The sequence below is a fragment of the Trematomus bernacchii genome, unplaced genomic scaffold, assembly GCF_902827165.1.
Source record: "Trematomus bernacchii unplaced genomic scaffold, fTreBer1.1, whole genome shotgun sequence".
Lineage (NCBI taxonomy): Eukaryota > Metazoa > Chordata > Actinopteri > Perciformes > Nototheniidae > Trematomus > Trematomus bernacchii.
In genome coordinates, this window is record NW_022987689.1 from 5,972,033 (window position 1) to 6,202,489 (window position 230,457).

Below are 230,457 nucleotides of genomic sequence, written 5' to 3' on the forward strand. Positions count from 1 at the left end.
TTCAATTGTAGTCCTGCTGTCACTCCTGTATTATCACACATAATGAACTTGTCCTTGGTCAGAGGTCTCCAAAGGCCTGGACACAGATTAAAAAGGTTTAATGTTGTGCCGATTAATTCATTCCAATAGAAGATTAAAGTATCTGCCCAAGGAGGTGCATTTTTGAACTCTGAATATTGTCAGAAAAGCACATTTTCCTTAATTGAATCTTTTTAGCAATTTCCTTCTGGTTTCGGACCAGCTGCATAAATAACGTCATCAACACGCCCACTCGCTCACTGTGAATGTCCCTGACCATAAGCAGACCTATTCACATATTAGCTCATTTGCACACAATATAGACTTTGTACTTGGCTGCTGCCAGGGTAAAGACGTTTTGATGTCAGGGCCGAATGATTAGGACATTTGTTTTCTCAGATACATGCACAGCTCCTGATAATGTCTTGATAGTTTCAGGGTTACAGTACATGTGTGAAATGGTCAGTTCAATTTAGGTGATGGATGACAAAGCAAATTCCCACCATTGACCAATAGCAAGCTATCTTGAGAATGCTAAAAAGTTGTTATTACTATGAGCTGTGTTGCACTAATTATTTAATCTCCTTTGTTGTACTTAAAACTGTTCTGACAGTTATGAGAAAGTGGTAGATAGTTCAAACAACAACCAATTTTTAATAAACGTAGCCTTGCATTTGCAACCAAGCTGAGCTAACACATTTGTTAGCTAAGCAATCGCAAGCCTGCAGATCTTCCTCCTCATCACAAAAAAATGAAACACTGTTATGGCAACCCAGTCTCACAGCATTTCGTGTTATAGTCACGAAATTAATTTAATCTATTAATTCGTTTTTTCGTGTCACACAGAGGGCATGGATTAAAATACATCCTCATGGAACAACTGCATAGCATTTTACCATATTAGGTAACACATAAAGTAGGTTTGCACATCATATAAAGTTTACACTACATATAGAGTTTGCCATTACATATAAAGTTTTAAGTATGCACTTGTATAAAGTTTTCCACTACAGTTATTGACAGCAAACATAGGTGCATTTTATTGATGGCATTTTGAATTTGAGATACCATGACGAGATCCTGTGGTCCATTGTTGTGCCATTCATCCACCGCCATCCCCTTATGTTGCAGCATGATAATGCACGGCCCCATGTTGCAATAATCTGTACATGATTCCTGGAAACTGAAAATATCCCAGTTTTTTCATGGCCTGCATACTTTACTCACCGGACATGTCACCCATTGAGCATGTTTGGGATGCTCTGGATCGGCATATATGACAGCGTGTTCCAGTCCCGCCAATATCCAGTGGACCAACATTCCACAGGCCACAATCAACAACCTGAAAGGAAATAAATATAAGATTTCTCAGATTGGAGCTTTATTAATAAAATGTTATAAAGGCAAACAAATGCATATTCATTGTAAACATGACAGTGATTCATCCTAAGCTATCTGACCAATCAGGTCACAGAGAAACCCACAGAGTGGAGGATGCCTCGTATTTTCATGCTTCCTCAGTCGCAGCCCCATTCGTCGTTTTCAATGTCCTCTAAACTTTACAAACCCCTTCATCAAAGAATACATATTATTATACAGAAGATAATACATGTTGCAGGTTTGGAAGTGCCTTATTTAAGAAGAAGTTCTCGGTCTTAAGATTTTTACAACATTGCCTAAAGAAGCTCCAAATGCCACCCGTTTATCTTGAGGGTTATCTTGAGTTATTTTTAAATTACTTCTAGCGATCTTTATCAGTACCCTTGCATTTTGCAGAAAGCTAAAGCCTGTCTTCTTGCGCTGTAATGGAACAGAAGAAATGCATTCTAATTATGCCGCATGTTTCTGAAATATTGCTCTCTGAACTTAAGCACTTATAAAACATATCTTTATAGCTTTAATGGTTGCGCTTTAGTAGACAAAACAGAACAGAAAAACAAGAAATAAATCAATAAAAATCAAAGATAACAATACTAGTGACAGATGCTTATCTTTGAGGGAAAGTGAAGGCCTTTGCATGTGATTGAGCACAGTGCCTTCCACTTTGAGGGGTGGCTTTTCCTATCTTCGTTGCTTCACTGCCTGCAGGACTGGAGATGAGTCACTATGGTGTTGGAGGAAACAGTGAAGAAAAGTCCTCACATATCCAGAGACTGAAATAGACTAAATGCTCTGCCTCTCACACTGTACTCTGTGTGGGAGGACACAGCAGACACACAGAGGTGCTCTCAGCCCCCCCACATGTATCCACTGTATTATCTCCATGTCCAGCATACACTGATGAATTCATAATGTGTGCATCCACCTCCATCTTTTTCGATAGGCTGTGTGAAAAATGTAAATGATAATGTATACATCTAGCTTAATAAGACTTTGCGCTGCTCAATCCTTTCATGCTGATGTTTCCTTGGATACGGATGCTGTATCCTCTCTGTCCTTAAGAGGGCAGGCAAGTACAACTGAGGAAAATAAAGTGTTTACAGTCCTGTCAATATGCTTCCATTTCGAGAAGCATTTAATAAATAAGTGTAGGATTCTTTAAAAGCCTTTAAGGCCTAAACTTACATTTTTGTCTGTGCCAACAAATTATCTTTCCTTGCTCATCCCTAACAAATCAACATGGATAGGAAATCTTTTGAAGATCTTTATTTTCTGTTTTTCTACTAATCCAAAGATAGTTTCAAGAAAGGTTGAGAGAAGCAGAATAACAAGCAACATAGGAGAACACAAGGGAGAAAAGACTGCACAATAAAACAGACTTTACTCTAGAACAAGGGTCAAACAGTAACAATGTCAATATTTAAGGGAAAGAGAAGCCATTTGTATGTGATGACAATACCATTTTAGCCTTGTTGCCTGAGGGAACACATGGGACTGAGATAGACAATGCTCTGCCTCTCACACTGAGTGGGAGGACACTGCAGTCACACAGAGGTGCTCTCAGCTCCTCCACACTCAACCACCATCTTATCTCCATTTGTAGTATACATGCACATTCAGGCCTGTGAATGAATGAAGTGTGTTCCTCTTGTGGTGTGTTTGTTGTGTGAGTCTGGGCATGCATCCACTTCCATATTCGTAATTGCTTCTGCAAGGATTTGTGTTTCCTTTCTGAATAAGAAAAGTACAAAATGTACAAATGTGACCCACTAGGATTATTCTGGTTTTTACTGTGTGAGAATGTACAACTTTTTAAGAGGCTGCTGTATCCTCTCTGTTCACAAGAGGGCAGACAGATACAAGTGACGAGAAGAGAAGTCCACATTTTGGGATCATTACAAATTACCTCTACTTCTCCCTCACACTCAAATAAGGCAGACAAACAGAGCTAAATAACATAATTAAACAAAAATAAATACTGTAATGCAGTTTAAAATTACAGCAAAAACATGGCATTATCTATCAATAAGAGATCAGTTCAACACATTTTACTTTCGGTTCTTGTATATCTTATTGTTTTTACATGTTTATAGACTCCTGCATTTACTTGGTCACTTACAACCTTCTCTGCATTATTTAGCTTATTGTATATACTTTACTTCATATGAGTACTTGCACATTGGTCTGCATCATAATCTGCACTATTTCATTCTAATCTATTTCATTTTCTATTTTTGTATTTGTCTTATTGTTTTATGTCCTATATGTTGCATTGTTGGAGGAGTTCTGGATTTACGTTTTAATTACCATAACTATACTGTAGCTACTATGCGTATGACAGTAAAGCCTTTTTAATCTTGACTCTTGAATAAGGTTGATGTTGTCCTTCAAAAAGGTCAGAGTTAAAAAAAAATGTCTTCAGCAATTTGCTTAAATGTAGTTACACAGCTATATTTATCTACAATGAGCTAACATTAGCCACAACAAGCTACTGTTCACCAGCCATAATAAGTTTGCAGGAGCAACACCCTGTGAGTGTGTTGAACTGAGCAAGGGTGCTTTTGATTGCTTGCGAGTTGAACTTATCTTTTGCAAGTAGAAGATAACAAAGGGTACATACATTTTCATGCTCAAATTACATTAAAGGTTTCCTATTATGCTATTTTTAGGAATATATTATGGGTCTCAGATATATACAAATATATAAAAACATGTCTATGATGTGTTTTGCTCAAAATACCAAACTTGCACTTTAGACATCTCTCATATCCCTCTATTTCAGGTTTGGGGTCCTTAGCTTGAAAAAAAAAAAGGGGAAGGGGAGCTAATGCCTGCTCAGAATTCTATGAGATACTCAGCTAAATGCTCCCGTGATTAAATGCCATATCATGTTCCAAACCACGTCAAGGATTATTTCTGAAACAGCATGGAGCCCAAATGCTGAGTTCCTTTTTTTATTTCCTGCTTTTTTACACATGCTCTCCAGTACAGGTTAGCTCTGAGTGTTAGCGATGCTTGCTAATGTAAACAAAGACCATATTACGTCCAAAACACGTCGGGCATTGTTTCTGATAGCAACGCTTCTGATAGTGCCATGGGTCCACATTTCCGATATTACGTCATATCGGACGCAAATCTGGATCAGCTCCGTTGTACTCCCGTTTTTAGAGATTTGGGTGCGGAGGAAAAGAGAGAGGGTTTTGTTGACACATTTATGTATAATAGACATCAAAAAGTGCATTTTGCATGATAGGTCCCCTTTAAGTCTGGGGTCATCAGAGGTGGAATAAGTAACCAGATACTTAAGTAAAAGTAGAAATACCAAAGTGTAGAAATACTCTGTCAGAAGTCAAAGTAATGTATTCAAAATCTTACTCCAGCAAAAGTACAAAATGATTGGCCTCTAAATATAGGTAAAAGTACTCAAAGTTTAAATATTTATGCTTTAATGTGTTTATCAAGATGGTAAAGATTAATCATTTCAATGACTTTATTTTCTTTATTTGCTGGATAGCATTTGAGTTTAATCCAGGTGCAACCTAAATCGTATTTAAGTGGTGATCCTATTTTGTATCATTATTCAATATCAGCAAAGTAACTAAAGGTTCTACCTTTATGTAGTGGAGTAAAAGTAAAATATTTACCTCTGAATTGTAGTGGAGTAGAAGTACAAAGTGGCATAAAATGGAAATACTAAAGTACAAGTCCCTCAAAATTGTAACAATAAAAGGTACAGTACTTGTAAATGTAACTATACCCCTGGGGGACATGTACAGCTACCAACAAAATAGCCATTGTTGTGGTCATCCTCTCTCAGTGTATTATGTTCATTATGTTCACTGTACAATAAATCACCTCTGGCTGGAAGAGAACTCTCTGCTCCATAGTTTCTCTTGAAATATAACCACGTTGTACATTTTACACATATATAATCTGTTCAATATTTTATATTTAATATTCCATATTCCATATGTCATATATTTATGTATATATATATTTGTATATATAATATCTACATGTATATTTTCTATTTTCTTTTCTTTTCTTTCTATTCTTGTTTATTTGTAGTTTTGTTTTATTGTAAAATGCCTTGTCTTTTATGTTGCTGCAACAAAAACAATTTCCCAAATTGGGATCAAAAATACCATCTTACCTTATCTTATCTTATGTAATTCATTTCTTATTTTAAAAGTTTCTTACCTGTATATCATTTTTATTTTATTAATCTTTAATCTTGTGTGAATCTGTGCTGTCCTGTTTTACAATCTTACCCTGTTGCTTCCAACGGGGCTTATCAAAGGTCCATCTTATCTTATCTTATCTTATTGTTACTTGTTACCTGGCTCAATGTGTGAGTGCTGTACACATCAGGTTTCATATGTTCCGTTTCTTTAAAACAAAGGATCCTGGTGTTGCTGCATTTCTGTTTTTGACATCATGTACCAACTTGCTGGACTAGACATTGATCTCAGCTGCAACTAATTGGCTGTAGGCCAAACATAGCAGATATATCAAGAAAATATGTCTGAAATGTACACGTTGACCTAAATACCCCTCTTGCTTTGTTTGGCTTGCCTCACAGACGAACAGGTTTCTTTGGCTGGAGCCGCCAGGAACAGAAACAAAAGCTGCCTTTGTCTTTATTTTGTCAATCATCTAAGAATAAAGTTGACGTCACAGGTATGGCACGCAGATGTCTCTGATCTCCTTTCTTTACTTTCCTCTGTTATAGTTTGTGTGTTAAATGTGAGCATTTTCTTTTTTTGTCTTTTTCTGTTCATGCATTTATTAAAAGTTAGGTATACTGTATCTCTCTTGGTCCAGGTCATTAAAACTCTGTAGCAAACTAATACTGATATCCTATATGATTCCGCATGACTAGCATTGCATTGTACTTACATGGAGATGTTTTAAGGCCACATTCTCTCCACAGCAAGACTAAATATATTGAAAAGGATTAGCTAACTAAAGAAAGTGTGCCATCAGCCTGTGGGAGACAAGGTCGATCCAAACATGTATCTCAAGGCAGCGTGCAGTGAGACCCCCGTGCCCAGGCAGAGAGGGGGGCCAAGGCTGGATCGCTTCCCCAGTTCCATCCAACAGAGGCAGGGGGCCGGAGCCAGGGTTCACCCCTCAAGCCCCACCAGCTGCCTTCCAGGAAGCTTCGACGCCAGCAGACCTCGAGAGCAGCAGGGTTTGGAGGAGCTTTATGTACACAGCCATTATTTTCAAGCATCTGCACAACTTAGAGCCAGCATGGTGTACAGGTAGGATATTTTGTTCTGAAGAATGGTGCATGCACTTTTTCAGATTTCAAATACATTCAGTGCATAAATACCATATGGCCATGCTGCATTATCTGATATGGATAACAGATCATGTAAGAGATTTACAGCCTGCACTAATATTGACTTATATTTTGCATCATTTCAGCTTATCATGTTGATTCTGTTGAATGAACTGCAACTTTTTGGGGATCTTGATGTGATTTGAGTTCAAGCACAATCAGCTGTTTGTCAATTTCCTCTAATTGGTGTCATTTATAAACCACTTTAAGTAAAGATTAAAGTTTAACTCTGCTCAGCGGGGTCCCTGTCCTCTTTATTACCCAATGCTTCATCACCTCCTGATATGGAAGAGTTCTTCTCTGCACAGCGAGACCCGGCACTAATTCCCATCCACAATTAGACCTGACGTTCGAGGCGCATGAGGCCACCATCAGACATGATCAGACATGCTGCTTTATATTCACTGGCTGCAGGTTTCAGTACTGAAGAACGACTGAGGGTTTGAACATGTAATGAGGCATGTGATGATATGTCATTAAATACGTTTTTTTGGACAGTTTCTGAAATGTGACAATTTTCAGGATCCAATTTTTGATGGGTGCGTAGCTGGTGTGTTACATTTGCTTAATTAAATTGATTAGTTAGTCCAATTACAATTTTACTTCAACACAATTGTTTGTTTTTGAAGGCTTGTTCTAAGATTGTACTTACATTACTCAAAATACACGTATTTGCATTGTTTTGCTAAGCTCTGGCTGTGAAAACACATTATCCAAATTGCCAAATCATTGGTGTGACATCACACAGGTGGGCGGGGCAAACATCACAACAGGAAGTATACCCTGCAACACATGAGGTGAGGACAATTACAAAAGCTTTAGCTAGCTTTGACTAGAAAAAACGAATAATTATAAATTGTATACATTTTCACAAGACTTTGATAGAAACAGGAATTTGATGTACTACTGCAACAAAAATATTTTTGGAATTTTGTAAAGTTGTATTTTTGGCCTGCATGATTTGGGGTGATTGGGAAAGTGTACATGTAAAAGTATTTGCTAATGAAGCAAATCATCAATTTGTGATAGAGAACCACTGCACACTATTAGTGGTTCCCAACCTCTTCATATGGGCAGATCCCTAATCTACCACTAACTGATCATGGACTAGCTTGACTTTACTTGCTGTTTTTATTAGCTAGCTAAAAACAGCTAGCAAAACACTGACTGTACCTTAATACAACACTGAGCTTTAGTAACTTTATTTAAAAAATATATCCTACAGTGAAAAACTCAATGCTGCACAATTTAAGACACATTTTCAAACCACCTCCTAAGCAGGATGGTTTCAATGTATCCAAAGTTTACAATTACATGTACAGCATAATGGTACCTCTGCTGTCCATTCTGCTGTTGCAAGGTATTGTTGGTATTGTTTACTTGTTTGTAATAAAGGATAGTAGTGTTCTCTTTATGCTAAAGGAGATATGAAAATCATTGAAGCTCCTTTCCTTGGCTTTTTGTGAATTTAAACAGCTCTTGGCTGCCACTTACGGGCCATTTTACAGAATTCTTTCCAAGCAAAAAACACTATCTGACCAGACAGAGCCAAGCTAACTGTTTCCCTGATTCCAGTCCTCTCACTTCACTTAGCTAAAACCTGCTAAATCTAGCTTCAAATTTAGCCTACCGACATGCGGAAGTTACATAAATTCTACTCTATGCAGGAAAGCCAATAGGCCTATATCCCAAAATGTTGAACAAATTATTTTATAGCCTTTTTTAAAATCTTTTTGGCACTATAATTCATGCTTTACTGATGACAACATAATAACATTACTTATTTGTACATATCTTTGCATGTATGTCACAAAACAATGTTAAATTGTGATTTCACATGTATTTTGTCTTTCATTGTAAAATCAACCATCTCTCCAGTGCATTTACGATTGAGCTGATACCCGAAACATATTTAGTTTCAACACACCTGAAACATAAAAGCTAAAACTCAAATTGAGCTGGGAAGTCGTTTATCCTAAGGTTGGAATTCTGCAGGTACATTAACATTTCCTCAATACTGAATGTATAAGCCACTTGGTGCTTGACCATTCGAAAATAAATATCTCTGCATCCTCTTTCTTCTGTCATTGAATATCGCCTCTGATATAAGGACATATGCCTGCTGGCCAGCTGCATAAGGTCACTAGGCTTCTGTAGGCGCTGCTATAATGCACGTCAGCATTCATCAGTGTCACCATAGGTTTCAAACTGAGATGAAGTCATGGCAGAAGCTAATAATGATGCCAATGGGAAATGTCATAATGACGAAATTGATGCTTTTGGTGTTGTTGCTAAAGAATGATGAAATGATGATGATGACCTTGCATCTTCAGTAACATTTTTTAGAATCAAATCCTCCTTCAGCCTTTCATGCATGTTTTCTGTCGAGTGAAAATGTGTGGCGCATAGTTACTGTGACTGTTGTGTCTCACTCTAAAAACAAATGCTTTGGCTCAACAAAGAAAATCAACGCAACAGTTTGCATCAATGTTTATTGAGTTATGACAACTTCTAATGAAATTGTGTTAAACCAACAAACTTATTTGAGTTAGGGGAGAAGGCTTTTCCTCTACAATCAGAGGTGTTTTTAATTACCACTTACTTAATAATTGGTAGCATAAACACAAGTTTTTAAGTTTATTACAAAAAAAGTTGTTCCAATTAGTTTTACCACATTATTTAAAAGGAATTTTAAGTTGTATGTACTTAATTACCATCATTGTGAACACAAGTCTTTAAGTTGACAACCATTTATAAATTAAGTTGCTCCAAATATATTTTATTCAATAGTCTTTTTAGCTTTTTCATGTTTTTGCCTATTAAGAAATTAATTAATTAAGTGTTAAAAAATAAACAAATTTAAATTGCCCCACAAATGTTAAATAAACATATTAGCCATATTACCATGGGAAATGAAAGGGGATACAGCACATCAATTCTGCCATCACATCAAAGTTCGAGGCCTTTGCATATTTAAAATCAGTGCCAAGGTAAAAGCTGTAAAATGTTGTAACTAGTTTTAAAATCATTTTCTAGAACTTTTGTAAACATTTTGTAAAACTACAGTAACAGACTTTTAATGGCCACCAATCTGCAGATCACACACATCAATTTTACAAAAGATGTAACAAAGATGTTTACACTGCCGACAGCTCAGATTCAGAGCATATATTATGCCCATCAGCAAAGCACAGCACCTTGGGATATCCTTTCCCTCAACGACTTTGTTTCCCTCAACCACGATGGTTGCCATCGTATGGTCAGATCCTGGGGTGGTATTCATCACTTGTCCATCAAGGTCTGCCTCGAACTCTTTTGTGTTCTTTTGAAGCAAATTAAATGATAGGCTTTGACATCTTAAAATAAAGAGCTCTGGGAAAGTGTGGAGGCTGAAGGAGATCAGTGATCAGTTCAGTTTGACCGGTACATCAGGTTTAGGTGTGGCTGTAAATACGTGACTCGATCTGATGACTCCTGATCACATACAGCGTACTTTCAGAGGGAGCGCAGATCAGACGAGACATCGAGGCGATCCTGATTATTGTCTACAGGTGAGTGTCCAGTCTATAGATAATATATTATATATAAAGATAAAGAACTAAATATGTAGTCGCACTCATTAACTTGCTCAACTTAAATATATGATGAATAAAATACTTTTCAAATGTGTGTTCAGAAGTTTCTGTTAGAAGAGATCTGTAAAAAAACAGATTCAGTAGGAGAAAGACATTGAAGTTCAGATTTTAAGATACGGTTCTATTGACTGAGAAAGTGCGGAGAACTCAAATGTAATAATAAAAGTCAGAAATGACGTTCAAACTGTAACTACTGGAGTTTCAAAGTGAGGGATGAATGAGGGAATTGTCACGGTTCAGGAAGGGAATCAAAAGGTGAACATTAATAAAAGTAAAGCCGATACAAACACAGCTAAACAGGAAACAAACAAAGCAACAAACACAACGCGAGAAACACGCCCCGATGGCACGAGGAAACTCAAGATCAGATTTCACGATAACAGGGAGGGTGGGGGAACTGAGGGAATAACATTTAGACATATTGTAAAGAATGATGACGATCAATGTTTATTTTATTCAAACAATGAAACACAACGTGCAGCAGCTTGCAGTTATTATCAGACTCTGAACCGGTTCAGCAGCATCGCTAACTCTAAACACATGATCAAGAAAAACATCTCCTGTCTCCTTCCCTAACCACTCCTCCTTACCTGCTATGCCACTTCTGCTGTAACACTGTAAATGTCCCGCTGTGGGACTAATAAAGAGATTCTGATTCTCATTATGATAATTTAATAACTAAGTATTTTATATAAATAACATATTCAAGTTCATAAAGTAAAAGTACTCCTTGTGCACGATGGCCTATTTCAGAATTAAATTAAGTATTATCAGTTAGGTATACTTCAAGTATGAAAAATACATAAAGTAAGTACTCCTTCTGCAGAACGGATCTTTTCACAGTATTTTTTTATTATGGTCAGTGGCGGCTGGCCAATAGGGTGCGATAATACTAATTATATAAATGGTCAATATTTGAGTGTTTAAAATATGGAATGCACCCAGAAGTGTAAAATATGATTTTAAAATAATTTGCGCTAAATATATGCTTTTCCTAGTACACTGTATGACTGAAATTCAGCTCTGGGGCGATGGAGCCCCACGGAGGAGGGTCTCTGTAGCAGGTTAGCCAATCACTGATTCAAGATATGAGCGTGTGTCATAAAATGTAGCCAAACAGCATCCTCAAAACTATTTCCAGAGGGGCGATTATTGCATCACCCCAAGTAAGCAACTGCTACGCAGCTGGACGACGCCCACAGGAGGTGAGGAAACACAATGAGGAGGTGGATAAAAACAGGCATATTTTATCCAAAATAAGTTTTGTGGGGCTTTTGAGTTGGCTTTGCGTGGGCATGACTAGACTCTTCAGTCAACCCTGGCATTTTCAGGGTACTGGAGGATTTTGTTTCCTGCACACTGTGCTGGAGGAGCACCTGCAGACCGCCACCGTTTTTAAAGGCACGTCAAAGACCTACACCACATTGATTTAAGAATAAGAATAATTATTATTAGTTTGTTACATCTACGGCTTTTTGTATTACTGTTGATTATACATTTGTTCTGTAATATTATACCTTTGTTCTGTAATATATATATACATACATATATGTATGCAAGTATTGCTAATGCCATTGTTTTTAAGTTTTTGTACATAGTCCTCAGTCTCAAATGCTTAAAAGGTTTATGGAGGCATTAAAATGTAAGACTGGTAAATGAACACTGAAAAAAAATGTTTGCTGAAATTGATTGCATGTAGCACAGCCCTACCTAGAAAAAATTCCAACAGCCGCCACTGATTATGGTTATTATAGGATGGTATTTGTATCCATGTTATAGCATTTTAGTCTTGTGGTTGGTCAATGTGGACCAAATTGAGATATTTTAAATACTGTGCGTCAGACGAGCGTTTGCAGTAAAGCCCGCCTACGGTGCTGCGGACCTGCATTCTGATTGGCTAAGGCATAAGCCATGTTGACAGCTTTGCGTTACAATTGGCTTAGAAAGTCCTGTGTGGTCAACCCTTTTGTGACCTGGGTAACTCAAAAAACATACATTACAAATACATTTGCATTTCTCTGATAGGAGGCCAAAGGTCAGGGGCTCCAGCCCCCGTTGAGGTCTACCTGTGCTCATGCCTGATAGGAGGGTTGGTAGTTTGATCCCGGTTTCTGCAGACAACATGTAGGAGTGTCCTTGGACAAGATACTGAACACTAAGATGCTCCTATAACCCTGGCATAGCTTTAGAAGTGTTTGCAAGTAGATAAAAACCCTTGGGTAAATGTGGTGTGCTAGTATTTGATTCTACTTTCATTATTTGTTCAAAATGGCTAGAAGTTTATTAAAAATACATTGATTGGCTATTATTCCTTTTATTTTTTTAATATGTGCCGTTTTAATATTACAAAATGATTAACACAGTTAATAGTATACAGTTTATACTATAAAGAACAATATATCTGTGTAAGTTGGTGCCCCCTGTGAGGCACACTACTGTCGGCAATTACAATTTTGGGCCATACGAATATTTTAAATTCCAATGTTGAACTTGCCAACATTGTTTGACACCACACATTTTTCCCAAGAAATTCTTCATTAAAGGTGGGGTATGTAATTTATTTCAGAAACACTTTTTGTTATGTTCCATGGAATGCTCTTAACATCCCGAGATAGCAATGAATATATTAAATGCTTTGACAATAAATACATAAATAAATGTCATCTGTGGAAGCTGAGGCGTTGTAAAAAGCACAACCAATCATTTTAGCCGGCCCGGGTAAAATAACTGGATGGCCTACCTGCCTGCCAGCTTTCCATCTGTGCACAAACTTATCTCGTGCCCTCATTGGTCATGTGCGCGTTTGTGTGTGTTGGAGGAGGGGCTCTGTGAGGAAGTCTGAAGGAAGTAGCAGATATTTTCCGGCTGTGTATTTTCAAATTCTAGCACACTCGAGCTGGTTTCTCCAAAATTACCTACCCCACCGTTAAATGATTACATGTCATTTATTATTCTTTATTATTACTACAGTCAGCCTTTCTGTCAATATTTAAAAGAACACATTGGGATATTACAGTTAAAAGTCATCCTGACAGTGTTTATTGTATGTGTACAATCCATAACAGTTCCAGCACTATTCATACAATATAACTACTGTTCTTCTGTTTTTCATACTTTAGTTCATAGTAGGGATGTAACAATGCATCGTGAACCGGTTAAAAAGCGAGCGAGCGAGAGAGAACGTGCACCAGTTACTGGGATTGTTGTTACTTGTTAGCATCTGGTGCTAGCTGCGCTAACAGGTATAAAGAGCTGTTAATACAACAAGGAGAGGCAGAGCTCTCTCCTGTCAGACTGAGAGGCTGATAACTACAGCTCAGGGAGGTAAAGGACTCTCTGAGGGTTTAGATCAGGGGTCGGCAACCTTTTTGATATGAAGTGTCATTAACAAAAGTAATTGTTATCAACAGGGGGGGGGAGCCTCGCTGCGGGGAAGCAGTGTGTGGACCTGTCAGCACAACTTACATGATGCCGAATTTAACAAACACATTTAAATAATTGGTTTAAACGGCATAATAATAAGGACGATCGTCCGTTCTGTGATTCTCCAGAACACACATGTTATGATATTAGGGTCATGCAGAGTGAGATGAGATCGCTGTCCCTTTAAGAGAGAGAGAGAGGGGCGTGGCGTGTGCATGTGTGTGTGTGGATGGTAGAGCGACAGTGAGGGAGCGTGTGTCTGTTTCTGGAAGTGAAACGAGGCAGCAGAAAAACAGAGGTCTGTGATGTAAAAAATACAATTTAAATATTTTGCACACTTATTCCACTTATTCCTAGTGTGCCACTGGTTACGGTGTCGCGTGCCAATCCTGACACGCGTGCCAGGGGTTGCCGACCCCTGGTTTAGATAGTCACTTTAGTCTAAGTCAGGGGTCTCAAACTCAAGGCCCGGGGGCCAAATCCGGCCTGCGACTTCATTTTATGTGGCCCTGCAAGAGCTTGCAAAGAATATAATACGTTTATTATACGGTTACATGCCACTTTACAGAAGCAGGTTGCCCATAAACTACATGTCCCACAATGCATCTCGTTTTGTGACATGCGCACTGAGGAGACTTGCAATTATTTGCCCTGGACTTCTGCTTTAGACGTAGTTATTTACTAAGTTATTATGCTATCCGATAATAATCCAATTCAGAGGCAATAATGTAATATAATACATTATTTTATATATATATTATATATTTATATAGTTACAACCGGCCCTTTGAGTGCAACCTTTATGCGAATGTGGCCCGCGATGAAATTGAGTTTGACACCCCTGGTCTAAGTTATCTCAGTCTAAAACTGTTTGGTCATTTATGTAAACACATATTTCCAATGCACACCTTTATCTATTTAATATAGGTGTAAAAAACAACGTAAGAAATCATTCTAATGTGTACTATAGGACAGTGAAAAAAAAAAATACAGTTTAGAGTTATTAGTAAAATATCCATAAATAAAAAGAAATATGTGTCATTTTGATGTGGGATTTGTTTTCAAAATTCAATTATGTATCTTTTTGTTATTTAAGATAAAATACAGTTGCACAGTTTACAGTTTCAGTTGCACTTTTGATGAGAACATGTACGTTGTTTTGTACAGTTTATATAAATACAAAAATATTTGCTCATGCTGTTAAAAAAAAAAGAAGAAATCGTGAGAAAATCGTTAGAAAATCGTATCGTGAGTTGAGTGTATCGTTACATCCCTAGTTCATAGTATTTTTCATCTGTCTGAGGAGAATTGTGCTTAAAATATTTGAAAATGTTTTAGGACCTGTAATAATTCATTTGTTTACGTGTTTTTGACACTAACAGTTAAAGTAATATTCACAGACAAAACTAAAGTCTTTGTACCTTCCTGAATCTGATGCTCTTCTCCTGCAGGTTTTCTGATCCTCAGTCATGGATCCAGATCTCACCATCGTCCTGCTTGGTAAAACAGGAGTTGGTAAAAGTGCTTCAGGAAACACCATCCTGGGACAAGGAACGTTTCAGTCTGAGCTGTCTTTCAAATCAGTGACGACAGAAATCTCTGAACAAACAGGAAGTGTGTTTGGGAAACAGATCTCAGTGGTCGACACTCCAGGAATATTAGACAGTGAGTTCACAGAGAAGACTGAAGACTTCTGTCAGGATCTCCTGAAGTCCTCCAGGCGCTGTCTGTTTCTGGTGACCCTCAGAGTCGGACGCTTCACAGAGGAAGACCAGAAGGCGCTGAACACAGCAATGAAAGTCCTCGGGGACGGAGGGATGAAGAAGAGTTACCTCCTCTTCACTGGAGGAGATGCTTTAGAGGGAAAGACTTTGGCGGATTTCATCTTTGCAGAAGGAGATGAAGCTAACCTTCCGAATGTTGTTAAAATGTTCTCGGGGGCCTATCAGCTCTTCGACAATGAGTCTGATGATGAAGAACAAGTCCGAAATCTGCTGCTGAAGTCTGGCCACCTGAGAACTGAGGATCAACCTGATTCACCAGGTGCTGTTCGGTCCCATGCTCTTTATTAATGTTCACTAACGTCTTTATTAATATTCACTAACGTCTTTATTAACGTCCAGTAATGTCTTTATTAATGTTCAGTAGCGACTTTATTAACGTTCAGTAACGTCTTTGGATGACCTTGTAACATACGTTCAGACTGAATCCTATCAGCTGCTGGTGTTAGATGTTAAAGTGCTTGAGACCAGCAGCTGTTTGTTATTCAGAGAAAAACTCATTTTCTGGTTAGAGCTGTTTTACTGACGATACTTGTACAGAGATTTACTGTTAATTATGACCTGGGTTCTGTCTTCCAGCTGGTGTTTCCAAAGAGAAGAGGATTATGATGCTCAGTCTTCCTGGAGCTGGGAAAAGTTCCTCTGGAAACACCATCCTGAGATCTAAGAAGTTCAAATCAGCTGCTGGGTTTGATTTAGTCAGTAAAAAGACGACCTCTGCATCCGCCACAGTGGAGGGCTGTAAGGTCACGGTGGTCAATACTCCAGGGTTCACTGATAAATATCTGACTCCAAAACAGTTGTACCTGCAGATCATGAGGTCTGTGGTAGAGGCGAGTCCAGGAGTACATGCCTTTGTTATCGTGGTCAGAGTAGGCAGAATCACTGAAGCAGACATCAAGCTGTTTGAGCTCCTTCCTAAACTCTTTGCAGGCGATGTTCTGAAGTACTCCATGGTGCTTTTCACTCATGGAGACAACCTCAAAGGTCAGTCCATTGAGGGTTTGATCCAGTCCAACAGACATGTCTCCAAGCTGGTCTCCATGTGTGGAGGTAGATACTGTGTGTTTGACAACAAAACCAAGAGAAGCAGAGAGCAGGTCAGAACCTTCCTGTCTAAGATAGATGAGATGATCTCAGCTAACGGAGGACAGTACTACACCAACGAGTGGTTCAGGATGGCTGAGACTTTCCTTAGAGATGGAAGGATCCTGTCAGGTGCTTCAGGTGGTGGTGACATAAAAGAACGCGTAGGGGAGAAAATGGAACCTTATTTGTTGTTAGGAGGACTTGTAGTAGTAGCAGCAGTAGCAGGAGTGGTAGCATTACCAGCAGCGGGAATCGGAGCATTAGTAGCAGCAGGAATGGGAACATCAGTAGGAACAGCAGCAGGGATCGGAGCAGTAGTAGGAGCAGGCACAACAGTAGGAGCAGCATTAGGAACAGCAACAGGAGCAAGGGCTGTAGGAAGAGCAGCAGTGGTAGTAGGATCAGGGGCAGCATCAGGACAAGTAAGAGGAGCAGCAACAGGAGCAAAGATCAGAGCACTAGTAGGAGCAGTAGGAGGATCAGATGCAGCATCAGGAAAAGTAAGCGGAGCAGCAACAGGGGCAGAGATAGGAGCAGTAGTAGGACTAGTTAGAGGAACAGTAGGAGCATTAGGAGCAGCAGCAGCAGTGCTAGTAGAAGAAGTATCAGGAGCCAGAAAGTATGGTAATGAAGAGAAAAAGAAACAGTAGAACCTTTGAAAGACCCCTGGCCATCATCACAACACGTGCTGCTTCTCTCTGAAATGAATACAGCAGGTCTCAGGGTTTTTTAAAGAGGCCCTATTCTTCTTCTGTGGTGAAAAAAAGGGGAAAAAAGAGGCACTTGTTGAGTTAATTTAACCCATGTATCTGAGCTCTTAATATGGTATGATTTAGCTTGAAGTTAATATATCTGCACTTTCCTTGCTGTTCAGAGTTAGATTATTTAGGATTTTTGCACTTATTGTAAGTCACTTTGGATAAAAGCGTCAGTTAAATGGTATGTAATGTCATGTGTCCCTCTCCTGTAGTGTGTACTACAGGTGTTAGTGCACGTTAATGGTCTGCAAAGGCTCAAATCCCTGTGTTCCCTCCAGAGGGAGTTTCTCTATTAATTTTCTTCAGCCATCATACTCTAATGTTCACATCAAAGAATCATTTTATGTTTTACATTCTTATTATTATTGACTCTTACATGTCAAGTACTTATACATACTCAAAATGATTGATTTATGATTCTTATAATCCATTATTGATAGAGGGAGAGGGAGCAGCTGGTATTTTCCAATCAGACGAGATAAGAATATGATGTCAGTGGATGCATACAATAAATAATACCTGCATACAAGCTAATATATAGTTATTGATAAGTGAATGGTAGGAAATGTTTGACGGGTTTTGTTGTGTCTTTTTGATTCTATCAGACTCTGTACCTTTAAGAGATGATTTGTTTGATCTTTAATAAAGTGTTGAACTTTACCTGAGAGGAGTCCATCTTTTGTTCTCAGAGACCTCCGGCCAGGCCTGGGTCTCCCACACCTTCAGGTTAACCTCCATCCTGGTTTGTAGAGGTTAGAAACTCCAAGGCAGGGGTGTCAAACTCAATTTCATCGTGGGCCACATCAGCTTTATGGTTGCACTCAAAGGGCCGGTTGTAACTTTAAGACTATATAAATATACATATACAAATACATAATATATATGAAATAATGTATTATATTACATTATTTCCTCTGCATTGGATTATTATTGGATAGGGTAATAACTTCATAATTAACTACGTCTGAAAGCAGAAGTCTAGGGCAAATCATTGCAAGTCTCTTCAGTCGCATGTCACAAAATGAGATGCATTGTGGGACATATAGTTTATGGGCAACATGCTTCTGTAAGATAAGATAAGATAAGATAAGATGGACCTTTATTAATCACCGTGGGGAAATTCAGTAGTTTAACAGCAACAGGGTGAGATTGAAAAACAGGACAGAACATATTCACACAGATTAATGAAATTAAGGATAAATCAAAAATTTAAATTAAAAATGATAAATAACTATAAAATAAGAAATTAATTAAAATGAACATATATAGATATACTGTAAAGTAGCATGTAACCGTATAATAAACGTATTATATTCTTTGCAAGCTCTTGCGGGCCACATAAAATGAAGTCGCGGGCCGGATTTGGCCCCCGGGCCTTGAGTTTGACACCCCTGCTCCAAGGCGTTCCTTTGGGTCCGTTAGGAACAAGGTGAATGAACTGTTCTGACAGAGAGGGTTAAAGAAAAGAAGAGGGACTGTTTAGAGAATCACTTTGGGCAATGCTGTGTCTCCTAAAAGCTATAAACAGTTTGATTCCAAGAGATTATCAACAAAACAAGACTCAGAGTGTCACATACCATTAGAAACACTATTTTATAGTTATTTGACCTAGAATATTGTGGAGTATGAATCTGGCCATGAATGGAGCGAAGGCAGTCAACTAAACACTGCACTGTTTCCAGGCCTTCACATAGCAGTCTCACTAGATCAGTGGTTCTCAAACTTTTTCTGTCAGGCCCCCCCTTTGGAGAAAAAAATAAGTCGGGGCCCCCCCCAACACAAATAGTCACGTAATGGGCCATTTATTAAGAAATTAACTAATTCAACAACAAAAATGTTAGACAATTCACTTTTTTATTTTGAACTGCAGTTGTGTATTTCAACACATGATATTTAAATCTTGAGAAAAAAAAAAAATTAACACAAATTTAAATTGCCCCACAAATGTTAAATAAACATATTAGCCATATTACCATGGGAAATGAAAGGGGATACAGCACATCAATTCTGCCATCACATCAAAGTTATAGGCCTTTGCATATTTAAAACCAGTGCCAAGGTAAAAGCTGTAAAATGTTGTAACTAGTTTTAAAATCATTTTCTAGAACTTTTGTAAACATTTTGTAAAACTACAGTAACCACCAATCTGCAGATCACACACATCAATTTTACAAAAGATGTAACAAAGATGTTTACACCGACAGCTCAGATTCAGAGCATATATTATGCCCATCAGCAAAGCACAGCACCTTGGGATATCCTTTCCCTCAACGACTTTGTTTCCCTCGACCACGATGGTTGCCATCGTATGGTCAGATCCTGGGGTGGTATTCATCACTTGTCCATCAAGGTCTGCCTCGAACTCTTTTGTGTTCTTTTGAAGCAAATTAAATGATAGGTTAGCGTATAAAAGATAATGAATTAGGTGATTGCATACTTTTTAAACTGTCGCTCTTAGTGAATTCAGAGCCATTATTACCAGCTGCTAAAGCGACGCTGGTATTGTTTTCACCTTGTGAGTCTGCATGTGTGTGTCATCATGGCAACGTGGTCCTGAAGACACACAGAGGTGGTTTTGAGTACTTTGCCTAGGGTTTAAATGCCTGTGGGCAGATTTTGTCATCGCGATATAATCACAACTGTGCAAGTTTTAGTGTGCTTTCTCATCTTTTTTGCAGGTTCCATACAATATTTGAACTGGTTAAGTGAAGAGCAAAAGCCACTTGTCAAATTCTACACGATCATTTTCCCATGCCATTACTGTCAACACTTATCCATGCTGAACATTTCTAAGATATTGTTGATTGGGGTGTTGCCAAAAGTGCAATATGCTTCAAATTGTAACTGACAGAGAGCCGTGCTTTTGCCCTGTGTTTTTACACTCCGCCCATGGATTTCATTTTCTTTCAAGATGTTGAATTACTTACATTAAACTCCTTGAGAAGGTCCTCTTCCTTTTCTCCAAGGTACACGACAAGGCAGCGGATGACTAGTTCTCAATTGTATTGTGCTATTTATGAAAAAGGAAAAAAAGAGAAATAACCTAAATTAATATATTCTGAATGGGTGACTGCCAACAACTTGCAATTCAATGACAACTCTAAATAATGATCCTACCTCAAGAAGCATGTCCTTGATCTGCCTGATTCTCACTCCAGTAGCTCCTCCCCAGTTGATTCAAGGCTTACGGTGGTTATTCTCTTGAATTCGTCATTTATCTGTGGACCAAACAAACAGAATAATTAAATATTGCAGACAATTAGCTATACTGCCTTCATTTATACTACAACACATTAGTTCAAGAGTTCAACTCCTACATCTGTATGAACTGACATACAGTGGTAAAAAGCAAGTCACTGAAATTACACATTATTTTTGACTGGTTTTCCGTTCCAAGAGAAGTCACTTAGAAAGAAAATACCAGTCAACCGCCAAATTATTTTCAATGAGGTTTGGTAGATCTCTCACCATTATCTTGACCATCATCAGTAATAGACAGTTCACCATCCTGAACATCTACATCACTGTAATCATCTGTATTTGAACAACTTGCTTACCTCTTTAGCAGGTCTTCTTTAAAGTCTTGCAGTGAGTGAGGAGTATGCTTTCGGCTTCTGTGGGAGGCAAATGTTCCGTAAATGTTAGTGCTGAAAGTGCACTAACATTGCACTTTCAGCACTAACATGACAGTATAATTTTTTTTCAAATGTCGACCAAGGTGTTCAAAAAGCTCTCTTTTCTGTGGAGATTGTGCTGGTACTGCAACACTGGCAAGTGAAAGAGAAACCTGCAGTTCTGACTCTTTCCTGAGTTTCCTGAGAGTGATTTCTTGATAGATGTGATCTAAGGCTACCCCATGTTTTTAAGAAACAAAAACAATCTGGATAAAGACATGGCAGAGGTTGACCACCATGACCATGGCATAACCTGTAATGTTTTAGCAACCCTGTTTTTGCAGAGGTTTCAAATTTACATATTTTGCATCTCCAGCCCATTTTGTTTCGATATGGGCCAACTTTACAAGATACCAATCAGCCTAGAATGGCATAGTATCTTTGCATTTACTGTTGATGCAAAGTCTTAACATCAAGTAGATAAACGTATGTCTGGGTGGCACTGACAGAATCAGATTACGATACTTTACACATCTTGACATAGATGTAATGCAGCCTTTAATACCAAGACTTTTTTTTAATAAAAAGTTATATCACAATAGTAACCAAAGTATTTTTTACAATACAGATACCATACGTAACAGGTCTTCCTGCAGGTTTCTCTAGATATAAAAGCAACACTGCATGAAATGAGCAAGAAACACACACAATAAACACTCTAAAGGGCTGCTAATTGTGGTCAAACAGCAATTTGCCTATACAGTGCAACTACAAGGCTATCTAATGTATTTGAATGACAAAAGATGCCACTCACCTTTAAAATGTCCTTTGTATAGTATTTCTTGAGTCTATGGTTGCGGTCGAATACTCCAAAAAAACAGCTCCTAAGTTCTAACCCTATCGTCTATTCCTTGACCTCGGAGTGAAACGTCATGGGGTTAAGGGATAGTGGATAGGAGAATTCAAAAGGATTTAGGAGAAGAGACTGCGGTACTGCACTTTCACTATCCGACGTGTTCATGATGCGCCAGCGGAGGTCATAAATGTGCGCCTGCTGCGGTGGGGAAACTATGGAAACTACAGTTTTCTATACAGCGGACTACAACAGGGATGTTTAATAAGAACGAGCAGTGGCGACTGGTCATTAGGGCCAGGTGGGGCACAGCCCCACCTAGTGTCAGCAGAAAGTATTACAAATAATGATTACAAAAATGCAAAAAAAAAAATAAAAAAATATATAAAATATATTTTAAGATCATGTTTAATCATCTGATTCGTCTGTACATTGCTGTTTTAGTCTGTGTTCTTCTAATTAGTGTGTCTACAGTCACAGTGTGTGCCTATTGAGCTGTTTAGAGCCATGTGGGACAAAACCTGATTATGCCCCTTCCTCTCGCTGTGAAGTCAACGGTGACTGTAAAAACTACACTGCGCATGCTCAGAGTATTTTGTAATGAAATGTGTGTGGCAAAAAAATAATGACCAGAGGGGCATGGAGCTACCATCCCCGCCATACGTCATCTCAAATCATTCAGAGCTGATTGGCTGTAAGTACGTGTGCCGCGAAAAGTGTGCTGTGTGAAGAGGAGACGAGAGAGCTGCAGGGGCGCGTCCTAAAACCAGGAAGTAAGCACAAAAAAGCAATGAGATTTCTCCAGAGGATTTTAGAAAATAGCTCGAAATAAGATCTGTGGGAAACGTACCTGTTAGATAAATGCACGTTTTGATTAGCCGGATAACATCCACATGTCTACCCTACTTATATAATTTTTTTATCATAAATCTATGGATTAGATTTATGATAGACTTTTGAAACTACAAGAACATAAGGAGGACTTTTACAAAAAAGTAATAGAAATGTTTGTCCAGAAGGATAGGCAAATGGACTTCATCTTCAAGTCAAGGTAAGACCGCCATTTTATTGAAAATGGGATCTTACTAAGAGAGAACAATTCAATATTTAAATGATAAAATGACATTTTTTGGGTATCCTTTTGTTGAACTGTCTGTTTAAAATTAATCGAAGCATCAGACAAAAAAAGCTTTTGAAAATAATATTATATTTTGGTTTAGGTCAAAATATAATATTTGTAAACCTGAAGAGTCAGTGCCAGTGCCTCACCAGCCATGAACCTCATTGCACGTCACTGCAGAAGCTTATATATAGACATCTAAGTTTTTTGTGCCCCACCACTTTTGTACATATAAAAACGCCACTGAGAACGAGGGACTACTGTAAACTCTGCACCATGCTCTGATGCTGTTGTTTTATGCTTTATGAACGGGGACAACAGAGAAACATATTCTTCATGACCAAATTGAAATAAAAAAGGAAAGTGAAACTGATGCTCGTCGTCACCCTCTCCCTCCGGTCCACATTAATACAAATGATCCCAATACGTATGATTGTATGAACTATGAAAAGATCTTAAAAGCAATACAAATGTATGTATTATAAACGTTAGTCCTTAACATCTATCACTGTGTATATCACCATTCAAACATCTTTTTAAAAGTTGAACAAACCCCACACAGCTCAGTAAAGACTGTGAAATGTTGACTTTATTTGATCATTTCAGTAAAAACTAACGTTCATATTTCTCTTTTTGATTATAATACTGATGAACGTTCAAAACAAAGCACTTTGGCAACTTACCACATACGTTTGGAACCGTAACTTTCATGATATCATTTCTCGTTCATAATCGATTGTTTCCGTGAACGGCCGACTGTTGTGTGACGGCAAATGCCGGGTCATTTCACTCCGTTAGGAAGGTTCCTAAGCTAAATGGACTATTCGACCGCAACCTATGTCTTCGAACACACAGTCTTAACTGTCGGAAATTGTCCAGGCATGTTAAGTGGGAGTGGACTTGAAATCCTTAACTCAAGGTGTAGAACAATTAAGTGATCAAGCCAATTGTATTACTTACTACAACTTGAATTTTGTCAATTAACGCAGAAATCCGAGTTCAAATTACACACAATATTAAGTTGATGTAATTACCAACATTATTACATCAACACAACTTATAAATAAATGTTTGCAACTTAAAATGTTTATCTAAATCAATTAATTCAAATTGTTATCTTGCAATCATGCATTTAATTAAGTGGTGGTAAAAGGAGTGTACAGACTCAGTACAACCCAATTAAGGCAGATTATACCACCATTTCTGTCTCTGTGGTGTTGTACGCGCTGTGCATCACAATCACATGGCTGCCGGTCTAATCTGCAGCATAGGGAAAAGACTGTGGACTTGGAGTGAGGGAGCGTGGTGTGTTAAATTGTGATTTAGGGAGAAGAGATAGGAGAGAGGGATGAGAGAAAACAAAGTAAACAGACAGACAAAAGATGTGAAGGAAAAAGCATAGCAGAGGAAAATACATAGAAGTGATCTAGCAGCGAGAGGTGCTGCTGCAGCAGTGATGTCACAGACAGCTTGGAAAGGTTTCCCCCCTTATCATCTCTCATTCACTCAACGGGAGGTTAGTGCTGATAACTAGCCTTTTAAACACAAGGGTTAAACGTGCAACACAAACATCGTTTAACAGAGCTGTAACAGTGTGACATGTATTCTAATGCTGATAGTGGCCATCACTGTTCTCTGCATATAAATAGATATGTGCAGCATGTTGGAGCAACACAGACATTGCTATCAAGCAGACAGATGTTCCACACTGTGGGAAATCGAGGATTAGGTTGGAAAAAGCATTCAGTGCAGCATCATGGTGGCAATTTCAACACATGCGTACGAGCCGTATGGAGGTTTGTGTCTAAGCATTACAGTTTCAGAACTCTATTATAGGTTCTTACTGGAGACATTTAATCAGAGTGGTTTGCCTCAGGGTAACAGTGTTATCGCCCTTTGGGGATTCCAGCCACAATGTAACAGTTCTAGTTCACTCTTTTGACTGACATACTTTTTAATGGGATAGACAGGAAGGATTTGAAGCCTTGGAGGAGCTGGTGACATTAGAGAGGTTTTTGCAACTTTGTCCAACTGCGAAGCCTCCAGAGCGTCGCAGAACATCATCAAGCCAAGCTGTAGAAGATGTAGAAATGGCAGTTTTTCAGGGTTTAAAAAAAAAAGTTGTTTGATTTAAATGTGCACTCCAATTATTTTACGCATTAAGATCAGTTTACCCGTCAGAAGGAATTGCCTCTCAGCCTTTGAAAACACTTGTATAGTTGCATAACATATTTAGGTGCCCTAAAGGGAGCTTTCGAAAGTCCTAAAACTTCAAACTAACCCTGATGATGTCAGGTCCGTCACATACTTGTATGTGAATGGCTCATGGCACAGGGGGAATGTGGTTTTAAAAAATACATAAAATGTAATGGTCCTTTTCTTTCTAGTAAGCTATTCAGGATGAGAGTTTAATAGGTGGAAGCACTACAAGGCAAGGAAGGTCTAACACATTACTTACTCAAGTTGCATTTTAGGAAATGTAGGATCCAGGAGGATTTATGGATGTTTTCCCATATTAAAGGTCTGGATATCTTGGACAGTCTTGCTTCAAGTTTTCACATTTTTCAATAAATGACTTGTCAGTGCTCCAATTTTGTGGAAGTCTAAGTGATTAGAAAACCCCTTAAGGGATATATTTCTTGAATAATTATTCTAGCTTCAAATATTATTCAATAAAATCATGATTTAGTGTTGAATTTAACGCATTGTGAGATCTCTGAAGGTAACTTGCCAAAAACCTTTTGTAGCATAACATTGCAGTATTGTTAGGCAAAACACTTAAAAAGAGTAACATCGACTACAAGGATATATTTCATTTATTCACAAAAAATATTTCTCAAAATCAGCCCCAACCCACCCACTGGCTCAAACCCCAAGTTTGGCATCACATACGACCGAGCCCTGCCAAACTAACTTTCTCTGTTATCAAATGCAATCACAAGGATATCAATAAATGCTGGCCTTAAGGTTCTAGGATGCTCCATGAACCATGAAATCCTGCATTGTCACATTACTGCTCAGTGGGGGAAGAAACTAAGACGCTGCGCTGCCTGAACACTTGTTCATCTGCCACTTAACATCTGATCTGAGGTGTCAGTGACTGTCTATCTTACTTATTAAATGAAATATAGGCTGTAATATACAATAGCACAATTGCAATAATAAAAATTGCTTGTTGAATGTATAGATTTGAATTAAGCACTGTCAAATTAAATGTTACTGCACTGTAATGGCAGACATCAGAAAGAGGGGGGTGGGCAAGTAATATGCCTCATAAGTCTTCGCCAGTGAAGTGAAGCATGGCTGTGATGTTCACATTTAGGTTACTGAAATCGACTACTATAACCAACCAGCCTGAAGTAAACACACACACACACACACACACACACACACACACACACACACACACACACACACACACACACACACATACCTCTTCCTCTCTCTCTCTGTGAGTGTGTGGCGCCATAGTGGAAAACACTGCGGTTCTCTCAGCCAGTCAGTCAGAGCCAGAAGCCCATACACTCTGTCTCTCTCGTTCATTCAGCGCATGGCTCACTCTCTCTACGCTCAACACACGCTGATCCTCGCCTCCTCACTGCATCTGTCCTCCCTGAAGTGAGGTACCATGCATCCTGCTCTCTCCTCCTCCTCCTCCTCCTCCTCCTCCTCCTCCTCCTCCTCCTCCTCCTCCTCCTCCTCTCCGCTTGTCTGTTGCCATTCAAGGGGACCGTAAAGCCTGTGTTACTGGCTCAAAGGACTTTGGAGACGGGACAAGGTTGTTTTGCCGGGTCCGAGGACAGCTGCTGGACACGCTGCAGTTGTTTCCGCTTTCTGTTGGGATGCGGATCTTCCCTGGGCATCTGCTTGCTGAGTAACAACGCTTGATTCCTCTGAAAGTTGCTGAAGGGCACGTCAATCAAGAACCTCGTCCTTGTTTCTCAGAGAACGCTGAAGACTCGATTCAGTAAGAACACTTGTTCCAGTACATATTTAATTGTGTGTGTTATAAGCGGATATAATGCAGTTGTTTGCCTGATAATTGTAAGTGTTAGTATGTAATTGTTTGGTTTTGTGTGAAAAGCATGACCATATTATGAAGATGTGTTACAGGAAGAGTTGTAGGTTGTCTGTGATGGTGTGTATGGAAAGTGTGGAAAGCCTTGTGTGATGGTGCAGTGTTGCTCTCCTCGCTTCAGGTGGTTGGATAAAAGGTTAGAGGGCAAGAAAGACTCCCCAGACACACACAACTCCTAACAGTCCGACAAACGCTCTAAGATTGAAATGCATTAAAAGAGGAATTAAAGGCAGAATTGATGTGTTTGTGGAAAGAAATGGACTAGCCAGAAAGCAAGTAAGGAACCAAATGTGAGGGAAGTGCACAACAGTTGATATGCGATGAGGTGAGGAAGATATAACAGAACAGACAACGAAGAGAAAAATGAGTTAGGAAGGCAAGGAAAACTAGGGCAGAACGACCCTCATTCTTCACATTACCTCACAGAGACAGCTTAGAGATTTCAGCAACAAAAAAAACTGTAAACAGGAGACAACAGCAAAAGAAAACACCGAAGGGTTTCCACACTGGATTTTCTCTTCTTCTGGATGAGCAGCGCTTTTCCCTCATGTCTCCTTTAACCCTCATCCCTCTAACACACACACTCTCAAGGGCTCTTCTCATTTGGGCTTCTCCTTCAACCGACTCACACAGTGCCTCTTCTCCTTCATCCTTCTCCCTCCATATCCACCCTCTCTCATATATTCAGGTGGAGTCAGACCGGCACAGGATCCCCATTGCAACCCTTCACACACTGACCAGGACTGCACTGCTGCTATGAGCAATCTTGAAGCAACATCAGCGTGAGAGTCTTCTCCTTAAAGAAACTGAACAATCTCATGCTTCTGGTTTTTCTGCCTGTCCAGTTGAGATTCAGCAGCACTAAGCAGAAGTGGCTTGGATTACCGGCTTTCGATTTAACATAAGAACAACAAGGACTTTATCTAGGTTCCACAGACGGAATAAAATACTGTTTAGTACTTTGAGGACAGCTCTCGTGGCCTTAGCTAACAGCCATGCAGGTATCCTTTGCATGCACGGACCACGGGCTGAAGGCCCCGCGAAACGGCGAGCACAGCAAGCAGAACGCCAGCAGCCCCAACACAGCCAGCAAGGCCCGCGCCCGCTTCCGCACCGTGGCCCTGATCGCCCGCAGCCTGAGCACCTTCACCCACCGCTACCACCATAACCTCAAGGAGTCCACCGCCAAGCTCACAGGCATGAAGTACCGGTACGTAGACCTGATGGTGGAGACTGTGTGATAGAAGAGTGGGTAAGAAGGTGGAAGTTTATTCAGTTTCTTCCCTGCCACAACTCTGAAAATATAAAAAATAATAACTGAGTATGAATGACAACACATTATATAACAAAAAACATTAAAAAGTGAGGCTAAATCAATTAAAAGCGCCCTGCTGGAGACACAACGGAGATATGAGCAGTGACAGGTGATGAGTGGGAGGCTCTGAGCGTGAGGGCGTCTGTGCTTTTGTATTTGTTATGCAGATTTACTGGCAACTCTTTATAATTATACCACAGTTAAGAGCGTCTAGCAAACTACGATCTGGGACAGTTTGGGTTGTTTGGATTTTAATTGAAGTGAAGTGCAATTTGAGAGAGATTCAATTTTTCATGTGATGAAGACGGATAAAAATGTCTCAACATTTTCTTTATTGGTTAAGAACTGGAATGGCTTTAACTGACATGATAAAGCTTCAACTGACAAGATAAAGTGCACTCCACTGTGTGTTGTGTGTGTGTGTGTGTGTGTGTGTGTGTGTGTGTGTGTGTGTGTGGTTGTGTGTGTGTGTGTGTGTGTGTGTGTGTGTGTGTGTGTGTGTGTGTGTGTGTGTGTGTGTGTGTGTGTGTGTGTGTGTGTGTGTGTGTGTGTGTGTGTGTGTGTGTGTGTGTGTGTGTGTGTGTGTGTGTGTGTGTGTGTGTGTGTGTGTGTGTGTGTGTGTGTGTGTGTGTGTGTGTGTGTGTGTGTGTGTGTGTGTGTGTGTGTGTGTGTGTGTGTGTGTGTGTGTGTGTGTGTGTGTGTGTGTGTGTGTGTGTGTGTGTGTGTGTGTGGGAGTAGTAGCAAAAGTAAACAATTCTCTTTAGTCAGTGAGTGGGCTCTTAACTCAGATCGCAGGAGCAAATAGTAGCTTGATCACTTTAGGTGTCAGGACCAAGAGAGACTGAGAGATAAGGGGGTCTTAGAAAGAGTAACTGCAAGAAAGACAGTAAGAGAACTATAAAAAGGAAGAATTAGAGAGTGAATAGAACAGAAAATGGGGCACGCGGGTCAGTTCACGGAAAAGAGGCAATTACAGAATCTGGGCGGATTGGATGCGGAGCAGTTAATGTGAGACGTGTCACACACGCAGACACTTCTCATCTCATCTCGTTTCCATAACAACATTGAAATGGCCAACTTCAATCTGTTCCCAGAACCAAACAAGCCTGAAGGCTCCATTGTGCTAAATGCTTCAGCATTCACAACATAGTTTTTTTTCCATTTACTGAGATATACATTTTGAAATTGTATTGTTTTTTTGGACTCTATAATTTAAATCTCCCTTTAACTCACAGATGCAACCAAAGAAAATAGCTGCTAATGCTTGATTCACCACTGATTTTATTTTCCTTGGAGAGAGAAATCGATACAAACATGTTGCTGTACTTCTCATGCAGGAGTGATGCCAGGTACATGGCTTCCAAAATGTGTTTATTTTGGTTTGTAACATGAGGATTTGCTTAATCTTGTAGCTCTTTCTAAAACAGGTGGAAGATGTAAGCAGTAAAGCTTCCTATAAGCCGTTGGCAAATCCTCAATTTTTACTTCAGGAAAGTCAATGGAGGATGAAATATCTCATTTGCTACATCCCGACTCTTGACCCTGTTTGTCTAACAATGCTTGTCCTTCTCTCTTCCAGTTATGTATCTCTGTCTTTTTGTCAAACCACTGACCCTTAGCTGTTTTGTCAAAGCAGATGACTGCATTGCTTTGGACACTATATGATGGGGAATCTCTTTTTCTTGAGTTCAAGATAAGTCCACAACAAGATCTGTGTTGTGTAATATATGTGAAGTTTCATTAGTGGGATAACAATTGAAAGCACTTCTACACAAAGGGTGGGTGGGTGTTAGTGGGTGGTGTAATTTGGTGCATTGAATTACATACATGAGTGCATGTATGTTCATTAGATGTGCGTGGCGTTAAGGCTCTGCACTGGGAACATCTGAAGGCGTAGCAAGTCAAAGCAGGAAATGTAGTGTGCAGAGCGAGCAAGCATAAACTAATAATACCACCATCTACAGCATTTTAGTTGTCATGACGATGTATAGTGTAGCCAAGTATAGAGTAGGTGTAATTGTGGGGTCCCCAAGTAAGTACTTTTCAATGCTGTACACAAATCCACAAACAAGCACACATAGCCAAAATGCTGTGTGTGTTGTAACAAAACATGCTGTCGTTGCTGGCTTCACAAACGGTCAGATTATTTCTGGGTCCTGGTAGGGAGCCCCTGGTCGCCTGAAGTTTATGACGGTCATTAGGCAGCAGAAGGTCTTTTGACAGTCCAGGAGATTTGGGGAAGATTCCACTCGGTTGGTTCAGAGCTGCAGATGGGCATGCAGAAATCCCTTCTGTCAGTTCCTTTGGATGCAGGCTTATCAGCGGCCAGCAGAGAGGCATTCTCTGCTGTCTAGAGTAAACATGTGTGTTGACAGTGTGAGTAATGTATACACCAGCCATCCAAAGCTTTTTTGTGTGCACACAGAATAGACTGTTTGCATCAGATTTGAGGGATTGGCAAGATAAAGTGTTGTTATTTGGCATATATTTTCTATTATCGTAATCAAACCATATGATGTCCTAATATAGAATCATAATGTTATGTTTCTAACCCTACAACTTTGTCGTATGATTCCCTCCAGAATCATTTCTTAAAGTCTTTGACAATGCACTTTTGAGTTTTACTTTACTTTGATGCATAATGGGGGAAATAAACTACCCATATATATATATATAAATATATATTGTATTGTAGTGCTAGGCAATAATTCAATATGATAATGAATCGTCCCTCTTTGGAATGATATAAGGATAAAATGATACAAAATTACATTTAAATTGGTAACAACAGCAACCAAATACTAACTGTGAAATGTTTTGAGGGAATATCTTTTGAAGATTGCAGCAGTCTCATAATTTAGTGAAGAAACAATGAATTTATCAAGTATTTAATTCACACGAGTATACAAAAAGAAGCTTTACAATGTGACATCTCAGATAGAATATTTTCTTATTGAATTACCAGAAATCCTAGCCCCAGATTGAATGGTTGCATTCATGCATGACTCTACTGTGCCTCTAGCTTAATCCTTTTAATTAAAAATACTTCCTCTTCTAAAGTCCCTCTTTTTAAAAAACCAGCGAGCTATTAAACCTGAAGCAAAAATACTTTTGGAAGTGCTTTTACAAACACTATCACTTCTCGCCATAGATAGCAGAGGATGGGTTTCTTGCAAGAAAAAAAGATAAAAAATGACTGATGATACGCGGGGAATACATTGCAGAATTTCTTGCATGAAGTACTGTAAGCTAGAAATCAGCTCTTTTCCCAAATTATTCAATGGGTTTATACGCTGTGAATATTACACAAAGGGCTCCATTTTTGCAGCTGAATTGTGAGGACTGATTTAACCTCTGTCCGCAGAAAGAGAACAGATATCCTGCAGCTGTGGCACTTATGCTCCATAAATCATAATTTGCTTGGTTGTTGCTCTCCATTTGTTTGTTTGTTGTGAACTTTGAGTATGTGTGTGCATGCGCAGGTGCCTGTGTGTGCATACATGCATGTGTGTTTGCATGACTTCATGCGTTTGTGCACCCATTGAACCCATAATGCTGCATTTGCCCAGAGACACACGGTGTGTATCCAGCTCGTTGAGTTGCTTTTTTGCCCAGTTTTTTAATCAAACATCTTCACTCTTTGGATAAAATGTATGAATTTTATGTTCCAACATCATTTCCTTGAGTTAATTTCTTGGCCGATTTTCTATGATGTGTAGTTCTAATAATATGAGCCAGGGTGTTGCACAACAGGAGCCGTGTAGCATGCAGCTGCACTCCGCCTAAAGACCAAACAAGTCCCCAAGGATGAGATCGGCCCAATCTCTCTGTTAAACAGCCAGGACGTTTTGCATGGATTTTGCCTTTTAATTAAAGGTCACAACTAAAATGTTTTTCTGTGAGCGTAATGGCTTTCTAATAGTGTTACTTTGCAAATGCAATTTTCCGTTTTTCTTCTGAAGCGGTCTCTTTAAACAGACTATAATCACAAAGATAATTTGAGGCTATAAAACTGATCGAAAACACGACTGCATGTGTAAAGTTGTAAAATAACAGTATGAAAAACCATGCTTATTGGTTGGGATGAAAAAGATAAAAATAATCATATTATGTTTCTTAAAAAAATCTATCTGAGCTGTCATCTGTCTTTATAAATATTGTAAGTTTGGCAAATGTCAAATAAACACTCACTTACCTTACAGTTTGTGTCAGAAATCCCGGCTTGGCAAGATACAATGTCGCTACTATAATTGAGTTGTGTTACAAAACAGCTACAAAGACAAATCAACTATTTCACTTGATTTTATACAGAATCATTTCTAAGATTCTTGACAATACATTTAAAATGTTTTGGATTAACGCCTTAATTTTCATTTTTGCTAAAAAGCAAAGCGTGTACTGTATACTGGTTTTTGTGTTATAATGACGCTATTTCCTTCCAACGTTGCTAAGCTCTCCCCAACCTTCTGAATCAACCACTTCAGATCTTCCCACATGTTTTGCAATACAGGATCAACTCACAGACCACTGGTTTAGATTATGTGTCTCCGCCGAAATACAGTTATTCTGTGATAGATTTTCTACCCATCCGTTTTGAATAACTTGTTACAACACCGTAAAAATAACATTGTGTGCATTTATAAAATTGTGCGTGTCTACGAATACTGCTTAAAAAGTAAATACAATGTGGACTTTAGCCCTGCGGGAAAACAAGGCAGAAAGTTGTATCCAGACTATACAAACACACACACACACACACACACACACACACACACACACACACACACACACACACACACACACACACACACAGCATTGTGCAGGGCACTGCAGGGAACCAGCTGTCGTTTCCTATTTCCAATTATGTGTCATATAGTGAGCTTTATCTGTAGAGGGCATTTGAACTGCTTATAGACTTAAGGCTTGGACTTGCAACTCTGGACGCCCCAGTCTGTTGCCAGTGTCTGTGTCTCTCTTCATAGCACATCCTCCTCCTGATATTGGTGAAATTTAACATGTAGGCTTCCTGGTTATTTTTCACCCCTGCATGTCTCCTGAAGCTTCTCCTTCATACTTAATACATTTGTTCCCCCTTGATTTCAATTCCCTGCTTTCTTCCCACCCGCATGGGCCCTGGCTTTGATATCTTTAGATCATGAACCCCTTTCTACCCTGCCCTTATTTTGATAAAAACATTGGGAGAGCAGTGGGATCTGAGGAGGTGGGCGTTGTCTAATCCTTCTGCCCATCAAGGTTGGCTTGTGTGGGTTGCTTAGCCTACATTAATCCCCACAGTGAGGGCTTTTATCTGTTTACTCATAACCTTGACAAAAGTGTTAGCTGACGAATATTGATTTGAGCAATCCAACATATAAATGATAAGACATGCCTGCGTGTGACCTGGGAACCAAGTGCTTTCCAGGACAAAAAAACATCCTCCCACAATGAGAGGTAATTACTCCAGAGATCTAGACACAATAAATGCGGCCAGATGTTCATTAGATTGTTTTATTTATCTCAACTGGGGATCCACTAAGAAAATGCAACGGCTACATAGAACCATCGCATCGCAGGATGTTCATAAGCGGTGACAGGTTTGTGTGAGGGGGCGTCTTGAAATGACTCATTTGTCATTTTACTTCAAGGCTTCTTTTGGGCACCATCCAAGCATGAGGGGCCGAGCCACATGGCTTGCAAAGTGTTTTATGTGGCGGTGTGTATGGACAAGTGGTCCTTCCCTTATTGAGTCTATCTTAACATTTACAATGTAACTCATATATAATGAACCTGTGTCAATGCATCCTAGCAGCCCTATTTTCTCCCCGCATGCACACAAGCTTGTAAACACAATGTTTTCATTTTCTTTTCTTTGTTGCAAATTATATGCTGTAATCCCCTGAATCACTGGGTTCTTTAGAAATGTGGCCCCGCTATCACCCACTTCCAAGACCTGGACAGATCTATTATTGCTCCATAGCCGGCTGTGTGGTTAATAATCAGGTATGGCAGAAAATACAGCATTGAGGCAGCTTCTCCGCCAGCAGAACGTCAGAACCTCTTCACCTATCATTAAAGCATCCTGTTTTCATTCAAAGCATAACACAAGCACTGCAAGTATAGCTTGTAGAGGATCTCAAAAGACAAAGATAGCCATTTTCAAGGACAGCCAGCTTTATTTGTAAATGGAAGTCGTGCAAGCTTCTTCATTGTGGAGATAGTGTGCATTGACGTACCACTGTAAACATGAAAACAGTATCAATGAAGGCCCGAGACAATTGTATGCACAAGTATTCCATTGCATTGTAAGCATTAAGCAGATGTTTCACCCAGAGCAACTTGGAATACACGCAGCAGCAAACACCATCAGTGCAGTCCTAAATAACCCCCCGAACACACACACACACACACAAAACCACACACACACTTTCAGTCAGTTTCCCACTTCTAACTTACAGTACAGCCCCTCCCCCACACTTTCATGGATCAGAGCTCCCACTTCATAATACATCAGAGAGAGGGAGGATATAATATCTAAACTCCTCCACCATATCAGAGACAAGAACATATCCCACAATTTGTGGCTGCGAGATCTGTCTCCTGTCATGTTGTCATCAATGCCTTAAACGTAAAAAAATCCGAATGTATCAAATAAAGTGTTTATTCGTCTTTATTTCCCTCCTTTATCTTGGCTGAACTACTGCCACGATGACTGATGCTTCCTCATGTTGAACACCCAATTGAATTGGCTGAGGGCTTGGTAACATTGCACAGGCTTGGATTTGTCTGCCTTAAGCTCAATGGGGCAGGCCATTAGTTATCAGGCACGAGAAAAACCCTGCTGGCATTTTTTCCGTCCTTATTTGTCGTAATGACTACATGCCTGCAAAACCAAGCAGAAGTCACAGAATGTAATTAGGGCTTGTTGCTGTGTCAATAAATGAGTATTTGGACATATTCTTCTCTCGGGATGAAGTGTGTGGCCTGTGATAGTGGCTCTGCGATGTGGCCTCGATGATTCTGTCAGACAAATGTGTCTCAATGTTACAGGGTTTTGCTTCGAAATGTTTCCTCGATCAGATGGCTCGGGGCGGCGCATCACTTCTTCTTTCACAGTCTACAGACATTACACTGTTGGAAGACATCTGTGGATGGCTGTAAGGAGAATAATCTGCTGTTATCGCCGGTTTTATGTCATTAAACACTTGAGTTCCCCTCTCAGTTGGACACGATTTGACACAGATTGTGAAACTAAGGGTGAAGTGGAGCGCTGAGACTCCGTGTTAAGGGTGGCAAGAACTCTCTCTTAGTTTATCTTCCATGGGGTCAATGAGAGCCAAAAGTGCTTTACATATCCACAGATCAGCTGGAGGGAAATGAACTGTTATCAAGGAGACATCAGGAGGTGTACCATTCCACAGTTAATAGGTAGAGGGATAGCAGGGAAACACAAGTGTGAGGAGCTGTGGAGAAATCCTGATATGATACATCTCTTGTGCTTAAGAGCAAGAATGGATGCCAATAACAGTAAAAAGCCAAAGGACAGAAGTACTCCCTGCTGTAAGGGAGCACAAGGCTCATCGGAAAATAGGAGGTAATAGAGTGAGGGATGAGGGGAACAAGGGCAACACTTGTCAAAAGTAGTGTCCCAAACTCAGTGCAACAGTAATTGGATTTTTACGGTTGAGTCGAATCTTTTCCAGGGTGTTTAGAGGGACGTCCTCTTATACCAGAGAAAGTGCGATCCATATTGATGGGATAAAGCTGTCCTCCCTCCTGTAATCCCTCCATTCTGATTCATGAATGCAGGTGTGATAAGGTCACCCTCACATTAGTGATCCTCCTCTCAATCGAACATGACACTCTACATATGATGTTATTATTACGCGCCTTGCAAACACTATTGATTTTTTTTGCTTATGTTGTTAGCTCCATAATAGCAAAATGGCTGTCATTTCATTTCAGTCTCTCAAGATGGACAGAAAATAGATGTTGGCGTTGTTTAGGCAGAAAATCGTTGCCCATAGCAAAATACAGCAGTGCAGAAATTGCAATCTTATTTGACTGATGACTTCTTGAGCCTAAACATCGCTGTTTTATAATCAGAGTCTGTTATTCTTTATAGGAACCTGGGGAAATCTGGGTTGCGTGTCTCCTGTCTGGGGCTGGGTGAGTACATTCAATTAGCATCAGAGCCAAATGTCTAATGATTTCGTAAGCATCCAAGTGCAAGAAAATATTTTAAATATTTAATCAATAGCATTGTTTTTAGAAAACAAGTTGCTCAATTATCTCACATACCGATCGCACAGCAGAGGGTACAAACTCCCATTCATCTTGATGTCAATTATTCACTTTGTGTGTGTGTGTGTGTGTGTGTGTGTGTGTGTGTGTGTGTGTGTGTGTGTGTGTGTGTGTGTGTGTGTGTGTGTGTGTGTGTGTGTGTGTGTGTGTGTGTGTGTGTGTGTGTGTGTGTGTGTGTGTGTGTGTGTGTGTGTGTGTGTGTGTGTGTGTGTGTGTGTGTGTGTGTGTGTGTGTGTGTGTGTGTGTGTGTGTGTGTGTGTGTGTGTGTGTGTGTGTGTGTGTGTGTGTGTACTGCAGTGCATTTGTTTGCTGTGTTCTATCAGTATGCTAAGTTATTGATGGGGGTGCGTCTCTGAAGACAAAATATCTTGACAAAGAAAATAAATGATGCAGTGTCTTTAAATACTAACTGATGTAAAATCTGTGAATGAGTTAATTATCCCTGTAGTGATTTGTTTTTAAAGACTTATTTCTAGCACATTAAGCAGTATGTTGCCATCCATTAATTTAAAGGAAAAAGTTTGTTTAATCTTTGTTATTTCTTTGCAAGAATCAAAATGTAGAAATTACAAATTGCCCTGCGTCCTGTCTTTATGCTAAGCTCCAGCTGCTGGTTCGAGCTAGGCTTACATATTAATGGTGGTGTTAATCAATATATTTCCCAAAATGTAAAACCATTTATTTTAAAATGTTGTTATGATAATAAATAGAACTTAGAGTTTACTTAAAATGTAATTGGGCATTTAATAATGATTTGAAAGTTTTCTTTTACTTTAAACAATTGCCTTCTTAGAAAATGAATCTGCTGCTGTACTTCTGCTGCAGTTATTTTAACAAATGTAACATCAGCTTCTGCATTATTGCGTATTAGTGGGAGATGACAACCAGCTGCATGTTACAGAATCTTTCAACAGAGGCTCTAGACAATATAAAGCGTGTACCTAAAACTGTGTTCAGCCTGTGCTGTTTGAAGGGAGAAAAGAGTCTTTGTACTTAAACATAACCATAATGTATGCACATACTATAAACCCTCACAAGCAAACACAAAAACCCCAAGTTGCTGCCGTGTTTCTTTAAATATAACCGCACAGACATCTGCTCAGTAGCTTACTCATTCCAAATTCATATAGCAGAGAAAATGTTTTCAACAACACTCAACCCTGACATTTGACTGTGATGGATTTAGGCCCTTTTTTTTGTCCATGCCAAAATGTCAAAGTACTAATTAATGCACAACTAACATGATTATGAGTGATGCAAAGGTCTTTGATGTTTTTGTTTGTTGTTCCAAAACTTTGACTTTGATGTTTCCTTCCGCAGGCACATGGGTAACATTTGGAGGTCAGATCTCTGATGAGGTAAGACGTTACGTCAAATCCAACATTCAGCCGTCACTGTATCAGCAGATCTTGGGCTTGGCTCTGATTATTTTTGATCCTGCAAACACAAATTCTGATGACAGTCTACATTACAACACCCCCAATCTTTAGCCCCTATGGGAGCCATTAAGTGTTGCTGGGTGTAAAATGGCATTAGTGTCAGTAGACCACAGTAATCATTCTTGTATCAATTTCCCAATATCACAGCATGCTGTTAAGTCCCTGTTGGCTCTTCCAAGGCCAAATGGTCAGGTCACATTGCCCCCTGTCACAAGCTATTAAGCAGAAGTCTTCTTCCAGAGCTTTGATCTGGCCTTGAAGGGGTAAGCCACTGAATTGGAGACAGCTCATCACTGCCTGATGACCACTGGGACTAACTGAGACACACACAGATACAGAGGCCGTTTCTCAATGTCGAGTAGAGCTGCTGCAGAGCCACTATTTCAAGTATACTACGTCATCGAGTGGCGCCGAATGCTGGGCATTTAAACAGTCCTTCGGCGCCACTCGATGATGTAGTATACTTGAAATAGTGGCTCTGCAGCAGCTCTACTCGACATTGAGAAACGGCCAGAGACACAAACAAACCCACCAATACTAAATCTGAGTACAAAAAGAGAAAAGTCATCATGACTAAATTGGCCTTCCGGTTTATGGCTCTGAATAAATTGAAAGCACAAGAACTAGGTCCAAATAGTCTGGGGAAATATATTGAAGTAAACAACTTTTTTTTTTTTTTAATGAATTATTCTGTGCCCTTTTGCCTCTATTATAGAGATAGGACAGATAGAACGGGAAGAGAGAGAGAGAGAAACCATTTTAGACATTTTCTGATGATGTGCATCTTGGTGGAGAATAGATTAACTCTCCCTCACCTTCTTCAGGGAATTTTCTTAGCACATTCTTTGTTTTATGTTATTTTGGTCGATATTTACATTCATGAATTACAACACACTAAAGTCCATGGGGGGGAACACTTTTCTTTTCTGTGTCAGGTGGCAGAACAGCTGATGACTATCGCCTATGAGAGCGGGGTCAACCTGTTTGACACAGCTGAAGTCTACTCTGGGGGGAAGTGAGTGATGTCTCAGATTTGTTATCTATCTTACACCCACCGAGCAATTTTCTCGCTTTATCGCTTTAGGACACAAGGTGTTTACAATGTTAGCCTCAGATCAGGAAATATTCACAAGAGGAGGGAAAAAATGAAAGGTGGCTTCACTCCAGAGTGATTTACATAATCTCATTCATCACTGGAGGCTCTCCGTTATGTTCACAGCTCAATCTAACTTTATAAGCCTCGACATTGTCTTCCTGAATAATGTGGGACAGGCTGTAGCTATATGTGCATGAATATTAATTTCAAGGTTGCCGGGGAAATTCAGGCTTACAATACAAGGCGTTTATCTATTATCTTGATCTGCTGTGTTGCTGATTTTTAATCAAGTATTCATGCTGTAGATGCATGGCAGATAACTGTCACACTTACATGCTCTTAGAAAAATGGCAGCCTTAGTTATAATCTCATCTTCTCATAGTGTATTTCCTCTTCTTTTCTTTACAGAGCAGAGATAATCCTTGGAAACATCATCAAGAAAAAATGCTGGAGGTAAAATGCACTCTCTTAAGGTTCTGAATGTGTTCTATGAATAGAGTTAACATTGTGTATCTGCGTACACACAACATAAGCCCAAAGTAAGACAAGCTAAAGACATATGTGCCGATACGTTAGCATCTTATTCCAAATATGCATGCACTGTTCTGAGGCTGCAGTGATTTATTCCCATTGCAAGAGCAGTACTGACTTCATGCACTGATGTGTTAAAGAATTGTTCACAGTTGGCGTTTCAATTTCTCCCAAAGTCGTTGGATGAGGTTAAGGGTCAGGGCTCTCTCGAAGTTTTCCACCCAAAAAACGACATTATGTCCCTAGGGTTCTCTCTGTACATGGTGACACGGTCATTTTGGACCAGCAAGCTACCTTCTAGCATGCTTATCCTCATAATGTTTAGCTTGTGATTTAAAATGAAGCATTCTCTTTTAAAATGTTAACAGGGTGGTGTTTAGCATGCTAACACATGCTAATTTGCAGTAAAAACAAAGTACAGCTTATGATCATGTGAATATAAGTTGTGTAGGAATTTGTTAATAAACCATAAAAGTATTGGATAATGATAATGACACTAACGGCCCGTCCACACAGCAGCGTTAAAAAAATCTTGGAGGTGGGCGTATCTGAAGCTTGGGGATTTTTTGCGAGCAAGGCACCAACAACCAATCACATGAATCTCCCGCCCCCGACATACGAAGCAAAAAAGTTTGAAGTAAACTGGATATAAACTCCCCAAACAGGCGAAAACATACCACTGTCTCTGCCACCTCCCTCCATGCCTGGCTCCTCCGGTTTATATCCCGGTAGGTAAATAGGGACTGGTCATAAAGCACCGGGTGATTCTCTACCGCTAATTTCTCCTCCATTTTTTGGAATATGAGGAAATGACCTGCGGTATGTCTCTCCCAGCATACACGCGGTTTGATTGGCTAGCACTTGAACTGTCAGATTTGCATACACGGGATTTGATTGGCTGACGCTTCCACCTCAGCTTCAAAAGTTGAACATTGCTTAACTTTGAATCCTGAAAATCCTGAAAATCTCCGCTCGCCTGCCCACAATGCAGTTCGGCGAAAAGTGAGGCAAATGACGTCACCCCATTCAAAGTGAATGGGCAGAAGCGTTTCAAGATTTTTTAACGCTGCTGTGTGGACGGTCCGTTAAGGGATTCACAAACATTATTAGGATTCTCTCTCTACAATAGCTTTTCTGAGCCAGTCCATACACGAGTTAAGATATTTCAGTCCGGGCCATAGTGGTATAACAACTGACCGAACCAACATGTAGCCATTAATAACTTGCCCTTGTGTATCAAAAATAAATATCTACCTGATCCCTCGGATTTATGTAAGGATCACTTGGGGGTCTGCTCGGGGGAATACTTAAGCATCAACATTTCCCTTTATTAAATTGAAGGACCTAAGCCAAAACAAGGAATAGGAACCCAACCATGTTGGCCATATGGCGTCTCTCTACAAGATACATATGCTAAGTGTTCCTGTATGTCTACTTTCAAGCACTGCACATGGTCATTTGAGGTGGTAGAAGGTGGAGAATGTCTACATTATCAATCTCACCAATAGCTGGGATTTTGTAAGCACTAAATCCCTGATATCTCTGTATGTAAATGTGACGTTGAACCGCAGTTCAACATCAAGCATATGCTTGTCACTGCACTGCACCACGTAACATATCAGTTTCATACATATATACTGCATAAACTGCCACATTGCAGTGAGAAGAATCAGTTACAGCCTGCCCTCACCTCAACTCTGGATCTGTGTCAATTATTGATCATTCAAGCATGGAGGATTTAATAGTGAGAGAGCTTTCTTATTAGAGTGCAGAGAAGAGTCCCTCTGAGATTCTTAATACTTGATAATTTACATGATTGATAATCTGCCAATTCACACAGCAGGAGGTCACTGGAGAACACTCATTCAGGCATGGACATGATGACACACACACATCTTTCTGACAACAGCTTCAAAGTACTTGATGGCTTTTTGATGTGTCTGTCATCCTCTCAGGAGATCCAGCCTGGTTATCACAACGAAGCTCTACTGGGGAGGAAAGTAAGTGTGTGTGCATGGAAGTGAGTGTATGGCGTCCAGCACGGGCAGTTTTCTCTCAGATGCTTGGGCTATCTCACCATGAACAGGCTACAGATTAAAACATTTGACACAGAGCTTGACATGGCAGGCATCGGGCATTTTGGAAAACCCACAGGCGAACAGACAGGGAGGAAACACTCAACATACACACACGTACAGATTTAAACGTGGCCGTGTTCTCAGCCCTTCTTGCTTCACTTCATACAGTACCCTTCCTCAGCCTTTTTATCAAACTGTCATATATGCTTCTTCTGTCATAATGAAGTATTCTGTTCTCAAAATGCATTAGTAACATTAAGTCTTCAGGTGCGTACAAAATGAGGTAAAAGCTACCTAGGTTTAACCACACTCTTCTTCTGGTTTTCTGTCTATTTTGTCAATCAGTATATTAGGGCCCAGGAGCAGTACATTTAATTTAAGCTGATCCTCTCAGACTATTGTCGAGGTATGAAGTCTCCACACCAGATGGATTTGCAGAACAACTACTCAACCCCCCGTTTAGCGAGCTGTGAGTCTGCCAGAGAGGCCTGTCAAGCATCTCATCACCCAAACATACAGTAGACATTTGCACACTTTATTCTCCATTGCACTTCCCTACACTTTTGCACAGAAGAAGACATGATGACACGAAGGAGGACAGCATGTTGTTTTTCTGCACCACATTATTATAACCCAAGCAGGCCGGAACACCAAAGGCGGGAGGCGGGAAGAGAAAGTGTGATTTGAAGCAAGAACAAGACAAATGGCAGGCAACTGAGCAAAGAGAGACACTAGAGCAGAAAGAAAAGAAAATAATTAAGTAGAAAAAGGAAAAGCAGGCATGGGGAAATCTGAAAGGGAAGTCAAAGCAGGTGGTGCTACTGACAAATCAGTAGTTGTATGGCCCAGCATGTCGGTTGACTCTCACCAAACTTATCAGCCTTATTTTTAGATAAACTTTAGGTGTTTTAAGCACGACTTTATAAATCCACAGAAACTGATATACTCAGCGCTACATGTCAGACAGAAAAAGTTGGCAACTATAGCTAGTGAATGTATCGGAGCATTACGCAGCCACAGAGCAAGATATTTCCCTCAGGAGTTGGTGGAGACTAAAACAAATCTAAAAGGAGACTGAATATTGGATTTACATTTGTCAGGTGGCAAGAAACACAAGTCTAAATGAATGCTAATGTGGTTCCATATTGAGTGGATCAGTAAATAGGCAATTGCTTGCTAACATCACATAGATAACATTACAACGTTTTAGGTGATATTAGTTTTTGTGTTTATAGCTTGTTACACTGCACAAAAGTAGCCTCAATATCAATAAAAACAGGTTAAAGTCAATTTAAAAAGACCACAATAATCTTCTAACAAGTAAAGGCACTGCATTCAGGACTGTTGTTTGGTGAAAACACAGTATTATGCATCAAAAGTACTGAATTACTTCCTTCAGAGTGTTATAAATATTGACCTGAAAGAGGACTTTTTTGGTGTCAGTCTAGTGGTGCTAAAAACTCATATACTGTACTATGAATACTTACTACAAATACAATATTGTTCTTTATGTAAAATGTTTAGTTATGTCTTATCTGGCATACTGTATGGCTTTTACAAAATACTAGGAAGCAAGAAAGAAAGATTTAATTAAGTTAGAATTCTATATGCGTTATTGGAATAAGTGTACAAATATAAATTAAATTAATCTAGTTAAGTACCTGTACTACATAAAGTACTTGAGAAAATATATTTTTTGAAGTTACAGCACTGCATATACAAGCTCTATATTCAACTACATTTCAGTTGTTGTTGACTTAATATATTTCTTGCATGCAAATCACCAAAGCCCATCTAAATGGGAGGCCATTGGCAAATCCCTGGCGATCGGGACAGACAGTGACAACAAGCGTCGTGTTGGCCGGCTGCAAAGACACGGCGCACAGTTTGTTCTATAGCTGCGGGCACACTGCAGAGTGTCGAGTGGGTGTATTTCTCCTCAGCGGATTGTGGGTAGTTTATTATGCAGGCTCTGGTTTTGCATGCTTAATGATCTGCTTCAATTCATGAGAACTGTGTGTATGTGCATAGATGTGTGTGTATATATGTGTTCTGACATGCACATCCTTCCCTCCTGTTGCAGAGCAGAGACAGAAAGAGGCCTCAACAGAAAGCACATCATTGAAGGTAACAAGTCGATTTCCGCTCTGCTGCTTTGTCCTTCACATCACCCCATCACTCTGAGACCTGCTGCACTCCTGTAATCTCTTTCCTTTATCTTTCCCTCCCTTTTTCCTGTCTGTGTCTTCTTTCTGCTCTTTCATTTTTATCAGCATCAACACCGGGCAGAACTTTTTTAATTTATAGCCAATAGTACATCAAACCTCAACAGACTGTTGTCTTTTCAGTTGTAATACCGTAACAGGTGTGTGTTTTTTTATCCAAGTGTACAACAAGCTATATGTCATCATCAAACTCTCCTCTCCACTCCTCTGTTAGAAGAGTTATGGCCTTGCTCCAGCTTCTAATGAGATACCTCTCTCATCCCATTGGCCCACTCCGCCACACTTCCCTAACAACTGGCCATCCGGTCCACAGCGCAATGCACCTCCTGCAGTGACTCAGCTTCTCACGTTATTAACATTCACCACAGCCTCTGCAACTTTCCCCAAAACAAGACAAGGGGAAATATACTTAGAAAAGGCTGGAGGAGAAGGGTACAGATTTTAAAATCGAAGGAAATGTGGTTCCACCAATTAGATAAAGCCAGACCCAATAATAGGTAGCATCCATGAGAGAAATCTGCAGTGTGGCACATGTCACAGAGTGGTAATAACTTGGCAGAGCTAAACATTATCTTCACTACTGGTTGTACATCCCAAAACAGGCAACTCAATGAGTCATTTGATTGGTTAAGTGACATTTACTAGAAATAAATGTGTGTCAAACTTAATGATAAATAGCATCAGAGATCAACACTTAAGAAAATGTCAAAGTCTCTTCAGAAAACATCACTTGTGTTTACCATTTTTCATCACATGACAAATATATTCCTTGACAATTTCAAGATTTCAAAGAGACTTTGTGGAAAACATAATTTAAATGTATAATGTAATCTGAATGCCAGTAGAATAGCTTTGTTGTTCATCATCTTTTCTCAGTTCTAAAAATAGACTTCCTTCACAGCCTGAAAACGCCAGCTTATCCAGGAGACAGCGGAAACTGCTCGCGATGACGGTGCAGGCTCAGATTAGGATCCATGTAATGGGTGTTTCTGGGATTGTGGGAGAGCAGATGACAGGGGAAGGAATAAGTGGTTAGAGCGGCAGTCCGCAGAGCAACTTTCAGATGGGAATTAGCGGCAAACGATGAAGCCTCTGGAACTAATCTGCCTAAAACACTCACACAAACTCAAGAGCCCCCGGGTGTATTTTGCCTTGCTTCTATTACTCTGCTTTCTTCCTTTGTGACAGTCTCTCTTGCTTTGCTTCTCATCTTTCATCTGGTCTTCTCTGTGTGTGAATGGGGACTTATCTGCTCACAATACAGTGCTGCCATCTCCTAACCTCCCCCTAATATACAGTATTTCACCTCTAACTAATACTGAAAGCAGAGCCCTCGTTTTTCTTATTATCCTCTCAGCTTTGAATTGTTTGGTTTTGCTGCCACCTGTCAAAACAAATAATTTATGCAAGAAGGATCAAAGTTTGCACAGATGCAGGGCTTTCTCCACATACATCTTCTTAAAAGGATATAATGGTATGCACTGAGCTTGATACTAATTAACCTTATATATTCTAATTGTGAATATTTGTTATATTGTAGCTGTTGAAAAAGGGTAAAAACAAAATAAGAACATTAATCAGGGCAGTTCTACTATTTCTATATTTTAAAACCGTTTATATAGATTGTTTTTATTAGGACAAGCAAATGATCAAAATGTTAATTTGCACTTCATAACCGTAGATAATTCTTGTATATTGCTAAGTGGGTCAACGACATTTACTTCGTCACAAAAGAGTCCAAACGATTAAATTGAGACTATGTAACTTTTGCCTCGACCACTGTGGCTAAAAGTGGACGTCATGAGTGCTTTAGCATTGTGCCAGTTTCACCGTTTTAATTACATTACCTTTACCTTTGCTTTCCTGCTTCTAGTCAAGATATATGCTTTCAAAAAGGTCTATTGAGCAAATGTGCTTCATATTATTCAGCCATATCCTCCCCCTTAATAACAGCTTAACGTTTTATGACCATAAAGCCTAACTCGTGTGGAATAGCAACTGCACATATTTTGAATCATTACATAGTATTTCAAACTGGGAGACTTTTCTTCCTCATAAACAAGTGCAAAATATATAGTCTTATATTAGATTTGATTTGAACAGCTTGATTTGTCACTTGATCGGCCGTAGATTATGAATTATTTAATTGTTTGACAAAGGTTAGTCCAATACTCCTACTAAGTAAACCAGACGGCTCAGATTCCTATGTGAGTTGTGTCATGAGATGTGCCAGGCCAGATCCAGCTGGGGGGGCTTGAGTCACATGTGGTCAACTGTCACTTTGCCATGGTTATGAGCATGATGGCTCTCAATCCCGCAGGATCTGACTCACCCTATTTTTCCTTTTACCTGATGGCATGTTGTAATGGACAACAGAACATCAAAATTACTGCTTGAATAATTAAATTAACATGTTTTTTTTAAATAACAATTGCTAGTTCCAGTTGCTTTTTAATCAAGCATACGGCAAACAATCAAATTCTAGTGTGCAGTTATTCCTATATCTATATAACATTGTCAAATAAATCGCAAGGAGATAGAGGTTCCCCTTAGGATAATTGTATACTTGTTAACATGTCTGCATGACACAATAATTATCCTTAGTCAACTGGTATCAGTAGAAGTTTTCAAGGATGTTACTTATATGGGATATGTCAAATCAGTATTTGAATGTGGGTCAAATTAACCTTTTGAAAACAAGGAATATTTATTGACGTTGTTAACGTTTTGGTTGATAACAAATCTATGCCAGCACTACAAAAAATATGCTCGATGCTCATAATTCCTATTGACCATTTTCTTCTTTCTCTACATATTCCCTTAGGTTTAAAGGGCTCCCTCCAGAGGATGCAACTTGACTATGTGGATGTGGTTTTCGCCAACCGGCCAGACAGCAACACTCCCATGGAGGGTAAGTGATGGCTGAGCAGACCCAGGGGACCGGTAGGGACAATGCATGTTGTTCTGTAATATGAGAAGGTGAGAAATACTGACAAGGCCGCTGCCCTTACCAGACGGGAGGCCTTTGCCTTTGACCAAAGAGGTTTGTCTTTGTGGTTGAGCATGTGTGTCTACTTCTGACAAACACAAACACATTTCAAGTAATCTGACAATCTTGCCTCATCCCTCATCTTCTATTTTAGTCTACCACTCTCTTTCTCTTCTCTTAGTGTCTCTGTGGGATCACTAGTTTCCACTGAGTCTCTCCAGCCCTCCCTGTTCTTTAGAAGCAGGATTATTCCACCCCCCCCCCCCCCACCCCCCACCCCCCAGGGGTAAACTCGTGTATTTTTGTGCTGGTCTCTCTAGATACAAGGCCTACTGTGCTTTCCTCACTATAGTGCTGCCTTTCCCACACACATTAACCTTATCCGACCATTATTACTTTACATACTTCCAGTTTCTTCCTCAATTACTTTTCCTTTGTGAAGTGGCCATCATAGATACTTAGGCCCCTCTCTAGCCAATCCTAAATCTACTATAGTATTTGGCTTAAAGGACGAAGTCCCACTGAGCCCACTAAGATAGTTTCCCGGTCAGCCAGCAGACTGTGGGAGGCCAGTCTGTCATACTTATTGTTTCCGGGCCTTGCTGTCACCGCTAACCCTGGTGACTGGCAGGCAGACCCTGCGGCCTACTCCATCAAACCTTCTAGTAACCAGCCTCTGCAGATATAGTCACTTCAACATTTACAACTGATGTACTGAAGTCTAATGTGATTGATGGATTGATTGATTGAGAGTCTGACAGACTGATAAAAACTGCTTAACCAGAGAACTGACGGATTAAAAAAACTGATATATGTAAAATAGAAAGCTAGGCTGTAATGGTTTCATTCAGTCCCTCCATTAATCAGTGTAAAAACATTGTGCACGTTTTCTTCAAACTTCATTACAGTGGAGCAAGTGCCATACATCACTGTGTAGAGGGACATTCACTTTTAACAACCAGAGAGAGAGTAGGGATTGCATGTACAGGCTCAAACAAAACAGTGTTACTTTGCGCTTTAATACCAAGATTGTGTAAGAGACTTATCATTGGGACAAAGAATCAGTGCCAATGTGCAAAAATGTAGGACTTCTACATCTCTGTAGGCATTTGGAGTTCATAGGACCTGTTATGGAAATGTTTTAGATATTGATAAGCACCACCACGTGTTACTGAAACTTAAAACATCATTAGCAGCTTTGCAGTGCACACTAAATAACCCAAAATAAGTGTTAAGACAAGAATGTTAAGATATCTAACAGGTGTGTGAGCATGCATTTGTGTGGAATTTGGTTTGTATGATGTTCTTGTGACTTTGAGTGCTTGTGACTTTGTGTGAGACAATGTGTGGCCCCTTGGGGACAGAAAAAGTGATGTCACTGCCGCAGAGTCTCCCTTTGTTACCATCACTGCTTTCTATTCTCTCGTCCACTTGTTCTTCTCTTTGTTTTTCTCTTCTCGCTAAATCTTTCTGGCTGGATTTGTCTTAAGCTTATATCCATTCTAACAGGCCCCGCTTGTGTCAAAACGTACTCCTTACTTATTTGATTTGACACCCCTCTCCTGTTCTATATTGCTTTTTACTATTACTGCTGTCACTCATATTGATGAGATTATGTGAATTTTTCCCCAGGGATTAAAGGCTTAGGAATGTCCTTTTACATGTCGCCAAATGGTGAACTTAATAAAGCAGTTACATTATAGCAAATATGATGGGAATGTGCCCCAAGGAGAATCATCTGTGCCATTGTCAAATCATTGTTTTAATAGGCATACTATCCCCTGCAGGGTTTGCTATTGGATCTCAGCTCAGATCTGCTCTCCAGTCACTCTTTCTGACAGTGCAATATGCAGCAAATTGAATTCTTTCAATAAACTGAATATGAAAATCCCCTGGACAGATTGAATACAAAATGGGATATCAGAGAGAGGAGCAGAGCAGACATGACATCAACAAATAGAAATCCCTCCAGACAAGATTAAATGAAAGGGTACTGCCGCCGCATACTGAACACAAAACCCTAAGCCGTCCATACAGGACATCCCATAAAATGGAAGGACATCACTTTTCTTAAAATGTTCAGTAATAAAGCCAGCATTCAGAGATCTTACCATCTCACTACCTCAATCTAATACTTCGGCTGCACATTCTAAAACCTCTTTTCCATGACAATAGGATTAAAAAGGTCTTCATCAATCATTGATAAATATACTGTGACATGGCACAATAATCACCAAACTGTTTGTATACATTAGGGAAAATACTAGCTTCAAATTGAGGACCAACTCGGTTTAATGCAACTCCCCTGGATGATTTACGCTGATCCACACTACTTGCGCTAAAATAAAGACGCAGTTTATTTACTTATTTATAACAATATCACACATATAGGTATTAATTCCTAACAATGTTCTTTAGTATATCAAAATGCAGTCAGAACCCAGATTACTTAAAGTGGACCTATCATGCTATATTTGAATAATATAGTGTAGGACCATACCTATATAAGGCATATTTATACTTTTTTTTTTTCAAAATACCAAACAGATCATGCATTTTAGCCATGCCTCATTTTGCTCAATTTGACATTTTTTAGCTCTGTTTTTGCAAGGGCAGATTATGTGAGAACAGCACCATCTACAGGCCTGGCATATGTACTACAGCGTCTCCAGCGCTTTCGAACGGCAATGGCCGTGGCTGTCTCCTCCTGATTGGTGGAGTTGGCCCAATAGCCGTAGCGCCACTGTCCTGACGTCAGGACAGTGTTCAAATCTGGATCAGTTTTTATCAGATCCGTTGCAGCCCCTTTTTTAGAGATTTGGGTATGGAGGAAAATAGAGAGGGTTGTGTTTTCTGACACTTGGTGAGTTCCCTGGAACACCGGGGACACATATTCATGTATAAAAGACGTACAAAAGTGCATTTTGCATTATAGGTCCCCTTTAACAAAATGGTAATGCTTCATTATTTTAAGGCAAGCATTCAACATGATACTAATATGGACACACTCTCATGTCTTTTCATGTGATTATTTTTGATCAGGGCAGTAGTTTCCGGTTAACAATTCACCGGAAAAGAAGTTAACAATTTTAATGAGTTAACTTTTCAGACAGAGCCAACCTCCTCAGCCAAGAACATACTAGTACAGTCCATGTTGTTCATGCCCACAACTTTGCCCACGTCATCCTCCTTGAACACCCGCAGTGGGCTTGGGTGAGGGGGTGTTAATAATCGCTGGATATCTCCCCTTTGTGTGGCATCTGATGTTGCTGTTGATGACTCACTGCGGCCTCATGAAGACAACATGTATGATGAGTCTGACCAGTATGTTAAAATGCAGGTTGCTATGGATGAAGATGTCATTCAGGTCGATAATGAATATACTCACAAACTCTTATTAACTAAATGCGCCACTGAGGTTCACTCTGTCCTTACATCTCTCAAAATCTCTTCACTTAAGGAGCAGATGCACTGTTATTCCTCCCACATGCTTCACCCACACACACACACTTGCTCTCTGTCTCTCACTGAGCTACATTTTGGTCCAGAGAGAGAACTACTGATGAAAAGGAATCGCTCTTTTTTTAATCACACTGCTGTGGTCTCTTCACCCTCATTTTGAGTCTTCCCGTTTTTGTTTGCATTCACAACCTTCACTGCACTTTTGTAGTAGGTTATGATCAATTACCAACCAACGCAAGCAATTTTAGACTATTGTATTCATAAATTACTTTTTGCCTCGTTGTTTTCTTCAGTGACTAGAGAGTTTGTGCACATCATACAACGAAACACATTCAAAATAATAGCTGTAGATCATCCGTCCATCCTTAGAGAAAGAACTTCACAGAATTGTTTATTAAATACATTTTGCTTATCCACCATTCCACCCACCAATTCTTGTTGCATCCTCAGGCACAAATACACAAACCACAAAAGGCCACTGTGGCTAATATCAACCCCCACAGCTGTAACTATGATCTGTTTAACTGCACAAGCAACATTTTGCCAAGGTTGGCTGAGTCTTTTCATCTAACCCCTGCAGCGTTGGGCCAAATTAAGTCTTATGAACCCCAGCAAAGAATATCTGCTTACACATGAGTATAAAGGGACCGGAACCCTTCTCACAAAGAGGCTTATTCATATCAAGTAGCACCGTTTTTTGTTACTGTTCTGAAGGTGCTAGTTTTACCAAAGGCTGTTTTAGATATCTGGTAGTACTTAAACCTTGCTCAAGATGGTCTTTCTTGCAGGTTATTAAAAAGTTGCAACTGTGGCGCCATCCACTGTTTGATTATTGATAATGGACATATCTGCTTCTTTATATTTTTGTTTTTACAGAGATAGTGAGAGCAATGACACATGTGATCAACCAGGGGATGTCCATGTACTGGGGGACGTCACGGTGGTCCGCCATGGAGATTATGGTGAGTGATGAAAAACGTATTGTGTGTGGTTAAAAAAAGTGGTAAAAACAATGTTTTGTCGTATATATATATTATTACAAACAATAAGAAATGGGAAAATGCAGTTAAAGGTCACCATTTCTGTTTGCTATGCAGTTTAATGAGCTAATCGTCACTTAGACCATTTCCCATGTGATATCCAAAGGCTAAACAGATGTTTAATTATTAGATTATATTCAACTCTATTGTCATTGCACAGAGTACAGCACAAGTAAAATGAAATGTACAGTAGTACATCTATATTAATACGGAGGACATAGGGGGATCTTGTGTTAATCTTGATATTAATTTTGTCCTCCCTCACTGATAAAGCTATCATTACTTATTTGTACTCTAGAAGGGGACAATGATTTCCAAAAAGAGCTGTTGATTATAACACATTGTGCTAAACATAGAGCAGGGGAGAAACAAATGAAATCTGTTAACATAAAGGTCAGCGCTGCACATCGTTCCTCATCCTATTAACACTTCTACCCTTTTTACATTCAATTAGGAAGCATACTCTGTGGCTAGGCAGTTCAATCTAATTCCACCAGTGTGTGAGCAGGCAGAGTATCACTTCTTCCAGAGGGACAAGGTGGAAACTCAGCTGCCAGAGCTCTACCATAAGATAGGTAAGTCTAAAGTTAGTTCCTGTGGATATATTTAGGGCGGCGATAGATTTTTGGGCTGTTGCTTAGTGACTTTTGACCTCTCTCAGGTGTGGGTGTAGTGTCCTGGTCACCTTTGGCCTGTGGTATCATCACTGGGAAGTACGAGAATGGTGTCCCGGAAACCTCCAGGGCCTCAATGAAGGTATACAGCTAAAAGCTAATCTTTTCCAACCTGCTAGTCTATGTTCCAATTTCTTCACTCTTATCCAACAAAAACAATACAAACAAGAAACATAATCTATTAAACGTTATTTTTGCCTTATTTTGGGTTATAATTCTAATACTTCTTATTTCACTGCTCCTCTAGCCATACCAGTGGTTGAAGGAGAAAGTAACGAGTGAGGACGGGAGAAAACAACAAGCCAAGCTAAAGGAACTGACTCCTATCGCGGAGAAGCTCAGCTGTACTTTGCCACAGCTTGCCATAGGTAAGGGACAACATGAAAATCCTAAGAAGACCCTACTTGCAATTAAGCAATTAAAGATGTTGCTAAATTTCATGTTTTCTTCATACTGTCTTAAAACTTTGAAACCACTACATCACTGTAATAACTCCTGCTATCCCTGATCTTTAGCCTGGTGCCTGAGGAACGAGGGAGTGAGCTCAGTGCTGCTGGGATCCTCCAATCCAACCCAGCTAACAGAGAACCTGGGAGCCATTCTGGTATAAAGAACATTTCCTTATTCTGAATAATACTGAATAACTATGTCATTATCTTTACTGGTCAGCATTGATCTTGTGCTCTTTCTTTGTTTTGTCCATCACAGGTAATTCCAAAGATGACACCAGGCATTGCCACAGAAGTTGATCATATACTGGGAAATCGCCCTCACAGTAAAAAGGACTACCACCATTAAAATGGACCCTGTTTCAGTGAACTATGCTCCTAAAAACGTATCAAAGCTATCAGCCATGGCACTCTAAGTGCGTGCCCGACTTTGCTTGTGTGCGCGTATGACTGTATGTTTGAATGTGTAAAGTGTTCTGCTTGGCTCCCTGTCTCTAAGAAGATCAGCCAGTATCATTATTGTAAAGTGAGCTACCTGACATAACATGCATGCTACATCTATAGCAGTTGGCCCCTAGACTAGACAACATTTACAAAATCCTGCAACATCATTTCTGGAGTGAAAGCCTCATCCGCTCCAACAAGCTGCTAGAACCAAATTTAAAATAGCATAAAACTAGATTATGGAAAATAGATGGCTGCAACAAGCATGTGCCAGTTACCAGCAATCATCATTTTCTGAATAAAGGGTGTCATTGCATTTAGAAAAGAAAACTTAATAGGCACCTATTGTACACAAACTATCACTTAAGCTCATGGCGGTGCAGTATCATAAAAAGAATAAGGTGTTTCGAAATGTACCCAAATCTACCTTACTAGATGTTTTTGATGTGACGAAAAAAATCAATAATTAAGTGTAATTGGGGTTGTTTTCAGGCAATTGGATGATATGCCTACATTTCAAACGCAGCTTGAGCTGTTCTTATAGCATTTTGAGTTATGAGAGTAGGCTACTGGATTAACTAAAGTTCTGCTCACAATGTTGTTGCTGATACAAAGAGAGCTAAGTTTAAATAAAATATCTATCAAAACATCTGTACTGACTGTTAAATATATTTTCCTAACTAAGCAGCTGTGCCAGAATAACCTTTTCATCTCTTTGCGATGTATTTTGTTTTGTTTTCACTGATGCAAAAGTACAGCAAAGTGTACGTCCATATTGTGCCCCTCCAACTCATTTTAATTTGAACTGTGCCAGACTTTCTGTCGGTGAGGAGATTATCGGATTAATTTAATTTCAGTGTTTGTTGTGGATAAAACTTTTGCCAAGGTGAAGTTGAGTAGATGATCTTCCTGAGGGGGAGATGGTGAATTTAGCAAACAAAGCCATGTAGCTGATAAAGAGACTCAAAAACATATGGACCCCTGCAGTCATTGCACCTGGATCTCTTACCCAATTTCTCACAGATGCCAGTTTTACATAATGAATTGTTCTTTGTTATGTCAAACGTTTATTTTGGTGTCCTTCATAAGATGTATACATACATATCAAGAGCGTATAATTGTCATGTAATAGGTTTTAGAATATATAGTAATTTTCTATTAATGTTATGGATGCCTTCTAACTTTCGCCCCTAACAAATTTAAATAACAAAGCTAGTCGTAGACTTCTTGTTTGCTGAGTTATTGTAAACCGCAGTAAAAAAAAGAAAATAACCTGTGACTTGAACAACTCTGCCGTATAGTTACTGCTGTTTGCTGTTGGGGTTCGTCTGTGTCTTCCTGTTTTATAATAAAATAATGTGTAAAATATTTTTTTGATGTTATGCATTTTCTTCTTTTTAATTATTAGCCGCTATTTGATCAGGGGAAACCTGCAAGAGAGCAAAGCTCTTTTCATAATGCAGATACTGCAGATACATCATCACAATTAAGTTCGATATAAATATGTGAAATCAAATTGTATTAAATCTAACATGAATTTTTTTTAAAACACAGGAAAAAACTGCTATAAAACGAGTATATTTGATAGCAACAGGGAAGGAATGTTATTTAATCTTATGTGGTTGTTTTTGTTACACGGTTTCTATGGATACAAAGGCGGGCGTTTCTAGCGAATCATCCAATGAGGTGTTCTTGTTCAGAGGCGAGATATTTGATTGGCTTCGAGGCACTTCCTTGAATCTACTCGGCTACCGCTTGAAGCCCGCGGTTTACAAAAACTACTGCTGGAGTAACGTTACGTGAATTAGTAAAAATATCATTATTTCTACCTTAACTAACCTGCTGGAATGGTGTCAAAGTTGTGCTCACGCCACGGTAACGTCAACTTGGAATACAGTGGTTAAAATTGCAGTATAGACGCTGTAATTTCCGATCCAAACACCGCACGGCATCATCGTTTTGTTTGTTTCACGTTAGCAGATGGCTAGTTAGCCCGGAAGCTCAGGGGAGGTAACGTTACCTTGTCAACAACCGTCAACTGAAGCTGCTGTGGCCTGGCAGAAAACACAAGCTGCTGAGTTTATTCTTACGTGTTGAGGTGAGTGTTTCGGACTTACTCTTACAAATCAGACGCCAAAACCTAAGCAAATCCTATATTATCAACTTGGAACATTTTCTCTGTTGGCTACCTGTGGTAATTAGCAAATCTGCAGTAGTGTGAACTGTGAAGTAACTACGTAGATTTACTCAAGTGCTGTACCTATGTACAATGTTGAGATACTCTACATGAGTATTTTAATGTTTTGCTACTTGGTACTTCTACTCCACTACAATTCAGAGGTAAATAGTGTACTTTTAATCCACTAAATTAATGTAATACCTTTTAGTTACTTTGCAGATTTGGAATAATGATGTGAAATGTAATCAACACTTAAATCAGATTAAGTTACACCTGGAGTAAACTAAATTCACAATCTACCCTGCAGCATACAAAGTAACCCAACACATTAATGCATACATTATTATAATCAAAACATATAATATATATTATTCTGAAATGGAAACAATCTGCATAATGAGTACTTTTACTTTTGGTACTATAAGTATATTTTGATGATAATACCCTGTACTTTTACTTGAGTAACATTTTGAATGCAGGACATTTACGTGTAGCAGAGTATTCCTGCACTCTGGTACTTCTCCTACACTCTGGTACTTTTATTTTTACTTTGGTACAAGATCTGAGTACTTCTTCCACCTCTGCTAGCCTGTAATAGCACACATTTACAATGCTGCCATCCATTAATTCTCTCTTTATGGGTCAATCCTTGTGAATCCCAGCTGGATAACTAACAGCAATGCCGCTGTCATCTGAGGCTCGTTTTGGGGTCAGCCACAGCAGCAGGGCTAAAGGAGAAACTATCTGTGTGGTGCCCGCCCTCTACTCTGGTCTACTGGAGGATGACTTCAACCTCAATAAGTCCTACCCATGTTCTCAGAGACCGATGTACAAGAAGAACCTTTGGGCCTTGCACCGTCGGAATGATCGTGGTTCTTTGATAGGTGGGTGTAACTTACGATGTAACAGGATCAATCAATCAACACACATTCAGCCATAACAATTGGTTGTCCTTAAAAGGATTCTCAACCAAATGTGACCAAACAGTATATTGTATGTTTTGATTAAAGTAAGTTCAACATGTTTGGTTTTTTGAGGTCCTTCGAGCTATTTGAACAAGGCTACTCTAAAATAAATAATTGTTAGCTGCAGCCCTATTTGTGAGATGAGAGAAAATGCGAGTTTATTAAAAATATTTGTTTTCCTTGCAGGTGAAAATGTGGATGTTTGCACGTCCGTTGCAACAAGAAACCTCCAAATCTCTAGTTTACATCCTGGCTCCCAAGTTTCTGCTGTCTCCCTGCCACACCCGGCCACTGTGTCAGAGACAGAGGAAAACCTGTTCAGTCAGCTTATCTCTGAAGATTTTGGCCTGTCTGAATCTCCATCTGCAATCAACCCTCATAAAGTCATTTTTACGGTTGACCATAAAACCAGAAAGGTACTGTTCGTGCTCTTAATGTGTCGATTTGGGGATAAGAAGAATTAGTCAGTACTCTAACTAAAGCATGCACTGTACATTTGTCTATCTTTATTTTTCAGATTTTGTCAGCAAATGAACAGGCCTGCAAAATGTTTGAGTGCCTCACCAATGAAGTGATTGGAAAAAAGCTGTCCTGTATCTTGAAGAAAACAAGTCAGGTCTTGGAAGAAGCGCTGGAAGAAGATTTTGTGCTTGTGGATGGAACTGTTGCCGCTGTGTCTGGAAAAGTGGTATGTAATATGCTATAAAAAAAAAACACTTAAGTGTGTGTGTTTTGAAGGTATAACATGCTACTTCTCCTGTAGGTGGATGTTGTGACATCATCTGGAGAGGTGCCGGTGTCAGTGTGTACCCACAGATGGTCAGAAGATCAGGAGCCGTGGCTAGTAATGATGGAGGGTGTGGAAAGGGTGTCAGCTGTTCTGTCCTTTTCACAAGATGTAAGGACATTTTCACAATAATTCCTGCTTTCTTCAACTGAATGCTCCTTGGCGATATAACCATTTCTAACTCATGCTTTGCTTCACTTTTGATGTCATTTCTAGGGCAGCATCCTAACCTGTGACTTGGCGTTTGCCCATCTCCATGGATACCACCATCCAGACGAGTTAAAAGGGGTGTCTGTGAAGGAGCTAATCCCCTCTTTACAAATCCCTCTGCACAGTAATGCGTTGCCAAAAGTAAGTCTTTTTTTAATCTTTGCTTTCAAGTTTCTGTTTACCGGTGTGCATCTCAGACCTTTCAGGAGCACAGAGAAAAAAACATGATATCCCTCAACATTTTAAGCTCAGGTATTTCTGTAAGCCTGTCATCTTTAAACTTCATTTTTCTTCCTTTTTTTTTCAGATGCTGAGGGTTCAGAAAGTTTGTGGGAAAAGCAGAGGGGGTGCATCAGTCCCACTGTGTGTCAAACTTCAGGGGGCAGTGGCATGTGGGAGACCCAAAAACAATGGGACTGGTTTCACCTGCCCATCAGAGAGTCTGAAAAGATCAAATACACCGGACAATCAGCCGCTCTCTTCTCTCAACTCATCTGTGTGCAAGTCAGAAGGCTCAAATCCCAAAGAGCCATCCTCTGGTAAGGTGTTCAGTTTGAAAGAAACAATGCAAGATCAAAGAGGAATTAAAAAAACACTCAATATATTTTCCGGAGAGACTGGTGCATTATCTACTGTCTTAGTTATACTTCTTAAGCACTAAACATCCTGCAGGAAACCCTTTTATTATAATACAAATATACAGAACACTGACAAGATAATGTAAAACCTTTTTTGCAAAGTAAAGACCATTTTAAGAAGCTGTCAAGCACTGAAAGAAAGCTGGGTTTTTATTTAAATGCCAGTTATCAACATTAAAATATTTGTTTTGTGTCAAGAGAAATGGCCCCTCATCATGCCAAACATAAATATGCATTAACAAACTAGTACGATGCGAGATGAAAATAAATATAAAAAGATAAGCATTATGAAAACCATGCATCTCCAAATTTAGTGATTTGACATTTTTTCAGATAAAAATGAAATGTTCCTTTTATGAAGTTTAGAAAATGTGTGTACTTCTTCAATGGCATTTAAAACATTATAACACTTTTAAAATCATGTAAATCGTGTTAGTTTTTTTAGCTCACTTAAAAATGAAATGACATTTTTGGATGTTTTCATAGGAGAATGAGCAAAGACTGCTCATACACTATCACGCAGAATAATACTAATACTAAAAATACAAGTTGAACAACTTTTAGAGTTAATGTTGTCTACATGCCCACCCTCTGTAGTGTGTGTTAGTTGAATAGCATCCTCATACCAATTATGAATAGGTATTTGCATTTCTAACCATTCCAATATGCTAACTAATACACTTTTTAATAACTGCTAGTAACATTTTGTGCTATTTCCACTCGTCTCCACTCTTCCAGAAGGCCCTGCGCTGGAGTACTCTGGAACAGTTTGGGCGTTCGCTCCTCTCAGCAGTCTCCTCCTGCTCCGCCCTGACGGCTCGATCTACAGCATCCACAACCATCTCGCCCTCAGACTGTTTGGATACGACAAGGACGAGCTGATGGGAAAGGTCAGCCAACACGACCGTCTGAACGAGGCTGTTTGGATTGACGACCGGGACAAATCTCACTTCTGTCTCTGTTGCTTTGTCATCCACAGAGTGTCACTTTTCTGATGCCCGGCTTCTACGGGTGGATGTCTGACCCGGACAGAAAGGCCATCTCCTTTTCCGATTCTCAAGCAGAGGCTGATCAAAGTAAAGCCTCATCCAAAGTATCAGGGAAATATGGTGAGCATTTTAATGTATTGGTGATGTGTACAAGGTGGCAGCTTTTTCACAATCCGCATGCAGTAATACGTCTAAACTATATGTTTTCAAACTTCGAGGTGAGGTGGCTTAGTTAGTGCCAGACTAAAACAACCCTACAGAACAGAATAATTAGTTCTAAAAATATCTGATTTGTCTAAACTGTCCAATTAGGCCTTTTTCCCAAATGCACCTCACATGTCATGCTCTGGATTTATTCCTGTTGTGCGTTTTTTTTTGTTGGTATAAATACTCTTTATTGAATTTCACACATTTAACACAAAGCACAGAACAATGCACAACAACCCCCCCCACAGACAGCCACACAGCACATCCACAATTTGACAACAATTGAATAATATTATTAATAATCCTCTTGTGTGTTTTCATGTTGTTTGGTTTTTGTTTAAACTGTGAGATTCAATATTTATTTCGCTCTCTTAAACCTCAGACCCCTCGTCGCTGGTGGCCGGTGACATGGCCATGGTGCATCAGGCGGTCCTGGAGAGAACCTCCAGAGGCAGAGGACGGATCTTCACCGGGACGGACTGCAGGCTGGAGAAACCGGGGAACACTTTGTCAACTCTTTCTCCTCCTGCTGTCACCTCCACGCGAGTCCTCATGTAAGCAGCAATCCCAATGTCCTTGTCTATGCTACCTAAACGTTTATTTTACTCACTGACTTGATATATAGCATAATACACTTCTACAACATAACCTTGTTTAACCTGCACAGAAAACCATGTGCCAGCAGACATTAGGATTATTAGTGGACCATATTATTGTGTTCTTTGTATTTGTACAAATAATAGTCTAGACAAAAGCTGCTGCAGCAATATCCAGGGACCTAAGAGCTGCAGACTGCATGTATATTTAATGAGCCTGGCAGTAAATATAAAAACACAACAACTCTAGAGGACCCCGTTTCCTTCTCTGTGTATTTACCAGCCAGAAGAGACACTCTGTAAACTACAGCGTCCCAATGTTTATCCCTTGGCTTTTCTAAATGTTTAATATGGTCCATAATGGTTTTAGAGATCACCTGAGATCAGATTTTTTTTATAATGGTTCTGTCTTTAAGAACATAAACAAATGATCCTGTTGTGATAATGGAAGATGAAGACTCATATATTAATGCTCCCCTCTCTTGCCACCTGTTGGACAAATAGTGTCACAGCTTTATATAGAGTCAGAGATATAAATGCACTGATTTATAAGCAACATCTACAAGTTTAAACATATCTGTTTGTTTGCATTTGTGATCACAACAAAATGTAATTCAATTCCTATTATACTGGAATTTAAATACTTATATTAAAATCCAACCGTTCTTTCCTCAGGGCTGATGACACCACAGAGCTGATGGATGAGGCGGCCCAGGTCGCTCTCTGCACTAGCCAGCAGGACAGTAAAGATACCACTCAGGCACTCCTCAAGACATTTGCCTTGGTGGAACCTCCAGAAGAAGAGACTTACTTTCTGGTTCCCACTGAACCACCACACCGAGAACAGCCGCACAGCAGTGAAGTTCAGAAAAATAATCATCCTGTCATCAAGGGGGTCCGAGGTATGATGTGGCTGAACTGTTAATAACTAGTTCTTCCTTGCAACCCAAAAACTAAACTACAGTTTTCACATTATGTGGAGTCATTTCTTATTAGCAGTAAACAAAAGCACCAACGAGAAAACACTTTAGAGATGATTTGTCTTTAAAAAGAACTGTATTGATATTTTTTTGTTCGTTTTCTCTACCTCTTTAGACAGTCAGGGTGGACATGCTGTTTGCAGAGTTGATGACCCCTCTCCTGATGTAGGCAAAGACCCCCGCTCATGTGCCTCTGTCCTGCAGGACTCCAGCTTTGAGGTCATCTCCCTAGAGAGCAGGTAATGGTCGAAGTATTTCTTAGTCTAAAGACATTTTATTGACCACATTTTAGCACCAAAATACCAGCTTTAACTTCTTCTGCATGTTATCAACCAATCTGATGTTTTATTGTTAAACAGCCTATTTGTTGATGTATGAAAATGTATGAATCCTTCCATGATAACCACAAAGTATTAACATCTATTTTGGACTGGATAACTTTTCACTTGCATCAATAACAGGCAAGTAGCCACTGATATAGCTCCAAATGTATGTTGTGTGGATGCTGTGAAGCCCTTTTTGTTAATGACACGGCATTTTCAGAATATCCTTTTGATTAAATAACATCATCAGAATTTATTTATGTATTTCTGGGAGGATCTAGTGGCATCAGTTGGAGTTCTTTGTCATCAATTTATTGTCACAATTTCCCAGGTCTTCATCTGGCTTCTGCGAAAAGTTTGCCGGCCATTGTGGTTCTGATCCGGGCCCGGCGGAGGACTCTCGTTCAGCACACATCGTGGACTCAGCCAGCTGCTTCCTGGACCTGAACAGCAGCGGGGATCTGGTGACCCGGGCCCTCGCCGACTTAGATCTGAGCGCCAGTGTAGAGCTCCTCAGCGGCGGAGGGTACGATGACGATCACCAACACCCCATGATATCCTGTGACACAGCCGAGCTCCTGCGTACCCCCTCCCCATGCGTGGTAGAGTCCGACCGCGAAGAGGAGCCTGGGAACGCTGATGTAGAAGCCAGAAACGCAAGTACAGAACGAGAAGAAAACAACCAGGGCGAGCAGGATCAGTGGGGAGCTCTGTCTTTAATTCAAAAAGAAAAGGGCCAAGAGTTCTGCATGCCAATGAGCGGTGGGACTCAGTCCATGACGGACATTCCTTCCACATCTACTCCTAAGAAACAGAAGGGGAACGGACACACCGTTTCCTCGGACACAACACAGATAGTTGAGGGCCGATACGAAGGATGTGCGTACCACAGAGATGGCACAAGAGTAGGTTGGTACTATCACAGCTGTTCATCCATTTCCCTAAGAAATCTACACCTCACAAAGCTAAAAGGCTTTAACCGGTACCTTGTTTTCTCTCCAGATGTGCAGTGTGATGTGTGCAGGACTGACCTCTCTGATGGGAGCTCCATGTTCTGTGTGTGGATGAGGAGACCTGGCCTGACCGGGACACTCATGCAGACAGATCGATCACGGCACAACCAATCAGGAGCCAGTCTTGGAGAGGTCAGTGAGAAACTCTAATAACAAGTTAGGATGGCACCGGTTCATATTATTAAAATATCAAAAGTGTTACTCTGCATTTTTTTTTAATTCTTTACTGCTTTCCTCCTTTCAGAGAATCGGGGAGGCTTTACACACCACCATGGACCTGGATCAGTCTCGAGCCTGTGACGGACAGTTTGAAGAAGTGTACCAGCCTCTTAAAGCTGTGGGTAAAGGAGCCTTTGGTTTTGTTTGGAAGGCAATAAGGCGCTGTGATGGACTAGAAGTAAGAAAACCTTTTACATTCATTCAGAAAGCTATCTTAATCATGTATATACAATACACAGCTACTGTATTTATATGTGAAAGTATTTCAACTGATTTTGGAAAGTAATGTGACCGTTTTAATGACGTATTTATTTTTCTATTTTGCAGGTGATAGTGAAGTTCATTAGCAAGACCAAGATAGTGAAGGACTGCTGGGTGGATGACCCGATGCTGGGGCGAGTCAGCCAGGAGATCGCCATCCTGACACGAGTTCAGCACCACAACATAGTCAAGGTAATCTTTAACATCTCTGCCTCGGAAGGGACATTTTTGTTCATTATATTTTGATAATTTTGGTTAAAGGTGGGGTAGGTAAGGTTGAGAAACCGACTCGAGATACACTTTTTGTTATATTCCATGGAATGCTCTTAACATCCCGATAGCAATGAATATCTTAAGTGCTTTGACAAAGAATCCATTAAAAAATGTTCATCTGTGGAAGCCGTAGTACTGTAAAAAGTACGACCAATCATTCGAGCTGGTTTCTCCAAAATTACCTACCCCACCTTTAATGTTACCTCTGCTAATAAGTCAATAATAAACTGTCTTACAAAAAAGTGGACACTTAGATCCTTAAGGTTAAAAATGTCCCAATTTAAACTACTTTTTTTTTATCCCATAGCCATTACAGCATAAAATGGTTCCTTCTTTTATATCAGACTTTAGAGCCCTGGACACAAAATTGTGGTTATTTCTATTTTCCAACATTTTCCCAAGTTTGGCATTATTATCCTAGTTTCATGCACAAATACCGTCAGAGAAATAAACAAGAAAAAAACGTGGATAATGTAAGCAAACTGGCATGTTAAGCGTTAAACATCTGAAAAATGTGTTGTCATTAATGAACATCAAAGGAACTCATGCACAAGGGTTAATAAAATGAGTTGTAAAATGCTTCATTTATTTTGCTTAACTATTTTTCCCCTCCTATATGTGTGTCTGTTACTAGGTGCTGGAGGTGTTTGAGAACGGGAGCTACTTCCAGATGGTGATGGAGAAACATGGAGATGGCCTGGACCTTTTTGAGTTCATAGACATGCAGCCACGGCTGGATGAGCCCCTGGCCAGCTACATCTTCAGACAGGTATTCACACGGGCATTATAATCCATTTACCGGACAATAGTCTCTGAAATTAGATGTGTTTTTTTGTTTCTTGGTAAACTGGAGGTTCTGTCTCTTTCCAGCTGGTGGCTGCCGTCTTCTATCTGAGGTCTAAGAACATCCTTCACAGGGACATAAAAGACGAAAACATCATCATCGACAAGTGTTTCCACATCCGCCTCATAGACTTTGGCTCTGCTGCCATGATGGCTCCAAGAAAGCTCTTTTACAATTTCTGTGGCACACTGGAGTACTGCTCCCCGGAGGTGCTTCAGGGAAATCCGTACGTACATAATACCTGAGAGTGACAAGTGATGTTTGTTCCTTTCACTTAGCAACAAATGAAAAAAGCCATATTGGTCCCTTTTCTATGGATGATTTATTTTAAAGGGGGAATAACTGTCCTTGTGATCACGCAGCTTACTCATAGCTCTAAAGACAGTCTTGTATAACGTTTATGACTCATTAACCTTTACAGTGACGAATGAACTAAGTGGCCTCAACGAAATATTCATTGAACATTTACAAAGTTGTACGCAGACACTAAATCATCTGGAAAATAAAATGCTTCCATGTTAATTGATATTGCCAAGTGAAAGCTCGTTGTAATTGTTGTTTGTCTCCTTGTTCATTGTCTCCTAGCTATGAGGGTCCCAAGCTGGAGATGTGGTCTCTGGGTGTGTTGCTCTACACTCTGCTGTTCAGTGAAAACCCTTTCTGTGGTGTTGAAGAGATCCTGGAGGCCAAACTGAAGCCTCCGTTCCCCCTCTCTCCAGGTAAACCGCTGTTCTTCACTGGAGGCTGCACTTCTATTTTATTTATTTATTTGAATGTACTTGCACATCTCAAAACATTCTCTTGCACTATTTTATTTGTTTTATGTTCAATATATATTCATGTGGCACAGTTGGAGGAGCCTGTGACTTACGTTTTTCATTGCCATATCTACACTGTAGCTAATGTGCACATGGCATTAAAGCCCTGAATCTTGAATATAGTTTTCCATCATTGTCTCTCAGAAAACTGACCATTTTTTTTCTCTCTGTGTTTAATTGTCTCTGTCGTCTCTCAGAGCTGCATGATGTGTTGTGTGGGCTGCTGCACCCTGACCCCGCTCAGAGGATGACTCTGGACCAGCTGCTGCTGCAGGCCTGGATCAGCCAGCCCATCTCCATGGCAGAGTACAGCTGGACAGAGGTGGTGCCTGAATCCCAGTGCTACTGTGAGTGCTCTTAACACTGACAATGGCCGGCCGTGTTTTCCTCTTCAGATTCTATAGTGCTCCTCCACCTGTACTTGATTAACCCTTTCTTTGCACATTTAACAATATGTGTTCGTCTTAATTCCAAGTTAAAATTATCGCTACCTTTCCCACCATGCTTTAAATAAATATATGTTATGGCTTGGTGATGTGGAGAAAATCTAATATTACACTTTTTGACTCAATAGCTCTTTCAATATTGTAGGGTGGACTGATGGTACTTTCACATTATATTTAAACAATGAGTTTAATTAATTGATTTATAATCCTCAGTAATGCAGATATAATGACTAAGCCAAATAATAGAACAGCTACAACAGTCTGGTAAGTCCAGAAAATGACATTACTTTACTATAATTCAGCTTTTAAAACTGGGAAAAAGCACATACAATATCAAATATGAAAGACTGTATTTATTCTCAAATCAAATAAGAATAATATCTATATCAAGTAAATGTAAAGGCAGCTTATGTACTCCTTCCCTTTTCAAGCAGGCTCACCACAGCACCCGGACTCTGGCCCTGAAGCGTTCGTCGGTCAAGGCTTGTTCCCCGATGGACATGATGAGACTCTTCCTGATGATGATGAGGAGGAGGAGGAAGATGAGGATGACAGGTTGTCAATGGTGGCCCTGGAAACAGAGCTTCAGAAGTACCTCCATGAAGATTGAAAACCGAGTTAAAAGGGAGTGTCATCCCGACCATCCGTCCAACCTTTTAATGTGCTGTAGTGCAAAGAGGACATGAAGTGCAAAATGAAGAAATGGATTAGTCCGAAGACATAATCATACACTACCGTCCAGACAGTAGTCTTTTAGAGACCAATGGACTTCATATCATTATGAAGATGTTTATCAAAATGTCCTTGTTTGACATATAAGTCATTTCTCATAGCAAAACAAAGCAAAACCATCATGATGTATGTTTTTTTCCCTTTTAATTTATTCTTCAAATTTAGAAAAAGGTGAGGCATTAAAACATAGTAATGGTTAAATGGGATCCAGCTTTGCCACCCAAACCGACAAGTGATCCCAACCTTGAGTTGTTTGCCTCAGAGGAACCACACAGAGAACTGGATGGAAGTTAAAGGGAATTGTTTTACTGATTTAACTTCTGTGTCTGTTTTATGTTGGTGATTTTTACGTGTTTTTATCTATACTTCTAAGTATATTTACAATATTTTATCTATTTATACATACATTAATAAATATTTGACCACAAATGTTATTCCTTTTTAAATAATTAAAGGCTCGTCTGTTGATCAGAATTGTAATTGTTTAATTCATTTCTGTCATGCTAACACTGATAACCTATTTTAATTTCTTTGTACAGCCGTTTGTATTCAATTTATAATATTGGAGTACCAGATGGCTTTGCCTGACTGCTTCTAACTGCAGATAGCAAATGCTCAGTCTCCTTAAGCTCAAATACTGGTCTTGCCCTTTGTCTCTGCATCAAGGCGATTAACATGTCGGATATTTCTTCTGGTAAAATCGTGAATGGTCAGCGTTCGTCTAAATATAAAGGATTCAAAGTCTGATTCTCAGTGTATTCGGTAATTTACAGGCAAGCAGAGCACAGCGGAACCTTTGTCTTCCACCCTCTGTTCAGGTTTAAAGACGGACGTTTACAAGCGACGGACAAGCATGGGTACCCGAGTTGCTGCGAGTCAGGTAAATCAGCTTCAAATCCCAATTCTTCTATTAAAGCAACTTAAAATAATATTGTTACTTTGTGAAGCTTTTACACAATTAGCCGCGTTGATAAACCATGTGGAAGACAGCACTGAGAGTCCACGCATTTCAGCTATAACCTTCATGTTTGCTAACATGCTAATGACAACAGCCTGTTTATTAGCTATACTCTGTTTACGTATCTTCTCTACAGCAATAACAGGGGTTATTATTCTGTTCGGACTATTCATCATAATTCTACTACAAGAAATAAAACGGGGACATACCGTAACAGCTTATAGTGTGTGTGAGAGCCAAACCAGATGCATTTCATTGCATTTAAATACAACTACGTTTTAGTGTACATAACAGTAAACTTGAACTTATAATCATGGTTTTATTTTCTACAGGTTCTTCGGTGGACTTTGAGGAATGCCACCCACTCTGTATTCGGCCCACTTCAGTTTGGGAGATGCCAGCTCCAGCCTCTGTGCGCTGGGGGCAGATTGTTGTGTTCCTCCACCAGCCAGGGGACTGTCCAGTCACCACAACACACCCATGAGCCCCATCCTCTGTCCAGGCAGCCGGTCACAGAGCTGTCCCTCCCCTCTCTGGTTGATATGGGATTCACAGACTCCCAGGCAGAGCATATATATGATGCCACCTCCAAACTCAGAGGAACAAGTGCTTCCAAACACTCTCTGTCCACTCTCACAGTTATGTTCGTCTTGGGCCTCAAACCTTCCAGTGTGCTAACAATTCTGGAGAAATGCCCTGAACTTTACACTATCAACGAATTGCACCTTCACCAGCGCATAGGAAACATGCGGAAACTAGGTTTAGTTGAAGGTGAGATCATGATCTTTTTTGTCATAACATTGTTGAAGAATTGCTTTAGGTTGACATACGTCATATTGGGGGCTTTTGTAAGATAATCAAACATCTATTTTTCCTTATTTCCCATTAGGCAGTCTTCAGAGAGTGGTCTCCCATTTCCCCCAGATCCTGACTGTGCCTGTGAAGACAGTAAAACATATGGTGCTGTTCCTCAAGGAGAAGTGCCAGTTTACTTCCCAGCAGGTCACAGACATCCTGAGAGATAGTCCTGCCGTAATACTGGAAGACAAGGAGCAGCTGGAGTACAAGTTTCAGGTCAGTATTTATGGGCAAAACAGAATTTGAAGCCATAACCATTGGCTCTGCACAAATTATGATGGGCCTTATAATCGAGTGACTGTTAAATCTGCATTCACTCTGATGAAAACAGAACATAAATTGTAAGACACATTTAAATCAATATGTATAGAGACAGGCAACAGGTCCAATAGTAAACAGCCAATGTATTGACTTCTACAAAACCTGGCCAAACATCACATGAAAGGCTGCAGAAGTAAAATAAACAATACCCTTGTTCACACAGATTGTATAATTCAAACTAGACAATAATGACATGCTGTGTGGACAATTTACTTTTCCTCTTAGTAGCCTACAGTATACAATAAATCTACATATTTTATTGTTATGCCCCAACAGGAAATGCCGTGACAGATGTTAGTCACTCATTTACATTTTACAAACGGAAAACATTTTCACCCCACAGATTTCCTATTTTAATAGTTTTTACAATGTGTTCCTGTAGCTTTTTCATCATCATCATCATCATCATCCATAAATTCACTTTTCTTTCCAGCTGCGGGACAGCTCATCCATTTAATGCATTCTGGGACAATAGTGTCCATCAACAGCACGCTCAAAACCAAATCTGATATTTTTTTTGTGTGTGAACAAAATTCAATCTAAATCTAAGTAGTAGTTAGGACACTGATGTAGTACTCCCTCTGGTGGTCATAATTAAACTCCACATCTCCTGGGCAACAGTGGCTGTGAATGAATCTCAGTGTGGTTTGTGAATTCGCTGTCTTTACAGAATGAAATCAAAGCTTATGTTGTGCTTTCATATTAATTTAGTCTGTATTTAATCAGTCAGTCTAATTGACATTATGAACTTGTTTCTAGGAGACCTGATTAAGATGCAGTCTCAAGAAAACAGAAACAAAACACAACTATAATATAAGGAATTACAACCTAATTTAGCCGCAAATAATCAGATTTATGCCAAATAGCCATATGTTTGTTAAGTTACTTGTTCCTCTTTTGATTTGAGTACAATGTACACACTACAATACACACACATGCACAGGACACGACCTATACACAGTAGGTCTGAATACATACATAGATACATATAAAGACTGCCGCCCCTTGTAACAGCTGTTTGTTGATTTTAACAGCATGTATCAACTCATCTCTCCACAGTACGTCTACTACCGAATGGGAGTCAAACAGGCGGACATGGTGAAGTCCAGGTTGTTCCGTTACACTCTGGAGGAGGTGCGCTGTCGACATTGTTTTCTGGAGCGCAGGGGCCTGTATCAAACCCCCGACAAGAAGGGACAGACCATTATCATCAACTCCAAACTGGACAGCATCCTCAAATCTGACCTGGACACTTTCCTCACGGATGTTGCCAAAGGTTCAGCAGAGGAGTACGAGGTGTTTCAGAGACTGATGGCGAGAGAATGGCAGGAGGAGGAGGAGGAGCAGCAGCTGCACGGGAGCATTGAAGCTGATAGTGATGATGATGATGAAGAAGAAGAGGAGGATGAAGAAGATGAGGAGAGTGGGAAAAGTGCATACAGGAAGAGAAGAAAGAGATGACAGAACACTGTGGGAGGGGGAAACTCGATTTAAAGAGGAAGTTAGATGAATAGAGAAATGATATATCTGATAATGATACATAAACCAATAAAATGTTTCCTTTTATCAGGTTGATGACTTCGGGTTTGTAATTAGGTACTATAGAAAATTCTAATCTAAAACACACATGAAAACAATGTTGCGGTTATTGTTACATAGCTTGTTCTCTTTTTAATGTACCCACCACTGAACCCTGCAGTTTAAAGTTGATTTGTTTGGGTTTATCTCGGGGGCCCCAGACTGCAAAATAAGATGACGGCAGTGTGAGGTTAGGGCTGAAAGACGAGACTATGTTAAAAATAGTTACAACTCTTGTGTGTGAACATTTTCTATCATATATTCTTTCCTTCAGTGGCCCCACAAAGCAATTGTTCAGGCTTAATTGCCTTGATGCTTAATGTGAATCTTAACAATATAATCTACTTGGTTCTCAAATCATATTAAGCTATATGAGATATGAAACATCCTGGGTAGAAATCCCTGATAAAGTGCCTGTATGAGGGGCAGCTAACAGTATGAAAGCTCCACCCTGTTACTATGTGACTGCCAAGTGGTTTTCGCTTTCTCCATCCTTGTATTATCTGTAGGGGTAAACAGTGGAGCAGATAAGGCCAGCGGGTGAGAGGAGTCATACAAAGCATCTATCGATTTATAGAAGTGCGAAGCCCAATGGATGTGCAACACCGAGAGGTTTTTCTGGTCTGGAAATCAGGTAGGATAACGTACCTTTACTCAATCAATAATTTGTTTATATGTATGTCTGAAAATGTTTGTCAGAACAAGTGAATATCTGTTTTATCTCAAGGGATGGCAGTGGTACGGTTATCATGATTATATTATTAAAAAATATTATTTTGTGTGTATTTAACTACGTACAACGTTGGGCCAAAAAAGGAAAGACATGGTATATACAAGTAAATAAAGATAGGCCCAGTGTTATTGAGTGATCCATCTCTTCATAGTAACAAGTCGTTAAGATTGTATAAGTGACAAAGCTGATGATTTAGACAACAGGATGATTTTTTTGCGTATATAAGTAAACTTAGTAATTTTTCAAAGTTCTTTTTTCACAGAGAGAATCGTTGACAACATTTGCATTTGTTTTCCATCGCAACATAAAAGTCAATTGGCAGTCTATTACTGTGTCCTCATGTTTGAATTATGGCTTCTCATTTCCCTAATGCAAAGCAGTGCACGCGTTAACACAACAGCAATACAACAAGATGGCTCTTTCCACGCAATAAAATACATTATTTTAAGATCAAAGTTCATAAAATAGAGTTTTTACACTCCTTAATCTGGTGAACCACTAATAGTAGTGCATACAATGATAACCTTACATAGAATAGTCTCTATACTTATGCCTATACTATACTGCCTGAACATTGATATTATTTTTGGTCTTTTCATCACCAGAAGGTTGCTGGAGGAAGTAGTCAACACACCCCCCCTCAGTCACAGCATCTGTGCCTGCATCTATCAAAAGATAATGGCGTCAGCATTGATCATGTCCAACCTCACACAGGAATGGTTGGAGAGTCTGCGGCAGTGGCACCTGGAGTACTTTTTCATCCCCACCACAGTGATCACTGTTGCCACCTTGCTAGCCAACCCTGTTCTCGTGTCATGCATTGTCCTGTCCCGAGCCTTGCGTCAGGAGACACGTTACCTGCTGGTGGCCAACACCCTGACGGCAGACATACTCTACCTCGTCCTCAACATGACCACCATCATCTGTAACGCTGTGAGAGTTCCAATCCCCTGGCTGGTTTGTGAGCTGGTCACAGCCATCACTGTCACCACCTACTGCTGTGCCATCCTCACCGTCACCCTCATGGTGGTCGACACCTACGCTGCAGTTCGCTGGCCTCTCCGTTATCATGATGTTCTTCCACCTGCCCGCACCCACCGCATACTGGTGGGGGTGTGGGTGCTGGCGGCTCTGTACCCTTTCACCCTGCTGATCATGATGGAGATGGAGAAGGGGAATCCCCATGAGGTGGCTTTTTGTCTGGCCCTCATCTCCCTCGGCTTTTTTCAGGTCAATAACTTGGAGGGGGTCCACATCTACTTCTTCGTAGCTGCACTCATCTGTGCTTTACTCATTTTCGTGTGCTACATTCAGCTCTACATGGTAACAAGGACGCATGGTATTTGGCACAGCCGCTTCTCCAGGGCCCGGGTCACGCTGCTAGCTCACGGGGTTCTGCTCCTGCTCTACTTTGCCCCCGGCTTTGTTTTCACCCTGGAGCTCTTCCTTTTCCAGGAGAAAGCCATAAGTCAGGATGTTCGTGTGTGGATCAGCACTGTCAATATGTCTGTGTTCATGTTGCTGCCCAGGGCGTTTGCTCCATACCTGTACGGGCTGAGGTACAGGGAGATCTCTAAAACTTTAATGCAGCTGCTGCACCCGCACCGGAGACTTGACCAGACCACAGTTTCCTGAAGACATCGCCAACTGTACATTTTTCACATTTCTCTAATGGATTTGGTTTAATATTCATATTTACTGTTTTCTCAAGTCCTACACAACAAACAAATATGTGTCTGCAAGGACAGTAGCCAGGATGAGTCTACATTTCTTATTTATTTTGACTAGCAAGCACTTTTTTTCCACATGTCTTATATTAATTTAACATATATAGATTGTTGGTGTAAACTGTCTTCTGTTTCAAAACAATCAACAAATAAACACTATAATTCCTTCATTTTAACTAAGTTTTTGACAACAGTAGTCAAATAAAAGAATACAAAACAAAACAATTAGAACATAATCTCTTCCTCAGCTTGTTAAAATCGCCACATTCACAGAAACAATACATGAGCTACAGTCCTGGTTGTTCCCCTGTCCCTGTTTTCATCACTTTTAACTGAAGCACACCCTCTTAATTCTTGTCTTTTCTTCTAAAAAAATACATATTATGGCTACACTAATTGTACACTGGAAACCCGACATTACTGCTGTTTGGATCAAAAATAAAACAATGCTGAACTCCCTTGTTTTAAAACAATTGTGCGACCAAAATGTGTTCTTTATTATCATTATGTAGTTGAGAGCCATGTAGCACCAGACACTCAGCCTCAGCTTTATGGCCCTTCTGTGGTAACAAAGCACTTAACTCCATTTGCTCTCAGTCATGTTTGTCTAAAACTGGATGTCCAAGACGATCATTAAAGGTCCCCTATTATACTGTTTTTCATCAATATATTATAGGTCTCAGATATATACAAAACATGTCTCTGAAGTGTTTGGCTCGAAATACCAAACAGATCATGCATTGTAGCATCCCATAAACCTCTCTGTTTCAGCCCTGTTTCAAAAGTGCTGATTCTCTGTCTTTTACTTTAGATGAAAATAAGGAGCCACTCCCAACGCCCCTCTGCGAGATATTTGGTTAAAAAGAACACAATGGTGCTCTAGGAGGAGATTCAGGTGATAAGGTGGGGGGGCGGAAGCCAAAAAATCGTTATGACATAAAGTGGCCAAAATCTGATCAGCTCATTTTCAGACAGGTTTTTATATAAATGGATCAGGACAAAAAGTGAGCGAATCTTTTTTCCTGAAACTTTCAGAATCTCTTTACACAGAGGGGACACATGTTTATGTATAAAAGACATGTAAAAGAGGATTTTGCATAATATGTCCCCTTTAACACATGCCTGACTGACTGCCGGAACTAGAGAGGAGGGAAAAAAAACTCCTTCTCTCACTTAGGAAGGTGTGATGGATGGTGATAAGTCAGACATCCTGGCTACAGGGCCTTATCTCCGTCTCATGAGTCATCAGTAAATGGTACAATAACTCAACAGCAGAGGAACACAGTTGTCTGTCCACTGGGCTGCGTCACTGCTCTTACTGCAGCACATCTAACCATTTGATATCAAGCCACTGGGCTCTCTTCACACTTCCTCTAAACACCTGCTCCTGGTGCTCATTGTCATCCTTTCTACATCTATAGATGGATCAAAATCACATTTGCTATTGTCTGCCATATTTGTATTAGTTTTCATCGCAGTGGTATTACATAGCTCTTATAATACAACATGCCTGATTATTTTCTGTATTGACTGATTAACCAGTTTTTTTATGGACATGTTTGCTCTTGACATTGATGCTTACCCGGCTTAAAGGTCCCATGTCATGCTTTTCCGGTTATTACCCGTCCCCTTGTGTGTTATGAAGGTTTTTGCGTTTGGGGATGCGGGTGCTAGTGGAGCCTCGCAGATGTGGGTGCTGCAGCCCCCGCAGCAATTGCCGGTGTCACTCAACATCTGGATTTTCCAGTCAGTTTGTTTTACTGAGTTATACCCAGGGCCGTCCCTCCCTACAGGCCGATCATGCAGGCTGCATGGGGCCTCACATTGCGCAGGGGGCCTCGCACAGGGGGCCTCGTGCGCAGTTCTCAGCGCAGTTCTCAGCGCAAACTTTTGCCAATTGCCATATTAAAACATCAGCTGCAATTCACGACATGAAGAAGGCAGTCTCTGCATAGCATATAGGCTAATGGAGATGCAGTTATTTCCAGCATTCTTTATTTACCATTCATTCAAGTATGTTATGCCTTTTATCTGCTAATGTACAGGATGAAGAGTGATAAACTGTCTGTCTAGTTGGCTTACATAACAGTTAAAGTGTACAGCCTAAAAAACATGGAGCATTTTTTCCCCTTTTATTCATTTTTATGTAAATTTGCACATTTCATGGTGATGCTCAGCCTCTCCCCTTAAGCCCCTGACACACCAACCCGATTTTGGGAGTCAGAGGCCGTCAGAGGCAGTCGGGCATTCGCGGCGCCCTACTCAGGTTGGTGTGTCCCACACCGTCGTCTCTTTACGGCACATTTTCACACCTCCCTCGGACAGTTGGCCAAAGAAAGTCGGCCAAAGAAATCACTCTGATTGGCTGTTCAGCTTAGCGAATCAGTTCATGAGAAGCGAAGCGGAAGTGAGGGACCAAAACAAACGATTAAGAAGGCACACACAGACGGCTAATCTTTTTTATTTTCATCTCACCCGGACGCAAAAGTTTCTTTTTTATCTTTACATGTTTTCGATCGACGAGAGAGAGTGAAAATGGAACCCAGACGCTATTTGTTGTTTGTTTATATCACGCAGTCTGTTCTTCTTCTCTCGGTGTATAGTCTGCCTCTTTTGAATGACGAATACACGTCACTACCGCTGCCTGCTGGTAAGGAAAGTTATTGCCACTCGTCGACTGAAGTCTTTGCGGTGTGTTCGTAGGCGGGCGGCGTAGCCGACGCAGGCGACGTAGCGGACGTAAAAGTCGGGACGCGTTCTTTGGTCTCAGGTTGGTGTGTAGCGACCTTTAACTCCTAACAGTCATCATCATGTCAACCACAACACAGAGAAATACTGATAGAAATGTGTGTGTAGTTGTTGATACAATAGGCGCGTTCACACCAAGTACTTTGCCGTATTTTGGAGTAGCATGAAGCTGCAGCGTCGGAGACTGCACTCCCAGGACCGCACTCACAGGGCCGCACTCACAGGACCCTAGTTTTTCGTGACACTGCCACCTAGAGAGCAGGAGACCTGAATATGAATGACAATGCAGAGAGTGTGAGTAATGTGAAGTGCTTTTAAAGTTTTATTTGTTTAACATTAATAACAATTCCGGTGTCTTGAAATGAAGTGTGATTAGCTAACATTAACTATGATAGTCTTAAGGCAATACAAACAAACATCTGTTAGCTTATGATAGCTTCTAACAGTATTAAAGGCACTAAAAACAATTATTCGTTAGCTATAGCTTTCGGTAAAAGCATTATTAGCAAAAGCATTAGTTTCGTTAGCATATTTGATTATTTGTTTAATGAAACTGTAGCGTGATTTTGGCAAGCCCATCTAGGTGTCCTACATTAATTGTTGATTTAATCACTAATTACAGTAAGAGTGTGAGTAATGTGAATCATGTTGTTTGTTTAAAGTTAACAACTATTCTGGTGTATTCAATTGGACAGCAATACAAGCAACACGTGCTAAATGTCATCTGTTAGCCTATGATGATGACTCGCTGCAAAACCAACTGTTAGCCTTTTTGTTTATTTGTTTAATGAAACCGTATGTTATGGTTATGTTATTTAGCAGAGGCTTTTATCCAAAGTGACTCACAAAAAACATAAAATAACCATAATTAACATTAGAATATCAATTCAAATAGTTACATAGTCAGTTACATTACTTATTACATTTTTAACAGGGTAATTAGTCATCTGTAACCTACTACATTTAAAAAAAGTAAACTTCCGAACTCTGATCATTAATTATAGTCAGCTAATTAATTAAACTTCAAAGGATGACACAAGCATGTCAATATGATCTGTCTGTCCGCTACATTAAATCAGCAGTAGCCTAAGTTCTGTCTTCAGTGTAAATGCTTCTTTAATAGTCATTGTATTACTATTTGAATTCATTGTAAATAATCTTAACTGTGCTGACTGCCTGTTTACTGTTTATCAGACAGTCTCATAATTCTGACATGTTTTGCAATATTGCATGAGGTGTTTTAGTCAGTTATTATTATTCTCATGGAGCGTTTTGAAATACAAGGGTATGAAAGCCCTTAACAATATGTGTGTTTTAATTTCAGTAACACTTTATTTTGAGGGTCACTTGTAGATTATCTACAATCTCTCAACAAACTCAGTAGCATGTCAATAGAACATCTGTTAGTTATATTAGGTTAACCGTCTACAGATCAGTAGACCATCAGTAACAAGAGCTGTAAGACTCTGGATGGCAATATCTGTTGAGATTATTAATGCATATCAATTGGGCACCAATGCCTTAGCCTTTCCCTATGCAATACTTTAGATTACATCTTGTTCTTATTGTTTCAAAGGCATGGCCAAAGGTTTGCCTTCTGGACTCTGGAGGCCAGAAGCTTGCTCGAGGGAACCCTTCAGCCAGTGTTCAGAGTGCCACGACAGAGTGCTAGAATGGATATCTCCCAGGAGAAGGTGGTCAACAGCAGACCAACAGCAGATTGAAGAATCCACAGTGTGGAAATTGTGCCCAATAAATGTATTCTGCACTGAAATGCCTCTCGGTCAAATTGCATGTTTATCTTTTGCAGCCTGGTGCATAAACACACTAACAGTTGTTTTTCAGTAATCTAGCACCTCTTCAAAGACACATTTGATTTGATTCATTTTGAACGTGTAATACAATAAAAAAATATATATAATAAATGTATGTCTACATACAATATACATTTACAATTATAAATAGATGATATCATTATTACTACAATATATATATATATTTACGTTGTATGTCAAATTTGATAAGACAAATATAAAAGACTATCTTTTTACATCTGACATACAAAATACATTTGATATTAACAACAAATTGTTGTTGTAAAAAATAAATAAAATAAACAATAATAAATATAATAATAATAATAAAAACATATTTTCATGCATGTAAATGTCTACTTTTGCGATTTTCATGCATTTTTAGATGGTTAATAACAAGCATTACAATGTCTACTTTTGCGGTCATCCAATCCGCTAGGTGGCGATGTTGCAAAACAACTAGGGTCCTGGGAGTGCGGTCCTGATAGTGCGGTCCTGAGAGTGCAGCCTCCGACGCTGCAGCTTCATACTATTGGTATTTAGTGCCGGCACTTAGTGCCCCGGCACTTATTACCCCAGAGCCGCGTTCACACCGGAGTACTTTTCACCGTACTTTTCGCGTTTAGTTCCGTTAGTACCCCTTATGTCGCGTTCACACCAAAAATCGTACTTAATCTCGGGAACTTTTACCCCCATTTTTAGAGCCTGCTGAGAGATCGTACTTTCCTGTGGGTGAAAAGTGCCCCAGTGCTGATTGACTGGGCGAATTGCAAACCACGCCCGTACAACTGTGAAAATGTTGTGTGGAGACGCCATTGTTTTTCCTCGCTACAAAAACCAAACAAACCCAACGCACCGACGGAGCGTTGGGTTTGTTTTTGAAAGCAGTTATGGCAAGCATCAAGAAATGATGAGGAGGTGTCGGCGCTTCTGGAGATCTACGCCGAGGACGCGACCCAGGGAATGCTACTGAAGCCAGTTCAGTAGCTTTCACTCGACCTGGGAATCGTGCACAGCCCCACCGGCTAAAAATAAAGAAACTCAGGCAGGACTACAAACGGCGGATTCAGTGGCCAACGATGACTACCACGACGAAGGTAAAATCAACTACATGCACTGGGGTTTTAATCTGCACAATAATGGTCTCAGATGTACTTTTATTTGCTCAGTAGATCAAGCTAGCCATGCTAGGCTGAATAGGCTAACACCGGCCCCGAGCTAGCTACATCTAGCTAGCTAGATATTCTCGGCCGCTATGAACACGTTTTGACTTGTGAATAACTGTGCAGTGTTTCTGTAATTTGCTTCACTAACTCATGGCACTAATCGTCTGTTTCAGGCGAGGATGGACAACTCTCGGGATTGGAAACAAGCGAGCTTTGCATTCTAGATCACAGCGCTTGGTCGTCCTCCTTACCAGCAACCAAACGCAAAGGTACACACACTGTAACTTTGTCTTGAAAGAACGTTACGCATCGAACTGATGTTCACAATCATGTTTATTTCCTTTTTGGTACAATTATGAAACAGCGTGAAAACGTATTCGCCTAGACCGGCATTTACGTTCGCGCCTTTTTACTCTCTCACAAACATTGTAAACATCCGGGCTAGAGGTCACATGACTTCCGGTAAGAAAACTTGCCTCAACAACATTAAACAAAGTTCAAGCATACATGAAGCACTCTTCAAAAAGGAACAATCCTCCGTGTTTGAACCTCTTAAATCGCTGCATAGCCGATTGATTTGGACTGGATTATCCCAGAGAGGCTAAACATTCTTTATAACACAGTTTCAGATTTGTGAAACCTTTAATTCTATTTGTGAAAATACAAAAAAGGGAGATTTCAGTGCTTTTTTTACATGTAGACCACATTAGACCAGGTCCTGATCTAAAACCACTATACCTAGACTCATCAAATCTGGACTGGATTATCCCAGAGAGTCAAAAGATTCTTTATAACACAGTTTCAGATTTGTGAAACCTTAATTCTATTTGTGAAAATACCAAAAAAACATTCCTAGTATGTTGTAAAACTACATGGCGACTAAACAGATCTTGTATCTTGCTTATTTTCCCCTCTTAGGAAAGCGGACACGGGATGCGAATTTCTTTGACACCGCCCAGGCGTTGGAGGACCGGCGTGCCGTGGTGAAAGAGTCGATGCACGGGGATCAGATGGTGCTGTTCACCAAGGCCCAGGAAACGGAGGACAAGATGCTCACCAGTTCATTTTATATTATTGTTATTACTGTTATTATATAGTCTTGATACAACTGACACTTTATTTTATATTGATAATGTTAATTTACATGTACAACTTCTATTTTATTTACATTAAAAATGTGAACTTCTATTTACTGTTAAACAGTATCTTGCTTATTTCTCCTGACACTTTATCTTTAGTGACCATAGCATCCTATACATCACATGTAAGTGATTATTCTGATACCATCATGTTTCATCGGTTATAAACTGGCAAAGCTTTGTTTGTCATTTATTTATCATCAATGTTGCAACCTTGTGGAGGAATGGCAGGGGCACATACACAAATATGATAATTTATATCATTTTAAATATTATTTGACCTAAAACTAAATGTTTTTATGATTGTCCTCTGAGGAGGACATGGGGATTTGCAAACTTTTAATTCCCCCCCCCATTTTACACAACACAAAATGGAGTCCACTATGGGCCGAAACTAACATGTATGTTTCCATAGTGTTTATGGCAGACGGATGCAGTGGGTCTCAGGAAGATAAATAATAACGGTGGGTTTGCTGCTGAGCCTATTTACTGTGCATACAACACACCTGGCACAGTTTATTGTTATTATATTGCCACACTGTACACTATTGTAATGTTGCCTGTCTTGACTGGAAAATAAAAGAGAAACAAAAGCACTGTACAAAAGATCAGCTTTATTGTCAAAATGTTTACAATTTACACGCTGTTCAGATGCCTCATAAAGCTGGGTCGCCGGTAAGGCAGTCCATTCGTCCCTGTACTCATTACTTTCACAAAGGTTATGTAATATGCAACATGCTGCCACCTGGATTTTGATCTTGTCCATCTTGCAGTCGTTTCTTTTCATCAAGCACCGCCACCTGCCCTTCAGTCTGCCAAAAGCGTTCTCCACCACCACTCGTGCTCGGCTTGTTTTGTTATTGTACGCAAGTTGCTCAGGCTGCATTAACTCAGTTACAAAGCTGTATAACATGAGCACAAACAGCACAACTTCAGTCGACTCCATCTCCATCATGTCTGAGGTCGGAAGGTAAACAACAGACGCCTAATGTACAGCGAGTGGGTGGGCGTCGCAGTATACGCGGGAAGTTTTTCTTCTTCTTCTTCTCTTGTTTTGCAGCGGATTGCAAACAACTTTAAGGTGCATACCGCCACCTACTGTACTCGCCGTGAAGTGGTTTGTGGCCTGCCAGTAAAGCCAAAGCAGAAGAAGAAGAAGTGACGTCAGCGGCTCATTTGCGTAATCTTCCCTCAGGGAAAAGTACTCCGGTGTGAACGCGATCTGTACTAAGTGCCCTGGGTTTAAAAGCGCCGGGGCTCTTAGTGCTGGAACTAAGTACAGGAAAGTACTTGGTGTGAACGCGGCTCAGGGCATTTAGTACAGATCGCGTTCACACATAAATTCCCTGAGGGAAGATTACGCAAATGAGCCGCTGACGTCACTTCGTCTTCTTCTGCTTTGGGTTTACTGGCAGGCCGCAAACAACTTCACAGCGTATACTGCCACCCGGAGTCCCCGGCCGGAAGTCCCCGGAGTTGGGGACTGGCTTCAGTAGAAGCTGCTGGGACTCCCAAAGTCGCTTGGGGCCCCAAGTTGGCCAGGGACGGCCCTGGTTATACCTATATTTAGACGCAGGGACGTGCTGCCCGGGCAACGGCCCTTTTGCCCTTTTTGGCTGACCTGCTGCCCCTCTGGAGAGAGCAAGAGGCTTTCTGTTGTGGCCGAATCAACATGATAAGCCCACAATTAGTATTGTAGCGTCTCGCTGCGATAAAACACACCTTGTTGTCAGCGCTGTCATCTGCCCCCAGTCACGTGACTTTGTTTACAATCTGACAGCTGAAAGCAAAAGACAGCCCTTACCCCTAGATTCCACCGGGTTCGTCTGCGGCGCGTTACGGGCGCGTTACGGCTGCGTTACGGCTGCGCCGCGGTGCTCACGGCGATCGCGGCCACTCTAATCAATGGGTGCTATTCCACCACACGCGGCGCGTTACGGCTCAGAAGCGTCTCAGAAGCGGCTCAGCGCAGGGCTCCTCTAAAATTAGGATCGAATCCTATTTTTGTCGCGACGCAGCCGTAACGTAAGGTCGGGCAGGCAGGAAGTGGAACCTTCAGAGCATATATAGCATATATACAGTGGCGGCTGGTGGAAAATATTTTAGGTGGGGCTGTGGAAATGGTGATCACACAATACTAGGGGGCATTTTTTTTGAGAAAAGACCCCTAAATTATGACTTCTGGTGATGTTAGAGGGGGGGGAGGACAAATTGAGGCTTAAAAATATGAGAAGACTGATCAATACCTCCATAACTTCAGTGTGGTTAGCTATGAATCTTCCAAAACTTTCAAACACCTTGTCCTGGACATAGTTTTGAAGTAAAAAGATATGATTCTACACTGTATTGAAGTAAACATGTATAATTTGAACTGTTTTAGGTAATCACAAACGGGTTTTGATAATCACCAAATAGGAATGTTATTCTCACTTTCAAACTCACTGACCCAGAGATTCTGTGTCACACACCAACCTTGCCTGTATCACCCCTAAAAGCCAGATGCTGTTTTTAAGTCGTTAAAGACATCGTTAAATAGGTGAAGAACTCATAGGAAGGGAATGTGGTGTAGATAAGGTGGAGATAAACGTTGACTTTTGACCTGGTGAAATTTAGGATCTCACTCTCTGTTCGGAACTCTGATTGACCTCGACCAGAAGCGAATCCAGCCAATCAGGACACTTGGGGGAGGTGAGCAGTTTAAACAGCTCCTCCCCAGGGGCTCTCTAATTCGCTTGGGAGGAAAATGGGAAGGAAGAGTCGACAAATCTCCGCCCCAAAAATAGATATGAATACTGATGTTTTTGAGTGTAAAAATGCTTTTTGGTTTGGTGAGTTTGTTGGTCCTGATATCTGTGTCCGCATCGCATCACAAACCTGAAGTCCAATTTCTTTTTGGTTTGATGAGTGGATGGTCCTGACACATTTATCTGCATCGCATCACAAACCTGAAAGTCCGGAGTGCTCGAGTACTCTGTATAACTTGTATATGTGTTTGGTTTCCTACTAGAAGTAAACTCAGATAATTTGTTATAACTTTGATTCCGGTGTTTTCAATTCCTTTCTTAATTTAATAGAGATCCAGCCTCATCCAACGAACGGCGCGTAGCAGAGGTGTTCTGCTCCAACAGTTTCTACAGCATAAACTGTGCTAACAAGCTGAGATTCCAGATTCTAGAAATATAAGTATCATCACTGAGCGATCAGAACTCGCGACAGGGGAAGCAAATACAGACATCACACGACGTAGCTTTAGGTAGCAAAACACGGAGATATGCTCACCTTTTGCAGCATAACAATTCTGATCAAAAACGAGAAAAACGCAGCTGAAGGTTAATCCAATGTGTCTGTCACAAATGATTGATGATCCATAATTCCATTTTTATGTCAAAAACGGAGTTTTCATTAGCTGCTAATGGTAGCTTCCAGAGTGTATGACAGCTTCCTGTTTTGTCTCCTTGGATACGAGTCCAAACAACTCACAGACTGCACCGGGCGCTCACGTAGGAGCCCTGTGACCATCAGATTTGACGACGCTGATTGGCTGAAATTATGTTTCGGCGGCATAGTTTAAAGATAGCAACAGTTGGCTTCTGCTGCACTTGCTGCCCTCTCGTCTGGGCGCTGTGCATTAGTGATGGGAATTCCGGCTCTTCTTGGTGAGCCGGATCATTTGGCTCGGCTCACCAAGAAGAGCCGGCTCTTTCGGCTCCCAAACGGCTCTTCAGTTTACCACATATTATACCTTTTATAATTCAATCAAATGTAGCCTTGTTTTGACTAATGATTTATATGTGTACACATATCACTTAAATTATTCAATACATCCTTTGTACTGAAGTATTCAAAAGTAAAAATTACATGTCAATTATTCAATTATCAATTATTTGCTGTGGCCAATTGTTTTCATTGCATTTACAGACCCTTGTATCTCTCTGATACCACCCAATGAATGCACAGACTTGCTTGTAGAACCACGCTACACAAAGCAGATAGCAACACCTATAACAAAAGTCCTAGACTGTGGAACAGCCTCCCAGTACATATCCGGACTGCTGAGTCTATTGAACTTTTTAAATCTCAGCTAAAAACTCACCTCTTTGCACTGGCTTTTAATACTAGTTGAACATTACATTTTTACATTTGTATGTGTTTTTTTAAAAATATTTTTCTAGTTATTGTGCTTTTTATCATGTTTTTAATTATTGTTTTATTATTGTACTCCCATTGTGTTATTTAATATTTATTGCCTGTACAGCACTTTGGTCAACTGAAGGTTGTTTTAAATGTGCTATATAAATAAATAAAGATTGAGATTGAGATAAAAACTTAAGCATAGACATTTTAAAAAAGGGGCTACTGTATCGACATTTTAAAATTATATTTAAAGAAAAGGCCCTGACAAAACAGCAGGGCTCTATTTCAGTAGTAACTATAGAAAAAAAGACAGCAACAGACATCAAATCTTTGCTGAGCCCAAGGATAATCATAAATAAATAACATAGTGAAAATAAATATATTGCAATGCTCAGTACAGCAGCATCCAACAGAGGGAGTAATGATACACGGGCAAGGCCAGGCAGGAAACATGTGACTTATCAGTAACTTTAGACATCGTAACACAATTTTAAACGAGATTTTATTGTAGATTATACATTTTACTGATACCAATTATATAATATTTACCTTGTTTATTAAAAATAAAAATAAAAAAAATATTTTTTAAATATATATTTTTTAATTTTTTTAATTATTTTTCTTTTTAATGTGGGAAGAGGGGGGGCGGCGCCCCTAGCGCCCCTATGGGCCGGCCGCCACTGACCCTATCCCTCCGTAGTCTTTCAAGTAGGAGGAGAAATGCCAGCGTTCTCCTCCGGTTTACAGGCACTGTGTAAATTATATATATAGAATAATTATGATGATGAATGCATTTTTTTACCACTAAAATACAGCAACACATCTTTGATTCATGTCGTTTATAACTGGAATATTACAGTTATTATTAACTTTGTCTGTACAAAGTAGCCTGTCCAGGAAATATGCCCAAATCAACAAAAACTGCGAGCCGGCAGGCAAGACGCTCCGCTTCTGAAATGCTTCTGAAACGCGCCTGGTAGGGTATGACGCCGGAGGAGGCCGGACCAAAACCGCAACGCGGCGCAGACGGATCGACCCGGTGGAATCTAGGGGTTACGTGACATCCTGCTTCGATGAAGTTTGATAATGCCTGACTATTTCCTGTTACTTACGACACAGATAGGACCGTGTGTGTCTATAAATACATATTGCTGTGTGTACATTTCATGGTGTACCCAAGCTGTATTTTCCATAAAGAATAATAATAATAATGTTTAAAGGGTTAAATCCCCCCCAGTGGGCCCTGCTCACATGTTTCAAAACAGTGTAAACTGGGAAAACATCGTGCACACTTTCAGGGAACTCATTTGGGAGCTCTGAGAAATATGTTGCAACAGGGTAAGGAAGTTGTGACATCCTTTGTTCCAAACTGAGCTCCTCCTTCACCCTCACCTGAGAGAGAAAAGCAAGCATGCTGCGTTCCATCCTGTTTTCACGGTCCTTTTCACGTGACAGCTGTTTGTTGTTTGCCACAAATACATGTTTTTTTCCCATTGGATATCGATATTATAACTATATGAATACATGTCCGTTAGTCTGGCATTATGTAATAATTATATAACAAAGTGTATTTAATGATGGTTGCCTTTAGAATACACTTTCAACGTAGTGTGTAAGTGTTCTTTACGCGGTAATGTTAAACAACGCTATATAAGTCGTATTATTTTGCGTGTATCACTTCTTGTTGTGATCTTTTCCTCCACCGAAAGCTGAGTTTGTTTGCAAACAAAGGACAGCCACGTGGAAAACGAGAGGCGTTTGGGAATTGTGTTTTTTCTTTGGGCAAAAAGTAAGCGACAACTAGTATTTTAACTCAATTACCCATGATGCACCGCTAGGACCAGCTGTGTGGGTGCAGTGGGCTGGATTTTCTGCCTGACAAGTATATATGGGTTCTGTGTTTACTGTTAGCTAGTTAGATCTTTTAGCTTTTGCCACCACCAGAAAGTCACAATGTCCCGTCTACTTTGTTTGCCATAACTAATCGACGGCATATTGTAAAAGTTAGTGATACACTATTTCTCAAATCCATACTTTTTTTGTTTTTGTTTTGTCCACTAACTGAAGAGGAAGCCTCATCTGGAAACATCTGCTCAAGGTAAACACTTTTCTCAAAGAAGCAAGTTTTAATGAGTTAGTTCTGAATCTATAAGTATTTTTGGCTTTTCGGTTTAAGTTTTCTCCTGCTGAGTAAAGCTAGTGTTTTGGTTAAGTATGTTGTCAAGGGGTAACGGTCGGCAGGAGGCAAGTGTCCTTTGTCTAACCAGACGGAACACAGTGTGTTCTTCCTCTTAGTTACCTGGAAAAACATTATGCCTATATAGCCTAGATTTAATTTACTTATCTATAATTTCTACTTAAATTAAGGTGCATAATGAGATAATTAAACGCTTTAATATATATTTAAAACAACAGAAACATGTATAATCTATTATTATCTTTTCTCTTGTCAATTTATCTTACTTTACATAGTTCACAGTAAATAGTTAGATTTAAAAATGTAACACTTTAAAATATGGTTATGTTTTTTTGTATGCTATTTTTAAATGTAATATTATTTTATGTACCCCTCAATGGGTCTTAGTCACAGATTATTTTTTATTACAGTGTTTATTTTTTTGTTTTCTTTAACTCCATAAAAATAAGCTTTGCAAAATGTGTATTGTTCCTGAGGATAATGACAAAGATCAGTCTTTTGTATTCTTTTTTATTCTATCTTTCTGCGTCACACACATCTGGATAAACCTGTACTCTGGTCTTCTTGACTTCAGGTAGGTGCTGCTGAAGGCATATAACACACGTGAATAGGTTAAGTCTTCCTAGGCTGGGCCATAGTTAAAAATATCCTGCGATTACTGACCTCACAGGAGGAAAGGCCAGACCTGCTGCCAACTTTAACACCGGCAGTGAGATCATAGATCAGAGAGTTTAATGTGTTGATGAGATATCTTCAGGAACTTGAGAATTGGCTGTCCTAAATATACACCCAGTCTTTTTTGAGTCTAACTAAAGTTAATGGAACACATTGGTTGTTTGCTAAGTAGAATAATCTCTAAGGTTACAGAAAAACATGACTTAAGGTTATTAGTAGCATTGACTTTGCACTTATTCAAACAATGATTATGTAGTGGCTGATAGCTTCCCTTCCCCCACTCTCTTTCAAAACAAACCTGACAGAAATATATGAGATGCTCAACCGTCCTCTTTCCCGCCTCTGTCTCTTTGTTGTTCCATCTCATGCAAGTTCATTGTGCTGCAGGGCACAACTGTTTAGCAGCATTGATGATATAATGGGACCGGCTCACGGATTTATGGTTTCATTCCTTGAAACTACTTATTGCATTAAGCCGTTATGAAAGGCATATTAACACTACCCCATGGAATCTTTTTTTTGGTACACGTGATTTCTGCCTCTTGCTCTGTTGTTTGTTTACCCATAGTGAATGTTCTCAATTTGTACCACAGTGATCCAATTAGGTTTTATAACTTTCTAAATGTATGAGCTATCCTCTCCTACCACATCATAGAATGCCATTATAAAAACATATACTGATATTTTATGAAAATATGTTTGTTTTTTAATAATACAGCACTTCTCCATCCTCAGATCATCCTAAAGTTAAGTGAAGGCGTTCTGAGGTGGCAGCCATGGTGCTGATTCTGGGCAGAAGGATGACCAGGGAGGACTCTGGCATCAAAGATTCACCAGCTGTCAAACGCAAGGTGCAGTTAAACACTTTATGCTTTTTTTTACCTAATTAAAGTAAAAAACGATGTCAATCTTTATACATGTATGTTGTTGTTGTTGTTGTGTCTTAAGGTATTTGAGGTTGACTCCAAAACTTTTGCCAGCCAGGATGTCTTGGACTTCTGTTCTGGCTCATCCCACTCAGAGGACATCCTGCAGGTTTTCAATGAGTTTCGTGACAGCCGCCTGTTCACCGATGTTGTCATCAGCGTGCAGGGCCGGGAGTTCCCCTGCCACCGCGCCGTGCTCTCTGCCTGCTCCTCCTACTTCAGAGCCATGTTCTGCAACGACCACCGGGAGAGCCGTGAGATGCTGGTCGAGATCAACGGCATCCTGGCCGAGGCGATGGACTCTTTCCTCACCTATGTTTACACCGGCCGCGCCAAGATCACCACAGAGAATGTCCAGTTCCTCTTTGAGACTTCCAGCCTCTTCCAGATCTACACACTGCGTGACGCCTGTGCCAAGTTTCTTGAAGATCAGCTGGACCCTTGCAACTGCCTGGGCATCCAGCGCTTTGCAGATGCTCATTCCCTGAAGCAGCTAGCCAGCCGCTGCCGCAGTTACGCCATGGCCAACTTCTCAGATGTGGCTCAGCATGAGGAGTTCCTCGACCTTCGCAAGGAAGAGTTAGAAGAGTACACTGCCAATGATGAGCTGTGTATCGGTAAGGAGGAGGTGGTGTTTGAGGCAGTGATGAGATGGGTGTACCACGGTGTGGAGCAGAGGAAGCCCATGCTGAAGGCCCTGCTGCACCATGTGCGGCTGCCCCTCCTGCACCCAAACTACTTTGTCCAGACAGTGGAAGGAGACCAGCTGATCCAGAACGCTCCAGAGTGCTACCAGCTTCTGCACGAGGCCAGACGCTATCATGTGCTCGGAAATGAAATGATGTCACCCAGAACTCGTCCACGCAGGTAACTAAAATGTTGTCCGACTAGTTATGAGGAATGTTTCTATTTTGCAATGTGAAACAGGCAATAATCCATGAATCTGTTTTTTCTGGGAGGAACATTTTTGGCTTGTGGAAGTAGTATGACCTTTTAAGTTCTGACAGTGCTGTGGTGCAGTCACATGAGTGATCAATGACTGTTATCTCTGCTTTGTTATGCACCAGTTCACAAAGAAAAAATACACGTTTTTTTCCTTTCTGACAGCTAGGTGTCTCTTTGGGTTAGAACATCTCATACACAGTGATGACAGAGGTCAGCGCGAGTTTAGAGAACTTGTCTTTTTAAGCACTTAGTAGGTCATTTATCCCCCATTGTATAGCAAGAGGTTACGATATGCTCATGAACTTGGTGCTCCCGGCAGTGTTGTTGTTACATCTATGTGGGTGAGTGTGTGTGTGAGAGAAAGAGAGAGAGAAAAACAGACACCCAGACAGACAGACACAAAGACATAGACAAGTGTTTTTGAACTGAACAGACAAGTCGTCAATTGAAGGAGTCGTTCTTTTGTTGCCTTGTTTTGTAATGGAAATGATAATGAGGGAGGCAGAGCATGTTCCTACATCGACGGGTTGGCTTGAAAAAAATTATGTGATGCAAGTTATGGCAAGGAAATGTTGAGTCTTGTTTTCATACCAGCAGGGTAACTCACCTTGCTTATGTGTTCAGTTTACGCACCTGTTCTCTTATAACCTGTTTACCAAATGTTATTTTATTAACGGTGAGTTTGGAGAGTGGCCATTTGGATTAACAATATAGTAGTTAGTAGATAGAGGACTAAAGTCAACGCTGACTAAAATCATTGAATAAGATACAAAATGGACCATATGGTACCCTGCAGTAAAACAAACAACAGTACAGCTGCCTTTGTGTGTTCACAACTCACCACAGTGCCAGCTGTCAGTTATTCAGGCAGTGAGACGTGTATTTCAGGTGTATTGTGTCAGTATCCAGGCAGATCTGTTCAAATCAGCCAGCCAATCAGTCCTCGCATTGCAAGCTTTGTATGCCCTGAGGGCCAAATCTGCTCCTGCTCAAAACAGATGCCCGGTTCTCCCCTTTTTGTGTTTATCGGTGCCTTTATATTCTCTTGGCAAGCGTCTAGGATGTAATTAATAACATGAGCACGCATTGCATGTACTTAAACACACATAAAACAAAATGCTCTGGGACTGCCTCATAGAACACACGCACGTGAAACAAACAGCTCTCATCTCCCACCTGTGCCTGACCTATATCCCATGTGGGGTAAAGTATAAAAGTAAAACATACTTTTGTTTCACATTTGTACTTACAGTGGTTTCTAGAAAGTACTGGGATTCTTTATACAGTATCCGAAAAAGAAAAGAAGCTGCAGTTAATTAGCTCCCCCTGGGAAATGCCGTCATATCCATGGCATGTGTTAAACTGCCAGAGAGGAAAGCTTTGTGATTTTGGAAATTCAGCTCAAGCCTAGCCCTTAGTTTGTTTTTGTTATATTGATTGATACTTTCATTGTTAATTGAACTTTGCCTTTAAGATAAGTGTAGCTGTTTCTTTGGAAGCCACGACTCTGTTCCTGCTCTGGTACAAATTTCAGCTTTGTGTAATTTGAAATCCCTCCTAGTGGTGACATGTTTATTTGTCTTCATGACCTTTGTATAGGCCTCAAGATACACAGTGGTTTAATTAGATATGATATATATTCTTTAATCTGTACACTCGTGTAATGAACTTTTAATTTAACATGCTTGTCTTGCCTTTTTACAATAGTTTAAACTGTGTTGTTTTTCCCTTCCATCTCCACATTGTTCATGTCTTTCTCTCTGCCTCACCTTGTCTGCTTACAGGTCGACTGGCTTTTCTGAGGTGATCGTGGTGGTGGGTGGTTGTGAGAGAGTGGGGGGCTTCAACCTGCCCTACACTGAATGCTATGAGCCAGTCACAGGAGAGTGGAGATCACTGGCCAAACTACCTGAGTTTACCAAGTCAGAGTATGCTGTCTGCGCCCTTCGCAACGACATCCTGGTGTCAGGTAAGAACCCACTGTTTTTTTTTTAATAACCATTCTATGGCATTCTCCTATCTGGGCATAAAATGAACACTGAGATACACATATACTGTATAACTATTAACTGTGGCAGTTGTCAAGTTACACGTTTGATCTGTTTTTTCTTAGCATGTTGTCTTTTATTTTAATCTAACTCATGGTTTGTTTGTATTTTACAACAAATATTTTTGGCGATTTAAAATTCAGCATTGGCAGTACATTTAAATCTCACCTTGGTTCAAATATTGTTACCCCAATTTCTTTATATTGTTATGGTGTTGGTTGTTACAAAACCCAGTAATAGTAAAATTGTGCAATTCCTAAATAGAACATTTCACAAGTACACTCTTAAGGCAGAAGGTCGGTGTCTTTCTTGGCTTGGCTTGCCATCTGATTCCCGAGTGGAGTAGCAGGAAAGGGCCGGGGTGGCTGTTTGCTCTGTGTTATTTTTACAGTGACAGCATGTTTGAGTTGAAGGAAAATATGAGAGCAACATCTGGATGCAAACTCGAGGCTCAGTGCTGTGAGAGGCTTTATTTGGCCAACTCAGTATATTCCTTTTGGCCAATCATCAGGGTCAGCTTTATACGAACTGTATGCAACAACTTTACACTCCCTTTTGTTTTCAACTCCTGCAATAAGTTGTGCTGTTATTAACCTGGAAAAAACCCTGAATCTGACTTATTGTACTGTCATTGCTCCCTGGCAAGGCTGCTGCATTTTTGGAGCTTAGCATGCGCCCAGTGTGGCGTAAGCCTCCTTTGTTAAAAAAACGATGCCTAGATTAAACAAGACATTGGAATTACGTCTTTCGTATTGCCTGATGATGTCAGGGTGAAGGAAGTTCCTGAAGCCAAACATTGAGGTTGTGTATACAAGCTGCATGTTGGATAGAGGCCAAGGAGTCTTTGTTTTCTTTTTTACTTCATTTTTTTTTTGTGCAATAGTTACCGAGAATATGCATTGACAGTAACTGCTCATGCTCAGACATGTTTTGAACGAGCTACAAAACATTACTGGAGAAGATCGGAGATGAAAAGATAAAGAGGGGAGATAAGAATTAAAGGGATGAAAAGAGAAAAAAAAAGTTCTCTCCTTACGCCAATAGTGTGCAAGTGTTTGATTTTTTATGCTCTTAGTGTGCCAAGTCCTCGTGTGCTCGATCAATCTTCCCTCAAGCGCTGCCTGGAATAGTCAACATACCCTTCTCCCTTGTCTCCGTGTCTCGCACACATCCGTACTGTACACACAACTGCTTGATAGCATATTATGATCTCCATTGACCCACTTCCTTCCTTTTATAACACATCTGCCCTGACACATTTAATGCCCTTTTCTCAATTTTATTTTGATCTTGCACTCTCTCAATCACATTCCCACACACACATGGATTCTGTCTGTCTGTCTGCCCCTCTCCTCATACTGGGAAATGGTGCAAATACCTTGGAGAGCCTCCAGTCTCCAACACAGCTGCAGTTAGCTGTGGTCTTAAAGAGGATATGGCTCAATTGAGCACAGTCAGCATGATTTCAATTATAATCTGATCTCACACAATAAATCAAGCTTGGTTAAAACCCCAGATTCATTTAATTAAATAAAGGTTAACCATGTCATTAAACTTAATTATTTACTCTTATTTGATAACCACTAATAAATAAAACGTTTTGTAAAAGGACAAGTAATAATGTACCATGGCCAAGTACATTTCTGACCCCCTTACCCAACAAGGCAATGAAAAAGAACATTAATGTTGAACCCTGAAATAAAATAAATGTTTCTGTTTGCTACACATTGAATGTACCGCATATTTCAGCTAATCAGCAGCAAAACACATGTGCTTGCCTCACACATTACAGAGCGGTCCATGTCACAGGTAGCCTGACAACAGGAATGTGACAACATACTGAGCTGTAAGAATGAGTAAATCTCATAAATCTTTGTTGGACCTCCCAATAACACTGCTTCTTGTTTTCAGTGATTACGGAAGGACATATTTGTTGAGAAATGACCGCCTGCAGTACTACTTATTTTAATGATCTTTCCTTGTTTGCAAGGCTCTGTTTGAAGTTGTTCGTCCTTTGTAAACAAGTTTTATGTATGCAAATATTTGAAAACAAGCGTTGGGGGCAGCAGACTGTCTGTCTCTTGTACTATCCAGCAGATTATCGAGCAGACACTTGCGACTAACTTCCTTCCCATCGCTCCTTCTGTCTGTCTGCTACTGTGTAATTTTAATGGAGGCAACATTAACACAGGCCTACCACCTGTCCTCTCTGTCACTCAACTACAGAAAGAAAAAAACTGCTTTTTTTGTACGTGAATACAAAAGAGGCCAAGAAGCCTTTTGTTTAAACCTGCAGGCTTTCTTTATGCCTTTATCTTTGCCCCATATAACCACCCACCAGTGTTCAGGACAAAAAAAACACCCAATGGCAAGATGCAAACACAACAATGTGTTGATGAATGGTTTTGCATTGTCCAGGACATATCATGTCTAAATTGATGTTGTTCAATAGGAAACTTAAAGGGCTCTAAAGGGCAGCTTAAGGTTTTGACCTTAGGGGTGTTCTCTTATTAATTTTGATCATCTGTATTCCATTGACTGATACCGCCACCATGTGATCAATTTAAGTCCCAGTGTGAAATAACACAGATTGTCACTGACTTCTTTGTTTATGTGCTTTAGTCTTGTTGGTTTCCATTCTACATCCTGCTCCAAGATTGTTTTCTTTTGAACTCAATGTTGCATAAAAGCCATCAGATAACTGCTATCAGATCTAAAAATAGTGCATTCGTCTCAATCGTTCACTTACTCTTTAAATGGCTTTTACATAATGTTACATTTTCCTTTTTAACCTACATTTAAGGAAGTTTTCTTAGGTCTTGTCTGATTTACCTACATTTCATCATGTCTTTGTCTGTCATGGTTAAAAGTCAGCTTTTGTTGCCCTGTTTGGATTTTCCTTTGGTCTATGAAGAATCAACAGACCTGCATGCCAGAGAGAGAGGGGTACATGTCAGGGCTAGTGACTGGGTCACACTGTAAGCTATTTGAATGCCTGTTAATATGATCTCTTCATCTTCTTAAGGTGCATGTTTACCCAGAGACAACAGGTGATAGTCAGTCAGACTGCAGTTTGGTGCAAAAGGACCATCGTGTGTTTGCTATAGAAATGATAAACAAACCGAAAGTCCACACCTGTGCATTCATTAGGAAACACAGATTAATGTTTAAGTGTGTGTCTATGCATATCTTAAATGTGCCAATCTTGGTTTGAACTCTCAAGACCCAGCACAGTCAAATTCAGATACATCATGTCCAGTTAGAAGATAAGTATAACTTTGAACTAAACACACAATGCTGGCTGTTAACCAAGAACAGTCCTGGTTTATTTTGAAACGTTTTATTATATTAGATCAACTGGATCACATATGACAACAACAACAATCAGAGCTGTCTAGTGCTAAATGTTTTGTCCTGACTATTCACTGTCTTGCATGGTTGTCCCTTGGTGCTTTCAGGTGGTCGTATCAACAGCAGGGACGTGTGGATGTATAACTCCCAGCTCAACCTGTGGATCAGAGTGGCTTCTCTTAACAAAGGCCGCTGGAGACACAAGATGGGCGTCCTGCTGGGCAAGGTAAGCAGGGAGCCTAAATCTGGATCTATGCATCTCTATCCGGATGCATGGATACCTTAGCGTAGATGCCTGTGATGTAGGAAGTAATTCATAGTTCAGATTTCACTCCTTAGCACCTTCACCAAACTAGATAACTCTGTAGTATGTTATCAGGCTTTCTTGTATACCCAAAAGTAATCCTGCCTCTCATTTCCTACATGATATAGAGCGACTATGGATAATCTCTGATTTATAGAAATTCTGAGCCATCAAAACTAACCAGTCACAATTTAGGCAGTCTTCACTAGGTCGGAACCACCATAGCCTGAAACACATGGTTATATTTCTAAAGAGTGTAAAGTGTGAGGCTTCGACTCTTCAAAGGGCTAGATACTTGGCTCTGTGGCTATGGCATGTCCCCCTAACACACACTTATAAGTTGGGTTTCCCAAGAAAAAGTGATACCTTCTTACAGAAATGTAAGCCATGGGTGCTTCTGAGGAATAGAAAGCCAATGATTTTTAGACCTTTAAACACTACATAATGGAGAGGACATTTAACAAAACTGTTGAATCACGTGCTGGTAAGTGATGGAGCTTTTTGACTGCTTTCTACTCAGTCCTATGTCTCATTCCACTGTAAGACATGCTATTTACCTGTATCTTTTCTGAAACACTTGAGTCTTTGCATATTCGTTTTGCATATTAGTGATGATTGTATCCATAAGTCATGTCAACTGAGACATACAGTAAGTGACTCCTTAGTGACAGAAACACTTAGGAATTCCCACCATATTTTATTAATTGCCTGCTTTCTTGTCTTGTTTTTTGTGAGTAACGCATTCCTTTGTCGCCCTGGGGTTTGTAAGCGGCCGGTGCCAGCAGGTCCTGCACCTCCTGAATACTTATGAGCAGATTCAATAAGGAGAAGGAAGTTTGCCTATTATTCAAAACTGGCATATATACAAGTTACTGAGGTTAATTAGTTGCTAATGGAAAGGTGCAGTTGATTCGCCCACACATTGAAAATACTTCAACTGTCATTTGCAGTTGGTCGTATACTGTAAACACGATATCTGTACAGTGCTAAACCGGGATCATGGTTGTTTGGTTGTGATATTTTAGTAAACTGAGTATACATGTGAACTCAGCACTAATCCGCTAAAACTGTTTCTACTCATCTGCTGTTACTATTTAAAGTCTCTAGTACAAAGCCAAGAGCACATTCTTGTTTGAGGGCAATGGAAGTTTAGTGGATGTGTGCCAGCACCTCACACTTCCAAGTTAAGGTCTATCTTAGTCTACTCATATCATAATCAATGTGGCTCTGCCATACTGTAAGCCTGGAGTGGCTATAGATAGCTGTAAGAAACCCTGATAACCCTGTAACTACACACTGGATTTGAATACACCTACTTACTGTAAATATGTACAGTACAAGGCTCTTCCTTTTCCTACAGCATCCTGCATTCTATTTACAAGAAAGGAAACTCTATTATTAGTTTACATTACTGTATTTCTCACCTTAAATGTTTTTTTTTAACCTCATGTTGTGTTTGCAAATGCTCTTAAACGAGTAGTATAGTCTGTTTGTATTGCATGGCATTCACTTCTGCCTTTAAAACGCGGTTGTCTGGACTATCTTTGTGTAAAACAAATGTGGACCACTTGAAAAACAATGATGTGGGTACCTAACGCAATATTTTGAACTGTAATTATCTGTTATTATGGTTGCGTAAGGAAGAACGGCCGTTAATTTATTGTTGAATGCAGGCAGAACATTTGCTATTGGTTTTTTTTTCTAAGCAAACAGCATAATCAGATGACTCACGCTCACACACACCACACACAAACTCATGTGTGTGCTTTAGCTATCATCACGTGTACACACACTTGTAAACACATAAAAAGAACACGGGCACAAGTACAATTATTCTTGGAAACCTTTGGGTTCTAACAGAACTTTATTTACTTTGTCAGAAAGAGCCTCATCTTTAGGGAATTCTGCAAATATATTTTAATAAAGATTGAAAGCTCTGCTTGTATTGGATTGTTCCAAACAATGCTTAGTTGCCTTGCCCCAGAAAGAACAAACACATGTGCGTGCATGTGCAAACTACACAAAGGTCCTCCACAACAATGAGGTAATCATCTGGAGGGTCACTCTGCCTGTAAAAGTCAGTGATTAACTCTGAAGTGAGTCATGTATCAAGTTAGAATCAAAACCAGATAGACCAAAAGGCATCTTTGTCAAAATGACCAGGCGTCACTAACAACATAAAAGAGGCAGTGATACATGTGTAGTGCTACACTGCATAAACACATTTGTATCCCTTCCTTAACAACACATTCTTCTTATATTATTTTCTGCGACCACTCTCTGTATTTGTCCCACACGTGGATCTGTCTTCTCCTTTTTCCTCTTCTCATATTGTCTTCTTTCTGTCTGTCACAGAGGTATTTTCCGTTGTATTCAAACTAGTTGTGTGCTATCTTCTCACCTCATGCCCTTCTTTGTTTCATTATTCCTCTGAACTCTGTGGTATTCATTCCATTTAATTTCTTCATATCTTTTTTCCAGTTTGATCTGGAACGCTTTTGGTTATGTTTCCAGGTTATCTCAACAATCATAGGGTATCTGTTTTCACACCATTCATCCTCCTCCTCCTCCTCCTGAGTTTGTACCCAGTCATTTCCTCATTCTGTCTGTCATTTCCTCTTTTGATGTGCAGCACTTATGCTTCAGTTGGAGAAACAAGGCTGAGTGTTGTCAACAAGCCTGTATAATTACCATGTATGCTTGTTCAAGCCTTCGTGCAAAGAACCTCAGTACTGGCTTCCACTAACTCATTATTCAAACAATGTGCATACTCAGTAGACAAATCGTATATTTTTTATTTTTCATGCTCAAACATTTCATGCCCACGTTTATCTTACCTTATGTGATGACCTTAAATAACCCATATCTAGATATACCTTGTGACTACGTTAAAGTTAAACCTAAAGCTGGTTCTTAATGTAGAGATATCAGAACAAGATCACACACACTCCTCAGTATTGTCTTGTTGGACTGGTCCTGTTTCCATGGAGTAGAAGCAAATATAGGTCACCGCTTGTTTGCCTCTCCCTGTTATGGCTGCACTTGGTGACGGCTGTTTTCATCTATCTTTTCCCCTATACTCTGATGTCGTTTGACCCCCGAAGTCCTGAGTGTTTCTATCGTGGTCACTACATCTCACCTCTCTGCATGTTAATCATTCAGCCACTGACAGTGTTTGAGCGGGGTCATAAAATGAACGTGCTTACTCTGTGGTTGGCAAGTGTGACTTCAGAAAGCCATGAATCACGTGTGACTTTGTGTTTATGTGATAACCACATACCTAGAGTATATGCTGCCATTATCGAGCTAATGTGGAATGTGCCTATATAAATGCACTTGCACTTCTATATATTGAAACAATGCTGGATGTTTTATCAAGTGACTTCAGGGGTGGGGCGAACTTCAACTTGATGGTGCTTTTAAGGGTCTGGTTACCGAAATGATGAGTGAAATGTGTTTTACTCTTTATTAAGATTCCCCATTACTCTGAGTAATCCTCAGCCCTCATTGACGACAATGTCTATAAACATTTTTATTTTTTTTTATTTTAATCAACGGCAAGAAAATGTTTTTGGAGAGCTGCTTTCTGGAAATGTATCTTCCACGCCACACAATCCCCTTATCTTTCTTTTGTTTTACTTTATTATCTTTCATTTGTAGCAACAAACAATCTGCTCAAATCAACCCATTTCAATTTGTCCAGTGAATGTAGAAACACAGAAACGTTCATGAAGGTGTTTTAATCTGTATCAACTGACAGTTTAAAAAGGGGGTAGTTCGATCAGTTAGCCCAGGTGTCGAATGCAAATATTCCATGTCCCTCATCCACTTCCATCTTTTTGTTCCTTATTTTTTCCTCCATCTCTCTTTGTGTCTTTGTTCCTCTCATCTCTCTCCACCTCTCTCTTTCTCACCTCTATACTTGTTTATGCTCCAGATTTTGTGGAGACAGGAACAGCCTGAAGGTTTTCTGTTGCACAACACGTGTCTGTTGATGAGCATTTGCTCTTGAAACATGATCTCCTTCCAGCCATTGAGGAAGTAGAAGTTTTACATAAATCTTTTCCTTCCAGTTTTGTTCCTCCCTTCATGCCTCATGTTCACAGTTTGCCATTCATTGCGCTCCAGGGGATAGTATGTTTTACCACAAGGCATTTGTTATATATGAGTGCATATCTTGCGTCAACACAATTCTCCAGATTGTGATGCTTTAACTTCCACTAAGATGTGTGTTTTTGTTAGAGGCTCAGATCTCATCATCCAGTAAATGAAATTGGAACACATTTAATCAACCAACTTAGAACATTTAGTTTATAGACTGACTTTCCAACGGGTTATTATTTTGAACTGTAAATTATAATGGGAATTAACAGAATATGTTGACGCCAGTTCATGGTTAGCAAATGCACTTTTTCCTGCAGTGTTAACAGTTATAAGAGCAAATAAGACAATGGTGCTCTTCCATCTACACCGGATAGACTGGTTCTCAATGTGCTGACGTAGAAGCTATTGTTGATACTGTTGAACTAGTAAGCTATAATATAAACTCTCTTATACTGAAAGTGACGTGTTTATGTGGTGTATGTTCAAAAGTATATATCACACCTAAACACAACTCATAACTTTTAATAATCATGCTCTGTGTGGTTCCCAGGCAGTCATTTCCACTCCGCTAATCTGAATGTGTGTCTGCCCTCAGGTATATGCTGTTGGTGGCTACGATGGGCAGAGCCGCCTGAGCAGTGTGGAGTGTTACGACTCCTTCTCTAACCGCTGGACTGAAGTGGCTCCCATGAAAGAGGCGGTCAGCTCTCCGGCCGTGGCCAGCTGTGCCGGCAAGCTGTTTGTCATAGGAGGAGGACCTGACGACGAGACCTGTTCAGACAAGGTGCGAAACAGATATGTTTTTGTCTCAATTTACTAGTTTTCAGTTATTATACCTTGGAGATGCAGGTTATGTGGACTTTTCAGTGAGTAGTCTGAACTAGAATGACATGTTGGTCAAGAGAGGTATATACTAAACTGGGCAGTGCTACAGATGGGCCAAAACATTATAAGCATTATTTCCTTACAGGCCAATCCCTGAAAGGAAAATGCTTAATAAAATAAAGCATCCTGAGTCACCAGTCATGACTAAACCTTTCTGAGGTAAAAATCAGGAATGACAGGCTTAACTGAAATAGTTTCATTATGTTTTGATTGACAGCCATGATGCTGGTAATAAACAGGAAGAACGTTGAATTTGCTTCTATTGAGGTTAAGGTTCCTGAGTCATTTATTTATTCCTTGGAATAGCTGTTCTACTTGTTCTTGTATTTTCACGCCAGAGTGACCTAACATGGCTGACTATTTGTACCTGGCTCCACGTGGACTAGAGTTTATGCTGACTCAAAATCCCTAAAGCGACTTATCTCTGGAGTCTCCTAACAGCGTCATACCCATCGATCCAGTACTTTGTCTGTTGAAGTGTGTTGTTTGCTGCAGTCCAACACAAAGCTGTTTGGAAGTAGGCTATGTTCAAGTGATGTGGGTGAGAGAATGCTTGGATTGTATGCAAATCACACAGAGCCAAACTTATGTCAGCCCACAGAACAAACTAAAGAGAGTAAAACCACAGAAAGAGCTTCACATATTTCAGTTATTTCTATGTGTCCCTTTCTTCTACCAGAATAAAACTCACCTAACTACATGTAACTAACTGTATGTCACAGGTTCAGTGCTATGATCCAGAGGCAGACTCTTGGTTACTGCGGGCCAACATCCCCATCGCTAAGCGTTGTATCACAGCAGTGTCCCTCAACAACATGATCTATGTGTGCGGGGGTCTCACCAAGTCCATCTTCTGCTACGACCCCATAGAGGACTACTGGATCCATGTGGTTCACACCTTCAGCAAACAGGTAACAGATTCAATGCAGATACTAAGCTCAAAGTATTCTTTAAGAGCTGCAACCTTACATTTCTGCCTCTCTTTTTGCTTCAGGAGAGCTGTGGCATGTCAGTGTGCAACGGCAAGATCTTCATCCTTGGTGGGAGAGGGGAAAATGGCCTGGCAAGCGACACCATCCTGTGTTACGACCCGTCATCGGGCATCATCACAGGAGTGGCCGCCATGCCACGGCCGATCTCCTACCATGGCTGTGTCACCATCCACCGCTACAATGACAAGTGCCGCAGGCCCTGACCATGAACAGGCACACAGAAACACACACTAAAGAACTTAAACCCTTCAAGTTCACTCTATGCACAACACACACACAAACACACAATAACATACTTGTTTATAACAGTCCCACTTTGTCCATTTTACCGCTACCACACATTTATTTTCCCACAGCATCGTGTAGCAATACTTCCGGTTACTCATGGTGGTGCTGTGAATCTTTTGCAGTTGTGTATCAAAGTTAAATCCAATCTGTAGAAATTAACATGGGTTGATGATGAGTTGTATATAACCTGAGCTAAAGTGGAGTCAGATCAACATGGCAGGTGTGCCTTGCATTAAGAGTAACTGCACATTGTTGGGAAGTAACAGATCATAAATTATAGAAGTAAAGGGATTTGATTATCATAAATGTAAAATAAATAGAAATGCAAAAAAATATTTGATTGAAAATGTTGTGAGTACATTTTAATTTGAGATTAATTTCTAATCCTAGGAATTGTGTTTCTGTGGTAAAACAATTCTAAACTCACTTATTTAAGAAATAAAGTAAAGTCACTTATTTGCTTCCATAATTGCATTTTTGGTGGATTCAATTAATGGGCGACAATTTATAATAACATTATTCAGTCAATTAATAATAATTAATTTAATTACAATAGTGGTTACAAGTATGTTGACAGTTTGAAACTGATCTACCCCACCCTGTGCTTTTATTACTGTGCAAAGTAACCTCATCCTGAGATTTCTGATGAGCTGAATTGAACTCAGGTTGTGCTGATGAACAAAAACCCCTAAGGCAAAAGAAAATTGCCCTGACAAAAATTAGCCAAGAATGATCTACCTGCAGCAGAACAAATATTTGTTGACTGACAAATCAAAGATCAAAGGCTTTATTTGTCATATGCACAATAGCTGCAGCATAGTTTTGTCAAAGACAATCTTGAGTCTCAAGCTCCTCCAATAGTGCAACATTCAATATTTTTAAAGGTCCCATGTCATGGCCATTTCTACTGATCATATTTCCATTGTTGAGGTATACTAGAATAGATTTAAATTGGGCAATTTTCCAAAATCACATTGGTTTCTCATACAGCATCTCTGTATAGTATGTGTATTCACCAGGTATTCACTCTCTGTCCTAAACGGCTTGTTGGAGCTCCTGCCCCCCCCTCCCTCCCTGTGAGCCCAGTGTGCTCTGATTGGTCGGGACGTTGCGAGGCTCGTTGCTGCTCGCCGCTGCTGCGAGCTGCTGCAAGGAGCGGATATTGATATTGAGTAAGAAAAAGGTTTATAACGCTGTGAGAATGGGTCTGCGGAGAGCATTTCTCCGCGATCCCAACTCGTCTATTACCAGCGTTCAGGGAGCTCTATGCAAGTCAATGGGGACTCCCTGTTAGCTAGTCAAGGGATCCTGGTGTGTGAGGTGCTCCGCGTATTGGTCCATTTGGGCCAATCCGGTCATTTGTTGTTGATTTGGGTGTTCACACGCCACAGAACCCAGGAAGCAAACATTGGAAAATTAGAAATCTCCAACGAGGCGTTCTGGGGCAGCATAGACAGGTCTTTTCTGTGTTAGAGTTTTACTCGCTACAGGGTGTACTTTGAGGGTTTTTGACTCTGCAGACCGTTTACATGCATAAAAACCTTCATAACACACAAGGGGATGGGTAATAACCGGAAAAGCATGACATGGGCCCTTTAACTAAGTTGGCCAGGTCAGATCTACTGTATAACCATGTACCCAATGCACTCCATGCAATCCTTCAGAACAGTACAGCATGGTACTAGTAAAGAACATTAAAAAGTACCGCACTCCCTTTTTTTAACTCCTTTCTTGATACTTAAAATGACCTTGATAAAAATGTGGTAAACAGTCAGTCAGCTGCTCTTCCACGGTATCAGTGGTCATAGGGTAAAGAGAAGAAATAAAAAGTGGACACTGTACAAATATAGTGGAACACAGCCACTGTTGGCTCTGCCCTCTTGTTTCCTTGTTCACTTCCCGTGTGCATTTCCCTTCTCCTCCAGCTGTGTCATCACCTCAAACTTCGGTATCTCCTTTTTTGTTTTTGCTCTATTTTAATTATTGTTAAATTCATTACAGACTGTTTTATTTTTTTTATTATCTTAAGTTATACTTGTTTGTCTTTTTTACAATTGGATTTTTACTGTATTATGAGTAGCTTTAGGGTGTGTTTTTCATATCAATGTTTGTTCATTGATGTACTTGGTGTATGGGTGTTTTTTTAGATGTGAGAAGCCTTTGTAGATCAAACTCAAAGACTGCTCTGAATAAGTGGTTTGCATGCTGGGTATGTGTGTGTGTATGTGACTTTTACGACTGAGTCTAAATGTGTAGGAGCCAAAAAGTATATCAATGTTAGTGTAAGCATCACACACGACTGTTCTTCTGTTCACAGAAGTTTTAACACTGATGATCACACCTCTCACCTCTGCACTTACATGTAAAGATGTAATTTGGGGTACCTGTAGGTATGTCAAAGTGTGTATGTGTGTATTTGTGTTTACTGGTAAGCTTAGGTGGTGTGTGTAGCAGTGCTGCACCCCACACAGGGAAGGGGTTAAGAGTTTTGAATGGGATGTGTTTTGAATGATGTGGCTCACGTGAGTAAAAGTCACCTTTTACTATAGTAGGTGTTAATAGACAAGAGATATTGCTGTGAATATAACTTTATTATGTTTTTTTTGTGTATTTAAATGTGCCTCTTTTTTGGTTGCATATTACGTTTTCTCGTAACTGAGGGCCCCAATAGTGCACTTAAATGTAGAACCTTAAGCCAATGATTTTCTTTTTGTTTTACTGTATCAGTAAATGTTCTTTGCTTTCATGTGACGTATGTGAGAGACCAGAAGGGAACCTTTAAGCTCCTCTTGTTAGCCACTACCTGCTAAATCCCTGATGAAAAAACACAATAACTGCTACAATAGAACAATGTCAAGAGTCAATAAGAGATCTTTGGCTTTACATTGGAGGTTAAAAGGTTGGTTGTTTCTCACAATACAGAGAGTGTTCTTCCAACTGTCACAATGGCAAAAGCCATCCTCCAGGCGTTATCTCTAATGAGCGCAACAAAAATATAGGTTGTTAAGAAACATTCTCAGGCCTGCCCACAGTCCTTAACATAGGTAACTTAACTGTACTGAAGGGTGACTCCGGAGACAAGAGGACATTTGGGGGTAAGAATGTGGTAGCGCAAAAGAGTCAGAAGGAGTTAGACAAATGGTGAGTGAGAGAAAGAATTTGAGTGTGTGTGCGTCACACATAACAACACTATATGTTGATTTATTGATTTTCATTATTTTCTATGTAGAGGCCTCTAAACATTGTTTACTTTTATAAGATTGTTCATTGTTCTTATCAGTTGATCTGTGTTTCTTTCATTTTGATTGTTGTGGAGAACAGAAATATTTTGATTCCCACATGCAAAAATGGCATGCCAAATCAAACCCCCAAAAGCGGACCGTTAAAGTTGAGTGATGTATTTTAATATGAATGTAGTTATAAACCAAAGTGGATTAGATTCAAGCACAAAGGTTACTTTGTTGTAAAATGGCAATGGATAAACAATGCTTGCATGCAAGGTAGGGGGCTTGAGTTTGTTGAATAATGCCCGATGTGCCTTAATTAAAACGAGTGGGGTATAAATTGTCCTTATTGATGTATGATGTGATATTTTAACACCACTTACTCCTCAGACGCTCTTTGTTCAACTGCGAGAAAGTTTTGAATTTTTGTAAACTGCATAATGTTGAAATGTAATGGTTGACTTGTGTAAGAGAAACATCAATAAAGTGTTTTCTTTCCGTATCGCTACTTGTGTCCTGACCAGTTTTGTTCTGTATTTTAATGCGTTGTCAAATGATAATGGTAATGTAGATTATCTTCATGACAGCTTTCAATATTAAGCTAAGAGGGATGTCCTGATAATAGATTTTCTGTGAAAGAAATCAGAAGATTGAGATGAAAAACAGGATGTAATGAATGAAGTTGACACAACCATTTACTGAACATTTCCATTTGAATTAGTATCAGCATATTGAACTTCACACCATAAACACGAGGGAGATAGAAATGAAGCATTTGTACTAAAGGTTTGAACCCACTGCACCACTTACTACACCGCAGATTTCAATAGAGACTTCAAATATTTTTTACCACCAACAAGAAATACAATACTTACAATACAATACTGTCTTATCAAACTTTACAGTATGCAATCTGCTTCATATGGCTAATGCATCCTGTTTCATCAAGGGATGAATCAATCATGTTGGTGATCTGTTAATGAGCCATTGTGTTGAACAAGAAAACAGCACATAAAACCAGACATACTGTTTCAAGGATTGAGCAACTTGTGTTACATAAAGGCCTTTGTGAATGGTCTTATGTGTTGATTTATGTTCTCCTTATTATGGTTTGGTTCAATGAAAACCACAAAAATTCTTCTCACAGATTCTTATGTCTCTCAAATCACACTAAACAATATGGAAAGTATTTAGCGTTCATCAGTAGAGACTACTAACACACACTCACAGATAGGAAAACACTCTATTTCTTACTTGTGTCAGTTCATTAATCTATTAAATTCACATGGTAATTGCAGCATGCTACCCCGTTACATCCATACTCATCTTTAAAATATACACTGCTGAAAGAGAGGTTTATGTTTTACAATTTACAAAAAAAAAAAAAAATGTGCTCATTGCTTTACATACATGCTTTTTGAAATGTGTCAGAATGATGAATATTAATTGTTTTTTACCATCTAATACTCATGTATTGTGTGGCTCAAATGAAACCCATAGCTGTATGGATAACAGGTTCACTTGTGGACTTGATTAAAGGAATGATAGTGAGGCCTGAAGCAATGATAGTAGGGACATGATGTCCCTACTGCATGTGACTGATTCCCTTAAATGTACTCATCAGAAACTTGTTTCAGTTCTTGTCAGGTGTTTTTCATAGCATGCTGTTTAACATTGCAGTCACACTTAAACATGTAAAGGCCTATATTTAGTAAGAATGTGCAGTCTTAATATACATATAGGGTCAATAGTCATTACCTACTCTCCTGGCTTAAAAGCAAGTATATGTTTGTAGACATATTTCGGCCATAGTCATGTGATTCCTTTTTGTATTTTCCATTTAATCAATCATGAAATTAAAAAATTACGATAGAGAAGTTAAATAATTATAGAGTTTATTATGTATTGTTACATCTTGTAAAAAAGATGATTATATTGAACGATTTTTTTCAACTAAACAACACAACCACCTAATAAATAGGGAGTTATGCATAGTTAAAAGACTCATACAAACTATCAGATAAAAGCTTTAAAATATTCATGGGGGTGTAAGACTACTACCACTAGTGCCAATATAAGAGTGAATTAAGACTTCTATCCAGAAGTGCTAGGATTATTTAAAAAATGTTTTAATATATAATAATATAGTGAAAAAACTAAAGAGAGATTACAATGCATAATGTTTACATTGAGTGTGCTCCGACTTTAGTGTCATCTGTTCTGTAGAATACTGGTCCCTGGTGGCTGTTTTGATGAAGTGCAAAGCTAACTGTCCACCACTTAGTTAGCTTACTTGTCCACCTCGAGATTTAGCAATTTACTAAACACAAGTGTGGAAATTGATATAGAATAACTCAAAGGATATGTTCCCACTGAATTAAAACACACGCCTCACACAGAGACGTTGCTCTGCAACACAGGGTGCTCGAGTAAGTTTGCATTTCAAATTGATTCAATCGGTGTCTACAAATGTGTGCTAACGTTAGCTAAATTAGCAAACAAAGATAGCGTTTGTTTAACGTAACGGGGCTACCGGCTACACGAAAGACAGGCACGGATTGATGCAAATACACAGTTTGTTAGACAGACTGGTGGCCTAACGTTTAATATGTTTGTTAAGATAACTTGGCTCATTGAAGGCTATGGTTGCGCTGCTAATGTTAGCTGTGTGCATTAGCCTCACTGCTAGCCGGCTAATTCGATGCTAACTACCATCACAAATCCCAATCTGAAAGATTGTATTGTCATATACACAGCTACAGTGTAGTTATGCAATGGAAGTCTTGGGTCACTGGTTCCTCAAACAATGCACTTTACATATATACAAGACAAAAAACAAAGTACCATCACAACTGGCTGTGATATAATATTGATGTGACTAGCTTGCATTAGCTGTTTATATATGCATGTTTGCTAATATCTTCTTCTTTGCAGGCAGCAATGTCAGGGATTAAAAGGAAAATAGAAGACAATGACCCAGATTATGATGACATTTCGCTGTTCCAAAACAGTAAGAGAAACAAAGCAGTTGAACATAATGGTAAGTTCATGATCTGAACCCTATCACAGTACATGTTGTGACAGCTTACAAGTTACTGTACTTATTGATCCCGGCTCTTGAATTTGTGTTACTCCTTCAGCCCGAGAAGCAGCGGTACAGAAGATTGAAACCATCATCAGAGAGCAGTTTTCTTTAGAGATGAAGAACAAAGAGCATGAGATAGATGTGATAAGCCAGGTATCTGAATGACTGGAAAAGTATCTTTTATTATTTTCATTATACTATAATTTACTTGTTTGTATCAGTGATGAGGACTCACAGTTTAAAGAAGAGCATTTTGGTTATTTGCTTTTCACTATGTTGCAGCGACTCAATGAAGCCAGGAGGATGATGGACAAGCTAAGGGCATGCATAGTGGCCAATTACTATGCCAGCGCTGGAATAATAAAGCACCCAGAGGTAAGTTAAGATATGTTCATATATTGACAGCTGCTCTAAGCCAGTGGTATAGAACAGTGGCAGCAACCACCATTTCTTCTGTGTCCTAGCATGCTTCTAAGAGTGACCCTGCCATGCTGAACCATCCAGCCATCCGCCGGTTCCTAGAGTCCCCATCCCGGTCCTCTTCCCCTCTCAATCAGGGCTCTGAGACTCAGTCTCTGGCCCAGTCAGAGTCCGAGTCCCTCTCACATCAAGGAGAGGGAGCTGAGAGGGAAGGAGAGGGAGCATGGAGAGAGGACGGCAGCAGGCAGGACCGCAGACCAGGGCGCAATACCGGCAAGGTGAGTTCAACCGACCAAGCAGACCGTGTTATTGGTTATGTGATAAAGAGACAAAATTGTAACAGCATTAATCTAGCATTTTTATTATCTTTCCTAAATCCTTAATGTTCTCCATTTTTTGTTGTAGGACACATTTGGTGTGCCATTGTCTTCAGGAGCAGAGCAGAGGGTTACATACCACCCTACCGGAAATGAAGCCTCAAGACTGTATGCAAAAAAGACAATTGTTGTGGGGAATGTTTCCAGGTATGTAACTAAACTAAGCAAACGTTTGACTCACTTAGTTTCTCAGGAAGTTGTCAAACTGTTTATATGATGAAAAGACACATTGATAAATCCTTCAACTCTAACCTTTGTTTCTTTAATAAGGTAATAGTTTTCAGATCATAAATGGAGAAACATGTACCTACTGATCACAATTATGTGTTTAAAGTTTATATACTAATATCACTTAAAATACAAAAGTAGACAGAAGCAACAAAAAAACTGTTCTGGATGCTCACATTTGTAAACTAGTCAATTCCAGGTTGAATGCAAGATCCTCTCGGAGTCAAACGGGTCAACCATAAAAAAAAGAAAGCCGAGTCAAAGATAACGCTAAAATGGCCTTTTTTTCTGTAGTCAGCAAAGTGGTTTGTCTTAGCCTTTTTGGAGGGATGTGTAAAGTAAAACCTATAAATAATTTAAAAGGCATACATTGACTTAAGATTTTAGCAGGTAGTTATCTTTGACAACAACAAATGTACAACCTATAACTGTTTTTGTAAATGGGTGACGGAAAAAATGGAAAATCACAGGAAGCAACTCTGCATGGTGGTGGGAATGGTGGTAGGAACCTATTTTTACATAAAATTGACCAGACTACAGGTGAACTGTGCACTAGAGGGGTTGTTATTTCAAATGAGTAATTGCCCCTGTATAATTGGCATGTATCGTTTAAAGCCTAGTCTATTTGTTGAATTTGAATCTGTTACAGTGAATAGTTAAGTTAGAAAAATGTAACCTGTTAAAGACAGTTAATAACAAATAAATGCGCTTGAATTTACCTCTAATGTCAACTTATTAATCATTTAATGTATTTCATTCCCTGGCAGGTTCTATTTGGATCCGCTTCGATTCCACAATTAATTGATTGTTGTCTTTCACTCTCAGGTACATTCCCCCAGATAAGCGGGAAGAAAATGACCAGTCGACCCACAAGTGGATGGTGTACGTCAGAGGCTCCAGGAGGGAACCCAGCATCGACCACTTTGTAAAGAAAGTCTGGTTCTTCTTGCATCCCAGCTACAAACCCAACGACCTAGTGGAAGTCAGGTTTGTGTGTGTTTGTTTTTCCGCATATTTGAGACAAAGTGAGTAAGCACTCCTCAGTCATGTGCACATTTTCTGATAAAGGCAGGGCTCCTCTGTTGTTAAACAAATTAGCACTTGGGTGCTGTTTCATGTGGTTGCCAAAAGACAATTTAAGTCAGAGAGATAGGAACAAAGTTTCTCTAAATAAGATTCACGTGTTTTGTGTCCCACAGAGACAGTATTATTTTAGGTTTGTAGTTTTCCTCATCTCTTTTGGCGAACTAAGAAAGGAAACTCTTCTGAATAATAGCACCTTGATGCAACATTTAATTAAATACAGGAGTGCATAAACAGTCAACTGTTGTTCATTCACAGTGTGTGACTCAGACTCAGTAGTAAACAGACTGTGGTTTGAATCCTTTGATAAACAGCGTCCCCTTGTGGAAATGTAATGAAGTAGCCAGGTTAGTCCCTGTCAATCCTAGCGGAAGTAAAACATAATGTTTGTGTATTTGAGTGATATTTACTCCAGCTAAATATTGCCAGCGGTTAGTATTTATGCAAACTCAGAAAATAAATAATCATGCAGATTATACACACATCATTAGGTGGTGTCGATTACGTTATTTAGCATACCATGAGTCAGACTAGAAGTCAACACTGAGATGACTCAGAATGGTCACACCTACACAATTTAGTAAGAACAACATGCGTGTTAAGGTGTATACTTTAGCCCAAAGCACTTTGGTGTGTAGATTGTTGTGGCACGCACAGTTCATTTAGGAGTCATCTAGAAAAACGGAATTTCCCCTCAGGGATTAATAAAGGTGATCTGAGTCTTCATCTTAAAGGAACAGAAGAACAGCTTTTTTTTGGTTAAGCTATCTCATTTAAGTATTCATCCTCTAAAAGTGGCAAAGGATTTAAGTTTGCCTGTGGCTTTTGAAATAATGGTCTCTTTCATCAGTCAGCAATCCTCACCCTGAGCCGTAGCCTCCTGGCTGTTTCAGCTGACAAGGCAATCACGTTGCCGTGGCAGCCGCTCATAAACCCCCCCTGACTGACTCAAGTCTTCATTTACACTGAACCCCACACAGGCCCTGTGCCTTCTGCTGACTCTATACTGTGTACATGAAGGGATGAATCAAAGTAAAAAAAAAAGCATTCCCCATAGTGTATTCTTGAATAGACACAACAATATGCATGCACATACACATGCCCTTGTTAATGCAGGCAGTCAGATCAGAGTCTGTTCGGGGATGAAAACCTCAAGCTTCAAAGGAGAGAAGATGAGAGACCTTCAAGGCATTGATTTTAAGAGATTATTAAGAGTCAGAAACCATGATGGGAGCTTGTTTTTAGTTTTTGTTCTCATTGGGCTGAATCCTTCACATTTCTTTTCCCTTCCAAAGTTGAATTTTTACAACTTTACAACTGTGTTCTCAGTGAGGCTCCCTTTCATTTAACACGTCGCGGCTGGGGGGAGTTTCCTGTGAGGATCCAGATCCACTTCAATGACCCGCGCAACAAACGTATCGACATCATCCACCAGCTAAAGGTCAGACCACATCAGGAACCACATCGCTTTTTCAGGCTGAGACACAGTATTAATGCACATGCAGTTTCAACTGAGATACTTCCCTGGTTGATTATTAGTGACCAATGTTTAATCAAGGTGGCCTTCTTGACCTGTTTTATTAGTGCTGACTCAGAACATGGAACTTGGCATGAACTTGTATGATATGTTTTATGGGACGTACAACTTTGGGATTCTTAGTCTTTGATTGACGTCATTATAATCAGCAAGCATCCTCATTGTATTGTACTTTACAGCTATAAATGGAGATTAAAACTCCATTAATCAAGTATCTACCTCTACTTTACACTTTAACTCCATAAAAGTTTGTACTTCCAACAATCTTTTTCTATTTCCTGCAGCTGGACAGAACATACACTGGGCTGCAGACACTCGGAGCAGAGACTGTAAGTTATTCATATTTACTCTGTTCCCTGCAGTGACTTCTTTTCTCTGAGCTTCCCTCTGACAGTGAGCTATATTTATTCCAGGTGGTTGATGTGGAGCTCCATAGGAACTCTCTTGGGGAGGACTTCATCCCTCAGCCCTCTTCCTCCAAGGTGACTCACAGAGCAGCCAGCCCCCCAATGGGCGCCTCCCTGCCCCAGAGTTATGGACGCTCCAGTTCTCCAGTCCCACACGATCCCAGTGTGGATAAAGGTACGCACACAGAAACATTGAAGAAAAGTGAAGGGGCCCTTTTGACTTCTTGACCCCTAGTAACACTGGGGAGCAATATTTCACAAGTGTGTCCCATTTTGTTTTTGTCTCACATGAAGACCCACATAGACAAGCAGTCCTGATGCTGCTTTGAAGCTGCTTTGTTGTGGTACAAAAAGAAACATACCTACGGTGGCCCTGAAGTGCAAGACACCACAGCATTTCAGGAAAACGCGCAGCATTTCATTTCAAACCTTTATTTATCCAGGTTGTATCCCATTGAGATCATTGATCTCTTTTTCAAGGGAGACCTGCTCAAGTAGGTTCCACATGAAACATTAAAAACATAAACAGAACAACAAAAGGACATCATACAGCATCATTACAGGGATTACAGTTTACATAACTATCCACATGCACAGGTACCAACAGCTTCCGATTGCGTAGCATCCAACCGAGCTTTAAAAACATTTAGTGGCACCAGATTGCTCAGTTTCCATTTTAATTGCAGACTATTCCAAGACAGTGGAGCTGCGCATCTAAATGCTATCTTCCCTAAGACAGTCCTAGCAGTTGGCACATTTAATAAAACCACAGCATGCGATCTCAGGCAGTAGCCACTTACAATTCGCCGTGAGATCAGGGAGCAGATGTAGGATGGAAGTTTCCCTAACATGGCTTTGTATATAAAAATGTACCAGTGACTGAGCCTCAGAAAACACTACAGCATTTCAGAAAACACAACAGCATTTCAGAAAACACAACAGCATTTCAGAAAGCACCAGTACAAAAACACATGTACAAACCATAGACTGTCTATGTCATGGCGAATACAGTCGCTGCTTTATTTATGTCTGTATGACGTTGTTGTGAGTGTGGACGGAGCAGCTACAGGTTAGTTTAGCCTGATGGATCCGATTCCATTCAGAAAACACGCATTTTAAAAGCTTTTCCCCTGCCGTCTTGTCTGCAGACTTGTCAAAGCATTAATTCATGGTTTTTACTAACCGGTATCAGTATGTAGTTACTTCGGCATCACTTTGAAACGTGTATTACAATTAAATCACGGTCAAATATGTTCATTTTGTTGTAGTTGGTATCTCCCATAGGATTTACATGGAGATACGCCCCGCCCCCTCTCCAGCGCGTCTTGTTTGAATGACAGGAGCAAACACAGCTGACAGCCGCGGTGAAACTCGAGCGATTAGAGCGATGCGAATATTGGGTAGTCTACCATAGTATTTACATGGAGATAAGCCCCTTAAAAACCATGAATTAATAAAGCATTAATTCATGTTTTTTTCGCATCGCTCTAATCGCTCGAGTTTCACCGCGGCTGTCTGTGTTTACTCCTGTCATTCAAACAAGACGTGCTGGAGAGGGGGCGGATTGATCAGGCTAAACTAACCTGTAGCTGCTCCGTCCACACTCACAACAGCGTCATACAGACATAAATAAAGCAGCGACTGTATTCGCCATGACATAGACAGTCTGTGGTTTGTATATGTTTAACTTTTGTCTAGTTTCTCAACAGATATGAGGAGCTGTGAGCTCTGAGTGTGTGCTAACAGCTAACGGTTGATTGGGACATGTTGCGCTGTCGGGTGGTGACCAATCACGAAGCGTCATTTCTTGACTGGCAGCAAAAACAACCAATCACAGCAGTGCTTCTCTGGCTGGCTCTGTCCAATCACAAACATGAAGTGTTCTCCTAAAGGAATACCCTTTCCGTCCAATGTGAAATGCTGTGGTGTTTTCTGAAATGCTGTTGTGTTTTGTGAAATGCTGTGGTGTTTTGTGAAATGCTGTGGTGTTTTGTGAAATGCTGTTGTGTTTTGTGAAATGCTGTGGTGTCTTGCACTTCAGGGCCACCGTAGGTATGTTTCTTTTTGTACCACAACAAAGCAGCTTCAAAGCAGCATCTGAGGCCTGTACTACGAAGCTGGTTCAACCTAACCTGGATATGTTTGAGTTAGCCGGTTGGCCCAATCTAAAACATACGCGCTCTCGCTAAACGGTCCTACGACGCTGGTTATCAAGTGGATCGCTCAAGCCAGCCGTGTCCTATCTAGTTAGGTGCGCGTTCACATGAAAGGGGTGGTATTTGGAGCATTCGACCAATCTCAAACACGGACAAGCGTACTGACAGCGCAGCGTCATACTTCCTGAATGAAAAGTGAACTTTAATATTAGTCAAATATGAAGAAGTTAAACTTTAAACATCCATGACTTAAACACTTTATCCAGGATAAAAGCCACATAGCTGCACCTGCAAGGTGAATACAGCTGGTAAAAGAAAAAGTGTTTGAATGCGTACATTAACAGGTTTATGAAATCACTGCTCCGTCCAAGACACGATCTGACTTTAATTACATTTGACTCGAGTGTTTCGTCAACTTAATGTGTTGCTTAAAATAATACTTCTGCATACAGTATGTGACACTGTGAGTGTTGCACGGCCAGATACGGCTCAAGAAGCTGACTCAGATAAGGAAATATATGATACATTATGATGTGATATGATATGAATGATAATGTGACACATCGACGTCTGCACTCACAGTGCAGCGGACTGTACTTAATGTTACTCTGATCCGGTTACTTATGTTGTGGCAGATATTTAAGTAAGCTTTCTTAACGCTAATATTATAATAGTCAGATTGCTCTGAAGATAGGAGGGGATATTCTATTAATTTTCACGTTCACACAGTCAGTTGATTTTTGCCGGCCGTCTTTCCTGCAACGGCAGTTTTTCTGTATTTCCTCTATCCTGTAATATGACTTGATCGCTTTAAACTCCGCACACGGAGCTCTGATTGGTCAGCAGGCGGTGCTTTCACTGAGTTGATCTCTTAACCTGCAACCTAACCTCCTCCCGAGGAGGTTAGCCACTCAGCATAAGTTACCATGGAGATCTAGCCTGCTAAAAAGAGAACCAGCGTCGTAGGACCGGAAAGCCCGAGTTTTCCCTGAAGTCAGCCGGCTAAGCGAAAATCCGGCTTCGTAGTACAGGCCTCTGGACTGCTTGTCTTGCACTTCAGGGCCACCGTACATACCTTTGCAAAAGTAAAGGCATTAAGAACATGACTGCTGGCTAGCAGATCTAGATTCAAGCAATGCTGGATTTTAAATCGGCTTTGCGAATGTTTTACGAGCAATATCTTTAATGCATTATTGAACATGTTTGTTAAGCCTCAAGGATACACACAAATCGATTTGGTGAGAAACTGAATGTGAACATAACAAATGTTATCTACAAACTCCACAGACTAACTTTATCATCTCCATCTGCCTGTTGGTGGGTATTGGACTGTTGTAGACACTCTCTACACCCACTCTCTACAGGTTGCATATCTTAACTCCAGTTGTGATTGAAATGGACTATACATTTAAAAAAAAAACTCTCTTCTAGGTTTCATCAAAGCGGAGATGGGCAGGTCTGCAGGCGGCCATAGCTCCGGCCTCACCGCTGGTGAACGCACCCCAACCCGACCCAAAGTTGCAGACAGGATCACTCTGGGTACCCATGGCAACTCTGCCTTCCAGCCCATCACTGCCAGCTGTAAGATTGTCCCTCAAGGACAGACGCCAAGCCCTGCTGAGTCTCCGGGGAAATCGTTCCAACCAATCACCATGAGCTGTAAAATAGTTTCAGGTAAATGTCTCCACCCAGTGGCCATATGACAAAGTTAATTAAGATATTTGTACAGCCTAACATGTCGCATAACAACCTAATTTCAGTTTTTATGCTGGGAAAATACCAATACCATCAGGAAACGCTCTTGATATTAGGCTTTGTTAACCATATTCACACGACTGATCCGTCTCATGTATTTCGCACAATTTGCTCCTGGCATTGATGCTTATTCTTCACTCGGTGGATTTATTTAAAATGAGACTCTTCTCATGAGTTCCACTAGTTCCACATTTGCTGTTCAATCTGTATCCTTAAATCTAAACCAGTTTAAATTTAACAAAATGAATTGGGTCAACGTCCAGCAGTGACGCAAGGATCCTCACCAGTGGCACACATGTCACCAAGAGGAAATGAATAGGCATCATTTCCATGTTCATTTGATTTGTTATTAACATCCCAATATTCATCTCATAGCCTGTGAACTCTCTCCCCCACAGGTTCTCCCATCTCCACCCCGAGCCACTCCCCACTGCCTCGCACCCCCACCACCTCCACCCCTGTCCACAGCAAGCAGGGCTCTTCATCAGTCCTCAATAACCCTTACATCATTGTTGACAAGCCCGGCCAGGTGATCGGCATGGCTTCCTCATCTGCCGCCTCCACAGGTACACACCTCCCACTCGCTGCCGCTTGAAATCGGAAGTGGAACTGCAGCGAAATAGTGGAGCGGTGTCTGAGCCGCCCACACAGGATATCAAAATGTACTTTAGAGCAGAACACATGAAGAACAATACCCTCATGGCTCTCCCTTACTCTTTGTCTGTTTCTCTCTCTATTTCTTTATTTCTTGCTTGTCCTCTTTCCCCCGTTGTACTTTCTTCTTAAAGCTCTTTATGTTTTCTCTCTCCTGTTTTTTTTTATGTCTTTCTCTTTTTCTGTGTCTCTCTCTCTCTTGTTCTCGTTTTGCACTCAAACTATGACGTGCGGTGAGCCAGCAGGAGGGTTGCTGGATGAGAGGTTACCATGGCGACTGGGCTGATGGGTTTCATGGCCAGATTTTAAGGATGAGACCCATCGCTCACGTCAAGTTCAGTATTTGTTTGTGTATATGTATTTCCGCATAAACAAGATGCAAAGTGCAATTAACTGCAATTTGTCCGATGAGTGCCATTGCGCACTATATTCATGTTTCACCCCATTACGGAGTCATCTTACATCCTCAAGGCTTTTGCATTTACTTCCTCTCATCAGAAACTCCGTTCATATGCTACTTAGAAGCTCTTAACCCCAGATTGCTCACTCTTTCCCGCCCACTCAGCCAATCCCACTCCTCCTCCACAAATGCACAGTGCCAATAAGAAATGTTTTATCAAGCTGGATGATGTGGGTGTTGTGGCTGATTCACCAATCCTGGGAGAAAACAGATTTAATGCCGTAGGTATGACACACAACTTGGCTGGTCGGTTTCAACACCCCCGCTGAGTAACCCTGACAGGGAACTGTCACCTCGCCACACGAGGGCCTTGATATCTGTGGAAAGGATGGCAGGAACTGCAGTGAACCATCACCTGTACACTCATCTCCTCCATGACTTATTCTGTGTGTTAATGTGTTCTGCAGGAAGCCCCTCTGCCAAACAGTCTGTGGCCCAAGGCGCTCGCTCTCCAGCCCCCAAACTTCACTCCGGCACCTTCCTCTCATCAGGGGTGAAGGTGAGTTGGTCAATGATGTCACGCTTTAACAAGATCTGAGCTAAAACGTCTCTGTTCCAAAAAATGTGCCGGTCTGTCCCTGTGGTATCTGTTTCTTTAACAAAGCAGGGAGGTATTAATAGTAGGACAGAGCTATCTTCGGCAGATGTGAGTGCCTTGGCAAGCTATTTAAATGGGACATCACTCTAAAGATAGGAGGGGGTGTGGGGAGCTTTGCATGGAGAATTGCCTGGTTCTGTTTCACTCGCTGTCAATACCCCGCTGTAAAATCCTCCCACTCCCACATGCTCATTATCCCGTCACAACCTTTAAAGAATTAAATATAATTTCACTTAAAAATTCAGTTTGATCACAGTGATTGCTCAGAAATTACATTCCTCTCTGTCATAGGCTCCTGCTGTGGTACTAAAGGCCAGGGCAGATGGGAACAGATGGAGAATAAAGAGAATACAAAAAAATGTTCTTGATGAATAAATGATGATGCTGATTTTCAAAAATATGTTTTAGGAAACATATCTCCTCACTGCTCTGCGTCTGTTGCCTTTAGGAAAAGAATAAGGGGGTCGTGATTTTACAAATGGTTTCATTAATCACTAAATGATCCTTTTTTGTTAGATAACAGCTACTACATCTATAACTTGTTTTGGTTTTAGGGCTGTTTTATTCCTTTGCTTCATGTTCACTCACTGTTTTTGCAGGTTATTATTAAGCAGGAGCCAGGGGAAGTTTCGACACAGCAGCAGCAGATGGTTTCCACAGTAACCAGCCAGCAGCAGCCTGCCGCTACAGCAGCACACCAGTTTGTCGCAGTGAAGGGAGGTCACATGATCTCCATGTCGGCCCAGAAACAGACAGGAGGGACCACGGGGACCACAACTGGCAAGGTCGGACCCTTGCATATACGCACACACGATCACATTTCAATCATTTCTATATTAATAGTGATATGCAACAGTAACATTTTCTTCGAAACTTTTCTTTTGTTTCTAGATGTTAGGCATCCCAGTTAGCTCTACGCTCCAGTCTGCAGTCAAACAGGTAGCTATCAGCAGTGGACAAATTCTGGTCGCCAAGGGCAACCCTTCTGTATCCAAGGTGATGGGTGGGAAGCAGGTTTTGGCTCAGGGCGTCGCTAAAGCCATCGTCAGCGGAGCCAGTGGCCTCTCTGGACAGCAGGCGGCTGCCAAGGCGACCGGGGGGTCAAGTGGCAAGAGTGGAGGTCAGAGTTCACACACACACAGAGCAGGTCCATGAAATAGTCATTAATAATAACAGGGTTCTTACGGTCATTAAAAACCTGGAAAAGTCATGGAAATTCAAAATGCTAATTCCAGGCCCTGGAAAAGTTATGGAAAACAATATTTTTCCCAAAGTTTTGGAAAAGTCATGGAAATGTAACTAAAGTTGCATCAAATATAATTTATATTTGATCTAATCGCCGAAATAGTAATACGATAATGATAATAAATACTGTATCGTATAGTAATAAAACGTAAAATGGCATTTAACTGACGAGGTATTTTGTTGGTGAGAGAGTTTAGTTGCTTTAGCCTGTAGAAGCTAGTAAGCCTATTTGATTTGTTTTAGATAGGCACAACATGTTTCATATGCAGACCTTATTTTCCTGTTCCATGTTAAAATAAACCATTTTCAGTGGTACCGCTGAGAAAGAGTAATTTCTTTGGTCATGGAAAATTAGGTAAAGGTCATGGAAAAGTCATTGAAAATCATTGGTGAAAAAGTGTATGAACCCTGTAATAAGTAATACATCTCTATCTGACTGAATAGATTGCTCTTTAGATAAAGAAATAAAACAAGTCTGATAATGGCTTTTGCTTTTCAGACGTTGGTCTTAAGAAGCAAAATTAATGTACAATTATCATAACAATAAAAAGAAAATGGCATATACACATTTAATTAAGTTTTAAATGAAGTCACTATTGCGTAGCGAATTATAATTACAATTTTTGGGGGGATTTTATGAAAATGACCTTGTTACGTGGCATACACAACTAAATAAAATAAAAAATATGATGAAATAACAAACAAAAAGTCAAATTTGAAAGACTAAAAAAAGAAAGAATTATGAGGTGAAATGATTTGTTACTCAAGGCTACTGCGCCTGTAGTAAACATACACTTTGACTTGGACAGAAGTCACATTTATGTTTAGCCAAAGACATTTTATTCATATTTTTATATGTGCAATATTGTTTTATTTTTCTCTGCTGTCTTTAGTGATGGCTACTCTTCAGCTGCCAGCCAACAACCTGGCTAATCTGGCCAACCTGCCTCCAGGCACCAAGCTCTACCTGACCACCAACAGTAAGAACCCGTCGGGGAAGGGGAAGCTGCTCCTCATCCCACAGGGAGCCATCCTGCGAGCCTCCAGCGCAGGTGAGACATGCTATAATGACCCTTGAAATGCAGACATTGGCTAAAGAACTCTGTTAATAGTTATTTACCAACGCCCTCTGCTGCTGCTTAATTCTAGTTTTCAGTCACTTACTTATTAACACACTCCTGTCCAGCTCTTGGGAGTTGTTCAGGACCAGGGAAATATTCTCTTTCACTTTTAGTAGAATGTCTACCTCCTCCACCTCCACTTTAAAAAGTTGGGGCTTAGGTTATATAGTAAGGAATTTCTAAGTGAGTTAAGAAAGCCTGAACATAGTTGCTATTTCAGCTGATGCTTTGCACAACTCATTACTTATAATATATTGCTCTCCTTCTGTGTCTTTTACATGGAAGTTTGAAATTGGTAGCTTTGGGAATTTTCTGGGATTAATTATTATTGAATTAGTATCTGGGGTTAACATCCGGACTAAATGACTTAAGCCCTGACTTTTCCTCTGTGCCTTAATTTGTAGAAAGCTGTCATAAAAATGTTACTGGTGTCAGTTATTATCAGGGTTCATACGGTCATTAAAAACCTGGAAAAGTCATGGAAATTCAAAATGCTAATTCCAAGCCCTGGAAAAGTTATGCAAAACAATATTTTTCCCAAAGTTTTGGAAAAGTCATGAAAATGTAACTAAAGTTGCATCAAATATAATTTATATTTTATCTAATCGCCGAAATAGTAATACTATAATAATAATAAATACTGTAAGTTATTTGTTTTACAACATGTTTAATATGCAGACCTTATTTTCCTGTTCCATGTTATAAAAAACCATTTTCAGTGGTACCGCTGAGAAAGAGTCATATTTTTTTGGTCATGGAAAAGTCATTGAAAATCATTGGTGAAAAAGTGTATGAACCCTGTATTATACATTTTGGGAAAAGTAAGAAACCCACTTCTCTAAGATGTGAAGCATGCTGGTGGCAGTTACAGATTGTGGCTGCTACACTTCCTTCTGGACAGTGAGTCAGCCCTAGTCATCTTTTTCTCTCTGCTGTTTGTTGAATGCATTCTGCGAGCCACAATCCCTCACACGGCACACTTTCTGTCAAATCGCAATGAGATTAAAGAGATTAAGCAGCGTCCTGTATGTCATTCTAAAAAAAAAAAAATGTCACAGTAAACAGCTCTGCTCAGAATCATCTGTCCCGGTACAATAATACTTTTTGGAAATAACACAAATGATTGAATAGAGAATGAGCTGTAGTTAAGGATGAAGAATAACAGGATTGTTCATCAGATTTTGGGCTGATGTGTATGTGGCTGAATGTAATTTAGGTCAGCAGTCCCAGAGCAGCTCATCGACGGGCGCTGGGGGCTCTCAGACCTCCTCCTCCTCCTCTTCATCATCCAGCAGTCTGCCTTCCAACCTCTCCTACACGTCCTACATCCTCAAACAGACCCCACAGGTGGGTGGAAACAAACCTTAGAGAGATGCTTACTCTGGCATAAACAACATCTATTTTGATGTCTTTTCTTTTGTTGTGGATTCTTAATAGTTTTTTTTTGTATTTATGTTCTGTGCATGTTTTGAGCAGAGTGTGAACTGCTTCATTAAAATCTGAAGGAAACTGAAGTTGATTTGCACATTCAGTATTCATCACCACAGATCTTATATTTGATGGCACGGCAGGACTTGCATGCACAGTCTGCAGAGAGCTTTCTTTCCCTCGGTGAATCCTGATTTTTGTATTCTAGTATGGAGGTTGAGCCTGATGTGTTCCTAATTAGAGACATTCATTATAGCAGCATTGATCCTGCAGTCAGCTTTAGAACACTGCTGGCTGTGCATTTAGCCAGCAGAATAAAATGAAGTTGCCAGCAAAGGTTTCCACTTACATTTAAAGTAACAAATCTGGACTGTGTTTCCTAATAATGATCAATCTTCAGGGTTAGGAGTGTTTTCTAGGTGTGATATCTACAAGTGTTCAGATACACACAAACACACACACACACACTCCAGTTGAGAGCTAAGAGGATAATGAATTGATTTTTAGGAAGGCTAATTTAATTTTCTGTAAGCTTTTAGGGTAGTTGATGTCATAGATGCATTTTAAATGCTAAGAATCGTCATACCCTGCACATTATGAAAATGTACCCTTTTTGACTGCACAGTATAAATGGGGTTACATGTTTATCTTAGCTTTAAGACTGGTTCATAAAAGGGACTAACTAAAAGTGTGTTAGTGCTGAGTGGGTCACATTAACACCATGACAATGCCTTGACTTTGAATACAAAGTGATATGATGTTGGATTTCTACCCATTCCCTAACTCTGCGTATCCACAGGGCACGTTTCTGGTGGGCCAGCCAGCACAGGGTTCAGGGAAGCAGGGGGGTTCCAGTTCAGCAGGCCATGCAGCATCATCTCCAGCAAATGTTACCCAGCAGGCCATCCGGGTGACAGCCGGACAGAAGGCTGCTATCCTGGCTCAGGTCAGTAAGGCTAACGAAACTGAGCGCAGCACTGATCCTCCACAATGTCTGATCCTAAGGGAAGCTGCTGTACTCACTACTTATTCACAATTCTTATAATAAGACTATTATAATTTGATTACATTTTAAAAAACATTTTATTCTGTATGATTTTGAGTTAATTTATTGCCTTTTTTATGAATTGTCTTAAACGTGCATTAACCCTATCACACACTGTAGGATATTAACATGCACATTTTATCTGACCCTTTTATGGATGACTTTACATTAAAAGCTTACTTTTTTGCCTTGTAAAAATATGCTACGGCTTGTTACAGAATTGGTATCTGAAGTAGCACTCCCACTGTGCTAATTCATCTTTTGCCACTTTACTTGCTTCCTCTCCATTTAATTATGTCCACTGTTGTGGATTGTAATTGAATGGCAGCTCCTGTTCAACATTGTGATTGTAATGATTGACAGGTGGTGGGCGGCTCCCAGGGTGCCCAGGTGAAGTTGTCCGACGGCTCTGTTAAGACGGTCACCGCGGCAGCAGCAGGCCACTTGTCCAAGCCCGGGACGACCACACTGAGGATGACAGGCGGAGTCATCACTGCCGCCTCCTCCACCCCCGGCCCCGTCAGCGCCGCAGCAGCCGGTCAACAACAGGCTAGTTCCCCAGTCGTCATATTCTTCCATTTTATTCTGTCTGACAGTTGTTTCTTTTTCAAAGTCATTGCAAACCAAAGGGCTGTTACCTTCAAAATGTTAGACGTTTTTTTTGTTTATGCTGGCAAACTGGTTGTTTATGTTTCCAATAACTTAGATATTGGTACATTTCCACCAAATCCAGTTTGATTTAAAAAAAATTATTTAATATTTCCCACAAAAATAATCGTTATGAATGTTTTTTTTCGGTGAACAGGGAATTTATTTCATTGTGATGAAGGATGCTATTGCAGATGACTAGTCCGAGTTCATACAATGTCGTTTTTATGCTTTTACACAAGTGAGAGATACATGTTCTAGTGGTTTTCCACTGCAGTTTAAATAGATGGATAACAGGAGTGACACATTGTGAGTGCAGTAGAAAGGTGAGTGTTGTGTATTTGTCAGTTAGTTGAGATGTGTGAAGAGCCCTGCACGGTACATCAGCATTGGTGTGTTTGGGTGATTATGACTTCAGAGTCTGTGGCCAGGCCTCATTAACTCGGGGAATGGAAAGACACAAAAATACTTCTTAGAGGCTCCAACAAGCAAAATAAAATATGTAACAGTATGATACAGAGAAAAACACTAAATGCCCAGAAGATGTTGACGCAAATACAAAAGAGGGATACATCACTGCTGTTCCTGTTTTGGAAAAACTGCCCTTTCAGGACTGTTAATTGAATCATGAGGATTCTTCGTCAGAGAAATTGACTCTTTTGTCTCTGCGAATACCATAAAACCAGTGACCTGATCGGCACATCTCACTCGGAGAGCTGCACTGTACCCAAAGTCCTGCCACAGTGAAATACGTTTCCCAGCACGTCTCATCTGCCCTTCTAAAAAAACAATGTGTATTTTTAAACTGTTCACACAATAACAACTACCATATCACATACACATTCTCTGTGATGTAACTGCAGAAGCGATAAGACGTGTCACCCCATAAAGTGTTTATTCAATGCCTAAAGCAAGTGATTTTAAATGAAATGTGTCTCCAAAATAACGTTTTTATTTTATTTTGTATAATAAATCATTTTAATTTACCTCTGTATCATTAAGTTAAAACTCCATGACTGTCTTTTCAAACGTAGCTTCCCTCAGGGTTAGCTTAACTCACACACACATCGATAAAGGTCAAAATGACAGAAAACAAGTGTTTGTGTTTACTTCCGGGCTGACAGCTGTGTTTCTGTGTGTGCAGGCTGCCGATGGCGGGAAACCTGCCTCTCAGCATCACTCGCTCCTGGTGGCAGCCAATCAAGCGGCAGTGATCAATGCAGCTAAGAGCGCCAGTGCTGCAGCAGCTGCGGCCGCTGGAGGCAGCCTATCCAAGGCGGCCGTGGCCTCGCTGGTCAAGGGAGCCGGAAACTCTGCCACCATGACGAAAAGTGCTGCAGGCTCAACTGGAGCTTTAGTTACTGTGGCCAAAGGCATTACCAACATGCCTGTGGTCAGCATGTCCAAGGGTGCAGGGGCGGGGACTGTGGGGGGTGTGCCCAAGAGCAGCGGCAAGTCATTGGTCAATGCCGCCTCGCTGGTCACCGGAATGGCAGCAGCAGGAGGAAAGACGGGTGCTACTCTCTCAGGTATGCATTTAGAGATGAACTTTCCAGTCTCTTTTAGGTCACAATCCGATTCTATACTTACATTTACTGAAACAGATATTTTATTTTTTTAATTAGTGTAGTTCAGCACAACTTTTATTAATTGGAATTTTGGCTGAACAGACGTTATAAGTTGCTGTCCTTTCTTTTGTTTTGGTTCTAAAAAAAAGTCTGTTTGAGTTAGCCAACTGTTACTAGCTCACTTAGTTGCAGAATATTGCATTTACAATTGATTTTAAAGTTTAAACCCCGCTTGTACATCTAACTCTGGGAGACAAAAAGATATGAGGCCTACATGATAGTTAGTAAAAACCACTTTATTACAAATTAATCAAAACATTTTGGCCATGGATGAATCTGGATTGGTACCTGGAATTCCAATATAGGATCAGATCTGTTCTAACTTTATATAAATACTGTTTTTCTCATCTGTTAAATTATTTAAACAAACATATTTTGGGTCCAGCCGCATTGCTCCTCCTGTTGAATGTACTGTGCTCTGTCCAGGCATGCTGAAGATCCACTCAGGAGGCTCCAGCTCTCAGCAGACAGTCTTGTCCATCCCTGCCAACCAGCTGAAGCAGCTGGGGGGGGGCGGCGGCTCTGGAGGGGTGCAGACCATACTCATGCCTGTTGGGAAAGGTACGCCTGACACAGCCGTTTAAAACATTTGTTTAGCAAGCACAACACAACAGTCTGCCTCATCACTACTGTAGCTTAGACCGACATTTTCTTATTACCAAAGATTGCATTGAAGGGTAGAACTCTGTTTACTCTGAATCTGTTCTTCAAGGGGATAAAAGGCAGTAGCGATGGCATTTGAATAAAACATGAAGCAGCATTGACATTGATTTCTTTGTTGTTGTGCCACTTATTTTATCACAAGTGTCTGAAAAGCAAATATTGAAATAAAGCAAAGGATTCTGAGAGTGTAAGTAGCCAGCAGAAGATTCATTCAGTTTCCATTCTATATGGTATACATCTATATTGTGTCATTCATCTTAGACAGAGGCTCAGACATCCACTGCAGATTCTCCTCTCTCTCTCTCTGCGGTAAACCATCTTCCTCTCCTCACATTTTTCATCCAACTCTTAAGCCCATTTACCTAATGGGCCATTGATCCATCCTGTGTGTGTGTGTGTGTGTGTGTGTGTTTCTTCTGTGTATAGTAATGTCTAAAGGCCCAGTCTCCACTACTCCCTCCTCCTCCTCCACCCCTGGAGCAGCTGGAGCCTCCCCAAGTCCTGGCAGACAGGCGTCCCCCTCCCTTGCCCTGCCTCTGGCACAAGGTGAGAGGGGTCCATCCCCACTCCCCTCCCTCACTCCTTTATTCCCACCTCCATTTTCTACCATTCTATCTAAAAACTGGAAAGAAAAGACAATACAGTACCGAGTTTTGGTACTAATAACACATTTATATAATATATGGAGATGATATTCAAACTGTGAACAGGAACTTACACATTGAACAATTTTAAGCTAGTGCCTCGTTTTTTTTTATCAATACATTGATAGAGGTCAAACATTGCTGTACTAACTCCCAGCAACTGTATTGATCCCACACCTAATCTCCCACACACCCTTTACGTCAGCTGCTATAAAACAAGTTCACTCACACACAAGTTCATCTACAAAACTACAATCTAAAGGAGCCCATTAGAAAACATCAACAGGCTTTCTACAAACAGGACTACCCAACTCACATAATAAAAGTTAAACAGTTACATTTAAGGAATGCTTATATTCTCTTAATGGCTTCATACATTTCTCAAATATAGTCTTTTAGTTGGTTCCAATGTTCAGGATTCAGGGAGATACCTTCCTCCCCCGGCTTCATCTCCCCACACGAGTTCATCCAGTACTCTCTACAACAACAACAACAACAACAAATCTTTAACCAAATATATGTCTCTCCTCAAATATACAAGTGTGCAATTGTTTAATTCAATCTCTGTCTCACACTTGCTTTTCCGCTGTGTCTCTCTTCCTCCACAGTGAAGACTGAGCCCGGCGCCGGCACAGCTGTCACAGCTGCTCCGTCTCCCCCGGCGACCGCTCCTGTCCCCACCTCTGCAGCTACGATAGTCAAACAGGAGCAAGGGGCGGATACCTCTGCTCACGAACTCATCAAGTGAGTGCACGAGGAGTCACGATGCAACTCTGACTTACAGCGCCTGAGCTGATTCTCAGAGGCGTTGATAATTTATGCTCTGTTAACAGGAAAGGTGCGAGTGAAGAAACACATTTATTTAAGCACCCAAACTCACACTGAGTCATCCGAGTGCAACTGTGCTCGTATATATAAATGTATTTCATCACTTAAAGCAACATCAACGTAAGATTCTGAATTTTTGCGACTTAGCGCTGATACAGATTCAGAGTGCAATTCACTTGCGCTGCTGTCGTAAATATGGACGGGTATAGCATTACACCTGCATTTGCTATCATTGAACTACTTACAAATACTAGTGAGTTGACAACTTTGAAAATAATGCAGAACATCAAGCAAGTGCAACAACATCAGATAAGCCAGTTAACTTTTCTCACAATTCCTTAGAGCAGGGATTTCCAAACGTTTTTCACTGAGGGCCACATACAGAAAAATATAGGAAAGGCTGGGCCACTCACTAGAGGTTTATTGGCTCATAAGGTAAGTTATAAGTCAGCAAAATCAATCAAATGTAGGTCAATTATGCTTGATACTTGAAAATGCTTTAAGAAACACAACAGCCTACATCACAGAGGGTTTACTTTATTGTGTTGACAGCTCATTCCTTAAAACTGAAGCCTCAGATTGCTTATGAAAAGAGGAAATATGAAGGGTAGATTTCAAGGTTGTCATGTAATCAAGTTATTGGGCTTTTTTTGTATCAACTAAGATTTGTTTGAAAATGTTTCCAACTTTAATTGACTGAATTTATTTGAAAAGTGGGCCTTTTAACACATGTGTTATATGTTTTTACATATATATTTAAGAAGTACAATATATGACAAGTTTCATTTTGTGGGCCATATTTCATTATGCTTTTGGAATTAGCTGAGGGCCGTTTAAAAATGGGCCTTAGTTTGGACACCCCTGAACCCCGCTCCAGTTTCCACTCACCTGATTCCTGTTCTGGCGAAATTGACACAATGTTGCTTTAAGTGTTTTTTTGTGTAACAATTTCTCCATTGCACTGAATACCTTCTGGTTGTATATCTGACTCTTGTGCTCTCTCTCTCAGCACTGAGCACATAGAGACCCTGATGCAGCTGCTGACAGCCGTGGTGAAGAAGTTCCCTCTTATAGTGCCCGATAAGAGTAAGTGAGCCTGCTTTCTGTTTGGTCTGCTTAAAAACCAGCTCCATATATTAAATCAGACTGAAAGCCTGTGGGTTTTTTCAAGCTTTGTAATGCTTTGTTTGTTTGTTTAGGCGAAGACTCCCATCCATTCTGTGCCTCCTCAACAGAACAGTATTATTCCTGGACTATTGGCAAGCGCAGAGCATCAGAGGTGACTTTCTCTTGTCGTTTTTGAATGATTGATGCTGTAGGTTTTCCGTGACTTTGAGTTAGAATAACGCCTCAGTGGAGTCAAACTGAAAAACCATGCAAACTACAGCTGCGATTATTAGTAAATAAAACATTTGTTGTCATGTTGGGGTTACCTTTTTCCCTTTCACTATTTTCTGGCATTTTATAGACTGTATTTCCTAGACTCATTAATATCTCAGAGCACCGACTTAATAGCAGTTGCTCTCCAGTTTCCATGGTGGGGGTGTCTATAATGTCAGGCTTAATTTGCATTATTTGCAAATTTGTTCTCTGTGTAATCTGTCTTGGTGCTGGGACCCTGACTCGGCAATCTTTGTGCTTACCTCATGGCTTCCTATCTACCCGGTCAGATGTGTATCTCTGCCTGTTGTGTCCCTTCATCTCTTTCTAATGGGTTCATCAATAGCTCATGCAGGCCAGTCCATGTGTTAGCTGTCTGTTCTCTTTCTCTACAACTATAAAAGGCTCAGACTGGATATTTATATCTACGGGGCGCTAATTTACTAAAGGGCCAGGGGACTTGAAGCAAATCATAAGACAAGGCCAGGGGAGGATCTGTCACAGAGAGTTAAATAATGTAAAACTGTGAATTGTGTCAGCTTTTTACCTTATGTACAGTATAGAGGCTAAGCCAACGCTTCAAGCCTCTGAGGATCCGCTAACTTGACGTTATTGACGCACACATAGCTTGCCAGGTGAACAAAAGTCCGATACAACGTTTTCAGTGAAATACAGTCCATGTATTTCCTTTTACTGGTGTCCATTTAACTTGCTTCATTTTTCCATTTACCATACACAATATTACGGTTCACACAATACCTTAGCAAATGTTTGTAATCCCGTGTTTGCGTGTGTGTGTTCTCCGTGTGTGGTCAAAAACTGTTTCCGGCGGAACCTGAATCCACAAACATTGGTTCCTACCTTTATACCCACAGTGTTAATTGGCTCCTACATACAGTTTTTCCTAATAGATATTGGTATGTGTGTGTGTGTGTGTGTGTGTGTGTAGCTTCAGCGGGCGGTGGCAGTAAAGCGGCTGGTCCAGGATGTGTTGGACCGCTCGCCCCGCCTGCAGGCCCTCACCCCCCCAAAGACCAGAGAGGTGGTGCAGTGGTGCCGGCAGAGGGGCTACACGCCGCCTGACCTCGAGCCCCAACGCAAGAACGACGACGAGTCCATCGAGGACATCCTCACGCAGATAGACAACGAGCCCGGTGAGTTTGTGTGTGTTTTTGGGGAATAGATTTCACGGTTTTCCATCAGCTCAAAGTGGATCAATATTCTCCCTTCAGTGTTGCATGTGTGGGCGTACTGCTCTATCTGCAGATACCACTTGGTCCAGTAATGTGTTGGCAGTCCAGTAGTGTGTGAGGGCGGGCGGTGTGCAGCCTCACTGTTTTTCAGGCCAGGTTTTTCAGGCCTGTTTTATTCAGAAAGAATTCTCATTAATTCTGTCTTTTGTCTGTAAAGGGTGAGAGACAAACTGCTTAGCTCAGTGAGTCACACCGCCTGAGCCAGACAATATGATCATCTGTGTTAGTGTTTTCCTCGTCCTCCTTCATGCACAAATATCTTGATTTTTAATTATTGCATTGTTTGACCGGTTCAACGAGCCAAAATTGCACAAAAGTTCTCTTAAAGGTCTCCTATCATGCAAAATGCACTTTTTGATGTCTTTTGTACATAAATATGTGTCCCTGGTGTGTCAGGAAACTCACAAAGTGTCTGAAAAATACAACCCTCTCTCTTTTCCTCCGTACCGAAATCTCTAAAAACGGGGGTACAACGGAGCCGATCCAGATTCGCTGCCAATATTACGTAATATCGGAAATGTGGACTGGCTTTACGCCCACGGCACTATCAGAAACGTTGATATCGGAAACAATGCGTGACGTGTTTTGGAAGTAATTTAGTCTTTGTTTACATTAGCAAGCATCGCTAACACTCAGAGCTAACGCTGTACTGGAGAGAGTATGTATAACAAAAGCAGGATATAAAAGGGACTCACCTTGTGGTAAACCCGTGAGAGAAAAAGCAGTTGAGCTTCATACTGTTTCAGAAATAATCCTTGATGTGGTTTGGAACATAATATGGCGTTTAATCGCAGCAACGTTTAGCTGAGCTCTCGTCTCGGCTCTCTCTTTCTCTTTTCTTTTTTTTCCTTTTTTTTTTTTAAAGCTACAAACCCAGAATAAGCACTTCTCTAGCGGGACTGAAATAGAGAGGTATGAGGCAATGACTAGAATGGGTGATCTGTTAGGTATTTTGAGCAAATCACTTCATAGACATGTTTTTTATATTTCTGAGACCTATAATATATGCCTGAAGATATTATAATAGGACACCTTTAATATGTATCTTTTAAACACACAGCAAGCCACTAAGTGAATCACCAATGCTGTTACCGTTTGTGAACTGGTGTGTTAAATGTAAATGTGAATGTGACTCGCTCCGCAGAGTGCCCGACGACCCTGAGCAGCTGTGAGGAGCTGGTGCTGCGGCTGGAGCAGATGCAGGCTCTGCTGAAGACTGAACCGGAGGAGGCAGACGACAGGATAGTGGACATCGTCACTGTGACCCCCCCATGCCAGAAACTAAAGGTCAAAGAAGAGGAGCAAGAGGCTGATGCTGAGCCCAAGTTCTTCCTGGGGCCATGCATGTCTGCTCAGTTTGTCAGTGACACAGCACAGCAGGTCAGGAAGCTCTCTTTGGAAAGGGAAAATGCTTTGATGGTTTAACCAATAACATCCTGTTGTTGTGTTGCTTCTATTCACTGATTTTACAGTTAGAAGAAGCTGCACAACTGTCTCCATTTGTATCTAATGTCTCCTCACTCTCTCTCTCTCTCAGATTGGGGTGAACTTCCAGCCAGTCGAGGTGGAGAAGAATGTGTATGCTCCAGTTGTTGAAGCCATGATTCTGAAGGTCAGTCACTATACAGGCCAGAACAGAGAAACAAAGTTGCCATTTCCAGCAGCATAACGTTACCTTCACATACCCTTGACTAGAAGAATGAATACTCTATATAGGAGATGTTCCCCTGCACATTATTGCTTGTTTGATCTTGTACTGTACGAGAGAGTGGGTCGCTTTGGGACTAATGGTATGTATGTGTGTGTGTTTGTGTGTGTGTGTGTGTGTGTCTCTGCAGGCTACTGAACAGTTTGCCAGTGACATCCTGAGAGAAGCTCTGGCTGGGGCGTACGCCAAATCCCCTCAGAACAGGTCAGCCGATTTCTTTTTTCTCTCGGTCTCTATAATGCAACCTGCCTAATGCTCCGTTTTTCACATTCATTCGTTTTATCCAGGGCTTGGCCAAGCAACCAGTTTGCTACTACTTATTCTAAACGTATCCATACCAGGAAATATCTATAAATAGTATTGCATGAATAGATATTTTATCATAACTGTTTAAAACAGAATATACAGAAACCTAAATTAAGTAATGTAAACTGAAGTAAAAAAGATTGAGTAGCTGTTTTTGCCTGAATGAGATCGCCTACTGAAGAGATCTGAAATTATATATTGACTATTCAGTTATGCTAGGGATATTCTAGGTACTAAAAGCAACAAACGGCTCAAGGTTAAATTAATTTCTGGCATTTTCCAAACAGCAGATTGTGTTTAATGCTCTGTAGTAAATCTGGAAACATCTGCCACTTTTATGACCAGCTCACCTACAGGAACCAGGGACATGTGCATGACGTCAGATAACAGGGCACTTTACTAATAAGAGACCTGAAAATGTATTGATTCATATCTTATTATATAACAGTCATAAACCAGTGATAAAACATGTCTCCTGTGTGTTGCGCCATGTTTAAATGAACTTGGTGTTTTGCAGGGCTCCGAGAGAGATCACAGCCATGAACATCCACCAGGCGGTCAGTAGCGTCCCCACCTGTGACTTCCTCACCAACACACACATGGGTTACCTGTCCAAGGACAATTGAGGCATAACAAGAAGACATTGACTGGTAACCGACCCCTACAGGGATGTGAGGACTGTTCGACCTCCTGCTTATGACAGAGAGACTCTTTGAAGTGCGAGAACATTCACATCTGGATGTAGTCCTGTTGCCTCAGGTTGCGCAGTAATAACTAATGTACTGTATTCATTAACTTAATTATAAAAGGGCTCAGCTTGCTCCTCACAGCAGCCGAATAACAATTTCTAACACTGGGTAAATTGTATCATTTTAGTCCTAATGTACCCAGAAGCAGCGTCGTGGGACCGGCGTCATTTGATTTTGAGAGGCTGTTGTGCGCTAGCTTACCTCATAACAAGATTATTTTAATGATGAAGGGTTTCCTACTAGACAGCCACCTAGTCAGCAGGGGAAATGAAGCCTGAGCGACTTACAAAAAAAACAAAACCTCAACAGACAGCTGTCCCGGCCCCCCCCCCCTCTTGATTCTTCACCCTGTTCACAGGTTCAGTTAACAGCGGAGGTGAAGCACAGATTCACAGCGGGTTGTAAACACTAATGAACATCTGGGTATTAGAGTTTCTATCAATCAAGTTGATAGTAATGTCTGGTGGGCTAAACAAGGATTTTATTCCAAAAGTGTCGTTGCTACAGCAACTGTCTGCGAACACCCTTTGTTGTATTTTCAGTGTCACCTGCCAGCTGAATTCTGGCTCTTACAATACCGCTGTTTTTAAGGGTCCACGAGAAGAGGTAACTGATTCATGTTTCTTATATTTAAGTTGCAGCGTATTATGAAGGGTTATAAAAAAAAAAACTTGTCTGACTCTTAACAAGACAAAGTCTAATGAACAAAACATGTCATACATATCTTAATATTTATCTACTCCCCCTTAGAAATAGGTTCAGTTGAAAGTGCTTTTAAGTGTTCTGGTTGGCAACCATAATCATGTGATGTACACAGTATATATGACCAATTTGAAATAGATGGTGTTTTCAAATCCTGTTTTATTTTTTTATCCAATAACAATAACTGCGAACAGTAATGCCCTAACAGTAGTGAGTGTGTGTATGAATATGTGCGTATAGTGGATGTAGTCATCACAAAAGTGAATGAATTTGATGGTGAGTGCTCTGTGTGTGTTTTGTGGGCTGATGTAGTGTTGGTAAATCTGTTTGATGTGGAGCTTTGCATTATGTTAATGTGAGGATGATTGGATGAGTGGAAGTGTTTGGCCTGAGTGGTTGTGATGCCTGTGCAACCAAATTAGTGTAGAAGGTTACCAAACGTTGTATTTTCATGTTTCAGTGCAAAACCAAAAATATAATCAATATTCTTGTAATAAAAAAGGAAAAACTCGACTCGTGTTGAACATTTTTGTTTGCTTTGGATCAGGATAGATTGCTTTTTCCTTAAACTTTACAGAACATTTCATTTTTTATTCAAGTATGACACACGAAAACCCTTTCACTCCCACATTACCTGACCTTTGGTATAACAGTGGTTAACTGCAATCAGAACTCTATTCATACTTTTCGTTTAATAAGGGGTCCATGATGTTTTTCAGGCCAAAGACCCCCTCACCTGAAAGAGAGACAGAGCAGAGACCCCTACTATTTATTTAAACTGGGCCTAAAAAAGAGCCGAGTGACATCTCATAGAAAGTGCTAATAACCTTATATTATTTTATTGTAATTTCACTTACATTTTTTTTTCTTTAACAATAGATTTACAAAATAATAGACTGAACAATACTTTCTCAAAATAGTAAACTAACTAGGGAAATAAATAACTTGTTTTCTAGCAGAACACCAAAAGGGCAAGAAAGTACTCGTAAGCATACACACTTAGTGACCTTAGTGATGTCATTCGTTACCGTAGCAGGCCCGACATTATGTACAACTAAAGGACAAATCAGCAGGTGCACACACACACACACACACACACAGAGCAGCCAGTTTCTTGTGCATCTATAACCGCAAAAAACGATTTCTAACATGCATATTCTTTTTCATAGCAACAGTAGGAGTGTAAAAGGGTCTGTCTGTCTCCACTCGGGTCGTGGCGCTGCAGCTCCACAGGATTCACAACATTATACATTCCCTTGCATAGATTCTTGTGTTGTGGAATGGACTCAAATCATTCCCCTTGATTTCTTAAAACGATCAAAGAGGACCGGTTGGAAATCGGAGCAGCTGTCAGATGTTGAAGACCCTCGGCCCGCTTTGAAAGAGAGCTGAAGAGTTTGGAGGGAACTTGGTCCTCACCAGATGATCCTGAGACATGGGCGAGAGAGAGAGAGAGAGAGAGAGAGAGATGCAGGTATTACAGCAGCTATTAAGGTTATCAGAGACATTAAAGCAGAGAGGGCAGCAGCTGTGGTGCCTTCACTGGACCCATGAAATTAGAGGAGACTGCTTTTGACTGTGCTGTCAAGATGAATCAGGTCTGCTGTCAGAGTGCTAGCAGTCCAGACTGTGTTGCTGTTTCCTGCTTAGTGCTGCTCAGTTCTGCTGATGGCAGCTCTTTTAAAACCCTAGCCCAAAAGTTGCCTTTAAATATGTTCTTTCTTTTTCTCTTCTTTTTTTTCGCGGAGAGATTGACGACTTGCTGTCCCGGCAGCACTTTGAATGTGACTACACAGCTCAGTGGGTGGCAGGAAAGGCAGCTCATGTTGTTCGGCAAGTCACTTTGGTGTGTGAGTGTATTCACCTCCTCCCCTCTCTCTCTCTCTCTCACACACACACACACACACACACACACACACACACACATACACACACACACACACTCCGGCTTTTCTGCTCTTTGTAGCCAGGTCTGCCTCTCTCCTAAATTAGATTTGTGCCTGCATCCCTGTGCAACATTGCACTTTAACAGATAATCCATCAAATTGTGCTCTCCAGCTACACCCCCCCCCCCCCCCCCCTCCCTTTCCCGTTCTCTCATCACCTATCTTTCACATGCTGCATATCGTTCTTCTGTCGTCATCCTTTTCCCCCATAGCTTTATCTCTTTTCCCTCAACCTTCTCTTGCCTTTCCTCAGCTCTTAACACAATTCTCTGCTCCCTGCCAGCTTGGAACAGACTCTCCCTCTGTAGTCCCAGGCAGCGTGGGAAAAGGGAAAATGTCCAAGTGAAAGACAAGGGGAGGGAAAACAGCGAAAAAGCCCGGATTGGGGGATAGCTCGAGATTTAAAGCTATTGTGAGCAGCCTTTCCATCTCATCTGTGCACTGTGTTACTGCCTCACCAAAACAAAACACAGCACTGCTATGCATTGTATTCAGAAGTTAAGCAGGGCAGCCAGTGAGCTTTAAGAGTACAAACTTACATCTAGGGGGGCTGCTGCCATAAGCTGACTATGCAACAACCAAGTATTTAATAACAAGAGTTTCTTCTCTGCATGCTAAATGTGTTCACCATTCAGCGGTTTTGTTTTGCTCATCCCTGACACACACACACACACACACACACACACACCGGATTAAAAAGCCCATCCTTGCAAATCTGTTTGCCTTGTATAGCAGATTCCGAAAACACACTTCTGTGCAGAGAGTTCAGGGCTGCACTCGTTTAAGCGTGACAAGTGGGACAGCCGAGATTCAGGTTTAACAGACGTTCCTTCTCTCATGTGAGTGATCGCAGCAACCTCTCACTGGGGGAGAGAGAACTCCCTAACCAAATTAGGTTTGGGAGTTCAATGAGTGCAAGAAAAGGTGTCTCCCTCATCATGAAAAGCATCAGCGTGTCCTAATCACTCATTTGTCTGCTGCGTGTCATGAAATTAGAGATGGCTCTTATCCGTGGAGATGGATTTGAATGTGTTTTAGGTCGGGGAGCAAACAATTTGACAGATTGATTTGAGCAATAATGATAATTTCATGGCTGCCCAACTCCTTTATCATTAAGAGCAGATTTATTCTGATTTCAGCAGCTTATTTGGTACTTAACCATTAAATCTTTTAATGAATAGATACATTCACGCTAATGTATCTATTCGTCTGCTCCACGCTAAATGGGGAAGCGTCGCCTGCTGGTGATAACACAGTTGGGTTTAGTCATGTATTTTACACAATGGCATCACAAAGGGAGAATGCCCTCAGAGACAAATACCAGCAGAGTGCCATGACCCAGCGTAATGCATACTGGAGTGGGATGTGTAATGCTTGGTCAGACACCTCTGCGGGGGGCTGCTGAGTCAATAATGAGTCGGCAGTGTGTGGGCCTGTGGTGACCGGGGTGGATTATCTAAGTTCAACTTGATTTGCTGCCAGGCTGGTGTACTGGCAGATTGTGGTACAGCTGATGAAACGGCACTGAAACTGCACATGTTTCAATGCCGTATCTGTATGTGTGTGCTTGGGGTTTAGTGTGTGTAATATTGACCGCAGTTTGCACAGCCGATCACACTGCCAGCAGCACATCCCTTCTTAATGTGCCATGAACTCTCTCTCCAACTGGGCCTGTGTTATTAATAGAGTCTGTGTCCTACAATTGACATCTCTCAGTTCGAACTCTTCACCATCACACAGCATAATGAGGGACAAAAACGCTCAGCAGTAGTCATTATTTCAAAAAGAAATATGCAAATAACCACTTAATTGTCTCTCTTCTGCATCATTATTGTCTAACCTCAGGAAGTTGCAGAAGTCCAATTCCCCCTTGATAAAACTCCAATGTGTAAAATTGTTATTTTAATTTCTTGTATTAATTTAAATTAAGTTATTCAGTTATATCATCAGTCAAATGAATGTCTCTGACCTAATAAAACGGTTTCCAAAATGTCAGTTGCGAAGAAAAACAGCCATGTTTAAAGCTTTGAAACAATGCATTTTTTTAAGATAATGCAATTGTTTTTTTATGTTTATGTAGCCTGTCTAGGAACACAAATTCTGAGATTGATTTATTTCACAGGCTTGTATTCTGCACATTGCTAAAATAAAAATGTGTTTGGGAGATAATCACATTTGTATTATTTCTTAGCTAAATGTTAATTGAGGCTTCAAAATGTTGGAACATGCCTTCAAAACATCCTCTAAAGTAGCCTGTAAACTTCCCCAGGTTCCTATAACTCCCAAATATCAAGGACATCATGACCTTAGTGTAGCTATGACCCGCCAAACATAGATTTTTCCCACAAACACATGTTCTAACCCTTCAGTGTGAGATGTATTGCTACACAGTGTGCAGCAGAGAGACCAGACAGACCTGACCCAGACCAGATCCCCACTGGCAGATGGCGCCGTGATGTGTGGGCGGGAAGAGGGATGGCACTAAACCTCTGGAGATTCCCAAAATCTGTCTCACTTACTGTCACGCAAAACAGCTGACCTGAGCAACATCACAGGGAGGGGACGGAGGAAAGGGGGCCGTGTCCCCTCAGACAGTTTATCCTACGATAATCTGAAACAACCTGACTGAACTGATGAATATTCAGCATCCTGAGCAAATCCTCTTGCCCTGTTGAGTTATGCTTCTGTCCGACATTTGCTTCTTTCTGTCCCAGACCTCCTGCCTTTTCTGAGAGCAAAAGAACTGGGGCAAAATGTGAAATCGTGTGAATATTTGGTCGATTCTTTAACCTTTGTCATTCTGCCCCTGGCCATATTAAGGACACTTTTTCAAAATAACTCAGTTACATTTCTTCAACATTATGTGTATTTTTACTATATTTTAGTATCGCTGCAGGTCCAAAAAAACATTGCCCGACTCCATTTAGACCAATGTCTTTACACTTGTCTACAGGTTTTCTTTGTAGTGTAACAAAATTAGAACTATTAGCCATTAACGTTTTGCTCTAATCAAGCCTTTTCTATTCAGGTCAAAGTAATGTGTGTAGCACCAGCAGTCTGTTACCTAACAGAGCACATGGCCTGTTTAAACTGCTGGGTCACTTTGAGCTGCTTTAGGACAGGATGCTGTATCACTTTTCTGAAGCGCCCCATCAGCAACAGGCCACCAGGGAGACGGGAGAAGCTGAATTTAGGGAGGAGCATGCTGCAATTCAAACCTGTAGCTCCTCCAATGGGCCCTTTGTACATTGCATGGCTCCTCCACGCAAGCTGGCGGCAGCTTTTGCTTTAATATATCGTGAAAACACACCATTTTACTAACATTTCTGTCTTTGCTTACCTCTGCCTCGCTCGGGTGGAGGCTGGAGGGGGCGGGTGAACCACCAGCTGGCAGGGCAGTGGGGATGTGCTGGGGGCCACCAGCAGGGTGCACGTTGGGGGCAGCAGATGTGATATTTTGCTCCTTATGATGCAGCCCTATAGACGGGACGTCCCCACTGTAGGCAGCCTGGTAGCTAGTCTCACGTGGGACGTTAGTGGCCTCTGTCCCCGGGCTGGAGTACTGAGTTGAAGGATTTTTCCTCGCACTTTTGGCTGGTCTCACCCCGGTCCACTGCCTGTACTCTTGCCTGGAGGAAGAGGCAAAAGTTTGTCTGAGAGTAACTTAAAGGGGGATCATACCAGCTTCATACCTAAAGATACGTTTATTTGTCATGGGGAGTGCATATCATGTGAAAAAAGTTGTCTTGTAAAGTCTCCTAAAGCTTGGTGCAAGAGCTTCCTAAAGTCTAGGTTTAAATTACATCAACCAGGCAGTGAGATCAATTTGCATTGTTTGAAGTGTAAGACTCAATGTATTTGATGCTTGAAAGCAGTGAAATACCACTGCTCCTACTACTTGGGTTAAATGCAGAGGTCAAATTTCACTGTGTGCGATGTGTGCATGTATAGTATGTGTGATAATTAAATGTGTTTCTATAACACATGGTCATATTGAAAATGTTGGTAGGCCTACTATGGGTTATTTATATAACTCTACCTAGGGGTCTGGACCAACCAAGGGATTGTACAAAAACTGAGTGATTGCAAGATGATCAACAATACAATAATCCAACATTTTCAAAAATATTTTTTTATTGTGAAGTATACTGCACAGTTGTACTTATTTTGTTATCTAAAAAGGCTAAAACCCTTAGTAAACATAAAGCTAACATTCTTTGATTGAACTAGTTGTAATTGATAGGAAAGGAGATGTCTACTATAACCTGAAATAAATTGCAACATCCAACCAAAGAGAATAATTGATGACCTCCACAGCTTGCTGGATCGACCATGGAAGTCAATGAATTTTAAAACACACAAATCTAATTAAGCACCAAAGCAAGCACCAGCATTCACACAGAGGACAGCGACAAGTGCTGAAACCAGAGGCGGACATGTCCTACCTGTAGGAGCTGGTTTTGCTCTCCTCCACCCCCTGGGGGTCTGCCCCCTTCTGCCCCCTGCCCCGCTCCTCGCCCTCCCCCGGGTGTGCCTGGCTGTGGTACCCGTTCTCCGGGCTGTCCGGAGCACTGTCTGCCCTGCTGCCCCCGTTACTAATCCAAGGGAAATTCTCCTTCCTGGGAATGGGCCAAGGTTTGAAATCCTGCTTGTACTGGGTCACACTGTTGAAAGGCACTCCGGGTGGGTGATACTCCTCCCGGGGCTTGTAACTTTGCTCCTTCCGTGCCGTGAAGGATCCTCGGGTCCCCGGGCCATCTCTGGGCGCATGAGGGGGGCCACGCGGGTCCGGGGTCGCGTACTTATTCCCGGGTGCGCGCTCCGAGGCGGAGACCTGTTTGGTGATGGAGCGCACCTCATGATCCGGGATGTCCGAGTAGTTCTGGATGGTGAGCGGGACGGAGAGGTCCGATTTGTCGAACTGGTTCCAGAAACGAGCCAGGCAGCACACTCTGCTGATGCACGGCCAAGCCATCCCCTCCCCTAACTGTGCGACTTGTAGAAGAAATCAAAGAAAAAGAACAGAAAAAGAAGAGGAAAAAACGACAAAGATTACATGCAGAAAGAGTATCGCCCTCCCTCCGCGTCCGTTAGTGGGGAGCTGAGAGAATACAGTGTCCAGCAGTCCATGTCAGCAGCAGAGGAGTGCCAGGAGATGAACCGGTCTGCCGGGGACCGTCATTGAATATTCCTCTCACGTGGTCTGTGATAGTGCCTCCACTATGCAGAGGAATTTGTGGCAAATGATTCCCTGTATCTCCAATCGGGTCCAGAGTGTAGCCCAAACATCGGATTGAAATTATTATTATTTTTGCTTTTTTCCCCCTCCAGGCTATTGTGCAATTAAAATGGTTCAGGGATATGTTTTATTGCTGCTCCACTTTTAATCACTGGTATTACTCTGACTGGTGCCAGCATGAAGGTTACATAATTATGATGCAGCGGCAAACCTACAGTTTACAGTATGGGTTGGTAGACTTCAATTCAAACACACTCAGCAAACCTGATGAACCCAGCAGGAGAGTGTGTGGAGAATATTTTTTGAAATGCTTCAAACATTTCTCAAGTCACTCTTTGCCATTTGTTGCATCAACCTGCTACAGTACACCTATGGAGGTCATTGGCTTCAGTCTGATGCTTCAAGTATTTAGAAGGTTTTTTTTTTTTTTTTTTTACAAAAATGTATGCAATTGCCTGCTTTAAGCTGTGAATCAGACTGCAGTGCACTATGTACACATGACAGCCTACTGCAATTTAGAACAGTAGATTATCTTGAAAAAGAACAACAATAGGCAAAGAGAAGACATTTTGAGAGATGTAATAATGAAATAAATGAAGGTTGAATTCCATAAACTACCTCAGTTTTATTTTTTCATTCAGTCTCACTGTCTCACTGTCATGGCTAACTGGATCACTTGGCTAGAACAGATACAGTACATTGTTAATCCAATCCAATCCATTTTATTTCTATAGCACATTTAAAAACAACAGAGTTGAACAAAGTGCTGTACATCAACAACTATGTATGTACATAATGTTGTTAATGTAGTTACACCCACAAAATGCTTGAATTGCCCATCATGACATTACCCAATAATCCATTGCAGGTTAGCTCATGTAGGGCTCAGAGCACTATTGCCTTTTGGACCCCCATGTAGGTTCCTGAGATTTACATTTTCTTTATGCCGTGACTACACATTTTTTCAAAAAAGTAGTGTAGTGTAGAGAGGACTGTAACTTTATTGCAACACCATTTCTTGTTAGAATAAATTATTTTTTCGCTTATTTGCCTGAAAGTAAATAATAATAATAATAATAATAATAATACATTAAATGTATATAGCGCTTATCCTGGTGCTCAAAGCGCTTTACAAGCAAGTAAAGAAGAACAAAAAAATAACAACAAAAGTGCTAGGTGGAATAAGGGCGAGGGGCACCGTTAGAGGATTAGGAGTTGAAGGCAAGAGTTAAGTTTTGAGGGATTGTTTGAATGATAGGAGATGTGATGAAATGAGATGTGAGAAATATAACCATAGCGGTGGCAGTTCAGTCGCTCGTGTGGATTGTTTTCGAAGGCATGGGGAATGACCTACAGTATTTTACTGTTTAGGTAAAAGCATTTTTAGAACATAACAAAGAAATGTGGACTCTAAAGCTTGACACTATTAGCATATTTAGTTTCATTGAGCCACCAAATTATCCTCAACATTATGCCTATTTTTTTTATAAACAAGTGTAGTCTGCCTTTCATATGGTATTAGAAAAGGATGAAGGAAATGTGAAGTGCTTTGATTCTACCGAGATAACTGACTCTCCTCCATAGTGGATTAGCAAAAAACGACTGCACACCGCTATATAAGTTTAGAGAATTACGGTTTATTACAGTTCAGTGAGGGTGAAATGGAGGGATATGCATAACGTTTTTCAGTTTGGCACACAGAATAACTTCCCTCTGTGAGCTGTTAGAAGAATGCAGGATTCACTTCTCTCAGGGGAGGCAGCGCAGCCATTTATGAGCCATTTGGGTTGCTTTGACACAGAAAAAGCAACTGTCATTGATGAAGATGCATTGCATTTTATCTCCACACCACTGTACTTTCTAGTAATAGATGGAACAGGTTTTCTAGTGTGATTGTCAATGTGAGCCAATAACTTTGGCTGCAGACAACTTTTTAATGTCAGATAATAAAATAGAATGAACATTGTTGAGTTATCAGGGAATTTCTTACAGCACTAATGAGCAATATCCAAAAAATGTGATCCCTTAAAAACAGCAGTGTGATACTACCATCTATACAGGGGGATTCATGACGTTACTTTCCTGCAAAATAAACCTTTGTTTATTTCATGTAAAAAAAACTGTGTCTTTTTGTGTCTTTTTCTTTCTTTTTTTCTTTTCTTGATATGGTTGGTGGAAGAGAGAAAGAAAGTTCCAACATGAAGCTGTTCACAACAAGGTGTTTGTCTCTTCTTGAGTAGCTGGGTCATTATTTCTGGAAAGATACATTGTTGTTGTGTTTTTTTTGGCTTTTAGAGCACCAGAAGACGAGTGCCTTTCAATGATCATTACCATTATATTCAAAGAATGCAGACAGCTCTACATCTGATATTTCAGATTGTTCTTATACTGCAAGCTTTAAAGCTTTTACAATACATTGCCTATATTTGTTTATTGCTGGCATTTATGTTCCCCCAATATTCAATAGAGTTGCAGTCTCATCTTTACAACGGAAAGTGTGTTATTTTCTTGTAGTCATGTAAAATGTTTTCAAAGTTGTTGATATAACTTTCAAATTACACTTCTTCCAATCTTGGGCCTGTCTAATCGTGTAAGTGTCGATTGTTGTTTTTGTCATAAGCGATTCCATATTTGTTAAAAATAACTAACTAAAAGCATGGTTTTATGAAAATAGCACGATGCCCCACCTTGCTAAAGCACACAAAATACGACATCCTTCAGATGCCTTTGCAGTAAAGTAGTAGTTATCATCATGATAAATGATCATTGTGTTAAAGTTAAGCACAGCAGATGGAGTCTGAAAGCTGTATTTGATGTGACAGACATTTTTTCAAAAGAAGAGGGCATTCGAGGATCAGGGCCTCAGTTACTTGGCCATCATAAGGAGAGAAGAGCTATTGAGAGAGCCACACAACTTTAAAGTCTTGTTTGAAACAAGATTTAGGTATCTCTTCTCTGGTGCAGTTGGTTGGGGATTTCTCTGTATGCCACTCTACAGGCTAAATTCCACCATATGTTAGTAACCCTGTGGACACACTCCCTGGTCTTTTCTGCCATCTACAGTCACAAGGAGGAAACTACAATAATATCTTGACTGGAGGGTTTGACCAAGGGGGATCACCTTCCACCGTTTGGCCTTGTGGGTCTCTGGGAGCCCCAATACCAATACAGAACCAAATAGTAAGGCATCTCCATGTTGCAGATGTAAAAGCTGTGGAGGATGGGAGGATGGGGGTACAGGTTTGTGATTGCCAATGTGAGCCAATACATTTAGCTGCGTCCACTCTTTAATATTAGATAAAATAGAAAGACCATTGTTTGGTTATTGTTATGAAATACCACATGGTTTGGAAGCTATTGGAAACATAAACATATAAAATATAAGGTGGACAATGTTAGACAATGCTGCATTGATTAGGAGTCATTTAGAAAATGATATGGAAGCAATTGAAAACACTCAAGAAGTTTTCCACCAAAAACATCAACAGTTTTGCATTGATTTGAGAACATTGGTTTTTAAAGGCAATACATTGTCGACTCAATTAATTGACATTGACATTGAGTTCATTTTTATATTTATGTTATATTTATCATGTTTAGTTAATAGTCAATTTTTATATGTATCTTATATTTTTCATATTTACTTAATAGTACATTTCTATATTTATGTTTAGTCCATTGTTTTCTTGTTAAGTTAAAGTCTTGTCAATCAATATAAAAATAATAATGATAATGATAACAATACTGACACGTTTGATTTATTTCACGTTTGTTTCTCCTGTCTAAGTTTAGCTTCTTGCTTTTAATTTCAAGTCACCAGAGATTTAGTCTAAGAATTCAACTAATAATAACAATCAATACAAAGACATTCAAATTCAAAATAACACTAGAATTCTTTCTCGTTTGTTCCTCCTGTTTTTGTCTAGTTACCTTTGTATTGAGTGACTTTAGCTCACCTGGCTCTGCCCTGATCAATACACTGACTTAAAGCTACTTCAGTACTTACTTTATTACCTTGTTGACAAAGTTTGCATTCAACAATTATCATAATAAATATAAACAAATGAAAAAACAACACTATGTATTTGATTTCTTTCAAGTTTGTTTTAGTCAACTATTTGATTTTAAATGCAACAGCACCAGCAAAAGTAGATTTTTTTTTACATTTCTGCTGATGTCCAGGTGTAGTGTACAGTATATCAGTATGTAGTGTCTCTACTTTAAAGAGTCCTCTCCTGCTGATGTTTAGGTGTATTTCAGTATGTAGTGTCTCTACTTTAAAGAGTCCTCTCCTGCTGATGTTCAGGTGTACTGTATATCAGTATGTAGCCGTAGTACTGTAAAAAGCACGACCAATCATTTTAGCCGGCCCGGCTAAAATAACTGGATGGCCTACCTGCCTGTCAGCCTTCCATCTGTGCACAAACTTATCTCGTGCCCTCATTGGTCATGTGCGCGTTCGTGTGTGTTGGAGGAGGGGCTCTGTAAGGAAGTAGCAGATTTCTTCCGGCTGTATATTTTCAAATTCTAGCGCACTCGAGCTGGTTTCTCCGAAATGACCTATACCTACCTTCAAATCTAATGCACCAGTCGTAGATGTAATCAGATCAGTTATAAATATCATTATGATCTATTATCTATCTAGTAAAACATTGTCTATAGATTATTGCATTAGTAACTGCGCACCCTCACTGTCTGCAGCACTGTAGCTTTAAGGCTGGGAAACTACAACACGTGGATTTTGGCACAGTTACGCGCCCCGGCGTTTTTACTGATTCAAGAGTCACTGGTGGAAACGAGGAACTCGTAAGTAGCCAAATAATACTATGCAATCCAAAGAAAATTATTTCTAGGATGTGTTACAGTTTTAAATCAACTGTATAGAGAAACCATTTGAATTGAACTGCCTGCGATACAAAGTACGCATGCGCAGTGCCATGCACCGGATAGTGTACAGCGAGGGAGTTCAAAACGACAACACAACCCTAAAGTTTCTATTTATTGTGTTAACGCATGCTTAAATTGATAACGTTTGTGCTCGTTTCACTATCTTATCTCACTACACTTACTTTAGCACCGCGGCTTAAAGACCCATTTCATTTCAGACCTCACTAGTAGACATAAAGCTAATTAGTTGAATGGTGAAACTTTACGAAGCCACCGGAGAGAGTTTTAACTCTCAGTGAACCTTACAGAGAAACAATTATGTGTTTATGTCAGGTAAAATATGATCTACTGCTACCACTATGAATAAAAGGTGGTTGTAGAAAAGGTTAGCTGCATTTGTAGCGTGTGTGTAGTAAGCAATGCAGCTTCCTACAGTCATACGCGAGTAATAATAGCCCAAAAATATCACAAACTGAAGTATTTAGGAAAAGGATAGCCATAACTTTTGCAGGCAGCTAAAATAAACAACCATCACAGACGTTACGCTACATAAACCATTCACATAGAATACAACTTAAACTACTGTGAGTAAGCACTGTCAATAAGTAATTCTCAATCACTATAACGTCTTGCTTAAAAAAAACCTGCAGATAAGAAAGTGGTAAGAACAGTGAGGCCTGTAAGGGAGCATCAGATTAACTATGAAATGAACACAAAATAAATCGACCTATCCAAATTATAAACAACCAAATAATAGAGGATAGATCATTATTATGGTCTAAATATTTACAGCTTACATTTTGGACTAATATTATCTTCTTATATAATTGTCAATGGTACACTCTGTACAGCTCCTTTAAAAAAAGAAATGTTATAATATATGTTTTTGTTTGTTTATTATGTTACTGTACTACTCTGCTTCTGGCTTCAAATTTCATCTTGCATAGATCAGTAGTTCTTTGAATAATGGGATATACCATGTAGGCTACAGACACATGTCTTATCTAGCCTCTAAGAATAAAGTGTTTGGAATTGAGTTGAATCACAAACTGAATTGTTATTTGGTTATGTTATAGACCTCTTGGCATTTGGGCGGTATCTTCACATTTTACCTGATATAAACTAAGCAAAGGAAAATTGACAGCCTGGCATTGAAACAGGTAGATGTACACAGTAAAAGCAGTTCTTCTTTTTCTGAAATGGATTCTATTCTGATGTCTTTGTTTTCATTGTTACATCACAGAGAATATGGACTACCTGCCGGATGATAACTCCAGGTACAAAGACATTGACTACTGGGATGAAAGATACAAGACGGAGCAGAGTTTTGACTGGTTGGGCTGCTTTTCCAAATTCAAGCACCTTCTGGCAAAACACGTCAAGCAAGAAGACTCTATACTAATACTTGGTGAGTTTGTTATTGTTATACTGATTGTATGAGGTACAAAGTGTATACATCACTCTAAATCCTTCTGGACTACTGTCTCCATTTTGGGGTTTCCCTGTTAGAGTCAAGCTAATAACTGTTGTTGCTCTGAGCCCTCTTCCTGTCATCTCTCTTGGTTCTGGTGTCAAAGGAGAAAGTGTCCGTGACCGTCTGTCATGAGAGTTGAATTAATTTAGTATGGCTGTCAATGCTGTCATTAGCATCACTATACTTAAAAAAAAAAACTCCTAGGCAGCCATTGTTATAGACTCTTCCTTCTGGTTGGTGTAGTAGAAAAGGCCGTAGTACTTTTATTTCTATAAAGTATTTACTGATTTGACACCTGTACTGTATGTGGTAAAAATACGAATTTCTGTTGGCAATGCCTCACCAGATTTATTATGAGCCATAATCGTAATAATTGTTTGTTAGATATGTTGCCTGTGACATGAAAACTTGTTTATGTGTTAAACACATTTCGTTTGACAAAGTAGCTACACTTTTTACATGCCAATGTTATCTTACTATCTTTACATTTTTGGGAAATGGACAGATGTTTGTAGTCTTTAAAAAAGACACAGTTCAGTCGATACCGAAGAAAATAGTAAAGATCAATACTCGTCCCTACTCTTTATCTTTTGAGACATATTAAACTAGATTCTGGTTTCTTAACTGATGTACAAGATGCATTGAAAGAAAATCCTATTAGCTTTGTGGTATATAATCATACAACATATTCTGTATTCTCTCTGTAAAGGGAAGATGAGCTTAGTTTGCCATCATTTTTTAGCAAAGCGACAATTTATTGCTCAAGAAAGTTGGGCTTTGGAGTGAAATTTCCCAACTTGTCCACAAGGTGTCATCAATCCCTTACAAATAGAATCAGTTCTGGAGCACCAAGCATTACCTGCAGTACCTGATTCCAAAAGACCCTGCTGCTCAGTAAAACATGTGAAGCAGGAACACGATGTTGTGACTGCTAAACATAGAGTAGAACTGTATGTAATTTGAGCTAAATCTAAAGCAATTGGCTTAACAGCTAAAATCTGGTGGATTGATTTAGATATTTATTCAAAGCCAGAGTACGAATTTATCTCTTCATCATTTCTATATTAAATATTGATTTGCCCAGTGATGATTCTAAAGAGTGTGCTGCTTTGAGCTGTTCATTACAGTGATTTGTTTTATTTATTATTTCGTGATCAAAAGAACACAAGCTCTCAATATGAAATACAGATTCTGGATGTTTCAAATAAATATTTTTCAGTAACATGTTTTTTTGTTCATCATCAGGATGAGTTATACACAGATTTTGTTGTAACTGTAATACCTGAACAGAAATATAGAGGGATTTGGTGGTCTATTTTGTTCTCCCAATGTGAGCCTTGTTGGCACGTGAGTTTGTGTGTGTCAGAAATGTGTGTGTTTTGAGATCTTTACTCATCAAAACCTCAGTGTTTTGCTATGTAATTCCTGTTTAAAACTACAGTGCCGGTATACAGACAACTTAATTATAGCTGGAGATCTTTTTTTAAAATGTAGATGATGATGGTCTGGAGCCACGCTTGTCAAAACAATGTGAGGAGCATTGACATACAGACAGACGGACAGAGAAAGTATGCAGCCTCACTTTTTCAGTGTGCGTCACACCTACAGCACAGGCGTGAGTGGGCTCAGACACTCTGGAGTCTGATATATAAAATATCTTCTCTTGCCTCTCTCCTGCGTTGCACTGCAGCAGGCAACACCAGTGCACACCGCTTTCTGCACACTGATATAAACCAATTATAAGCCAATATATCGCACCCCTCCTGGAGGACTTGGAGGACACATGCACAGATAGGCAGTTACATCAGGGAGCCCACTGTGAAGATGTGTAAATCCTCACGTGTAGTAAAGGCATGAGGAGCTCTTAAAATAACTTAGATATCACCACGTTTGATTAAAGGCTTGCCACGGTTGCGCACGTTTCCCTGCTACCCTCACTTGTCAAATCGGTAAATCCAGAGGGACTATTTTCTCGTTTAAAATGACACAATAAATTACCATCACTATAGCAGGACCGAGGCACAATTTGGCAGAGAGGAGGGAAGACGTAAAGGAAGAATTGAGGCGCCACAGTGCCTAGAAAGGAGAGATGGAAGTGAGGTAAATAACTAATCAGGTTTGGGCCACTCAACTGTCTCAGATGGAGGTCATTTCCATTAAGACAATCTGTACAGCACTGATAGGAAGATATAAGGGAGGGAGGAGGGCTTAGATGAGGACAGCTGGAGCCCTGCATGATGATGACCATTTTGATGTCTTTCTCCTTCCTCGGTTTATACCTGTATTTGCCATAAATGTTTCTTTCAGTTTCATGCATGTATATTGTCAAAAACCTGCTTTTACCTGTTCTGTCCTCGTCCCCCGCCTTATTTACACCTGCTTTTTCTCAAGACAGTCAGCATTCAGGGACCCTCTTCTGCCTCTCTGTAAGCCTCTGTCATTGTCATGAGCTCTCAGGATTATCTGGTTATAGTCTTGAAGTTAGGATTGATTGTGCTGTCTCTGTATGTATGGAGTTGTGATAATCTGAAATAAAACTAAATAAAGTGACTTTCATTATCCGAGCATGCATGATTAAACATTAGTGGGATCTCTTCGGTTTTATGTTTGGATCAATAGAGATTGTGGCACTACTGAATCCATTTTGGTCACTGACCAACTTGATGTTGGCATTAGGATCATAATAATTCTACTTGACTATGATTTATAATTATTCTTGGTTTATTCAAAGCCTGATATAGATATATTCCTTTTTGTTCAAAATCCGGTAATTGAGCCACCCAATAGTACGTGATCTCATGTTTCTTCATGATCATACATTTGGGCATCATAAGTATCTATTTAGGACCTGTTTTATGTTTTCAGTTTGTATCTACAGATACAGTTCTCATGTTCACTCTATCTTGTCCTCATGTGTTAGACAGAACACTTGTTAAAATAATATGTTTTTTTTTATATACCTGCTTTTACAAAAGCACTGGAAAAAAAACGCTAACTGTGTTTTTTGAGTACATACAGTATTGATCTGCTAGTCCCTTATGACTAAGAGGTGGTAAAATCATTCATAATAGCACATCCAGTGTCGAAGCTGCACTGCCCACTCAGACTCCCACTTTTCCACAATGGCATGAGGTCAGTGTTGTCTCTGCCTTTAAAATGATTTAGAGTTGCTTATTTAGAGGGCAGTATCATTTATTGGCATAGTAATATGAAGAACCAAGGGTAAAAGTGCATGTAAATGTACAGAAATATGGAAGTAGGAGGGGTTATCAATAGGCCCACAGTTATAAGACACGTGTTTGTGCAACAAAACACCACCTGCACATTCCAGTTTTGAGTTGGAATGTAAACTCCAGTATTGATGATAATGGAACGTTATTATAAAATCACTTCATGTGTCACATATGGCATTATAATGTGACATAACAATGCTCGGTACGGACTAAAGGCCCGGGGGGGATGTGTGTCACTGCATTGCGTCAAGCACTGCCTGACCCTCCACGTAACCTGTGGGCAACATTACGGAGCATTAGTGATGATCACCTCACACACACCGTCTAGTTCCCGCCTGACACACAGCCACCGCTCTTTCTTCCTCGTTCTTTTATGGCTTGCTTCAGGCTGCTGCCAGTGATGTAATGACCCCATGTCTCTCAGTGGTCAGCGCTCATGCCTCGCTCCCTAAGGCGAGGGGTGATGATGTAATTGCTCTGTTCTTCTGCACTGAGTGGAGCTGAGGTGTGTGAGTGTGTGTAAGTATGTGTGTGTGTGCTGGTTTCCTGGGAGTACCGTACTGCATACCATGTTCCTTCCATGTTTACATCAGTGCACCAGGTTTAGAGGGCATGTTGCAAAATCTCCACAGGCACACCAAGAACATGTGTTTTCTGTGGACCAAAGCACTTCTAAAACATGTTTTTGGTGTGTCTTGCCATCAGTGCACACATTTCAGAATCAGATTTTTTTTCTGAAGTGCTTGGTCATGTCAAATAAGTAATTCAGAAGGATAGCAAATGAGGCTTTCTCAGAACAAAACTCATGCAGACACATGCACAAAATGTTCTGTACAGTCTGTATTTAAAAAATGTATTTAATATTTAACCACTGATGGCTTCATCTGTATGTTTTCTTAATGCAAGTTGAAGTCATTGGTTTGTTGCATAGGAGAGGCTTATAGCCTGTGCTGCCCGCTGGGTATTATTCAGTAGTTTTGGTAGCGATTTTCGAACTGCGTGCATGAATTTATCCATATTTTGTTCTTGACATCTTTTAATTTACATAGTCCTCTATTCTTTTTATATTTAAGACAAACGATTAACAGAGAGTATAAATTGATAATGAAAATCCTTTTGAGTGCCGCCCCACTGTGCATGTAATAGACTTATAGGGTGTGTTTTACCCTCCCTAAATATCCTGCACTGCTGCTTCTATTTAGCTCACCCACTCACATCAGTGCCCAGTCCCTTTGGGCTCCTCCAGCTCCTGGGGGTGATGTTAACGGTGTTTATTGGCAGAGGAATAGTGAAACACCATGAGTGTGACTGGTCAGTCAGCTGTTGTGTAACTATGTATGGCCCAGTGCCTTGACAACAATGACATTATGCCTTTTTATAAGGAACATTACCGCATGCTAGCAACAATTTAAAGTCTCTCCTCCGTCACTGACCCTTTCTGCCTCTTGCACGCACCATCTTGCTCATTCATTCCTCACACCCTGCCCTTCTCCCCCCCTGCCCCTCCCTCACGGCCTTCCATCACCTCCTGATGCTCTCTCACTCCCTCTATTTCATCCTCGATGTCTCCCCTCTCTTTTTCCTCGACCATTGCCTCACTTATGCCTCCACTGCCCTCCCCTCTAACTTCTTGTCAGTATTTGGTATCAAAGATGTCCACCGGTGTGTCAGGAATCAGTCCATCTATATATAGATGGAGAGGAGGTGTTTACTGTGTAGAGATCTGTGGGAGCTACACTTTTCACAGGAGTCCAACTAACTCTTGATGGGCTATTATGTTGAGCTACGGCTCATTCAGAAATTGGCAGGAGAGACTTGCACATCTATTGAGTATCTATCAGCCACTGCTGCTGGCTGATATATATTGTTTTTTCCCAGTATTTAAAGGTCCCATGTCATGGCCATTTCTACTGATCATAATTCCATTGTTGAGGTCTACTAAAATAGATTTATACTGTGCAATTTTCAAACTCACATTGGTTTCTCATACAGCATCTCTGTAAAGTATGTGTATTCACCGGTATTCACTCTCTGTCCTAAACGGCTTGTTGGAGCTCCTGACCCCCCCTCCCTGTGAGCCCAGCGTGCTCTGATTGGTCGGGACGTTGAGAGGCTCGTTGCTGCGATCTGCTGCGAGGAGCGGAAGCCTGTCCGCTCCTCGCAGCAGATCGCAGCAACGAGCCTCTCGGCGATACAGCGAGAACAAGCGAAACTCATCCTGAGCACACACAAACACTCACAGCCGAAGTAAAAACAATAAGTGTGGCTTGATATTGAGTAAGAAAAAGGTTTATAACGCTGTGAGAATGGGTCTGCGGAGAGCATTTCTCCGCGATCCCAAATTAGTAGCCCGAAAAACGTTTACCCATTTAAACAGTCGTGGTAGATACCTTGTTTGTTTTAAACATCATAAATACACAAACAACAATTAATACTTACAGGTTGTGTACCCGAATCTCCCGCTGGTCCAAACATAGTAGGAACAGCATCGTTCTTCAGTGCCCTACGCTGTAGGCCTACATATCCGGCATGAATCGCTGAAAGGTTTGTGAAGCTTTGTTTCGTGAAATGCTGGCAGAGGGTGTGGCCTCTGGCCCAGGTATTCACACGTCACAGTACCCAGGAAGTAAACAATGGAAAATGAGAAATCTCCAACGAGGCATTTTGGGGAGGTCTTTAGAGTTTTACTCCCTACAGGGTGTACTTTGAGGGTTTTTGACTCTGCAGACCGTTTACATGCATAAAAACCTTCATAATACACAAGGGGACGGGTAATAACCGGAAAAGCATGACATGGGCCCTTTAATGTGTTTAATACGTAATAAACAGTATCAATATTGAGAGTTGCGCTCTTGAGTAAATCTCCAATGATTTGACGTGTCTTACATATGTTTGTGTACTTGTGTGCCCATATCACTACGTGCACTGTGAAGATACTATGCCGCGCATGTAAGAGTTTACTGTTTGTTTGTAAACCTGCAGCACACATGGCACAGGAGGAACATAAAGGCGGTGCAGGAGGATTTTATTTCAGCGTTAATAGGGAGATCTTAGGTGACAGTCCTCACTTCCCTTTTTCTGCAGTGTTAGAAATACACACACACACACACACACACACACACACACACACACACACACACACCAAATGCTGATGGGATGGAAAGTCACTGGCAACACAGAGAGCATGGGGGTGGAGTGAGAGAGATTTGAAGTCAGGAGTCATGTCTCAGCAGCTGTCAGAAGATCCAGCTGATATCAGATATGCTGTTGCACACGGGAAGTTAATCCCTCATTTCTCAACCTGAGTTCCTACATTTTTCCATGTGACCTTCCCCACCTTTTCTCCCCTCACTGGTATCCCTCACATATTCTTTCCCTCACCTCTCACCTGTATTCTGTCCTTTTCCTCCATCCATTTTCACTCATCCTCCCCTCTAATTCCATATGGTGCTTCATCCATGTCTCACTGTCTGCACAGGCATGCACACACCTTCTCCTAACACTTGGAATAAAAACAGCAGTGAGGCTGGGAAGAGCGGGCAGCTTTCAGGGGAATAATAGAACCAGCAGACAGGCCTCGGACATTTCCCGCTGGCTGGGGCACGTCTGATCAGATAGTCTTGTATCACCCTGCCCCCCCTGTCACTGCCCCAGTTTGTGCCGGCAGTTTCCATCCAGCTTATTTACAGCGGTGTTCAACGAATATATCAGCTTTATATAATTAACAATGAACTAATTGTGAAGTGATTGCGAGGTCTGAGAGGCTCTGACACATTTACATGATGATCAGACTGATGACGTGGTCTTGCTTAATGGAACAGGAGAATTGGCATGTCTGGTTGAGTAATTACGAACAGCAATGAGGTTGTATTAGTTTTCGATGGAATAGTAAGCAAGCAAATGCAAATGAATTGAGCTGAATATAAAAGGGAGTAGAGGTTGTGAAATCTGCAGTGTCCTCTGGCTTCAACCAGAGGTAAGTTACGTGTGCACACACAAACACACACACACACACACACACACACACACACACACACCACATATACTGTCTATGACACAACATCTGTATCACCCGCACTGTCTGTATTTACCTAGGTGTAACATCTGCAGCAGATACAGAACTGCAGCAGATGAGGTGTTTTGTGTGAATGGAGGATTGGATAAATGAATGAGTAAATAAATGAATGAATGAAAGACGAGGAAGAAGAGAGGGTCGTTTGAAGCAGAGGGATTTTTACCCCCCCATCCCCTCCTCTCTCTCTTTCTCCTATCCCCCCTCCCCTCTTCTCAGCATCACGATTGGCTGTTTTCAGGGAGCCCTCAGTATGCAGCAGTCAGTAAGTCAGTAGGGGCAACCCTGCCTCCATCCCCGCCCCCCCCCCCCCTCCCCTCCTTTCTACTTTTTGCCGCTGTAAGGAGTGGTGCTGTATATGAATGAGCCTCAGAGCCGCAGAATGTGAATGAAAAATAAGAGGGGGAGCTAGCAGATAGGGGTGATAGCTGAATGAAATGCAGCAAAGCAGGGAATACAAAAATGGCGGAAGAATGTTGAATGAAAATCACAAGTGTGGGATGTGAGCGGAGGAGGCGGTGTGGGTGATAGGCATGAGAAGAATGTGAAATGTTAATAGAGCGATAGCAATGCTCCAATTGGTGTGTGTGTGTGTGTGTGTGTGTGTGTGTGTGTGTGTGTGTGTGTGTGTGTGTGTGTGTGTGTGTGTTGTGTGTGTGTGTGTGTGTGTGTTGTGTGTGTGATGTGTGTGTGTGTGTGTGTGTGGTGGTGTGTGGTGTGTGTGTGTGTGTGTGTGTGTGTGGTGTGTGTGTGTGTGTGTGTGTGTGTGTGTGTGTGTGTGTGTGTGTGTGTGTGTGTGTGTGTGTGTGTGTGTGTGTGTGTGTGTGTGTGTGTGTGTGTCCACCCTCACAGGTATGCAGAACAGGGAGGATGCCTGGATCAGTGGCTGCTTTGCCTATTATCCAATGGGAACCTACACACACAAACACACATTTCTCTGCAAGCTGTTGCTCCGTGTGTTGAATAATAACGGGGTTACCCGGGCAACCAGGCTAAGATGATTGATGGGCCTGGCCCTGATAAACAGAGCACAGAGGGAGTGCGCTTGTGTGCATGTGAGTGTACTGTGTATGTGTATTTGTGGTGTCGCAGTGGGAGTTTCTTTGTTCTGGGACAATTACAAGGTATCTTATTATCAAATCTATTACTGTGTGTGTGTGTGTGTGTGTGTGTGTGTGTGTGTGTGTGTGTGTGTGTGTGTGTGTGTGTGTGTGTGTGTGTGTGTGTGTGTGTGTGTGTGTGTGTGTGTGTGTGTGTGTGTGTGTGTGTGTGTGTGTGTGTGTGTAGTGTGTGTGTGTGTGTGTGTGTGTGTGTGTGTGTGTGTGTGTGGTGTGTGTGTGTGTGTGTGTGTGTGTGTGTGTGTGTGTGTGTGTGTGTGTGTGTGTGTGTGTGTGTGTTGTGTGTGTGTGTGTGTGTGTGTGTGTGTGTGTGTGTGTGTGTGTGTGTGTGTGTGTGTGTGTGTGTGTGTGTGTGTGTGTGTGTGTGTGTGTGTGTGTGTGTGTGTGTGTCATACAGTAGACTGCACACAGAGAAACATGCTCACAGGTTCCATGCGTGTGTGTAACTGTTAGCGTCAGTAGAGGTTGCTGTGTGTGTGGATCTGAAGGATTTTTTTATTTATCAGAGAATGGCTCTGTTCTCAGTGACACTGAACGCCCTTGGTGAGAGGGCTTGTGCAGGCGCACTGTGTGAGTGACCACACACACACACACACACACACACACACACACACACTCCTGACTCATTCACTCACAATAATAATATGGCCATTGGTGAGATAGAGGCACTCAATAATGAGTCAACCGGGCTACCTAGTTTGATTACATTTGTAATGTACATTTGTAAGTGCTGTAGTAGTGAGGGTTAGTTTGCATGTTGAAAGAGAGTTTGGATGAGGATGAAGGACAGAGAAGTAAAAGACATGGGGATGGGTAAAGTGATAACGCTTAACAGAGATATAAGTAAGACTGGGATCCATACTCTAACATATAACTTCACATATTGGAGATAATGGTTAAATAAGTGGAGACACTTACTGTACGGACAAAGTATTATTTTAATTAGAGATAATTGTTTACAGTATGTTCTTTTTGTACATGAGGAGATGAGTTGATTACCACATTATCTGATGACTTAAAAAGGACTCTATTAAGGGGCAGGTTACCCAAATTCCCCAAAAACAACAACCATGCCATTTTTTTTAATGTGCACAGGGGTTTGAGACGTGTATCTCCGAGATATCTGCCTCCACCCTAATAATACTAAGGCGGTGATTGGAATTTAGATTGTGTTGCTTGCAGTGTTGAAGCATCACATTTCAAATTTCATCAGCAACATCTCTCTCCGGAAACAATGTCCCCAAGAAGCTGGATAATCCACCAGAGGCACTGTCAGGAGTGTTCATTGGGACATTTTGAACAGTGAAAAGTCATTCCAATGAAATCTGGTCACCTCAAGGTGAACCCAATTTGGGTGGAGGTAGATGATTTCATGACACCACAAGAGGTTAGTGTGAAATTATTGTGTATTTGTACTTTGACTAAACTGGAGCTTTTTAAATGGTCTTTATTCTAAGACCCCAGTACACAGTACAGTTCACAGCATCTTTCTGCGTAACCAGTCCACCTAAAACAGTCACATTTTATTAGTACCGTATTTCTCAGTGAATTATTTCAGTGTAAGCTTTCATGGCACTCTGAGGAAATAGTCTGCAGGAAATTCATTGGTTTTATGTTACGAGCACCATGTTCTTACAAAACTGTGCGAGTGTCTGTTGAGGCTGGGGAATATATTGGTTATTGGCATTCACACAGCTCCTCTGTCTGCACTGCACACTGCTACATCACATTACCCTTACTGCCTCCCTCCCCTCTCTCTCACCTCTCTCTTCCCTTCCTCCCTGTCCCCTATCTACTCCCCCTCCCGGCCAGAGAGGAGGAGTTGGAAGGGAGAGTAGGAAGGAAGAGAGGCTGCTAAGAGGGTGCATCTGCAGCCAAAGTCTCCTCTCTGGAGCTGAAGTGTCATCCTGGAGCTCGCTGTGCATTTCTCACCCTCAAAGAGCGGTCATCTCTGTATTCAGAGTCGCTTTGTCATGAATACCAAGAGACAAGCTTCCGTTTGAGTGACGATCACCATATGTCGCAGCACAAAAAGTCACTTCTCTGTGACCTTGTACACCTGATGTTGTTTTACACCACGTAAGAAAGCATCTAGCATAAAGACTCATAAAGCTTTTAGAGAAAGACCTGATGTCATTGTGCTCATCATATCCTGCATATGGCTAAACACATGACAAAATAAACAATACAGATGTGTTTGATAAAGGGACATTGGAGCACATTTTGTCGTGCTTAAGCCTTTACTAATTTCTGTAGACAACACACACACACACACACACACACACACACACACACACACACACACACACTATACTGTTTGTTGAAAGAGAGTAAAACTGTAGAGATACTGCACCATTACCTAAAGGTCTTTGTGCTTGTTTGTCAAAGAAAAATAAATTGGGAGCGCTTGATGCAGTTGTTCGTCATAGAGACAGCTATGCACTGTGTTCAGAGTCTGAATGGCGTCATTAGCCTATCATCACATAGCTGTGAGCAGGGAAAGCCCTGTCAGCCTGGTAATAGCTCTGTGAGTGCGTCATTGTTCTCTCGAATGCATTTAGCACTCTGCAGTGACGCACTGTTGCTGCAAGCCAGCCGTGGCAACTGTACAGTTCAGTCACCTGTGTGTACGTGTGTGTGTTTCCTTGACCAGATAATCATTTTTGTTATGTCTTTTTTTAAATGAAATCTTTAATAGAGTGAGGATATACAGAAGCAAACTCAGGGTTGCTTATGTTTGTTGCTGTAGGGACTGCTTTAAGTCCACTGTCAGAGAGACATAAAAACAGATGCAGGCTGTTGTTTTCAGAAAAGGTCTTAAACCCTTATGCTACCTTCCCAACACTAACAGACACAATTAGCACTTTGGAGAGCATAAAGCTGCTAAAAAAAAAGGCAGATCTTTTAATGGGGGTATGGTGGAGAACAAAATGTGGCTTAATAGTGAGGGAATACTGGTCTCACATTCATCAAGTGTCACTTAGCATCTGCTTGATGTGTAAATAAGCCACTGTTTGCTAGCAACCGTTCATTATATCTTTTGACAGGTGTTGTGACTGATTACAGCTTGATTCCTCAGCCAAAAGAATCACTTGCTGCATGTTTAATATGTAATCTGGTATTGTCATTCATAGCATTTTGACATCACATAGCAGGGAATACAGATGTTGTTAATAATATAGTATGTTATACCAGAGTCAAGCCAAGTCAACCCCCATCAGAATGAGTACATTACGTCACATTGGAGATGGATTTGAAGAGTAACTACAACAATCATTGTACATGATAATACTCCTTTGCCATCTGTCTCCTTCCTCCCACCTCTACAGTTATCTTTTACCAGAACCTGGTATTGCAATATCTTCCACATATGTCTCCAAATCCCCTCGTCATCCTCCCCTGTAAGACCATTACTGCAGCTAAGTCGCTTAATACACCAGGGTCTTTTTCCTTTTTCTGTGTGTGTGTCCAATCGGCTTTTTGGTAGAGCGCCGGCTTTGTGAGGCGGTCCCCAGCACTCTTACATAATGCTGCATGTAATGCTGCAGGCACTGACTAACAGACTTGCACATCCACCTCTGCATTGTCATGTCGGCCTTTGTGTCTGTCTGTTTGTTTGTCACTACGTCCTATGTGCTTGGCTATCTACCCTAACTACTGTGTTGCCACGTTTTTATTTTGGTCTTAACTGCGAGATTTACTGCCTGAGCGTCTCTTTGTCTGTTTCAAATTCTCTGTCTTCATCTTTGCTTTATTTCCTGTCTGCCTCTCCATCTTCCCTCTATATCTTTCACTTCTGCATAACAGAGTTAGTTGGTCTCGTGGTGATATTCTTATGTAACGCTTGCCTTTTGCACACTCCCTTGTTTGCAAGACATACAGACGCAGACACAAGGGATAGACGATTCTAGATAAAAAGAGAAGGTTCCTCCACTTAGAAAGAAGATTACTGATTCCTTTTAGCATTTTGAGGGAAAGAAGTTTTGAATAAACTTCCTTAACTCTTCTTGGAGGATTTGTCGGATGTTGTGATTCACTTTTAAAGGTTCCAATTTCTCCAATGTTTGTGTGGGTTGACGGCTGCTATTTCCTGGCATTTATTTGTGATCTTCACAGCTCTTCATATTGTACAATTTGTTCATTCTTCAGGTGGTTGTGTACTAAAAAAGTCTGAGGCTGTACAGTATTGAAACACTTTCTCATCTAGTTTTAATAGCTGTGTTTTCTTCTGATCGTCTCATTTTGTTCCTGACTTTGTTGATCCTCTGAGGCGTCCCTCGCTGTGTTTGTCTACTGTCTTTTTAGATGTGTCCTGTTTTTATGTCTGCCACCTCTGCACTGTTGTAATTTGATGATAGGAAGTTTGATCACTCGAAACAGATGTCCCCTGCTAATTCAGATAAGGCTGGATGATATTGCATTAAGGTAGAAATCATAATTGCCTGGCTGCGAGATAACGTATCAAAATGTAAATACACTATAAACACATCTGAACATTCACCCTACCATCTCCATAGTGATATGGAGAGTCAGAGAGGACCTGCTGAATCAAAAGCGTCCTGTCCTTGACCAACTTATGAATGGCTCGGCTATGTTGTGTGCAACAGTTTGTATTGCTGCTATAGTGATGCAAGCCTGGCACCGTCTGATGAGCTGACCTGATCTAATGGACATACGTAATGACTGAGGTCATGTTTTCATTTCCCTGACACTTGATTGATGATGATGATAATTGTGCTCTGTCAGGTACTTGGCATTGTTTTTGATACCTTGCTGTTTTCTCTATTGATGAAACTGTTATATTACTCCTGTAGTTATTACACAGGAGGTTAGACTCATAACTTGTTGATCAGTTGGCATGGTAAAAGTACAACAAAAAGCAAGGTAATGAGAAGTAGGGTGGCATGATAGGAGGATAGTATATGGAAACATTGTTGAATATCAAGATAACAATATAACTTGTTATGACAGATATTGAACTGTACTCAGTTTTGCCTCAAAAGATGCTATCTACATTTTATAGGGCCGTTTTTCTAGTGTTTTAAACTAACTAAAATGATCTTTAAGTGCAATATGGCTATTACAATATGTTTATCCCACATGTTGACATCATGATCCATACAAAAATAAATGTTGCAGCCCTAATAAGAAGCAGCATGTAGGTTTAAAGATTGAATATATTATTAATCAATATATAAAAGAATGAATTCTCGTCAAAATGACCCAGGTTATAATTTTACGTCAGTCCTTATGTAATAATGGAGCCCTTCTTATTAGCAGAATAGAAAGCGCTATGCAGCAGTCCATGCTTGACAAGGATTCATGAACAAGTACAAATGAAACTAATACAGATCCCTCTGATGCTTTTCTATCGAGGACAATTGCTGTCAGTGCTCCTTCTATGCATTGTCCGTATATATTACTGTGGGTATCAGTGGTTGGATGAACTGACCAGAAAGAAAATGAAGCCTTTCAGTGAGACACGTTAGAGAGTACGGGAGGCGTAGATGAGGTATATGTGTGAGAGAGATTGAATTGATTAATAGTGGAAACCACTCAGTGCTGACTCTGGCTCGCTGAGAGCCACCTGTCCCTTCAGTTTCATCAGCGCACATCACTGACTCTGACGGCCTGGACCTCCTCTCTGTGCTGCCGGGGGCACGGTGCCAAGACCAGACCATTATTATTATTATTATCCAAAAACGTAAAATATGAACTATTTTATTTCACGTTATATTGAGGTGTTAGGACCCAAAAATATAGTAACATTTAAAATTGTACATTAATCATAATTGCTCATTCCTATTTGGTATATGTGTCTAATGAATAAACGGTGTTCTAATGGATTTCCCAGAACAAAGACTTGGATAATTAACCAATTTCCAGAACATTTAATAATCTTTTTAGGTCATTTTTCCAGCACCAATTCTTAAAACTCACCAGCTCTTGTCTCTTCAATATGAATATTTGCTAGTTTCCTTTGTCCCATATGATTATAAGCTCTTCGGGTTTAAGACTGTTAGTTGAACAAAGTTGTTTAAATATATCCGTTCAGCTTTGGGAATCATGTGTCTGTTTTGTTACTATGCAATGATTAATCACACTCCAATGTCATGTACATGTTTCTTTATGACTCACATGTGTAACAGGATACCAGAGAGAGACAGACGACACATAAACAAAAGTTAGGAACTGGAGCTAGATGTATTGACATTTCCCTTTTTAGAGCGGACATAATAATCGAAGAAGTCAGGGAATGATGCCCACAGGCTCCACTGCTTGTCATGATCCCATTTCATTGGACCCTCTCTTTTATTTCCTCTTTCATTTCAGCTGTCTCTCAAAAGAGTTTACTGCCAGAAGAAACTGGTGTGCTCTCTGCTGACACCTTTTAAAGAGTTTGTGTGGCCGAATTGAAGGAAGATGATAATTAGGGATAGTGATGCATGGTTGAGTGAAAAGGTATTTTAAGGGGAAGTTTTACATTTGGACGGAGGATTATCTCATCCAGTGGTGCTAGGATTAGCTAGCGCCATTAGAGCATAGCAAACAACTGTGTTTGCTTGGCCTATATTAGCCTGTACAGGGAATCGGAGAGCAGATGGTCTGCCATGGTTTGTAATGCTCTGTTCACTTAACCTGAGAACAGGGGCCTTGCATACCCCCTGCCATCCTTCAACACACTAATGAAGAAAGAAAAAGAGTTGGATTGTACGAAAGCTCTGGTTAGTCAAGTGAGACGAACCCACCAGGTTTAAATCCAGTGTTCAGTTTAATGCAACACTTAATAAACACAATCCCTTTGTTCCCTACAGTATAAAATCAAAAGAGTCTATGAGAGTAACGAGAGACAAACCCAAAGCACCATTGCAGAGTCAGTTTCTCTGCCTGTTGCCATGGCTACCTACTCCCCAAGACGATATTTACTTGAAAACACATTGTTATGCATTAACTGGACTGTGGGGCTGTAATAAGGAGGTGGGGCTGTTGTTTCTCAGTGTGAGGCTAATGAGTGGGAGAGCCTCCGTTCACCAGGGCCGTATCATATGCTGTGTGCTGTGTGAGCATCTTGCTGATCCCACTGAGAGATGAAGGACTTTGTAAAGCATCGGCATGCAAGTGACCACTCGTTAAGCTCCATCCGCCTTAGTTACTGTTGCTATGCCTGTCAGCCCACCCCTCTGGCATTGCACATATGCGGTTTACAATGAAAATAGTGGCAGTAGTTAGTAACTGTTTACTTTCTCCCCTGAACGTTGTTGCTAGCAGATTTGATCCACTATAGCTAGTTTATTAAGCAAGTGTTATGTGTTGCTGTGACTATTTGCACTTCCAATGTTTCCTGCCAACCCATTTTAAAACAAGAATCTCATGTTCAACATTACCTTTCCTGAGGTATTACTGACTTAGGGTTGATTTGACCAAACACAATAAAGTCCAGGACACAGATGCTAATGTTCCCCTTAACCCTGGTGGCATCCAGGATCCATTTTTAGTGAACAGTCATTGAACCTGTAATTGTGTTTTATGAAAAAATAAGTGGAAGGAGGGAAGAAAGAAAGATAAAGAGAGAGTTGAGCTGCAGATTTTCCCAAATCCCACTACTGGGAGTCTTTCCAGACCCCGTGTTCCCATGCAGATTAAATCACTCGCACGCACGCTCGCACGCACGCACGCGCACACACACACACACACACACACACACACACACACACACACACACACACACACACACATACACATACACATACACATACACATACACATACACACAGAATACACACATTTAAATTAACTTGCTGTCCACATAAACCCAAAGCAGGCTGTGACTGCTGTGTTACGACGCATGATGTCTCACTCTCTTTCAGCACTGTGTCCACACCACAGACTCTCTAGATGTCCACATTTGTTTCCCAGCTGAAGAGCTTTCCACAGTCCCTGTAACAAAACATGGCTCTTAGTTCAGAGAGCCCAGGTCCCATTTTCCTGCTGTGCTGTGCAGTAAATGCGGTTCCCTTCACAGTAGGCAATGCCTCTTATAAAGCTGTGTGAAAGTGCTCAGCCCTCGACTGTTCGATGATAGGAGTCTCTCTGGTTTTATACTGTTCACATTTACATTTTAAATGCATTAACGCATCCACCATGTCATCTATTTTTTTTAATGTTTCATATTCCTCTCATTATCCTTGCCCGCCTCTCATTATTTCTCCTATCCTGAGGGTTTACTTTGAATAATTGTATTCACCAAGTGTTCGTAAAATATTTCCCGACACCTCTGCTCCCTCCCAGGTCTTCTCCTTAAACTGCTGTTTCACTCAGTCCTTCGACTCGGCCTGTTTCTCCTTTTCGTTCTCTGCTGTTGCCTCCCTTTTTTCTTTTTTTAAGATGCTCCTCACGACTCATGGTAACTGCTCTCATACCTCACCTCTCTGTCTCTCTCTGTGCATGCCCTGTGTTCTGCTCTGTGTCTACGCCTGACTACATGTATCTGTCTTTCTGGCACACTGACTTTTTGCTTTTTATCCCTTTCAACCTCTTCTCCTCCGGGATCCGCAGCTCAGGTTATATAATGTACATTAGAATTAGGTGGAGGGAGGAATGCTTTAAGTAAGGTGCCCTGGTGACAATTTTCGACCTATCTCTAAACTTCCTTTTATGTCCAAAATCTTAGAAAAAGTGGTACTGAAGCAGTTGCAGTCTTTCTTAAATGTGCATGGCATTCTTGAGGTATTCCAGTCTGGGTTTAAACCCCTCCACAGCACTGAATCTGCTCTTTTAACGTTTTGAAGGACCTGTTTTTAGCTACTGACTCTGGGAACAGTGCTGTTCTTATACTTTTATGGCGCGTTTCCACTACAGCCCGCAGCCCGGTTTAAGAGGGCTGTGACGTCAGCGGCCCGTCTTTGGTTGCGTTTCCACTTGGCCTAGTACCGGCCGGCGGGTCCTAATTCACAGTTTTTTCTGGCCTCATAAAATCGTGGGTCCAGGGCCAGAGACAACGAGGCTGAGTCGGGCTGAGTATGCTAAACTAGAGAGAGCGTCCGCTGGCAAGGGGGCAACAACTACAACAAGATGGACATATTTGACCGTGATTTAATTGTAATACACGTTTCAAAATGATGCCGAAGTAACAACATACTGATACCGGTTAGTAAAAACCATGAATTAATGCTTTGTCAAGTCTGCAGACAGATGGCAGGGGAAAAACCTTTTAAAATGCTTGTTTTCTAAATGGAGATTGGCTAAGCTAACGCAGTATATCCTCCGACCGTCCACACTCACAACAACGGCCTATACAGACATAAATAAAGCAGCGACTGTATTCACCATGACACAGGCAGTCTGTGGTTTGTACTTGTTTAACTTTTGTCTAGTTTCTGAACAGATATGAGGAGCTGTGAGCTCTGAGTGCTAACAGCTAACGGCTGTGTTGTTTTTCTGGGGTCCTCTGAAGATCACGTCACGGCTCCGCCTACACTGCGTTACTATAGATACTGCCCCAGTTCCTAAACTGTAATGGAAATGCGCCATAAAGTGAGCCAGTCCTAACGGAGGCCAGCCATATCGAGCGGGGCCGAGCGAGGCCGTGTAGTGGAAACGCGGCATTAGACCTTACAGCTGCCTTTGACACTGTAGATCACAGCATTCTCATTTCTCGCCTGCAGCATTCTGTGGGAATCAGTGGTACTGCTCTAGACTGGTTTCAGTCGTATCTGTCTGAAAGAAGTTTTAATGTAAATCTTAATGATTTTACTTCCTCCTCTGCTCCTCTCCCGTATGCTGATTTTATTTTCCCTGTACCTGCTCCCCCTGGGCGCTATCATTAATAAATATGGCGTCTCATTTCATTTTTATGCAGATGACTCGCAAATCTACATGCCCCTGAAAAGAAATGACCCAAACCCTCTGCAACGTCTGTCTGATTGTCTGCAGGACATCAGAGCCTGGATGGCCTTGAACTTTTTAAAATTCAATGAAAAAAACAGGGTGCGTACGGGTGCTGGAAATCCTTGAAAATGCTTGAAATTGTACGAGGTGTTTTCAAGGTTTGAAAAGTGCTTGAATTTTGGGAATGGTGCTTGAATTTGGGATAAAGTGCTTGAAATTGTAAATGCTTTACTTCGCTTTTTAGATTAAAAGAAAATAAAGAAGTCGGAGCGCGCTTAATTGCTTCGCTTTTACATAAAACAGCTCCGCTCCGACCTTCCCGCGCAATGCGCGTGACCGGCAAGTGTTTTTGTTACGTGTGTGACCTGGGCATTCTGATGAGAGTGATAGATGACAGTATGCCAGGAGGTTGCCGTGTCAACGAGCGTTGGCTAGCAGAAGACAAATACAAGCCATGGCTAAGACGAGGGTCAAGCGAAGCCCAAGAGTAGCCTCCTGCAAAGTGTGCAACAATAACGATGCAAGAGTCTGCGCTGACGTGCCACACACCACACGAAAGGTACGCCATAGGAGAGCATTTTAGATTAGGCTATCGTTGCATGTAAAATACATGACACTTTTCTCTGTGCGCGGCAAAACAAGCTCGCCAAAATGGCTTCACTAGTCTGGCAGTATTTTAAATGTCCGAAAATGACAATAAAATAGCGGTATGCAAAGTGTGTGTGAAGCAGAAATCCTGCAGCTCCACCCGCTGTGACGGACCGGTGAGCGGAGCAGAACACACATTAAGAGTTACGGACCGTCTACACAGCAGCGTTAAAAAAATCTTGGAGGTGGGCGTATCTGAAGCTTGGGGATTTTTTGCGAACAACCAATCACATGAATCTCCCGCCCGCGACATACGAAGCAAAAAAGTTTGAAGTAAACTGGATATAAACTCCCCAAACAGGCGAAAACATACCACTGTCTCTGCCACCTCCCTCCATGCCTGGCTTCTCCGGTTTATATCCCGGTAGGTAAATAGGGACTGGTCATAATACACCGGGTGATTCCCTACCGCTAATTTCTCCTCCATTTTTTGGAATATGAGGAAATGACCTGCGGTATGTCTCTCCCAGCATACACGCCGTTTGATTGGCTAGAGCTTGAACTGTCAGATTTGCATACACGGGATTTGATTGGCTGACGCTTCCACCTCAGCCTCAAAAGTTGAACATTGTTCAACTTTGAATCCTGAAAATCCTGAAAATCTCCGCTCGCCTGCCCACAATGCAGTTCGGCGAAAAGTGAGGGAAAGTGACGTCACCCCATTCAAAGTGAATGGGCAGAAGCGTTTCAAGATTTTTGTAACCCTGCTGTGTAGACGGTCCGTTAGACCTAACACTAGGGCTGTGCAATTAATCGTATTTTAATCTCGATTACGATTTTGGCTTGCAACGATTACGAAAACAACGTAATCAAAATAAAACGATTATTATTTTTATCAAAAAAATTTAAAAAATGTGATTATTATTTTTTTTAATATTTTTTTTTATTGGTTTTTCAGTTGAATTATACTTTAAGTTCAGGGTAATCAACTGTTAAAAACATACTGTTCCAATTTTATTTTTCAATAAATGGATGTTTTCAAAGTAAATGGATAATCGTTTTTAATAATCGTGATATCAATTATTGACCAAAATAATCGTGATTATGATTTTTGCCATAATCGCACAGCCCTACCTAACACACTTAGCTGTTTGATCTACCTCTGGAACAAGCTGATTCCGGCGATCGGCCCCAAAATTGGCGATCGGAGCATCCCTAATAATTGTATATGATATGTTTTATAATGATTGATCATTAAAGTGTTATCAAAGCTGGTAAAGGTGCAGCTAGTTTGAATGACTTTGTATACTACAGAGTAGCTTGTGAATTTACTCCAGGTGGAACTAAAGTCTGATTTAACACTTGATTATATTTCACATCATTCATCCACATCTGTAAAGTAACTAAAGGTATTAAATACATGTAGTGGAGTAAAAGTAAACCATTTACCTCTGACTTGTGTTTACTGCCAACCTAAAAGTACCTCAAAAATAGTAATCAATAATGTATTGAAAAGTTATTTGGCTGATTGTTTTATATTGGCTCAGCCAGGTTATATGGGATGCCCAGTCTACGTACAGATGGGTCACTCATTTTGAAATATTAAACTTAGTTTTCTTTTCTAAAAATTTAAATTGTTCATCCTCATGTAGAATGCTATTATGAAACACACATTTGGTTGTTTATAGCATAAAGAACATCAGATTTAATGTGAGGTAGGGAAATAATCATTTGAGTATAAGTATGTGTATATAAATATGTAATTTACAACAGCTGTAAGATGCTTGAAAAGCTTAAAAATGCACCTTGAAAATGCTTGAAAAGTGCTTGAATTTGACTTTGGAAAAGGTGTAAGAACCCTGAAAAAAGACAGAGGTGATAATATTTGGACCCAGTGGTGGTCCCAATGCCCGTGATTTTAAACTAGACAAACAGATCAATTCTGTGGTAAAATCCATCTTTTTTCAGCTAAGAATTTTAGCAAAAGTCAAGCCTTTCCTTTCTTTTAATGACTTTGAGAGAGTAATACATTGTTTTATATCCACTAAACTGGATTACTGCAACGCTCTGTACATTGGAGTAAGCAAGGCTTCCCTGTCACGCCTACAGCTGGTCCAGAATGCTGCTGCACGCCTCCTTACAAGGACAGGCAGGCGTGAACATATTACGCCTGTACTCGCCACTACCAGTCAATTTTAGAATACAATTTAAAATGTTACTGTTTGCATACAAAGCCCTAAACGGTTTAGCCCCACCGTACCTGGCAGATCTTTTGAAACCATACACACCCACACGGTCACTGAGGTCTGCTGACAGATTACTTCTGGTAGTCCCAAAATCAAAGTTAAAGCAGCGAGGAGACGGAGCCTTTTCTGTTGCAGCTCCAAAATTATGGAACGAATTGCCCCTCCAGGTTAGACTTGCTCCAACTCTGCCTGTTTTTAAATCCCGTTTAAAAAAAACACTTCTTTTCCCTGGCATTTACAGACCAGGTGAAACTTGTGCTGTTAAATTTGGGTTTTTATCTTATTAGTGTTTTGTATTGTTTTTACGTCATGAGAGTTTTTCAGTCTGTGGCTTCTGATCTGGTTTCATTGTCTCGTGTTTTACATTTGTTTCATGTCCTGTCTGTTTTGTATGTATTTATGCTATGTTGTTATACAGTTGTTGATGTACAGCACATGTACTCAACTCTGTTGTTTTTAAATGCGCTATAGAAATGAAGTGGATTGGATTGGTGCTATGCTGAGAAGCGTCAGAGTTATTGATGCTTGACACGGCACATTCGGAGTCTTTTTCGCCTAAGTTGCATGGATGAGTATATATGCACTGAGATTACATACTATTTATTTAACTTTCGTGCAAAAAGTGCTAACTGACACCACCCCCCCACCCCCCCCACCCCAATTAGGCATGTTTTCACATCTACATCCAGTCTAGCTCATTTCATCTGACATCTGTTCGGTCATCCTCTTCTTCCTCTCTTTCCTCCTCCCTCTCTCATCCCTTCATCATCTCATCTCTACCATGATTACACTTTGCTGCGCTGACCTACGATGATGTAACTACGTTTTGGCAGCAGACTTCACCCTCGCCCAAGCATTAGATTGTTCCCATCTTCCTGAACCGCCTCCTCTCGTCGCTGCCTTCCACCCCTTCCCTTTTTTTAAGGTCTTAATCTTGTTCAGGATGCATTTCCAAGTAATCGCTGAAGGGGGTTGAGGGCTAGTGTGATTGAGATTGACAGGGAGAGACAATTTGTTTCCAGATGATTTGGTCCTCCGGTTGTATGACCACACACAAATACAAAAAAGAGAGAGGAGAAGCTCTGGAAGACGTAGATGTTGATCCTGTAAAGTAATGTTTAAAAGGGTAAGGGTTAATGGCACCTCTTCGGCCATTTCTTTCCAACCATCATTTTCTCAGTTATATTTAGAAAAACTCTGTCATTTTTCATGCTACATGTTTCTAGCTGCTTCCGGACCACAAGCATCTCAGATTTGACTATTTCAAATAGGTCTGTGATGACGGATTCCCTCTGTGAGAGAAACAACTGACCAATCAGTAGAGGCTACACGTCATTTCCTACATAGTTACATTCATAAAAACATTGTATAGGACCAAAACATCTGCACAGTTTCTTGTAAGCGGACTGACAGATATAACAGCTCTTAAAACTCCACGTTTATGTGATTATGTGGCAACTGAAACTCAGCAGCACTGATGAATCACTTCCTATTTACTGGTTTGGGGTGAAACAAGCCAAATGAGGCTCCTATGTTCCCTCTTTGATATCTTATAAGCAAGCTTAAGTGTTTTTGTGGCAGTCACCCATCTTAGACAAATGAATGTGAATTCAGACTTTGAGTTATTTTGTACTATAAGGATGTATTTAAAATGTCTCCTTGTGGGTATGATAAGATTGTGATATATTGTAGCTTGAATTCATTTCTTTGGGCTGTTTTGCAATAAAGCCATACAAATCTCTACATTTATTTGACTAATATGAACAGAAAACGCCTCTACCCAAAGACTTTTGTCTGTAAATGCTCGACGCAGCCGTATGAACTCATTCACTCATCACACAGTTAACTATTTGGATCTGATTGTCCAATTCCTCATGGACAGCCCTTGGTCGTGGCGAATCATCGTCTGTACACATATTTATGAATGACTGCTTATCTGCAGAGAGAAAATTGTCTGTCAAGGCTGTTCAGCTGTTGATCCACTAAAAACTGACTTGAATCTGCTTCTAGTAATAGATTTTGCCCATGCTGATGCGTGTGTATTTATAGTTTGTGTGTCTTAGGGGCGGGTAGGGTCATGAGGGGAGGGGCTGTTTTTTTTTTTTAAATAACTGGTTTATATAAAGTCGTTTACAGAGAAATGAGAAATCTTGTTTGAATTTGTTGCGTTGTTTCAGGGCCGTTTTTTTTTATTATGTGAAAAGTACTCTATGTAAAAAGAAAACATATTTTAATGTCCCAGATGTGACGATGGTAAACGTTTTACCTGCCAAACATCAGCAAGTTAGCACCTTCATTTTGGACATGCCGTCTTATTATTAGCCACAACCTCACACATAACTGTTGTGTGGCAATGGTGTGTAATGTGTTACCAAAATGAATATATTTGTTTCATTAGGGTAGCTGGCTAGTTAGTATCTTTGCTATTACATTTGGTATCAATCCCTCAGTGCCAAAGCACCAGTTACAGTAAACTAGAAACATTGCAAACAATGCTGTTAGCCATGTTATATGAACAGCTCATTAGCAGAAATCTTTAATCATTTGAAAGTAGCCTCCATCGGCTGAAAATGAAGATTTTAAGAATATGAATGAACTAGTTTTAATAATATAGCATCATTTACAAGCTGCTGTGTATATGAATCGGATAATTATCTTTCTCGCCTATACAGTAGGTGGTGTATGATGCCATACATAAGACTACAGGTCTCAAACTAAACGTTATTGTCTGCTTCAGGCCTGCTATGTATGTGTGGGTGTCAGAGTTCCCGTTAGCCGGTAATTACCGGACAATGACCGGTAAAATATGCTGAAGTCCGGCAAATCTAAATCTCTCCGGTCAAAATGTCCGGTCAAAATAATTTTCCCTTAGCGCAATACCGCATCAGTTGCGCCACTTATGTGACAGACAAGAATAGTATGTGACAGACAAAAGAGTATGTGACAGACAAAAATTGTCAATTCTAATGTCTAACACTTAATGTGGAGAAAGAGATGTCCTGTATGGGTTGATTGTGCGTTGATCTGTTGGTAATGCCTCGGGGTTCCGGTGGGCATGTAAACAAATGCATAATGCTGCGCTATACTTTGTGGCCTCATCCGGTTGCATAGCGACGCTTATTGTTTAGGTGTCTTTTAACAAGCAGGTAGTCATATCATTAGCTAGAACTAGCTAGATCTGATCGATATGGACATAAATGCGAGTAAAGTCTAATCTGACAGGAGAGAGAGATCGGCTGCTGCTGACGAGTCGACACGCAGCTCTGCATGATCCCCTGCAGCGGCGAGCAGAGCAAAACACACTTCAGGTTAGAAAATCACACGTAGCTATTTTAATTACCTCTCAAACTACCTAAACTAGTTATAGATATGTTTAGTTTTACTGTCGGGTCACTCATTACTGGATCCGCGAGCTGCATGATACTGACGGGCTGTCAGGAGAAGGAGAGAGCGCTCCGTTTATTATTCCCGCGTTTTTGTAAATTACTGTACACTTTTGAATAATGTAGTTAATCTACTATAATTAGTTTGTTTAATGTCGAATCATATCAATTTGTTTTAAAGCTCAATAAATAACAAAGAAGACCTTTTAACCGGCACTTATCTAATTTTGTCCGGAAGATTTCAACTTTAACGGACATGTTGACCGGCAAAAAAATATTCTAACGGGAACTCTGGTGGGTGTGTATATGTATGTTTTAATGACAACACAACATTGAAGTGGCGATTTCCCTTTCTTTTTGGTCAGTATGTTGCGTTGCTCTTCTGAAATGCATCTCCTCTGAACACATTTTCAGATGGAAAACAGAGGTCAAAACAAACAGTGGAACCACTCTTGTGACCTGATGTGAGTGTGTGTGTGTGTGTGTGTGTGTGTGCGCGCGTGTGTGTGTGTGTGCACGCGCGTGTGTGTGTGTGTGTGTGAGAGACATGCAATGGTATCATTGCGTTCAGGATTGGTGCCAGACTCGGCGCTAGCCTGGCACTGCATCATCAAACAGAGTGTGTATATGTGTGTGTGTGTGTGTTGAGGGTTGGGACTTTGCTGGCTCTCTCATCAAGTATGCAGTTGGAGTCCACGCTGCAGCAGAGATGCTTAATAGAGAAAACAGCAGAGAGAAGAGAGAGTTGGAGAAGTCTCTAAATACGTCATACCACCCGTTCACTTCCAGCCTCTCTGCTCTCCTCTTCATCGTCGCACTTGCCAATTAGTCCTTTTCACATTCGCCTATCTCAGCCTGCTCTTCTTCCGCATCTCTTCCCTTTCACTTCATACCCCACCCACTAAATTCCTCCGCTCTTATCCTCATTCATGCTCCCAGCCATTCTCATCCAGTTTCAACCCAATGGAGAGTCATTCATCCTCTGTGTCAATCCCCTGCAGCCTGTGGAGAGTTCCAGCATCCCTCTCCACACTGCAGGTAGCCTCGCAGCACGTACTGCATATTACTACAGTCCCCTTCCACCGCTCTCTTGCAGTTCCGGTTGCCATGACCATATAAGTACTTCCTCCTGGCTGAGTGAGTGACATCACAGTGTTGGTTTTACATGAGCGGTTGCAGGGAGCACCAGTCTTCATGTCACAGACAGGTGGATGTGAGTGGATTTTATATAAAGGTTGAATCTATAACGTTTATTTTTATTAGCAATGAATCTGCCAATTATTTCCCATATACATTTATTTGTTTGGTCTTTTTTTGTCAGTCCAAAACAAACATATATTTCTTTAAAATTGATATAAACTAGAAAAAGCTGAAAATCGTTATATTTTAGGCTTAAAACGATGTTGTGACTTTCATGCATGACAAATTACTTAACAATAAAGCCACGCTGAGTCAGTCGCAGAGGCACCAATATTTATTTTTCCGTCAGCCTATTCTAGCAAGAAAGTATGTGTGTGTGTGTCTCGTGCACTGTTTGTTCTCTTCTTGTTTTAATCTGTCATGTTGCAGCAGAGAGGAACGTTATGATTCAGCAAAACAATGTGTGAGTGTGAGCATTTGGGTTTACAGGAATCATTTCTCTGTTCCCTTTAATCTGCGACAAATCCAACTCACCTACCGTGACACACACACACACACACACACACACACACACACACACTGACTTCTCCTCATGTCCTCCTTCTCACCTCCTCCTCTTCTTGTTTCTTGCCTGTCTCATGGACCAAGAACACCAAGCTCCTGCCAAACAGGAAGTGTTCATGATTCAGCGAGAACAGACTATCATGGGTGTGTTCTCGTGTGTGTATCTCATGTTCTCCAGTATGGTCCAGTTCTCAGGCAGTCGGGCAGTGGATGCCGTGCGACCTTTCTTGACTCGCACTCTTGTGTGATTATACAATTGACTTAATGAAGACAGAAGTGAATCAATGAAAAATAACAGTTTCCTTGTGAAGTATCAGACAAGCAGCTGGAACATCAGAGAGTGTGTGTGTGTCTGTCAGGAAGCAGTGAAGAATAAAGATGAGGCTTTGGCATATTGCATGTAGCAGCACATCAGAGGAGGGGATGAAGCATGCAGCATTAATCACCATCTTCATCCAGCAGCCTGTCTCAGAGGCTGACTCACTCTTCATTAGCATCTTCATGCTGTCAGCTGCTCACTGGTGGCCTGTAAGCAGACGGCACACCATGCTAACGTGTTGGTACAAACTACACTCATGTTTTGTGATCACCTGTTGGAAGTACAGCCAGAACCATTGAATTCTGAGGTTCTAGTTCCACGGGATGAATTCAAACAGTCAGTCATTATTACGGGTCTTTCTGTTTTATCATTATATTTGTCAACACCTGCACCATTGGAGGCAGACGGCAGATTTAGCCATTTAGCTAGCTGTAACAGAAGTTAATGAGTGTCACTTAATGACTCAGTTTATGAACTGCTGCACTATATAAACAAGAAAGATGGTGTTTAATGGAGTCGGCAGTTAAAAGTTTATCATAAAATGCTTTCAACAGCTTAAAGGTAGGGTAGGTAAGAACGGAGAAACCAGCTTGAGTAAGCTAGAATTTGAAAGTACGCAATAGAAAAAAATCTGCCCCTTCCTTCAGACTTCCTTACAGAGCCCCTCCTCCAACACACACGAACGCGCACATGACCAATGAGGGCACGAGATAAGTTTGTGCACGAGATGGAAGGCTGACAGGCAGGTAGGCCATCCAGTTATTTTAGCCAGGTCGGTGAAAATAATTGGTCGTGCTTTTTACAGTACCACGGCTTCCACAGATGACATTTTTTTATGGATTTATTGTCAAAGCATTTAATGTATTCATTGCTATCGGGATGTTAAGAGCATTCCATGGAATATAACAAAAAGTGTTTCTGAAGTGTGCTCATTGACGGAGCTCTCAGTGGAAGTAAGGTATAACTCCGCAGTGTGACCCATGTCTGAAAGGACATTTCGACATTTTGCTAAAAGACACATTTAAATTTGAGGCTGCAACAAATGATTACATTGTCGAAACACAATAAATGACACTGAGTGAGTTAGGGAGCTCCAAGTGTTTTAGGGCCCAGAGTGAGCTTTTGTCATGGGGCCCAGAATTTCTCTCGGCTGTTTCAGACCTCCGACTTAGATTAGACTCTGACACAATGACACTGCAGAGAGACATGCTATTTCCTCCTGCAGGGATCAAAATGCTTGGTCAGCCATAAAGCTCCCACACAGCGCCGGCTCTCATCTGAAAAACCCGATCCATATGCATAATCACAGCAAGGTCAGGCAGCAGAGCCATTTACATACAGACGCAGGCACCTTGAACTGACAAACTCACCTGCCAACCAGGCAGAAAATTAACCCGTCAAGTTTGAGATTCTGTGTGTGTGTGAGGGCCAAGAAAGGACTGCTCATATTTAGTGTGTATGTGTTTTAAAGACCTGAGAATACCTGTGCTTTCTCGGCCATTTCATTTTCTCACAGACGTGGTCTTGGTAGGTGGCTAATTGAAAAAGCCTGTACTGCTGTTTTACCCTCTCTTCCTCCTCTACACAATAATGTGTGTGTGTGTGTGTGGCTACACTCGTGTATCTGTTTGTGTATTTGTGTTCTTGTTCCCAGCATGTGTCAGACTCTCCACAAACATTGCACTCTCTGGAACTCTGAGATTTGTCTTAGTTTTGGCCTCATTTACATATAATTTCACACTGAAATAAAACGCTGGAATAAGACAATATAATTGTTGCCGTAAAATCTAACCTTTGCTAACTTGGCATGAAATCTTCTTCTTTGAAACCTCATTGCAAGCAGTTAGAACAAAGTACCTGACAGTGACAGTGAAGTGTCTGTTTTGCCTCATAAAGTTGTGTGTGTGTGTGTGTGTGTGTGTGTGTGTGTGTGTGTGTGTGTGTGTGTGTGTGTGTGTGTGTGTGTGTGTGTGTGTGTGTGTGTGTGTGTGTGTGTGTTGTGTGTGTGTTGTGTGTGTGTGTGTGTGTGTGATGTGTGGTGTTGTGTGTGTGTGTGTGTGTGTGTTGTGTGTGTGTGTGTGTGTGTGTGTGTGTGTGTGTGTGTGTGTGTGTGTGTTGGGTGTGTGTGGTGTGTGGTGTGTGTGTGTGGTGTGTGTGTGTGTGTGTGTGTGTCACGGTAGGTGAGTTGGATTTGTCGCAGATTAAAGGGAACAGAGAAATGATTCCTGTAAACCTAAATACTCACACATTGTTTTGCTGAATCATAACGTTCCTCTCTGCTGCAACATGACAGATTAAAACAAGAAGAGAACAAACGGTGCACGAGACACACACACATACTTTCTTGCTAGAATAGGCTGACGGAAAAATAAATATTGGTGCCTCTGCGACTGACTCAGCGTGGCTTTAATGAACATCAAGGGGAGGGAGAAGGAAAACAGCACACTTTGGTGAATTGAAAATACCGAGAGAGATGTTATTGCTAAAATATCGGTTTTAATTTCATAATGTGAATCCTGCCAAGTGTTTGATAAATAATAATGAGTGCTATTGTGACTGCTGTGGTGTGATGAGCAAGGTGTTGGTGATTTTCCATACGACGCGGTGGAACAGGGAAAGGTGTCACTTACCGTGTTAATGTGCCGGAGGTTTGGCGCTCAGCCAGACTGTTTGAAAGAGACTAATTAAGCCGTATGGGACAAATTAGAGCAAAAACCGGAATGAATTAATGGAGAAGAATATTGAATGCAGATGCTCCCATACAGGGAGTAGAGCTGCAAAGTGTACCATTCATTTTCCCAGTAAATAATGTTAATTGTAGCTGATGCACTTTCCTGAATGATTAGTACAAGTGATGAGCGACTGTGTTAGAATATATCTGGTTTCTTTGATAAAAGCAAAAGCCACAAGCCTAAAGATTACACAAAAAAACAAACAACCTATTCAATCTGCAGCTGAATTCACTCTCAGATTCTGGGTACATTTTAGATGAATTTGGCAACTATGGCACCATGTTTTGATTGAAACCAAAATGATAAAAGTTACCATAACATAAGACACATTAAAACATTCTCAAAGAGCCCGGTGTCCCTATGTTGAGAAACATTTATGGTATTAAAGGAACAAGGGTTTATAGCCATGTTATTCTAATTCATCCTGAGGGGACCATATGTCTGTATACAGTTTGATGGCAATGCATCCACTGGTTGTTGTAATATTTCAGTTTGGACCCAAAGACTGAACTGTGGCATAACATTTACAATTTAAATTTGTTTAGCAGTAGCCCAAAATACTTTTATATGTGGCTTCTCCTGGGTGACTTAAATGTTAAATGAGTTAGTAAATCATCCAAATAAAGTCAACTAACTCTATGGAATATACATTTGAAGTGACCATCATCCACCACCAGAGACCTACAGATGGTGTTCATTTTTCTAGTGTAATTTCATCAATTGGGATGAAGGATGTCATAATCAGCAATATACCGTTGATCTGAGTTTTGTAGAGACACTTCAGTGGGATGGAAACTGTGAGAAATAGAGATGGACACAATAATACTCTCTCTGTTTTGGGACTGTATGTTTCATTTGAAGGGAGGATTTGTTGTTGTTGTTGTTTCTGGAAGTAAAAACAGGTCACAACATGATGCTTTACAAGGACCTGACCTTCAGTGACACACCTGACTCATGCTGTGTGTTCGTGCTGAAAGTAGTTATTCAGTTACACAGAAAGATCCAATTGCATCATTTGGGCTTCCCACCTCAGTCTCTCACTCTGTCCCTCTCTGTCTGTCCCTCTCTGTCTGTCCCTCTGTCTCTCTCTGTCTGTCCCTCTCTGTCTGTCCCTCTCTGTCTGTCCCTCTCTGTCTGTCCCTCTCTGTCTGTCCCTCTGTCTCTCTCTGTCTGTCCCTCTCTGTCTGTCCCTCTCTGTCTGTCCCTCTCTGTCTGTCCCTCTGTCTCTCTCTGTCTGTCCCTCTCTGTCTGTCCCTCTGTCCCTCTCTGTCTGTCCCTCTCTGTCTGTCCCTCTGTCTCTCTCTGTCTGTCTCTCTCTGTCTGTCCCTCTCTGTCTGTCCCTCTGTCTCTCACTCTGTCCCTCTCTGTCTGTCCCTCTCTGTCTGTCCCTCTGTCCCTCTCTGTCTGTCCCTCTCTGTCTGTCCCTCTCTGTCTGTCCCTCTGTCTCTCTCTGTCTGTCCCTCTCTGTCCCTCTCTGTCTGTCCCTCTCTGTCTGTCCCTCTCTGTCTGTCCCTCTCTGTCTGTCCCTCTGTCTGTCCCTCTGTCTCTCACTCTGTCCCTCTCTGTCTGTCCCTCTCTGTCTGTCCCTCTGTCTCTCTTCCACTCCCACTCTCAGTCACCCCCGCTGCTCTCATCTCCCCGACTTTGTCTGGCAGCTGCACAGCTGTCATGTGAGCGCTCTATCCATTGTTCTTGATCACCAGACTTAAACTGCAGCGCAGATTTTTTCGGCTGTTGTCGACAGTATCAAATCAACCTTTATTTATATGGCACTTTTCATACACAAAGGTATCTCAAAAGGCTTCACAAACCAAACACATAGACAATTAACAAATAAAAACAATACTAATACAGAAAAAATTATAAATGACAGTAGTGTTGCACATGTGTACAGCAAAAGCTTGACCTAGTGGTATTGTAAGAATTCTGGTAGGGAAGGTAACAAGGCATACATAGTATCATAAAGAGGGGGGTAGGAGGCTTTCAATAACTTAATTCTGGCTAAAAAGATAGAAAAGATGTGTCTCTCCTCTCATTGCCCTTACGAAGCCCCTGTTCCTGGTGACTGTTGGTGTTTTTGGATCTGAGAGAAGCTGTGGGCTCTGTGCCACAGCAGAGAGGCTAATTCATATAATGGAGTCCTTCCAAAAGTCCTCCATCAAACACACACACACACACACACACACACACGCACACGCACACGCACACACACACACTCCATCAAACAGTCACACTATCACGGGCGCACGCTTAATTATTCAGTCACTAATTATCTCGTGTACCCGGTTACGTAACTGAGGTTGCTTTTGTGAGAGAAGGGGAAGAAGAGACTTGTAAGGAGAACTTGCCGGAAGAGCCGAGCGTTTGATTTGAGAACATTTCATCTGGCCACATGCTGATGCAACTTCTCCGGAGCATCTGAAACTGCTTTATAACACATGGAAATAAAGAATTTCTATATCTGGCGAAGATGCAAAGGAGAGGCTGTGTTCAGATTAGCTTGTACATACTCACACATACAGCGTTTTGTGTATTTAAATATCCCTTTAACACAAATAGATGATAGCTGTTGATGTATGTGCACAATGTAATATAATGACAGTCTTATCTCTTTCCTCTCCTCTTCTCCCTCACCTCTCATTTCGCCCTTGTCTTGCTTTAGTAGTTTATCAACTCTAGCTTTATTATTTTTTATGTCATGTTTTGTCATTGACAGGACATGTCCTTCTTTTCCTAACAATTAATTTTGACCTCTTTTGCTTTCCCTCTCCCCTTCCATGACTTTTCTTTCACACCCTCTGTTTGTTTAATTTGTATGACTCTTTGTGTCCCCTGTCTCCAGTGTGAGGCCGAACAAGCTGTGATGCTGTTTCAGTCAGCACTACTCTTGGAAAGCTGTGCATTTTTAATCAGAAACTCAGCTGAAGTTCAACACCATGAATGCCTTCAAGGTGAAACTGTCAGAAAGTTATCTCTAATCCTCTTTCTGTAAAACCCTGCCTTCAAGTGAGGTCCTTTGGAGCAGTAACACATATAATTAGCTTTATTTACCTTTGCCTGGTGGTTTGATTTCATGTAGTTCAACATGCCTTAAGAGTCCATATAAGTAACATACAGTTGAGGCCTAAATGATTAGCCCCCCAGGAGTTATGGAACATTTAACCTAAAATTCTTCCCAATGTTTCCAGCATTGATAAAACTTGATATAATCAAACATTCACCAGTGCTATGTAGTAGCTTTTGGTACATTTTGGAAAATAAAATAAGTTGCTTTATATCAAATATAGTGACAAATGGGTTGGTCAAAGATATTAGCCCCCATGTGAATTTTTGCTTTCAAACCACACCTAATCAACCAATCAGCTTTCAAGCCACACCTGAGCATTCAATCAGCATAAAAGGACTCCAAGAAACAGGCACTTGAATACCTTATTGAGAGGGACTATACTACTACTCCTACTCACCATGCCAAAGACAAAGGACATCAGTCTTGAGCTCAGAAAGAAGATAGTGGAGGCTCATGATAAGGGGGAAGGCTATACTGCTATTTCCAAGCGCTTCACAGTGTCTAGAACTGCTGTACGTTGCATCATTGCGAAGTACAAGGAGACACATTCTGTAAGAAACAAACCTGGGCGTGGTCAAAAGTGCAAGATTTCAAGAACTCTGGAGAGGAAAATAGTCAGAGATGTCAGCAAGAATCCCCGGACATCTGCCAAGATGATTGTTGCTGACCTGGCCTCTTCTGGAGTTGATGTTTCAAGGAACACAGTTGTGAGGGCTCTTCATCGTGGTGGGCTTCAGGGCCATCGTCCCAGAAGAACCCCTTTACTCAAAGAGTGGCACATCAGAGCCAGACTGAGGTTTGCCCGTGAACATTTGAAAGGTAAAGATGCGTTTTGGAAGTCTGTGCTTTGGGCGCCGTTTACACGAGGAGAAAACGGCTTGTATCTGCATAGTTTCGCCCTATTATTTACACGAGGCCGATAGAAACTGACCCCACAAACGATAACGGGTCCCAAGGTGGATAGATTTGCAAACTAAACGCTCTGGGGGGTCAACCGAGTCCGTGTAATCACCTCTATACGAATATTTCCTGAAAAAATAACGATAGCCCCGCCTCTCCCCACCTCTCCTGCTCACTGCTGTAGCAACTATCAAAAATAGCTGTGTTAATTAAACGCACAAGGGGTTCTTGAATGAAATAATATTATAAAAGGCAAACCAGAATTGTTAACGCCCAATATACTCCTTAAACAAAATAAACAGAGTCAGATTTTATGCATTGATCCATTATATTGACAAAGGTGCATCTCACCCGGTGTTTGTAGAGAATATCTCTCTTTCTGAGCGGGTCCTCTCCACGGAGACGTGCTTCTTGGTCGGTCGATGCAATATCCACAGATTCGGTTTCTTTCAGTTAACTTCCCCGTTGCATTTATCCATATGCTGAGGAAATTACTATATCCCGCTGAATACCAGCAATCGCCACACACACTTCCTCCTGTCAGTAGCTACTGCTAGTGCTACTGCTACTGACCATGCTACAGATATTAGTGCAAAATCTACAGCTCCTCTACCACAACCATCAGCAACAAGTGGACATGGAGAATTACATGAACTACATGTTGCTAAATACACCGCGGGGCATGAACAGAAGGGTAGCCATGGCAACATTGCGGCGGGGCTGCTGGGCTGCCCTTCTTCGCTGCTTTTGGTGTATTTTGGCGGAAGTTACAGCGCCACTTACAGTCCCGGCATATGTACTACAGCGTTTCCAGCGGCCTCGTTTGAACAGACACGTTAAATGAAACGAATGCATGTGAACGGAAGACTTTTTTGAATACGCATACTGTGCATAAACGCAAACGTTCCCGTGTGAGCGGGGCCTTGGTCTGATGAGACTAAACTGGAACTGTTTGGGCACATGGATGTTGCTTATGTTTGGCGAAGAAAGGGAGAGGCCTTCAACCCTAAGAACACATCATGCTGTGGGGCTGTTTTGCAGTCTCAGGCACAGGGAGCCTTGTTCGGGTGCAAGGCATCATGAAAAATAAAAATTATGTTGACATTTTGAGGGATAATATGAAAAGATCTGCTCTTAGTCTAATGGCGCATTTCCACCGCAGGCCTCGCTCGACTTAGTACGGTTTTGTTAGGCCTTGTTAGGCCCAGCTCACTTTAATGCTGCGCTTCCATTACAGTTTAGGAACTGGGGTAGTATCTATAGTAACGCAATGTAGGCGGAGCCGTGACGTCATCTTCAATGAGCACCCCAGAAAAACAACATCAGCCGTTAGCTGTTAGCACTCAAGCTCACAGCTCCTCATATCTGTTCAGAAACTAGACAAAAGTTAAACAAGTACAAACCACAGACTGTCTGTGTCATGGCGAGTACAGTCGCTGGTTTATTTGTGTCTGTATAGGCCGTTGTTGTGAGTGTGGATGGTCGGAGCATATATTGCGTTAGCTTAGCCGATCTCCATTTAGACAACGCGCATTTTAAAAGGTTTTTCGCCTGCCGTCTGTCTGCAGACTTGTCAAAGCATTAATTCATGGTTTTTACTAACCGGTATCAGTATGTTGTTACTTCGGCATCATTTTGAAACGTGTATTACAGTTAAATCACGGTCAAATATGTTCATCTTGTTGTAGTTGTAGCCCCCTTGCCAGCGATTCTCTCTCTAGTTTAGCAAACTCAGCCCGACTCAGCCCTGTTTGTTGGCCCCGATAGAACCACGATTTTGTCGGGCCAGAAAAAAGGTGAAAAAGTAGCCCCGGGCCGGAACTAGGCATAGTGGAAACGCAACCAAAAACGGGCCCGGCACGACACGGCACGCTTAAACCGCGCTCCGCGCCATGGTGGAAATGCGCCATAAGAGGTTGTTGTCAGTTGTGGCTCAGAAAGGGTACACTATTGACTATTAATGGCCTGGGGGCTAATATTTTTGACCAACCCATTTTTCACTATATTTGATATAAAGCAAGCCTAAAAACTTATTTTATGTTCCAAAATGTACCAAAAGCTACTAAATAGCACTGGTGAATGTTTGATTATATCAAGTTTTATCAATGCTGGAAACATTGGGAAGAATTTTAGGAAAATGTTCCATAACTCCTGGGAGGCTAATAATTTAGGCCTCAACTGTACATGTAAGACGAGTCTGTGCGTTCGTTGTGTGTCTGTAATTGCATGTAAATGTCAATAAATGCCTGTCATAATAATTCTTATTACTAATTAATCAAAAAACAGTGGTCCCTTACTAAGGGAGAAAATAACCTGAGGTAATTGGTTAAAAAAAGACCCAGTGTGTCTACTTTCATCATTGTCACAGTGTACACACTCAAACACAGGCACATGTGCAGGCCCCCAATGACCTGACATGACCAGTCACAGTCAAAATCACACACACCAAGACTTGCTACACACATGTGAAATAAAAAATACTGGAATATGTTATATAAGTAATGTTTTTTCGTAAAATGTTATTGAGTGACATGTCCAAACATCCACTCATACAACCGTAGGCACATACACTTACATGTAGCCTTGTGATTAATGTGCATGCACACACAAACACAAACACTTCACTATTCTTTTTTCACATGTTGACATTTACAGTACTTGCAGCTGAACCCTGTGAAGGGTCACCGCGGCATCAGTTTACCTCGGGCTAGCCCACACTCAGTGAGCGGGGGTGGTGGGCCTCCGTGTTGTTGCTAGAGCACATGCAACCATCAGCTTTCATCACCACTGGCCCCAGTCCTCATCCTTAATGTGTCTACACCAGTCTCGGATAAGACTGAGTACCCTGAATGCCTCTGACATCATGGAGTTTCCACTGCTGCGCAGATAGCAGCTTTGATATTTCATACCGCTGGCTCCATCGCAGGGGTTCCCCACCCACCACCCCTCCTGACCATAGATGGACTCTGTAGAGTTGCTGTTTATGTGGACGGAGGTCATCTGATCGCCCAAAGGTCAGATCTCCAACAGTTTAGGTTGTGTAAGAGTCAAGTAGTGTGACTTTAAACTAGTAAAATTACTGCAAAGGAACCTTAAATCTTGGCTGACATTTGTGGTGTGAGGAGGGGCTGGGGTTGCATCCCAAATTAAGATGTGATTGTGTAGTTTTGGACAATTTCTTTCGTCAAAATAATTTAGACATTCTGATGAGCAGCACCGCTACATGGAAAACAAACTCATGTAAATATTTGATGTAATCTTCAAAGCGTAGCTATGAGTTTACATTTACCAATAGACACTCTGCTGAAACACTATCCTGTATGCTTGTGCTATAAATGATGTGAGCACCCACGTAGGCAGCTATCTTGATTATTTAGCTTAACAACGTGTTGGACGAGGTTTTCCTAGTGGGAAAAGTCCAAAAATACCGGCAGATGACAGTCGCACTTGTGAAACTCAGGTTTTTATCGAATTAGTTCTGCTGTTTACAATAAAATCATGTCTGTTTTCTTCTCTTATGACATGTATTTCATGGATTGATTGATTGAACTACATAAACCTTTCGTGGGGAAATTGTAATTTAGCAGTATAATTTAGGAAACTACATTCTGCTCATATTTTTATTTTTAATAAGACGGTAAGACGACCGTGTAGGAGCAGCAAAGAAACGGCGCATTATTCCAGTGGATTAACTCTGAGCTTTTCTTTCCTGTGAGACTCACGTGTCAAGTGTTTTTCTTGAATATCAAAGGGTTTCTCAGGTCAGTCATGCAACAGGATACCATTGTTGGGCTGAGCATCACCAAGTCTGCAGGAAGGAACCTCCATGTTTGGACAACATTCCTCTCTGCACAAGTGACTGATTTAAAAAGAAATAACAACAACGTGGCATGTGCATCATTCCCTGTATAAACAGACACAGAGACATGAATAACAAATGCAGTTTACACGTCACAAGCAGATGACGGGGTGTTCACCACAATTTATTTTTGCAGATTTGTTATGAGGGGTAGGATGCTTTATAGGAACAGGACTCACATTTTCCATCACATGCACACTCACACAGCCAGCAGAACGAGGTGATATGACTGCTCTAACTATAGTCTGCCTCTGTGTCGCTCTGGATAATCCAGTTAGGATGAGTTATCAGGAGCTTTTAGCTTCCTGGCTTCCAGCTGGAGGAACAACAGACTCCAGGCTCCAGACTGGCATGGTATCCTGAATAAACCTTTGTCACATAAACGCACGTGATACATACACTGGAGGATCTGCCCTTACATGCGCATATAACTACATATCGCACTTAGATACTAACAAAGCACTTATATACTAACAAAGGACTGGCTTATCTAAAGCCTGTTGAGTATCACTTGAAATGGTGTGGCTCTATGAAACATAATGTACTTATATGATTATGATTATCTGTTTTCTTCAAGTTTGTATCTTCTTGGTCGAATGCACTTATTGTAAGTCGCTTTGGATAAAAGCGTCAGCTAAATGTAATGTAATATCAAACCACGTCTTCCGTGTGTGTGTGTGTGTGTGTGTGTGTGTGTGTGTGTGTGTGTGTGTGTGTGTGTGTGTGTGTGTGTGTGTGTGTGTGTGTGTGTGTGTGTGTGTGTGTGTGTGTGTGTGTGTGTGTGTGTGTGTGTGTGTGTGTGTGTGTGTGTGTGTGTGTGTGTGTGTGTGTGTGTGTGGTGTGTGTGTGTGTGTGTGTGTGTGTGTGTGTGTGTGTGTGTGTGTGTGTGTGTGTGTGTGCAGGTAAAGTTGGTAAGCGTTTGTGTGTTTGTGTGTGTGGGTCAGAGGTTGCGGGGGGCACCAGCTGATGTCACAAATCTAAAATAAGAATAGTGTCCTTGATGACAGTTTGGCGACTATAATTGTCGTGACAACCCCTAGGAATGACCTGTCATGTGACACCCCTTCTTCAGAAGCGAGTGCATGGAAAAAGAAAACACACACACACACACACACACACACACAAAGCTGTGTCAGCGGGGGGAAACCCTGTGGAAACAATGTCTGGCATGCTTGGGGATTTGAGAGGGGAGTGCAGCAGGGATTTAACCCACTCTGGAGAGCACCAAACCTGGGCATGAAACAAGGCCACAGACCTTTTTAATTTAACCTTTAACTAAATATTATTTGTGGACGGATTGAGTAATGCCATCATTTCTTATAATATCTCAGATTCTTTATTAGAAATATTCTTCAACATTTGAATGCTAGCCTCTCTACATGCAACATGGGTTTTCCAAAGCTGTTGCTTGCTTTTGGCACACCTAAAGTAATGTTCTAAAATAGACAAATCTAAAATAACCTGTTGAGCCTGTGTAATTCAACCCTGAAACATGCTGTCTTCTTCCAGACATCCATAAAGAAAGCATTCAATGATGTCCCTGTGACAAGCAATGCTGACATATTTCCTCCTTATATGTGAAGCCAACGTCACAGGGATAGCCATCAAGACACACACACACACACACACACACACACACACACACACACACACACACACACACACACACACACAGCATTGCTATCGCTCTATTAACATTTCACAGTATCCAGGTATGTATATGCCCGTCAAGACTAAGTCATTATAAGAGTACAACACACATGAGAGGTTTCTACAAAAGACACACACACCTGAATGTGTTGCTAAGTGTGTGAGGCTGCTATCTGAATAGATCCTACAATCTAGTGCACATGTTCACACACACACTTACACAGCATTTGGAGGCTGGTAATTAGTTTGAAGCATAAAGGTGATAACAAGCGGCAGCCACACGTTTGCAGTGGAAGTCACAGCCCCACCTCTCACACCCTCTTCCCCCCCCCCCCCCCCCCCCCGCCCCCCTCCCCCCAGAGGCACCGACACACAGACTTGTATAAATGCAAGATTATATGATCATCTCCACGGCTAACACTCATGAACTTCACCTTTACTGACACTGTTTCTGTGCATCAGATAGTGTATATGTCCCCCCCACGTCCTCCGCCTACTGCACCTTTCCCTTTTTCTTCTGCATGTCTTCTCCACCCACACCTCCTCCTCCTCCTCTTCACATCTACACGATCTATGAGTCATCTGATCCAAAAGGTGAGATGCAGCATTCAGTAGATTATTTTCATCTTGACGTGCTACATTAAAGGCAATCTTCACTTTTTTCTTTTGTCCCCTTTCATTTCCCTCCCTGGCTTTCATCCATCCGTCACTCGGTGACAGTCTACAAGTTGAAAGCTTGTTGCTTGTGACAGATCTTGTGCAGTCTGAGGTTATGTTAGACGGCTCCCCTCTGAAAACACTTTACACGAGCGCCCATATGGTCGTCTGGAGTGTGTGGTTTCCATCATGATTGAATGGCAGCTTGATCAAAGAAAGACTGTGTGTGTGGTGGCGATCCCCGTCATAACAGCCTTTGTTTCCATGATAGGAAGTTACTCCTCAGTAATATTTTGTTGCCATATTGATAACACAATCATAAACTCATACTGGAAAACAGATTAGGGAGTTGAGTCATCAGAGACATATTGGTTTCAGTCTCTCTCCCTCTTTCTATTCTTCTTCACCTATCATGCTCATCTTTCTCTACGACCTTCTCTTATCTCCCAACATGATTCCCTTTGCTCTCCCTTCAGGTTGTGGAAACAGCAGTATGAGTGGAGACATGTACAGTGCCGGTTACCGCTCCATCACCAACATAGACTACTCCTCTGTGTGCATCAGTACAATGGGTGCCAGGTACAGCCACTGCCCGGGAATGACCTGGCAACAGATGGACGTGCGCCAACTCTCCTTTCCTGAAGCGTCCTTTGATGTCATCCTTGAGAAGGCCACGCTGGACGCCATCATGGTGGAAGAAAAGTCACCTTGGGAGGTGTCTCCTGACACCGCCTGTTTCATTCACCAAGCACTCACAGAGGTACAATTCAAAACTGATGAGGGTTAAATGTTTCTTGAACTAAGATGAGACTAAGGTCAAACATCCTTGCCAAAATGTATTGATTTTTGGCAAAACATACGCTGGGATTTTAAGCGGATGTGCAGTTGCGTTTCATATCCTGTTGTGTTCTAGGGAGGGGTCATGCATTTTGTAACTAAAACATTTTTTAAGTTTGTCTCTTTTACATCTGCGCTTGCTTATATATTTGCGAAGAGGTTTGTGTGCCTTTCCCCCAGTTTCTTTTGGGAGATGTGTTTGAGTAGGGGAGCATCCTCAAACTCACAGAAAGACAATTTGGTTGAAAGAAAACCCTTTATTGACAATTCAGGTGTGATTATGTGATGGCTCTATGTGCAGTTTTTTTCCTTTTTGCTTTAACTGGCCGAAGAGCAGATCCTTCAAGTGATGTCCAGTAGTGCACAGAGAATACGGATCTGAATTTGACTCAAAAAGCCTCCATATTGTGTGCGATGTCTGTGTGTTTGCGTACTGAGACACAGATGAAAAACTTCACCTGTCATATCTAAATACTAAAGTCCAACCTCAAAATGTCATCAGTATGGTAATGAAATAACAACTTTTCAGCTGCAGCAGTCTTTCAATGGGGTTCAATGCTGTGAGGGGTACCTTTTAGAGTTCACTTTGTCACTTAATTGACATGTGCACTTGGATGAAGCACAAAGTACAATATATTTGGGTTTTCCTCAATAAATTGGAAGCTAATGAAACGTACAAGACTTTGTTTCCAACTTCTATACTACAAGAGTTGGAAGATGTTTTTATTCTAGAAGACTGGCCTTTGTCTGCAGTGAAGCACAAAACAAAGCTCTTCTGGCCAGTATTATTCAAGCTACTGGAGTCTTTGCATGCCTGCGATGATTTGAATGCACTGCTACAGTGAGCGTAATCTCTGAATGACTTCTCTGACAGTGGAATCAGTAATAGTGGCACTTTACATTTCCACTCCATCTCCACAGCCCTCAGTTGACTTCCATGACGTGGAGTGCTATTCAGCGGCTGGCTGCAGCGCTAACCACCACTGTGTCAATGTGACAATGACAATGTTTTGGCCATTAGCCATGCTTGACCTTGACTCCGTAAGACAAGAGAACGCTGCTATCAAACTAGAGTAGGTGACTCCCGAGCTCTGAATTGAAAATAATGACTCATTATGCACTCACTGCCGCATTCAGAGCACCTGCTAAATGGGTTGTTATTCAAAGTTTAGTTTGTTATTACAGGTATAGTTTACGCTCAATACACAGATGGAATATAATTACAGTAAATGCAACGGTGTGAAAGGTCAGGTTTTGTTAATCATTTGAATGAAAGCAGGCAGAGGACTAAGTGCAACTAATGTTAATGCACATTTGAACTGATGTTTTCAAAGAACACATAAATTATAAATATTACGGAGCTTTTCCGGTGAATAATCCAATGAAAATGTAGCAATCAGTTGGCTTCCACAATTTGTTATGCTGATGAAAAACAGTCTATATATTTATTATAAAGTCAACTGACAATTATTACAATTTGGAAAAGGACTAGTTATCTATCGCCATAAAGATTCAGCTTTACAAAAGTTTTATAAGGAAGATCACTCATGAACAAGTTTGTCAGGCCTAAAAAATACTCATAGTGAGTTTTAGTGAGGAAACGCATACTAAAAAAGCATTAATGCGGCATAAGCACACGAGCAAAATGTACTTGTGTGGTGACGCAAAAGGGTGATGGGAGTGAATAAAAGGTGTCAGCATAAACTGCAGGAGCTAGCAACGACTGCATTGCACGTAATTAGTCAAACTTTATTGTTTTATCGCATGTTACACTAGTACTCTACTGTTAGCAGTGTCCTTCCTTCGTTGCTGATTGTTTTGTTTTCTAACTGTCTTAAACTGGGAGTAGAAATCGGTATTCCCTGAATGTAGAGTCATTTCAACCCTTAAAGTGGCTGAATATTCCAGAATGTTGCTATTTTTATTATTTGTAGTGTGTTGCAGCCCATAATAAGTGCTTCGTTTTTTAAATGGTGACAACCTGAATTGACAAAACACTGTTTTGTCACTGGATAAAATAGATGTTTCTTTCAAATAAAGGGATTGACCTGATGAATTGCCTGCCATATATAACAGTAATTCCTGGGAGCAGATTAGGCCTGAGAAATGTTTTCAGACGGAAGTATTTAACGGCTCTTCTCACCCTGACTTAATGCTGTGAGTTTAACCAGAGGGACAAGCTTGACTCAAGGAGAAAACAAAAGCAAATACTGTGCTGTATATGGGTCAATTTTGAAAGGACAGACAATAGCCTCACACTGGTGCTGGGTGTTTTCCTCCAACAGAAGGACATATTAAATGAGGATCAGTGAGTGAGTTTGGGGGACAGATGGGAGGATTTGACTTCCCTTCAAAGGAAGTGAAGCTGAAGTCACGAAGCAGCCCTATTTGAAAGCCATTACACTTTAAGATTCAAGTTCCTTCTCTGTCACCATAGCTCTCACCATCTCTTCTTCTCACTCCCGCCTCTCCCTCTGTTTTACCCTCATTTCCCCTTTTCTTTCTATCACCTGCTCTTTGCTCAGGGCTGTGAGGAGACGGTAATGTGTGATTGTGTTCATGTTCTCTCTCTGCTGCACTCTGAGCATCTGTGTGTGTGTGTGATCATCACAGAGAAGTCGATAGCTCTCTGCGGTTGTCTATTTTTGCTCCCTCACTTACTCGTATGGGTACAGCAGTCACGATTAGAGTTAATGTTTTGCAGCAATGTGGGTTCAGAGCCTGCTTTAAAAAAAAAAAACATACGTTCATAATGATTGCAGATTGCGAGGCGTGATAAATAAAAGCAAGAAAAACTGCCCGAGTGATGAAAAACGGAAGAGATCCCTGAAGAATATTGTTGCTGAATTCACACAAGGAAGAGGGCATTGAAGGGCGAAGGAGAAAGAGTAGAGGTAGGAGAGAAGGGAAACGGCATGGCAGCACAGGATACAAAGTAAAAGAATGGGAAAAAGGTGACAAAAACCAGGACTGACAGAAAACTAATGAGCAGAGCACCAGCGTGAGACTGATGGGAAGAAGGTAGCAAAGGAGAGGAAGAAAGAGTGAGGGAAAAGAGTGCTCTCAGTGTTCAAAAACAACCATGTATCAAAACAACAATTGCTACCACTTCACATCCAAATATCTTATTTCACAGCCTGTTAACAAACCATGTATGTTGTGGTTTGAGCAAACATCCATTGAGTGAATGCAGCACACGGTCATCACTGGAGCCTATCAAGGACACACGCTGTAAATAGAAGCATGCTACAATCACTGTTTTGTTTTTGTAAAATCTCACAACAGCGGCCGTGGTGCACTGAGGTGTGACATTTATTTCACAGCCTGACATGCTCTGTGAATCACTTTTACCGTTGCTATGGAAACTCTTTTGTTAGTTATCATCTCAGACTAATACTTTGAATTGCCAACCATAGTCCTGTTTAAAGAGGTAAAGACATGGGCTCAATCAAAGGGAACATTTTCGTAGAGATTTGGCTTTGCGAGGCGGTCAAAGGGCAGACTGAAGGACTGTCCCTGGTGTCTGATTATTATTTTTGGCTCAAGGTCACTGAGGTAGAGACGGTTGAAAATACAAGGTCTAAAATATAAGTTTACAATTGGGTGACTCTGCAATTTCAGGTATTTAGTGAGAGAATGTGTCTGGTGTGCAACAGATGAGGTAAAACTGTAAGACTTTGTGAAGTGTTTTGAGTTTTGTGCAGACCACAGTTTTCCAGAACTAATATCACATGTTCTTGTTGTGTTCCGGACACTGTTATTGATGTTTGATGGGTTTAATTGGCCCAAAATGGTCAGTTTGGTGGCAGGAAATGTGAATCCTACACTTCAAAATACTGTGGCCTGCTCTGATGGATCAATTCAGACTCATTTGTCCTGACCTCATTTCTGCTGCTGGTAAAAGTCCGCCAACCAAAGTGTGTGGTGCACATAAACCTTATTACACCTGCTATTTGTTATAGAAGTAAAATGACATACTTAACATACTAACATTAATGATGACTGAGTTTGTTTGAGTGGCATCTGTGTTTTTATATGAAAAACTTCCCAGTAGAGAAGTCTATTGATATATATAAAAATATATATGGCCTTTTTTATATTACTACATGTAGGAATTCATACCTAAATCTGGCAATTTTCAAATAAAGTATGACTTTTTGGGCCAATCTTTGCGTAATGCAAAATCCCTAGTCACCAGTTTTAAAAGTATGGAATAGAATTAGGCTGAGAACCACCTGATGGTATTACATTTTAAACATTCAAAGAAAGGTGTCATCCAAGAGCCTAGCATTTTTCCTGCATTTTTAGGTTTTTCAGTTCAAAAAGAAAAAAATGTGTGAGAATGTATTTAATATTTAGTGATTAAATCCACATGTTTGACTTGAATTTAGGCACATTTTATCCAAACATATATTTTCATTTAGCTTAATTAAAGGGTACCACTTTACAATAAGGCTACCCTTATAAAGGATTCATAAAGGGTTTATAATTAGGTTATGAATTAGGTTGTAAACACTTTATTAATCATTAAGAACCATTTATAAACCAGTTATAACATAGTTTTCATACGTCAACACAGGCTCACTATTTGGCAAGATGACTAAGCCTTATATTGGCTACTTAGCGAGAATCAACTCAGTGAGCAACAGATACCAAGGATGCTGGCTGGTGAAGAAGACGAAGTAAGCTAGGTAGCCAATATAAGGCTTAGCAGTACAGATAAATGTGGGCTCACTATTTGGCAAGCAACCGGTCACAGTTGCCCTGTTTATCTCATGTCTTATAAAAAGCTTATTCATGATTTATAAAGTGTTCACAACCTAATTAATAAATGAATTACAAACTATTGGTAAACCTTTTATAAGGGTAGTCTTATTGTAAAGTGGTACCAATTAAAGTGTGCAGGAAGTTGGAGATAAATCATGCCTTCCCACAATCCCAAGGAATCCCCATCTCCACAGGGCTAAATTATTGGAAAAAACTGAATTCCCACCCACACATGACGGGGGAGGCTCCTGTCGTGACATCATCGCGCGTTGGTTTGATGCAGAGTGGAAGACGTTCTCTGACATTGATTGGTTGTCCCTGAACCCTGCCTGGAGAGTTCTCTCTTCCTCCATTACCGGGAAACTAGGACGCCTGCTGGGAACACAGTCCCTGGGGAACATTCTTATTAACACACACACACACACACACACACACACACACACACACACACACACACACACACACACATACCATACAGTCATGCACACACAAATTAGCTGCAGTCTTATTTTTCAGTTTGACAAATATGTTCTTGTGAGGCTCAAATATCACTTTGTGTTTGTCTTTCTAGGCTTCTCCTAAAATTAACTTTACTCTTAATATTAACACAGATTTCAAACAATCTTGAAATAGGAGTTTCTGCTATAGCAGTCACAACTTTGTAGTGTAAGCATTGTCACTGAAATAGTTTTAAGTGAAACGTAGGGTGATATATTTGAAAACAGTTTAGCAAATACCGTAACAGAAAACATGTGCTAAATGTGGCTAACTTAATTTGTTATCTTAGCAGCTCAGGTGCAACAATTTATATGTGTTTTACCTATAAAGAAACACACTTTTACACTAAATAAAAATACATTGTATACTATTGTATTTGTGATAATTTAAATTGAGAAATAATGACCATACTGCATGGTGTACAGTACGTCTAGGAACTCAGCTCTTGGTGCAGGGCTTTTCAAAGTTTGACTCTTTAGCACCATTAAAAGTAAGCCCAGCCATTATCTGTTCCTGCATTGTGCCCATCGATGTACAGACGGCTGTCACTGAACACTTAAAAAAATCATTCTCAGGCAAGTTCTTGAGATATAAAGAGTGTTTGTAGCTGAAGTATATATTTTGCATCACTAGTTGTGGTGTTTGTGTTTATAAACCAGCCTTGTGAGCCCCTTTTTCTCGTGTGTGTGTGTGTGTGTGTGTGTGTGTGTGTGTGTGTGTGTGTGTGTGTGTGTGTGTGTGTGTGTGTGTGTGTGTGTGTGTGTGTGTGTGTGTGTGTGTGTGTGTGTGTGTGTGTGTGTGTGTGTGTGTGTGTGTGTGTGTGTGTGTGTGTGTGTGTGTGTGTGTGTGTGTGTGTGTGTGTGTGTGTGTGTGTGTGTGTGTGTGTGTGTGTGTGTGTGTGTGTGTGTGTGTGTGTGTGTGTGTGTGTGTGTGTGTGTGTGTGTGTGTGTGCCCAATGAGCCCTGTCCTCTGCAGCTTCAGCAGAGGAAAGTAGAGCAGTGGATGTGAGGAGAGGGAGCGGGGGTGATTGCATTTCTGTTTGCGCATGTGTAAAGTGAGGATGGGATCAAAGACGGTGTCTGTTCAATTTGAATATTTGCATGCAACATGTTTGCTTCTTGTGGTGCTTGTCTTTAGATCAATATCAGATTCAGAAACGGGTTTATTACCAGGTAGGTTGACACGTACGAGGAATTTGACTTGGTGTTGTGGTGCATACATAAAAGTAAAACAAACATTAAAAACACAGATTGAAAACTATTTTAAGAAAAGTATAATAACATTAGCAGTATTTACATGCGCTTGTGAATGAGCTTTCAAAGTGTGTGTGTGTGTGTGCATGCATAAATATAGTTCTGCATTTACACGTGTCTTTATGCAGGATTTGTGTGTATATTTAAATTGTATGTGTGAGGATCAGCGAATGGACGAGTAAGCCCAGGCTTCACACCCCTCCAGAGATTTTCACACAGCTCAGGGAAGATTCTCTGCACGTGCTCCGTCAAACATTCTCAACCCTCATTGGCTGAAAGCGTTTCCCACACACACAAACAAACAAAAACTGGCTTCTTTAAAACAACACAAACATGCACTGTAAAATGATTCGCCATAGTAAGGGTTTATCCTATACATTTAATACCACATTATGTCTTTTTAGTAGCACCTGAAAATAACATTGCACAATGGTTTATGAATATGTTGTTTTCTTTTTCCTCGTAAATTAATTAATTGGTATTGAGGTAAAAGTGTATTTGAGTACAAACGCACTTGGGGTATGATGATCATTAGATATATTTATTGCAAGTCATTACATTCAATAAATACATTCCTTTTGTACACATGTTCTACAGTTTCCCTCATGTCCTCTCTCCCAGTTAATCCAATGCAATCTCTGCACTTTCCACCTACTGCTCCCTTTTTTTATATGTGGATATTTTTGTTAATCCAGCGTTATGGTTTGTCCCAGCTGTGAATAGGGAAGCTCTCAGAGCCAGACACACCCTCCCCCCCCCCCTCACGCTCACTCACACACAAAGACTTCAAGTTTAAGAGACTGTCCACACGCAGAGAGCCTGTCAGATAAAACTGTTTACCATGAGTCATAGAGTAAATGTAATTCATGGTACTACATGCTTTAATGCACACTTTACATGCATTAATACACACTTGATGAATAACACACTTTGAACAAACACACACAGTATTGGTAATTATTGTTATTATGTACCTGATTGCAGTGTTGCTGTTGGAAACGGACACATTCGCCCCCCGTGCATCTTAACAGACAATAAAGTGTGTGCACAGGACCGAGATTTGAACCTTCAGAAACTGCTGTTTACTGGTGTGTGTTTGAGAGTGAGCAGGCAATAAGCAGAGTGAGAGAGATACATTAAGATTCAAATGGTTCATGACAAAAACCTGAGGGAGGAAGTTTCAAGAAGACACCTTAGAAGGGGATTTAGAGACCAACAACAAACCGTACACTGCAGGAGCATTGAAGAGTTGAAAGTGATGAAAATGGCGGCAAAAGCTGATCGAATGTTTTTAGACACAGAATGTCCTTCCCAGCTCACCGTTGCCTAGACGACCGGTATCGACTACAGAGCACTGTTCCTATGGAAACAACGGATGCCTAAAGGAGCAGGATCATTCATTGGAATAAAAGAATAAGGGAGAGAGGGATAAGGAAGACTAGAGACAGGAAAAGTGAAAGAGGGGAGGATAATGAGGGAGAGAAGAAAGTGTAGCTCGGCAGAGGTGTGGTCAGAAAAACCTGAAAAGAAAAATCACTGGGAACTAAATTGTTGCAAGGTTGTATTATAGTGAATGTACTGTCTTTGTTTTTACTGACTTCCATCTTTATCTCTGCAGTTTATCTTCAAATGGACTGCAGCTGCTTATCCAGGTGACACAACGGAAAGGATGAGCTGGAAGGGAGAAAAGCTAAATCTATAGTTAGAGTAAATGTGTAGAAAATCAATGTAAGCCACAGCGAAGTGGAGTGGAGTACACCCCTTGAAGAAGGTTATTAGATCACGTAAATCTTCAAGGAGTGTGTGTGTATGTGTGTATGTGTGTGAGACTGCTCATGCTGGGATGTTTTTTTATTCCCCAGCCTTTTATAACCAATCACCGTCAGTCTATAGTAGTCCCAAACCTTTTCTGTCTGTTGTAGCCTCACAGCCCTGTCAGAGGATTTCGACCCCTTTATCATCGTCATACCTCATGTCCTAAATGTGTTGGTATAAAATGGATATTATCTGACGCTCGTATTATCTCACAAGGCGTAGCCAATGTTGTCGGTTAGTCTCTGTTTTATTTTTGTTCAGTAGCTTTGCTTTAGTCTATTGATCCATCAGCCGGGATTACAAAAAAATACACGTCAGTAGGGGCTTGGACTGTGAGCCGTAGGGTCGCCGGTTCAAGTCCCCGAACAGACCTAAAATATGGAGTATGGACTGCTACTTGGAGAGGTCCCAGTTCACCTCCTGGGCCCTGCCGTGGTGCCCTTGAGCAAGGCACCGGACGCATGTGTGTGTGACCATTAAAGAGGGTCTCATCCTCCAATTCTATATATCTATGGTGATTTTTAAGGGAAATGTTCCTTCCCTGTAGAGTAGGTTTTTGTTCTTGTAAATAGTCTACAAACATAAAACTCCTGTGTTCCCTCCAGAGGGAGATTCGATGGTACGAACTCTCCCTTTCTGCCTCTGTCCCAATCTTTCCCCTTTTTTTTTTTTTTTCTGCGATCAATGAATGCAACAGAATCGATACAGACACTTTTCTCTCATTAATGCCTTTCAAAGTCAGAAAGCAGGGAGAGTGGGAAAGGCTTTGACTGAAATGCTTTGTGTTAACTGTTTCGTTCTGCTGTTGAAAGTTTTCATTTCAGTTCAGGACAGTTTAGTAGATTTTACATTTAGTCAGACATCACTGTTATTAATTTAGTCTCTATTGACACATTGGAGAATGTATTACTTGATGCATTGCACATTAAAGGTGGGGTAGGTAAGTTTGAGAAACCGGCTCGAGATACACTTTTTGTTATATTCCATGGAATGCTCTTAACATCCCGATAGCAATGAATATCTTAAGTGCTTTGACAAAAAATCCATAAAAAAATGTCATCTGTGGAAGCCGTAGTACTGTAAAAAGCACGACCAATCATTTTAGCCGGCCCAGCTAAAATAACTGGATGGCCTACCTGCCTGTCAGCCTTCCATCGGGGCACAAACTTATCTCGTGCCCTCATTGGTCATGTGCGCGTTCGAGCTGGTTTCTCCAAAATTACCTACCCCACCTTTAAATCAAGGAATCATGAAAAATGCAGGCTTATTCTCTCGAGAGTGCTATTTTAAGACAGTGTATGGTATGGGCAGTGTGAAAGGAAGATCAGTCAAAACTCTCATCCAACTCTAAGGAAAACATTGCTTTGATTTGACCGGATCGAACCAAAATCATTTTATTTTAGCTGTACATTAGTGTGTGGATGGATATCTGGAGAAAAGGGCAAGAGGCATCATTGTCCCCCGCATTAGAAATAGAAAAACAGTGTGTCCGTGCTTTGGCATGTGTTCATGCATGTGTGTGAGAGGTGTTTCTGGATAGATAGGAACCAATTAACTGTGAAAGCCGTCTTCCTCCGCACAGCAAACCAATCAAGCCTGCAGTTTGGACACTTTCTCTTCTCTACTTGACTCTTTTTTTCCTTTCTCCCCCGAACGTTTCATAGGAAGCTGGCCTGGGTTGATGGCCCTTACTTCTGATCTTATATCTGCAATCCAGTCCCACAGCAGAAACACTGAAGAATTGTACGGAATATATTTTATTCTGCTGGAAGGTATCTGCACATCATACTGCTGGTTCCTTTTAAAGTGACCAAAATGACTTCCTCACAGTTACACTAACGGACCAGAGCAGAAGGTTTAGGTAAAAGCTATTTGCTGCTTAAATTAGGTTTTGAAGCAGGGAGAGATCACTGATTTCACCCCTTGAGGCTTAACACTGTCGCCAGGTTGAGACCCCATTTCCTGCAGGTACAAACTGATCATGTGACTCAAACGTTGTCAGCTGTTTTTGGAACTGTTTAAGCAGACTTGTTGAAAGTTGACATTATGTTCAGCTGGTTTTATATGAATTTAACAAAACTCTTTCTGGTCTTCTGGCCACAATCATTTGACCTCAACTCTGACCCTCGAAATAGGGTTAGGAGCTTGGACTCATTTTAGGGCCAACACATGTATTGCACAATGACTATATTTCAAAGGTTGTTGCTCTGGATGAGAAAATGGAATCAAAGCAAGGCAGTACATAAGTGTATTTTGACATCCCTCTCGAACACTCACTGTGTATATCCGTTTATTTCTCATTTTATGGAGCTAAATCCATCATCTTTTCATCTTCTCAAGCCTTCTGCCACCACCCTTTGTCTTTAATCTTTTCTCCTCCTCTTCCCTCTTTCTCTCCCATCCCTCTCATCATAGCTTTATGCTGTTTACCCTCTCCACTCCGGGCCAGTGCATGCTGCCAGATGTGCAGGGATCCCACTGCTGAACAGCTGGCCTCTAGTGCTAAAGACAGGCACACACACTCTGCACATACTTGAATGGACACCGAAAAACCTGCAAACACACAGAGGGAAATAAATGTTTCGACACACATGCGACCAAGAAGTGACCCTGGGTCCTGCAGTGTCACACAGATGTGTAGAAAGAGTCCTTTGCATTTCTTCTGCGCCAACAAGTGCCCTTCAAAATGGTCTTTCATGACAACGTACAAACAATTATAAATGTATTTAACTGACACCTCCCCTGCTGGAAGAAGTGTGATGCTGTGACAGAGACGTATACACCCGCACAGTCGCTGCCAGCAGCTGTCAGCAGGTCTTTTGGCAGACACTGCACTTCACACACACTGTATGTGAATTCTTTTTTACTATGGTTGCTGTGTGCCAACAGAATTAAGGGATAGAGGAATACGTCAATCAAGTCACAACTCGACAAAAAATAGCTTTTAACAAATCTTAGCTCATAAGTATATTAGCCATTAAATTGTTCCTGGATATTAAGTGTTAAATGGCACTATTTCAATGACTTCCTGTATTTCAAGGCCTCATTACCCCTAAAGTTACTTCATGTTTTTATCGTCTCTACTTACAGATGGCTGACTTTTGTTTGAACCTCATAAAAGAACTTCATCTTCATGGCCTCATTGCCACCATTGATTTTAGATGCAGATCAAATATATAATCAGACTGTCATCAATTCACAAACATCAATGTCAACATGGATCATCAACTTGTTAATGAAATCGCTTCCTTCAACCGAAGTCGCTGCAAACCTCCCCAGAAAACAGTAATGCCTGAAGCAACTTTGACGAATCATAGAGAACAATGGGACTCATTTCTCCTCTCTTGGTTTGACCATCTGAAGTTCTCACTGCTCATCTTTCTCTTTTGCTCCCTGTTTAAACTCTTCCTGTCTGTGGTTATCTTTGGATGTTGTCATAAAATGTATTTCCAGTTTGTTGAAAATTGCATCCTCAACGTAAGGTGCAACTGAAACGTAATCAGAAACTTTAAGAAAATAAACACTGTAAATCATCCCTGTGGTTCGTTTCCCATTTTTGCCACATTTGTATTGATACACCTGTCATGTTTGTACGTATGAAGCTACAGCCAGCAAGTGGCTAACATAGTTTAGCATAAACACTGGAAACAGCTATTTTAATCCGTACAAAAACTGAAGTGTAAAAACAACAAATCGCAGTTCACGGGGGGTTAGGTGCCAGTCTATTTATTTAGCTGGGACTTGTTGCTTAGCAACTGGAGGAGACTCTAGGAACTTTCTGGTCCCAAACCCAAAATAGTCCTTTTCAGGTGGTATCTATACCAACTGTAAACGATAATGTTGCTCATTGTTAGATAACTGATTCAAAAGGAATCAGATTCAATACTACATTCAGATTTGCTAAACTGCAAACAAACCCCAACCCTGCATGTGGGTCCACGGTAATGTGGCATAAATGTACATTTACATAACTAAATGCATTAAAATTCTCTCACAATTTTATAATGAAAACAGCAAAGGGGGAGTTGCATGCTTTTTCTTTGTGTGTGAAGTTAATAACTCACATCCTGTTGCACATCTCTGCTCTCAGATTTGTTTATTTCCCACACACTTGTGTTTGTGTTGCAGCCATGAACGTCCGACTGAACTCTCTAGTGCAGTTTTTCATTGTGTGTGTGTGTGTGTGTGTGTGTGTGTGTGTGTGTGTGTGTGTGTGTGTGTGTGTGTGTGTGTGTGTGTGTGTGTGTGTGTGTGTGTATGTGTGTGTGTGTGTGTGTGTGTGTGTGTGTGTGTGTGTGTGTGTGTGTGTGTGTGTGTGTGTGTGTGTGTGTGTGTGTGTGGGGGTGGGGGTGGGTGGGTGCGTGCGTGTCCATCTGTCCTATGGTGCTCCCTGCCAGTCGCTGTCCATAGTGTCTGTCACTGAGTGAGCTACACAACATGCTCCAAGGCTCTCTATGTGACAGCAGTTAAATAGACTAACCCAGCAGGCTGCAGTCCAACTTCAGCCAGGGAGAGATAGAGATAGAGATGGAGATGAGGAGGAGGGGGTGGTGAGTGTGCAAGGAGACGTTACGGGAAATCCGATGTAGTCCAAAGGCTGGTCTGTGTGTAATTTCTGGTAAACTGCCTTGTCTATCCGGACATCTGCAAATGACTGTGTCAGGCTCCTTGTTATCTTTTCAGTAACAAACAAATTAAGTTGTTTGCCACCTGCCTCTCTAGTTTGTGTGCTTGTTACATGACCATTGGCTTTTATCCAGAAAAGGTGACTCATAGAACTAGCTTCAGTTATTTGACACTTGATTCCAATATCCAAACATGCTTTAAGCACACACACACACACACACACACACACACACGCACGCACGCACGCACGCACACAAACCCTTTTCTGTTTCTTTCAAGGTCTCTCATGTTATTATTTCTCTAGAAGAATCACCAGGACTACATGCTTAACACAAATGTTCATCCTATTAATAAACCCTCACCCCTTGTGTATTTATATATCTTTAAACAAACGACAATTCAGATGTCTTTATCCTGAATGTTCAACATTGTAATTGGTCCTCACAAAGATAAAAAGAGTACGCAGAGAAAGAGTGTGAACTCTGTGTGTCTGTAGTGCCAGCGATCAGCCATCACAGTGGTTATGTAATGTTTGCTGTACAAGGCCAACAGACGAGTGAGATGAATGTCAATGAGGCTGCTTTTCTCCATGTTCACCATCATACATCCCAAAATATCCCAGTGATAAACTAGCCAGCCCTGAACGTCAGAAGATGAGGTTCAAAGTGAATTGTGTCTTGAAGTTCATGTGATTAGTGGGTTGTGTTTATGCCTGGATATTACCTGTATGTTGAGCTCCTCCGCGTTATTTTATGTTACACTTTATAGCCATTTTGTTTTCTCTCTCCTCTCCCGTAGTTTTTTTTTTGTTATTTATTTTTCTGCCTCTCTATCCTCACCTCCCTCTTCCTCTCCCGCAACACAATCTCCACCCGAGTCTGTTCCAGGGCCTGTTTCCATAGCAACAGGTTACCATGGAAACTAGGTGACAGTGCAGTGCATCCCATCGGGCCATCGCCAGGCGAGAGGTGTGCGGGGAAAAGGGAAAGTTAGTTTTGTCGCCTCCTGTTTACTGAAGTTAAGACGAAACTGTGGGTTTGATTTGAAGCTTTTAAATATGCATTTTAAATCCACGGAAACATTCTCATTATAATATGAATTGATGCAAACATTAATGCTATTTGAGTACATTTTGACGGAATATTTTAGTCATTTTAAACATCACTATTAGCTTGTGTTCAAAGTATGAGTACATTTCAGTTTAAGTAACAACAATTACTTTTAAAGTTTCCTGAATCTCTATTAACACTCTTTTAAAGGATACAAAAAAGACATATCCACTTTGTTTACCTGACATCTAACACAACACTTTCAATCTCTAATCTTATATGCACATGCAGAAAATACATTAGTGATATTTTACATCTCTCTGCCCTCTCTTTCCCCTTCCTATAATAATCTTCAATTGTCTGTCCATCTGAGCCTCTGCATCATGTACAGAGAGCCTCGGCTAGAAATAACTCTTCCACTTGCCAAATGATGCAGGACCAGAAAAAACAGACCAGGCTTTTATGTCGCTTCAAATATAGAAATAGACGAGAATAAAGAGATAACAGAAAAGCGCTCAGAAGACAAAGCCAATCACGTGTTAAGGGGGGTGGTTATGTTTTGCACTCTTACATGTTGAGAACATGCTCTATTGTGCATCCACTTTGGGTCTACTGTATGTGGTCAGTTTACTATGACCTGTATTTATTATGAAAATAAGGATTATGTTGGAACAGCTCGGCGGTGTGAGAGTCCCAGTCTGGTTGTGTGTCTTGTTTGTAGTCACATTGTTGCTCCAGTACTTAATTATGAAAAACAACAGCCTGTGGCCACGTTGAATTTTCACAAAACAATCACAGCTTCTTGAATCCAAGTTGCTCATCCAGTCCACGATCAGATGGAGAGAGATGAAGAGACAGACAGAGGGAATCGGGAAAAAAAAAAAAAGTGACAGATAAGCAGAGCGCAAACAAACAGAAGGTGCGACAGTGATGGAGCGACCGTGTTACGCCTGCTGCTTAGGTGGTATCAGCTCCTGCTACTACTACTAAAATATAATTTCACTGCAGAATTATAGGCTGCTGCATATTGCTCTCAAACCTTATCATGACCATTGGTTGCACAGTAAAGCTTGTATAACATTAAAGGTTCCATCTTCTTTTTCTGAGACAGAGCACTACTTTCTCTCCAGGGATCAGGGGTGTGAGGGGACCTATGTGGGCGAGCTTCAGCCCTCCCCCCCCATCCAGTGCTCCAGTGGACCTGGTCTGTATCAGCTGCATATTATGCCCGCAGGATCGACTGCTGACACAAAAATCAAATAATAGCCACAGTTCACTAGTACTTAGCTAGGGTGAGGGCACTATTGAGTGTCTGTTGAATTGGATGTGACATTTTAAGGTCGGACAAACGGCACACGGCAGTGAACTTGTTGTGGTTATCCACTGCATGGGCCAGAAACAGTGAAAAAGGAATGAGGTGGATTTTAAGGCTCTCAGTTTTTCGCCTGTTTATGATTACTTATTTTTTGGTTGCTTTAGGCTCAATTGTATATCATCCTAAAGCATCAGACTGTTGTTGTTTTACATTTTGAGATTCTGAATTATAGCATTATGCCACATTATGATTATATTGATCTTCCTTGAAAAAGAGGAACTGTTGAAAAGTAAAAGGAGGTGGCTGAAGAATAAGTCTTCAGATGCAGGAAGTATATCACAGTTTGTTCTTGTTGTGCTCTAGAGAGGAATGAGAATTTACAAAGTTACATAAGTTATCAAACTGGAATACTGATCTGTCTGTTACGCAGAAAGCACTTACAGTAACACGATGTGCAGCCGGCAGCAGCAGCAGTGGTCCTCTTTGTTTTCTCTTTGAAATTGAAGCAATACAATCTAACAATGAACCAGATGTGCATGTGATACAGAGTTATATCCTTTATGAAGTTAACTAAATCCAAATCTTTATTCAGGTCCCAGATGAATCTTCATTATCAACCTATACAGTCTATGGTATCAACACACAAAATACCCTTTTTTTTAGCATTTTAATCTAAACCCAGTTCTATCAACTAACGTTTAAGCTTCTTTAGATCATACCTCAGCAATTTCTTGTTCACGAACTTTGCATTCGTCACCTTTATTGTACCGGTACGTGAATCATGACCCTCGGCAAGATATTATCCGGAAAAGCAGCATTGGCTAAAGTCCCTTAATAAAGTAAACATCGTGTTTGGCCCCATGCATTGCAACTAACTGCATCAAGGTTCAAGGTTCTTTAATTGTCAAACTAACATAGCTACAGAGTAATTATGTCGTTGAAAATCTTAGGTCACAGGCTTCTCCAACAATGCAACACAATATACAGATAAGCAGACAATATTAAAACAATATTAAAGTATATTATATTAAAAGTAATACAAAAAGAAAAATAGTTTTAAAAAAGTGAGAGAAAAAAAAGTGGAATAGTGCAATACGAGTCTATATACAAGTTATTGGAATGATATATTAGATAATAGATAAATAATTACTAAGTATCAGATGAATGTTATGAAATTGTTTCAGCAGTTCAGTTGTTTAACAGTCTTATTACCTGCGGGATGAAGCTGTCTCTGAATCTGGTTGTATCAGCATCAGGACGTACTGCGATTCTTTGCACAGCTAACCAAACCAGCTGCATATTTTTCTGCACACGCCAGTTTGTCTAAAAGTGGGTCGCTGCTGATTCAGTCACTCCTGATGCTGAAGTATAACTGCTAGGGAATTCCCTTGGCTGTTCAATTTAGATTAAAGCCTAATCGCCGGTGACTCAGTCCCACTCTAGTCACTTCAACATCAACTCCTACTACTACTCTACTCACTGTGGGAGGCCAGTCCAACCTGGTGGAAGTAGAACAACACTACAGAGCTAAAACAGCACTCCAGTCAGTCAGTCAGCCAGTCACTCCACCACTCTATGCCTCAACAACTTCCTCCATCCATCTCCTCCCAGAATCTTAAATGACACCAACAAGGTGTGGTTGAACAGCAGCTGTGAGAGTACTATTGCCACTTAGACTGGAGCCAAGTCTCTTCCTCCTCCCTGTAAATGTTGTTTGCCTCTGGGCAGACTCTGATCACACTCCCTTGTTGGCCAGACACCAGATACAGTACATTTTCCAACAACAGCTTTTGTTGACAGAGACTACCTTTTAATTCTTTTTCTATTTGGCTGCTGCATTGGGAGTGCTCTCCTTTGCTAATATGGCTTGTGGGGCAGTGAGTTTTGCCCTGATATGAGGCAGTTGTATAAACTACTCCGTAAATAATTTATATAAGGGAAATGCATGTTATATTAGTCCCCTGCACACCCCCACAGCTTTCTTTAATTACTCTGGTTTGATGGACTCTGCTGAGAGTTACATAACAAAAGTAATAATGGTTTATGTTAACCTGCCCTAAGAGATGCAGCAGAACTGATATACCAGTGAGGGACACACCAATCAAATCTTTTGAACCCTATAGTCTGCAATTATACTTATTATTATCACCCCCTCTCTCTCAGTAGTCCTCCCTGCTTGATGTGGATCCAGCTCCTCCTCCCCCTCCCTCACATGCAGTACAGTCACACTACACTGGGCTCGAACCCATCACTTGTTCCCCTGAGTGTGCAGCGCTGACTGCCTGACTGCGAAGGCTGTACCACTTGCTGTATAATGAGACAGTAGAAGCACAGTTAAAGAACAGTTTTATGATCTAATATTTAATGAGTCCCGGCCTGGTTTTGTGCGAGGAGAAAGAGCTGCTTTATACATTTGGCAGTATAACTGGGAAAATATAGTGCTGTCTTATTGCCCATTGGCTCAGAGTTGGAAGATAACTGCAGTGTAGTTGAACACATTGTAAAGGCTCAGTTCAGATCCATTTTCTCTCACATGTCTATATATGAACAGCTGAAATCACACTTTTTCACATTCCTTGATTGACAATTTAAAGGACCAAACCCTTCTGCTCCCTGCAGACAATCACTGCTTCCCATTCTTTTGCATGTATCATTCAAATCAATTCACACTCTTGAAACTTGCCTCATTTGTGAAATCCAGCAGAGAACACCGCCAGGTCTGCATTGTTTTTGACAAATAAAAATTGCTTTGAGGTGACTAAGCAGACGCTTTTAGAATCCCTGTTCATTTGTGAAACTTATATTGTCGGCGTAGCAAATATTCCTTACAATCATGATTGATGTGTCAATAAGCATTGTTGAAATTCTATTATTTGGACAAGACCTGGTCATTCCCCCTTGAAAAAAGACTGCAGTATGTACATCCATTAAAATAACTCCAAGCTGGTCCATGGAAAGCTTGCAGCCTTTGAAACTATGAGCATCAAACACAGCTGCTGGCTTTCACGAATATAATTGCTTATACAGTATGTTGTTGTTTTTTGGCTCAAACCCCAAGAATCACTGGCCAATTACAGTGGGCAAACGTCTGTGTGTTCCTTTTTCTCCTATATGTTATGGCCTTAAACAAAGCGTTGGTTTATAAAGTCGGGCAATAAATCCTCATTAACAGGCCCTCTGACACACAAACAGCTGATGTTACATTGCTTCTGAATGGAGGAAATGTCGACTGTCTAAACAGAAATGACGGGGCAGCCTCACATTTGAATAAAGTAGTTAAAAGAACATAAAGGCGTTTTGGTGACAACAATAAGCATCCATTTTTACTTTTGGAACAATCAACTTAGGCTGCAGTTATGTGTTATGCAACAGCAAAAATAGATAAGCAGACTTGCTTTCTTGCACCCAAACTTCAAGAATAAATTAGCTGAACTTGTTTGGTTTTTTTATATCTTTTCTTTTTCTTCAGGTTGTTATGGAAACTGGCCTGCCTACGTCTGCAGCAGTCCTGTGCTGTAGAGAACAGTTTTCTACCTCTAATGCTCTCTCCACAGTCACTCCGTAAATTAGGTTTACTGTTATTTAGGACAACTTGCATTGAGCACTAGAAAACCATCTTGACAGTTATTGTGCTCTGTGGAGCCAGGAGTGTTTGTGAACCAGTGACGGACAGAGTTAATGTACCAGAGTCTTCTGACCTTTCACTGTGATTTCTCTGACAAGCACCACCTCACATGACTTGGTTTCCCTCACATGAGAGTAGTGAACCTTTGACCCTCCTCTGCTCTCCAGAGGAGAACAGAGAATGGTAGAGCCAATGTATTTGCTGCACTCAGGAGTAAATGTGCCTCTCCTTAATGATAGGTTGCAAGATTTATTTTTGATTAGCCTATTGAGCGAGGGAAAGCAATTGAGACCCACTTGTGCGTTGTTGTAGGATGAGTCACTGAGAGGTCTCCGGTGTGTTGAGACCTGTGGGGGGGGGGGGACACTGGGAGTGACGGCTGATAAAAACAAATTCTTACCAAGTAGCACTTAAGTGGCCAATTGAGATGTAAAACTGAAGCAACACATTTGTATGTAACTCTCAAGGATTCATAGTCAGCATAAAGCCAATTTCTTTTTCACTGGGGGACTTTTTATGGGGCTCAGGCATCAGTTCCTCTGCCTAGTGCAAGAAGCCCGGGCCCTGTGGGTAGAACGGTCTGATAAGATAAGATAAGAGGTACTTTATTGATACCAATTTGTTTGTTTTTTTGCATTGCAGCAGCATAAAAAAACAACATAACAAAACAAGGCATTGCACATAAGTAGAAATGAATGAGTAGAAATAAACAATACTATAATTTAAACATCTCAAAATAGAATTAAAGCAGCATTAGAAAGTAGAAAATATACAGTAGTCCGTGAAGAATAAAAACGATTGAAGGGACCTGGGGGTAGGCTTACTTATGTCTCTGAATTGGTCAAACATAAAACTCCCGTCTTTTACAACTTTAGTACAGCTTAATATTAACGCGATATGGAAACAAGACCACATTAGAACAAATCAGATTCTTCTTTACTTATCCACATGGTCAAATATTACAAGCAGTAGGGGCACAGAGGGACGCTGCCGTTAGCAAAAGGGCAATAATGGGAAGTAATGACAGTAATTGAACACGTTTAATAAGAGGCGGAACTAAAACAGTTTTAAAGCTGCTGAACACTGTTGTTAGCTCACTTCTTATGCTACAGTGGCTCCTGCATTTTATTCTTAAAATGCTTGTCCAACAGATTATAACCAACAAAATATTTACTTATTCCCACATTCGGTTCAAGGTTTTACTTTTTTTCTCATAAAAAGTGACAGATGTATAGGAAATACTGGAAGCCATTATATCTTATCTTATTCCACCAGACAGTAAGGCTCAAATGTTTCTTGTAATGTTTATATTGAGATAGACAAAGTGAGAGTAGCAGTGCCGACATTACCTTCTTCAGAGCTACATTCAAAGTATCGATTTGGTTCCGGGGTCAGTTTTTTGTGTAACTTGTTGGTTTCAGTTTAAGAGGCTTCCCCGTGCCACTGGCCCACTGAATGGACCGTACTGTGTCAGTGTGCTGCAGGAGCCTCCACAGGGCTGTCCTGTCGTCCCCCCCCCCCCCCTCGTCCCGCGGGAGGCCCCTCCAGCAGCCAGACACACTGGCCCACTTTACTTCCCTTTCTGCCTCTCTCGAGCTCCGCTCTTAACTGTGTCTCCATCCGTCTCCAGCTGCTGCCAAACCTTTTATTTCTGGCTCGCTATGCTGAGACTTTATCGAAGTAGTTGTTCTTGTTTTGGCTTTTGATCGATCCACCATGTCTCTCTCTCTTTTGATTGACTTTTTCCACTCTGTCCAAGCTGTTAAATATGCAGAGGCAGTTTAAGTCTAAAACCTAATCGTATAAAGTGGCGAAACATTAGCTGGAGTGTGAGTTGTAAGCTCCAAGTGTTGCTAAACAGAGAACGGCTACAATAAACTAATTACCCAGCCGCTGTGGATGCCAGTCTACCCACAATAACTTAATGGATAATTACATATAAGTGCAAGCGAGGGCTTGATAAGTGTAATAAGTGTCCTGGGCTTTAAAAGGTAGCGTCAGATTTAGAGACTGGGGAAACAACAGTGCATTGGGAGGGAGCCAACAAGAGGGAAACACCCCCCCCCCCCCTCCTATTTCGAAGCCAAACGTGTCACTGTACCAGCCGCTAATGTTTTGCTCCAGATTCTCTGCGGCTCGTATACCTCAGAGTTTAACTTTATGAGTTTATTAATTACACATATGCTGACTCCGTGCATTCCCATCCAGTACAAAGTTTTTCACAAAGTCTGCATCATTTTTTCATCATACTGCGCCGAGAATAGCAAACATGGCTTCATTAATTTAGAATAATGATTCAAAGTGAAATGCTGCTTTTGTATCTGTGACTGCTTTAAAGTAGTACATGTGGATTGGGAAAGTTTGAGCAAAATGAACACATGCGAAATGCTCAGACACACACACACACACACACACACACACACACACACACACACACACACACACACACACACACACACACACACACACACACACACACACACACACACACACACACACACACACACACACACACAGAGAGAAACACACAGACACAGGCTTAGGAGTGTGGGATTTAAAAAGCAGTGCTGGAAGCGTGACAGTGGGCGTGTGTGGGTGTCCAAAGTGTGTCTCTATCTTTCTCCGCCGGTGTGAAAAGTAGTTCAGTAATTAAAGCAAACCTCTCTGGTCCCCAATGAAAAGGGAAGGCATAAAGGGTTAGGAGGCTGTGAGAGGGAGTGGGAGAGACAAAGAAGAAAGGAGAGATAAAAAGCAAGAGACGGTTGTTTTTGATAAAAGAGGAGGTTTTAATTTGAGCTTGGCGTGCCAGATTGCCATAAGGGGAAAAAGTGGCACCTAAATTGAAGATTTAATTGAAGATGCAGATCGGTTAGACAGGGGTCTACACATCATCACCCCCTGGCTCATTATTTTACAGTAAATGAAAGTTTTAAGCCGCCTTGGGTTTGACGTTTGTGTCGTTAGTTATTTAAGTGAGTAAAAACTCAATACATAATAAGATATTCCTCTGCTGTTGCCCATACATCCAAGCTGAGTCCAGTAGAGGCCATTTTGTATTTGATTGTTATTGCGCATTGAAACCTGGGAAATGTTGGGCCACGAAGGATCCATCACGTGTCCTCCAAATCCAGGAAAAAGAAGGCCACATTTTGAGGATTCTTTGAAATGGGATAGCCTTCTTTTGGCGGATGTGACATGATCGGTCTACAAATGCGACCGTTGGATTGGGACACGGCGAACCATCAGCATAGTTTGTGTTGTTTTAGCTGCTTTCCATCCAAAATGTCCGTCGTTTTCCCTGTCTAACGAACTTGTGAGTTTCACTGTTGTGCTGCCTCGTGTTTTTGTCCCGTTCTGACCTACATATGTTACCGGGACCAGCGCTACACTTTTGTCTCCATGACAACGCGAGGTGTGAGAAGGAGGGATGCGCTTATTCGAAAGGAAAGATGTTGTTGTCGTCCTACGGACTCCTACGATTTAAATCAGAGTTCTCCGTTTGGAATCAGTGTGAGCTCTTTCTATAATGTTCACCCGAGCACATACAAGCCATTTCTCCTCCTATAGCAGGGGTAGATAGATGTTGAGGGAGAAAAGAGAAAAGAAGAGAGGGTCTCTGATGTATAATTTATCAGAACAGTGGGTGGGCGGAGGTGATGGGGTGTGAGCTGGGTGAGGAGAAGAGAGGGGAGGACAGGAGGGTGGGTAGCAGAGGGGAAATTCAGGGAGGAAAGGTGGCAGAATGGAGGAGGCAGTGTTGGAGAGCGAAGAGAGGCAATCCAACACTCACATTCTCCCTGTTATCCATCACTGTGCCAAGTACTGTAAGTCCTCCAGTGGGAGTAGGTGTCTGAATAAATTAAAACGTGTGATCAGAATTATGTATGTTTATTATGTTGTTTTGATCTTGTGCATATGGAGCCCTTTAGCTTAGTAAAAACTGCTAGAATCTTTATATATCATGTTTTTATTATTTTCTGCCATAGCTTTTTCTTTTGAAACAAACCCAAAGGAGACACTTGTGCAGAAACTGCCCAGTCGCTCAGGCAGATCTATACTAGCTACTTCAGGGCAGATGGTGCCTTATAGCATTTGCACATTTGGCTCATGAAGCAGGACCCTTGTGGGAAAAGCAGACCTGCCTTGTTAGGAGACTGGCCATTAGACCTCATGTTCACAACACCCCTTTCTCTTCTTACTCATTTCACCCACTCCTTCTTAATTTCCCCATTTCCTCAAGACGTTAACACATTTATGCGGTGGAGGTGAAATGGAGTGGAAGAGAAAAAGGTTGCTTTCTAAGGCATATTGGGGGAACATTGAGGTGGGTCTGTGAAGCTACATGACACCAGACCAAAGAAAAACTGGGGGAAGCACATTTAAAAACTAGAAGCAAAAAATGACCAGAATAAAAAGTTCACCTCTTTTTTGTTTGCCCCAGTTTAATTGTGTGTTTAAACGTGCATGTTTAGCGGGTGAAGAGCAATGCATGTGTGCTTTGTGTGCTTTGTTTTGTGTGTGTGTGTATGTGTGTGTGTGAGTGTGTGTGTGTCTGCGTGTGTGTGTGCAGTAACTCTAAAGGAGACAGTAGGCTGTGATCTGGAAAAGTCTGCCGAAAGGAGATAGGGCTCTGCTGTTGTTTCTACCAACTGATCAGCTTTGCCTTACCCACAGTGATACACACACACACACACACACACACACACACACACACACACACACACACACACACACACACACACACACACACACACACACGCACACACAGATGCACACACACACACACTCTACATGCCTCTCACTAATTGTCCTACACAGCCTCCGTGATCTGTTAAAATAGACAAACAATAACAAAATAATATTCGCAGCTATTTTTTGTTTTGGATCCTCCCACACATGGATGAAGGGCATCTATTGTCATGTCAAACTACGATATTTGTTGTCTTTTGTCTGTGTCAAATGAATGATCATAATATAGCACACTACACAGCTGGACCTGACCACTCACATTCCCTCCTTCATTACTCTGCCCCACTTAATAAAAACATTCGAAACATTCCCTTTTTCACTTGCCAATGTATGGATTCAAGCACAGGTCTAAATCAAGACAGAGTAAGGCGTCCAAGATTCTGTCATAACATGCAATTATTTTAATCATATCTTTTGATCCAAGAAAAAAATAGGAAAGGGAGGGAACTCAGTATTTTCCGTGAGCCACTTAGCTTGTTTTAAAACTCATTAAGTAGACACATGAAAAGTGGAGAATCACAAGTTAATATAAACATTTTGTCAGAGAAATCTTTATTCAAGATCCACCTTCTTGTTTGTAGCTTTCAACCTCATCTTATCAAGGTCATTAACAGCCTATTGGGTTGAAGGTTGAGAAGAAGGCTGTGAGATGTGGTTTAAAGCTCAACAATAAAGCTTGTAGTGTTCTTTGCACTCTGGTTTTATTGTTTTACTTACTGGCACTCTTACTATAATTTCCCTTAAGTATCTGGGCCATTATGAATGGATCTGTCTTGCTGCAGGGCAGTGGCGGCTCCAGAGTATTTTTGTTGGGTAATCTATGGTAGGGCTAACCCATACAGTGGTAGGGCTCAAGTCAGTATTTGCAATGTAATTAGCCTACATACATGCTATATCGCCTCCTTGACAGTGAAACGCCACGCGTGAGGTTTAGATTATTTCCCTGTCTCAATCCAAATTGAACTGTATGAAATAAAAAGGCACATTTGTCTTGTAGTAAATAAAAAGGGCGACCTGGAGCCAATCCTGCAATTTCCCCACAGGTGAAAGAGTTGACATGCTGAAAACCCAACCCCTGCAGGGGGGTCTGGGGGGATTCTCCCCCAGGAGATTTTTTGAAATACTAACATATTTCATTACGTGTTGATTTCTATCAACACGTAATGTTGTATCGATGTATAGAGGTGTACTACAGCAAAAGTATTCTCCGTCGGGACTTCCTGCAACAACACCACGCCGTTATCGTGATTCTGATTGGCCAGAAGACATTATCAAAGATGTTTTATTGAGAAGACGATCACTACGTGACAAAAGTTTTCAAAACTGTTTCTAGTCTTCGGTATTTCCAGACAAGTGGCTACTGAAATCAATCTTACTAACTGCTGTCTGTGCAATTTACTCCACGCGAGTTGGCGGACTTTATTTTGCTTACTTTAACATCATTTTTCATGGTGGGGCTAAGGTGGGGCTAAGCTATTTCTTGGTATGGCTGTAGCCTACCCCAGCCATACCCTGGCACCGCCACTGCTGCAGGGGAATACGAAAGAATGATACCGTGGGCGCTTACTGCCTCAGTAGCGACAACCTTTTACCTTTTGCAATCTCAGATGAACCCAGAATTACGTAACTCAAAGGTCCTTCGGAGTGATATCACTGAGTACAATGTGACCACCTGTCCCCGTCTGACCACCGTAGACAATCAGTTATCTCATGTACAGTATCTTCAGGCCAACATGAGCTCAGAAAGAAGAGAATGGAGATACAAGAGGATGAATATTATTATTGCAGTTCTGTAAAGAGAGAAAGACAAAGCAATGGATTGGAGATATTGAGGACACACAGCTGGAGAAAGAAATCCTACAGATTCGAATAAATGTCATTCTCACCGACAGCTTCTATCTTCATTTTCACTCATTCAAAAGGTCACACAGGGACTTGGTCTGACATATAAAATGTGGGGGAAACTTCTGTGTAGCAATGCATGGAGTCACCGACTCAGGAAGGAGACATGGTGAGAGTTGGAGCTTTTGATGTCAAACACTGATGGGTTTATTCAGAGTATTCGGCCGGAGGATTCACATCACAAATCAAAGAGTCAGAGGTTCCGACTTCACGGTAGAGTTGCCACGTCAATTCTGAAGAGCCTCTCTCTATGCTAGACCTTTTAACTGGTTCACAGAGAGTAATCAACATCTCTGAAGGAGTAGACTAAACAGCTGGGAACACTGAGCCACCTGCGTCCGACACTCATGGCCTCAAAGATTTCACATCCTAGAGTCCACAAACACCGATAAAGAAGTGCCTCAGCGCTCTCACAACAATTACCATTCGTGCCAGACAAGTTGACCGGTCACAAACTGGTAACAACAACACATATGGCACCAATGCCTTTCCTTAAAGGAGATAACAGACGTCAGAGTAGATCATAAAACGTCACAGAGCAAAAGGTTAGATATCTAGAAGAATTATTCCTTAACATAAAAAGTAAATATTTCAAGGCTTTCTCGTGCAAGCATTTTGATCATTTCTACCAATCTAATTCAATGTATGGTGGCACATAAGGAAATATTTAGAAAATGTGATTAAGAGTAATAACTAGCTACAATAGTTATACTTGGATTCATATACAGTGGAATTCATGTGATGAAAATATCCCTAAACATCTTAAAATGCCAGTGGGATTACCTGGAGTTCCTCGTGGGGATCCAAACTACTCCTATTACCTTTTTGTTGCATCGTACTCCAGGCAGGGCAGGTCACTTCGACACTGAATAATTCAGGAGAGGCCGTGAAGCTGCCTGCGTGTTTTAGCTAATCCTGTCGTGTGTGTGTGTGTGTGTGTGTGTGTGTGTGTGTGTGTGTGTGTGTGTGTGTGTGTGTGTGTGTGTGTGTGTGTGTGTGTGTGTGTGTGTGTGTGTGTGTGTGTGTGTGTGTGTGTGTGTGTGTGTGTGTGTGTGTGTGTGTGTGTGTGTGTGTGTGTGTGTGTGTGTGTGTGTGTGTGTGTGTGTGTGTGTGTGTGTGTGTGTGTGTGTGTGTGTGTGTGTGTGTGTGTGTGTGTGTGTGTGTGTGTGTGTGTGTGTGTGTGTGTTTTGAGGAATGGTTTCTGTGTGACTGTGTGAAGATGGGTGCTAACAGAGTGGTTTCCTCTGTCCTCTTGGAGAAGCCCTGTGGCCTACTTAGGATCAGCTTACAGATGTTGGACTGAGAGTGGATGTTGAAAACTGACTCAGTGTTTTGGGGATGTGGTTTCCTTACTCCAGTGTTTTGGGTGAAACAGCCAGCGAGCCTCCACCTGTTGATTAAGAAAAGCGACTCTACCTGAGCCAGTTTTCCATTTTTAAATACATTAGAGCTTATCTGCATGCCAGGAAAAAAAGACCTCTTGCTTTTCTTTAAATGAAATGTTTATCTGTAGCTTTCACAACATCACAACCAAACAGACCTGTCACTGTTGATCCTTTACCGTAGTAAAAGCTCCACTCCAATGTGTGTGTTGATGATAGTACCAGAGCTTTTGTAGTAGTACACGTGCCTACTGTAAGTATATACAGTATGACTCACCACACTCAATGCATCATCCTCCTCTTGATAAGGATACATTTGTGTCCATGCCAAGCGTGGTTAACAATCTATGCTGGAAACACATGCTGTTGGTTGGGATAACATTATGTGTGTCAGTTGGTTTGAAATGGTCTGAAACAGAATTAAACAAAAGAACAAAATACGGTCGTGGCCGTCCTCAGACTGTCGACCGAGCTAACACGTAGTCTGAGTTGAAGCCGAGCTCTCTGCTGTGGTTCAGGTTGGTCTTGGGTTGCAGTGACGTAGGTCCTTCAGTCAGCAGTGACATCAGGCTCTGAAGTTACACTGCACAGGTACACAGCCTGCGGTGCACCCATACATCCCCGTGGCATGAATAATGGCTTAAGGGGTGGGCTAAGGAGGATGACCTTTGTTAACCCCACCTCCGGTTACCTCACTCACCAAAGCCTCCGGAGGCTTCCACCTGTACCGGACTTTGACTTTTTTTATTTCCAGCAATCTGTCATTAGATCTGGCCTTCTAAGGAAACTGTCATAATGTCATTTTAAGGTTAAAATGGAAAGATGTCACTTTTTTATGTTTGGTCCTAAACTTGACATTTTTCCATGCTAATATTTGGAGGGAAAAAACTTTGAAAACTTTGAAATTGTACAATAACATATCTATATATGAATGCAGAGTCTGAGGGCAATGGGAAAAGATGTAGGTATTGGAAGTACTCCAGTTTCAGTCTGAGAAGTATTGATCATGTTTTTATCGAGCTTTAGTCAATTAGTTCAAAGTTTGTTTCTTAGCCATAGCCTGGCTATATTATGAAGTTGAAGATCAGTTTTTCTTGAGCACCTTGAAAAGTTAAAACAAGGTTTTGAAGAAGATGTTAACTGATTGATTTCTCATGGCTTCATCCGTACATTCTTTCAACTCTTTGCCATGTTTTTGTCAGACACTTTCTAATCTAGATCAGCCACTAATTTCATCCAATATTCAGAGACCCCTCCACCCTTCCTCTCGCTTTTCCTCCGTGTCACAGTGCAGAGTGAATAATTCATGGTCGGGCTGCTTGCTGGTGAAGATGAATCATGTGAGAAGAGCAGGATACTCATGCTCGCTTCAGAGCGACTCCTCTCTCCAAATACTGCAGGACCGTGTTGGGGGGGGGGGGGGGGGTCACAACTTTACTGTACAGACTAAAACTACTCAATCCTGGTTGTATGACATCCCAACTTTCATGACCAGTTCCTCTGACTTCAAAACCAAGCCATCTTCAGAGACCATGCAGCAGCCTGTCAATATTGTATCCATCCATCTTGTGTATCTACATTGAGTGTGTAGCATTAGGGCCTCAGGTATTAGCTCGTAAAAAATTACTTTTGGTGTTGATTTCCAATTTGAAAGCCCCAAATCTTGAATGTGAAGTCTGAAGCCCAAGGCCACAACTGTGATTTTATCATCTTAAACAAGTCATTAGAAAATTGGAAGTTTTATCAACGTTATCTACTGATCTTCTTCAGTAGGCGGAGTTAGCCCAGTTATCTGGAACTGATAACATTTTTTATGTTGCTACACCTAAAGATAATTATGTTCACATAAGTCAGAACCTGAAAAGAAGTCAGCTTTTTTGGCACTTCTGGTCCTCTCATATCTAAGTCAATGTTTTATTGTTCCTTGTTAGATGCCTGAAATAAGGTCAGCTGTTAACACAAGAGATTTTAACATTTTGTTATATTTGACATTACATTGTTCACTAAATACCTGGATGCTTGTATGTGTGCTAAGAAAGGCTGTTGCTAACAAATGGCTAAATGAGACTCAATTGGTTGTTGAGTAATTAAACGTCATTACCCATTAGCTACAGTAAGTGGTGGTAATGTTTGCAAGTCATTCGAAAATTGGAAGTTTTATCAACGTTAACCTAACTGCCGGCCTTCAACAGTGAAAGATACGTTTTTAAAAAAGTACAATTAGACTACCAAGTCTTCAATACAGTGATTTTTGTATGACACTAGCTGTCTGCTCCACTGATGTTTTGCATTAACCGTGAGTATGGTGACAGCTGGAGCCACCTCCATCAAGCTTTGACTGAAATCTATGGGGGATGTCAGAGAGACTACGGACATATTTTATACAGTCTATGCTGATTACCAAAGTGTCGCCGTATGTCTGTAGGATCATGTTCACTGACTGGAAATGCCTATTGCTGTTTGCCTGCGACCATTCCCTAACAATGCGATGTTGACCCAGTTTACACCTTTGGTTGTACAATGTGAAAAGTTTGTCGCTCCTTGCTCTGCAGGCTCTGTTCCTTCACTCCCACACACTTCTGTCTCTGGAGAAACTCCCTGCCTACCTAAATGTGTATCTGCTTGCTTGTGTTGGTGTCAATTTTCACAATGTGTGTTTGTGTGTACTGTCATAGCTCTGCAGTCCTCTGAAGCTTATTGTGTCCTGATGCACATGTGAACCTCACACGCAGGATGAACACACCAGAGTGTTGATGGACCCAGAACAGCAATAATTCATACAGTATGGAGGGGAAGTTTTAGTGCTGTCACAACATGTTATCAGACTGCATGGCTAGGGAACCAAACTTGTGGACTGAAAAGCTCTGTGCTTAACGTTCGCTCAGGCTTACAGCGATGCAAGGCTATGCGCTTGATTGGAGAGATCCTACGGATGAGGTTGAGGTTGCTGGCATTGACAGAGGGAATTAAAATGGTGTGCATCTTGGTGGTGATGTCTTTTAATTCTCTTTCTCTCTTTCTTTCAGATTAGTCGCTGCTTGAAACCAGGAGGACGCTTTGTCTCTGTAACGTTTGCCAACCCCCTGTTCAGGAAACGCCTCTATGCTCGCACAGAGTACAACTGGTCGATTAACGAGTACAGTTACGGAGAAGGCTTTGAATATTTTGTGTACGTAATGACCAAAGGAGAGGGGCTCAGTCCTGAAGATGCAGCTCTGGAGAAGAAGATACTGGAGGACAGAAAAGCCCCACCTCCCATGATCGCCACACAAAGCGAAGATGAGGAAGACTTCCTGTCTAATATTGACTTAACATAACTGGATTTTCTAAAACAATTTTAATTTGCAGTTGTCACATGCCAAAAGAAGAACTGGAGCAAGAAACATTTTTAAACCGGGGAGAAAATCATGTTTGAGACTTATCATTTCCATTGACAAAAGGGTCTCTTTACATTTAGGGACTGTACAACAGGGAAACGCCAAACTAACCAAACTAATGAAACAAAAGTTATTCTAAATAACAGCATCTTTGGAAAACCAAAACCCAACTCACTATTTTAAATAAATGAAATGTAATACAGCGCTGGCACTAGCCAACGATGAAGTGTTTTTAACAAAAAGTTAATTTGGTGTGTGAAAATATACACTACCCAAACTGACCTTTGACCTTTCTTTATCCCGTCATGTTAACAAATACAGAAAGGGTCACTTTCAAGATACAGATCTTAACACACAAAATGTCAACAAAGATTGATTTAAAGGGGACCTATCATGCAAAATGCACTTTTGTACGTCTTTTATACATGAATATGTGTCCCCGGTGTTCCAGGGAACTCACCAAGTGTCAGAAAACACAACCCTCTCTATTTTCCTCCATACCCAAATCTCTAAAAAAGGGGCTGCAACGGATCTGATAAAAACTGATCCAGATTTGAACACTGTCCTGACGTCAGGACGGTGGCGCTACGGCTATTGGGCCAACTCCACCAATCAGGAGGAGACAGCCACGGCCATTGCCGTTCGAAAGCGCTGGAGACGCTGTAGTACATATGCCAGGCCTGTAGATGGTGCTGTTCTCACTGAATCAGCCCTTGCAAAAACAGAGCTAGAAATTGTCAAATTGAGCAAAATGAGGCATGGCTGAAATGCATGATCTGTTTGGTATTTTGAAAAAAAAAAAGTATAAATATGCCTTATATAGGTATGGTCCTACACTATATTATTCAAATATAGCATGATAGGTACACTTTAAGTCTGCTCTTGTATAACATTAACATTGTTTTCTATATGTTTTTATCTGATTTCATTGTTTTTATGGGATGGTTTGTATTCATTTGAACTCATCACATCATGGAGCTTTCCTCAGCTTCTTTTCTAACGATGTTTATAATAAAACAAATCAATGTTCCACCCCAGTGTCCTTAACTGCCTATATATTGAATTGAACAGTACTGCCAGTGTTACGCAATGTGCACGACAAACTTGTCTAGACATGGTACATAACAGCAGCCTGCATGTAGAGTCAGTGTTAAAGTCTATTAGTATGACTTACTCCCCATCTTGTCTGCATCCATCCCATGTCTGCTCTAGATTCCAGACAAAAGCTGCTAATGGAGACATGCGGTGTTTGACACAGATGCATGTTCATACAAGTGATAGCCTACCCTGCGTGTTATTTGTTGAGGAAACATGAGATGAGTCTAGGGTTCTGTGGGTTCTGTGTGTTCTGCTGCTTAAATTTAGACCAGAACAGAGAGAGAGAGAGAGAGAGAGAGGCAGGAAGGCTGGTGACTGCAGGGGGGACCACATTGATAAAGTAGAAATCATTTATTTTTAATTCTCCACTGAGATCTAATTACTGCCTATTTTTAAGACTTTGAAAAAAAAGGTGTGTGATTTTTCAGACGGCTCTTCTTTTGTTCCATGATGTTCAGCTGGTGTAACATGCTTCACTTTGATGTTGATCTCATCACAAGATACAGCTTCTGATCACATGATCTTCTTCAGTAGGCGGAGTTAGCCCAGTTATCTGGAACTGATAACATGTTTGATGTTGCTACACCTAAAGATATGTATCTAATATGTTCACACAAGTCACAACCTGAAAAGAAGTCAGCTTTTTTGGCACTTCTGGTCCTCTCATATCTAAGTCAATGTTTTATTGTTCCTTGTTAGATGCCTGAAATAAGGAAGCTGTTAACACAAGACATTTTAACATTTTGTTATATTTGACATTGTTCACTAAATACCCCACCTGTTAATTTGGATGCTTTAATGTGTGCTAAGAAAGGCTGTTGCTAACAAGTGGCTAAATGAGATTCAATTGGCTGTTGGGACATTAAACGTCATTACGCATTAGCTACAGTAAGTGGTTGTGATGTGTGAGCTTTTAGAATTTTACAATCACTCAAAAAATGATAAAAGTGGTGTTGACTTGTAAATTATCTTGCAGAACAAATCAATCAAACTTGTGTTTGCCAAAGGTCTTATTACAGCAATAATCCCAAATCCAAAGGAAGAATTTCATTTCATTTGTCGAAAGAACCAAACTCCGATGCAAACTTCCTGGTCAGCCTACACAAATATCTCACCCTGCGTCCCTATTGCAATCCTATCTTTGTATGAACATCCACACTCACAAATCCACACTCACAAATCCACACTGCTCCTCATATTGAGATGTATAACTATCAGAAAGTGATGGTCTTTATCTCACCCTTTCTCTCCCCCGGACCCTTGCATTGTCTCTGGGTAAACCCTGTCAGCTATTATCTGGTTTCCCTGGTGACAATTGGGTGCAGAGGCCTGGCTACCTGAAGAGGAGGGTTATAAAGAACAGCTTCGGACCTTTTTGGCCTGGTAGGAGGGGGTGGGGGGGCTTATGTATGTGACAGTGGGTTTAATATCTTCAATAATAAAAAAGGGTGTACAGCAGCCCTGGGACATAAACACATTTGATGGATTTAACACTCAACATGGAAATGGAGCGAGTTTCTGCTCTATTTTCCAACAAAGTATAATGCTTTCTTCCTCACTATTTCCTCAGTTGCACTTAGTTTAGTCTTTCTCTGTTCTGTCAAAATATGAATACATTGAAACTCAGAAGTGTATTTTGATACATTTCCGCTCCCTTAGTCAGACTGACTGATCTGCAGTGTCTGAAACCCCGACAGCGAGATGTAACTTGGCTGGACTTCAGTTATATAACCACAGTGAAGGGCGCAGGCCTCACACAGGAGAGGTTTAGTCATCATTAAACACAAACCGTTTTGTCTTGCCTGCAGTTTTCTTCACTTGATGCATGCAGGTGTCTAAGGCTATGATTTAATAAAGAGTATGCATTTATTCGTGAGAGATATCAGAGTCAGAATGGTCTCTCCTGCTGCTAATTGTCCTCCATGCTCTGTTGCCCAAGGGCAGCAACAACACTAATCTACTGCATGTTCAATGCCTTTCTATCCCTGTCTGTCTTTCTGTCTTCTCTTCTACTCTCTCGGTCACCAGCCTGCCCTCTCTGTCTGCATCGATTGGCTCTGAGTGCTGTGGTGTGTGGGTGTTATGTGAGGGCTCATACAATTCAAAAAGGTCTACTAAATGCTTTAACCAAACATCTCTGGGTTGTATCTGCCTCACTGGATCACGACAGCACAACTGCCTGTTTAACTGCAAATAGACTGTTGTCCTTTTTTTGTAGTAATGTTTTATAATTAGTAAGTAATAAAGATATTAAACAACAAAAAGTTGTTTTCTGAGGTCAGGGAAAGCAGTAATGTTAATAAAAACATCCAATCAAGCTAAAAACCTGTATTGTCAGACGTTGGTACATGGCTAAGCAAGCTTAACTCTCTTCAAAATATAACTTATGGGACATATCTAATGTTAGTATTCATAAAAAGAAAACGTAAATGACTGCTTATACAACCTGATTCTGAAAAAACACATTTATTTATTTGTAATTGCTTGACATGGCGTGGTACCAAGATCCTTAGTTTGCAGGTTGTAGCGGCCGGTCTCCCCATCATTTTTTCTCGAGTGACTTGACCAATTATACACTACTTAATTAACACACACGCACACACGCACGCACACACACACACGCACACACACACACACATTTTCTTGTGTGATGTTTTATCATCAGAATTTGGCCTTCTTTGGATTTTACCTCTAAATGAAGAGGTTTGGATCAGTAATTCCCAACCTCATTGATCTTATGTTATGTTGAGACTGAAAAACATTTATTGAACACAAAATGATGTTTACTTTTACTTTCTCCTGACTCCCATTTATTGCTACTCTTTTAGTTTTCCATAACAAAATGTAAATTTGAGGTTGTAAAATGTTGGATGATTTGGTTGTAGCCATGTCGCTGCTTACGTTTATGAGTAGCATACAACTTAAGAGTAACACATCTTAATTATGGGGGAAACTATGACAATTAGGGTGTATGTATCTATAGGCTTCAGCCTGTGGAGATAAGATGGAGGGATAGTTATTCTGGTCAGTGGAAATCTGCATTAGTGCAGTGATTACTGAGAGAAATCACAACCACTGTTCTCAACAGCACTGTATATCTGCCCATATCCCTTAGGGCAGCATAATGGCATTATATTCTGTATGGCAGGCTTATGTAACTGGAGAAGGAATATTAATGGACGTCCACTCGGGATGGAGCGAAAGTGGAATCCGATCAAAGCTCTTTGCCCTCTCTGCACACGCTTAGTCTGCACCTATAGAGCTAAGCGTTGCTGTGAGCTGTGTGTTCCTATTTGTGATAAATAACATTCATATCATGTCATTTACAGCGCTCTGCCTTAGCCTTTGTTTGGTTTGCGCACAGCCGTCCACATGTCTGTTGTGCTTGTACTTCCATCCAGTTGTTCTGAGTGGTTACATAGTGGCTGTCCTCTGGGAGGCTTCTGTGTTTGTGTTGACCTCGGGACGGCCCGCACTCACAGCCCATCTGCTGGTTCAGGACACAGGGGCCACAAAGACCCCAGGCTACATCCACAGCTCCAGATCATTTCTACTGACCTCTGACCCTGAAAGCTGTAAAATCATGCCTGAATGTTTGTGCCTTTAGGTCGGAGGACAACAGCTCTTAGTGGATGCCTGCGATGTTCGATCAGACAACCTACATTAGAATTTAAAAAATAATGAATAGATCTCATTTTATTTAAACACTTTGAGTTGGATTTTATTAACTTAGTCCGCAGCTAAAGCTTGACATACTGTATAGGTCAGAGATAAATATATAGAGATAATGCCTTTTCATAGGATTATTTAAATACTGGTTTTGATCTCTTTAAGGGATTTTTTGATAGTAACCTTAAGATTAAATATCACCAGTGTTAATTTGTGAGCATGTGTTTCCAAAATGTCTTGCAATGTTTTGATTGAATAATATTCTGTAGGATTGTTGAACCTGAAATGAATGCAAAATTGTAAAATTACAAAAGTGTTTAACACTGAAGTAATAGCAATACTGGCGCTGCAGACATTTTGGTAGTGGGTCTTTAATTAATTTCTTTGAAAGGTCACATGTTGACAATCACACTCATGGCCGGAAGAGAGGCGTGGAGCAGAGCTGATACAATTCAATATCTTCCCAAATATGTCACTCCAGTTCCTGCCTCTCAGGGCCGCCCATTACTGTGAGAAGTGTTATTGTCCATGACCGCAGACAACACACACACACACACACACACACACACACACACACGACATCCACAACAACAACATGATCGATAGCACTACGTGTTCGCTCAGTGCAGTGCTCCTGTTATCAGGACACTCAATAATCCCTCTGATGGAAATGTGGCCTGATGATGTTTGCTGATGTTCTGTTATTAGAGTGAAGTGCAATTCAGAGTCACAAGGATTGTTGTTTAGGCATTGTCACAACATGTAGCTTTTTATAGATGTGTCCTGTACATGTTATTCCAAACACATGAGATACACAAATGAGACTGAAAATCCTATCTGTGGGATGATTTCCAGGAAACTTCTGTCGTGAGATTACAAGGAAATTCATTTCTAGTGAGTTCTCGATGGCCTGCAGGTTTGTGTACCACAGGTTGGAAGAAGGTTGATTTTAACTGGCACAATTTCCTGACTGACACTGTTGGCAAACAATGTCGTACAGTATTCTCCACCTTTCCTTCCACCAGACTCCACATCATTATACAGATGTGTTAAGGTTTTAAGAAAAGGAGTTAGGGAGTTGCTCACCTAATATAAAAAAACTGAAATTTTGATTTGATAAAAAAATACAAAGCAGATTATTTATGTGTACAGTTTGTTAGTTTGACTGTTATTATGTTTTACACAAACCTGAACAAGATAACACCTTCATTCCAATTTTATTGCGAACGAGAATTTGTGGAAACTAGCAAGCAAAAAGCCAACAAAAAGGGATAAATGATAAATGGTTCCAATGTTTGGTTTTTGCCATTGTGTGACAGTATATTGGAAAAAATAAACCACGCAGCATGCTGAGTTTTTTTTGGTTTTGTTGCATGACATACTGTACAGTAGGTTTGTGTTGGTGCACCAGCCAAACGAGTATTTGGCCTGCTACAGTCTCTGTGTGAGAGCTACTGTACGAGGACGCTGCACATCTACACTCTGATAGATGATCATGTGGTCAGTCATGGCTCCCCAGAGCTCTGTGGTGCGATACATTCACTAGTGTAGGCCAACATCGAGCTGTTTAACAGCTTAACAGATGGATCGCTCTTCCTGCTTTAATTAAGGATCAGTATTTACTGTCACTGAGATCATGGCGACTGACTTCAAAGGCTACAAAGAGGACTTTTGCTTTTTGATATTACAACCACACTTGTGTTCTCTCCCTTTTATTTGTTGAATCGTCACTGTGCTCCCATTGGCTTTTTCCAGGCCCAGGCCACTCTGATGTTGAGTGTATTGTTTGTCATCTTCTTTTGAATTGTTAGTGTCTTGGGACAAATGTAATTCCAAAGAAACACATTTACATGTTCTTTCACCATTTATTAATTCACCAAATACAGTGAAAATGGCATCATAATATACAATGACTCATTCTTAGAATGTCATGACATTTTTGTTGCTTTTTTGCTTCAGAAAATGATGTTTCATTTTTGAAAATATTAAGGTTTCATGCACAACAAACCATATCCAGTTTCTTTAAAATAATGGTACAAAATAAACAAAATAAAAAAACAAAAACTGTAATGTCCAAAATCGTTCAAATAACACTTGTTATTTGAGGATACTCGTAAACAGTGCAATATACTCTAAAACTGCAATTTTCTAACAAATTCATCAACGAAGCTCAAGTCACAGTATACCATTTCTTAATAATAGTTTAACATTGATGTGTGCAAAACCCCAGACACATTCAGTTAGTCTTTAAAAAACGCCCGACTGGTGATATAGAATGAGACCAGTCCATCAAAACCTTAGCTTCACCTCCATGAAGCCTAGTCTCATCCTGTATATCCTCTCTGAAGTAGAAATATTTTTGTTGATGAATTGTAAGACGATAGACTAGCATATCATTTAAATAACAAATATTTAGATATAAAAATACAAATATGACTTTTGTCAAAAAAGAAGCGTGCCAGGGTAAGAGTAGTGGCACCTGCATTGGCACCGGAGTGAAAGTTCATGCAAATAGATGGAGAAAAAACGTATAGTAGAGGGTACACAAATAACTGCAAATTAAACATAACCACATTTTTTAAAGCATAATTTTTTTTCCCATCAATTTCATGACTTATTCTAAACATGTTATATAATCTGTGCTGGCCTCTGTAGATATCTGAGCATTTGAGAATGCAAAAACAAGGGAACAAGAGATATGTGCAGGTCTAAATCAGCTACATGAAGGTGCCAAGCTGCACCTTTAACCACTGATGGGTAATGTAAGAAGAAGAAGAAGAAGAAGAAGAAGAAGAAGAAGAAGAAGAAAGTGTAGCCTGTGGTTCAGGTTTAATCAGTGGCCTAATGTTCTTTAAGGGCCAAAACAAGCAGGGCTTCTACTACAGAAAATATTAACATTGCACCGTCCTCGGATATATGTTTTTTTACATACAATGTGTCTCCTCTATTTAGCAGACTCGAGAGTTTGGTTGGTCTGTTTTTAAAAAGCGTTAGCAGCAACAGGAATGCATTGGATCAGTGCTGAAAGGACAGCTCCCTTGAATGCACCGTCGCTGACTGAATCAACAAAGCAAAGCCTAAAGGAGGGGGAGGGGGGGGGAGGAAGGGGGACGTCTGAGAGCTTAGCCTACCTACTGTACTGTACAACTTATTGAAATAGGGCTGGGATTTAGCTTCAGTCTCCAGTTGCAGTATTGTGTTGCTTACAACGCTGTTGGAAAGGAAAAATAGATGGTCGTGAAGTAATGACAAGTTCATCCATCATTAAAGTCAGCAGAGGTTAGATACAGAGCAGAGTCCGCCATCTCAACACCTCGCTGCGCAGCAGTACTTAAAATCGGGATTCGTTTGGAGAATTGCCAGCAATCCCATGATAAATCTTGGTCTTTTCCAGAGTCTCTCCCTCTCCTTCTCTTTCTTTCATCATCTGTCATCTTCATTTATCAACCTTCATCCTTCTCCATTTTCCCCCCGTTCTGCTCTTTTCATTGCCGTTCATCAGTCACTCCATCCTCGCTTCGTGCCGTCGTTATTCCCCTGCAATCCTCGAACATGCACAGCCGACAAGTGCTTCAAATCGGTGATCAAAAATAAAAAGTCTGCAAGACTCGCTCGTGTTTAAACGCCGGGATCAGACTTGTCTGACATCCCCTTCAGGACCTCGTCTATTCGGTCATCCTCGATGACCACTGTGGGGAGAGAGTGGGGAGAGAAGGGGGGATGTTTACTGAGACCATTACAGCAGAGATACATGATGACATTTCTATAATATCACAATCAATACTGAGATCATTGTGTTTTATTGTAAGGTCAAGTGATTCGTATTTACGGCCTAGAGTAAAGGGGGAACACTGAATAACCAAAGCAAGGGAGAAAACATTTTTGACAATACTGCAGGTGAATAAATAAATATAAATGAAAGCATTGCAAATCCCCGACCTCGGGTACGCGCATTTGGTGAAGCCAACTCATTCCCGATAATGGCGACGAGCCAGGCTTTCATCACTACGGTTTCTATTGTTTTGGGAACAGTGTGGGGTGTGTCCTTACGGAGATCATGTCTCGTGCATGCATGTAAACAGACTCGTGCAACAAAGAAGTATTTACCCTGTGTTGAATCTAAATGTAGACTCGAATGTTATGGACACACACAATTTGAATAAAAACTAGATTATACGAATGAGAGCATTATAATAAACTGACTATAAATCCTAGCAGATTTTGCATGTTTTCCATCACATGCATCATTCTCGCCATGTTTACGTCGTTGTGACAAAGTGCTATTACACTATCCGTTACCTCGCTTGGCTCTTCCGATCTGTCCAAGCTTTGGGGGTCTTTTCGCCTGCGACCCAGCGAAAAAGGCGCTCGTGTCCTGCAGTCCGCAGCTAAAGGACATCTGACTGACCTCGCTGTCCGCCCCGTAGCCGCTCATTTTCCCCTCGTTGTATGGCAGCACCTCGGACATAGTGGCACGACTCAAGAAGGATCACCAGAGTAAATAGAAAGTAGATAAAAGTCTTCCCCAGTGGCTTTATATTTTCAATAAAGCCTTAGATTCCTTTGTTGGTGCAAGCTGCAGAGGACGGTGTGTTTGTCCTGCTGGATCCTTTCTGAATGTAACTCGGTGTAGATGAGGGGACACCAGCGTCTGAGGTCCGGCTGTTGTTGTGGTCTCTCTGTGGTCTCTGGATGTTTTGCAGCTGCAGGCAGAGTCAACGTGAGAGTGAGAGAGAGAGGGGGTGTGTGTGTGTGTGTGTGTGAGAGAGAGAGAGAGCGCTGTGTTCGCCTGTGTTGCTGGCTGCTGTCTGCTGAGGGAAGTGGGAGATCCCGGGATCATAAAGGAAACCCAGGCAGAACGGTGAAGTCATCCATCCGGGTGTGTGTGTGTGTGTGTGTGTGTGTGTGTGTGTGTGTGTGTGTGTGTGTGTGTGTGTGTGTGTGTGTGTGTGTGTGTGTGTGTGTGTGTGTGTGTGTGTGTGGGTGTGTGTGTGTGCGTGTGTGCGTGTGTGCGTGTGTGCGTGCGTGTGTGTGTGTGTGTGTGTGTGTGTGTGTGTGTGTGTGTGAAAGACAGAAAGAAAGAGAGAGAGAGAGAGAAAGAGAGAGAGTTAGATAGTTAGAGGAACAAGAGTGACATCATGAGGTCAAGAAATGACATTGCAGTGAAGAAGTAACTTTCAGTCAGTTTTTGTGACGCTGGTTTACTGTAGAATAAATCTGCAAATTCACCATTAGGCAATAGTGGAAAACGTGCTCAGATACTCTAATTAAGCAAAAGTACTAATACCACATTTTAAACGTTCTCTATTACAAGTACAAGTTCTGAGTTCAAAAAGTTACTTCAGTAAAAGTACGGGTATTACTCTCATGGTAATCAATTGTGGAAAAAATAAATACAAATTATATTTACTAAGAACTTTGTTACAATTGTTCTAAACCATATTTACAATAGGCCTAAACAATAGTTTATTGTTCTTAATCAAACTGAGCAACAGAGTACGAAAAAGTTCTGTTTCCAACAAACTTGCTCAGTTTCCATTAAAATGTTGTTTGTATGTTATTGCATCACATAATAATATGACAGTAAAAGTCATACTGTATGCTACAATAAACTTTTAGATTTTAAATCTTTTACATTTTTGATGTGAATGTGGCACATTTCATTAACAAAGGATTTCAGTACTTCTTTCGTACTGAATGAATAGATGAATAGTAGTGCAGATTATTAGCATATATAGGCTAAATTACAGCAGTTAAAAGTTAAGAAATTAAAATTATTAATTATTTAAATAAACTAATAATATTATCCTGGTTGTGTTTGTGCGAAAACATATGAATGGTTGATTTCAGCACCACGGACAGAGCCAGTATAAATTCATTTGAAGTTACGTCATTCTTCTCTTCTGCAGTCTGTGCTACAACATCCCATCCTCACAGCATTATGGTGTCTTATAACATCTCAAATAAAGAGCAGACAGAAGGCCTATTACTGGACCAAACCTGTGTTAACAACTCGGGCCAGCTGACCTGTCTATAAACATCAATAACCTTTTCGTTGAGGCAGTGTCCCTCTGTTTTAGCAGCGTAGACCAGTGAAATTGACCACCTGACACTCTTTGAAAGCAGTTCTCCTGGAAAGGCTTATCATTTTTTTGGAGGCAGGTTTAATCCAAAAGCCTATTTCCAATTCTGATCTTCTCTAACATGGATCCTTCCTCACCTTATGTCAAATGCATCACCGATCATAAACTGCCCCTCTATCTGAAAGTAATCAGCCAGAGGTTCGACTCACAAAGCTCCTCCTGCCCAATAAACTGCCGCCGCCAGCTGTCAACAAGTGGAGCAGTTCATTCACACAGCGATTTCACATGATGTCATCAAACAGTGACACAGTTGGAGGCTGCTGCATTAAATGGCACCAGGGGCTGCTTTGTGTGCAGTGTTTAGGGATATATACTTATGCATGTGTTACACTGATTTAACGCCTTACCCCTTTCCTTATAATGCCCCGCCTCGTATGCTGAACTCCAGTGGGCTTAAGTACCACCACTTCTCTTTTGGTCCGCCTCTGTTAAGTTCAATTGATCTTTCTCAGTCCGCATGCTGTGAGTCCTCCTCCTCCTCCGTCGTCCCCTTGTTTTTCTTTCTCCATCCCAGCCAACCCTTTAGCAGGCAGCAGTCCTTAATGACCAGGCTCACTCAATCAGTCCCATCATCTCTGACAAGGGCACCCACCCTTAGAGAGAGTGTGTGTGTGTGTGTGTGTGTGTGTGTGTGTGTGTGTGTGTGTGTGTGTGTGTGTGTGTGTGTGTGTGTGTGTGTGTGTGTGTGTGTGTGTGTGTGTGTGTGTGTGTGTGTGTGTGTGTGTGTGTGTGTGTGTGTGTGTGTGTGTGTGTGTGTGTGTGTGTGTGTGCTCTTGAAGCACTGCCTCCACTTATAAATGAATCACTATGCTGAGTCACTTACCCTCTCCCTTCCCTCCCCTCCCCTCGAGCAGGCCAGGCCCAGCTGAACTCACACACACACACACACACACACACACACACACACTCGCACAGTGTTAAACACACTATGTTCCTCCTTGAGGAACACTACACTCGCTGAGGAAAAAACCCAATAACAAGCGTAGAGCTTAGAGCCACAATCAACGACTTGCTTTTAGGTTGTGTGTGTGTGTGTTTTGGATAAGCTAAAACTGTAAGTAAGAGCACCAAAAGAAAGTGAGGCACCACCATCTGTATTCATGGGGTGAATAACAGTACCTTGTATATCTGCTCTCATCGTCATCAAGATGAATGTTGTTTGTTTTTCAGCATATTGCTCTCTAGATACTGGGGACGTTGGCAGAGCTCCTGCCTTTGAATCAGTGACCACACAGCTGAGGTACAAATGCTCACAGACTTATTCTGCAGCATGTTTAAAATACTTCTACTACGCACTGCCTGCTGCACCTCCGTCACAGAGGAGGCCAACGCTGGGATCAGGAAAGGTGAAATTATATTGTTTAGTACCATGTTGGTAAAACCTGTGGTTGTATACTCAAAACACTGATCTGGTTATAAGATATTTGACCACCAACTATTTGTTTACCACAAACCACCCAAAAGTTTTTACAGCATTTAAAATGTGTTTCACCTCGATCAGCCACAAAAGGAAAACAAATGATTACATGTTTATTCTTCAATTACAATTAACCAAAAACATAATGATTAAAACAATGCTGATAGGCCATTTAACATAATATGTAGTTTCCCCTTTAAATGCCAATATGTTAACTTAGACAGAGTAACTAATATAGTATTTTAACCTGAATACTTGCACCGATAGATATACATATTAAAACACAACAATGTCCATGTGCTACCTCTTGTCTGCAATATTATAAAATAATCATTTTTGTTTAGTCTTAAGTTAAAATGCATCTTTCAGTATTTTGATGACAACAATGGATCAAGTCAACATGTAAAGTAACATATGTTGATACTATTGTCAAACCGACAGAATTCTGAACCGACTGTAAGTATCCTCATCTCCATGGAGCATTTTAAAGTTTTTAGTCTCATTGTTTTGGTCTTACAGCTCACACATTTACTCCCGAAGAAGAAATCTCAGTGATTCATATTTTAGAACCTGAGCAGATACATTTAAAACAAAAATGTCTGGATGGCTAAATACTGTGAGAGAAGAGATAAGTAAAGAAGCATACCTCTCAGTTTCTCATTTTGGGATCTGTGTCTATTTACTTTTTGTTTCTAAAGGGTAAAAGAATGGAATAGATTTCAATATGCCCTTACCTGATTACCTTACCACCTCAATGTTATCTACAGTCTGGTTGGATTCAAATCCCTGGGCTAGGTGCATCAGCACTCTTAGAGCCATGCAATTTGCTCAAAGCGAACGGCCAAACAAAAAGAAAATCTATATCTCTGACCAGTGTGTGGTTGCCTGTGATACTATCACTGTCAGCCTTTCCTCAGGGGGGGAGCGCTTGGTTTGTTGATGAGAGGAGAAGCACTGCCGTCACACAACTGTCACAAAGTAGGTCACTTATCCCACGTTTCACTGCATGCCCAAAGCAGATGGGTGACAGCGGTAATTGGCATCAGGAACTGTGGCACGCTGTGATGGCTCTCTCTCCTGAGATACCGCACCTCTACCTCTCCTCCTGCTGTCTGCTGAGTGCCTGCTAATGCCAAAGTCAAGAAACACCCTGCTGCACCACTACTCCCTGACACGAGCACAAGCACATAAGGTCACGTGTCAAGATTTCAAAGATTTGGAGCCATGCCATTTTCAATTTAACCTTCATTGTTTGTTGAGTACTGCATATAACTGCTGGTGTATGACTTGACGAAAAACTAGATCTTGCTAAATATATTGTTTTGTCCTCATTTGGACAACATTAGCATTTAGCTTTTTGTCTCCTCCTGCTGGCAGTAGTTAATGTGATGGTAAGGTATTTAGCTGCTCACAGGCTGTGAAAATGAACCTTTCGCACAAAGGACCGTGCTCGGAGGGAGCCTCATAGGCTCAGCCAATCCCCTCTTGGATAGAAAGGGAAAATCAAGAAAAACTGAAAGTGAGCATTATGTTTCTGTCCCTTTCTTATTCTCTAATTGTATATTTTGTACTTTTAATGCTCAATAAAATATATATTTAAAAAAAAAAGAAGAAAGGGCAAATCAGAGCTTTGTGCATCGAGTTAACCAGGCCTGTGAAAGAGATGCCATTGCCAACAGCCAGGGATGTGCTGAAAGTCCTGGAATCAAACTTCAACAAAAAGTGCTATGTGTCTCAAGGTGATGTTTGCTTCATACAACTCCTTAGAGACAACATACTGTAAGGCAGAAAAAAGATGGACACCACGAGATGCTTGTCCCTTTCAAGGGCAGTGGTCATTATACAGTCTTCATGCAAGAAATAATCAGCAAAGGTGATGCAGAGCCATGAAGGAGAGAGTGTTCGGTACATTCCTCATCACAGGGTGTACCACCCCAAGAAGCCAGGCAAACTAAGAGTTGTTTTTGATGCTCAGCTATGCATACAATAGTTGACATTTCACCAAAGGCGAAAATGCCAACCTTATTATGGCTTGAAAGGAAAAGTCAGCAGCTGACTGAAGTCAATAAGAGTCATCCTGTCATAACCAGGAACATCTGTACAAATTACAATTCAGTGTGGACCAACGGACTGACATTTCCATTCCTGAGAACTCCATACACTTAGCAATAATAAAAGTAATGATAATAGCTATCCACGCTAACGCTGCCATTACATCTCTCTATTTAAAACGGGCAAAGTTTTAACTTACTTAACTACTAGTGTCTACAGCCTCATCACCACAAATATGGGTCTACACCATAGACTGTATATATAAACACATCGTGAAGCAGAAACCATTAGAGAATAATCATATCATTGTTAATTATTAAATAATTGTTTGTCAGCTATCAGAATAGATTAAACAGGATAGCATGGCCTACATTAATTGCATGTGACTTCGAATTCATCCACTGAAGCCAGTGTCTTCCCTCACTGTCAGCCAGCACAGAGTGTCTCACTAACTCAAGTGAAGAAAGATGGACATCTAGTGGTAGAGGCACCAATCTCTTATCACCATTTACATAAACTGAAATCCACTAAGCCTGGAGTAGTTGTGATAAAGACAGTTAAAAAAATCGTTCATATTTTTAGAACTTGTATCTCTATATGAACAGTGCAAACATTACAGTATTTCCCATTGTATTTACCCTCTCCAAAGACCCATGTGAAACTATTCCCATTATTGTTTGCTGTAAAATACTTTTATCTTTTTGTATTTATTAATTGAACTGGACTGATCCAATCAAATGACACTGCTCCCCCATGCCCTCAGAGGTCTGCGGGTGCTACAGTAATAGTCTGCTCCCCCAGAGCCACAGCTGCTGTTCTGCTGAGAGAGCTCATGAAGAATTTGTCAAAGTGAACCCTTCTGACCGCTGGGGAAGATTTATGAGATCCTGTGTCTCCCACCTGCTCCTTTTTTCACGCCCACTCAGGCCTTAAGCCACACTCTTTACCTCACAATACAACCACAAGCACACGACTGTTAGTTGTTCCCTTTCTGTTCTAAAAGAGAAACAAAAGGTGGCTTTTCATCAATCCGCCATGCTCCAAATCCTCGTAATGCTTTTTAGAGATGACAGAAATAG

At 40.9% G+C, this 230,457-nt stretch overlaps 10 protein-coding genes and 1 long non-coding RNA gene across 26 annotated transcripts; 8 read left to right on the forward strand and 3 right to left on the reverse strand.

The window, feature by feature from the left end:
• The first annotated feature begins 7,523 nt into the window (after positions 1–7,523).
• kcnab1b (potassium voltage-gated channel, shaker-related subfamily, beta member 1 b) lies at positions 7,524–54,507 on the forward strand. 3 transcript variants are annotated; one of them, XM_034137694.1, is made up of 15 exons: positions 26,474–26,985; positions 27,785–28,306; positions 36,534–36,577; positions 38,033–38,070; positions 39,087–39,166; positions 39,656–39,700; positions 41,734–41,778; positions 43,940–43,983; positions 46,906–46,992; positions 51,409–51,494; positions 52,027–52,147; positions 52,234–52,328; positions 52,494–52,614; positions 52,762–52,850; positions 52,955–54,507. In XM_034137694.1, the coding sequence occupies exons 2-15, from the start codon at positions 28,092–28,094 to the stop codon at positions 53,042–53,044; spliced, it is 1,200 nt and encodes a 399-aa protein (XP_033993585.1). In that variant the 5' UTR covers positions 26,474–26,985; positions 27,785–28,091; the 3' UTR covers positions 53,045–54,507. The 3 variants fall into 3 exon arrangements, with proteins under 3 accessions (XP_033993588.1, XP_033993586.1, XP_033993585.1); XM_034137697.1 differs by lacking the exons at positions 26,474–26,985; positions 27,785–28,306 and adding an exon at positions 7,524–7,542; XM_034137695.1 differs by lacking the exons at positions 26,474–26,985; positions 27,785–28,306 and adding an exon at positions 22,923–22,949.
• On the forward strand, positions 10,196–18,091 carry LOC117488670 (GTPase IMAP family member 8-like). 2 transcript variants are annotated; one of them, XM_034137692.1, is made up of 3 exons: positions 10,196–10,296; positions 15,255–15,846; positions 16,164–18,091. In XM_034137692.1, the coding sequence occupies exons 2-3, from the start codon at positions 15,273–15,275 to the stop codon at positions 17,321–17,323; spliced, it is 1,734 nt and encodes a 577-aa protein (XP_033993583.1). In that variant the 5' UTR covers positions 10,196–10,296; positions 15,255–15,272; the 3' UTR covers positions 17,324–18,091. The 2 variants fall into 2 exon arrangements, with proteins under 2 accessions (XP_033993583.1, XP_033993584.1); XM_034137693.1 differs by lacking the exon at positions 10,196–10,296 and adding an exon at positions 11,562–11,585.
• Positions 19,584–22,014, reverse strand: LOC117488672. 4 transcript variants are annotated; one of them, XR_004556541.1, is made up of 6 exons: positions 21,860–22,014; positions 20,989–21,045; positions 20,549–20,649; positions 20,359–20,441; positions 19,944–19,984; positions 19,584–19,805 (listed from the first exon to the last, which is right to left on the reverse strand). It is a non-coding gene; the product is annotated as an uncharacterized LOC117488672 (long non-coding RNA). The 4 variants fall into 4 exon arrangements; XR_004556540.1 differs by having other exon boundaries at positions 20,989–21,971; XR_004556543.1 differs by having other exon boundaries at positions 19,911–19,984; positions 20,989–21,971.
• A 392-nt stretch (positions 54,508–54,899) lies between the features above and the next one.
• pask (PAS domain containing serine/threonine kinase) lies at positions 54,900–66,087 on the forward strand. 4 transcript variants are annotated; one of them, XM_034138006.1, is made up of 22 exons: positions 54,900–55,014; positions 55,120–55,237; positions 55,981–56,202; positions 56,470–56,699; positions 56,801–56,971; positions 57,047–57,181; positions 57,287–57,421; positions 57,588–57,819; positions 58,657–58,808; positions 58,898–59,027; positions 59,497–59,668; positions 60,386–60,612; positions 60,806–60,929; positions 61,345–61,922; positions 62,016–62,158; positions 62,271–62,423; positions 62,573–62,698; positions 63,414–63,548; positions 63,650–63,849; positions 64,209–64,342; positions 64,639–64,788; positions 65,319–66,087. In XM_034138006.1, the coding sequence occupies exons 3-22, from the start codon at positions 55,998–56,000 to the stop codon at positions 65,495–65,497; spliced, it is 3,711 nt and encodes a 1,236-aa protein (XP_033993897.1). In that variant the 5' UTR covers positions 54,900–55,014; positions 55,120–55,237; positions 55,981–55,997; the 3' UTR covers positions 65,498–66,087. The 4 variants fall into 4 exon arrangements, with proteins under 4 accessions (XP_033993897.1, XP_033993896.1, XP_033993899.1 ...); XM_034138005.1 differs by having other exon boundaries at positions 54,900–55,237; XM_034138008.1 differs by having other exon boundaries at positions 54,900–55,237; positions 65,322–66,087.
• Positions 66,088–66,378: 291 nt separating this feature from the next.
• On the forward strand, positions 66,379–69,322 carry mterf4 (mitochondrial transcription termination factor 4). Its single transcript, XM_034138009.1, has 4 exons — positions 66,379–66,499; positions 66,910–67,348; positions 67,467–67,651; positions 68,816–69,322. The coding sequence occupies exons 1-4, from the start codon at positions 66,473–66,475 to the stop codon at positions 69,215–69,217; spliced, it is 1,053 nt and encodes a 350-aa protein (XP_033993900.1). The 5' UTR covers positions 66,379–66,472; the 3' UTR covers positions 69,218–69,322.
• A 212-nt stretch (positions 69,323–69,534) lies between these two features.
• On the forward strand, positions 69,535–72,258 carry LOC117488862 (probable G-protein coupled receptor 148). Of its 2 annotated transcripts, none has more exons than XM_034138010.1 (2): positions 69,535–69,968; positions 70,673–72,258. In XM_034138010.1, the coding sequence occupies exon 2, from the start codon at positions 70,746–70,748 to the stop codon at positions 71,700–71,702; it is 957 nt and encodes a 318-aa protein (XP_033993901.1). In that variant the 5' UTR covers positions 69,535–69,968; positions 70,673–70,745; the 3' UTR covers positions 71,703–72,258. The 2 variants fall into 2 exon arrangements, with proteins under 2 accessions (XP_033993901.1, XP_033993902.1); XM_034138011.1 differs by having other exon boundaries at positions 69,859–69,968; positions 70,676–72,258.
• A 12,411-nt stretch (positions 72,259–84,669) lies between these two features.
• On the forward strand, positions 84,670–100,460 carry klhl24a (kelch-like family member 24a). 3 transcript variants are annotated; one of them, XM_034138003.1, is made up of 8 exons: positions 84,670–84,893; positions 86,403–86,518; positions 86,652–87,460; positions 89,323–89,507; positions 93,045–93,163; positions 97,941–98,129; positions 98,953–99,141; positions 99,225–100,460. In XM_034138003.1, the coding sequence occupies exons 2-8, from the start codon at positions 86,444–86,446 to the stop codon at positions 99,423–99,425; spliced, it is 1,767 nt and encodes a 588-aa protein (XP_033993894.1). In that variant the 5' UTR covers positions 84,670–84,893; positions 86,403–86,443; the 3' UTR covers positions 99,426–100,460. The 3 variants fall into 3 exon arrangements, with proteins under 3 accessions (XP_033993894.1, XP_033993892.1, XP_033993895.1); XM_034138001.1 differs by having other exon boundaries at positions 84,672–84,893; positions 86,616–87,460; XM_034138004.1 differs by lacking the exon at positions 84,670–84,893 and having other exon boundaries at positions 86,438–86,518; positions 86,648–87,460.
• A 4,532-nt stretch (positions 100,461–104,992) lies between these two features.
• yeats2 (YEATS domain containing 2) lies at positions 104,993–131,355 on the forward strand. 3 transcript variants are annotated; one of them, XM_034137920.1, is made up of 31 exons: positions 104,993–105,163; positions 105,669–105,774; positions 105,875–105,972; positions 106,102–106,194; positions 106,284–106,517; positions 106,645–106,763; positions 107,670–107,831; positions 109,257–109,368; positions 109,749–109,793; positions 109,878–110,046; positions 113,459–113,701; positions 114,181–114,348; positions 115,304–115,395; positions 116,094–116,279; positions 116,386–116,614; positions 117,633–117,791; positions 119,077–119,207; positions 120,088–120,234; positions 120,697–120,882; positions 122,126–122,510; positions 123,036–123,170; positions 123,534–123,581; positions 123,699–123,818; positions 124,525–124,660; positions 125,754–125,830; positions 125,944–126,023; positions 127,074–127,278; positions 128,522–128,757; positions 128,915–128,989; positions 129,216–129,289; positions 129,909–131,355. In XM_034137920.1, exons 2-31 carry the CDS (start codon positions 105,675–105,677, stop codon positions 130,015–130,017), a joined length of 4,353 nt encoding a protein of 1,450 aa, XP_033993811.1. In that variant the 5' UTR covers positions 104,993–105,163; positions 105,669–105,674; the 3' UTR covers positions 130,018–131,355. The 3 variants fall into 3 exon arrangements, with proteins under 3 accessions (XP_033993811.1, XP_033993812.1, XP_033993813.1); XM_034137921.1 differs by lacking the exon at positions 123,534–123,581; XM_034137922.1 differs by lacking the exons at positions 123,534–123,581; positions 123,699–123,818.
• map6d1 (MAP6 domain containing 1) lies at positions 130,984–137,931 on the reverse strand. Its single transcript, XM_034137923.1, has 3 exons — positions 137,234–137,931; positions 136,129–136,417; positions 130,984–132,270 (listed from the first exon to the last, which is right to left on the reverse strand). Exons 1-3 carry the CDS (start codon positions 137,761–137,763, stop codon positions 132,193–132,195), a joined length of 897 nt encoding a protein of 298 aa, XP_033993814.1. The 5' UTR covers positions 137,764–137,931; the 3' UTR covers positions 130,984–132,192.
• A 4,621-nt stretch (positions 137,932–142,552) lies between these two features.
• ece2a (endothelin converting enzyme 2a) lies at positions 142,553–215,443 on the forward strand. Of its 2 annotated transcripts, none has more exons than XM_034137970.1 (4): positions 142,553–142,833; positions 144,158–144,322; positions 184,281–184,564; positions 214,649–215,443. In XM_034137970.1, exons 2-4 carry the CDS (start codon positions 144,163–144,165, stop codon positions 214,937–214,939), a joined length of 735 nt encoding a protein of 244 aa, XP_033993861.1. In that variant the 5' UTR covers positions 142,553–142,833; positions 144,158–144,162; the 3' UTR covers positions 214,940–215,443. The 2 variants fall into 2 exon arrangements, with proteins under 2 accessions (XP_033993861.1, XP_033993862.1); XM_034137971.1 differs by lacking the exon at positions 142,553–142,833 and adding an exon at positions 143,930–144,074.
• A 5,071-nt stretch (positions 215,444–220,514) lies between these two features.
• Positions 220,515–224,671, reverse strand: camk2n1a (calcium/calmodulin-dependent protein kinase II inhibitor 1a). Its single transcript, XM_034137567.1, has 2 exons — positions 224,066–224,671; positions 220,515–223,455 (listed from the first exon to the last, which is right to left on the reverse strand). The coding sequence occupies exons 1-2, from the start codon at positions 224,232–224,234 to the stop codon at positions 223,385–223,387; spliced, it is 240 nt and encodes a 79-aa protein (XP_033993458.1). The 5' UTR covers positions 224,235–224,671; the 3' UTR covers positions 220,515–223,384.
• Positions 224,672–230,457: the final 5,786 nt, after the last annotated feature.

What these genes read in the sequence shown, in the direction of transcription:
- LOC117488670 (XM_034137692.1), top strand. Translation starts at nt 15,273, where the DNA reads ATGGATCCAGATCTCACCATCGTCCTGCTTGGTAAAACAGGAGTTGGT. An exon ending in GGATCAACCTGATTCACCAG is followed by an intron (nt 15,847 to 16,163) that starts GTGCTGTTCGGT and finishes TCTGTCTTCCAG; the next exon opens with CTGGTGTTTCCAAAGAGAAG.
- kcnab1b (XM_034137694.1), top strand. Translation starts at nt 28,092, where the DNA reads ATGCAGGTATCCTTTGCATGCACGGACCACGGGCTGAAGGCCCCGCGA. An exon ending in GAGGTCAGATCTCTGATGAG is followed by an intron (nt 38,071 to 39,086) that starts GTAAGACGTTAC and finishes TTTCTGTGTCAG; the next exon opens with GTGGCAGAACAGCTGATGAC. An exon ending in GAAGTCTACTCTGGGGGGAA is followed by an intron (nt 39,167 to 39,655) that starts GTGAGTGATGTC and finishes TTTTCTTTACAG; the next exon opens with AGCAGAGATAATCCTTGGAA.
- pask (XM_034138005.1), top strand. Translation starts at nt 55,998, where the DNA reads ATGCCGCTGTCATCTGAGGCTCGTTTTGGGGTCAGCCACAGCAGCAGG. An exon ending in CCGCTGTGTCTGGAAAAGTG is followed by an intron (nt 56,972 to 57,046) that starts GTATGTAATATG and finishes CTTCTCCTGTAG; the next exon opens with GTGGATGTTGTGACATCATC. An exon ending in TCCGTTCCCCCTCTCTCCAG is followed by an intron (nt 64,343 to 64,638) that starts GTAAACCGCTGT and finishes GTCGTCTCTCAG; the next exon opens with AGCTGCATGATGTGTTGTGT.
- mterf4 (XM_034138009.1), top strand. Translation starts at nt 66,473, where the DNA reads ATGGGTACCCGAGTTGCTGCGAGTCAG. An exon ending in CCCGAGTTGCTGCGAGTCAG is followed by an intron (nt 66,500 to 66,909) that starts GTAAATCAGCTT and finishes TATTTTCTACAG; the next exon opens with GTTCTTCGGTGGACTTTGAG. An exon ending in AGCTGGAGTACAAGTTTCAG is followed by an intron (nt 67,652 to 68,815) that starts GTCAGTATTTAT and finishes ATCTCTCCACAG; the next exon opens with TACGTCTACTACCGAATGGG.
- LOC117488862 (XM_034138010.1), top strand. Translation starts at nt 70,746, where the DNA reads ATGGCGTCAGCATTGATCATGTCCAACCTCACACAGGAATGGTTGGAG.
- klhl24a (XM_034138001.1), top strand. Translation starts at nt 86,444, where the DNA reads ATGGTGCTGATTCTGGGCAGAAGGATGACCAGGGAGGACTCTGGCATC. An exon ending in CCCAGAACTCGTCCACGCAG is followed by an intron (nt 87,461 to 89,322) that starts GTAACTAAAATG and finishes GTCTGCTTACAG; the next exon opens with GTCGACTGGCTTTTCTGAGG. An exon ending in TTCACACCTTCAGCAAACAG is followed by an intron (nt 99,142 to 99,224) that starts GTAACAGATTCA and finishes TTTTTGCTTCAG; the next exon opens with GAGAGCTGTGGCATGTCAGT.
- yeats2 (XM_034137920.1), top strand. Translation starts at nt 105,675, where the DNA reads ATGTCAGGGATTAAAAGGAAAATAGAAGACAATGACCCAGATTATGAT. An exon ending in GCAAGCGCAGAGCATCAGAG is followed by an intron (nt 126,024 to 127,073) that starts GTGACTTTCTCT and finishes GTGTGTGTGTAG; the next exon opens with CTTCAGCGGGCGGTGGCAGT. An exon ending in GCAGATAGACAACGAGCCCG is followed by an intron (nt 127,279 to 128,521) that starts GTGAGTTTGTGT and finishes CTCGCTCCGCAG; the next exon opens with AGTGCCCGACGACCCTGAGC.
- map6d1 (XM_034137923.1), bottom strand. Translation starts at nt 137,763, where the DNA reads ATGGCTTGGCCGTGCATCAGCAGAGTGTGCTGCCTGGCTCGTTTCTGG. An exon ending in AGCAAAACCAGCTCCTACAG is followed by an intron (nt 136,418 to 137,233) that starts GTAGGACATGTC and finishes CTCTTCCTCCAG; the next exon opens with GCAAGAGTACAGGCAGTGGA. An exon ending in TCCACCCGAGCGAGGCAGAG is followed by an intron (nt 132,271 to 136,128) that starts GTAAGCAAAGAC and finishes CCCATGTCTCAG; the next exon opens with GATCATCTGGTGAGGACCAA.
- ece2a (XM_034137970.1), top strand. Translation starts at nt 144,163, where the DNA reads ATGGACTACCTGCCGGATGATAACTCCAGGTACAAAGACATTGACTAC. An exon ending in AGACTCTATACTAATACTTG is followed by an intron (nt 144,323 to 184,280) that starts GTGAGTTTGTTA and finishes CTCTCCCTTCAG; the next exon opens with GTTGTGGAAACAGCAGTATG. An exon ending in TTCACCAAGCACTCACAGAG is followed by an intron (nt 184,565 to 214,648) that starts GTACAATTCAAA and finishes TCTTTCTTTCAG; the next exon opens with ATTAGTCGCTGCTTGAAACC.
- camk2n1a (XM_034137567.1), bottom strand. Translation starts at nt 224,234, where the DNA reads ATGTCCGAGGTGCTGCCATACAACGAGGGGAAAATGAGCGGCTACGGG. An exon ending in GATCGGAAGAGCCAAGCGAG is followed by an intron (nt 223,456 to 224,065) that starts GTAACGGATAGT and finishes CTCTCCCCACAG; the next exon opens with TGGTCATCGAGGATGACCGA.